This window comes from Oryctolagus cuniculus, chromosome 7 (genome assembly GCF_964237555.1).
Source record: "Oryctolagus cuniculus chromosome 7, mOryCun1.1, whole genome shotgun sequence".
NCBI lineage: Eukaryota > Metazoa > Chordata > Mammalia > Lagomorpha > Leporidae > Oryctolagus > Oryctolagus cuniculus.
Window position 1 is genome coordinate 96,000,699 of NC_091438.1, and position 288,358 is coordinate 96,289,056.

At 40.2% G+C, this 288,358-nt stretch overlaps 4 protein-coding genes, 3 non-coding genes and 1 pseudogene across 8 annotated transcripts; 1 reads left to right on the forward strand and 7 right to left on the reverse strand.

Annotated features, from left to right (window-relative positions):
- Positions 1-52,012: 52,012 nt before the first annotated feature.
- LOC100346471 (protein DGCR6 pseudogene) lies at positions 52,013-52,718 on the reverse strand (annotated as a pseudogene).
- A 31,934-nt stretch (positions 52,719-84,652) lies between these two features.
- On the forward strand, positions 84,653-99,498 carry ASB17 (ankyrin repeat and SOCS box containing 17). The gene is made up of 3 exons (XM_002715910.5): positions 84,653-85,183; positions 97,707-97,986; positions 99,215-99,498. Exons 1-3 carry the CDS (start codon positions 84,783-84,785, stop codon positions 99,419-99,421), a joined length of 888 nt encoding a protein of 295 aa, XP_002715956.2. The 5' UTR covers positions 84,653-84,782; the 3' UTR covers positions 99,422-99,498.
- A 10,633-nt stretch (positions 99,499-110,131) lies between these two features.
- MSH4 (mutS homolog 4) lies at positions 110,132-202,869 on the reverse strand. Its single transcript, XM_070078240.1, has 20 exons — positions 201,162-202,869; positions 199,828-200,010; positions 188,899-189,059; positions 186,834-186,944; positions 178,083-178,198; positions 177,139-177,312; positions 171,132-171,304; positions 166,935-167,002; positions 157,242-157,316; positions 154,875-154,939; positions 152,682-152,851; positions 151,079-151,215; positions 149,574-149,677; positions 147,948-148,072; positions 137,318-137,518; positions 132,392-132,510; positions 130,025-130,153; positions 119,810-119,984; positions 118,774-118,862; positions 110,132-112,565 (listed from the first exon to the last, which is right to left on the reverse strand). Exons 1-20 carry the CDS (start codon positions 201,619-201,621, stop codon positions 112,374-112,376), a joined length of 3,027 nt encoding a protein of 1,008 aa, XP_069934341.1. The 5' UTR covers positions 201,622-202,869; the 3' UTR covers positions 110,132-112,373.
- A 269-nt stretch (positions 202,870-203,138) lies between these two features.
- On the reverse strand, positions 203,139-213,496 carry RABGGTB (Rab geranylgeranyltransferase subunit beta). Its single transcript, XM_008265050.4, has 9 exons — positions 210,975-213,496; positions 209,845-209,952; positions 208,624-208,821; positions 207,087-207,192; positions 206,280-206,332; positions 205,798-205,908; positions 205,033-205,158; positions 203,922-204,071; positions 203,139-203,612 (listed from the first exon to the last, which is right to left on the reverse strand). Exons 1-9 carry the CDS (start codon positions 210,975-210,977, stop codon positions 203,472-203,474), a joined length of 996 nt encoding a protein of 331 aa, XP_008263272.1. The 5' UTR covers positions 210,978-213,496; the 3' UTR covers positions 203,139-203,471.
- Positions 208,422-208,492, reverse strand: LOC127493836 (small nucleolar RNA SNORD45). Its single transcript, XR_007924374.1, has one exon. It is a non-coding gene; the product is annotated as a small nucleolar RNA SNORD45 (small nucleolar RNA).
- On the reverse strand, positions 209,510-209,593 carry LOC127493834 (small nucleolar RNA SNORD45). The gene has a single exon (XR_007924372.1). It is a non-coding gene; the product is annotated as a small nucleolar RNA SNORD45 (small nucleolar RNA).
- Positions 210,129-210,207, reverse strand: LOC127493835 (small nucleolar RNA SNORD45). The gene has a single exon (XR_007924373.1). It is a non-coding gene; the product is annotated as a small nucleolar RNA SNORD45 (small nucleolar RNA).
- A 10,864-nt stretch (positions 213,497-224,360) lies between the features above and the next one.
- ACADM (acyl-CoA dehydrogenase medium chain) lies at positions 224,361-260,948 on the reverse strand. 2 transcript variants are annotated; one of them, XM_051857585.2, is made up of 13 exons: positions 260,779-260,904; positions 255,829-255,889; positions 252,001-252,088; positions 248,479-248,576; positions 248,306-248,375; positions 247,595-247,695; positions 246,960-247,040; positions 239,207-239,337; positions 236,310-236,418; positions 233,723-233,863; positions 233,090-233,185; positions 226,751-226,999; positions 224,361-224,995 (listed from the first exon to the last, which is right to left on the reverse strand). In XM_051857585.2, the coding sequence occupies exons 2-13, from the start codon at positions 255,886-255,888 to the stop codon at positions 224,924-224,926; spliced, it is 1,296 nt and encodes a 431-aa protein (XP_051713545.1). In that variant the 5' UTR covers position 255,889; positions 260,779-260,904; the 3' UTR covers positions 224,361-224,923. The 2 variants fall into 2 exon arrangements, with proteins under 2 accessions (XP_051713545.1, XP_002715957.1); XM_002715911.5 differs by lacking the exon at positions 255,829-255,889 and having other exon boundaries at positions 260,779-260,948.
- Between the last annotated feature and the right edge of the window lie 27,410 nt (positions 260,949-288,358).

The following is a 288,358-nucleotide window of genomic DNA, read 5'->3' on the forward strand; positions in this document are numbered from 1 at the left end:
ATTAGCTGTGAAGCACTCTTCCTGCACCCTACAGCCATGGGATCTGGGAAATCACACAATCTCTCCATACTTCAGTTTCCACATCTGCAAAATGGGAATAATATTACAGTAATAACAACCTCAGAAAGCCGTTGTGAGAAAGAAATTAATCTATATACGTAGAGTGCTAAGGAAATGCTTTGCATTTGAAATCAATATATGCAAAGGTACTTCAAAAAGTTTAATTAGAAGATGAGTATATTTTGGTACAAAAATTTTTTAAATTCATGCATAAAAGGGACAAATAGTTTGTGGAATTCATATTATGAAAAATTTACGCACTGATTTCAAGTTTTTTTTGCACCAAAACAAAATAAACCTATCTTAATTCCACTTCTCCATAAAATTTTGGAAATACCTTCAAATAATATCTACACTCAATCACTCCTATATATGTATTTATTTCAATAATATATAATATAGTGAAGTAAAATGAAATAAATTTTGTAACAAATAACATGAATTAGAAAATATATGTAATAAAAATGCATAATAAAAAGCTAAATAAAATTACCATATTCTCTAAAGTCATTCGACAAATGTAGATATGTTTCAAGTCCTAGAAAATGGGTAGTAAGATAATATACATACTGATGATAAAAGTTTTATGTGGAAAACATAAAACTGCATAAAAAGTCTGATCTAGAGCTCATAAACTAGTAGCTATAAATTTACAAGTAATATGAGAGTAACCAGAGATTTCTCAAAGACTCAGATCTACCCAGAGAAGGGTGAACTAATGCTTTATTTTTTTAAAATCCTTTTTAGTATTGAGCAGAGTTATTAAAATAATTTTATTAACCTCATCCCTTAATGAAATGTGTACTCAATAAACATTTATCATTGTTAATAATTATTATAGTGATAGTGCTCTCATAAACAAAATAATAAAATTTCATTATTAACAACTAACATTTGATTAAATCTTTATGAAGCACTTCCCATATATTATTCTGATGCAGCCTCACAGCAACCCTCTGAGAACAGTATGCTTACTTTGTTCTCAGATGGGAAAATTAAACTCAGGATGGTTGAATGACTTGTTAGAGGTTGCACAGCTTTAAGCAGTAGAGATGACCTTCAGAATGAAGTTCATTTCTTCACACCTCAGTGAAGAGAGAGGACTAGACATGTGCCCAGCTGACTGAAGTCAGATTGTTACAATCATTCAATTAATGTTCGGTGATATTGATGTGGATGTCAGTGGGTAGAGTTTCCCTCTCGAAGAGGCTTACCTAAAACCTTCTCTTTGTTTCCTGCCTCTGTTTTTCTTTGAAGCCATGAGTGGAGTGTTCTCAAAATCAGGTCAAAGGAATGTTTTGAAAATAAATCTATAAGAACTAAGTCACTCTTTCTTATAATTCTTCCTGGTCACTATATGTAAACAATCCAACCCTGTTTGAGTCTGTGACTATTAAGAGCAACTGAATCCAGCTTGAAAACATGTTCTTTTCTTTAACAAACTTAATTCAAAAATTACATAATTTACCAAAAGCAAATTCATATTCTTTTTAAAATTTTATCTTTTAATCCCATTTTTCATGAAAGTTAAAAAAATTAATTAATTTTATGTGAAAGGTAGAGAGACAGGCAGAGATCCTCCTTTCTCTGGATCACACTCAGATGCTTGCAACAACCCAAGTTGGGTCAAGGGGAAGCCATTCTTGGGAACACAATTCATACCCCAAGTGTGGCAAGGACCCAAGTGCTTGAGCCAGCACCTGCTGCTTCCCAGTGTGTATATTGGAAGGAAGGTGGAATTGGAAGCAGAGTTGGGGCTTGAACCCAGGAACTCCATAACTGGAGTTAGGCATCCCAAGCAGCATCTTAACCATTGCACCAAACACTCAACCCCGTTAACTCACTTTCAAAGCCTAAAAAATTGCTACAAATCAGGGATATTCAACATAGAAATTTTCAAAAAAAAAAAAAAAGATGTCTGAAAATTTTGCTCAAAGATATATTGTTAAAATAAGAGCCAAGTTCTGGCTTATAAACAACTGGAAGGGATGTTGCCCCACCCTACTAGTGAGAGTAGAGGAAGTAAGGCAACACAGTTACACAATTCTAATTAGAGACAAACCCCATCAGCGAGAATGAGATGCACAGACTGGCTCACCCGTGGCAGAGCACCAGCTAAACAGGCACCAGGCACTATGCAGCCAGGCAAGAAGAAATCACCTAAACTGTTAACATATTGCTAAAGGCTACGTGTGTGCTAGTGTGACAGGAAACAACTCCAAAAGCCTCAGACACAAAGGAGTTTTGCAATTCTATCAGGTGCATACTCAAACTACCACAAGGAAGAGTAGGGAAAGATGCGAGTACTGAAGAGAGCTGGCTTATGATAGTGCAGGTGAGAAGAAAGGGATCAGTTCCCGGCTAGCACCGTGGCTCACTAGGCTAATCCTCTGCCTGCGGCGCCGGCACACGGGGTTCTAGTCCCGGTTGGGGCACCGGATTCTGTCCCAGTTTCCCCTCTTCCAGTCCAGCTCTCTGCTGTGGCCCGGGAAGGCAGTGGAGGATGGCCCAGGTCCTTGGACCCTGCACCTGCATGGGAGACCAGGAGGAGGCACCTGGCTCCTGGCTTTGGATCGGTGTAGCCGATTTGGGGGGTGAACCAACGGAAAAGGAAGACCTTTCTCTCTGTATCTCTCTCTCTCTCACTGTCTACCTGCCTGTCAAAAAAAAAAAAAAAAAAAAAGGGATCAGTTCCCTCAAAGGCCAGAAGAACCTAATCTGGATCCCTTTCTGGGTTCTGTCTCCGTCTCCTATAAGGATCAAAGGCCTCAAGCCATTGGGGAAAGGCGATAAATCCTATGGCCCCCCCATAAGACACAAAGACCCATTGTTGCTGGACAAAGTATGGAAGAAACAACTGTCTGCCATAGGGAAGAGGTAGGGATAAAGTTCTCATCCTACAATTCCACAGCTACACCATTGGGCTGTTCTATTGTGGTTTAGGCCTTTGTCTTTTAATTAAACTTATTAACTAACATAATTATGTGGTAGAGGCTTCCCAAGGTCAAAAGAAAAAAAAAGGGGGGGAGGGGCCTGTCCCGGGAATGAAATGTAGTTATTATCTCCTTGTCTATGAAGTTACTATCTGCTGGGGTTCCTGCATATTAGCACCAAGTGATGGTGTTAACCCTTGCTAGACAGCGCACAGCTCACTATGTGTGTAAAAGAAACATTATCAGTGAATATGTGCACATGCCCAGTATTGTATCAATTCCTATAGCTGTCATGTAATATTAGAATACCCAATCAAATGTATGCATGTAACCATATAAGGGAAACACACACACATATATAAAATATATCTTTGAACACACATATATATACACATATAAGAATATGAAGTTAAAATCATATATAAGGAAGTACCCCCTCTTTGTTCCAGACTCAGGCTTTTGGATAAAACTGGATGACAATAATAATACTAATAATACTAATAATACTAGACTGATTCTCTGCTCAGGAATTCTACTACACTATCACTGAGGAAAAACAAAAACACACCAAAAATACATGACAGCTTTGCTTCCAAGAAAAGAGAAGCAGAAACACTGAGAAGGCTTTGCCATAGAGGCCCTGGTGCACACAGCCTACCAGGGACTGAGTCTAGAAAGTACAAGAGAGCAGTAGAAATCAGAAAGTTATTGTAAAAATTCAGGAAAGAGACAATTATGGTGGCTTGAAGCAAGACCATATTAGCGGTAAAGGTGAGATGTTGGCGGATTTTGGATTGACTGTGAAGCCACAGCCAACATTTCTTGATGACTTGGATGTGATAAAGAAGTAGGGTGTCACAAATTGCTTCACCCTGGACAATCCCAGTCTAAGTCTATTGTCCAGAAATAATTAATAATAGCACTTCAATTCCTAAAGTATCCTGGTTTGTACAATAAATTGTACAGACTCCCTAAGTTTCAGAGACAAAGAGGAGTCACGGTTGCTTCCGAGTGCTGGGACTGAGTAACTGAAAAGATGAAGTGCTCTGGAAAGGAAGAAGTCTGCAGGGGATACAAGTGGAAGACGTCACACAGAATTTGCTATTCAAATCTGTAGACTGGGATGAAGGGCTAGGGTGATGTTATGGTTTGTATACGTGACCTGGCTCCCAAACTTGGGCAGAAATTGAAACCTCAACATTGTAAGTTAATGGTATTAAGAACATGGAAACTTCATCCAATTATGTATTTTGGAGGGGGGGGGTCTTGTTGAAGGTCCTTAGGTCACTGGGTACACACCCTCAGAAGGTGGTTCTGAGAAGAGGTCTAGTTATAAAAGCCTGCGTCTGTCCCAGACACAGCCTCTGCTTCCCAGTTCACCAAGTAATCATTCCTCTGCTTGTGCTCCAAAATTGGTATCCACTGCCCTCATCAAAGGCCAAACCAATGGGGCTGCTCAGTCTTGAACTAAATCAACCCTTTCTTGTTATAAAGTTAGCTGCCTCCAGTATTTTGTTGTAGTAATGAAAATCTGACTGATACAGAAAAGTGGTACTGAGGGGTGGGGTCATAACTGTAACTGTATCTAAAGATGGGAAAGAAAACCTTGATTGTTGGTCTACTGGAAAAGTTTAGAGGAATAGGCCAGAGACAGCCTAGAATACCATAAACAGATCACTACAGGCAATTCCAGAGAGGACACAGAGGACCAGAATGCTGGTGGAAATACAGAGAGCAAAGGCCATGCTGGTGACTTCTCATATGGAAATGAGGACTCAAATAGAAATTGGAGTAGGGGCCAGTATTGTGGCAAAGCAGGTAATGCTGCGGCCTGCAATGCTGGCATCCCATATGGATCCATATGGGTTTGTGTCCCAGCTGTTCCACTTCTCTTCCAGCTCCCTTCTAATGGCCTAGGAAAAGTAGTGTAAGATGACCCAAGTACTTGGGCCCTGCCACCCACAGTGGAAACCTGGAGAAGCTCCTAGTCTTGGCTTCAGCCTAGCCAAGCCCTGGCTATTGCAGCCATCTGGGGAGTGAAACAGAAGATGGAAGATTCTCTCGATCCCTCCATTCCTCTTTCTCTAACTCTGACTTTCAAATAAATAAATAATTTAAAAAAAAAGAAAAGAGATTGGACTAAAGGTCACCATTGTTACACCTTAGTAAAGAGCCTAGATTTATTGTGTCCATGTCCTGTTGTGGAGATAGATGAACTAGTACGTAGTTGGGTCAGGTCCCTGTTGGAATGAAAAGGGGGGGGGTCTCTTTAAAAGTGTACAAGATGCTTGCCTCTTCCCAGAAACTGCCTTTAGCAAGACAGAAGTGATCATTCTACCTTTCTGAGTTTCCAGTGTATTCAGGACAGGAAACTGTAGTAGAGAAACTGCTTGCTAGAGATTTTAGCACACCTAGGTTTATCAGGAAAACAATAAGAAAAAGACCTCAAGTGCATCTCAGACATGCCCCTGCTGTCATGGGCCCCAAGCCAAGGAAGTGCAGCATTGTGTCATAGAACCCTGAGGCACTTGCCCTGGGCTTGTCAAGATGCCTCAGGATTCATTTCCCTGAATTTAGATTGCAAAACACACTGCTGGTGCTGGCCATAGTTCAAGTGGACCCAGCTGCAACTCCAGTTGACAACAGACCTTGGCATCATCCACATGATGCTGGTTTTACAAACACAGAATGCAAGAGGCATAGGTTGTGAAATCACCAAAGATTTCAAAGTAAAATCAAGGAGACCAGCTAGAGTTGTGCAACAGGATTGGAGTCTCTGCATGGCACCTCAGATAGAGCGACGCCTACTGAAGCTATGGGAGTGAAGCCACAGTGGAGATCCCTGGAAAGGATGAAGTAGCAGCAACGTAAAATGTCCAACAGGGAAAGCTACAAGTAGTGTGCTGTGCAAGTCTTGGAAAGCTACAAACGTTAGCATAGAATACCAACCCCTAGAGAGCAGGCATGTGGACAGAGACCAACAGAGCCCTAGAGGCACAGAGGCCCATTTCAAACTCTAACGACCTGTGGGTATCAGCAGAGTCCTAACACTGGGGCAGAGCCGCCACACAGAGCCTCCATTAAAGACAAGCAGAAATGTGGGGGTGGAGCTGCTACAGAAAATCTTCATCAAGGAAATGCATAACAGAGTTGCAGACATGAGACTCCAACCAGTGAGAAATGAAGCATGGGCTATAATCAACAAAGCCATAGGGTCGGAGCTGCTCACATCCTGGAGAGGCTAGACCCTGCTGCACTGTGCCCAGGATGTCAGACGAGGAGCTCCAGCTTTTAATGTTTGCTCTGTTGGGTTGCAGCCTTGCTTTGATCCAATTAATTATTTGTACTTGTCTGTTATCCCTTAAAAAAAAAGAGATTTATTTATTATATTTGAAAGTCAGAGTTATAGAGAAGGAGGGGTGAGACAGAGATAGAGATCTTCCATCTGCTGGTTCACTACTCAAATGGCCGCAGTGACCAGGGTTGGGCCAGGCCAAAGCTATGCCAGGAGTTTTTTCTGAGTCTCCCACTTGGGTGCAGGGGCCCAAGGACTTGGGCCATCCTCTTCTGCTTTTCCAGGCACATTAACAGGGAGCTGGATGGGAAGTGGAGCAGCCTGTACTTGAACTGGTGCCCTGTATGGGATGCCAGTGCTGCAGGCTGTAGCTTAATCAGCTGTGCCATGGTACTGGTCCCATGTCATCCCTTTTTGGAATGGAAATATTTACCCAGTGGCTGCCCCTCCATTGTATCTTGGAAGTGTGTAACTTTTACTGCTTGTAGACTCACGCCTGAAAGAGCTTTCCCTGAGTCTCAGATGAGACTTCAGAGTTTGGAGTTACTGGGGGAAAAGAATGATTGTATGTTGTGTATGAGGAGGAGATGAGTTTCAAGGAGCTGGGGATAGAATGCTATGGTTTTAACAATGATTTTGTCCTGAAGTTGTACAGAACTTTAAACCCCAAAGTCATAAGTTAATGATACTAAAAGGTGGAAAAGTTAATTCAATTACGGTGTTTCTGAGTTAGACCTGATGAGAGATCCTCAGCTCTCAGCTCCCTGGGGGCATGGCCTCAGAAGGTGGTTTTCGCAACAGGGTTGGTTATAAAAGCCTGAGTAATGCCCAGCCATTATCTCCACTTCCTGATTTATGCTGGGATGAATCTTCCACACACACTCTGCCATTGCCATCCACCACCCTCAGCAGCAGCCAAAACAATGGGCTTGTGTTTGGGGCTTGAATCTCTAAAACCACAGCCTCTTTCCTTCATAAGTAGCTTGTGTCAGGTGTTTCATTATACTGATGAAAATTTAATACACTAGTGGTACAATTTCCAGACTCATCAGCATGTAGATAGTGCTTAAGACAACTGGATGTAGATAGTACTTAAGACAATTGGTCTGGATGAGATGAATTAAAACAATAAAAAAAACAAGATCATGGACTGAGCCCCAGAAGACTCCAACTCAGAGATGGAGAAAGCTCAGTTACTAAGATAGGAGAAAAACCAATAGAATGTCATCTTGGATACCAAGAGAATGTCAAAAGTCCATTTAAAAAAAAAACTTCCACATATATTTAATTTTACACAAGGTCATATTGGACATATCTGAAATTAAACTATTAATGATCTTTAAAAAATTTATAAGTATCTGAAAGAAATGCTCACATTATTATGTAACATCAGAGATGCACTAAGAGATAATGCGGTATATCTGCTAGGCCAGGAGAGATGGTTCAGCTCAAATTCTAATGTTATTTTGCTTTTTAACCAGTCAGTCTGTTACAGCTGATTGATGGCTCAATTTCCATTTCTGTTGAGTTTTTTAGTCCTTTAGTCATTCAGCAAGTATTTATTGTCTATTTACAATATCCAAGCAAGATCAATACTACATCAACTATTTATTATGATAAATGTGATAACGTAAGTGCTTTGAGAGTTGTACTGTGTAAATATGCTACATGTTAACATGCGATTTTGCTATCATTACAACTTAAAATACACAATAACCATGCCTCTTAGATGCCTTTTGTACATTCACAATCAGAATTAGAATCATGACCTGCAATTCTTTGCTCAACATGTCTTCATTCTTGTTTTCATGTGTTAAGTGTCCACTGGGTGCCAAGTGCTGCACTAGCTCTGGGAATACAGGATGAGTAAGACACAATCTTTGTCCCCAAGTAGCTCAAAATCAAATAGAATGAGAGGCATCTGAACAAATACATAAAATACAATGTACTTTTCTATGGCTTTTTTCATATTGTTCTTAACTAAATAACGATCAAATCTAGTTAAGAAACGACAGATGGTAACTTTTTTTATTTTTCATGACAAATTTAAAATATTTTAATAAACTGAACACTAGAGAGGGCAACTCTCCATTTCCCATCAATTTTGAATAAAGAAACTGAAATGTTTTTAAACCTCCTGGAAACAAGTTAATTCCCTGACAACTATTCTCTTAAGTGTTTCTTGACTGAATGGTGAATTTTGTCTGGGCAAAATAATGCAGAAGAAAGTTGGTAATAAAGAGACAGGAAAATTAAGGCATTAAAGCTCTGAAGACCAACGTCTTGACAGCTATTTCAGAAGTATTCACCCCTTAGATGCAGCCAAAAACACAACCTTGCAATTCTCCCAGGATTCTCTGAAATTCTGCAGACCGGCACTTCCTGTAGTTCTACTCTCCTTGAGAACAAACCAAATATTTTGCTGATCTACAATTAAATTTCTTCAGAACTGACAACCTCAAGGACAAAAAAGCAACTGAATGAAAATACTTTGAGGGCAGGGAAATGCATATTTTCATTGTCTTACTCATAAGCAGTTACTTTGCTACTGAGGAAACAAGATCTCATTAAAATCAGAGACAAATATTTGCAGTTTCAAGGGCAATGGCAAGAGGTGATAAAGCAAATTTTAGAGAATTAAAACCTAAAGTCCAGGGGCCAGTGCTGCGGTGTCTGTGGTGTCACGGTTAAAGCTGCTGCCTGCAGTGCTGGCATCCCACATGGGCACTAGTTCAAGTTCTGGTTGCTCTGCTTTCAATCCAGCCCTCTGCTATGGCCTGGGAGAACAGCAGAGGATGGCCCAAGTCCTTGGGCCCCTGCACCCGCATGGGAGACCCAGTAGAAGCTCCTGGCTTCAAATTGGCCCAGCTCTGAATAAGAGAGGGAAGAGATGTGCAATTTGGGACATGCTCAAGCTGACTTGCCCCAAACGGTAGAGTTAGAAACATACCAGGGGATTCCAATTCAATCCCATCAAGGTGGCATGTACCAATGCCATCTCACTAGTCCCAGTGATCAATTTCTGTTCACAGTTGATCATAATGATAGGACTAAGAATCAAAGGGATCACATAAACAAGACTAGTGTCTGCAAATATTAACTGATAGAATAAAAAAGGGAGAGAACGATCCAACATGGGAAGTGAGATACACAGCAGACTCATAGAATGGCAGATGTCCTAAACAGCACTCTGGCCTCAGAATCAGCCCTTAAGGCATGTGGATCCAGCTGAAAAGCCCATGAGAGTATTTCAGGCATGGAAAGCCAAGACACTCTGGCAAAAAAAAAAAAAAAAAGAACTAAATGAAAGATCTCCGTGAGTGAGATCCCTGTGGAAAGAACAGGTCATCAAAGAAGGAGGTACTTTCTCTGAAGGGAGGAGAGAACTTCCACTCTGACTATGACTTTGCCTAAATATGATCAGAGTTGGTGAACTCAAAAGGCTTCCATAGCCTTGGCAGCTCATGACAAGAGCCTAGGGTGATTACTGATGCCATAAACAAGAGTGTCAATTTGTTAAGTCAACAACAGGAGTCACTATGCACTTACTCCTCATGTAGGATCTCTGTCCTTAATGTGCTGTACAGTGTGAAGTAATGCTATAACTAGTACTGAAACAGTATTTTTCACTTTGTGTTTCTATGTGGGTGCAAACTGTTAAAATCTTTACTTAATATATACTAAATTGATCTTCTGTATATAAAGAGAATTGAAAATGAAAAAAAAAATTGGCCCAGCTCTGGCTCTGTGGCCATCTGGGGAATGAACCAGTGGATGGAAGACCTCTCTCTCTCTCTGCCTTTCTTCTCTCTGTGTAACTCTGACTTTCAAATAAATGAATTAATTTAAAAAATAACTTAAAGTCCAAAATTCAAAGGGAAAATATTTAGTTGTATTAATAACTACAGAATCTTTATAATAACCACAGTTTACTCTCAGTTTTCCTTTAAAGATATCATTCTATCTTCTAAAATAGACATATTTCCCCACAAAACTAAATTCTCAATTTTCAACAACCACATAAGTGTTAATTATTCTTATTTCTGTGGCCTTTAAGTAAATCACTTAATTGGCTTATTTAAATATAAATCTCTTTAGGAAAAACATCCTTCTAGGCATAGATTTCCCATATTAGTCTTACCATTGGAGTTGGTTAAATTGGTGGTTGCTTGGTTTTCACGCAGTTTTCTCATCGGTTACATTGGGGGTATTGATTTAATATGAGTTTAAAAAGAAAGATTACATATTTCCTTTGAAAAGTCAGATATGTGTCATATTCAAACAATGATATTTTAAATTGATTTTTAAGGACCAATCTATATAATTTTCAAATATGTGAATAGACCTCAAAGAATGAGATTGCTTTTGCCTTAGGCACAATTACAGATGAGGTGTCCATTAAGATAATTTTTGAAACTTTAGAAAATTTTCAGTGACATTCTAATAGTAGTTAACTTCCAATCATAAAACATTAGTGCTGACATTAGCCAAAGAAAGTATATAGTTAAAATACCCTAGGAAATGCTAACACTTTCATTTCTACTACCCACTTTATTCAAACAACAATAAAAATATTACTAAGATAGGCAATCTTTTTTTAAAAAAAGATTTATTTACTTATTTGAAAGGCAGAGGCAGAGAGAGATATCTTACATCCACTGGTTCACTCCCTCAATAGCCATAATGGCCACAGCTAGGCCGAACCAAGCCAGGAGTCAGGAGCTTCTTCCAGCCTCCCACGTGGGTGCAGGGGCCCAAGGGCTTGGGCCGTCTTCTTCTGCTTTCTCAGGCCATAGCAGAGAGCTGTATTGGAAGTGGAGCAGCCAGGACTCAAACCAGATCCCATATGGGATGCTGGCACTGCAGGCAACTGCTTTACTTGCTACGCCAGAGCTCCAGCCCCATAAAGTAGGCAACTTTTACCTCCTGCTTCTAGAAAAGTTGCTATAGTAGGCATTGTGGAGGGAAAAAAGCTTCAGACATGAACAAAATGGCAAGCTTAACTTCAAGTATTTTAATGCTTTTTCATGACTTTGAAGTCTTCCAGGACCTGTGCCCAGAATGACGGGCAGAGGCTGGTATCTCAGGGATGCCAGGACAACCATCTGCCATGTCTCCTCTAATAGCCTCTTGTGATACCAAGGAATCTTCCCTACAATGGCCCTGTTCAAAGGTAAAATATGAAAGCTGGCAGGAATAAATCAACAGGTTATTAGCACTAGCTCATATGTGATTAGTTGTTAATACCTGTCCCTTAGGAGAGAAAAGAATATATACACATTTTCTTAAGGTTGTTGAGAAGTTTACCATAATCAATGTGCAGAAAATGCTTAGAACAGTGCCTGCAAGTTCTATATAGCCAAAAGTTACGTATCATATCAATAAGTTACAAGTACTAAATAGAAAGCTACTTTATAAGCCATAGAATATGAGTTATAAAGAAACTCAAATCACTAGGATTGTCTTTCTTCTACTTTGTGATGCCAAGAGAAGGGTATAAATCTATAATAAGTTATGGAAAGTCCACAAAAGGATAAATCACACACCTATATTCTAAGTTGGTGTTCATGATCACCATTGTATTTCTTATCCCATCTCTTCTACATCTGTTAACATTTGTGGGTGTAAGCTGAAGCTCTGTATACCTGTACTAGTCTCACTACAAATAATTTGTCTGAAAAGTGTCAAATCTAGGGCCGGTGTTATGGTGTAGCCGGTAAAGCTGCCTCCTGCAACACCGGCATCCCATTTGAGTGCTGGTTCATGTCCTGGCTACTCTGCTTGAAATCTAGTTCCCTACTAATGCCCTGGGAAAAGCAGCAGAAAATGGCCCAAGTACTCAGGCCCCTGCTACCCATGTGGGAGACCTGGATGACACTCCTGGCTCCTGGCTCCTGAGTTTGGCCTAGCTAAACTCTGGCATTGTGGCTATCCGGTGAGTGAACCAGAGGATGGAAGATTCTCTGTCTCTCTGTAACTTTGATTTTTAAATAGATCAGTAAAATATTTTTTAAAAAATTAAAATGTCAAGTCAATTAGTATAATATGCTTTACAATATTAAAGAAGGATGCTCCAAGCATTGAACCTGGTTGTATTTTCCCTGCCAGTCCCATTCCCAAGGACCACTTCCATAAGTAGCGTGCAGAAAGAGGACACAACATACAGAGCCTGTGGGGAAGCAGAAAAAAATGCACCCAAGACTTTCCCAGGGTGAAAAAAAGAAAAACACAGATATATGTTTAAAAATTAAAGGCTATTTCAACTATCTTCATTTTGCAATATTAAAGTATGTTGAATGCACAAGTGTATGGAATCTTTAATCAATCAAGCCAAGGCTGAGTATTCTGGATGAACATTAAAAACATAACAACAACAACAAAAAGTTCTGCAGTGAATAATCAGTTCCAGACAACTCTGCACAGAACATTCTCAATACAAGACAAAAACGAAACAGAGTCTTAGTTCCCAGCAAGAAACTCTTTTGGGTGGCTATAAACATGAAATCCACTTACGGTGAGGTTTTGTACCCTAAAATCAATGCATTTAAAACAAAAGAAAAACCAATGAATAAAAGAGTTCATGACTTCATTTATGACATGCTACTTCAACATGGACCTTTTCATGAAAGGAAGCTGAGAGTGATCTTTTCTCATCTTGCTCGAACAGACAGCAAAGATTTCAGCAAGGCTGTATCTCCATCTTGGTTACATTGCCATACTGGAAATCCAAAAAAGTCCCAATAGTTAAGTCTTGAAAATAATCCCTCTGGTCATGTTCCCCCAAACATTAGAAACTGGCTGGCATTCCACTGGATCTGCCATTTTCAGTTCTATCAGACCTTAACCCTTCACCTTTCTCCAAGCTCCTCTTCATCAATGAGTGTGGCCTTCTGTAGTGAAACACTTTGCTTAACACTGTTTTTTTTTTTTTTAAGGGAGGGATTGAGCCAAGCATCCTTAAGCTTATAGATAATAAAATGTTACTGTGAAAGTTGCCTGAGAAAGTCGTACATTTTGATGTAACTATACTGAGATTTCTTAGAACTGTGGCTCTGAGAAAATCCTTAGTGGAGATCCCAAAACAGAGATTTCAGAGACCTGTATGTACATTATAATCTGATCTAAACTCACAAAAGTTAAATTCACAGACTATAAGACCCTGATGATTAATAAAAGTGAATTTACAGAAGTCCCTGAATATACCATTCCCCTTGTTCCAATCAGCGACACAGTTTTGAAAGAAACTTAGAGAACTAATCAAAGAGAAGAAATCAGTTTGATCAGTATGTCAGATCAAGCTGTATCAACAGAATAAATAGGAGGGTAGAATGGCCGTCCCATTTTTCTTTGTTCAACTTTCAGTCCAATTCCTATTGTAAGCACATCCAGGGCACACGGTACTATCTGAACTGTTTTATCTACTCTCTTTCTCCACCTCAATCCCTCTGTCTCTGTGTCTCTTGCTGTTTCTGTGTGCCTCTCTTCTTTACTCCCTATCTTCCTCTCTCAGTCTCTCTCTTTTCTGAATTAGTTAGAATTAGCTTACCCTGTGATTCTTGGGACATTATGTGAGGTTAAGTAAGGGAATCAGTTGCAATGGAAGTTTCAGGAAGGAGGGATTTAAATGATCATGACCTCATGACTGTTAATTTGGTAGCAGGGTGATTTTTCCAGTTGGAAAACACCTAGGAACTCCCTGAACAGGGCTTACATTTTTGTTTCATCAACTGTCCCAGCCACTTATTTCTTCCAACTAAAACAAAGAACTGGTTGCTTGCCAAGTTGAGTCTGATATGATATATAAATATGAAATATAATCATCAAATATCAAAATGAATCTTTTAGTAAAAATACAGTCGTGTGTATGACAGAAAGTTTTCAGAGAGTAAATCTTCCCAATCACATTGGGAGGCTGTGCCACTGCTCATAGAGTTTTAAAACCCTTTTATAATTCTCTTTTGTGATTGTAGCATGTCAATATCCATAGTTTGAAGTGAATCTCTGAACTTTGAGGGCATATTTTATTTTTGAAATCTGTTCAAAGTAATTTAAAGTTAAATCTAGTGATTTAAATACATGTAAAAAAGGTAAAAATAAAATATGGCTATGAAATTGTAGCCAGGATATTTTATTCACATTTTAACCCTTTCAATGTTTAATACTCTACCTAGCACATACTCAATAAATCTAGTAGGACTGGGTGATAGATTTTCATTGTATGATTCATAAACTGGTTCTGAAGACCATGTTGAGAATCTGTTTTTTTAAAAAAAGATTTATTTATTTATTTGAAAGTCAGAGTTACACAGAGAGAGAGGAGAGGCAAAGAGAGAGAGAGAGGTCTTCCATCCGATGGTTCACTCCCCAATTGGCTGCAACAGCTGGAGCTGTGCTGATCCAAAGCCAGGAGCCAGGAGCTTCCTCCAGGTCTCCCACGCAGGTGTAGGGACCCAAGTCCTGGGCCATCTTCCACTTCCTTCCTAGGCCATAGCAGAGAGCTGGATTGGAAGTGGAGCAGCCAGGACAAGAACCAGCACCCGTATGGGATGCCGGTGCTTCAGGCTAGGGTGTTAACCCACTGTGCCACAGCACCAGCCCCAAGAATCTTAGGACAACTAGAGAATCTCTCTAGGTGTCTACTGTGGATGGAATTCCACTGATTTTATTATTTATCCATCTAAAAAAATAGATATTCTTTTCTACTCCAGCTGAGAGGCATAGACAGACATACAAAAAGAGAGACCTTCTACCATCTGGTTCACTCCCCAAATGCTCAGGAAGCCAGGAACTCAACCCAGGTATCTCATGTGGCTGGCAGGGATCCATGTTCTTGAGCCATCACTTGCGGCTTACCAGGGTATACATTTTCAGAAAGTTGGAATTAGGAGAGGAGCCAAAACTCCAATATGGTATGTGAGTATCACAAGTAGAATCTTAACCAAAACCCAAAAAAACCTGCTCCAACACCAATTTTATATGTGGACATTCTAGTGGTTTTTAAAAGTGTCATAACTCTTACCCCTAATGGTAGAGCTAGAAACGTGCCAGGGGATTCCAATTCAATCTCATCAAGGTGGCATGTACCAATGCCATCTCACTAGTCAAAGTGATCAGTTTCAGTTCATAATTGATCATAATGATAGGATTAAGAGTCAAAGGGATCACATAAACAAGACTAGTGCCTGCTAATACTAACTGATAGAATTAAAAAGGAGAGAACAATCCAACATGGGAAGTGGGATACACAGCAGACTCATAGAGTGGCAGATGTCCTAAACAGCACTCTGGCCTCAGAGTCAGCCCTTAAGATATTTGGATCTGGCTAAAAAGCCCATAAGAGTTTCTCAGGCATGGAAAGCCAAGACACTCTGGCAAAAACAAACAAACAAACAAACAAAAAAAAAAAAAAACAAAAACAAAAAAAAACCACACACCTAAATAAAAGATCTCTGTGAGTGAGCCATCAAAGAAGGAGGTACCTTTCTCTGAAGGGAGGAGAGAACTTCCACTCTTCCACTTTGACTATGACCTTGTCTACATAAGATCGGAGTTTGTGAACTCAAGAGGCTTCCATAGCCTTGGCAGCTCATGACAAGAGCCTCGGGTGATTACTGATGCCATAAATAAGAGTGTCAATTGTTAAATCAACAATGGGAGTCACTGTGCACCTACTCCCCATGTAGGATCTCTGTCCTTAATGTGCTGTACTATGCAAATTAACGGTAAAACCACTACTCAAACAGTACTTTATACTATGTGTATCTGTGTGGGTGCAAACTGTTGAAATCTTTACTTAATATATACTAAGTTGATCTTCTGTATATAAAGATAATTGAAAATGAATCTTAATGAAGAATGGGATGAGAGAGGAAGTGGAAGATGGAATGGTTGTAGGTGGGAGGAAGGTTATGGGGGGAAAAAGCCACTATAATCCAAAAGCTGTACTTTTGAAATTTATATTTATTAAATAAAAGTTGAAAAAAAGAATAAAAAAAAAGTGTCATAACTTTATAGCCCTATCTCTAATATGTGCAATTTGGTTGGATCTGGCCATTTTAACATGTTGATTTATCCAATCTGTTTTCTGTTCAGCTATCCTGGCACTCTTATAAATGACCCAAACAGAAGAATTGATAATTTCCATTTTGGTCTAGAGTATTGATCAACAAACTTTTTCTGCTAATGACTTGCTAGTAAGCACTGCAGACTTTGCTGGGCAAGAAGCAAAACTGATATTATTTTGTAGATACCTGTGTTACAAGATACAAATAAAATTTCTACTAATGTATTATTGATGAAATTCAAAATATTATAATAATTGAGTGCAATTGTTTATACAAGTTGACTCATGACAAAAATGGAATTCCTTTAAGATGGATAATATTTCCCTTAATTGAAGTCATTCTTCATGCCTCCTATCATTAAATTGATTGCAAACCTTTATCTATGAAAACCATTCTTAGCTTGTGAGCTGTATAATAATAGATGTTGGGCCAGACTGGGTCCAAGGGCCATCATTTGGTCTAGTGGCTATAGTTAGTCATCCTTAGCCTCAGGGGTTCATTTAGCTCCCCAAGAGGAAGTAGAAGGCCCCTGTGTTTAGTCTCACAAAAGACAACAATATGCCCCTGGATGGTCAGTAGCCTTCACTGTTTCCAACCTCATCACATAGGTATTCAGGGTAGAAATGGGTTGAGGGGGAGGCTGAGAGAACTAAGAGGCAATTGGTTCTGAATACGGTCCTCAGAGTCACTGTATTTCATTGCTTTAAGGCAGATTTTTTTTATTTTGCATTTTAATATCTCTGGAATCCAGTTAGGCCTTACAGCCAATAATTTGTTTAATTGAAAGATTTTTTTCTTAGTGGGAATACAACAATGGGAGGTCTATGCTGATGACTAGCTTCTATGAAATGTGCTATTTCTCACTCAAGGCTGCCATTCAGTCCCCTCCAGAGCCCCTCTACCCCATCTGAGTAACTGTCTTTCTTGTTAGCACTTTGGTTCAGCTTCCCTCCTCTGGTGTCACAGAAACGGTCCTTTGGAAATGCTGTTCCCAGTGAAGTCCTTGCATGAACATTAAGAAGTTATTAGCTTTGAGTTACAGTATTTGGAGCTGGGCATGCTAGGTCCTTATGTAGTTTCTTGTAAAATTGGCATTTTTATCTTTTTAAGAAAATTAAACATTCCTTCCTTATCCAAATGGCAAGAGGCGGAGGAGAATTTCTGAAGGTTGGTGGCTTCAGCGTGCAACCTCTCCCTTTTGGATCAGCAGCCCTGGAGGAGGGATGCCGGCTGGCCTTCGGAGTTGGCCCAGTGCCCGGTTCCCTTGACAACTGCCTCTCCGAGTCTGATGCTAGGCGCCACCTGGTGTCCATATCAAGCAGGTACAACAAATCGGTGTGGAATGAAAGTTGCTAGGGGAAAGCTGATTTCAGGGATGGGTGAGGGGCTGGCGAAGAAGTCTGAAGAATATGGTAAGACTGGAACTTCCAGAATAGAAGAAGGAAGGCAGCCGCTACCTGCTAATGAGGTGAGGTGCCAGGACACGTGTATCTGCGTTCCCACAGCGGGTATGGAGGGAAGTTATGAGTGATCAAAACTGATTGGTAAAGTTGCTTGGTAAAGGGCATCAGATGTCTTGATATTATTTCTGGGATCATCATTAATCAGAAGTTTGTTATTTGACAGGCACTTCAGTAGGTATTTCAGTCCAGCATTGTGCTAAATGCTCTACAACGATTATTTCACTCAAAACTCATACTAACCTATGAAAGAGATGACAATTCTATCAGGAAACCAAGGCCAAGGAGGTTAAATAACTTTTTAAGATCACACAACTGACCACTGGAGGAGCTGCAATACAAAGGTTTACCTTGGTATCAAGATTGCTACACAGTGGGCACTCAATTAATATGGGTTTAACAAAGAAAAGCTGTGCCTGCGTGATGTCACTGTCACCATTAGAACCACTACACACCCTTCTAGTCCCCCATGCCCTAAAACAATATAGGCCATGGCTGCAGGATATCTGCATCTCCTCTCTGATACCTGTGCAATATCCTGGGAGTGGAATTTGAGGTAGAACTCGGGGAAATCAACCCCATGGCAGGCCACGTCCACTTATCGAAGCATCATGACAGCACGAGGGAACAGCATGCTCGAAAATCACCGCCAAAAGTCTGGTCAACGGCTGGAATCCTTGTTCCTGCTGGTGTTAGGTCACAGCCAAGGCATTCCCAAAGTTGCTATCAAAGTTTGCTACTAGTCTTTTTTTGGGCTCCTGGCCTCACCTAAAATCAAATGGTTTTCCAGTCAAAGTCAGGTTTCCCAGAACTAATTCTACCACCTGTGGTTGGCTGAACTCTCTTTGTGCAAATGCCAGGAATTGATTGCATCAAACCGTGACAGCAACTGTCCCCACCATTCCCACCGTCCTCCCAGCCATCAACACCCCAGCACCACACATCTCTTGGGCCAGAGTCGATCACAAACATAAGGAAAGAAAAATGTATAAACATATGGAGGAAATAAAACACTCTCGGAACAAGGCAGATTTTATTTGCACCCTCCAGGAGCTGTCCTCCAGACATGCAAACCTCCACCTTCTTGGAAAAGCATCTGGAAGTTCAGAATTTCTTTCATTTGGCTCTTAGTTATATTTTTTTAAATCTATTTTCTCACTTGACTTTTGTGAGCATTCATTACAGGAAGAGCATTTCTCTCATCTTTTACTATCATCACTCCTGAGAAGCTTACAGTTCATTTAGGGTACTCATGAAGAAAATAATCCCAGAAAAACTTTGGAGTAGATGCGATCGTATTTATGAAAGTTACATTTAAGCTGGAAAGTACTGGGAGGGTGTCAGGAAAGCAGAACATTATATTATGGCAATAAAGGATTTAGTATAGGAATTAGACTAATTTAGCATATATGCTAAACAATTAAGTATTTACTATATATATTAAACAAGGGAGGGGCTGTGGAAATGAAAGTCTGAGAGAGTAAATATGGGAGTGCTTTATAAATCCATGGAAAAATGTAATGAAAGTTTAGCTTATTTCAATGCAAGAACATTTTGAAATATATGCATACAAGGGGTCTTCAAAGAGTTTGTGGAAAGTGCATCTTGTGAAAAAACTATGCAAGGATTTCAAAATTTTCGCACCTAAATGAACTTACATTTTCATCCCACTTTTCCATTAATGTTTTGAAGCCCCCTTGTAGAGTCTTGGGCAAATTACTTCATATTTCTATATCTTAGATTCTCATTTACAAAATGGGGATAATAATAGCACCCATATTATAGGGTCTTTGTGGGAACCAAACTTAGAACACTACTGGAACATGCAAGTACCGGTTAAATGTAACAATATTTAGCCTCACAGGAGCATGGTAACACCTAAATGAAATGTACACCAAGAGCCTTTGCCTGGAATAGAAGAATCACTCAGAAAACACTAGCTGAACTACAGCAACTTAGGACATTCTGGGAGAATTTGAGAAGTTGGAAATGTTGGAGAACAACTCTTGTGGCTGCAGGGTGGGTTCTAAGGGGGGCTATGGCCACCATGACTGCAGAGGCATGTCAAGTCCAAAGCAGGAAGCATATGGCTGTCATATCAATAGCAAAGAGCCACAATGTGCCCTTGAGACTGATGGTAATGAGAGATAACAATTTTCAAGGATTACCTTGTATGGCTTGTACACTAGAATTGGAGAGTGCAAGGAGGATCTAATCTACATAGAGAAAAGCTACAAAAGTTCTTGTAATAATCCAGGGAAACAGTAATGAGGCCTTGGGCTATGTCAGGACAGAAATGAAGAGATGGAGTAAATATATGTCACCTGGAAGAACTATTAGACCATGGAAATTAATTGGATATGAGATAAAATGAAGATAAGTGGGGAAGGGTAATTTTTAGGTTAAGAAAATCAGTTAAAAGGCTAATAGTTGGTGGAATTATTTTTTTTTAGCATATGCAGGTATATGTACATATTCTGGTGAAAATGTGTGGTCCAGAGCCCTGGAGAAATGTCAGGACTATAGGTAAACAACATAGGCTTTATTGGTGAGAGGTATGAGAGTGAAGACAAGATGTCCTAATTGCCAGTCTCACTTGGGAACATGCGAGAGAGAGAGAGAGAGAGAGAGAGAGAGAGAGAATCTTATCACAGAATATGTGAATAGAAAAGGTAAATAGATAAATATCATGATCAATTAACATTTATTCCATGATGCCATTGTTTGGATGTTGTTTGTTCTCCAAGGCTTCTTGTACTGGAAGCTTCATCCCCAGCTTCAGAATTGGTATAAACTCATTGAATTTGCATAGAACTCTCATTTTGCAGTATTCTAAAGTTTACAAAAATTTTCTCTTATAAATTATGTCATTTGTTTTCAATTAGCATGGGATATATAAAAAGATTTTTATTAAGCTGCAACTGATGATGCTGACATCCCATCCCATATGAGTACTGGTTCAAGTATGGCCACTCAACTTTTGATCCAGCTCCTTGCTAATGTGCCTGGGAAAGCAATGGGAGAAGGACCAAGTCCTTGGGTCCCTGCACCCATGTGGGAAATCCTGAGGAAGCTCCAGGCTCAGGGGCAGGGTACCCGATTAAACCAGTTGAAAAAGGGCACATTTCTTTCTCCCCATCCTCTGCAAAGATGTCCAGCAACCAGCAGGGAGAAGGCGCTATTTTGATACCAGTAGTGTCTGTGGTCTGTGGTGGCTCTTGTGCACACCCAGCAATGGGTAGGAAGAAGCAGCCATTTTGATGCCAGTAGCAGCTGCAGTGGCTCCTGTGCATGTGGGTGATCCGGGGACTTTACCATAGGGAAAAATCTGCATTCCCCACTGACTTTGAATCTGGCTAGGAGGGTTGACAGAGGGCTGAGCATGTACCTAGGACTGTGAGGTGCCCCAGCCTCTCAACATATCACAGGTGCTGGGACTCAAACTGCCAAGGCAGAGCACCCACAGGCAGCTGGTTCTGGGAACATAATCTGCTCTTTCCATGGATGGGACAGACTAACAGGGTGGAGCAGATCTGCTGCACCTGGTGACTCTGGAAGCCTGTGTGCTGAGACTGTGGGAATTCTGTAACTACATGATAGGGCACAGGGTGTAGCTGGGTCCAAGGGCAATTACTGTGTGCAGTCCCAGAGGCTCAGAGCTCCCTAATTGCCTGGGGTGAGTCATTGCAGCAGGATCTGTACTCACACTGAGGACTGCACAGATCATTAGTGCAGTTCATGAGGAAGTACGGGTGAGTGTTGCATCCACTATGGGCTAACCCAGGCATTGTTCACCTTGGAAGAAAGGTGGTGAGGGTGTGATTATGCCAACAGAAATGATCACACCCTGCCCCTGCTGACAATAGAGAAGATCTACTATACCCAACTTGGGTATCACCTGGATACTTGCCCCACCAGGGAGCACTAATCAGAGCTCCCTGGCCACACCACAGGGGTACAGTTCAAAGATAAAATCCATCAGAGGAGAAAACCAATAAGTATTTCCACAAACGCCTAAATATAAATGCAGAAATTTAAGAAACAAGAATAAGGAAGACAACATGAATCCCCCAAAAGAACACAACAGCACATCAATATTGGAATGTAAAGACAAAGACTGATGAAATGCCTGAAAAGGAATTTAAAAGATTGATCATAGGATTACTCAGAAGCAATGAGAAGCAAATCCATGCATTAGAGAAATCCATACATTACTTAGAAGAAAAATTTTCTCATGAAATTGAGATTTTCAAGAGAAATCAAACTGAAATATTAGAAATAAAGAATCAGGGTGTCAAATAGAAAACACAGTGGAAAGTCTTAAAAACAAACTTGGTGAGGCATAAGAAAGAATATCCGAGCTACATGACAAATCTTTGGAAATATTGCAGTTTGGAAAAAAAAGAAGAAGAAGAAGAAAAAGAAAAAGAAGAAATTAGAAAAATTGAAAACAATGTTGGAGATCTGGAGATTTATAGGATACTATCAAATTACCCAACATGTATGTCTTAGGAATTCCTGAAGGTGTGGAAAGAGAATGAATTAGAAGGCCTATTCAGTGAAATAATTATAGAGCAATTCCCTAATTTGGAGAAAGAAAGGGATGTCCAAGTACATGAAACACATAGAACTCCTAATAGACATGACCAGAAAAGATCTTCACCACAACACATTGTAGTCAAACTTATTTCCAGAAATTTTTGGTTTCTCTTTTGATTTCTCCAATGACCCACTGTTCATTCAGGATTATGTTGTTCAGTCTGCAAATGTTTGCACATGTTCCAGAGATTCTTAAGTTGTTAATTTCCAGCTTCATTCCATTGTGGTCAGAAAAGATACATGGTGCAATTTCAATTGTTTCTTTTCATTTTCTGAGACTAGCTTTATGGCCTCTCGGGTGGTCTTTTGTGGTGGAATGAGGTGAAAAGGTCATATCAAGATGGCCACTGAGGTGAAAAGTTCATGCCAAGATGGCCCCTGAGGTGAAAAGGTCATGGCAAGATGGCCACTGACAACAGAAACTGCCTGGCAACAGGCCATGATTGGATAGCTTTGGAAACTGCCTGACAACAGGCTGTGATTGGTTTGGGCATAGACCGCCCCTTGACCAGATTGGCTGGTCTTGACTATATAAGCTGTTGTACTAACTGAAATAAATGAGTCTGTGGGCTGCTTGCTTCAAGCCCGCTTTCACCCGACTCCCGGGGTCTGTGTGGTGACTCTGCGCCTCTTGCCCCCACCAGGCTCCTCCTCTTAGAAACGAATCTATTGCAACATTGTTGAGAAATCAACTGCAACAGTCTATCCTAGAGAAAGTTCCATGAACTGATGAAAAGAATGTACATTCTCCAACCATGGGATGAAATGTTCTGTAGATATTAGGTTCATTTGGTTATAGTGTTGATTAACTCTGTTGTTTCTTTGTTGATTTTTTATTTAGTTGATCAGTCCATTGATGAAAGTCTGGTGTTGGAATCCCCCATTACTATTGTATTGGAGTCTATGTCTCTGTTTAGGTCCAATAACATTTGTTTTAAATAGCCAGGAACCCTGACATTGGCTGCATATACATTTACTATAGTCACATTTTCCAGTTGAATTGACCCATTAATCATTACATAATACCCTTTGTCTCTTATCAGTTTTTGTGTTGAGTTCTATTTTGTCTGGTATTTGGATGGCTACACTTTTTTGTTTGCTTTCCGGTACCATGGATTATCTTTTTCCATTCTTTCACTTTCAGTCTGCGTGTATCTTACTGCTGATGAGTGTTTCTTGTAGGCAGCAAATAGATGGGTCTTATTTCTTAATCCATTCACCAAGTCTGTATGGTTTAGTTGAAGAATTTAGGCCATTTACATTCAAGGTTATTATTAGTAAGTAACGATTCAGTCCTACCATTTTTCCATAAATATTCTTATTGTTTGTCTTGGATTTTCTTTGTACTTTTACTAGAAGATTTTTCTACTTTCACATTCTCTCATAATTATAACTAACATTCTGTTTTTCTCTGTGTACCACATCCTTAAGAATCATTTGTAAGGCTTTGCAAGTAGTGACAAATTCTTTCAATTTCAATTTGTTACAGAAGGTCTTTATTTCATTTTCATTTATAAATGAGCATTTGCTGGGTATAGTATTCTGGGTTGATAGCTTCTTTCTTTTAAGACTTGGATTATGTCGCTCCTTTCCTTACCATTTAGGGTTTCTGATTTGAAATCAGCTGTGAGGATCCTCTGAAGGTTATCTGGAATTTCCCTTGTGCATATTTCAGAATCTTTTATTTATGTTTTACTGTTGGAAGTTTGACTATAATCAAAGAAGGAGGTACCTTTCTCTGAAGGGAGGAGAGAACTTCCACTTTGACCATGGCCTTGTCTAAATATGATCAGAGTCAGTGAACTCAGGGGGCTTCCATAGCCTTGGCAACTCATGACAAGAGCCTAGGGTGATTACTGATGCCATAAACAAGAGTGTCAATTTGTTAAGTCAACAACAGGAGTCACTGTGCAGTTACTCCTCATGTAGGATCTCTGTCCTTAATGTGCTGTACAGTGGGATTTAATGCTATAACTAGTACTGAAACAGTATTTTTCACTTTGTGTTTCTATGTGGGTGCAAACTGTTGAAATCTTTACTTAATATATGCGAAACTGATCTTCTGTATATAAAGAGAATTGAAAATGAATCTTGATGTGAATGGAAGGGGGGAGGGAGAGGGAAAGGGGAGGGTTGCGGGTGGGAGGGAAGTTATAGGGGGGGAGCCATTGTAATCCATAAGCTGTACTTTGGAAATTTATATTCATTAAATAAAAGTTAAAAAAAGAAAAGAAAGTTTGACTATAATGTGTTGTGGTGAAGAGTTTTTCTGATCATTTCTATGAGGAGTTCTGTGTGCTTCGTATACCTGGATGTCCCTTTCTTTCTTCAGATTAGGAAAGCTTTCTGCTATTATTTTGCTGAGTAGGACTTCTAATCCATTCTGTGTTTCCACACCTTAAAGAAGTCCTCAGACACTTGTGTCTGGTTGTTTGATAGTAGCCCATAAATCTCGAACACTATTTTCAGTTTTTCTAATTTTTTTTCCTTTTTGTCTGTTTCCAAGGATTTCTTCTCTAGCTCATTCTTTCCTCTGCCTGACCAAGTCTGATGTTGAGGCTTTCATATATTTTCTATTTGACATATTGAATTCTTCATTTCTAATATTTCAGCTTGATTTATTTTCAATAACTCTATCTCTAGGCAAAATTTTTAATCCATATCATGCATGGATTTCTTTGTCTCATGAATTTGTTTCTTTGTATTTCTGAGTAATTTTATGTTCATTCTTTTTAATTCATTTTCAGGCATTTCATCAATCTCTTCATCTTCACATTCTAATACTGAAGTGTTTCTGTATTCCTTTTGGGGAATCAGGTTGTATTCCTTATTCTTGTTTCTTGTATTTTTGCATTTTTTAAGCATTTATGGAAACACGTGTTTGTGTTCTCTGCTGACGGGTTTTATCTTTGAACTATGCCTCTGTGGCTTAGTGGAGTGTCTGCTCCTTCAGTGGATATTCAGAGGAGTATGCTGGATGGAGCCAGGGAGCTCTAGTGTCAATGCTTAAGGGTGGGACAAGAATCCAGGATGACACCCAAGTTGGGCATTGTAGATCTCTATTGTCAGCAGTAGGGGAGGGTATGGTCATGCCTGTTGATATAATTACAACCTCACCTTCTTTCTTCCAAGGTGATCAACGCCTGGGGTTATCCCACAGTGGGTACATCCCCCACCCACACAGGCACATGAACTGCGCAAAGAATCTGTGAAGTTCTCAGTGCGAGCATGGGACCCTCTGCAATGAGCCACCCCAGGCAGTCAGGAGCTCTGAGCCTCTGCAGCCAGACACAGTGATTGCTCAAAAACCCAGCTACACTCCACACCCTATCATGCAGTCACAGAATTCCCACAATCACAGGATGCAAAGGATCCACTCTCAGACCTGGAAGCCTTCTCCGTCCATGGAGAAATCAGAAGCGATCCCAGAGTCAGCTGCCTGTGGGTGTTCCACCTTGGCAGTTTGAGCCACAGAGCCTGTGATAGGCTGAGGGGATGGGAGCACCTCACAGTCCTATGTGGGTTCCTAGTCCCCTGCCAAGACTCAAAGTCAGTGGGGAATGGGGATTTTTCCCTTTGGCAATTTTTAATTAGCAAGAGCTGCTACAATTTCTATTGGTGTTAAGATGGTAATTTCTCCCTGCTGGTCAATGGGCACCCTTGTTGGGGTATGGGGAGAAAGAAATGTGCTTTTCCTTCACTGGATTAGGTGGGTACCCTGCCCTTTGCTAAGGCTCCAGAGTGGACTCAAAGTGAGATCCACAAGGTTCTGTCAGGCAGTATCACCAGTGGCATGGGCTGCTGCCATTCACTCTCACTCTCAGAAGCTGGTATCTCTGCGGACGCCAGCTGTGGGAGCTGTGGGTTGTGTCCCTGTTTGCTGGTATGTTTCTGTACTTCTCACGCTGGTCCATGGCATCTCTTTTCTTTCTGTAGAATTTCCACTACAAAGTTCCTTCCAACTCTCTCCTGGGAATGCACTTCCTCCACTTTTCTTCTGTTATCATCCCCTGGTCAAAATCAGCATGTCTTTTCTCTATTCAGCCATCTTGGAATCTTCCCAGAACTTGTAATTGGTGTCAGACCTCACTCAACTTGGCAATAACGTTCAAGGAGTGAAACATAGTGCCATGTATAAAGTTCCCAAACTAAGCTAAACAATGAAGACCCTGCATCTCTTTGTGCAGATAGTACACCGCACAATTTCAGGGAGAATTTTCCCTGTCACAGCCTTTGTAAGCACTATCTCCTTAGAATCAGCCAAGCACAGGTGGCTCAAGTGGACAAGGAACTATCACAACAAATATTCTTAGCATCAGTATAAAAACATGTAGGAAAATGACAACCCCGAAGTTCAGAACATTGCTTGCCTCTCTGGTGGGAAAAACAGGAAAAACAATCAACATATGTAGTGGAATTTAGTTACTATACTTTGTTTCTTAGACTGGGTGGTAGGTAATTAGTTATTCTTTACACTGTTCTCTATGCATTTTGGTAAATATAAACTATTTCATTTTTAAAAGCCCTCAACTTAAGCAGCAAAAGGAAGAAAACAGCCCAGAGAGAACACAACATTAAAGAAATTTTATTTTGAAAAAATGCGTTTTAAATAGGACATAATGTTCAATCAGGCTTCAAAGAAAATGAGGATGATAAGAAGTGATTTGTGGATTTGGCAATTAGATCATTTTGATCTTTCAAAGAGCAGTTGCAATGGAGCAGTGAGGGTGAAATTGGAATGCATGAGGTTCGAGAGAAAGAAGAGATGGAGTGGAAACAATGAGTATTGACGCCACTATCCGGATGTTAAGCACTGTAAGGAAGTAGAACAGGAACTTCAGTTGCAAAGAGTGCTACAGTTAATGTTGAATCTTTTTATTATTAATGATTTATTTTGTTTTTAAGGGAGGAGCAGACTTGTAAGCTGATAGTAGAAAGGAAAATACTAAAGATTGGAAAGAAAAGTGATAGTTTTATTGTCATTCTTTGGCAGAAAAACTACTCCTTTATCTCCTATACATCCTGAGAAGATGTAGTAGTTGCAAGTGATCAAAAGTTTCCTTGGCAACATCAGCAAAATGCTTGAAGAGGAAGTCTCGGGCTCCACCTTCCCTCCCTCCCTCAAAGCTAAACAAGAAACTAGACACAAACTAGAAGTCTTTTTCGAAAATTTCAATACTTGGAAACAAGTTCAAGATGCCCATGTTTTCTGCAGAGCTGAAGAAAACAAAAATAGGAAAGTAAAAAGAACTTCAATGGGGCCACTTCTCTCCCTTCCTCAAGCAGGTACACCACCAGATAGATTCCCCTAGGCCCCTAGATTCTGTATGTGGGAAAAGAAACGTAAGTAATCATGTCACCTCCTTAGCATGTTGAGATGCTACCAAGGAAGCCCACCCTGGTCTCATCTCACTGGGAACGCTGAGGATAACTGTGTGGCCAGGCTGTGCAGGGTCAGAAAGAAGGCAGAGTGCATGGATATTGGTGATACTTCCTACCAGCTTGGATGCTCCATGGGAGATAACAATCAATGTCACCCATTTCAACTAGCTGAGTTGGTGGCCTTCAGAAGCATGGTGAGAAGTTCAACCCCTCTGAGCAGTGAGTCCTCTGGTCTCCATACACAGACTCAGAGCCCACGCCACTGATCTCCAGTCAGGGAGATGCACACCTCCACACATTTCACAGAAATGTTCGGGCCAGGCATGCTGGATCTGTGAAGTCAAGCAGTAGCCCTACCCAGCCAAAACAACTCTGCTCAACAACTGTGTCCAAGCAGGGAGACTCCACGGGCTTCAGAGAAGCCTAAGGCTCAGACCCAGCTGACCCAGAAGGTAAATAGCCACTCAACTCAGCCAAAATCCCATCCTACATCTCTATTCTGGCAGGAAGGCAATCCTCAAGTGCGCATTTCTACAGAGCATAGTCTGTGGTCCTTCCCATTCCAACCAGTGGCACCACTTAACCTCAGTGACCAACCTGCATCCCTGCCTGATTGCACATCCCAGATAGAGGAGTTGCCTAGCCAGGGTGTGTACACTGGCCAATGTGACCAGAGGCCATTGAAGCACGCTGCGAGCAGCTCACATGAGAATGGAGCCAAGCAATGGTTTCACTTTACAAGGAAAGGGAATCCTGCCATCTGCAACAACATCGTTGGAACTGGAGATTGTTATGTTCAGTGAAACAAGCCAGGCACAGAATGACAAACATGGTATGTTCTCACTTATATTTTCAGTCTAAAAATAAATAAACTCACAGAAGCAGAGAGTACAGTGGAGGTTATAAAAGCTAGGAGAGGGGCAAATGGGGAAGATGATGATGTTCAAAGGGTACAAAGTCTCAGATGAGACTTTTTTGATATCTGTTGCACAGCCTGGTGAATATAGTTAATAACAACGTGTTGTACATTTCAAAATTGCTGAGAGTAAATTTCAAGTACTCTCACAGCACAAAAAATGTATTTGAGCCAGTGCCGCGGCTCACTAGGCTAATCCTCCGCCTTGCAGCGCCGGCACACCGGGTTCTAGTCCCTGTCGGGGCGCCAGATTCTGCCCAGGTTGCCCCTCTTCCAGGCCAGCTCTCTGCTGTGGCCAGGGAGTGCAGTGGAGGATGGCCCAAGTACTTGGGCCCTGCACCCCATGGGAGACAAGGAGAAGCACCTGGCTCCTGGCTTCGGATCAGTGCGGTGCGCCAGCTGCATTGGAGGGTGAACCAATGGCAAAAGGAAGACCTTTCTCTCTGTCTCTCTCTCTCCTCTCACTGTCCACTCTGCCTGTCAAAAAAATGTATTTGATTTGAAAGATGTTAAATAGTTTGTTTTAATTATTCCATATTTTGTTCATAAATTGTAATCTCACAGTATAACCCACAAATTTAAAGAATATAAGTTGTCAACTTATAATAAAGGAATGGAAAATGTTTTCTTATCATGGCCTTACATTTATTTGTGTGATTGGAAATTTGAACACATTTTTCTATCTGAAGAATTTTACAAATAGTTGCTTTCCATGTAACTCCCCTTTGCTCATGCAGAGTTAAGTAAATAGATCTTAGCAAAAGAAAAGTAAGAATTGGAATAAGAGAGGGAGGAGGAAGAAGGGTGGGAGTGTGGGTGGGAGGGAGGGTAACGTGGGGAAGGATCACTGTGTTCCTAAGTTTGTGTTTATGAAAGGCATGAAGTTTGTATACCTTAAATAAAAGTTTTCCAGGTTAAAAAAAATTAAACACTGAAGCTACTTTATTCTGACTAGCTGTCAAAGTAGTCATAAGACAAAATTGGGAAAATAGATTTTAAAACATTTTCTGGGGCTGGCACCATGGCACAGCAGGTTGAGCTGAAATCTACAGTGCCAGCATCTTATATGGGTGTCATTTTGGATCCCAGCTGCTCCACTTCTGATCCAGCTCCCTGCTAGTCTGCCAGGGAAGAAGACTCCTGACTCCTGGCTTCAGCCTGGCCCAGCCCTGGCTAGTGCAACCATTTAGGGGGTAAACCAGCAGATAGAAGGTCTCTATGTCTTTCCTGCTCTCTAATTCTGATTTTCAAATAAATTAATAAGTACACTTTTCTGGAACTCTGATGCTTAAATAAAAAGAGAGAAAAAGAGGTAGGAGCAAGTACACTGGCATTTGGAGGGGACAGATGTTCTGAAGGGGCCTCAAGTTGCTCTTCAGAGCTGTTAAATATGAGGATCACTGGCCTCTTGATTCAAGACAAGACCTAGATATGTCTGGATGGATGGCCCTGCAAGTTTATGTTTGTTCCCATTGAGATGTGTAGAGGCCAAGGCCTTCTGTGGAAAACGCTCCAACCGTGTTCTCAGCGTGGCAAGAGCAGCAGCTGGTGGGGCTGCAGCAGAATCGGACTGAGGCTGCACAGTTGCTCAGTGGGAATTCATCCCATGGCAAGGAGTTTGGCTTGTCCTGTAATGACAGGATAGGGCAGGAGATTGCTGGTATACGAGCGTAAAGGATAGTTTCACAAAACTCTAACATTCTTAGATCCAAGCAACTGTGCTTTGTGATCACACACAGACAGACACACACAGCACTCACCTCATAGCAGAAATGAGCCTATTTCCCCCTTTCCTCATGCAGGACGGAGCATAACCAGGGCCAGCATAATAGACCGAAATCGGCCTCCAGATCAACACTGGCCCAGCTCCCACAGACAACAGCCCACAGTGCATCACTTACAAGTGTGGGGGGTGCGGTCACACTCAGCAGTAGCCTGGAAGTGGCTACCCTGGCAAAGCCAGCAGCAGGTATCTGACTGGGCTGACCTGTGGCCCTGGTCCTATGTAAGCGGTGGGGATTCCTCTGTACTAGGAGAACAAGAACATGGGGGAGGGGTGAGAACACAGAGGAGGAATGTGTGGGACCAGGGAGACCTGGGAATTAGTATCACCACCACCTCACTCATATACACAGGTAGCTAAGGCTTGGGCTCATCTGAGCTACATGTTTGCACTCGGAGCACTTACAACTTCCTTTTAACTTCGTTCCTGGAAATCAAGAACTATTCTCATCAACTCTCATTAAAGTCATGTTCAGCTCACAAATGGACAGAACACATGAGCTGCTTTTGCTCAGGAGACCACAAAACATCTTCAAAGTGAAATTCCTCTTTTTTGTATTGATTCTTGCTTTTTATCTTAATTTCACATTCCACCTTATCTTTCTCAAACTATTTTTTTCCTCTTCCGTTTATTCTTGTATAAAGAATATGACTTCTTGGTGCAGGCGCATGGAGTCATCCTTCAGATGCCAACACTCTGGCCTCTTTCTGATATTATATACCTGCTGGCAGAGCACTGCATCTTATTCACCCTACCTGAGAATGATGAGCCTAAATTACTAAGAGCATAACTAATTTGGTAGTTGCAGCCTGCTCTTCAAGATATCCATAAGCCACCAAAACCATAGAAAAGATGAAGGTCCCTAATCCCAGTACATAAGGGTCTGATAGTTTGAGAGATGAATGGGAAGGTGATAGGGAAATAAGAACTCCAGGCTCAGCAGCTCCAGCTCCGGGAGAGCTGAAGAGCTACCTTCCTCATCTTAGATTAAAAACAGAGAGAGGGAGCCACTGGATGGAGGAAGACTTGAAGTCCAGCAAGCAAACACTAGCCATCTGTCAGCCAAAGGGACAGGAAACAAGCAGGGGAGAGATGGAAGAAATGGAAGAAGGGTAGAGGAGATGAATACTGGCAGGAGAAGAAAGCAGGAAGGGAGGGCAAAAGAGCAGAGCTAGGAAAGAGAGGGTAGAGAGGGAAGCGAGCACAGAGTCTGATCCGGGTGACTGCTGTTAGACCAGGAGCTTCCAAAATCCACCATTAAAGAGAAGGCTATTCACAGAAATACTGTCACACAGCAAACACAGTGACCCACTCCTTCATAGATAGCAATCAGTGTCACAATTACAGGCTTTGGCAGAAGAAAGCAGGCCTCCTCACCATCATGAATTTCACAGATGCCTTGTCAACACAGGACTTAACAGTCAGGCTTATGCAAGGAAGGAGCTGTTCAAAAGAAGGAAAGGGGGCAGCAGGTTTCCTATGGAGTTGATGATTCCGTGAGAAATATGGAAAGTGGGCTGATTTGCTCCATCCACCTAATCCAGGTGTATGCTACTTGGTCTTAATTGTTCCTGAATTGTTCCTATGATTTTTTAAAAATATATATTTGTTTATTCAAAAGGCAGAGAGTTACAGAGAGGCAACAGCAGACAGAGAGAAGTCTTCCATCTGCTGGTTTGTTCCTGTATTTATACTATTTACATCAACAATACATGGTTTTGGTGAAAAACTAAAAGCATTAGTATTCTGGATGGGATGGAAAGAATACTAATCTGGGACAAAGCAGATTCTTTTTTGTTTATAAGCTGAATCCCTCGTGGTATCAGAGGTTAAGTCCATGTCCTCTTAGAAACCCTGGGTGGCATCTGACCACAGATAGGTCCAATGTTGGGAACCCCTTTCCACCAGAGATGTGTCTTTCCAGTTCCAGTTTCTCTTTTAAGGTTCCTAGAACCTGTTCTTTGACTCATCTCCTGAACATTTTGACATTTACCTTAGTATCTGCCTACGATTAACCTATTTCTGCCCATGGGTCTTCACTGCTTTCACTGGAAGGTATCCTACTCCACGCTTCCACATTTCCCTTCAGCAGCTGCTGTTTGGTTTCTTCTTTCCAGGTGGGAACCACCTATAGGTCCTCCTGACCTCGATCATGCTATAGACTAGCTGGTAAATAAAAGCTATAGCCATCAACTACAATCCTATTTTGTCCCCAAATTACATTTGAACATTTTCCTTCATGTCTGTTGGAAGTCTTAAGAGGCCCCCTGAAGTTTTAAAAATCAAACATCAAATTCTAATGCCTATATGAGCAAGTAACATAATATCTTGAAATAATTGGGTAAAGAGTCATTGGGACATGATAGGGATTGAGACAAAGCAGAATCCAAACAGCTAAAACCAAGCATAAACCAACAGTCATTATATGGGGAGAAAAAATCACAGACCACATGTTCCAGATCCTTTGACTTTTCAGAAATCTCTCAATTTTTCTTAAGCTAGAAACCAATTAAGCATTTTAAAACACATACTGCATGAATACTACAAGGACCAAACTAAACACACTGTAACCCCAGTTTGATGATGGCTATGTTGATCAGTAATAGAAGTGGCAACAGACATTAGCTTGTGATTCTGTGAGGGACAGTAGCAGTCAGACGATGGTCATGAGCTATGGCACAACTCTCCAGCTTCCACCATAAGATAATGAGCAGCAAAGATGAAAGATGGACAATATTATTTGTTTCTCTCCCCCTGGATAGGTAGAAAAAGGAAAAAGAAAAGAAACCAATACTACATTTTAGGGACACCTTAATCAGGCTAGATAATCACAAGCTGAATTCTGTTCCCAAAGGAATAGGCAGCTATATTCATGTCCCAAACCAAGGGAGGTTTCACAGTTCTTAACCCTTTGTTTGGTGGAGGAGGGGATGGAGGGGTTTCACAGCGAAGATATTATGAGTTGGATCTTGGCCTTTGGCTTTGTAGCAATTAAAGTACTAAAAGAGTGAGCCTAATACACATATTGTAGGAGGAATTAGTTTACATAGTAGAGACCACCACCCATGTGTTTCTCTCAAATGATTCCTGTCGTCTTTGCACTAGACAAAACCTACCCTTGAGACTTAACTCACCACCTTGAAAGCATGTGTGTAGGGTCATGTTATGTCAATGGGTTTGTTAAAACTCTGATCCTATCAGCCCTTGGAGTTGTCTGGTGGCCTTGTGAAGCTTGGAGCACTTGAGCCTGGTATCTCTGACCACAAGTAACCTCATCTGTTAACCTCAATGCACCATACAAATATTATTTTCAGTATGCAACGAGGGCAAGATTGGAAGCACCACTAACTCAACTGTCTGTAGGGTTCTCCATGGACTGGTTTGCCTGGGTAGGGGCTTCACCTCTGTTGTAGACATGCTGCTCAGATCTTCTGCCACGACTGAATCACTTGTTTTCCTAACTGGGGAGTGTTGGTAGCTGACAGTTCAGCACACCCTCCTCTGAGGAGAAACGCCTCCCTCAAGGTCATACTCCCTCTCAAGGACAGTCTGCGTGCAATCACTGCTCGGTGATACAGGATGAGAACAATTGCTCCAGCACCAGGACTCCTCTCAGCTGCTGTGGGGTCTGGGTTTCAGTGCATCTCAGTTGTGATCCTGCTTTCTTTGTTCCTTACAGTTGTTGATTCAGGATTCTACCCATCCGTCCTTCTGCATGCTTATCTCCAGCTCAGACGTGGCCTCCCTGAACTGCCCCTCAACAGCCTCCTGATTCAATCTCTCTTTCCCATAAAACACTTGCCCTCTGGAAACACATAGAAACATAACTAAGCATGGCCTTGCCATCTCCGATGAATCTCATTTCAACGTCCATTTCCCACATATGTTATTAAGGGACTAATTCCTTCTCAGTCTTTTTTTTCCTCCACATAGGTCATCAGGGCTGCCCTGTTTTCACTTTATTGGGCTTCTTCAGTGAATTTTAAAGAACAAGTATCACACAGTGGAGAAGGGAAGTAAAATAAAACCTCCAGTTATGACAGCTTCCTTCCATCTCAGGGCACCACAGTCATGAGATGCTGTTGGCCAGGGGTACACTCATGATTGGATTGTCCAAGCCACTGTCTCTAGCTTAGTCATTTTATTAATAATTCCCATTCCTGGGGCTGGCACTGTGGCTTAGCGGGTAAAGCCGCCACCAGCAGTGCCACCATCCCATATGGGCACCAGTTTGAGTCCCAGCTGCTCCACTTCCAATCCAGCTCTCTGCTATGGCCTGGGAAAGCAGCAGAAGATGGTCTAAGTCCTTGGGCTCCTGCACCCACGTAGGAGATGTGGAAGAATCTCCTGGCTCCTGGCTTCGGATCGGTGCAACTCTGGCCATTGTGGTCATCTGGGGAGTGAACCAGGGGATGGAAGACCTCTCTCTCTCTCTCTCTCTCTGATTTTCAAATAAATCTTTTAAAAAAAATTCCCATTCTTGTCATCAATTGTATACTTGCTGCAACATAAGCTTCAAGATAACAATTTTTAAAAATATGTTATCTCAGGTGGCACCGTGGCTCACTAGACTAATCCTCCGCCTGCAGTCGGCACCCTGGGTTCTAGTCCCAGTTGGGGTGACGGATTCTGTCCCGGTTGCTCCTCTTCCAGTCTAGCCCTCTGCTGTGGCCTGGGAGTGCAGTGGAGGATGGCCCAGGTCCTTGGGCTCTGCACCCGCATGGGAGACCAGGAGGAAGCACCTGGCTCCTGGCTTCAGATCGGCGCAGCGCACTGGCTACAACGCGCCAGTCGTAGCAGCAACTTGGGGGGTGAACCAACGGAAAAAGGAAGACCTATCTCTCTGTCTCTCGCTCTCTCACTGTCTAACTCTGCCTGTCAAAAAATAAAAAAAATAAAAAATAAAAAAAGTAAAAAAAATATGCATCTCCCCCCCCAAAAAAAAAAAATGAGAAAAGTATCAACCTTTGCAGAGGGGCTGGAAATGTCCAGCCCTCGAGCCATAAAAGGCCTGAAAAATCATTTGGTTTGGTCCTGACAAGGCAACAGCAGGAATGACTCAAAATTCAATAAATCTATAGCAGGCTAATTTTAAAGTTGATAATTTTGTATGGCCCACAAATGATGTTAAAATATACAAATGGCCACTGGCAGTAAAAATGTGTCCCAGCCCTGCCAGGGACAAACTGAAAAGAGCCAAATTATTGAGACTACACCATTCTGAAGCTGGGATTCAATGCCATATCTTTCTCCTCTTAAATCCTGGTCAAGTTCCTCTGCACCACAACCTCCTTGTCCTCTATTCTGCCACCTCCTCAGTCCAAATTTCACTTTGGAAGGACAGATTCTAATGGCAGGGGGTACGGCAAGCTCCTACAACAGTGGCTGCATGTGGCCGATGTCCAATCAGTTGTTCGTTTGAATGAATGAATGAGTTCCCATGACATGATCCTTGCCAGAGTAGGCTCCAGCATCAAAAAACGCTGAGGAGTTCGTTGGAACACATTGCTTCGCTGTAGGAGCCTGTGCTGTTGCCTCACATGACACTTTTGTGCCAATTAAAGAAGGAGCTCCATTCTGAAGACATTTTCATCCTCCCATCAGAAAATTGTCCTAGTACATGGATTTATTAGAACAAAGCAATTTACTGCCATATGCTTGAAAATAACACACAGTTCGACAATATCTATCATCTATGTTCCTTTCAGTGTGGTGATGGTAGGCACCTGACAACCTACACAGACAAGGGTGGCTGCTGTGCTTTGGACTGGCCAGGCCTAGTTTATATTTTTGTCTAATTAGGTGGTGGAGTCAGACTTGCCTTATTTTCCGACAGTTGAACAACACTCACTTTTTTTATATTTATTTTTTATTTAGTAAATATAAATTTTCAAAGTACAGTTAATGGATTACAATGGCTTCCCCCCTCATAATTTCCCTCCCACTCACATCCCTCCCATCTCCTGCTCCCTCTCCCATTCCATTCACATCAAGATTCATTTTCAATTCTCTTTATATACAGAAGATCAATTCAGTATATATTAAGTAAAGATTTCATCAGTTTGCACCCACATAGAAACACAAAGTGAAAAATACTGTTTCAGTACTAGTTATAGCATTACTTCACATTGGACAACACATTAAGGACAGATCCCACATGAGAAGTAAGTACACAGTGGCTCTTGTTGTTGACTTAACAATTTGACACTCTTGTTTATGGCGTCAGTAATCTCCCTAGGCTCTAGTCATGAGCTGCCAAGACTATGGAAGCCTTTTGAGTTCGCCGACTTCGATCTTATTCTGACAGGGTCATAGTCAAAGTGGAAGTTCTCTCCTCCCTTCAGAGAAAGGTACCTCCTTCTTTGATGGCCCAGTTCTTTCCACTGGGATCTCACTCGCTGAGATCTTCAATTTAGGTCTTTTTTTTTTTTCCTCAGGGTGTCTTGGCTTTCCATGCCTAAAATGCTCTCATGGGCTCTTCAGCCATATCCGAATGCTTTAAGGGCTGATTCTGAGGCCAGAGTGCTATTTAGGACATCTGCCATTCTATGAGTCTGCTGTGTATCCCGCTTCCCATGATGGATCGTTCTCTCCCTTTTTGATTCTATCAGCTATGTGATTAACAGCTAGCTGTTTAAATTTTAACTGAAAAGTGATCCCTGTTAAATATAAGAGTGGGAATAAGAGAGGGAGGAGATGTACAATTTGGGACATGCTCAATCGGACTTGCCCCAAATGGTGGAGTTAGAAACATGCCAGGGGATCCCAATACAATCCCATCAAGGTGGCATGTACCAATGCCATCTCACTAGTCCAAGTGATCAATTTCAGTTCACAATTGATCACACTGATAGGTCTAAAAGTCAAAGGGATCACACAAACAAGTCTAGTGTCTGCTAATACTCACATGTTTTTAAAAGAGATTTATGTATTTGTTTGAAAGGCAGAGGGAGAGAGAGAGAGAGAGAGAGAGAGAGAGAGAGAGAGAGAGAGAGAGGTTTTCCATCTTCTGGTTCACTCCCAGATGGCCACAATGGCTGGAGCTGGGCAGACCTGAAGCCAGGAGCCAGAAGCTTCCTCCAGGTCTCCCATGCTAGTGCAGGGGCCCAAGCACCTGGGACATCTTCCACTGCCTTCCCAGGGCATGGCAGAAAGCTGGATTGGAAGTGGAACAGCCAGGTCTCAAGCCAGCGCCTATATGGGATGTCAGCACTGCAGGCAGTGGCCTCACCCACTAAGCCATAGTGCTGGCCCCTCACATTTGTTTTTAATTCCCCACTTACATACATTTTCTCAACTTAGAGATAATGGCCAAAGCCTTGCGATCACCTGGGCTCCCCACTCCATACCGCCCTTGCTTCCACAGAGCTCTCTCATCGCCCTTTGATGGAGAGCTATTTTCAAGAGCCATACAATTTCCTGACATTCTTCTTTGCTTGTTGAAGACAGTCTCTTGAGAGAGTACAATATCTTAAGTACTTTCAAAATACCGTGATTGCCATTGCTTCCTGTCTGAATCAAGCTTTCTTTATCATCATAATCTTCCTCTTGGATCTGCTCTTTGCAGCCAGTTTTACTCCCTTTGTTCCAGACTGATGAAACAACTGGCCTGGAAAAGGTCAAATTCAGTGTGCCAGAATAATATATATTTCTACATTTCCAATGAAAAGAAAAGAAAATGGATAAATAATATTAACCAGTCCATCTCCAAAGCTTCTGCAGAAGACACTAGAAATGTGAAATTGTGAGTAGTCTTTGATCAGGTTTGCCTAGATGCCAATAAGTAAACCAACTGAGTACTTTATTTTTATATATAGTTCCTTACAAATAAGGCCAGGAAAAAATAAAAACAAAAATAAAATGTAACAGGCTATCCTGCTGGTATAAAATGAAACAAAGCCAAGGAAAATCTGACAGAAACCAAAGCACTGATTGTCTAATTGCCAAGATCCGGCTCACTAGGCTAATCCTCCGCCTTGCGGCGCCAGCACACCGGGTTCTAGTCCCAGTCGGGGTTCCGGATTCTGTCCCGGTTGCCCCTCTTCCAGGCCAGCTCTCTGCTGTGGCCAGGGAGTGCAGTGGAGGATGGCCCAAGTGCTTGGGCCCTGCACCCCATGGGAGACCAGGATAAGTACCTGGCTCCTGCCATTGGATCAGCGCGGTGCGCCGGCCGCGGTGGCCACTGGAGGGTGAACCAACAGCAAAGGAAGACCTTTCTCTCTGTCTCTCTCTCTCTCACTGTCCACTTGCCTGTCAAAAAAAATAAATAAAAATAAATAAAAAATAAATAATTGCCAAGATCCTAAAGTAGACACGATTTGGCTGTATAGACAGGTTATAGTAAACACCACAACTGAACTTGGGTGATCAACTCAGCCCACCAGCCACAGCAAGAAGGCTAAATCTTAACCCACAGGACAGACTTTTGCTGCTGCCTTGTTTGAAAACCCATTGCATTTTTCTTTGTTTTTCTGTTCGAGTATCTTGCCATATGATTCTTCTGTACATGCACCTGCCATTGTGGTGCCATCTACCATGAGTCCATAACCAAAACCAAGCAGATGCCAGCACCATGCTATTGAACCTCCAAAACTGTGAGCTGGATAAACTTCTTTTCTTTATAAAATACCGAGCCTCTGGTATTTTGCTGTAGCAACAAAAAACATACTAGGAGTATCCTTAATGTGCAAATGCTATAATAGAAGCATAGCATGGTACAATGGAAACATGGGAAAAGGAAACAAGAATTTGGTGTGTGGGGTGACAGGAAAGTTGTCAGAAATAAATTTACATATATGCAAAGATTTGTGAATTGAACAGGATTTGGGGATAGACAAGCAAGAACAGGGTAATCTAGGAAGAGGAAAATGTGTGTGGGAAGAACACAAGACTGAAGAGACTGGGAAGGAAAGATGCTGGAAGGCCTTACATGCCTCTGAACATAGCAGGGACCAGAATCTTGCTAAATGGAGTAGACTACCGCCATTTACATTTCCCTGCTATTTGCCACATTGCTACTCCAATGCCATGTACAAGGTAACTGTAAATGATTATTTTCAGAATAGCAATTGTTTGCCTTATTCCTTTTGCAATTTTTTCTACTTAAATTTCATTTCCTAAGCTTCACATTATGATTTATTCACTGAGTAATTTCACATTTAGAAGATGATGTTTTGGCACTGTTTAGATTAGATTAGAATCCAAGACATGGAACATGACACGAATCAATATCTTTCTAATCCTCAGATAACTACAACTCAATCAAATAAAACCATTCAGAGTAGCTATGATGTCTGTTGCATGCTTTTGACTAAGCAGAGAAAAATGCCATTAAGGAAAGAGTGTATGTATATCTGGAGATTGTAAAACGTAAACCAATTCAAAGATTTCACAAGTTAACTGGTTAGATGACTAAGTAGAATTGGCATAGTTCTGTTGGTGTTAAGTGCCTGGAGTCATTTCATTGCTTTGCAAGTCTTACACGGTACTCAGATGCATCTTTTGTTCACCAGTGGAATTGCCAGAGTTGTCTGGGTGATCAAACATGGTCACCAGGCGTCAGTTCAGACTACTACCATCTACCACCTATTTTATTACTATATCTTCTAACTGCTTTTTGTTATGCTGTTCATACTTTCTCTCCTACCCATTCTCTACACTCCTACCAAAGTGGCCTTTTAAAAGTAGTGTTATGGACTGAGTTGTCTCCCTTCTAAATTTGAATGTTGAAGCTCTAATCTCCAGTGTGGCTGTGTTTTGGATAGGGCTTTTAAGGAGGTAATTAAAGGTAAATGAAGTCATAAGGATGGGACCCTAATCTGATAGAACTGATGTCTTTAAATTAAGAGAAAAGAGAAAAGATATCTCTGGGCACAGGCACACACAAAGAAAATGTTACATGAGGACACAGCAAGAAGATGGTGGTCAACAAGTCAATTAGAGAGACCTCATTGGTATCTACCAATCCTACAAGTACTTTGATCTTGAACTTCTAGCCTCCAGGACTGTGAGGAAATAAGTTTCTGTTGTGTATACCACTGAGCCTGTGTTGTTTTTTTTTTTTTTCATGGTAGCCAGAGCAAACTAACAGATGTAGTAAAGCCAACACAGCACTCTATATCTTTTTTTTTTTTTTTTGACAGGCAGAGTGGACAGTGAGAGAGAGAGACAGAGAGAAAGGTCTTCCTTTTGCCATTGGTTCACCCTCCAATGGCCGCCACGGCCCGCTGATCCGAAGGCAGGAGCCAGGTGCTTTTCCTGGTCTCCCATGGGGTGCAGGGCCCAAGCACTTGGGCCATCCTCCACTGCACTCCCTGGCCACAGCAGAGAGCTGGCCTGGAAGAGGGGCAACCGGGACAGAATCCGGCGCCCCGACCGGGACTAGAACCCGGTGTGCCGGCGCTGCAAGGCAGAGGATTAGCCTATTGAGCAGCGGTGCTGGCCTCTACATCTTACAAATCTGCAGGAGTTCTCCTTAACATTGTCTCGGGCCCAGATTGCTCAGGTTTCCCTTAACTCTCTCATGACTCCCACCCTCACTGAACATTGGATCTGTGCTGGTTTAGCTGACACTTCCCTTCCAAACCATGACTTACTTTTGCCTTTGCAACTGCTGCCTCATCAGCCCAGAAATTTCTTCCCCACTTCCTTCTACAAATTCTACTTCTTAATACTCCTTAGACTTTACCTCTTCCATCAACTTTTTGCTTACCACCTCATCACTCCCTCTGTCCCACTGGTTTAGGTATTCCCAAGGGCTCCCATCATTCCCTGTATTTCCCTCATAAGGCACAAACCCTCCTGTGTCATCACTTCCTGTTTACTTGGCTATCTTCCCACAGTAGATTATAAGTATCACCAATACAGGGGCTGTATCTTAACATTTCTTATATTTCAAGAGCCAGCACAGCACCAATATTGTGTTCACTAACATTTACTGATGGGGCCGGCACTGTGGTTTAGTGGGTAAGCTGCCACTTGCAGTGCAGGCATCACATATGGGCGCCAGTTCGAGTCCCAGCTGCTCTACTTCTAATACAGCTCTCTGCTATGGCCTGGGAAAGCAGCAGAAGATGGCCCGAGTCCTTAGGCCCTTACACCCACATGGGGGACCTGGAAGAAGCTCCTGGCTCCTGGCTTTGGAACTGTGCCACTGCAGGTGGCAGCTTTACCCTCTATGCCACAGCACTGGCCCTCACTGATTTCATTTTTATAAAGAGTTTAATTTGGTGCTATGGGTGCAATTTTATCCTATAAAGGAAAGTCATTGTACTGTAACTAGATTAGGATATTAGAACACTCATGAAATGTAGCTGGAAATTGGAAGTGTTTTCTTTAAAAAAAAAAAAAAGAGTTAGATACAGAAGGCTGTTTCATTCAAAGCTTCCAGCAGTCACTGACAAAAACACCATGCAAAGATGAGAAAATTTCTATCCAATATAAAAAACAAGAAATATGTCCATGATAACTTTATTTGCTGACTCTAAAACAATAATTTATAACCAACTCATTTTCTGTGTGGTCAAGTGGAAAAGTGGACAGTGCAGATGATCCTGGGACCTGCAGACGATGGACATTCTGATCTTTAGCTCAGTCAGCCATACAAAGCTCTAAACTCATTTCTCCATAGGCTCTGCAAAGAAAGCTTCATGGGCAATAGCTCAGTTTCACTGAATGACCAGGAGAGCGAATGGACAGTCATGCTCATCTGAAAATTGACACAGAGTATTTCTCACTGTTGGCCTTCAGACTATTTCTAAATCTACTTTTTTTTTCAATTTCTAGATAAGTAATCATTTTCAAAGTTTGGAGAACTGGATGGTTTATCAGCACATGACCTACCAGTGAACTCTAATATGGTACAACCATTTTGTTCAAATAAAACAGGGGCCTATTCCAATTCCCTCTCCTAGATCTCAACTGTGAATGGAAATCATGTCAGCAAAGTGGTTTTTCTTTTGTTGTTTTTACTAAATTGTAAACATGAGTCTGACAGTCTAGAAAATATTTCCCCAATTTTTTCTTCCAAGCCCTGTTAATGAACTGTTCAGTAGTTCCCAGATCCTGTCATTTATTTTTAATGTAAATAATTTGTTATTAAAGATGATATATCTGGGTATGTGTCTGGCATAATGATTGAGGTGTCATATGGGACATCCCAATCCTATATCAGAATGCCTGAGTTTGAGTCACAGCTCTGCTCCTGATTCTAGCTTTCTGCTAATGCACACAGTGGGAGGCAGCATATGATGGCCATAGGAGGCCCCTATACCCCCTGGAGATCTGGATTGAGTTCCTTAGCTCCTGGCTTTGATGTGATCCAGTCCAGGCCATTGTAGGCTTTGAAAAGTGAACCAATAGAGGGGAAATCTCTGTGTCTCTCTTTCAGATATTTTTAAATTAAGCTTTTAATAAATAATAAAAGGGGCATATATCACTTTCACTAATAGTTAACAGGAATGGTGGAAAATGGACAGCACAACACGCTGGTAGGAATGTAAGTTGGTACAACCTTTACAATAGGCACCTAGGCAATCAGAAGTATGCACATAAGAAAGCTATATACATACAGAGGTATTCTCAAGGGATGTCCCTTCTGATTCACAAAAGTGATTTGAATGTAGTTGGGCTTTTTCCTGTTTATTTGCAGCTCGTGTTAGTGATTTGGTAGACTGCTAGCTCAGTAACTCCCTGTTTAGCATTTACTTCCTTGGTTCCCAGTCCAACCTATATTGACTGGGCAAATGCAAACAAAAAGAGGCTTAATGTTGGTTGATTAAATAAGTGACTTCCTGATAATGGAACGAACCAAGGCCTTCACTGTCGCTCCCCCTCTTCATGGAGGAACGACACAGGACCCTGCGCTGTTCTTTTGTCTGCTCGGCCCTTCCTGGGTTTGCTGCTGGTTCTTCCCGGGTTGGCTGCCGATCCTTCCACCTCCGTGGAAGGGCGGTGCCCCCTGCCACTTTCCCCACTTCTGCGGGGGAGTGGCACACCGCCGGCCGGCTCTCTCAGGGGCTGCTCAGGTGTTCCTTCAGATAGATGTTCCTGGTGCATGTTGTCTCTCTCCTCCTTTATAGTCCTCTTCCACCAATCCCAACTCTGCTACCCACACGCCAAGTACGCTGCTCTCCTCCAATCAGGAGCAGGATCAGCTCCTGCAGGTCATCACTCAAGTTGGCGAGAGGCAGCTGTGTAGAAGTTGTTTACTCCCTTCTCAGCGCCATATTGTGGGAGAGCAGATGCATAGAATAAGTCTTAATTCCAGTAACTTAGTCTAGTCCGAGTTGCTCCCCACACTTCACCAACCAGGCGGTCAACCAAATGCTGCTACATGGATAAACTTGGCTCTCCACCCAGGAGACAGCAGCTTGACACATTACCCCATGCCAGCAGAGAACACCTCTTTGCCTCATGTCAGCAGGAAGTAGCTCTAAAGACAGACCATCATCCCTCCACCCCTCCTAGACTTTTGGGGCTAATGTAACCCTATACAACTCCTGCTTTATAAAAAATAAAAGGGGGGAATGTTAGTAAAATGGCACAGTCCTATCTATGGCACGATCTACGTCCCGGACACCATCCTAGGCTCCCCCACCACCATGACTGGAAGCCAGGTGACCCCATGGCTCAACCACTGGTGTCAGCTCCACCCCCACCCTAATGGGATTAACTGCTCCTATTTCCCTGCCTGCCACCCAGCAAAGGTTTCAAAGGACCTGTTCCTGAACACATGGCTCTCTCGATCTCTCTGTCTCTCTCTTTTACACTCTCCTTCTCTGTCTTTTCCTTCTTTATCCCTTCCCTCTGGTCTATCAGGTTTCCCTCAGTAAACTCTTTCCTTTAAAAAAACATTTCAGCAACCCCCTCTTCCTTCCTTCTTTCAGAAACACTGTGTGATTTTCAATAGCAAAAAAAAAGCCTTTTTCTAGTCTGAATATATATTTCTATTGTCAAATATTGATAGCCCAATAATTACCAAAGATTGGAATATTCATTGGAAGAGTGCATGGAGCACTTAAAGCTTATAAGAAAACTGGAATTCCCAGGGCTGGCACTGTGGCACAGTGGGTGAAGCTGCTGCCTGGAGTGCCGGCATCCCATATGGGTGCTGGTTCAAGTCCCAGCTGCTCCACTTCCGTTCTCGCTCTCTGCTATGGCCTGGGAAGGCGGTAGAGGATAGCCCAAGTCCTTTGGCCCCTGCACTAGCCTGGTTGACCAGGAGGAAGCTCCTGTCTCCTAGCTTCAGGTTGACACAGCTCCCACCATTGTTGCCATCTGGGGAGTGAACCTGCAGATGGAAGATCTCAATCAATCTCTCTCTCTCTCTCTCTCTCTCTCTCTCTCTCTGCCTCTGCCTCTCTGTAACTCTACCTTTCAAATAAATAAATAAATCTTTAAAAAAAAAAAAACCTGAAATTCCCTTTGTAACTCTGTGGCTAGGATGCTAGTAAGCCTAATATCTAAAGTGAGAGTTTCTGAAGAGAAGACATGGGAAAATCAAATTCAAGATACTAGGTGTAAGCATTAGCAGTATATTGGGACTATGGTAGTTTACCCAGAGCAGGCCCTCCTTTTCCCCCAAATCCAAGCCCAAGTCCCATATAGATGTTATTTACCAATTTGGGAGAAGAGCTTCAATAGTCTTCCCTCTAAATGAAACAACATCAGGCAGGAATTCTCCATTCTCGTCATCAAGGTTTTCCTGGACTGATCAAGAATGGGCAAGAGCAGGGGTTAGAGTTTGCTCATGAGGCCCAAGACCCTAACCATTTCTCCCTCTCCCTCATTCTCATTCCAGGAGATTATGTGTAAAAATGAGAACCTGCATTCACAAGGGGCTTCCTATCTACATTACACAGACTAGGAAAAATAAAGGCAAATAATTATTGCCAATTTTTATTAGTGGTTAGTTCTTTGGGGGAATACCCCTTTAAGCATTACATGATTACACAATTTTTTACTTTATACTTACAGTTAAAATCTCACTATTAAATACTGACATGAATATGCTGGTCTTACTGATGGCCATAGATTTTTGAAATGTAAATATAAATGGAAAGGATGTGATAAATAGTAAATAGTCATTGTAGATGCAAAGTGGTGGTAATACTGCAAGATTTTCCATAATATGGTATACCAATTAGTACACAGGTAAATACCATAAGGATTGGAAGATGCACAAGGTCACTTCAAAAAGTTTATGGAAAATTTAAAAAATCATGGAATATGGGAGTAAAATGTAGGTTTAGGAGCAAGGAATTGGCACAGTGATTAGGATTCTGCCTGGGACAATCATAACCCTATCATTTGATTCAGGTTCCAGCTCCACTTCCAACTCCAGCTTCCAGTGTGCTAATAAACACACTAGAATGCAGCAGGTTATGGCTCAAGTACTTAGAATCCTGCTATCCGAGGGAGATCAAGATTGAGTTTTCTGCTCCTGGCTTTAGCCTGGGCCAGCCCTAGGTGCTGTAGGCAACTGGGGAGTAAACCAACGGGTGATCAATCTCTTTCTGTCTCTTTCCTCTCTTTTTCTTCCTGCCTCTCTGCCTTTTGAGTAAACAAATAAATGAAAACTTTAAGGGGCTAGCACTGTGGCATAGTAGGTGAAACCTCTGACTATAGTGCCAGCATCCAGTTTGGGTGCCTGTTAGAGTTTTGGCTGCTACTCTTCTGATCCAGCTTTCTGCTATGGCCTGGGAAAGCAGTAGAAGTTGACCTAATCACTTGGGCCCCTGCATCTGCATGGGAGACCTGGAAGAAGCTCCTGACTCTTGGCTTCACATTGGCCCAGCTCCAGCCATTGTGGCCATTTGAGGAATGAACCCAGTGGTCCTAAAACCTCTGATTTTTTAAAAATATTTATTTATTTATTTGAAATGCAGAATTACAGAGAGGCAGAAGCAGGGAGGAGGAGGGGAGAGGGAGAGAGAAAAGTCTTCCATCTGTTGGTTCACTCCCCAGATGGCCACAATGGCCAGAGCTGCACCGATCTGAAGCCAGGATCCAGGAGCCAAGAGCTTCTTCCAGGTCTCCTATGCAGGTATAGGAGCCCAAGTCTTGGCCCTTCTTCTACTGCTTTCCCAGGCCATACCCAAGGGCTGAATTGGAAGTGGAGCAGCTGGGTCTCAAACTGGCACCCGTATGAGATGCTGGCAGTGCAGGTGGTAGCTTTACCTGCTATGCCACAGCGCTGGGCCCCGAATCTCTGATTTTTAACTGAGCACATTGCCAGGGGATTATGACTACATTTCCTATCTTCCTTTGCAACTAAATGTGACAAGTAGGCCAAATTATTGACAGTGAGCTATAAACAGCAGTGGTATCTAGATATCTTAGGGAAAGCACATTAAATTGATACACGCTTTCTGGACCTTCTTTTTCCTCTATCTCTTTCTCTATCCTGCACTAGAGATGGATGCAAGGACAGGAGCTCCAGCACCCACATTAGGGTATGAGAATGAGAGCAATTTATTATATTTTTATAGAGAACTACAAGGGAGGAGTTTGAAGTTTTCTAACACAAAGAAATAATGAATGTTTAAAGGGATGGAAATACTAATTACTTCAATTTGATCATTAAAAATTGACAAGGTCAATTATGCATGTATCATGTGTTGTACTATACTAAAAACATCTTTCTGATATGTTTTCTTTGTTTCTATTAGACCATTATATTACCTCATAACTACAATGCACTGAAAACTTGGAAAAGTTGGAGGAAATTAGTGTGTGGGTCAACTATCAAAATTATGCAATTTCTAATGGCTATCTAGGTGACCATGCTGCAGCTCACAGATGTGTAACCCTACTTTATGCTCCCACAGTGCCTGGTCGGCATGATGCATACACTGAATTACCACAAATTACCATACTCTATCCCATTAAAGTGGTCAATTTAATAGTAAGTAAATGGGCTGGTACAGTGGAGTAGCAGGTGAAGCAGCCTCTTGCAGTGCTGGCACCTGTTATGGGCACCAGTTTGAGTCCTGGCTGCTTCACTTCCAATCCAGTTCTCTGCTATGGTCTGAGAAAGAAGTAGATCAGGGCCAGTGCTGTGGTGCAGTAGGTTAAAGCCCTGGGATGCCAGATCTAGTCCTGGCTTCTCCTCTTCTGATCCAGCTCTCTGCTATGGCCTGGGAAAGCAGTAGAAGATGGCCCAGGTCCTTGGGCCCCTGCACCCACATGGAAGACCCGGAAGAAGCTCTTGGCTCCTGACTTCAGATCAGCTCAGCTCCAGCCGTTGTGGCCATTTGGGGAGTGAACCAACAGATGGAAGACCTTTCTCTCTCTGTCTACCTCTCTCTGTAACTCTGTCTTTCAAATAAATAAAATAAATCTTTTTTTTAAAAAAGAAGTAGAAATGGCCTAAGTCCCTGAGAACATCGAATACATTGGAAAACTGCAGAGCACACTTATCTTGGCCATTAGCACAGGTTTGCCTCTGCTGTGGGTGTCTGCCAATATTCTCTTACAAACAATGTCCACATTGTTTGTCCCTGAACCCATGTGGGAGATCTGGAAGAAGCTCTTGGCTCCTGACTTCAGATCAGCTCAGCTCCAGCCATTGTGGCCATTTGGGAAGTTAATCAGTGGATAGAAGACCTCTCTCTCCCTGTCTCTGCCATTCTGTAATTCTGCCTTTCAAATAAATAAAGAAATAAATACTTTAAAAAAAAAAGTAAATAAATCAATAATATGCCTTGGGTAGAGGAGAACTTTTATTAACTGAATTCAGCTGAAGATGGGGCAAGTATTGCCTGAGAAGGGACTGGAAGGCATTCTGAGAAGAGACAATAGCATTGTCTACACTGTACAGGGACAATTAAGGCTGATTTGCATTATAATTAGTGTGGCTGGAATTGAGAGTGCATTAGGCAGAAAATGAGAAATGAGCAAGACTGGTCTCAATGTCTAGGAAAACACAGAGAGTGAGTCTGTTTTCCCTCTGTTGGGATACCAGCAAATCTAGGGAGGTCATTCTGACTGAAGCAAATGCCTCCTCCATCTCATTGCTATCTAATATTAAAGCTTTTAAATTATAAATGTGGAGGTGGTGGTGTTGGTGTTGATGGAGGAAGAGAAGAAGAAGAGGAAGAAGAAAAACAACACCACCACACATATACAACTAATTTCCTGATTTTGCCTGGAGTCTTCCCCTAGAATTGAAGTGAGGAACCACTGGATAAAGTCTTTAAAGATAATTTATTCCAGAGAAGGCTATATTTTACTTACACATTGGAAAGAACAGCTTATTAATTCATCAAAGTTTCCTTTATGAATATTCCCACTTACTCTGTGGGGAAAAAAAAAGAAAACAAACATCTAAGTGCCCAAGTCATTGAAAATGAGTATTTTATTTTGACTACATAGAACAGAATGAGGAAGTATACTTAAGTGATTTTTGCTTTTTCCCAACTGCTTTTGCTCTCACATTAGATTTGCTAGGAGGTCTTTAAAAAAAAAGGCATTTCAAGGATGAACAAGTTCAAACCAGATTGTTATTTCTTTTGACAATACTTATTTAAAACTGGGAAGATGGGGACACTGTCAATTTCTCATTTGGTTTGACCTTGTCAATTTCTAATGACATCAGCAAGAAAAAAGCATATCTCTGCCAAAGGTAATATTATTTTTGCAAGAGAATATGTTAGAGAAATTAATTGCCTAGTGCTTTATATTTTTTATCTTTATATTATAAAACCAAGGAAAAGAAGAGATTAATATTAGCCAAATACATTTTCATTCTGTCCATTTTGTCATCCTCACTGTTATTCTAAGAAGACAAATGCTTATATTTGATAAAATAACAATACTTTTAAATATTAATAATATTAATGTCAACCATAGGGAGTCTATGTGCCAAGAACAGTAATGCAAGCTGTCATATACATTTTAAAAATACTGGCTCTGCTTAAATTCATATTCTGATCTCTTTTTTTAAATATGGTACTTTGGACAGTCAGACCTGGGTTTGCGTAGAATCTTTGCCATTTACTAGCTAAAAAACAGGGGTAGTCACGGAACCTACTACATAGGTGTGAGGATGGTTTATTTTATGTGTCAACTTCACTGGACCACAGGGTACTCAGATATTTGGTCAAATGTTATTCTGTTTCTTTCAGGGTACATTGAATGTAATTAACATTTAAATTGATAAACTGAGTGGATCAGGTTGTCCTCCTTCATGTAGTGGGCATCATGCAATAGGTGAAGACCTGAATAGAAGAGGCTGATGCTTTCCTAAATAAGAGACAATTCTTCTTGCCTGACTGCCTTTGAACTGAGAAATCAGCTTTATACCTGAACTGAAACATTGGTTCTTAGTGGGTCTCAAGCCTGCTGATCTTTGGATTAGAACTAAGCCAATAAATTCTCTTAGGTCTCTAGTCTCAGCTGACTCGCTCTGAAGATCTTGGAATTTGCCAGCCTTCATAATTGTAGGAGAATTCCTTATGATACATCTCCTCATATATCTCTTCATATATATAATACATATGATAAATCTTTTCAAAAAGTTTAAGAAAATATGCATTTTGTTTTAATTTTATTTTTCCACAAACTTTTTAAAGTCCATTCATATCTTATTTTATATATTTTATTCCACTTCCCTGGAGAAGTTTGACTAATGTAACAGGACAGTAAGGCCTAGTGAGGCAATGAAATAATGTATGAACTGAGCATAGTACCAGGCAAACAACTGTAAAATCATTATGCAGGTGCTTTTTCATAATAGTCACAATACACAAGTTGTTTTAGCATTGTTATGAAATGAAAATATCCCAGCATTGTTCTTTTGGATTCAAAACATAAGATGAATACCAATGTATCAATCATTCTTGCTTATCATTCATTTCATATGCCTTTGTTGGCTGAACTATTTGCTTTAAAGAAACCATGGATTGGGTGATTTTAAGATCTATTTTGGGTTACTTATTAAATCAATGCTATCAAAGTTGGCTTATTACAGTGTCAGCAATTTAAAGGCCAACTACATTTTTTCTATTTCCTTTTTTTGAGTGCTTCATCTTTTTAAGTTGTAGTTTTCTGAAAGAGACAGAATCTATGAAAAAAACAGCAGCTCATTAAATAAGCTATTCAATCAATACAGTAATACTAAACTACATCATCAAAGTGACAAGAGAATTGTCTATAAAATAATCTTGTAAAAGGTATGCAATCAGAGCATGAATGCAGAACACAATGTAAGTTGTTTTAAATGACCTGTTCCCAAAATGAATCTTCCAAATAAAAGTGGAAGAATATATATAAATGTTCTTACAAGAGTGATGAACAAATTGTGCATGACACATGTCATTCAGAACCTCAACTCCGTTTATTATGTACTGCACACTTATTTTGTGCCAGGCAGTGTGCAAGGTACTAGGACTATAAAGGTGAGTGAAACCTGCTCTGTGGCTTCAAGAGCTCTCAATCCAAGTTCCATTCAACGTGGAGTCTAGAGTTTAAAGAGAACAGGAGGAAGAATTTGTCAGTACAGCCTGGAAGATAAGGATAGAGTGGAGAATCATGTGGGCACAATGATGGAGTAAAAAGAAGACAAGGTGTGAAGAGTGGGCTCAGGAAACAGGAAATCACAGCGAAAGACACTAAAGCACATAAGAAACTTGGTGAGTGGGGAGCAGATTCTGGCTTCGCATGACTCAAGCAGGGAATCAGCACAGAGAAGGAGAACAGCAATGGTAGAGTAGAAGGCACTCAGATGATCTGCAATGACGTGCACTGGACTTAGCCAGCCCATGGAAGTCATCTGTAGCATTCCAACAAGATGGCGTCACTTACTGTCATAACACCTCATGGCAGAAAACAAAACACGTGTGTCCACCTTTCAAGGTTCAGTAGTCTATTGCTGCTAGACACTCCACCACATGCCTTGCTATATACTGAGCTCTTCCAGTAGAATCTATTTTATAACAATCCTTTCTTTATCATCCGTATGTAAAGAGAGCTAGAAATGAAAGTTGGGAAAGCAGTCATAGTATGACATTTGGTCTTTTCTCCATTTCACTATTTTCCTGATGGTAGAAGAGTGTATGGTAAAATAAAAATATTTCAACTCCTTGTCTCACTAACCCTTGAAAAAGCTGGAAATGCCAAGAGAACTGTCAGTCAGAATTTGAGGACCACTTTGAAATGTAGGTTTCTTGTCTGGAGTTGCTGAAAACTGGGTCATTATAAAGCTTATACAAAAGATGAAGAGTATCCGATGGCTACAAGAAGGGAAAACAGATAATTTCCTTACTCCTTGGTGCTAAATTGGAGATAAGCTAAGCAACAGGACAGTTGCCTACTCAGCCAGAAGCTGCCTACCTGAGAGAGCATGTGGTACATTCTCCTGAGGAGGGGTTGGAATGAGATGGAACCATGCTACGGCTCAAATGATATGTACTCTCAAATTCAGCAGGAGTTTAATCACCCCAAATCTTATGGTAATGGCATGGAGATGGAGGAAATCTAATCTGACCATGATGTCTAGAGGCAGAGTTTGGAAAGAGATCAGATTAGATTACATTACCAGCCAGCAGGGAGCCCGCCTGGTCACAGGGCCGCCTTCCCCGCCTGGCAGCCCCTCTGCTGCAGCTTCCGGATGAGTTCCAACAGGTTCATCTGCAGCGTCAGCTCCTGCGGGTTGGTGGTCACGTAAAAGCCAGCCACGCCAGCCTTCTCCAGTGTGCTCTGCTGGTCGGCCACCTTGCGGTCCAGCTCCAGCACGATCTTCCGGTCCATCGCCCGCTGTTCCTCGCGGATCCGGTGCTCCACCGCCTCCAGCTCCCGCTGCTGGGCCGCCTGCAGCACGGGCAAGTTGTGGGGCCGGCAGGCCTGCTGGGCTTCCTGGTGCTTCTGCCGCAGCGCCTGTTTGAGCACTCGGTGCTGGTTCTGCAGCCGCAGGCGCTGGTTGTACAGGCTCTTCTCGGTCAGGTGCTGGATCTCCAGGAGCCCCTGCACGATCTCGAACACGGTGCCGTCGAGGAGCACCAGGGCCAGGTCGCTGAGCGTCGTGTAGGACAGGCGCTGCTGGAAGGAGCTGGGCAGCTCCTTGACCAGGTTCTGCAGCGCCGACAGCAGCTGATAGTGCCGCTCCTGCTGCCGAGTCCCGTCTGCCGCCTCCTCCAGGGCGCCCGCATAGCGCTCCATGGCGCCCGCGCCCTCCAGGCAGCGTCTCCACGGTGCCCCTACAACAGTCCTCGGCGTGGCCCCCTTACATCCACCAGTCATTTGCAACAAAATGGAGGAATCTGGAACACATCATGCTGAGTGAAATAAGCCAGTCCCAAAGGGACAAATACCATATATTCTCCCTGATCGGTGACAACTGACTGAACACCAAAAAGGAAACCTGTTGAAGTGAAATGGCCACTATGGGAAACGGTGACTTGATCAGCATAACCCTGACTGTTAATGAACAACTTAATACATTATCCCTCTTAGTAGTTTTTTTGTCTGTTCTACTTAATATGACTGGTTTAATTCTGTAATTAATACACAGTTATTCTTAAGTGTTGAAAATTAACTGAAATGTGATCCCTGTTCAACATAAGAGTGGGAATAAGAGAGGGAAGAGATGTATAATTTGGGACATGCTCAAGCTGACTTGCCCCAAATGGTAGAGTTAGAAACATACCAGGGGATTCCAATTCAATCCCATCAAGGTGGCATGTACCAATGCCATCTCACTATTCCAAGTGATCAATTTCAGTTCACAATTGATCATAATGAAAGGACTAAGAGTCAAAGGGAGCACATAAACAAGTCTAGTACCTGCTAACACTAACCGATGGAGTAAATAAAGGGGAGAGTGATCCAACATGGGAAGTGAGATACTCAGCAGACTCATAGAATGGCAGATGTCCTAAATAGCACTCTGGCCTCAGAATCAGCCCTAAAGGCATTCAGATCTGGCTGAAAAGCCCATGAGAGTATTTCAGGCATGGAAAGCCAAGACACTCTGGCAAAAGATCTCTGTGAGTGAGATCCCAGTGGAAAGAACAGGTCATCAAAGAAGGAGGTACCTTTCTCTGAAGGGAGGAGAGAACCTCCACTTTGACTATGACCTTGTCTAAACAAGATAAGAGTCGGAGAACTCAGAAGGCTTCCATAGCCTTGGAAACTCATGACTGGAGCATAGGGAGATTACTGATGCCATAGACAGGAGTGTCAATTGGTAAAGTCAACAACAGGAGTCACTGTGCACTTACTCCTCATGTAGGATCTCTATCCTTAATGTGCTGTGCATTGAGATTTAATGCTATAACGAGTACTCAAACAATATATTTCACTTTGTGTTTCTATGGGGGTGCAAACTGTTGAAATCTTTACTTAATGCATACTAAACTGATCTTCTGTAAAAATAAAAAAAATAAAAAGAAATTATCAACTCCCAACTTGACTCTCACTGGGATTAAACATGACAATAGGTCTGATCTGATTTCATCATCATTTAAAAAAAATCATCTATTATTTTTCACTTTATGTTTCTGTGTGGGAGCAAACTGTTGAAATCCTTACTTAATGTATACTAAGCTGATCTTCTGTATATTAAGATAATCGAAAATGAATCTTGAAGTGAATGGAAGGGGAGAGGGAGTGGGAAAGGGGAGGGTTGTGGGTGGGAGGGACGGTATGGGGGGGAAGCCATTGTAATCCATAAGTCGTACTTTGGAAATTTATATTCATTAAATAAAAGTTAAAAAAAAAAAGAGATCAGATTAGATTACATTATTAGACTAGAGCCTCCATGGTGAATCCTGGTGGCCTTCAAGGAGAGTGAGAAAGACCATACAGATAGACACATGCGCAGTTCCTGTTTCTTGTCATATGATACCCTGCGCCAGCTTAGGATTCAGCCTTTGCCAGATGAGGCCCATAGACTCTGTACTTCTAGAACTGTAAGTCAAAATAAACTTATTTCCTTTACAAAGCTAGTCTGCCTCAGGAATTCCAATACAGTAATGAAAAGCTGACTAATAGAGATCTCCTTCCTCTGGGGTTCTGTTGTCTTAGAGGCAAATGAGAGCAGCACAGTTGACAGTGTACATACTAAGAACAATTAAGGGTGGTTGCATTTTGGCACAGTGGGTTAAGCCACTGCTTGGGGTCCTGGCATACCAAAACGTATTGCCAATTTCAAGTACCAACTACACAGCTTCCAATCTAGCATCCTGCTAATGCACCTGAGAAGGTAGTGGAAGATGGCCCAAGTACTTGGGCCCTTGCCACCCATGTGGCAGAATAGGATGGAGTTCCAGGCCTGGCTCAGACCTACTACTTGGTCATTTGGGGAGTGACCCAGCAGATGAAAGGTTCTCTCTCAAGGTCAGTGCTGTGGTATAGCAGGTAAAGCCGCCACCTGCAGTGTCGGCATCCCATATGGGTGCCGGTTCAAGACCTGGCTGCTCCACTTCCCTATTCCAATGTCTTGTAGAGTTTCTTCAGGCTTTTCTGGGAAGACGTATTTATTTATTTGAATGTCAGAGTTACAGAGACAGAGTCAGAAAGAGATCTTCCACCTTCTGGTTCACTTCCCAAGTGGTCTCAATGGCCACCTCCAATCCAGCTCTCTTCTGTGGACTGGGAAAGCAGCAGAAGATGGCCCAAGTCCTTGGACCCCTGCACCCATGTGGAAGACCTGGAAGAAGCTACTGGCTTCTGGCTTTGGATCAGCACAGCTCTGGCCATTGCAGCCAACTGGGGAATGAACTAGTGGATGAAAGACCTCTCTCCTCTCTCTTCTTTCTCTCTCTCTCTTTCTCTCTCTCTCTCTCTCTCTTTCTCTGTGTAACTCTGACTTTCAAATAAATAAATCAATCTTTAAAAAAAGAGAAAGGTTCAGGCTGGCGCCGTGGCTCAATAGGCTAATCCTCCACCTGCGGCGCTGGCACACCTGGTTCTAGTCCCAGTCGGGATGCTGGATTCTGTCCCAGTTGCTCCCCTTCCAGTCCAGCTCTCTGCTGTGGCCTGGGAGTGCAGTGGAGGATGGCCCAAGTGTTTGGGCCCTGCACCCACATGGGAGACCAGAAGCACCTGGCTCCTGGCTTCGGATCAGCGTGGTGCTATAAAACAAACAACCTAGTTAAGAAATTGGCAAAGGATATGAACAGACATTTTCAAGAGAGGAGCTTCAAATGGCCAATAGAAACATTGATGGAACAAAGACATAAGCCTCAGTCATTCTCCCTCATTGTCCCAGGAGATAAACTTTGGAATGCATTCCTGCCCTTGAAACTCAATTGGGTATCACACCCTATTGCCTTCATAACCCACCTTGCATTATTTTCCAGGTTCCCAAGGCCCCCACCCAGTTCCCGGAATTCCCCTCCCTGCTGCCCCCTACCCCACCCCCAGCCCTAGCCCTCCTTAAAAAGGCCCAGTCCCTGGGGGTCAGGGCCTCTGCCACATGCTCCATCGTGTACACGAAGGCAGTTGGTCACCCACCTCTGAGGATTTATTTTCTCTGAATAAATTCGGTCTGGCTATAAATTCATGCACTGCCTCTTCTCTAATCTGTGACTCTTATCCTAACATTTTGGTGCCCCATGTGAGGAGGCACCAATCTGCAACTCTTTTCCTAACACACGTGAAAAAGAAATAAAGCTCAGGATCTCTAGCAATCAGGGAAATTTAAATCAAAGCCACAATGAGGTTTCACTTCACCCCCATTAGAATGGCTCTCATACAGAAAACAACAAACAACAAATGCTAACCAAGGATGTGAAGAGAAGGGTACTCTAATCAATTGTTGGTGGGAATATAAACTGGTACAGATACTGTGGAAGAGATATCTCAGAAAGCTGCATATAGATCTGCCATATGACCCAACCATTCCACTCCTGGGAATTTATCCAAAGGAAATGAAATCAGTATATGAAAGTGTGATCTGTATCCCCATGTTCATTTCAGCTCAATTTACAGTAGCTAAGATATGGAATCAACCCAGATGTCTATCAACTGAAGATTGGATAAAGAAATAATGATATACATACACTATAGAATACTAAATAGCAGTAAAAAATAAAGTCCTGTCATTTGCAATAAAATGTATATAACAGGAAACCATTATACTTAGTGAAATAAGCCAGTCACAAAAAAACAAATACCATATGGTCTCTGTTCTGTGGTAACTAATAGAGTACCTAAAAGGTAATCTATAGGAGCAAAACTGACACCTTGTGATGAGATGAATTTGAACAGCCTTTGTCTTGACTGCCCAGGAACAATGTTTTTCTTGGTTGTTTTTGTTCTTTTTTTCTTTTTTCTTTTTTCCATACTATTCGGTGAACTTTCTCCTAGTGTAGGGTTAATCTTATGAGTATAAAATTAACTGAAAATTACCTGAAAAAAATAAGCATAGGAAAGGGAGAGGGAAGAGGAAGAAGAGTAGGAATATGGGTGGGAGGAAAGGGGGAGGGGAAGAATAACCATGTTCCCAAATTTGTATATATTAAGTGCATGAAGTCTGTATTCCTTAAGTAAAATTTTTAAAAAGCCAAAAATTTATTTTAAAGGCAGAGTAAAATGGAGGGAAGAGACAGAGATGTCTTCTATTAGTTCAGTTCCCAAATGCCTGCAAAAGCCTGGGCTGGACCAGGCCAAGGCCAAGAGCCAGGAACTCCATCTGGATCTCCCATATGGGTCATAATCTGCTGTCCTCTCAGGCACATTAGCAGGAAGTTGGATCAGAAGCAGAGTAATGGAGACTTGAACAAGCACTGTGCTATGGGGTATGGGAGTCCCAAGAGGCAGCTTAACCCATATGTGCCCCTAAACTTATCTTTTAATTCTACTTTTCTTTGGAGTTTCCTCATACAGATTGCCTAAACTGAAAATATGACAACAGGCCGGCGCCGCGGCTCACTAGGCTAATCCTCCGCCTTGCTGCGCCGGCACACAGGGTTCTAGTCCCGGTCAGGGCGCCGGATTCTGTCCCGGTTGCCCTTCTTCCAGGCCAGCTCTCTGCTCTCGCCAGGGAGTGCTGTGGAGGATGACCCAAGTGCTTGGGCCCTGCACCCCATGGGAGACCAGGAGAAGTACCTGGCTCCTGCCATCAGATCAGCGCAGTGCGCCGGCCGCAGCGCACCAGCCGCGGTGGCCATTGGAGGGTGAACCAACGGCAAAAAGGAAGACCTTTCTCTCTGTCTCTCTCTCTCTCACTGTCCACTCTACCTGTCAAAAAAATTAATAAATAAATAAAAATAAATAAATAAAAAATATGACAACAATGTTTTTCTTGCTTTTTTTGTTCTTTGTTTCTTTTTTTTTTTCAGACTATTTGTTGAACTCTTTCCTAGTGTAGGGTTAATCTTATGAGTATAAAATTAACTGAAAATGATCTTTGTAAAAAATAAGAATAGGAAAGGAGAGGGAAGAGGAAGAATAGTAGGAATTGCTGAAAATATGACAACACCATTAAAGGGTCTGGAGAAATGAAGTCAACATTTAAAGAACACATGAATAGTTCAGTATACGTTCCCACGGACTTACCCCTAGGGTGAAGCTAAAAACTTGCCGTGGGACTTCAAATCCCATTAAGCAAGGTGGTACTAAAGCCCTCTTACATGTTTAAGTGATCATATTAACTGTGTAACTGATCATAAAGATAGGATTAAGTGTCAAAGGGATCACATAAATAAGGCCAAGTGTTTGCTAATAATAACAGATAGAATTAAAAAGGAGAGAATGATCCAACATGAGAAGCAGGCCACACAGTAGACTCAGAATGACAAATGCCATAAACAGCACTCTGACCTCAGAATCAGCCCTTAAGGCATTCAGATCTGGCTGAAAAGCCCATGAGAGAATTTCAGGCATGGAAAGACAAGACACTGTGGCAAAAAATGATCTACATGAAGGATCTCTGTGAGTGAGATACCAATGGAAAGAAGAGGTCATCAAAGAAGGATGTACTTTTCTCTGAAGGGAGGAGAGAACTTCTACTTTGCTTATGGCCCTGTCCAAATACCGACAGAGTCTGTGGACTCAAAAGGCTTCCATAGCCTTGGTAGCTCATGACAAGAGCTTTGGGTGATCACTGACATCATAAATAAGAGTGTCAGTTGTTAAATCAACAACAGGAGTCACTGTGCATTTACTCCCCATGTAGGACCTCTGTCCTTAATGAATTGTACTGAGAATTAACAGTAAAACTTGTCTTCAAACATTACTTTATACTGTGTGTGTGTGTGTGTGTGCGTGCAAACTGTTAAAATCTTTACTTAATATAGAGTTGGTCTTCTGTATATAAAGTTAATTAAAAATTAATCTTAATGAATAGGATGGGAGAGGGAGTAGAATGTGGGATGAGAGTGGGGGTGGGAGAGCAGGTATGGGAGGAAGAACCACTACATTCCTAAAGCAGTACCTATGAAATTTCTATTCATTAAATAAAAGCTTTCTAAAAAAATAAAGAACACATGAATACAATATTAACATGTTATTTGATATTGATAACATGTAATAAGTATATCTAAATGGCAATCTATAATAGTGAAATTGACAATGCGATGTGATGATTTTGAATAGCCCTTGTCTCAACTGTTCAGGAACAGTGGTTTATTTTTTTCTTCATACTATTTGTGAACTCTTTACTTAGTGTAGGGTTAATCTTATGAGTATGAAGTTAACTGAAAATAGATCTTTGCAAAAAATAACAATGAGAATAGGAGAGGGAGGAGGAAGAAGGATGAAAGTACAGGCAGGAGGGAGGGTAGGGTGAGAAGAATCACTATGTTCCTAAATTTGTATATATGAAAAGCATGAAGTTTTTTTTGTTTTTTGTTTTTTTTTTTGTTTTTTTTTTTTTTTTGTTCGTTTGTTTTTGACAGGCAGAGTGGACAGTGAGAGAGAGAGACAGAGAGAAAGGTCTTCCTTTTTGCCGTTGGTTCACCCTCCAATGGCCGCCGCGGCCGGCGCGCTGCAGCCGGCGCACCGCGTTGATCCGATGGCAGGAGCCAGGAGCCAGGTGCTTTTCCTGGTCTCCCATGGGGTGCAGGGCCCAAGCACTTGGGCCATCCTCCACTGCACTCCCTGGCCACAGCAGAGAGCTGGCCTGGAAGAGGGGCAACCGGGACAGAATCCGGCGCCCCAACCAGGACTAGAACCCGGTGTGCCGGCGCCACAAGGCGGAGGATTAGCCTAGTGAGCCGCGGCGCCGGCACCTAAATTTGTATATATGAAAAGCATGAAGTTTTCATACTTTAAATAAAATATTTCTAGGCTAAAGAATAAATAGATACAATTTTAAAAAACCATAGGGTAACTTAAACATAAACAGCACTTAACACGTTAAAAGAAAGGAAAAAAAGACTTAAAGAACACATGTAATACAATATTGATACATTATACAAAATTGATAATATACAACATCAGTAATGTAAATCACTAGTATTTATCTCACAAAATTGAGAAGCCAGACAGTGTCACTTTTGTTGTAATAAGTATCAAAGCAATAATGTATACCTTCCTAAGGGGAAGCAACAAGTGAGTAGATACAACACTTGATGGGAACTGTTAAGGTGATATTATAGGATGAGGAGGATAACAAAAAAGGCAAAACAGGGCGATGAGTCCAGGGGAAGAGCCAAAAGTCATGGAAAACAGCTGTGAGGACGTGTCACTGAGGCCTACACAAGGAACTGCAATGTGTACATGGTTGGATGTCAGAATTTCTATGAAACAGTGACTGATAAATGTCTATTGTTTTCCTCCTTTATGTAAAAGGTGCTATGCTATGCTTGTCCTGCCATTATATGTTCAGTGTGAATGATAACAATCCACTCATCTGAATGTCAAATCATTCCACTATGGTGCTCTTTAGTCCTCTTCATTCCTATCACACATGAACCTTCCTATCATTCATTCATTTTAATAAAGAGTTTAGAACTTTATTCACATTCTTTATCTGCTCTGTTCTCTACAATCTTCATACCAACATCAACATAAACAAGTCATGTAATAGTTTAGTCATACAATTTGTGTGGACTTTTCAACTGCAGTAACTGTATTTTCATCATGTATTATATATCTTGTTTTCTTTTTAAAGATTTATTTATTTATTTGAAAGGCAGACTGACACAGAGAAGGAGAGGCAGAGAGAGGTCTTCTATGAGCCAGTTCACTCCCTAGTTGGCTACAATGGTCGGAGTTTCGCCCATCAGAAGCCAGGAGCCAGGAGCTTCTTCCAGGTCTCCCATGTAGGTGCAGGAGCCCAAGAATTTCGGTCATCTTCTACTATTTCCCAGGCCATAGCAGAGAGCTGGATTGGAAGTGGAGCAGCCAGGACTTGAACAGGCGCCCATACAGGATGCAGGCACTGCAGGTGGCAGCTTTACCTGCTACGCCACGGCGCTGGCCCCTATATCTTGTTTTCAATAGAACTTTTCCATATCAGGTAGGTTAACTTTAACATTTATAACTTTCTATCTTGGCAGCTATCTCCAACCTTCAGTCCTACTTCATCTAGTCTTTACTCATGGAGAAATTTCATCCTATTTTCTCCCTGTACGATCTTTCCCTGAACTCTCTTCCTTCCTAATCTGGTCGAGACAACACTGTTAGTAATTTTCACCACAATTTATTTGCTTACATAGTACATCTGAAGGATTTGTAAGACATCCAAAAAATGAAGGACAAGTGGAAATTGCATATATAATGTTGGTGTTAAGAGAAATGTGATGGGATGGTGCTGTGGTGCAGTGGGTTAATCCTCCGCCTGCAGAGGAAAGCAATAGAAGATGGCCCAAGTCTTTGGGCCCCTGCACCCGCGTGGGAGACCTGGAGGAAGCTCCTGGCTCCTGGCTTTGGATCAACTCAGCTCCAGCCATTGTGGCCAACTGGAGAGTGAACCAGCGGATGGAAGATCTTTCTCTCTCTCTCTTGCTATCTGTAACTCTACCTCTAAATAAATAAATAAAATCTTAAAAAAAAAAAAAAGAAGAAGAAGAAGAAGAGAAATGTGAGTGAAAGATACACATTCCGGAAGGCCAGTATCATATAGGTGATACAGAAGATATGTAAGGAAATAAGGTAAACCAAGAAAAGTTTAAGAGTGAGAGGAAAAGGTAAATTAATTCTAGAGAAACGTCAAAGCTTACAAAGTAAGCAGAGGAATAAAAGCCTTCTTTAAAGAAGATTTATTTTATTTTTTTTAAAGGCAGAGCCACAGAGACACAGAAAGAGATCTTCCATTTTCTGGTTCACTCCCCAATTAGCTGCAATGACTGGGGCTGGGTCAGACTGAAGCCAGGAGCCAGGAGTTTCTTCCAGGTCTCCAACACAGGTGCGGTTGGCCCAAGCACTTGGCCCATCTTCTGCTGCTTTCCCAGGTGCATTACCAGAGAGCTGGACTGGAATTGGAGTCTGGATTCAAACCAGCACTGTAGGTCAGGGTTTTTACCCACTGTGCCACAGTGGGCCAGCCCTGAATAAGTCTTTTGAGATGGCTAAGCATCCCGAGAAACAGGAAACATCTAGAATGTGAAACATGGAAAGTAAGGGAATAGTTGATCTGCAGATGATGGGAGAGTGGTCCCTAAAAGTCAATCCCTAAGTAAATCATATAATGAAATAATTAAGAAGTGCCCATTGATTTAGAAACAAAGGAAAAATTCAAAATCTTAACTACAGCAATCTTAGCAGTAACTAAAAATCAGATTGCAGTCAGTTGAGTGAGTTGATGAGGAGATAGTTATAAAAAGGAATATAGTATATAGTTTTAGAAGTGCAGAAAGGAGAGGGGGTAGCAGATTATATTAGTCAGACTTTTATTACTATAGTAAAATACCTGACACGGGTTACTTACGAAGAAAAGGAGTTTATTTAGTTTACAGTTATGGAGGAACAAAGTCCAAATGGCATAACAAAGGGCCAGTAAGAGCTACCCAAGATGGTATCATGCCATGCCAGAGATGACCTGCAGCAGCAAGGGGATTACATCTTGAAGCAGAAAGCAGACAGCAGGTGGGACCAGGCTTGCTCTTTTTTAACAACATTATCCCAAGAACTACCAAGAAGGCTCATAGGAACTGCTTCTGAAAGTACTCTCCCAATGACCTAAGGACCTCCAAACAGGCTCCACCTCTTAAAGTTTTGATCACCTCCTAACACTGCCACTCTGGAGACCAAGTTCCCAACATATGAACATTTGAGGAGACCCACAAATCATATTCAAACCTCAGCAGAGATAAAACGAAATGTAGGATTAGAGAGAAACAATATTTTGCTACTTTTTTTTTTTTTTTTGACAGGCAGAGTTAGACAGTGAGAGAGAGAGACAGAGACAGAGAAAGGTCTTCCTTTTTTCCTTTGGTTCACCCCTCAAATGGTCACCACGGCCAGCACTGCACCGATCCAAAGCCAGGAGCCAGGTGCTTCCTCCTGGTCCCCCATGCGGGTGGAGGGCCCAAGCACTTGGGCCATCCTCCACTGCCTTCCTGGGCCACAGCAGAGAGCTGGACTGGAACAGGAGCAACTGGGACTAGAACCTGGGGTGCTGGCGCCACAGGCGGAGAATTAGCCTAGTGAGCCACAGCGTCGGCCAATATTTTGCTACTTTTAAGATGGATACTTGAATATGTTTAAATGCTGAGAAACAGCCTGAAAAATAATAAAATTTGAAAACACATTAGGGGAAGATGATATGTGGAACAAGCTTACTAGGAAGAAAAAAGAGGAAAAAGTTGAAAGGAATATTGGAATATCCTTTAAAAAAAAAAAAAGCATGTTTTAACCTATTAGGAGGTTACAAATACAAATGGATACTGCTGTGGGTGGTATCCCCAGTACAACTATCCAAGTCCAACTCCCTAGTACCTGCAAATATAATATTATTTGGAAGCAGGGCCTTTGTGCGTATGGTGAATTTACAATGAGGTTCTTACGGTGGATATACACTGATGTCCTTCTAACAAGAGGAAAATTACACATGGACACATAGATTGATGAGAAGGCCATATGGACATATGGCATAGAATACTGAAGTTACAAACCAAGGAACACCAAGGATTACAAAACAACTACTAGAGCTAGAAGTACAGAACAGATTCCTAAAGTCTCCAAGAAGAACAATCTTGCTGACACATGATGTATTAGTCAGCTTCTCATCACTAATAAGGAATAATCTGAAGAACCTAAGTTTATAAAGAGACAAGGTTTATTTAGCTCATAATTTTATAGGTTCAAAGTCCCAGTATCAGGCAGGCCACACTCATTTGGTCTCTGTTGGGGCAGCAGATGACATCACAAGGAGCATGTATGTGGGCATACATAAGAGTTTATATCACCAAACAGGAAGTCAGAGATAGAGACACACAGACAGACTGGAGTCTGACAATTCCTTCTGAAGGCTTGTCTCCAAAAACCTAAGGATCTGCTACCAGCTCCCTCATTCCAAGGGTTCTACCTCCTCTCAACAGTGACATCCTGGGGACCAAGGCTTTAACACAGGGGACTTTGGTAACATTTAACATCCAGTCATAGCACTTGATTTCAGAGTTCTGATGTTCAGAACTATGAGAAAATAAATGTTTTTAGTCATCCACACAAGTAATTTGTAATGGAAGATCTAGGAAACTAATTCAGATGAAGAATCATGTAAATATGAGAAGACTTCCTCCTCATTCCTAATTGCCTCTTTTTCCAGTCATGAAGTAGAGGATGACAGGATATGAAGGCCAAAAAGACAGATATTAGAGTTGTTGAAGAAAGCAAAGCTGGTTTGAAATAACTGTGCAGATTGGGAAAGATACTTAGGAATGTTTAGAAAATATGTCGGCCTCATCTGTCACATATATATTCTCTCCTGAATCAATAGCCCAAATTTAAATCAATCTCTCAGATTTCTTTTCTGAACGCCAGACATATTCAACTCTCAGGATGGTCAATACTTTGAATTTCTTTTACTGTCACATTGTATTATGGATGAAGTTCATATATGAAACATTTCTGTGGATATTTTCAGGGTTTTTCTCAATCTCCAGTGGGTTAAATACAGCTCTACTTCTTTCTTATTTAGTAAAGCATTTCATAATATTATGGAGTAATATTAACCAATATTTTTAATCAGTTATGCTCAAATGTGGATACTTTATTACTATCATTAAAATATTAGGAAACAGCTCATCCCGGCCCATCAAATTATCTGTGTCTCTCAGAATATAAGAAATTTTGCTGGAGTAGGACAATGAGTTCTGTTGTAAACATTTGAATTTATGATTATAGTGAAATTTTAGGTATAAATATCTATCAGGTAGTCCAGAGATTTGGGTCTGAAGTTTATCATATTTTTTTTATTTGATAGATAGAGTTAGACAGTGAGAGAGAAACAGAGAGAAAGGTCTTCCTTCCGTTGGTTCACTCCCCAAATGACCGCTACGGCCAGAGCTGTGCCAATCCGAAGCCAGGAGCCAGGTGCTTCCTCCTAGTCTCCCATGTGGGTGCAAGGCCCAAGCACTTGGGCCATCCTCCACTGTCCTCCCAGGCCACAGCAGAGAGCTAGACTCGAAGAAGAGTAGCTGGGACTAGAACCCAGTGTCCATATGGGATGCTGGTGCCTCAGGCAGAAGATTAACCAAGTGAGCCAAGGCTCTGGCCCCTTAAGTTTATCATATTTAAGATACTTTGAGTGAAGGAGGTACCTTTCTCTGAAGGGAGGAGAGAACTTCCACTTTGACCATGGCCTTGTCTAAATATGATCAGAGTCAGTGAACTCAGGGGGCTTCCATAGCCTTGGCAGCTCATGACAAGAGCCTAGGGTGATTACTGAGGCCATAAACAAGAGTGTCAATTTGTTAAGTCAACAACAGGAGTCACTGTGCACTTACTCCTCATGTAGGATCTTTGTCCTTAGTGTGCTGTACATTGAGATTTAATGCTATAACTAATACTCAAACAGTATTTTTCACTTTATGTTTCTGTGTGGGAGCAAACTGTTGAAATCTTTACTTAATGTATGGTAAACTGATCTTCTGTATATAAAGAGAATTGAAAATGAATCTTGATGTGAATGGAAGGGGAGAGGGAGTGGGAAAGGGGAGGGTTGCGGGTGGGAGGGACGTTATGGGGGGGAAGCCATTGGAATCCATAAGCTGTACTTTGGAAATTTATATTCATTAAATAAAAGTTTTAAAAAAAGGAAGAAATAAAAACAAACAAACAAACAAAAAGATACTTTGAGTGATAAAGATTTTGATGTGAGATAATTAAACCAATCAATGGCTTCTACTGGTTAAGTGAAGTATGGAAACAGATGAAACTATCAAACTGCCTTAGCAAACACAGAGTTAGAGAAAGTGGGAAAGTTTTTCATTGGTTGGTCTACTAATCTTACTATTCCTTTAAACCATTTTATGTTAATCTACAAAGACAGATCTGGGGGAACAAAAAAGTTAAGAAGGCTCTACTTAGGGTTCATTTTCAAAAAGAATATCAGTGTAGTCTTTAGAATTAATCAATACTAAAAAGGATTTTGGAACTTATCTGAATCAGACATTGGTTTTTTTTACCCATTTGTAGTGGGTAGAAGTTAAGGAGGGGATGTTATGGATTAGGAATGACAGTTTAGTTAAAAGGTATCTAAATTGCTAGTCCAACCAAATTTTAGTGTCAGGGCCACAGTAGGACCCACATTGTTCTACTTCCCTCTAGAGAATTCTTCCTAGATTCCACAGGGAAATATTCTAATTTTGTTTTGTTGCAACATGACAATAAAAAAAAAAAAAAGGCCTGGGTCCTTATACAAATTTGGAACAGAATTTAACCATCATTTTATATTTGGTTGTAGCAGTATAATATGCAATATTATTTGGTTTCAAGTCTCTATTCAATTACTGAGGCCAACCAGCAGAGTAATTTCTTAAGACTAAATAAACGAGACTCATGATTTCACTAACTGACCACTTAGTCTGGAAAACAGGCAAGAGTTGTCATTGGTAATGTGATTTGAGCACCAGTAATTGGTATTCTCAGGCACTGAAAGTCACTGAAAAGTTTGTTGTAGTGAATAATCGCCCCCACAAATTCCTATTGATTTCCTTTGTAAATTACTTTGTCCAATAGCTTTCATTCCCTCTACCTAGATGATCAGATATTTTAAAAAGTTCAAATTAGACAGTTGCTTCTCTTTCCTTTAAATGATTTGTAATGCAAATAGAAGAATCTAAGAAGTCAGAAGTTGAATTCTGACCTCTTAAATTAATTTCATTTAAATAGCTCTAACTACAGGAAAGAGCAGACCTTCTTGCTTTTGGGGTGAAAAGAATCACAATTTGAAATGTCACTTGCCTCAGGCATGCACATCCCATTGAGTTGTATTTAAAGATACCTTAAAGCTAGCTTCACATTGAATTATAATAGAAAAGTCACTGGAGTCATCTCTTTTCACCAATAGTAGAAAAAGGATAAGAATTTTAATATATTCAACCACTGGAAAAATAGTTAATGGATATCTAACAGTCCACTAATTTTAACTCTACATAACAATTTTTCTCTGAAAAATTGAAAAGTCCATAACATTTTCCAATAACTGATATAACTTGGTATGTATATATGCATTGATATGATATAAAAACACAGAAATAAAGAATTAACTCAGTAATTATTTTGCTTGGCAAAAATGAAGATGTATAGTAGTGATCATCTTGTAGGGTCAAGGAAACAGTATTTTGAGTATAGAAGCATAAGCGTGTTTAAAAAAGTAAAAAATAGTTTCAAAAAGAGGATCTCAGGAAAAAAAAATAGTTTCAAAAAGGGGATCTCTCCTATTTTAGGTAGATGCAGTTGAAAATACACAAAATATCCAGAAAATACACAAAATATCCACAGACTAGGCCAGTAATACCTTCTCACCATAGTATTTTTGTAACTCCTTTGGGGTTTAAGATATGTTACTCCAAAATATGGCACATTAACATATGAGAAACTATCAGAAAAAAGGAAGGCCATTTTCACCTTCCTCTCATTCTTATTCCCTAAAACAAGCCATAAATCCTCAGATGTCACATTTTGACCTTTTCTCTCCCTTCTCCTCTGAAGACCTTCATGTTACAGGTGTTCTGCCATGTACACAATGGAAATGAATGCCACACTGGATGCCTAAAAGATTCTGAATGAACAACCCTTGCTAATGTCTTTCATTTCCATTATATCATACATTTCTGTCCTTCAATCATATTTCTGAACAATTGTCCATAAAAATACACAGATATTTAGGGGCAGCCATTATGGCACAGAAGTTTAACTCACTATTTGGGATGCCTACATCCCATATCATAGTGCCTGGATCATGGCTCAAGTGCTTGGATTCCTGCCACCCACAGGGGAGATCTGATGGAGTTCCTGTTTGCTGGCTTTAGCATGGCCCAGCCCTGGCCATTGTGGGCATTTGGGGGAGTGAACCAGTAGATAGAAGATCTATCTGTCTTGGCCGGCGCCACGGCTCAATAGGCTAATCCTCCACCTAGCGGCGCCGGCACCCAGGGTTCTAGTCCCGGTCAGGGCACCGGATTCTGTCCCGGTTGCCCCTCTTCCAGGCCAGCTCTCTGCTGTGGCCAGGGAGTGCAGTGGAGGATGGCCCAAGTGCTTGGGCCCTGTACCCCATGGGAGACCAGGAAAAGCACCTGGCTCCTGCCTTCGGATCAGCGCGGTGCACTGGCCACAGCGTGCCAGCCATGGCGGCCATTGGAGGGTGAACCAACAGCAAAAAGGAAGACCTTTCTCTCTGTCTCTCTCTCTCACTATCCACTCTGTAAAAAAAAAAAAAAAAAAAAAGATCTGTCTCCCCTCTCTCTGCCTTTCAAATAAATAATAACATTTTAAAAATATATAAATATTATGTATAATATAGTATTTTTAAAAAATATCAAATTTCTGGTTTCTTTGAGTTTTCATTTCTGAAAGATCATGTAAAACTTAAATTAATTTGCATGTCTTCCTCTTGTTAATCTACCTTTTGATAGTTTCTCGGCCTTTTGGCTAAGATTAAGTATAATTTATCTTTTGTTATAGGGGTCTCAGCTGCCAGCCTTGTATAGAGTGAGAAAAGATAGTACTTTTTATCCCTATATTTTACCTAAATTATTTGTTAAATATTTCTTAGTCCAAAAAGGAAATGAATACTTCAAATAGAGGAGCAACGTCATCACGCGGGTTAACTAGTTAGTGCTTCCTCCCACAATAAACAAGATCAAAGCACAGCAAAAACAGCCACTATTTCATTGGAATGTTTGAAGCAGAGAACTAGAGTGCAGCACAGATGTAGCAGAGATTGCAAAGCAAGGAGACACACACTGGCCATTTAAAGAAAGGAATTAAGCACATAGCATCTACCATACTGTCTTTCACATGATGGGAAAAGGGTAAAAACGAAGCCCCCAAGAGTCCCCACTAACTCCATGGACACCTGACGTGTTTGTTTCCTCAGTAGCCTGTAGCCCCTATAGGCCCTGAGCCCAGTTTGGAGATCTCTGGAGGAATTCACATTGCTGCATTACCCTGGAGAAAGTGCAACCCACCTTGTGCCCACTCCTAACCATGCTCCTACTACACAGTGCTATATAAGGATGTTGTCTACTGTAAGGTGGTTAGGTAGTGGCCTTCAGCAGCTCAGCTCACCTGGCCCTATGAATCAGTCATGTGGATGACTTGGAAAGTAGCTGGGGAGCCTGCCCTAAGCTGTTCAGACCACTGAGGCCTCAGAAAGAGGCATGTCCACCCTACTACAGCTTCCAAGGAGCCTCATCCACTCACTTGTAGCAACAGGACGCAGCTAGGCAGCACATCGCATGCACATGAGCCTACTGAGGCCCTGCCTTGCACAGCTTTTAGGTACTGACAGCACCCAACCCAGATCCACTGGTGCATCCCAGACCCCACCTCCACAGGACCTGTGGAGACGGAAGGGCACACAGCTCCTGATACTATGGGCACTGCAACATACACGCCCAGGCCCACTACGGTGGTCACTCAGTTGGCGTCCTGCCCCTACTACCTATACACTGGAGGAGCTACAACATTCTGTGGTCTGTGGAGACTTACAGGATCCCTGCCCTTGCTCCCAAAGCCATAAATTACAGCTGAAGAGGCTATTCAGAGACTATATTATCTTGCCCAACTGGAGCCAAAGTCAACTAGGCTAACAAACCAAGACCCAGTGAGAACCATCCTATAAAATTGGTAGAGACAAAGGAACCACTAGATGTGCAAATATCAGCCCGGGAGAAAACAGAATTTATTATGATCTAATCATATGGGTCTTTTTTAGTTTCCTTTTGCCTCAGGGTACTTTCATAAGCTATTTCCTCAACTTGGGATGATATCCCCCTCTTCTTTTCATCTAAACTACACAATAACACTTCAGAGATCTCGGTTTAAACATTATTTCTTTAGACAGGTTTTCTTGGCATCCATATAGGTTAAATCTTCCATATATGAGTATATGTTTCTATAACACCCTGGCACTTAATCACACTTAACTTGTTCACAACATGTCTCCTTTATTTGGCCAACAACCACTTTGGACCACTTTAGCACTAAGCCTCTAATGCTAATAGAGTGCTCTGTATAGAAAGGTGGCTTGATGGGGCTGGCACTGTGGTGCAGGGGGTTAATGCCCTGGCCTAAAGTGCTGGCATCCCATATGGGCGCTGGTAGGAGACCAGCTGCTTCACTTCCATCCAGCTCTCTGCTATGGCCTCGGAAAGGAATAGAAGATGTCCCAAGTCCTTGGGCCCCTGCATTCGCATGGGCGACCCGGAAGAAGCTCCTGGCTCCTGGCTTCGGATAGGCGCAACTCCAACTGTTGCGGCCAACAGGGGAGTGAATCAGTGGTTGGAAGCCCTCTCTCTCTCTCTCTCTCTCTATCTCTCTCTCTGCCTTTCCTCTCTCTGTGTAGTTCTTTCAAGCAAATAAATAAATCTTTAAGAAAAAAAAGAAATAAAGGAGGCTTGAAACATCTGTGTTGAAAGAATACATGAGTGAATAAATAAAGAAAGGAGTCTTGGGAGAAAATACAAATATACAAACTTCTTAAAACAAATTCACAAATAAAAATGAATCAAAATATAAAAATTAAGACAGGGAAAAGGAAATAATACATGTTAAGGAGATCTTATAAACTGTCAAGAGAGTACTAAGTAAACATATTTTAAAATCTCAGTTAAATCAATTTTTGGAAATAAATAAAAAGAAAAAAATGACACAAGGAAAAAATAGTTCAACAATTCAGAAAAATATTTTAAAGTTTTTCAAATAAAATTTCTCCTGAAATTTCTTCAGAATTTCTGTTTAATTTTATTTATTTATTTATTTATTTATTTATATGTATTTGAAAGGCATAGCAACAATGAGAAAGAGGGAAGATGGGAGGGGGGAGGGACTAAGAGGGAGGGAAATCTTCCATCTGCTGGTTCACTCTCCAAGGGCCTATGCCTTTCAACATAAAACTTAATAAAGATTAGAACGGGAGAAAAAGGCACTAGTAGCAAAGCAAGGAAGCCTCTTAACAATTATTTACTATTGGCTTGAAATTTCTACCAGGATAAAAAATAAGGCAAGAAATCAAAATGTTTCCTAGGGGCTGCTATTGTGGCATAGTGGGTAAAGCAGTGGTCTCCCATATGGGCACTGGTTTGTCCAAGCTGCTCAGCTTCCCATCCAGCTCCCTGCTAATGAACCTGGGAAAGCACTAGAAGATGGCTGAAGTTCCTGGGACCTGTTACCCACGTGGAAGACTCAGAAGCAGCTCCTGGCTTCCAACCGGCCTAGCCCCAGCTGTTGAGGCCACTTGGGGAGTGAACCAGAGGATGCAAGATCTCTCTCTCTCCCTCTCCCTCTCTCTCTCCCTCTCCCTCTCTCTCTCCTCCCTCTCTGTAACTCTGCCTTTCAAATAAATAACTAAATCTTTTTCAAAAAATGTTTTCTGTAACTATTGCATACAGTCTAAGTTTTTTTTTAACTAAAAATGGAAAAGAAAAATGGGAAAAAAAGATTAAAACTAACAAAAGAGTCTACTAAGATTTCTGAGCTTTTAGTAGAGGAAATGAGGTGAGGGGTACATAGGAACTCTTATTGTTACTTACCTCAAAATTTTTATTTTGTAAATTTAAAATTATCCTGAAACAAAATATGAAAAAATAAAAAAACTAATCATACCAGGTCATTCAAGTCTTGGAAGATACATTATATATCAATAAATATTGCCTTTTTAATAATCTCCCAAAATAATTTCGGGTAGCAAAATAAACATGTAAACTTCAAGAGTTTTCCTATATCATTGTAATAACCAGTTAGAACATATAATAGGAAATCACATTCAGAATACAAACTAAAAATTAAAATATCTAAGAAGAAATGTATTATGAATATATTAAAGTTCTATAAGGAAACAATGAAACTTCATTGAGTGACATAAAAGGGAGCTAGTATAAATTAATGACAAGTCCAAGTCTAGAGGTGGAAAGATCTAATAGTGAAAAGATGTTAATTCTCCCCACATTAATTCACAGACATGCATACTTCCTATTCAATACAGAACTTGATCATGATATAAAAATAATTTTCAAATGTTAATCATAGAAAAGAGATAAATTTGAACTGGCAAGTATTAAAAGATAACATAAAACCAGACAAATATAAAGTACTGACTTTAAAGACACAAATAGATCAACCTAATGAGTAGAAAGCCCAAAAATATTAGTTCCTGGGATCCATATACATATATGAGTACCATACATGTACTCATATATGACACATGATAAAGGGAATGTACTAATGATCAAAAGATGACAATGACAAAGATTGATTTGTTGGAAATACAGTTATATCTACACATCATGCAAAACTAAAAATTCCAAACACACTGAAAAGAACTAAAACATAAAATGAAAATATCAGGGCAGGAGTTGTGGCACAATGGGTTATGCTTCCACCTGGGACACCCTCATTCCATATCAAAGTGCCAGTTAAATCCCAGGAAACAGTGCTTGTGAGCCAGTTCATTGGTAAAGCACCTGGGAAGCACTGGATGATGGCTCAAGGACATCAGTTCCTGCCACCCATGTGGGAGACCTAGATGGAGGAGTGGGTTCCTGGTTTCAGCCTGGCGCAGGCTTGTTTGTTGTAGCCATTTGGGGAGTGAACCAAAGAATGGAAGATCTGTCTCTGTCTCTGTCCTTCAAGTAAATAAAAATCTTTTAAAAAATACATCAAATCTATGTAGTAATATGGATTAATATTCATATAATCTTGAGAGATGTTGAGAATTTACTGAGCTTTTTTTTTTACTTTTTAAAATTTATATAAAGGAAACAAATTTCATATATTTTACATATATAGGGTTTTTTTAAGATTTATTTATTTATCTGAAAGGCAGAGTTACAGAGACAGAGAGATTCAGGAAGATAGAGAGAGAGGTCTTTCATCTGCTGGTTCACTCCCCAAATGGCCACAATGGCTGGAGCTGTGCTAATCCGAAGCCAGGAGCCAGGAGCTTCTTCCAGGTCTCCCACATGGATACAGGGGCCCAAGGACTTGGGCCATCTTCTACTGCTTTCCCAGGCCATAGCAGAGAGCTGGATAGGAAGTGGGGCAGCAGGGACCCGAACTGGCGCTCATAAGGGATGCCGCAACTGCAGGCGGCAGCCTTACTGGCTCTGCCACAGTGCCAGCCCCCACATATACAGTTTTAAGAGCATAATGATACTTCCCACCATACCTTCCCTCCTCTTTCTTCTCTTATTTTTCTTTTTATAATGATATACTTTCAATTTTCCTTATAATCACAAGCTTAACCCTCTGCTAAATAAAACATTCAACAAATAGTAAGTAAAAAGCCACTGTATTTGGAATATTTTAACAATTATATATGGGAATCTCAGAAGATTTTTTAACATTAAACATCAGAAAATTTTACAAAATATGGCTAACAAAGAATAGACATCATGAAACATTCTTAAAAAAAAGAAAGGTAAATATCTAACAGAGAAAGGAAATATTGAGTGGGTGATTCACAAATAAATATTCAAATTGACAATAACATATACATGATAGTCAGTCCTGCCAGTATTAAAATTAATGCTGAAAAAATAAATCTACCTTTCCCTAAATGGGTGATGCTTCAAAAATTGTTTAGTGCCCATATATGATCAAATTTCTAGGTGACAGTATCCACATACATTGCTTATTAGACTTTACATATTAGTAAAATCTTTCAGGGCAATGCAATAAGCAGATCAATGCCTCTCCAAAATGGTTAAAGCTAAACTCCTAGAACCTGTAAATGTGTTAATTAACATTGCAAAGCAGACTTTGCAGATGTAATGAAGTTAAGAATCTTGCAAGGGGGAGGTTATCTTGCACTATCTGGTTGTGCCCATTGTAATCACAAGCATCCTTATAAGGGGAAGATGAGGGGGAAGGTCAGAGTCTGAGAAGCAGAAGGTATGATGGAAGAAGAACAGAGTTGGAGGGAGGCAAACATGGGAGATGGACAGAGCAGGAAGGGAGACTGAATTGCAGATGCTACACTGCTTATTTTGAAGATGGAGCAAGGGACCACAAGCTCAGGAATGCAGCAGCCTCTAGAAGTTGGAAAATGCTAGAAAACAGATTTTCCTCTAGAGCCTCTGGTATGAATGCAAGCCTCGCTGACCTCCAAAACTGTAAGGCAATTTGTATTGTTTTAAACTACAACGCTTGTGGTAATTTTTTCCAGCAGCAAAAGTAAATTCATATGGAAAGCAAATAGATAACTTTCAAATTCTGCCTAGTATATGATTCCACAATTTTTTTAAAAGAATTATTTATTTATGTGAAAGTCAGAGTTAGACAGAGACAGAAGGAGAGGCAGAGAGTGAGAAAGAGAGGTCTTCATCCACTGGTCACCCCCCAACTGGCTGCAAGGGCCAGAGCTGTGTGGATCTGAAGCCAGGAGCCAGTAGATTTTTCCATGTCTCCCATGCTGGTACAGGGGCCCAAGGACTTGGGCCATCTTCTACTGCTCTCCCAGGCCAAAGCAGAGGTTGGATTGGAAATGGAGCAGCAGGGACTCGAACTGGTGTCCATATGGGATGCCAGCGTTGCAAGCGACAGCTTTACCTGGTACGCCACAGTGCCGGCCCCCATGATTGCACAATTTCACTTCTAGGAATTGATCCTAAGGAAGTTATTGGAGAAGTACAGGTAGCCAAATAAAAATATACTCACAGCAACACTGTTTGCAGTGTTTAACAATTGGAAGCTACTTAAATGTCATACACAGGATTTATTAAATAAGTTGCTGCATATACAAAGAAAAAAAACAACACAGGAATCACAAAACAGCTGTCAGAAAACATTCAGAGAAATGAGAAACTGTAACAAGTTTTCTATTAAAGATAATACAAAACAGTACTTGTAGTATTATACTAATTTTAAAAATATCTATATCAGACTATGATTGAAATGTTTATCTTTGCATAGCAGAATTTCAGGTGATTTTCCTTTACTTCATATTGTAATAGAGACTAGTTTTATAATCAACAAGGGTTATGAATGTATAAAATAACTATATACATACTTGCCAAAAGAGCATGTGTAATCTAATTATGTTCATAAATATCAGTATCAGTTATTTTGCTTTGTAAAATAGCCTCAAGGTATAATGTAATTGTGTTTTCCCAACAATAAACAACCCTGGCACCTCTACTTGGGTAAAACAGAATTCTCTAGCTGTGCTTGCCTGGTACCATCTACTACTCCTTAATTCAATTTCCAATTTTGAGAACTTCATTGGTCATGAAAGTTATCTGAGAACAGTAGAGAGCCACATTTTTAAAGTCACTAGCCTTAACATCATGTACAATGTTATCTAAACTTCTACTATTTTAAAGTATATTTGCTTTGTCAATTGCTGAGTTCTTTTTGTGTGTGTGTGTGGTTTTTTTTTTTTTTTTTTTTTTTTTTTTTTTTGACAGGCAGAGTGGACAGTGAGAGAGAGAGACAGAGAGAAGTCTTCCTTTGCCGTTGGTTAACCCTCCAATGGCCGCCACAGCCAGCGTGCTGTGGCTGGCGCACCACGCTGATCTGATGGCAGGAGCCAGGTACTTATCCTGGTCTCCCATGGGGTGCAGGGCCCAAGCACTTGGGCCATCCTCCACTGCACTCCCTGGCCACAGCAGAGAGAGAGCTGGATCAGAAAAGGAGCAGCCGGGACTAAAACCAGCTCCCATATATGATGCTGGCACTGCAGGCGGAGGATTAACTTACTGTTCCGCAGTGCCAGCCCTTAAAGACATTTTAACACTTAAAATCAATTGCATAACTGACAGAGAAGTACAGTGGATATTAAAAATGTTCTGAGTCCCCAAATAACAACTGACAACTGCAATATTTTCAAATATTTCAATTGCACTGAAAAATATACATACATTTGGTTAACATTGTCTAATCTTATATAAATGCTTTCATTGGATTATTAATAAATAGCAAAACATTTTCTTCCAGGAGATGGAAGGGAAGGGCTGGTGCGGTAGCCAGCAGGTTAAAGCTATGCCCTGCAGCACTGGCATCCCATATATGTGCAGGTTTTAGTTCTGGCTGCTCCACTTTTGATCCAGTTCTCTGCTATGGCCCAAGTTCTTGGGCCCCTACACCCACGTAAGAGACCTGGAAGAAGCTCCTGACTCCTGGCTTCGGATCAGCCCAGCTCCAGCAACTGTAGCCATTTTGTGAGTGAACCAGTGGATGGTCTGCTCTCTCTGTCTCTACCTCTCTCTCTGTCACTCTTTCAAATAAATTAAATAAATCTTTTAAAATAAAGAGATGGAAGACAATTGTGTAATAGAAAAAATATGAATAAAGACGGGGTCTTTACAAAGTTCTACTAAAAAGCATTGCCTATTAAAAAAAGAATGAATTTTATGGCATTATCTCTCAATTTAAAGAATTTTTTCATTATCCTATGTGGCACTCATTAACAAAAGGAGTCAAATGACAATGCCTTAAAAAATCTGTAAGCTTAATTTCCTGATAATCTAAAAATATAAAAATAACAATGAGCTACAGATATATAAAATTAATTTTTCTCTAATATTTTCCTGCCCCTCAAATGTCAGCTTGCAGCTGGTCATTGGTTAAGTGATAGTCCAACAATTTCATGTTTGAATTCCTTAAAACACTGACTTAAAATTTTATAGACTTCATTAAAAATACAGAAGTGGAGAGTGACATTAGCAAGATGGCAAAATAGAAGTCCAAGACTTTACTTATTCATTGAGACACTAAATTAGCAACAACACACAAAACAATTCTGTTGAGTTAAAAAGTTCAGAAATCAGTAATCAGTTAAGAAGTTCAAAGCCATAATGAAGTATTGTTATTTACCTGTTAGGAAAGCCACTATCAAAAACCCAGAAAACAACAAATGCTGGCAAGGATGTGGAAAAATTAGAACTTTTGATCACTGTTGGTGGGAATTAAAGTGGTATGGCCATTATGAACCACAGTATGAAGGCATCTTAAAAAGTTGAAACTAAAACTACCATATTATACAGCAATACCAGATCTGAATATTAATTCAAAAGAATAAAAAACAGGATCTCAAAGACATATTTACACTTCCATGTTCACTGTAGCAGTATTTATAATAGCAAAGAGGTAGAAACTACCTAAATATTCATTTGTAGATAAATGGAAAAAGAAATGATGGTACATATATAAAATTAAGTATTAATCAGCTTTATAAAACAAGCTGACTTCTCATCAGAAACCTTACAGGCTAGGAGAGAATAGCTAGATATATTCCAAGTCTTAATAGAAAAATAAAACCATCAACCTAGAATACTGTACCCTGCAGGGCTCTCATTTATGAATGAAGGTAGAATAAAGACTTTCCATAACAAAGAGAAATTGAAAGAATTTGTCACCAGTTACCCAACCTTACAAAAGATGTTTAAGGATGTGCTACACACAGAAACTCAGAAATGTGGTCATCACTATGAAAGAAGGTGAAAGCAGAAAATCTCCCAGTAAAGTTACATAGTAAATCCAAAGTAAACAATGGTAATATTTATTGGAAAATGGCAGGGCAAAGTAGTTATCAATAGTAACCATGAATGTAGAAGGCTTCAAGTCTCCAATTAAAAGATACAGATGGGCTGAATGGTTTAAAAACCAAAGCCCATCTATATGCTGCCTACAAGAAACACAAGGATCCTGTGAAAGTAATCTGGCATTTCTATAATGCACATTTTAGAATTTTTCTTTATGTTTTACTGTGTAGAGTTTGACTACAATGTGTAATGTTGATTATCTTTTCTGGTCGTATCTATTAGGAGTTCTATGTGCTTCCTGTACTTGGACATCTTTTCTTTCTCCAAATTAGGGAAATTTTCTGCAATTATTTCACTAAAAAGACCTTTTAATCCACTCTCTCTTTCTACACCTTCAGGAACTCCTAAGACCCAAATGTTGGGTCATTTGATAGTATCCCACAGATCTCAAACTGTAACAATGTTTTTTAGTTTTCTAATTTTTTTTTGGTCTGACCATAAAATTTCCAGATTTGCCTTCTAACTCAGTTTTTCTTCTGCCTCACCTAGTCTGTTATTTTTTTTACAGGCAGAGTTAGACAATGAAAGAGAGAGACAGAGGAGCAACCGGGACTAGAATCCGGGGTACTGGCACCACAGGTGGAGGATTAGCCTAGTGAGCCACAGTACCGGCCCCACCTAGTCTGTTATTAAGGCTTTCCAATACATTTTTTATTTGTTCCACTGAATTCTTCATTTCCAATATTTCATTTTTATTTCTTTTAAAATCTCAATTTCATGAGAAACATTTTCTTTCATGTCACGTACAGATTTCTTTAGTTCATGGATTTGCTTCTGATTACTTTTTTAAGATTTATTTACTTATTTGAAAGTCAGTTACACAGAGAGAGAAGGAAAGAGAGAGAGAGAGAGAGAGAGAGAGAGAGAGAGAGAGAGAGATTCTTCCATCCACTGGTTTACTTCCCAATTTGCTGCAATGACCAGCGCTGAGCCAATCCAAAGCCAGGAGCCAAGAGCTTCTTCCAGGTCTCCCACATGGGGGCAGGGGCTCAAGGACATGAGCCATCTTCTACTGCATTCCCAGGCCATAGCAGAGAGCTGGATCAGAAGTAGAGCAGCTGGGATTTGAATCGATGCCCATATGGGATGCTGGCACTGCAGGCAGTAGCTTTACCTGCTATACCACAGTGCCAGCCTCTGATTACTTCTTTTTTTTTTTTTTTTTTTTTTTTATTTTTGATAGGCAGAGTGGACAGTGAGAGAGAGACACAGAGAGAAAGGTCTTCCCTTGCCGTTGGTTCACCCTCCAATGGCCGCCGCTGCAGCCGGCGCACCGCGCTGATCCGATGGCAGGAGCCAGGATCCAGGTGCTTTTTCCTGGTCTCCCATGGGGTGCAGGGCCCAAGCACCTGGGCCATCCTCCACTGCACTCCCTGGCCATAGCAGAGAGCTGGCCTGGAAGAGGGGCAACCGGGACAGAATCCGGCGCCCCGACCGGGACTAGAACCCGGTGTGCCGGCGCCGCAAGGTGGAGGATTAGCCTATTGAGCCACGGCGCCGGCTCTGATTACTTCTAAGTAATCCTATGATCAATCTTTTGAATTCCATATTTGGCATTTCTTCAATCTCTTAATTTTCACATTCTAGTATTGAAGTGTTGTGTTCTTTTGGGGGCATAATGTTTCCTTCCATATTCTTGTTTCTTGAATTGCTATGTTTATTTTTAGGCATTTGTAGATATACTTGTTGGACTGTGGACTAGGTTGGACTTGTTGGACTACTTTGGACTATGCCTCTGTGGATTATTGGAGTGTCTGCTCTTTCAGTGAATACCCTGAGGCATACGCTTGGTGTGGCCAAGGAGCTCTGTTCAGTGCTGCAAGCTGAGGGGAGTGTCTAAGGTGACCACTAAGTTAGGCATGGTAATCTTTTTTTTTTCTTTGATCAGAGGGGAGATTTGATCAGTTCTGTTGGGGTAGTCTCACACTCACTCCCTCTCCTTCACAGAGACCAATACCTGGGCACTAACCCCAGTGGATACAATATTCATCCATGCTGCAATAAGCACCACACAAAGGATCTACACAGTCTCCATGTAATCACAGATCCTACCTGGGAATCAGGGAGCCCAGAGCATGTGAAGCCACCCACAGTGACTGCCCAAAGTCCCAGCCACCTGTGCCCTCACAAGCTGCCACAGTATTTTCATAGTCCCAGCACACAAGCCTCCCACAGTCAGGAGCACCCAGCTCCCTGTAAATTCTCCTAGCCAGACTCAGGCATCTCCTCTCAGCTGGTTCCTGGGCATATGGACACAAGCTGGTGTAGCTATTTCATGTGTCCAAAATGGTGCCTGCCCACTCTCAGCTAGTTATAGGACACTGGTGCCCAGTGGTCGAGGAGAGAGAAGTGTGCCCCCCTTTTTTTCCTCTAGGTTGGCAGGTATACTGTCTCCCACAGGGCTTCAAACCAGATACATGCCAGGCTCTTCCCACTGTGGCTTGGGGTGCTGTCGTCTGGTCTCACCTTACTCTCCAGAGTTGGTGCTGAGGCACTCAGCTGCTGGGGTCCTGAACTGCATATGTCCACACCCTCCACCTAGATCCATGGTGTCCCTCTAACTTGCATGAAGTTTCCTCTGCCATTTGCTCCCTAATTCTTTCTTGAGATTGCACTCTCTCCACATTTTTTTAACTATCTTCCTCTAGACTAGAGCAGTAAGCTCCCTCCCTATTCCACCATCTTGGTGCATCTGCCTAATGTACTTCTGATGATGCTTTTTATCTTAGATATGTTCATCTCAAAGAGCCTTAGTACAACTAAATAGATAACAAGAGTCTTCAGGTTTTAATAATCCCTGAGGTTATTAAATCAGGCAGAAACTTTTAATTCTAATTTAAACAGAATAGATCTCAGACTGGTTTTGAAAGGGCTAAACATTTTATAAGCACATATATTTGTATTCTTCTGTAAGGAAGCATAACTATTTTAATATGTTTAATATAATCCACCTATGCGTTTATTTTTAAAATTTAACTGTAATACTAGATATTTTGTGGTATCTGCTTTTCCTAACTACATCTGACTAGCCTAAAGGATAGACACATTCTCAAGGAAAACTCACATGTAAGTTGTCAAGGGATCTGTGATTTGATATGGTTTAGCTCATAACTTTGGATTAAAATTGAGTTTAAAAACTGTGTTACAGGGTCGGCGCTATGGAGTAGCAGGTAAGGGCGCTGCCTGTAGTGCCAGCATCCCAAGTGGGCACCAGTTCGAGTCCTGGCTACTCCATTTCTGATCTGGCTCTCTGCTGTGGCCTGGGAGGGCAGTGGAGGATGGACGAAGTCCTTGAGCCCCTGCACCCATGTGGGAGACTCGCAAGAAGCTCCTGGCTCCTGGCTTTGGATGGGCGCAGCTCCGGCCATTGCAGCCATCTGGGGAGTGATCCAGTGGGTGGAAGATCTCTCCCCCCCCCCCCCTTGCTCTCTCTCGCTTTCTCTTTCTCTTGCTGTGTAACTCTGACTTTCAAGTAAATAAATAAATCTTTAAAAAAAAACCTTTGTTACAGGTTTCAGTCATTGCTGTGAGATAAGGGTCAAGTCTGACCCACTGTAGCTTTGTGCCAACCAAAGTTCTGAGGAAGTCAAAATTATGAGTCTTAAGTGTTTCCTGAGGGTTGTCTCAATTCCTGAATAGAACAGTAAAAAGTCACTTCGGGAAAACTTGGTTTGGTCACTGATCTAAAGAAACTCCTTATAACTGACTCTTAAAGGAATCATATAATAAATGCCAGCACACGTATGAATACTCTCCACTCTACTTTTGGAAATGCACAATGATCCTGCCCATTCTTAAAATATCAGGAAATCTCTCATTTATCAATTCTGTTTTACCTTCTTTTAAATATCAATACTAGAATACTAGAAATAAATTGCATTGAGAATATCAAAGCCTGGGAATAGAGCTGGGTTAAACTTAGAGTTGGTAGAATTTTTGTAAACTTAGCTATGTAGTAAAATTATATAAAAACTGTACTAATAAACCATAAAGAGATCATTCTTATCTATTCACATGGGTTTTGCAATTTTCTGAGGTCATACAAACTTGTCACTTATAACTTACCTATAAAACTCAGCTCTGGTGAAAGTGCTTAGCTGACTAAGTTGATCCATGATATCTACCGTTGAGTAGGTGACTATCTCTCAACTAAGAGGTTAATCAATCTAACCTCAGATGCTTCAACCATTAAAATGGGAACAGTAATAGAGATTTAAGAGCATTAATGAGAAAAGATATATAAGGAGTCTGCCTACTATAGTTTAAGTATATAAGAATTTACATGATGGGGCCAGTGCTGTGGCAGAGTGGTTAAAGCCACCGCCTGCAGTCCCAGAATCCTATACGGGTGCTGGTTCTCGCCCTGGCTGCTCCACTTCTGATGCAGCTCTCTGCTACAGTCTGGGAGAGCAGTAGAACATGGCCCAAGTCCGTGGGCCCCTACACCCACATTGGAGATCTGGAAGAAGCTCCTGGCTCCTGGCTTTGGATTGGCTCAGCTCTGGCCATTGCAATCATCTAGGGAGTGAACCAGAGGATAGACGACCTCTCTCTCTCTCTCTGCCTCTGCCTCTCTGTAACTCGCCTTTCAAATAAATAAATAAATGTCCTTTTAAAAAAATTTATGTCAGCTAGTATATCAATCAATATGTTACCTACTTAAATGAAAATGAAATTCGATGAGGGGCGGGATGGGAGAGGGAGTGGGAGAAGGGAGGGCCGCAGGAGGGAGGGAGGCTTGGTGGTGGTGGGGGAGCCACAACAATACAAAAGTTGCACTTTGTAAATTCACATTTATTAAATAAAAAAATGTTACCTACTAAATATGATTTTGATATAATTAGCAGTGGCTATAATTTTTAAAAAACTTAAAGAATGAATGCAGGGGCTGGCGCTGTGGCGTAGCAGGTAAAATCGCCAGCTGCAGTACCAGCATCCCATATGGGCACCGGTTCAAGTTCTGGCTGCTTCACTTCAGATCCAGCTCTCTGCTATGGCCTGGGAAAGCAGTAAAAGATGGCCTGAGTCTTCGGGTCCCTGTACTTGTGTGGGAGAACTGGAAGAAGTTCCTAGCTCCTGGCTTCAGACTGGCGCAACTCTGGCCGTTGCGGCCAAATGGGAAGTGAACCAGCGGATGGAAGACCTTTCTCTCTGCCTCTACTTCTCTTTCAAATAAGTAAATAAATCTTAAAAATAAAGAATTAAGGCAGCATCAGTTTTGATTTACTTCATTCTGGTTATTTTACTCACAGTGAAGGTGACTTGTTTTTTGATTACAAAAAGGAAACAAAGTCACATATTCATATCCAATTTATAAAGAAAATTATAAAAGAAAAAACTTTCAAATTTTAAATTATGATTATTTTAATATATATTCTGGAATTACTTTTTCTAAAAGTAGGATTGCTCTACCATATGTTTATCTTTTATTTTTTAAGTATAATTGTAGAACTCTTATTTAATGGCCTCTCGTCATAAACTAGCTATAAAAACGGGAAGGTAGCTCTCTTTTTAGAGAGGCAGGAGAGAGAAGGAGTAAATTCTTTTGCCTTATCCTGCCTAGGTTCAAATCCCAGCCTTTTTACTTAGTAGACGTAGAATCTTGTATAGATCATTCAAGTTATGTATCTCAGCTTATTTATCTGTGAAATGAGTTGTTGTAAAGCATTAAAGGAGTTAATATACAGAGTACTTAAGAGTGCCTAGTATGTAATAAATAATGCTTAAATGTTAGCTATTATCACAAATGGTCAGACAAATGTACACCAATTATATATTTCATTCAAAGTAAAAGCAACTTATAGAATCAGTTGTATAAAATATTATCTCATTTATATAAAATGAACAAAGTACAAAGGTACTTCAAAATGTTCATGGAAAAAGGAAATGAAAAGATGTTTATTTTGGTGCAAAAAAAATTAATTGCATAGGAAGTCTTCAAAATGTCTGCTGATAATGTGATTTTTATGAAAGAAAACTATGCATGGATTTCAAATGTTTTTATAAAATAAGTAATTTTGTATATAATAATATATCTATATAGGTATATATATGCACAAAATATTAGAGAGGTTATACATTAAATTGCTAACATGATTATCTCTGGATAAGATTTTCATTGACTCTCTAGAGAGTCATTCATCTAAGTAAGTATTCATGGCTTAACACATGCATGTTTGTTAAATTTCAAGACTGATCACTCTGAGTGGCATAGATAAGTGATTGAAATTAGTACTAGGGGCTAGCACAGTGGGTTAAAGCCCTGGCCTGAAGTACCAGCATCCCATATGGCTTCAGATCGGTGCAGCTCTGGCCATTGAGGCCAACAGGGGAGTGAACCAGCAGATGGAAGACCTCTCTCTTTGTCTCTACCTCTCTCTGTAACTCTGTCTTTCAAATAAATAAAATAAATCTTTAAAGAAAGAGAGACTAGTACTAAATAATGATAAAACAACTGTAATGTTTCCCTTTCACTTTAGAGGAACAAAAATGCCATTTCAAATTTCAAGTACCTTACATGCCCAAGTAGTATATATTCTGCCTGATTTATGGAGGAATAATCTCCAAAAAATTTAAAATTCTAAAACAGGATCCTAAATTTTATTTAATATTGTATGACATCCTTTCTAGGAATGAAATAGTGCCTACTTGGAAGTTACTTATATAAGCCTTACCTTCTTCAACTATAAAAAAGGAAAAATAAACTATAAGGATAGAAAGAGAACATGCAGTATTCATGCAGAGCATGAGAACACTACTTGAACTTTTTAACTCCTTCACTATTTACATGATAGTCTAAAAGGAATAATCAGTTATTAATATTAGTTTAATGTATAGACTGTACTTTTAGTACATGAGAAACACACAATTCTGGGGTGAATTCTTGCTAAGTTAAAAACATTGTATCTTAGTTCTCCCACATGCCATTTCTGTCCAACATGTCTCTCTCAAATGTCACCAGTTACATATAATATCCCAAATTTCTGACCTATACTGATGACATATATCCTTCTATTGTGATGTCATCAAGTACTTTATATGGTAATATTTCATATGTGATTTTTTTTCTGGCTACTGTTTAAAGAGAACTTTCTGTTTGTGGAGTAAAGCCTACCACTCTATCAAAATATGTAACTGAAGGATTACAGTATGACTACCTGTGATTTTACTTCTATATTGCTGCCTTAAGCAGCAATGAGTAAACCTTCTAAATTATGCCGAAAGACTTCTTGTTCAAGAAGCAATATATTCTGCAATCTCATTGACAAAATTGTTAAAAGACCATCCTTGCAGTTTCTGGGTCAGTGGGGATATCACTGTTATGAGCCTAGAATTTACAGAACACTGGCAAAAATTCTGAGGTATGTCGACTTGGATGGGTTTGACACACTACTCACAGATTATATTGCATTTGTGGAAAAATCAGGATATCGCTTTGAACTAAATTTTAACCTGGAGTTTACTGAAATATGTGTGAATACAATTTTGTACTGGGTTTTTGCCAGAAAAGGCAACCCTGACTTTGTGGAATTACTTCTCAAGAAGACAAAAGACTATGTTCAAGACAGAAGCTGTAACCTGGCACTGATATGGAGGTAATAATCTTATGTTTTTACCATAGAAGGAGAATGATGATACTTTTTTCTAAAATTAATATGAGTAGTGGCTTTATATATAGACAAGAAGTTTTTTCACTCTTCATACCTTTATTATGTATTCAATAAAACTTTACCTAATATGTATATAATTATATATGAATAAATTAGTTTTCCTCTTTACAGTTTATATATCAGTGTTCAGTGTAATATTAGAAAACTTAGTTTTCTCTAACTAGACAAATGGTTTTATGTAATGCTGTTATCTCTTCTTTGTAAGAACACTGCTATGCACATAAGTTGACTTTCATAGTACAACTCAAAATATACATACATCTTCACTTATTAACAATTATTAAACACAATGATTCTTTGTGTGTTATATATTGATAAATTTAACTCCAAATTCTCCAAAATTGAGCACAATTAAAGTCAAGTATCTGGTGCCATCCGTTATAAAGCCAATTTTTTTTTTTTTAATTTTTGACAGGCAGAGTGGACAGTGAGAGAGACAGAAAGAAAGGTCTTCCTTTTCCATTGGTTCACCTCCCAATGGCTGCTGCGGCCAGCGCGCTGTGGCCGGCACACCGCGCTGATCCAAAGCCAGGAGTCAGGTGCTTCTCCTGGTCTCCCATGCGGGTACAGGGCCCAAGGACCTGGGCCATCTTCCGCTGCACTCCCGGGCCACAGCAGAGAGCTGGACTGGAAGAGGAGAAACCAGGACAGAATCCAGCACCCCGACTGGGACTAGAACCTGGTGTGCCAGTGCCGCAGGCAGAGGATTAGCCTATTGAGCCATGGCGCCACCCTATAAAGCCAATTTTTACACAGTCTGAACAGGTCAATCTATGTGACCTTTTATGTAGACTCTGTTTTATGGATTCTAAAGTTATCTAGTTTGCACCAACTCCAAATTACTTTGTGGTATTTGTTATCCAACTGACCAAAACAGATGTGCATTTGTTCAATAAACTATTTATTGATCCCCTTATTATGCATGCCGCACTGTAAGAGGTACAATGACAGGGCATGTATGCAATGGAAAATAAGAGATCACTTAAAGATTAAACCAATTTAGTTTCTGCCTGAAGCAAAATTGTTTGCTTGAATATGTATCATTATTGGAAAACCACTGGATGACCCAAGTACATGGATTGATAGCTGTGGTTTGGAAATATCAACAGAAAAGACTCCTGATTAGCAGCTTTTGTTTTTTTAGGTAAAAATTATATTTGCAACAATCAGTCATAGTGGCTTTTAAGGCTAAGCTTAGTAATGCTTATATGTAGTCCTGACAAGCTCATGGAAAGAATGGAGTAACATAAAGAGAAAATAAATTAAAAAAAAAAAAGAGGGTAGAAGAGTAAAATTGGAAGGAAATTAAAGAAAAAAAAAATGCATAGTGCAGAATGATACAGTGTTACTAACAACTGTCTCCCGAGACAGTTTGACTTAAATGCTTCCACAATGAAAAAATCATTAGAAGTTAATTCTACTTTATCACATATCACTTAGATTTTCAGAATCATGGACTTTTAGATTTGGATGGAGACTAAGAATTCATTAGCAAACCTTTACTCTGGACAGCAACATCTTTCACAGTATCATTGGCTGATGTTCATCAGTCTCTACAAAAACAACTCTAGGAGTAGTGAGGTAACTATTTCCAGCAGTAAACCATTCCTTTGCCTGAGGATCCTTCTTCTGCCCAACTATATGCTTTCACCCCCCCAAATATTTTACCCAGTTTTATGACTTTAAAATGTCTATCTCTAGCCTTGATCTCTCTTTTGGCGCCAGACTCCTTCTCTATTTAGCTGTCTACTTGACATTGCCACCTGGCATCTTGAATTTAACATAAATAAAAGAATATTGGTCTCTGTCCCTATCAACCTGATTCTTCTCCAGAATTCCCCACCTAATTAACAGCCTCGGTTGCACAACACAGAATCTAGGGTTTATTCTTGATTCACCTCTTTTCTTTACCAATATATCAGAAGTTTTTACTTCATTACTAAAATACATCCCAACTAATTCCACATTCCATCTCTATTTCTAACCTAGGTGAAGCCATTATCACCTCTTGCCTAGACAATGTCAATAGATTCTTGAGTATTCCAGATTCCATTCTTTCCCTCCAACTTCTATAATCTATTCATGACACAGATGCCTGAGTGATCTTTTTAAAAATGTAAAATACCTCATATCACTCATATTACCCATGCTTCAAATCCTCCAAAGGTTTTCTAAGTAGCATAAAATTCAAATTGTCCCTTTTTAAAAAATTGACAAAAATGTCTCCTCACTATAACTCCCAAGCCCAATCTTATTGTACCCTGTTGATCACTATAGCCCAATAGAGGTTTGATAACTGAACATCTTCAAGTTCATACCTGCCATAAAACTTGTAATAACTATTCTTTATGTGAAAACCTCTCAAATACTTGAACATAACTATTATGTTTCCATAATGAACACCCTTAAGTTTCTTCTTATCTGTTGCCTTCTTTCTACAACAGCATCATTCTTTGGTCACTCTACCTTGTAAACACTCCAGTTTGATAAATTCTCCCATTTTTAATGAAGTGTTTTCAGGTCATTGGAGGAGAGGAGATAAAATTAATGAGGGAAAGTAACTTAAGTTTGCTTGCTTTTACCTCAAACCTGCAAAAGATATCTAAATTATACTGTGTGACAGACTGAAAATGATTAAAAATATTATTCATTTAAATAATAGTCATTTATTTGTTAAGCATTTCTAAGTGCCCTGAACTGTGTTCATTTGTTAGGGTCACAAAAACACAGCAAATGTAGTTCCTGATTTGGGAGAGTTCACATGCTAGTGAGGCATAAATATAAAAGAAAATTATAGTTACATGTGAAGTACAAAAACAAAACCACATACAGATGGAATGAGAGAAGGAAATAATCAACATTATTGGGGAGGAGTGGGTATCTGAGAAAGCGCTCTAGCAAAGGTGATGTCTTAATGTATCTAAAAGGAGAGTTTTTCCTTTCTTTACCTTTAATAAATAAAATCTAGACAGAAGAACGCTGGAAACCAGCATGTTGTATCCAGTCACTATCAGCAGTTTACTAATAGCTAGAGAGTAAATGGGAAACAGTCAGCAGTGACAGGTGAAGCACTGAAGTAAAACCTTGAAGGACTTTGTAAGCCATTCTAAGGAATCTGAAATCTTCACCCTGGGAGACACCCAGCTAGCGAAGGTCAAACCTATAGAACAAAAAGATGCTCATCCCTCTCTGAGTTGTGAGAAGAGAGCCTGAGGCCCGGGGCAGGAAAACCAGTTAGTAGTCTACTCAAACACACCAGGGTATAATGGCAGCTCCAGAATTCTATATATAAAAGGAGGCAGAAGAAGCAATCTGATTCACAAAGAGGAAGACGATGGAAGAGTTCCTAGACATCAAATTTGCATAACATATACAGTGTGCTTACGTTATATGAGGGTACTTCAAAAGATTTATGAAATAACAGAATCAAAATATGTTTCTTTTGATACAAAAATTTTTGAGATCCAAGCATAATTTTTTCATAACATGCATTTTCTTTTTTTTTTTTTTTAAACTTTTATTTAATGCATATAATTTTCCAAAGTACGACTTATGGATTACAATGGCTTCCCCCCCATACCGTCCCTCCCACCCACAACCCTCCCCTTTCCCACTCCCTCTCCCCTTCCATTCACATCATGATTCATTTTCGATTATCTTAATATACAGAAGATCAGCTTAGTATACATTAAGTATGGATTTCAACAGTTTGCTCCCACACAGAAACATAAAGTGAAAAATAATAGATGATTTTTTTAAATGATGATGAAATCAGAGCAGACCTATTGTCATGTTTAATCCCAGTGAGAGTCAAGTTGGGAATTGATAATTTCTTTTTTTTTTTTCTTTTCTTTTTTTTTTTTTACAGAGGATCAGTTTAGTATGCATTAAGTAAGGATTTCAACAGTTTGCACCCCCATAGAAACACAAAGTGAAATATATTGTTTGAGTACTCGTTATAGCATTAAATCTCAATGTACAGCACATTAAGGATAGAGATCCTACATGAGGAGTAAGTGCACAGTGACTCCTGTTGTTGACTTTACCAATTGACACTCCTGTCTATGGCATCAGTAATCTCCCTATGCTCCAGTCATGAGTTTCCAAGGCTATGGAAGCCCTCTGAGTTCTCCGACTCTTATCTTGTTTAGACAAGGTCATAGTCAAAGTGGAGGTTCTCTCCTCCCTTCAGAGAAAGGTACCTCCTTCTTTGATGACCTGTTCTTTCCACTGGGATCTCACTCGCAGAGATCTTTTGCCAGAGTGTCTTGGCTTTCCATGCCTGAAATACTCTCATGAGCTTTTCAGCCAGCTCCGAATGCCTTTCGGGCTGATTCTGAGGCCAGAGTGCTATTTAGGACATCTGCCATTCTATGAGTCTGCTGAGTATCTCACTTCCCATGTTTTCCATGACTGTTCTTTGAAGACTCCTCATAACCATGGATCTTAAAAATTTTTGCAACAAACTTGTCTCTTCATTCTATCTTTTCTTGAACTCTTTGAAGTACCCTCATGTGTATATTTATAATAATTTTGAGGGGAAAATTAATTCTGCTCTCAAACCATCCTCCCCAATCCCAGGTTCCAGTCACCCTGAATACCACAATTGTCCAGGTAAATTATAATGAGAAAAACTAAAACAACAGCAGTGAGAGAAATAAGAGATATTTTAAATATAACAAGCAATAGTGAGTGTTTAGAGGTGGAGAATCAAAGAGAAGGAAGAGGTAATCCTCAGCTTTCTAAATTCTGATGCTAGCTGACAGCTGTGTTAGTTTCCTGTTGCTGCTATAACAAACTGCCACAATCTTAGTGACTGGAAACAATGAAATTTATTATTTTATAGTTCTGGAGGTCACAAGTCCAAAATGAATTTTACAGGGCAAAATCAAAGTGTCAGTATGTCTAGTTCCTGCTGGAGACTCCAGGAGAAAATCTGTTTTCTGCCTTTGCCAGTTTCTACAAGCCATTTGCATTCATTGACTCACATTCTGTTCTTCCACCCTCAATGCCAGCAATGAAGTTTCATTATATCTTCTTTACTGACTCTGCTTTTATCATTCTGACACTTCTTCTAAGGAGCCCTGTGATTACAAAGGGACAATCTGTAAAAGCTCTCAAGACCCTTATCTTACTCACATCTGCAAAAACCCCTTTGGGTATTCAGAGGTCACTATTTTCCTGACCAAAATTATCATATCATAAAACTATCAAGTTATTACAAGAAACCAAAGTCAGTACTGGAAATATGGGTTGCATTGCCTAGGGGGGAGGTCCATGGAGAGATGTGTACTAGGCAGCTAGATACATTGTGCCATTTTTGATGTCTCTCTCTTAACATCTCATATCTAATCTGTTGTCTGCTGGTTCTACCTGCAAACAATATACAGAATCTGTCCACCTATGCTCTATCATCCTCTTCCAAGTTAAGTAGTTCACCACTTTCTATCCTCTATTAAGTTCTCAACAAAAAGATCATGTTATTTTTCTACTCAAAATCTCCAATAGCTCATTCACTCTGTCTGGAGTAAAAGATAAAGTTCTGTTGCATTATGGGTGCAGCAGCTTAAACTGCCACTTGGTATTCCCACATCCCACATCTGGGCATCTGGAATCAAGTTCAAGCTATTCCACTTCTGGGCCAGTTTCCTGCTAAAGTGCACCCTAGGAAGCAGTTATTTGGGATCCTACCGCTCATGTGGGAGACCCAAATAGGGTTTCTGGCTCCTGGCTTTGGCCTGGGCTGCCTCGGGCTTTACAGGCATTTGGGGAGTGAGTCAGCAAATGAAAGATGTCTCTTTCTGCTTTTCAGCTAAACTTTCTTTAAAAAGGCAAATTTCTTATTGTTGAACCATAAATCTCTACATGGTGTGACATCCTATTTATTCTGCTTTCATTTCCTATTACTACTAACCTTTTCAGCCACACTGGTTTTCTTCCTTCATCACACCAGGCACACTGGCTTAGATCCCTTAAATATCCAAATGGCTAACCTCCTCATCTCCTTAGGTCTTTGTGTAAATGTCACACTTCAGTAATACCCCTTTTCCTCTCATCCTATATAAAATAGTAAAAAGGCCTCACTGCACCCCTTAGCATATCTATATTTCTTACCCTGCTCTACTTTTTTTTCCCCACAGCACTTATCACCTAATAACATGTTGTAAAATTTACTTATTTGTTATAGTCATCCTACATGGTAGGCCATCCCTCACAAATAAGCAAGACAGCAAGGGTCTTTTATATATTCGACACCTCTACAGTTTAGCGTATAGTATACATTCAATGTTTGTTGAAATAAATGAAGAGTAGTTAAAGTTATGGTCCCAAATGAAATTCCCTGAGAATAATTAGTCAAATAAAAATTGCTCAAGAGGCCATGAATACTTACTTAGATGCTGAGCACTGAAGAGGAGGCTGTGAAGGAAGACTGAGAAAGGAGAGCCAAAGAGATAGACGGGTAACTTGGAGAGACTGGTCTCAGGAAAAGGAAAACAGGATTTCAAAATGACAACTGCATTAAATATCACAGGGGAAAAATTATTATGGAGAAACATCTAATAAATTTCTCAGAACTCAGGGAGAATGAGTAGAAATAAATTCATGAATAATTACAGCTGCAAAACAGAATCATTCTCTGCTTGTCTATATGGAAAAATATCCCATTTCGTAAGTGTATATGACAGGTTTTCACATACAGAGGGTTCAGTCCATTAACCTCACATTTAAAAACTGATTCTTACTTTGCTTGCATCACTCCATCCATATAAGTACTGTTATAATTAACTGTCACTACAGATTAAGCAAATTTTGGTTTATAGTAACATATTCTTTAAATGTGAAAATTAATCATATGTCTTTTGGGTACATATTAGACTTTATTTTTTTTGAAAATCTGAATTAGATTTTTATTAAAAATTCATTCGGACTTGCCCCAAATGGTAGAGTTAGAAACGTGCCAGGGGATTCCAATTCAATCCCATCAAGGTGGCATGTACCAATGCCATCTCACTAGTCAAAGTGATCAATTTCAGTTCACAATTGAGCATAATGATAGGACTAAGAGTCAAAGGGATCACACAAACAAGACTAGTGTCTGCAAATACTAACTGATAGAATAAAAAGGGAGAGAACTATCCAACATGCAAAGCGGGATACACAGCAGACTCAGAATGGCAGATGTCCTAAACAGCACTCTGGCCTCAGAATCGGCCCTTAAGGCATGCGGATCTGGCTGAAAAGCCCATGAGAGTATTTCAGGCATGGAAAGCCAAGACACTCTGGCAAAAAAAAAAAAAAAAAAAAAAAAAAAAAAAAAAAACACCTAAATGAAAGATCTCTGAGAGATCCCAGTGGAAAGAATGGGGCCATCAAAGGAGGAGGAACCTTTCTCTGAAGGGAGGAGAGAACTTCCACTTTGACTATGACCTTGTCTAAATAAGATCTGAGTCGGAGAACTCAAAAGGATTCCATAGCCTTGGCAACTCATGACAAGAGCCTAGGATGATTACTGACGCCATAAACAAGAATGTCAATTTGTTAAATCAACAACAGGAGTCACTGTGCACTTACTCCTCATGTGGGATCTCTGTCCTTAATGTTTTATACATTGTGAATTAATGCTATAACTAGTACTGAAACAGTATTTTACACTTTGTGTTTCTGTGTGGGTGCAAACTGTTGAAAGCTTTACTTAATATATTCTAAATTGATCTTTTGTATATAAGATAATTGAAAATGAATCTTGATGTGAATGGAATGGGCGAAAAAGCGGGAGAGGGGAGGGTTGTGGGTGGGAAGTTATGGGGGGGGAAAGCCATTGTAATCCATAAGCTCTACTTTGGAAATTTATATTTATTAAATAAAAGTTTAAAAAAAATTCATTTGAGAAGGTAAGAGAAAGAGGTCCCAATGCAATTACATGAACCATCACCACTGCATCCCAGAGTCTGCATTAGCAGGAAGCTGGAGTCAAAAGCTGGAGCAAAGGGGACTGGCATTGTCATGCAACAGGCCAAGTTACTGCCTGAAATGCCCACATCCCATAACTGAGTGCTGGTTGAAACCCAAGCTGCTGCTCTTTCAATCCATATCCCAGCTGATGCATCTGAGAAAGTAATAGAAGATGACCTAAGTACTTGGGCCCCTGCCACACTTATGGGAGACTTAGATAGAGTTCCAGGTTCCTGGTCTCAGCCTAGACCAAGCGTCAGCCACTGGAATCATTTGGGAAGAGAATCAGTGAAAGGAAGATTCTATCTCTCCCTTTCTCTTTGTCACTCTGCCCAATAAATAATTAAGCTTCTTCCCAGTCTCCCATGCAGGCACAGGTGCACAAGTACTTGGGCCATCTTTCCCTGCTTTCCCAGGCCATAGCAGAGAACTGGATTGGAAGTGCAGCTGGGACATGAACCAGCAACTATATGGGATGTAGGAGCCACAGGCAGAGGCCTAGCCTACTATACCACAGTGCCAGCCCCAATATAGATTTTTTTTATGTTTTCAATTACTTTATTTCAGGAAAACAAAGATTTACAATTGGTGTCATGAATTCAACAAGTTAGTAATACAGACTTTCAAAAACCTTTATAGATTAACCTGAAGAAGAAAATTAATTTTTTGCCCATGCTTGGACTCAGACACATTCAGAAATATATATATATATATTTATAAAAATAAAACAGTAAACTTAATCCCAGAAATTAAGTGACAGTGTTAACATCTCACGTTGGCTTATATACAATTTCAGTGTAAGAATAGCTGAGCAATTCCCCTCCCCCATCTTACCTCCATGTCATATGATTCAATGATGAAAATTTACCTTTTCCAAAAACAAAACCAAAAAAGAGCCCCCAAACAAAGTACAAGAAATACCACTAACAACCAAGTCTACTAAACAAAAACAACACAGCTAGATGTCGTAGTTACTCATCCTCCCCTTTCCTTCAACCTCTACACATCTGGCATCTTCGTGTTATTTCCATACCAGATACTATGAAATACTATGTGAGGAGGAAAATGAAAATTCCAGGCATAATATACCTCAAACAAGTTTTGGATAACAATAGCTACAGAATATTTATTTATACAATGAAACAAAAAGACTGCAAGCTATAATGGATACAGAGTACTTGAAAAAAAATGCACTTTGAAATAGCCTTAACTATTGTCTGCCCATTAGTTTCACCAACAGCAATGGTCCAGAATTCTGAATTTTAAAAGTTAGAAATGGAATTTCATTGCAGCTAAAATGGTAAAAGTCCAGCTTCCAAAGGCATGGCATTACTCATATGCAGTTTTGGTAAGATTCACCAAGATTAGACTTTAAAATCACATTTTAAACCTACTTGAGTTTCAATAATGTTTTCAATATTCATTCAATATCTTAACATCTTAGAAAGAATTAAAATCTCTAAATTTTAACAACGATCATGTAGGGTATATTTTGTCCACTAAGTCTCCAGAATTTTCACACTTAAAAGACTTTTATATACTTATATGAATTTTAAGACAAATATTTTAAGTAACGAGATGAATACATTAAATTGGCTTTGAAAAGTATAAATGATTGCATACTACCAAAAAAAAAAAACTTGACAGTGTTGTATGTTACAGAACAAATTCAAAGAGAATATATATATATATATATATATTCAGGATGTATGTATATATATATATATACAAACACATATATATGTATATTCAGGATGTATATATACATACACACACATATATATATATATTCAGGGTAATTTTATATATATATGTGTTTTTTTTTTGTTTTTTTTTTTTTTGACAGGCAGAGTGGACAGTGAGAGAGACAGACAGAGAGAAAGGTCTTCCTTTGCCGTTGGTTCACCCTCCAATGGCTGGCGCGCTGCAGCCGGCGCACCACGCTGATCCGAAGCCAGGAGCCAGGTGCTTCTCCTTGTCTCCCATGGGGTGCAGGGCCCAAGCACTTGGGCCATCCTCCACTGCACTCCCTGGCCACAGCAGAGTGCTGGCCTGGAAGAGGGGCAACCAGGACAGAATCCGGTGCCCCGACCGGGACTAGAACCCGGTGTGCCGGCGCTGCAAGGCGGAGGATTAGCCTAGTGAGCCGTGGCGCCGGCCTTGGATAGGGTCTTATAAGATGAGCCAGACTAGTTTCAGAACAGAAACAGGACATATACCAAGCAAATAGATATATATTAAGGAGCTGGACACAGTGGTGGTTTGGGAAACTCAATTAAGATAGATAGTGTGAAAGGAAAAATAGTTTAAGAGCTCTATTTTAGATATGTGTTGAAAATATTTGTGAAAGACAATACTGACCTGGAGATGATTTCAGGCAACAGTAGATAGATAGGTGAATAGGTAGGTAGTTAGCCAGTGGCAGATTTATGACAAAATCCATATCTTGATTTCTAAAATGCTACTATGCACTATACTATTTTATTTAAATTACAAAATTATGGCATTTCTGAGTTCAGTCGTGATAAAGTAGTTAATTGATCTAGTGATTTTTCCAACTACCCTTTTTGGAGCCCCTGAAAAGGGACCCAGTAGGTGGGAGGGCTCTAGGGCCCTCAAACCCTCTTCAATCAAGAACACTCTTAATTTTGTAGGATTCTTCAGATAAAAAGAGCCAGAAATGGGGCTGGCGCCATGGCTCACTTGGTTAATCCTCTGCCTGTGGCGCCAGCATCCCATATGGGCACAGGGTTCTAGTCCCGGTTGCTCCTCTTCCAGACCAGCTCTCTGCTGTGGCCCGGGAAGGCAGTGGAGGATGACCCAAGTACTTGGGCGCCTGCACCTGCATGGAAGACCAAGAAGAGGCACCTGCTACTGGCTTCAGATCGGCACAGCGTGCTGGCCATAATGGCCATTTGGGGAGTGAACCAACGGAAGGAAGAGCTTTATCTCTGTCTCTCTCCCTCACTGTCTAACTCTATCTGTGAAATGTCAAATAAAAAAAAAACCAGCTGATCAAAATATTTATTTTATATAAATTGTGCAGGTATAACAGCAATCCAATACTGGTGCTTAAAACATGCTTTCCAATCTTTTTATTGGAATAATCTACAAACCATTCAAGTCTTAATTTTCAGATAATCTACAGGAAATTATTCTTCCAGGTAGAGTTAAGCTTCCCTCCTCAGTGCTTCTATAGTACCCCAAGCTTGTTTCTATCTTAGCAGTTATTACCTTGTTTTCTATTTATTGGATTATTATCTGTTTTTCTTACTAGGTACAATAATCAAAAATTACTTCTTCATCTCAGTGAATCTATTCCTCAGTCCACTCTGGACAAGCAAGCATTAAATTAATCAGTTAATGAAAGAATGGAAACATAAATGTATGAGGAAACTGATACTCAAAGAGGATAACTTACCCAATATCACACAGCAAGTTAGGAGAACAAAAGTGTACAACCAAGAATGATTAAGTCTATAATGTTTATTCCATTACACTTATTGTCTCCCATTTTTATTAAGTACGTGCAATCTTAAACAAGACTTTCCTTGCTCTACATTTGTCTACAACAAATGTTTGTACTTTGGTGTTCTGAAAATATTTTAGTATTTTATTAGGCCAATCAAGAGAATTATTATCAGAGACAAGAATTATTAGTAAAACTTCCCTTTAGTATGAAAAACTATTTTACTTGGCAAAACCAATGCTTGCTGTTATAAAATCTCTTTTGGCCAGGAATTTCACAATTATATTTACTATTTACTTATAAAGCATAAAGGTCTATTAAATGATTGTTAAGTTTCAAATAACATTGGAAAAAATACAATTTTCCTTTTTTTCATGAGAGCCATTTTCAGGTTTAGCCATCATTTAACACTCTAGGAAAAACAAGACTTCAGACAAGACCCAAATCTTTACTGATATGGCTCTTATCATATATTTCTTAAGCACATAAACACCAATTCCGATGTTATAAAAGTGAAAAAATAGAATTAAAGCAGTTGTACTTTTTTCATCTAATCACCAAACTCAATTTAAATTTGTGTTTAATATACAATTGAGAAGAACATAAAAGGATATCAAAATGGCTCATGTAATCCTGTTCTACTAAAGGAAAATGAAAAAAAGATCTTTCCTTCTTTTCCCTTTTAGTTTTCCCAGAGCTTCATCAGTTTTATTACTGTCCTAATGAGTATGGACTTTTCAAATGAGAAACACAGAATTGCTATTAATATGCCATTATAAATCCTTTTTGTTTACTTTTACAGATACAAAAAGAGTTTAAGTGTGTAGTCTGAGTCTTCTTTTGACTTTTGGTTTGGTATGATTCACAGAGTAGAAATTTTTTTATGTAAAGATAAAGCTATATTAAAAGCTATTTAAGGTATTTAATATTTAAGGTAATGCTATTATTTTCCCAATATTAAGACAAGATGTTTATCACATTTCTTAATAGCATATTCAATGAGTTTTTATTTTGTTTGGTTTCCAGGACTTTCACACCAGTATACTGTCCAAGTCCACTAAGCGGCATCACACCTTTACTTTACGTAGCTCAGACAAGACAGTCTAACATCTTAAAAATACTCCTACAATATGGTATCTTAGAAAGAGAAAAAAATCCCATCAACATTGTCTTAACAATATTGCTCTACCCTTCAAGAGTAAGAATAATGGTTGATAATGAATTGGTTGACATCCAAGAAGATGCCAAAACATGTTTAGTGTTATGTTCCAGAGTGCTGTCGGTCATTTCAATTAGGGAAATAGAGGTAAGTAAAAATATTGTCTTTGAAATCAAATATTGATCAATTTAAAGATAAAATGGTGAAATTAAGACTAAAGTTTCAGCTTAAAAAATTAAAGTAGCATTAAGAATGTAATAGATAGCATTAAAACTGCTTGAAGGTACACTTAAATGACTCTAAGAGTTGGGGCTGGGGAGAAAGAGGGAGAGAAAGAGAGAGAGAATATGAATGAATCTTCCATCTACTGATTCACTTGCCAAATAGCCGCAACAGCTGAGGCTGGGCCAGGCTGAAGTCAGGAACCCAGAGTTTCATCTGGGTCTCCCATGTGGGTGGCAGGGGCTCAAGTTCTTGGGTCATCCCCCATGCTTTCATAGGCATATTTGGAAGAAGCTGATCAGATGAAAAGGAGTGTAGCTTTGAACCGGTGCTCCAATATGGGATGCTAGCATTGTTAGTGTCATCTTAGCTTGCCTACACCACAATGCTGGTTCCCAGCATAATGTTTTCTTCTAATTTTTCACGAAGTTTTGGAAGTATCATCATAGTTGACAAAATAATAATGAATTATACTAGTATATGTAATATAATTAGACAAGCAAAAGTTTCACATAGCATGTGGCAGATAGGTTCTGCTGAGCAAATATCTCTGCAATACAGTGATATCCCTTTCTCCTAACTCAACATATTGACAACTGGTTTCTAGAATCAAGTATTTCAAAATATATTTTCCTAAAACTTGTAAAGACACCTTTACATTTGGACAGACCTCTAGTCAGGCCTTACTGTGCATGGAATTTTACCTGCCAGAGTTGCAATCACTTTGGGAACTCTTAGGCTTTACATTGTCTGTGTCTAACTCCAGACCAACTGAATTAGAGTTTCTGGAGTAGAACCTGAGCATTGGTACTTTTTAGACTCCCAGATTTTTTCAGTATATGGTCAATTTGCCAACGAGCACTCTAGAAGGAGAAGCTGAAAAATAAAAGTACAACTCGTCTAAAGTTAAAAATTTATCCATATTCAGTTATAAAAATATTGCTTTGTGTCCTTAGACATATTATTTACATTTTATCACTGTGAGAATAAAATGGGAATAAAATACCTGCCTCAGGTAAAAATGCTTTGGAAAAAACATTGCAAGGGTTATGTAAATTTAAGATCTATTTTCTGAATTTAAATGAAAAATAAAAATATTAATAATTTGGACTAATCAATGATTAATAGTACAAAACATTTCCATTTTCTTCAGACACAGCTAAGTCTGGGAAGACGGCCAATTATTTCAAATTGGTTAGAGTACATTCCTTCAACAAGATATAAAGAACCATGTGAACTATTACATCTTTGCAGAATAACCATCAGGACTCAACTGTTAACCAACAATATGCTTCCAAATGGAATATTTTCACTTCTAATTCCCGTTCGTCTACAGAACTACCTGAATTTAGAAAGCTAATATACATCTTTATTCTAAGTTCTTTGAGGATGCTCACCATTGTCTGGCTTTGAAGTTAATAAACTATTAATATCATGGCAGTTTTTAATGCATTGAACGTTCCGTTAGAATTTTTTTCACATAATCTTCTAAATGTAGAACTTTTGCATCAATATACGATGCTACCCATTATCTTCTATGCAGTGGGATAAATTACATGCATATTGATACAAGTTGAAAATTTATTTTGATCCAATGTTTAGATCAAGACAAAAATGTTACCAGTTAAACCTACATATTCTTTAATTACAAGGAAATTTATCTACAAAATTAAACTCACTCAAAGACAATTTTAGCTCTTTTGTTTTCAAAAAACCAAGGGTATTTTGTTTTCAAATACTAGACTTGGTTCTCTATAATATGTGGTATAGCTTGTAACACAAACATCATAACTGGAAGACAATTATTCATGGGTCTCTCGTCTCTGCCTGTCTTAGGAACAGAAGAATAAACTGCCATTTATTATAGACCAGCTTTTCAAGGGTGTTTTTAGAGCGAACTGCCTTGGAAGGTACAGATACCATCTGAGCAGGCTTGCTTGATGCTCATTATAAAGACTGGAACTCCCTAAGCTCAGAGCTCCTCGTGTGTGTGCATATCTATCTGAACCAATCTATGTCTTTGAGGGTAGGTTGGAGTGGAATTGATATCAGTATGAAACTCATGCTGGTTGCAATGCCATTACTAACAAAATATTTGTTAATGGCTAAGTGAGAAGTAGTGTGGTAGGCTAAACTGCTAGTTTGCAATAAGGATGAAAATCTCAGACTCTTAAAGAGTTTTTGACAATGAGCATTTGTCCCCACTTATCACTGTGTATTTTAGGATCTGTGTTAGTAAATTATGGCAGAAAGTGTTCATTATGGTCATACAATAACATAATAAACTGTGTGAATATTATTAATATAATTTCTAGTGAACAGAATGTAAACAGCAAAGATTCAGAGCAATATAACTAGATTATTTCCTTTTCTAAAAAAATATTTATTTATTTATTTGAAAGGTAGAGCCAGATAGAGGGAGAGGGAGGGGGAGGGGGAGGGGAAGAGGGAGAGGGAGAGAGAGAGGGAGAGAGAATGAGAATGAGAATCTTCCACCCACTAGCTCAGCCCCCAAATAACTTCAATGACTGGAGCAGGGCCAGTCTGAAGTCAGGAGCCAGGAGTTTCCTCCAGGTCTGCCACATGGTTGGCAGGGTCCCAAGGTGTTGGGCCATCCTCTGCTCTCTTCCCAGCTATCAGCTGGGAGCTGGACTGAAAGCAGAACAGCAGGGACCTGAATATATGCCAACATGGGATGCTGGCATGTCAGGCATAAGTTCCACCTGCCACGCCACAACACCAGCCCCAATTACTTCTTTTCTTTCCTTCCACTTTCATTTCAGTGAGGCATAAATTCCCTATGCAGTACAGGATTGAATTATAGAAATGTTCACACAATTAAAATATAATTAATTATAACACATTTTAAATCTCATAAATATAGAAGAAGTTCATCATATATATAGTATATTAATATTTGAATAATTCCTTTACTAGTAATGTATAATAACATACATTGGTTAAAAACATGCTATCATTGGGGCCGGTACCATGGCTCATTTGGTTAATCTTCTGCCTACAGCGCTGGCATCCCATATGGGCACCTGGTTCTAGTCCCGGCTGCTCCTCTTCCAGTCCAGCTCTCTGCTGTGGCCCGGGAAGGCAGTGGAGGATGGCCCAAGTGCTGGGGCTCCTGCACCCACATGGGAGACCAGAAGGAAGCACCTGGCTCCTGGCTTCAGATCGGCGTAGCTCCAGCTGTAGCGGCCATTTGGGGGGTGAACCAATGGAAGGAAGACCTTTCTCTCTGTCTCTCTCTCACTGTCTAACTCTGCCTGTCAAATAATAAAATTTAAAAAATTAAAAAAAAACCATGCTATCATGAAAAAAGCAAAAAGAATACCTTTAGTCTAGCATACAAAGAAACACTAGATTGCTGATCCAGATGAAATGATATCTCTGGGAAAATACTTTGTGCATTTATCCTCAGATTTCCACTCTTTTCTTCTGTCCTTCTTAACATTTTCAACTCTAATGGAGTTTAGTGAATTTGGTCTATTCATCATTTTGACCATGGCCCATACCTATCATAGAGAGTGGGCATTAAAAAGCACCCGAAGAATGTCTTCCCACTGGAATTCTGATTACTTCCATATTTCTCAACATGTTTGATGGCATCATCACCTAGACTTATATTTAACTCGCTCCCTGTACTAATTTCCTAGAGTTGCTATAATAAAGAACCACAAACTAGATGGTTTAAAATAATAGAAATTTCTCATCTCTTAGTCTGGAACCCAGAAATCCAACATCAAAGTGTCACCTGGGCCCTGTTTTGTCTGAAGCCTGTAGGGGAATTCTTCCTTGCCTCTTTCTAGCTTCTGGTGGTTGTCCAACAATCTTTGAGGTTTCATAGTTTATAAACGCATTACTTCAACTCTCTGTATTCATCTGGTCATGTTTTTACAGTTATATCTGTCATATTGGTTTAGGGACCCACCATACTACAGTGTTACCTCATCTTATGTTAATTGTATTTGCAATGATTCTATTTCCAAATAAGATCACATTTGGAGGTAGTGAGGGTTAGGACTTGAATCTATTTTTTGTGTGTTGGTTGGGGGGGAGGGAAGGGATAAAAGTCGTAATATCTTCTTATTATAAATTAAATTAGCCATTAAGTCTGATTAATAAGTCACTAGATATCCTTTGTAGCTTTCAAACTAAAGTCTTCTCTTCTTACCAGCCACTCTCTTCGCTCTCTCCTGCCTTTGATTCTACCTTTAATCCCTTTGCTTCTACCTTTAATCTTCACCAACACTATTGAAATAGCCTCTTAATTTATCTGGTGTCCATGATTCTGGTTTCAATCTCCCATCTCAAAAAAATTCATGCTGCTATGCAACTGATCTTACCAAGATGCAAATTTAATTATGTTATCCTTCACTATTGCTGTCACCACTCCCCTACTCTCAAACACATCTTAAAACTTTGCAAAAGTCTACAGAAGAATTGATACAATGTACCTAATTTTATTTTTGCCATGCCTTTTTGCTTAATTTTTATTCATTTATTTGAAAAACAGAAAAAGAGATCTTCCATCTGCTGGTTCACTTCCCAAATCACTGCAACAGCTAGGCTGGATCAGGCTGAAACCAAGAGCCAGGAATTCCATTTGTATCTCTTTACACTTTTGAATGGCAGAGACTCAAGTACTTGAGCCATCATCTGCTGCCTCCAAGGGCACATATTAGGACGATGGACTGGAAGCACAGGCTGGACTGATCTCAGATACCTTGATGAGGGGTAGTTTAACCTGCTATGCAACCAACACCTGCACTTAGCTGGGGCTGTCACCCCTTAAATATGCATCCTTTACTGCAGCTAAATCAAATTGCTGTTTCACATCTCTTTGTCTTTATATATGCTCATACTTCTATGTAAAACATCCTTTCCTTACTATATACCTGGTATATTTTAACCTTTAATTTCCTCAGGAGGCTGGCATTGTGGTTTACTGGGTAAAGTCACCACCTGCAACACTGGAATCCCATATAGGAGCCATTTCCAGTTCTAACTACTCCACTTCCAATCCAGCTCCCTGCTAATGAGCCTGGGAAAGCAGCAGAAGATGGTCCAAGTCCTGACCCTGCCACCCATGTTGGAGACCCAGAAGCAGCTCCCAGCTCCTGGCTTCAGACCAGCCGAGCTCCAGTCGTTGTGGTTATTTGGGGAGTGAAGCAGCAGACAGATCTCTCTCTGTACTACCCTAACTCTGCCTTTCTAAAAATCAAATAAATCTTAAAAAAGAATTTTTCTTTTGACTCACAGTTTATACACTGTTTGTGTGATTAATATATTCCTCTGTCAATGGATTTATCACTTATTGCTCCAAGCCTAACATTTTTTTTTCTTTACTACATCCAAGGTCTTTAAGATCAGATATCTTATTTTTGTACTACTAATACCTAACATGTTGCCTCATCCATAGTAAACATTTATTGAATTATATTTGGTCTGTGGCTTTCTAAAAGTAGTATCTACTCTAAAACTTAAGCCTCAAAGGTCAGATTTAAAAATGTACTATCAGAGAGAGTAAGCTAAAAGTAGCTTAAAAAATAATTCAGCAAAAAGAGAAATAAAACATCTCTGTGACTAAAGATATATCAGAGTAGCTTTAAAATTAAAGAAAAGAAAAATATAACTCATTATGTACCTATTAAAAAGGCTAAATTAAAAAATGACAATATCAAGTAGCAGTGAACATGAGGAACAACTGGAACTTTCATACACAACAGTTAGGGATGCAAAATGGCACAGGCACTCTGAAAAACAGCTTAGACACTCATTATAAAGGGAAATATATAAACTGGGGGCTAGCTTTGTGGCACAGCAGGTTAAGCTGATGCCTATAATGTCTGCGTCCCATGTGAGTGCAAGTTCCAGTCCCGGCAGGTCCACTTCTGATCTAGCTCCCTGCTAATGTGCCTGGGAATGCAGCAGAAGATGGTCCAAATGCTTAGGCCCCTGCTACCCAGCTGGGAGGTGCAGATGGAGTTCCAGGATCTTGGCTTTGGCCTGGCCTAGACTTTGTCATTACAGCCATTTTAGGAGTGAGCCAGTAAACAGAAGACCTCTTTCTCTGTCATTCTCTCTCTAACGCTGCCTTTCAAATAAAATAAAATAGATCCTAAAAAAGTAAATATACACTTACCACATAACTATTTCACTCCTATTTAATCTAGATAAATAAAAACTTATACTCCCACAAAAATCTGTGAAAAGTAGTTTTAGGTATAATCATCAAAATTTGGAAATCCAAACATCCTTAAGTAAATTAATACCTAAACTGTGATCCAGGCATTAACCAGTTTTCAGCAATAAAAAGGTATAAGAATAAGGATCACAAATACATTATGTGAATTGAAAGCAACCAAACTTACATGGTTATATATACTATCTGATTCTGTTTGCCAGATATTCTGGGGGGGGGAAAAAGTATGGAAAGAAAATAGAGAACTATAGGGAAAGAAAATTGGTGGGTTAAAGTTAGGAATCAGGAGATTAGACTACAAAGGAACCACCATGAAGGCAATCCTTCAGATCAATGGAATCATTCTGTATACTGATTGAGGTGGTGGATACATGAATCCATTAATACAGCAAGGCTGACCAAAAATTAAGTTTTACTGTACATTAATTTAAAAAGAAATGTACTACTTCCTAGGCATGAGAATAAGTTGCCTTTCTCCTCCACTCTCACATACTTTATCCCTAGACCTTTTTTTTTAAAGATTTTATTTTATTTGAAAGGCAGAGTTAGAGAGAGGCAGAAACAGAGGCAGATAGAGGGGTCTTCCATCCACTGGTTCCCTCCCAGATGGCCACAACAGCTGCAGCTGGGCTAATCTGAAGCCAGCAGCCAGGAGCTTCCTTCAGGTCTCTCATGTAGATGCAGGAACCTAAACTTAGGCCATCTTCTACTGCTTTCCCAGGCCATAGCAGAGAGCTGGATTGGATGTGGAAAAGTTGGGACCCAAATTAGGGCCCGTGTGGGATGCCGGCACTGCAGATGGTGGCTTTACCCACTATACCACAGTGTTGGCCTCCCTACACCTCTTTTTTAAGATTTATTTTTATTTATTTGAAAGAGTGACACAGAGAGATCTGGGAGAGGCAGAGATCTTCCATCTGCTGGGTCACTCCCTCAAATGACCACAACAGCCAAGCTGGGTCATGCTAAATCCAGGAGCCTGAACTCCATCAGGTCTCCCAAGTGGATGGCAGGGGCCCAAGCACTTGTACCATATTCCCAGGCTTTCCCAGTAGCAGATGCAGTGAGCTATATTGGAAGTGGAGCAGTGGTAACTTGATTCAGTGCTCAGATATCAGATGCTGGTGTTGCAGACAGTAGTTTAATTTGCTGCGCCAAAATGCTGGCCACTAAACTAGACTTGAAAAAGATTAGTCTATGTAGGATTTTTTTCTGGGAGAAAGATGGAACAGGCTGAAAGAATGCTTTGAGGTGTAAACTAAAGGAGTTCACGCAAACACTATGGGCATTTATCTTGAAAGGCTGAATTACAAGAGAATTTATAAAATTTTAGAGAAAGGCAAATGCAAAGAGGAACTGAAGAGTAGAACAAATCTTAAAATTAAAGAATGGATTTTCTCCCCAGAGTCCAGCTCTACTCTACAGTAAAAGGATAAAATAAATACATCTTCATTTAACTTGCTTTTTGGTATGCATCTAATCCACATAAAACAGTTTACGAAAAGTAATTTAATTTTGAGGAAATTCCAAAAGATACTTTAAAAAAAGGGGGGGGGGTAGAGAATGCAATTTCAGGGAAGAGTTAGGGAGAAAATTAGACAGGAAACTCCATGCTCATTAGAGGGACACTGTGGGTCTCCATGGAGGGTGTGGACACAACACAAACACGGACACACACAGCAGTCAAGAGCCTCAGGACCAGCTCTGGAGAGTGAGGTGAGACCAGAGTACAGCAACTGACGCCACTGGTGATAAAGCTGCAGGAAGAGTCTGGTGTGAGTCTGGCTTGGAGCCCTGTGGAAGAGAGTGTACCTGAGAACCTAGAGGTAAATAAAGGGGCACATTCCTTTCTCCCTGACCACCTAGCAGCACTGGCATACTGTGAGAGGGCAGGTACCATGTTGAACATAATGTAACAGTTGTTAACGGCTTGTGTCAGATGCCCAGCAAAAAGCCAAGAGGAGATGCCTGAGTATGGCTGGGAGAATTGAAAGGGGGCTAGGTGCTCATGATGTGGGAGGCTTCTGTGCTGGGACTGTGAAAACACCGTGGTTGCAGGGGAGGGCACATAGTGCGGCTGGGTATTTGGGCAGTCACTGTAGTCAAATCCACATGCTTGGGGTTCCCTGATTCCCTGGTGAGGGGCATTGCTGCAGGATCCATGTATATACCGAGGACTGGACAGATCCTTTGTATGGACTTGTGGCAGTGCAGACAAATATTGCACCCACTGGGGTTAGCATCCAGGCACTGGTCTCCGTAGAAGAGAGGAGGTGAGCACGAGACTACACCAACAGAGCTAATCAAACCTCCTCTCTGACAAAAAACAAATAGAGATTTACCATGCCCAACTTGAGTGTGATCTTGGACACCTCACCCTACAGCACCGAACTGATGTCCCTGGCAACACTCAGCACACACTTCTGGGTTATCACTGAAAGAACAGACACACCACTTAGCCACAGAGGCATACTCCAAAGATAAAAACCATCAGAGGGGAAAACAAAACAACAAGACAAATATCTCATCAAATGCCTAAAAATAAATGAGGAAATTCAAGATACAAGAATAAAGAAGACAACAGGAGGGCCATAAAGGAACACATACCAGAATGTGCAAATGAAAAGACTGAAGATATTCTGAAAATAGAATTCAAATAATTGGTTGCAGGGTTACTTAGAAGAAATCAGAAGCAAATCCATGAATCAAAGAAATTATACATGACATGAAGAAAAATTTTCCCAAGAAACTAAGATTATAAAGAGAAATCAAGCCAGCGTCACTGCTCACTAGGCTAATCCTCCGCCTTGTGGCGCCGGCACACCAGGTTCTAGTCCCGGTCGGGGCGCCGGATTCTGTCCCAGTTGCCCCTCTTCCAGGCCAGCTCTCTGCTGTGGCCAGGGAGTGCTGTGGAGGATGGCCCAAGTACTTGGGCCCTGCACCCCATGGGAGACCAGGAGAAGCACCTGGCTCCTGCCATCGGATCAGCGCGGTGCGCCGGCTGCAGCGCACTGGCCACGGTGGCCATTGGAGGGTGAACCAATGGCAAAAGGAAGACCTTTCTCTCTGTCTCTCTCACTGTCCACTCTGCTTGTCAAAAAAAAAAAAAAAAAGGAGAGAGAAATCAATATGAAATATTAGAAATGAAGAATTCAATAGATCAAATAACAAATGTGGTAGAAAGCCTTAACAACAGACTTGGTGAGGCAGAAAAGAGAATATCTGTGTTAAAAGACAATTCTCTGGAAAAAAAAAAAAAGAAGAAATTAGAAAAATTAAAAAGTGTTGGTGATTTATGGGATATTATCAAATGACCCAACATACGGATCTTAGGAGTTCCTGAAGGTATGGAAAGACAGAATTGGATTAGTGAAATAATTACAGAAGATTTCCCTAATTTGGAGAAAGGGACATCCAAGTACAAGAAGCACAGAGAACTTCTAACAGACATGACCAGAAAAGATCTTTTTTTTTTTTTTTGACAGGCAGAGTGGACAGTGAGAGAGAGAGAGAGACAGAGAGAAAGGTCTTCCTTTGCCGTTGGTTCACCCTCCAATGGCCGCTGCGGCTGGCGCGCTGTGGCCAGCGCACCGTGCTGATCCGAAAGCAGGAGCCAGGTGCTTCTCCTGGTCTCCCATGAGGGTGCAGGGCCCAAGCAGTTGGGCCATCCTCCACAGCACTCCCTGGCCACAGCAGAGAGCTGGCCTGGAAGAGGGGCAACCAGGAAAGAATCCGGTGCCCCGACTGGGACTAGAACCTCGTGTGCCGGCGCCGCAAGGCAGAGGATTAGCCTAGTCAGCCACGGTGCTGGCCTCAGAAAAGATCTTAATCATAACACTTTGTAGTCAAACTCTACACAATGAAACATAAAGAAAAGATTCTAAATGTGCATGACAGAAATGCCAGATTATTTTCACAGGATCTCCAATTAGACTCACAGCTGACTTCTCATAGGAAACCACAAAGACTAGGAGAGAATGGCAAGATATATTTTAAGTATTAGGAAAAAAAATCTGTCAACCTAGAATACCATACCCTGCAGAGCTCTCATTTATGAATGAAAGTGAAATAAAGATCTTTTGTAACAAACAGAAACTGAAAGAATTTGTCATCACTCATCCAGCCTTACAGAAGATGCTTAAGGATGAGCAATACATGGAAACACAGAAACACAGGTCATCACTATGAAAGATGGCAAAAGCAGAAAATCTCCCAATAAAAGTACAAAGGAAATACAAAGTAAAAATACAGGAATATTCATGGAAAAATGGCACAGCCAAGTCATCACTTTTCAATAGTCACATTGAATGTAATGGCCTCAAGTCTCCAGATAAAAGATACAAACAGGCTGAATGGATTAAAAAACAAGAACCATATATTTTTTGCCTACAAGAAACAAGCCCATATCACTAACAATGATACATGCAGACTGAAATATAAAGAACAGAAAAAGATATTCCATGTTAACAAAAATCATGAAAGAGCCCTCTCAACAAAGAAAAGCCCAGGACCAGATGGATTCACTACTGAATTCTACCAGACATTTAAAGAAGAACTAACTCTAAATGAAAGGGATGGAATCCTCCAAAACTCTTTCTATGAAGCCAGCATCACCTTAATTCCTAAACCTGAAAAAGATGCAACAGAGAAAGAGAATTACAGACCAATTTCCCTGATGAACATAGATGCAAACATCCTCAACAAAATTCTAGCCAATCAAATCCAGTAATACACCAGAAAGCTCATCCACCTAGACGAAGTGGGATTTATCCCTACTATGCAGGGATGGTTCAACATTCACAAATCAATCAATGTGATACATCACATTAATAAAATGCTGAACAAAATCCTTATGATTATTTCAGTAGATGCAGAGAAAGCATTTGATAAAATATGATACCCTTTCATGATGAAAACTCTAAGCAAATTGAGTATAGAAGGAACATTCCTCAACACAAGGCAATTTATGACAAACCCATGGCCAGTGTCATATTGAATAGGGAAAAGTTGGAAGAATTCTCACTGAGATCCAGTACCAGACAAGAATGCCTACTTTCACCATTGCTATTCAATATAGTCTTGGAAGTTTTAGCCAGAGCCATCAGGCAAGAAAAGGAAATAAAAGAGATTCAAAAAAACTATCCCTATTTGCAGATAAAATGGATCTAGATACAGGGGATCCAAAAGACTCCACTAAGAGACAATTCTAACTCATATAAACATTTGGTAGCAGGAAATAAATGCTTGGTAGCAGGATATAAAGTCAATACACAAAAATCAACAGCCTTTGTATTCACAGAAAATGCCAAGGCTGAGAATAGGCTTCCAAGATCAATCCCATTCATAATATCTACAAAAAAAAAAAAAAAAAAATCAAATACCTTAGAAAAAATTTAACCAAGGATGTCAAAGATTGCTACAATGTGAATTACAAAACATTAAAGAAATGAATAAAAGAAGATATAAAAAATTGGAGGGCCGGCGCCGCAGCTCAATAGGCTAATCCTCCGCCTTGCGGCGCTGGCACACCAGGTTCTAGTCCCGGTCGGGTCACCGGATTCTGTCCCGGTTGCCCCTCTTCCAGGCCAGCTCTCTGCTGTGGCCAGGGAGTGCAGTGGAGGATGGCCCAAGTGCTTGGGCCCTGCACCCCATGGGAGACCAGGAGAAGCACCTGGCTCCTGGCTTTGGATCAGCGCGGTGCGCCAGCCACAGCGTGCCAGCCGCAGCAGCCATTGGAGGGTGAACCAATGGTAAAAGGAAGACCTTTCTCTCTGTCTCTCTCTCTCTCACTGTCCACTCTGCCTGTCAAAAATAAAAAATAAAAATAAAAAAATAAAAATAAAAATAAAAATGGAGAAATCTTCCATGTGCATGGATTGGAGGAATCAATATCATCAAAATGTCCACACTGCCAAAAGCAATTTACAGATTCAATGAAATACCAATCAAAATACCAAAGACATTCTTCTCAGATCTAGAAAAAGTGATGCTGGAATTCATATGGAGGCACAGGAGATCTCAAATAGCTAAAGCAATCTTATACAACAAAAACAAAGCCAGAGGCATCGCAATACCAGATTTTAAGACATATTACAAGACAGTTATAATCAAAACAGCCTAATACTGGTACAAAAATAGATGGATAGACGATTGGAATAGAATAGAAACTCTAGAAAGCAATCAAAACATCTAAACCAACTTAAATCTGACCGATGAGCTAAAACCAATCCCTGGAGCAAGGACAGTCTCTTCAACAAATGGTGCTGGGAAAACTGGATTTCCACATACAGAAGTAGTGAAACAAGACCCCTACCTTACACCTTACACAAAAATCCACTCAACATGGATTAAAGATCTAAATCTATGACTCAACACCATCAAATTATTAGAGAACATTAGGAAAATCCTGCAAGACACTGGCAGAGGCAAAGAGTTCTTGGAAACGATCCCAAAAGCAAAGGCACTCAAAGCCAAAATTCACAAATGGAACTACATCAAATTGAGACACCCCTGCACTGCAAAAGAAACTCTCAGCAAAGTGAAGAGGCAACCAACAGAATGGGAGAAATTATCTGCTAACTATGCTACTAATAAAGGATTAATATCCAGAATATATAAAGAACTCAAGAAACTTGACAAGAACAAAAACAAACAATCCAGTTAAGAAATGAGCAAAGGACTTCAACATGCATTTTTCAAAAGAGGAAATCCAAATGGCCAATGGACACATGAAAAAATGCTCAGGATCACTAGCCATCAGGGAGATGCAAGTCAAAACCACAATGAGGTTTCACCTCACCCCTGTTAGAATGGCTTTCATACAGAAATCAACAAACAGCAAATGCTGGTGAGGATGTGGGGGGAATGGCACATTAATCCACCATTGGTGGGAATACAAACTGGTGTAGCCACTGTGGAAGAGAGCATGGAGATATCTCAAAAATCTGAATGTAGACATACCATAGACCTCAGCCCTTCCACTCCTGAGAATTTACCCAAGGGAAATGAAATCAGCATATGAGTTATCTGTACCCCCATGTTTATTGCAGCTCAGTTCACAATGGCTAAGATATTGAATCAACCCAAATGCCTGTCAACTGAGGAATGGATAAAGAAATTATGCGATATGTTAACCACGGAATACTGCAGTGTGGTGAAAAAAAAAATGAAATCCTGTTGTTTGTAACAAAATGAATCCAACTGGAAAACATCTTTCTTAGTTAAATAAAACAGTCCCAAAAGGACAATTACCATTTGTTCTCCTGATCTGTGGTAACTAACAGAGTACCTAAAAGGAAAATCTATAGAAGTGAAATCAACACTTTGAGATGCAATGACTTTGAACAGTGCTTGTCTTAACTGCTGAGGAACATGTTTTTCTTCATACAATTTGTTGAACTCTTAGAATAGGTTATTCTTCTGTTTATTACATTAATTGAAAATAGATCTTAGTAAAAAATAAGAATGGGAATAGGAAAAGGAATGGCAAGGAGGGTGGAGTGCAGGTGGAAGCATGGGTAGGGTGGGAAGAATCACTATGTATCTAAATTTGTATTTTTGAAATGCATGAAGCTTATATACCTTAGATAAAAGGTTAAAAGTTTAAAAAAAGAAAAGTAATTTAATTTTAAGATATTTTTATTTCAGTATCTGAAACCCAAAACAAAAAGTATTAATCAGCTGATTGCAGTTTTTATACCAAAAATTTTAATTGATAAAACATTTCTTTAAAATCTGGGAGAATCTTATATTGAGGGTAAATCTAAAGGAATTCAATGCATTTGAGTAAATGATATTCAGCATGTTTGATACTTTGCACCTGCTTCTTCTTCCTTTTCTTCCACTGCTACCTCACTTTCTGCCTTTTATTGTCCCCTCTCTTTTTCTTCCTGCCCTCACAATCTGTCATTCTCTTTTCCTTCTGAGTGTCTTCTAATTAACTGCCAGAAGCTTAAATTATTTAGCTGATTCTGAGGTTAATATAGTGTAATTTTCAATTAAAATATAAACAGCAGATTTTGCTATAAGGAGAAAAGGTAATTCTAGGTTCCTCATATTAAGATATATTAGTTCTTCTAATATAAGACATGAATTCTTGTTATTCTTCAGTATTTTCTGGAACTTGGTTAGGCGTGAGAAAATCTTCTTCATATTTCTTCCTCAGATTAAGTAAATATGTTCGTAAACTCTCTGGATTCAATTGAGAATTTCTAGCAGTTTGTATAAGCCTAGTGGCTAGATGGTACACAGCTCTCTGTTTTTCCATCTCAGGGGTACTCCTTTGGTTTTGCTGTTTTTGAAAAAATACATGTGAAAATTAAAATATCACTATTATTATTTTTGTTTAAAATGTAATAGTCTATCTTGTTCCATAGAAATATTGAACGAACTTAAGGGCAAACTAAAACCTAGGAATAAATCAGTTCCATCCAACTAACCAAGAATATACCAAAAGAAATAAAGAAATATTATTTGGTATACAGAAATTTCTCTTGAGTATTTACTGCTTCAGGACAGATCCTTAGATCTTTGAAAGTCACTTTTCAGTGCAAAAAATTCTGCTAAACAAGTCAAATTTCTCAAAACAATATCAAAAAGTAATAGAAAATTCACTAGAGATAGGTTTTAAAGATATTTTCTCATTAAAAAGATATGGGAAAATAGCACTGCTCATTGCTATACATTAATTATGATTTTAAATGTCACACAAAGTACAACTCTGTTATTTCCTACTTTAACTCCCCAACAAATAAATTAGTGGACAGTATATGTCATCAGAATATTGCTTGCACCTAAAGAGAGTGCACATATAGAAACTCCTGGAACCTAAGAGAAATATTACATTTTAAAAATATACAACATAAATGACTATATGAAGTTACACCTCAATTCTTAATAAACTATAATTAATGATACCTAAGATACAGTATTTAAAATGGGAATGTGGAAAGCCTTTAGATATTCAATCCTTGTGTAAAACTTCAGGATTGGGAACACAGCTGAAAAATTCTTAATTTACTTCTATGTTTGATCCAAATGAATAAATCAACATTTTCAATCTTAACTGTTTAAGTAAACTCTTAGCAAGTGTCCTAGAAACACAATGCCTTCAATTCTTTCTGGTTTTTTTTTTTTTTTTTTTTTTTTTTTTGACAGGCAGAGTGGACAGTGAGAGAGAGAGACAGAGAGAAAGGTCTTCCTTTGCCGTTGGTTCACCCTCCAATGGCCGCCGCGGCCGGCGCGCTGCGGCCGGCGCACCGCGCTGATCCGATGGCAGGAGCCAGGAGCCAGGTGCTTTTCCTGGTCTCCCATGCGGTGCAGGGCCCAAGCACCTGGGCCATCCTCCACTGCACTCCCTGGCCACAGCAGAGGGCTGGCCTGGAAGAGGGGCAACCGGGACAGAATCCGGCGCCCCGACCGGGACTAGAACCCGGTGTGCCGGCGCCGCAAGGCGGAGGATTAGCCTAGTGAGCCGCGGCGCCGGCCATGCCTTCAATTCTTTCTAATAACAAGCAATTCCAGATAGTTTTCTACTCTCACTAGAGGAAATATAGGTAAGATTCCATGAAGTAGATAAAAGTACTATATATACACTTACCCATTTGATATACTGATCAATCACCAATTAATTGATAATTTAAATAAAAATTACTGAATATATCATCTATGTGCCAGACCCCAATTCTTCTGTTTGTGTCTACATACATCTGCCATTACAATAGAACTCAAGGAGCTTACAGTCTTACAGTAAAAAGACTTGTTTATAAGCAATGGATTATTGTAATAGTAGAAAGTCCCAAAAGAGAGACAGAAAATACTGAAAGGAAGAGAAACTCAATTCTAGTTCAGGTCAAGAAAACATTATATAAGATAAACAATTTGGAGTGAATCTTGAAGAATAGAAAAGCTTAGAAGCAACGTATTCTGGATAGAGGAAACAGAGAAGGAACATCAGAAAGCATGGTACACAATGAAGTGATGAAATTAGAAGTAGTTCAATCTGGTAGAAATGAAAATTACATGAAACTGACTGGTGTATTTGATTAGTGTAGCAAAAAAAGGAGGATCATAAAATAGAAGTGAACTAACTTTAGAATCATCTGAAATGTGGTTAAAAGGCAAATTTTTGAGTCACAGGAGATCCTTGGAAATTTAGGATGGTACCCAGTAACTCAGGTGATTTTGATACAGGTAATCCTAAGACTAGTTTGATAAATTATAGAAGAATTTTAACACTAGGTTAGGGAGTTCAACTTTTTAAAAATGTTCATTTATTTACATCTATAAGAAAGGCATAGTGACATGGAGTGGGGGGACAGGGAGGAGAGAAAGAGAAAGAGCCATCAATCTACCATCCATTGTTTCACTTCCTAAAGTCTCCCAACAACTAGGGCTGGGCAAGGCCAAAGCCATGAGCCAGAAGCTCCATACAGGTGTCCCACATGGATGACTAGGGCTCAAGTACATGAGTCATCATATGGTGTCTTGCAGCATGCCATTAGCAGGGAAGCTGGATTGGAAGAAAAGCAGCCAGGACTCAAACCAGCAGTCTGATCTGGAATGTAGGTGTTCCAAATAGGGACTTAACCTGTCATGCCACAAGGCCTGCCCCAGGAGTTCTACTTTTATTTGATAAGGAATAACTGGAAAGTTTCTAAGTAGGTAAACAGTATGGTAAGAGGTATACATTAGGAAATAATCTGGCAGAAGCATGTAAGACAGATTAGAAAAGAGAATTTAACGTTAGTTCTACTGAGATGTGACTAAGTGGAAGGATCTATAGACATCTCTGATGGGTTAATGGGAGTCATGAAAGTAAAGGGATGAAAGGAGTCTTCCAAAATGATAAATTTTGAATCTTAAACATAGAATATGATAACAAGGGAAAATATAGAGAAGAACATAGAGATTCAGAGTTGAACAGAAATGATAATGAAAGCTGTGAGAAAGGATGAGATCACCAAGAGTAAAGACTTAAAAAGCCAAAGAAACAGGGGCAAAACTCTTAGAAACATTTGTGTTTAGTAAGTGGAATAAGAAAAGGTACTGGTGAAGAAGGGGGAAAAGGAGGAATCAAACAGGCAAGAAGATGAAGGCATCCAGGAAAGAACAATTCTACAACAGCCAAGATAGGACAATATTCAGGAAAGAGAAAGCAGGGCAGAGTCAAGTGGCACAAAGAGATATGGGAAGATGAGAAGTGGAAAAAAAAAAAGCCATAAGATTTTTATAATTAGTAGGTATTTAAGCAAAAAGTTTCAATACAGTGATGACAAGATTTAGTCTGTAAGTGAGAAACAGAAGAGTAAGAATAGATTCCTCATGATAAGTCTGTAATAAGAGAAAAGAACAATAGTTTGAGAGGTAGGGTAGAAAAAAAATATTTCTTGGGAAACACCTGAGCATACTCACAGAGAAAAAGAAAAGCCAGTCAAGAAAACACTAAAGACTCAAAGAGGGGGAAAAAAGGAGTCTAAGCAATAATTAGATTATTTTAATAAAGACAGAAAGAAGGTAGAAAAGTTAATCTTAAAAAGTCCAGAGAGAGGGCAGGCAATTGGCTTAGTAATTTAGGCTGCTTAGGATACCTGCATCCCATATTGGAATGTCTTGTTCAAGTCTTGTCTACTCTGCTTCTGATCCAGCTTCCTGTTAATGTACACCATAAGAAGCAGCTGATGATAGTTAAAGTACTTGGTGCCAGCCACCCATGTGGTAGACCCAGTTGGAGTTCCAGGCTCCTGGTTTTGGCCTGGCCTAGGCTTGGTTGTAGTGGGCATTTGGGGACTAAATCAGCAGATGAAATATTAATCTGTCTCTTTTGCAAATAAAATGAAAATAAATATTTTTTTAAAAAGTCTGAGGAGCAGGTATTTAACCTAGTGGCTAAGATGTCCACATTCCACTGCAGAGTACATTGATTCAGTTCTCAGTTCTGGTTCCTAACTCCAGCTTCTTGCCAATGCAGAAGCACCAATGATGGCACAACAAATCAGGTTCTTTTCATCCATGTGAAAGACCTGTATTGAGTTCCTGACTCTTGGCTCTAGCCCCACCCCACTCCCAGCTGATGTGGGCATTTAGGGAATGAACCAACAAATAGGAGTCCTCCCTCTGTCTGTCTCATGCAAATAAAAAATAATTTCAAATTTTTGCAAAATGTTTAAAAAAATCTGAAATGAAATTCCTTTTTATTCTGAGATACAAGGAATGATAAATGAATGAAACATTGAGGCTTAATGCTATAACGAGTACTCAAACAGTATATTTCACTTTGTGTTTCTATGGGGGTGCAAACTGTTGAAATCTTTACTTAATGTATACTAAACTGATCTTCTGTTAAAAAAAAAAAAAGAAGAAATTAGCAATTCCCAACTTGACTCTCACTGGGATTAAACATGACAATAGGTCTGATCTGATTTCATCATCATTTAAAAAATCATCTATTATTTTTCACTTTATGTTTCTGTGTGGGAGCAAACTGTTGAAATCTTTACTTAATGTATGCTAAACTGATCTTCTGTATATAAAGAGAATCGAGAATGAATCCTCATGTGAATGGAAGGGGAGAGGGAATGGGAAAGGGGAGGGTTGCGGGTGGGAGGGACGTTATGGGGGGGAAGCCATTGTAATCCATAAGCCGTACTTTGGAAATTTATATTCATTAAATAAAAGTTTTAAAAAAAAAGAAAAGTAGAAATTCCATAAACAAAATTTTGTTAAGAGGGAATATTCAAGAGTTCATTAAGATGACCTCAAATTTCTTTAAAAGTATAGTAGAAAATTACTTGCAAAGAGTGAGGAGATCAAGGGGTTGAGGAGGTGTGAAAATGCTTCGAAAGACATACTGTAAAGATGTCCCAGAGATTAACATAAGAAGGGGTAAAACTATCCAGTAAAATATTCAATTAAAGTTAGAATATATTATCGTGTAGTGAATAAAATTAGCCTGTCTTGATTATTCTTGGTCATCATAAGAAAAGACAAAGCTATGCTAGTGGACAGTTGTTCCATAACTTGAAGATGAAATCTGACAAATTAGGTATTGAGAGGTTCTTTAGAACTAGAATATTGTTAAAACTGTTGATGAAGGGATTCAAATTGTTAATTAGGGAAATAAAATTAGAGACAGTACAGTATATCAAAGGAGGAACAGTGTTAACAGAATAGCAGGCATATTAAGAGTGAAAAGACACTGGGCTGGCGCTATGGTGTAGCAGGTTAAACCGTCCCCTACAGTGCCAGCATCCCATCTGAGCGCAGGTTCGAGTCTTGGCTGCTCCACTTCCAATCCAGCTCTCTGCCCAAGTCCTTGGTCCTATGTACCCGCATGGGAGACCCAGAAGAAGCTCCTGGCACCTGGCTTTGGATCAGCGCAGCTTCAGCCATTGCAGCCAATTGGGGAGTTAACCAGCGGATGGAAGACCTCTCCCTTTCTCGCTCGCTTGCTCTCGCTCGCTCTCTCTCTCTGCCTCTCCTTCTCTCTGTGTGTAACTCTTTCAAATAAATAAATAAATCTTAAAAAAAAAAAAAGAGTGAAAATATACAGAAATTCAATACCAAAGAAAAATTTACATGGTATCTAACTCGGTTTACTGAACACATTGGATTTTTAAAACACTAAAAGTTGATTTAATAAAAAAATTCCAAATTTTGAATCAACAGTTCAGTCACTTAACTAATGTAATTATATAGAAATTAGAATAAAACTGACACATTCATTACTAATTAGGAAAATCCACCTAATGAAGAGTCAAGGCTTATATATTATAATGAATAGTTTTGAAAACTATAAAAGATACAAATATTGTACATACTGATTTGTACTTTTCATGCTCACTTTAAATACTTATTTTATAATCATAAAATTAGTTAGCAATAATCATTGTAGGAATTGAACTGTTTAACTTTTGTCTCCTATTTTATTAACTGATTTGTTGGAAAAGATTATAATAGAGCAAGCCAAGAAATGTTTGAGAAGTAAAAAAGATTTTCTTGCTTAAGATCAGTTTTCTACTTTAAATATTTTAAAATTTTTTTTTGACAGGCAGAGTTAGACAGTGAGAGAGACAGACAGAGAGAAAGGTCTTCCTTTTTCTGTTGGTTCACCCCCGAAGTGGTCGCTAGGCCAGTGCGTTGCGGCCGGCGCGCTGTGCCGATCTGAAGCCAGGAGCCAGGTGCCTCCTCCTGGTCTCCTATGCGGGTGCAGGGCCCAAGGACTTGGGCCATCCTCCACTGCACTCCCTGGCCACAGCAGAGAGTTGGACTGGAAGAGGAGCAACCGGGACAGAATCCGGCGCCCCAACCGGGACTAGAACCCAGGGTGCCAGCGCCGCAGGCGGAGGATTAGCCTAGTGAGCCACGGCGCCGGCCTAAATATTTTAATTATTAAAATTAGTGATTCTATCTTTAGAACAAAGGTCATAATAATAATATACATGATAAAAGCATTTTTGTTAATAAAAAATAAAAATTCCTATTGCAAAACCATTTCTTACCAAAATTTGTCTTGCAATTTGTCTTGTGATTTCTCTGGCATCCAGGATAATTGATGATGGAAGTGATGATGCTTCTGCAGCTTTTAAGCCTAATATTACAAAAAGTGTGCTTTAATATTATCGTCACTGTTATTTTTGTTAGTATTAATTTTTTATCCACAGATTTAAAACTTCCTTTCTACAAACATTTCTAAATTACTCAACAATTTTCAAAACTAAGTTTTTCAAAGTTCTGGAATGCAGCTTGCCAATTAACACTCAACTATTTGTCTAGGAAATGTGAGTGAAATTAGAATATCAGTTACAGTTATACAGTTAATTTTACTGTATGAATGCCATATAGGTTTTATACTGTGTAACAGTAGATACAATATCAACATTTTTGAGAAGTTATAATTACTAGAGACTCTATGCTAGGAAATTCACATATGATAATTCAATTAATCTATACAAATTCTTTTTTTGGGAAATAATCCTCATTGTACATATAACAAAATTGATTAATAAAGATTAAACATCTGCTATCAAAGAGTTATCCATTAAGTTCCCATTTCAAATAGCAAAGCAAAGTTTCTTTCCATCTGTTCACAAGGGTCACATCCATAGCTTAAATAATTTTTGAATTTGGTATGTACAGTTCAATTAAAACTTCTCTGATTCCAAGAGATTTTAAACTACCTAATCAAGTTGAAAATTCTGTGCAGTTTGGTACTACATTCCCTTTTAAGTTTTAGATTTGATTATCAAGCACCCAGAATCTAAAGAAAACAGAAAAAGGACCCTCCTACAAACATAACTTTCAATTCATTATATAACTTAGTAATGTAAACTAAATTACATTTTTCTAAGGGTAAAAACTAATATTGTAGGGGCTTCTTGTGTCATATTTCTATAGTTACTGATTCATGTTAGTATATAAGTACTCAAAGAATGAAAGGGGAAACTGCTTAGATTGACAGCCAAGTAAGTGGAAGAATATAGTTTTAGAAGAATATGTAGTGTTTCAATGAATAGGTATAATTCCTACATGTAATACCATAATTTTTTTCTTCCGTGAGACCCTTAGAAAGTCTGTAGGTATACAAAATTGCTTCTTTATTTCTTGAGGCATTCTTTACATGTTGAACTTCAAAATGCATGTTTTCTACATTAGGATACAGGACATCTATATGGCATAGTTCCAGGAAATGAGTAGCAAACATTGTAAATGCCTAGAATATATATATATAAATATTAGTACATTTTAAATGAATAAGAAAATTCTATTTTAGCTATTAATCATAAAATTTTAATTTTCCAAGTAGCTTGGCAGACATATAAGAATGAAACCTGTAACTTGGAAGCCAATATAATCAATCCATCTTACAATGTTTTGAAAATTTATATTCAATAAAGAAAACATGTTCCTTTTGTTTGCACATATACATGTATGTCATGTTATGGGAAAGAGAACAAACCCAAAAGTAAAATACTAAGAAATATATCTGAAGATACATTTTGAAAAGATGAAATTTACCAGAAATAATGCTATTGAGATAATTATTTTTTAGCAAGGCAACCCACCCAAATATATAAATATATACTATGTATGCTTTTATGTATAATGTATGTGTATTATCTATATTTCCTTCAAACTTTCAAAAAATTTAAAGTGCCTTTTTATAAGTGGCTTGTGGAAAGTAGAATCAATAGATTATTTTAGATATTTGGGATCTCAAAAGATTTAAGTATTTAGATTTGCATCATGTCTGGGTTAGGTACTTGTAGAGAAAAAAAGATTGAAAACACTACTTAGGATAATTATTCTAAAACATGAGTAATCCCTTTGGTAGCTTGCTAAAAATACAAATTCAGCCGGCGCCAGGGCTCACTAGGCTAATCCTCCACCTTGCGGCGCCAGCACACCGGGTTCTAGTCCCGGTCGGGGCGCCAGATTCTGTCCCAGTTGCCCCTCTTCCAGGCCAGCTTTCTGCTGTGGCCAGGGAGTGCAGTGGAGGATGGCCCAAGTGCTTGGGCCCTGCACCCCATGGGAGACCAGGATAAGTACCTGGCTCCTGCCATTGGATCAGCGCAGTGCACCAGCCGCAGCGCACCGGCCGCAGCGGCCATTGGAGAGTGAACCAATGGCAAAGGAAGACCTTTCTCTCTCTCTCTCTCACTGTCCACTCTGCCTGTCAAAAAATAAATAAATAAATAAATAAATAAAATACAAATTCTTGGTATTTATCCTTTCTTAATTATTAGTGTTTTCAATGTAGTGTCATAGGAAACTGTGTTTTCTATAAGTACTTTATGTGATTTTTTAATGTAAGTGGTTCAAATGCTTATGACCAGCACAGAATTGCCAGTCTAGAAGTTACTAAAGCACATAAAGATCTGATAACTGGTTGTATTTTAAGACATGGTACATAAAAAATTAAATAGTGATCAGTAGAAAATTAAATATTAAAACAGTAAAAACAGAAAATATTTGGCAAGATGGCTATCCACCATGGGAATTGGTAACAAATTATCAACTACCTATTCAAAAAAATCAAAGGGCATAAAAAACAAATTTATGAAGTAACAGGGTGTTTTGGTCTAGTGGTTAAAACATCAGTTAAGATGTCCACATCCCACATGGGAGTGCCTTGATTTGATGCCCAGCTCCTCTCCTGATTCCAATTTTCTGCTAATCTATATCCTGGGAGACATGGTAATGGCTTAAGTGATTGAGTTCCTGCCATTCACATGGGAGACTTAGATTAAGTTCCTGGCTCCCAGCTTTGGCATACCCCAGACCCAGCTGTTGCAAGCATTTGGAGAGTAAACAAGCAATTAAGAGCTATTTCTGGTTTCTGTGTCTACTCTGCTTCTCAAAAAGATTATTTTCTAAAAACTAGAAATATTTAGATGCCCAATAAACTATACAAAAGATAGGGATCATGTTCAATAATATTATTTCATTCATTAAAAATTATGTATTTAACCAATTTACTATAGAAGCCTTATAACTGTACAGCAAATTAATTCAATTTAATAAATATATATTTGGGACTTATATACTGCAAGGTTTATGCTAGGCACTAGAGATACTAGATTAGAAAAATAATAAACTTTAAGGTCTTTAAAAGTAAGTAGCAATATATTCTTACTAAATTATTTATAACTGGAAAAGGATATTCAAAAATATCACAACAAGCACTATTCTTAGCTAATACAAAACACCTCAGAAATGGATACTGTGTTAGTGTCCTCTATAGAAACAAACCAGCAGGATGGATATGGGTGTGTGTGTGTTTGTAAAGATTTCTATGTTAAGGAACTGACTTGTGCAATTATGGAAGATGATCTGGAGCAGACTCAGGAGACCCATCAGAGTAATTCTAGTCTGAATGCTGGTAGGCTTTAGATCCAGAGTCAGTGTTCCACACTGATTCCAAAGGCAGGAAAGAACCCACATTCCACATCAAAGGCAGTGAAGCAGGAGTTTCCTCTTATTTTTGGGTGTAAAAGGTTCAGGGCCTATGGTAATTCAGGCCACGATTCTTCATGTAACCTATTTGTGCCACTAGAGCCTGCTCAGACCCAAGCATGTATATATCACTTCCATCTGAAAATGAATGGTGTGGTGCATGCTCAACTTAATGACTTAGAGAGTCAGATAACACCCAGTTCATTATGGGCAGCTCTGGTGGTATGGTAACTTGGTGACCCATGAATAAGTGTTCGGTCTTTACTAAGGTCCAGTAGCAAGTCAAGAGCTATTTCTCGAAAGAGATTTCAAGATGGCAGATAGAGAGGAGGTTACTGCTCCAGTCTAGAGGAAGACTGAAAAAAAAAGTGGAGAGAGAGAGCAATCTCAGGGAAGAGTTAGGGAGAAAACAGCAGAGAAAACTCCAAACAAATTAGAGGGACGTTGGTGGACCTAATGGAGAGTGTGGACACGCACAACTCAGGACCCCAGCAATCGAGAACCTCAGCACCAGCTTTGGAATGAGATGATACCAGAATAATAAATAAAGCTGTGAGAGGGCCTGGCTTGGAGCCATGTGGGGGACAGTGTACCTGTCAACCTAGAGAGGAAAAAATGGGGGTACATTTCTCTCTCCCCAACCACTTGGCACAGTGTCCTGTAACTAACTGAGAGAGGGCTGGCACCATTCTGGACATACACAACAGCTGCACCAGCACATGTCTGAGTGCCCAGCAACAAACTGAGAGGAGAATAATGAGACTGGCTGGGAGAATTGACAAGGGACTGGGAGCTCGTGACTGTGGGAGCCTTTTTCACTAGGACTGTAAAAATACTGTTGATGGCTCCAATGCTCAGGGCTCCCTGGTTCTGGGGTAAAGGTCAATGCTGTGGGATCTGTGTTCACACCAAGGACTGCACAGATCCATTGTGTGGTTCTTGTGGCAGCATGGATGAAAATTGTGCCCCCTGAGGCTAGCGCCCCCGCATTGGTCTCCTGTGAGGAAACGAGATGAGCATGAGACTACAATAACACAGCAAAACAAACCTCTCCTCTGATTAAAAAAAAATTACCACACCCAACTGAGGTGTGACCTTGGATACTCCCCTCACCGTGGAGCACTGGAGAGAGCTCCCTGATCATACAGAGCACATGCTTCTAGGTATTCACTTAAAGCACGACACTCCACTAAGCCACAGAAGTACAGTTCAAGGATAAAAGGCATAATAGGGTGAAAAAAGCACACAGCAAATGCCTAACAATAAATTAAGCAATTCAAGAAACAAGGAAGACAAAATAATGTACCCCCCAAAAAACACAACACATCAATACTGGATTTGAAGATGAAGAGATTGATGCAATGCCAGAAACAGAATTCCAAAAATTTATCATGGGATTACTTAGAGGTAATCAGAAGCAAATTCATGAACTAAAGAAATTTGTACATGACATGAAAGAAACTTTTTCCCATGAAATAGATTTTGAAAGAAAAATGAAGGGGCCGGTGCTGTGGCACAGCGGGTTAATGCCCTCGCCTGAAGCACAGGCATCCCATATGGGAGCTGGTTCTAGACCCGGCAGCTCCTCTTCTGATCCAACTCTCAGCTATGGCCTGGGAAAGCAGTAGAAGATGGCCCAAGTCCTTGGGCCCCTGCACCCATGTGGGAGACCTGGAAGAAGCTCCTAGTTCTTGGCTTCTGATCAGCGCAGTTCTGGCTGTTGTGGCCAATTGGGAGTGAACCATTGGATGGAAGACCTCTCTCTTTCTCTCTGCCTCACTTCTCTGTGTAACTCTGAATTTCAAATAAAAAAAAAAAATAAATCTTTTAAAAAAGAAAAATCAAAATGAAATATTGGAAATGAAGAATTTAATAGAACAAATAAAAAAATATGGTGCAAAGTTCCAAAGCCTTAAGAACAGACTAGGTAAGGCAAAAGAATATCTGAGTTAGAAGACAAATCTCTGGAAATTTTAAAACCAAAAAAAGTTTACAAAAATCAAAAACAGTGTCAGAGATTTATGGGATACTATCAAATGACCCAACATATGGGATTCAGGAATTCCCGAAGGCATGGAAAGAAAGAATAGATTAGAAGGCCCTTTTAGTGAAATAAACACAGAAAAGTACCCTAATTTGGAGAAAGGTACCCAAGTACAGAGAGCACACAGAACTCCTAATACACATCACCAGAAAAGATCTTCACCACAACACATTGTAATCAAACTCTCCACAGTAAAACATAAAGAAAAGATTCAAACTGTGCATGAGAGAAATGCCAGATTATTTTCAGAGGATCACCAAGTTGACTCACAGCTGACTTCTCATCAGAAACCCTAAAGGTTAGGAGAAAAGGGCAAGATATATTCCAAGTCACAAGAGAAAAAGAACTATCAACCCAGAATACTGTAACTTGCAGGGCTCTCATTTATGAATGAGAAATAAAGACATTCTATAACAAACAGAAATTGAAAGAATTTGTCACCACTCATACAGCTTTACAAAAATGTTTAAGGATTGCTATACACAGAAATACAGGTCATCACTATTAAAAAAGGTGAAGGCAGAAAATCTCCCAGTAAAAGCACAAAGGAAATCCAAAGTAAACAATGGTAATAATTATGGGAAAATGGCAGGGCCAAGTTGTCACTTATCAATAGTCACCTTGAACGTAAATGGACACAACTCTCCAGATAAAAGACACAGACAGGCTGAATGGTTTAAAAAACAAAGCCCATCTATATGCTGCCTAAAAGAAACACATCTCACCAACAAGGATACACTCAGACTGAGAGGGAAAGGATGGAAAAAGATATTGCATGGTAACAGAAACCAAAAAAGAGCTGGTGTAGCCACCCTAATATAAGACAAAATGGACTTTAACACAAAAACTGTTAAAAGAGACAAAGAAAGGTACTATGTAATGATTAAGGGATCAGTTCAACAGGAAGATATGTCTATTTAACATTTATATGCACCAAATTACAGGTCACCTGGTTACTTAAAAGAACTGTTGATGGATCTAAAGGGAGATATAGACTGCCACACAATAGTAATGGGGGATTTCAATACTCTACTTTTAGCAATGGATAGATCAACCAGACAGGAAATCAGCAAGGAAACAAGAGTTAATCAACACTATAGACCAAATTGACGTGACTGATACTTACAAAACTTTTCATCCTACAGATGCAGAATACCCATTCTTCTCACCAGTACATGGAACTATCTTTAGGATAGACTATATGCCATAAAGCAAGTCTCAGAAAATTTAAAAAAAAATCAAAATCATACCATATATCTTCTCTGACCATTAGAGAATGAAGATGGAAATCAACAACTCAAGAATCTCTTGAACAACATGCTCCTGAATGAACAGTGGGTCACTGAAGTAATCAAAAGAAAAATAAAGAAATTTCTAGGAATGAATGGAGATGACAATATAACATATTACTACTTGTAGGATATAGGAAAAACAGTGTTAAGAGGAAATTTTATGGCAATTGGCACCTACATCAAGAAATTAGAAAGGCACCAAATAAATGAGCTATCAATTTATTTCAAGGACCTAGAAAAATAACAGCAAACCAAACCCAAAACTAGTAGGAGAAAAGAAATAATAAAATTAGAGAATAAACAAAATTTAAACAAAAAAATACCAAAGACCAGTGATGCAGCTCAATTCACAATAGCTAAGATATAGAATCAACCCAAATGCCAGTCAACTGAAGACTGAATAAAGAAATTATGGGATGTGTACATGATGGAATATTACACAGCAATAAAAAAAATAAAATCCTTTCATTTGCAAAATGGATGAAACTGGAAGATCTCATACTTATTGAAATAAGCCAGTCCCAGAAGGACAAATACCATTATGTTTTCTCTGACCTAATAGAGCACTAAAAGACAATCTATTGAATTGAAATTGATACTTAGAGAGCAATGACTCTGAACAGCCCTTGTCTTGACCACTGAGGAACAGTTTTTTTCCATACTATTTGTTGAACTCTTAACTTAATCATATGTGTATAGAGTTAATTGAAAATATATCTTGTTAAAAAAATAAGAATGGGACTAGGAGAGGGAGGAGGAAGTGAAATGGGAGTGTAGGTCGGAGGGTGCTTACAGAGGGAAGAATCACATGTTCCTAAAGTTGTAATTATGAAGTATATGAAGTCTGTAATCCTGAAATAAAAGGTTTCTTGGGGGAAAAAAGAGTAGTGTAAGGAAAAGCTGTTTTTTAAAAATAAATAAATAAATAAAATTGACACACCATTGGCCCAACTAACCAAAAAAAAAAAAAATGGAGAAGACCTGAATCAATAAAATTAGAGATGAAAAAGGAAGTATAATAACAGACAACACAGAAATAAAAATCATCAGAAATTACTACAAGAGTTATATGCCAACAAATCAAGAAACCTAGAAGAAATGGATAGATTCCTGGACACATACAACCTACCTAAATTGAGCCATTAAAATCTAAATTTATGACTCAATACCGTCAAATTAGAGAGCATTCAGAAAACCCTGCAAGACACTGGCAGAGGCAAAGAGTTCTTGGAAAAGATCCCAAAAGCAAAGGCAACCAAAGCCAAAATTGACAAATGGAACTATATCAAATTGAGATGCTTCTGCACTGCAAAAGAAACACTGAGCAAAGTGAAGAGGAAACCAACAGAATGGGAGAAATTATCTGCAAACTATGCCACTGACAAAGGATTAATTCCCTCATATGTCCCTGGATTTCTGTCTGTATGAATTAGAAAATCCAAGTATACTCTTGAAGTATAATGTACCTCCTCATGGATTACATTCTGCATCTCATCTTTAGAGACCTAAAGGGACTCAAGTTTAATTATAGGTCTAGAAAAAAAGAGGCATGGTGGGAGTGGGTCATTAGAAGACTGCATTGTCTTGCATAGTAACTACCTCAGGGGAGTCCATTGCTTTCACATGGAGTGATGAGGGTACTTCAACTAGGGATAAAGATGTATCTTCTATTAGCAACACTCATCAGAATTTATGGGTTAAATGTCTCCAACTTCAGAAGTTTCTCCCTGCACATTCCTATTCCAACTTTTAGTATCCCATTCCTTCCCAACTAGTATCCTTACTTTAAAAGTAGATACCCCATAATTCAACTTGTATTGTAATTTAATCAATCACAGAATGAGATTCAGGGTTGGATTTTCAGTTATCTCAGCCTACGGCTACAGGAGATAAGGATATCCTTCAGAGCACATATAGAAGACTCCACATCATTTATGTGGCCATAAGCTGGGAACTCTAACGTTTGAGCTAATCCTTTTCTTTCCCATCTTTGTCCAGTAATGTAAGGAACAACTAGCCAATTTTATTATACTCATTATTTTGCCAGAAATATTTGAAAATATTATATACACAGTTTCTTGGATCTTTGCTTCTTTTAAATGGTTAAGAGCACTCGATAGTGATACTTTGTATATCTCTTTTGTCAGATCAAACCAGAACCAAACTCTAGTCAGGGTTCTGCAGATAAGAGAACTAATAGAGTATGTGTGTATGTAACGAGAGTCATTATAAGGAACTGGCCCATGCAATTATGGGTACTGACAAGTGCCAAGATCTATAGTGGGATATAACTAGAGAAACAGGCAACTATGTTGTAGTTCCAGTTTGAAGCCAATGGGTCAAGACCTAGAAAGAGCTGATATTTCTGTTTGAGTACAAAGCCAAAAAACAACGAATTATCCACAATGAAGGAAGTCAAGCAGTAGTTCCTTCTTTTATTTATTTATTTATTTTTAATTTATTTGACAAGTAGAGTTATAGACAGTGAGAGAAAGAGACAGAGAGAAAGGTCTTCCTTCTGTTGGTTCACTCCCCAAATGGCTGCCACGGCCAGCACTGCGCCGATCTGAAGCCAGGAGCCAGGTGCTTCCTCCTGGTCTCCCATGCAGATGCAGGGGCCCAAGCACTTGGGCCATCCTCCACTGCCCTCCCAGGCCACAGTAGAGAGCTGGACCGGAAGAGGAGCAATTGGGACCAGAACCCGGCACCCATGTGGGATGCCGGCGCCGCAGGCAGAGGATTAACCAAGTGAGCCATGGCACCTGCACCAGTAGTTCCCTCTTATTCTTGGGAAATTTGGTTTTTTGTTTATTAGGCTTTCAATTTATTGGATGGGACCTACACATGTTGGGGAGGGCAATCTGCTTTACTTAGTCTAAAATTCTTTTTTGTTTTAAGATGTACTTATTTATTTGAGAGAGAATATAAATCTTCCATCCACTGATTCACTCCCCAAATGGCCACGAAGGCCAGGGCTGGGCCATGCAAAAGCCAGTGGCTTCAATCAGGTCTCCCCAAGTAGGGGCAGGGGCCTAAGCACTTGGTTCATCCTCCAATGATTTCACAGGAGCATTATCAGGAAGGACTGGAAGCAGAGCAGCTGGGACTTGATCCGGTGCTCATATGGGATGCTGGCATAGCAGATGGCAGCTGAACCCACAATGCCACAATGCCAGCCCCTTCAATCTACAATTCTATTGTTAATATTATCCAGAACAACCTTCACAGATACATTCAGAGTAATGTTTGGCCTAATGTCTGGGAGATGTGTGGTCTAGCCAAACTGACATGTAAAATTAACCAATACAAATACTACTTGAGCTTTCATCTTAAATTACATATACATCTTAAAATTCTGATTGACATGTTAGAATTACAAAAATTATCTATCAACATTAGACTCATACTTTTTTTAAGTATAAAATCACAATTTTCTTATTCACTGCAGACTCATTTAAGATAAAGACTTCATCTTATTTTAAATATGAAAAATATATCTTAAAATTTTTTCATATATATTTTAAGTGATCATCTGAAAAGATGATTTATAAAATATCTTAATAATAAGAGCAAAAATCATTGTTTAATACAGTTGATTTGTTAAAAACTGTTTTTTAAAGGAACAAAATTTTAGTTATGCAAAATAGATTTTCTATAGTTACCTCAGATGCCTGAAGTCTTACTGTACATTGTGACATCTCTGTCAACATTATTACATGTGGAGATAATTACTGAAATGTCTTCATAATTTTGCCACTTAAATTCACCAAATTTAAGCCAACTGATTTTCACATTATTTCTATTTTTTTAAATTTCTTCCTTTCCTTATCCATACAATGGCTACCATACTAATTGTTTGAAATATTATTTATTTAAAAGGCAGAGAGAGAAAAATAAATAAATAAATAAATAAATAAATGGCAGAGAGAGAGAAAAGGAAGAAAGAAAAGAAAGAAGGGAGGGAGAGAGGCAGAGTGGGAAAGAGAGACACAAAGAGCAAAGAGTAAGAAATACATCTCATCTGCTGGTTTACTCCACCAATGCGGGCAATAGCCAGAGCTGGGGAAAGCCAAAGTCAGGATCCGGGAACTCCATCTGTGTCTCCTATGAGTGACAATATCTTAGTACTTGAGCCACCACCTGCTGTCTTCCAGTCTCATTAGCAAGAAGCTAGAGCAGAAGCAGAGGCAGAGGAAACTCCATCCTAGGCATTCTGATATGAGATATGGGCATCCCAAGTGTCAGCTTATTGCCCTGTACCACAACACCTGCCTCATCATACTAATTAATCCCACTTCCGTCAAATATGAACAAACAAAAATGTAAATGCTATGGTACGTGTTTTCTATCTAAAATCACTTAAAAAGTTACTTTAGATCCCTGTAAAATCCAATCATGATAAGTATATAAAGGACATAGAAAAGGACTAAAAATTAATACATTGAAAATAGAAAAGTATACCTTTAAGCTCAGCAGATATTCACACACAGCATAACATATACCAATACCTTCTTCTGTATTAGTACTTCTGCCAAGTTCATCAATTAGTATGAGTGATTTGTCATTAGCATTATGTAAAATATATGCTATCTGAAAATATAGTTTCAATATTATTCATTGTAACCAAACAGCTGTCACAGTTATATAAATAAAGGAGAAATTCAGTTTCTTCATTAGTTTATATGAAATGCATTTTTGTAGAGAAATCCTGCTGAGCAGAAAATAATGCATTGTTTTTCTTTCTAAATATCTCATGACTAATAATTTCAAAAGCATAGCTGAAGTGTACATAAATAGACATCTACTTACGTTCATGAGACAACAGAGTAAATAATCATTATGTAAAATATTTATATTTTAGAAACAGTGAAATGAAACAAAACTATGCATTGAATGTTTAAATAAAGTACAAGGATGGCCATTTTCTTCTCCAAAAACAACTAAGCAATTACTGTCACATAATACTTAAAACCATCTCTCAATTTATCTCTACATCTCCCTATATTCTTTTGTTGTTGTGTTTTGTTTTTTTTTTGTTTTTTTTTTTTTTTTTTGACAGGCAGAGTGGACAGTGAGAGAGAGAGACAGAGAGGAAGGTCTTCTTTTGCCGTTGGTTCACCCTCCAATGGCCGCCGCGGCCAGCGCACTGCGGCCAGCGCACCGCACTGATCCGATGGCAGGAGCCAGATACTTATCCTGGTCTCCCATGGGGTGCAGGGCCCAAGCACCTGGGCCATCCTCCACTGCACTCCCTGGCCACAGCAGAGAGCTGGCCTGGAAGAGGGGCAACCGGGACAGAATCCGGCACCCTGACCGGGAATCTAGGAAAAAGTACTTAAGTATTAAAAAAAAAAAAAAAAATTTGAAAGGCAGAGTTACAGAGAAAGAGGGAGAGAGAAAGAGATATCTTCCAAATACTGATTCATTCCCACAATAGTTGGGGCTGGGCCAGGCCAAGGCCAGGAGCCAAGAACTTCATTCCAGTCTCTCATGTGTGTGTCAGGGCCCCAAGCACTTGGCCATCTTCCATTGCCTTCTCTGGTACATTAGCATGGAACTGGATAGAAAGCGGAGAAGTAGGGACTGTAACCAGTGCTATATGGGATGCCAGCATCACAGGTGGTGGCTTAATCTACTGTGCCACAAAGCTTGATTCTTGATTCTTGGTTTAACAAATAAATTTGAATCCATGACCACAAACACCAAGACTTAAATTGATGAAAGTGTTTCTTTTCCACTCTTTCTCAAAAGATAGAATTCCACCCTCATTACATCCTGACACAATAGTAATTTTCATGGACATTTTATCTTTCAATGGAACTATGCTTCTTGAAGGCTAACACCATAAATATATACCTCAAGTACATAGTATATTGCCACACTACCCTGTAAGTATTCATAATATATGAAATAACATTATAAACTGTGTGGCGAATGGTAGCTTTATTCACTCCACATCTACTTGCAGGAAATCATCTCCAAATGTATAGGAATTCCAGTAATTCCTACCTAATACAGATATCCCGAGAGCTATGCTGAACTTCATTAGCCCTCAAAACTACTTGACATTTGCACAGATCAGAAATAGGTGATGAGGAGTGGCTATTTTGCCTAGTGGTTAAGACATCAAGTTGGGATGCCTGTATCCCATATCACAGTGCCTGGGTTCTTCTCCTGACTCCGCTTCTAATTCCAGCTTCCTACTAATGCACACCCTGGGAAGCAGCAGCTGGTGAGTCTAATAGTTGAATTTCTGCCACCCTGTGAGCGACCTGGATTAAGTTCTTGGTCTATTGCAGACATTTTGGCAATGAACAAAAAGATGGGAGCTCACTATCTGTCTCCCTCTTTGTCTGTGTCTGAAATACATAAAAATTTCAAAGAAAAAGAAATAGGAGATAATACACATTTTGATAAAGAAGTAGAAATTCTATAAGGGGAAATAAGAGGATGATTTTTAAACAGTCTTTCAATGTAGTGATCTTTTATTTTAGAATTAGGCATTAGAGGAACAATTGGTTCTATGCAAAATGATACCAAATTGGTCTTAGTTTTCTTAAGCCTTTTATATATTCCATAAAAAAGTAAAATATACTTATATTTTTCAATAGCACTAGCTTTTTCTTTAAAACTATTCCCCAACAAAACTTTCACTTCTATTTCCACATAAGAGAGAAATTAGGAAGCTGTCTTTGACTGCCCTCTGGCTCTTGGAGAGGGATATAAACACATGTGCATGTTTTAGTAAAGGGATACTTTCTTACATGATAATAGACCATTATGGGAAGAATTTAATACATTTTTAACATAGAAGTTTTGTTTGGGTACCTCTTTCATTTCCTTCATAAATGTTGATGAATTTGTTTCAATATCATCATCAGTACTGATTCTTGTAAAGATTTGTTCAGCAATTCTAAAGGAAGAATATTCTGCTGGAACATAAGATCCTATAAAATACAAGGCCAAAGTAAATTCAGATGCTTTGGGGAACTGGAGTTGTGGTACAGTGGGTTAAGCCATTGCTCACAAAGCTGGCATCCCATGTCAAGACACTGTTCAAGTCCTGGCTCCTCTGCTTCAATCCATCTTCCTATTAATCCCTGGGAAAGCAGAGAAAGATGTCCCAAGTAATCAGGCCTCTGCCACTCATATAAGAGACCAGGATGGGGTTCCTGGTTCTTGGTTTCAGTGTGGCCCCTCATCCAGCTGTTGTGGCTACTTAGGAGTGAACCAGCAGACAGATCTGTCACTGATTTCAAATAAATATGATAAATCTTTAAGAAAATGAAATGCTTTTATAAAATATAAGTATTATGAACATTTTGCACTTGCATTATTTTCAAGAACTATGTGGTAGAAAGAGCACAAGCTATGGAGTTAGAAGACATGTCCCACTTCCATCACTTACTGTATAACTTTGTACAGCACTTATTCTCCTAGAATCATCTTTCCTACATATAAAAGTAAATAGTTGCCCAACCTACCTTATAAAGTTATCTGAAAGTTCAAATAAGATAGCTTAAGTTCAAGTATATCAGAAAGGCATTATTATAGACTTGAAAAAATTTAAAATAATTTAAATGATCAAGAACATTCAAAACATGAAATTTTGAAGGAAATGCTTATAAAACAAATTGATAAGATTATATAAAGGTATATTAGGAAACATCCATGTTATTACATACATATAGAAATACCCAGAAGCACAATGAAACTAAAACATTAAATAAAAAGGTGAATTTTTGATCTATGAGAAATTATTGTGCTAACTAAAGTACCCATCTTTTGAGAACAAATCAGTCTGATTAATGTTCCCATATCTGTAAAAAATGAAATATAAAAGGCATTCTAATATCAAAAGATGCTTTCAGAAGGATTAGACAAGGAAAAACAAATATGAAATGCCAACTAGAAAATATAGCTTATATTTACTGATATATTTTTCTGTTCTCTTCTCTCTGTTAACTTCCACCAAAAATGTTCTCAGCATTTCTTGTCTAGATTTTTACAGATGCCTCCTGGCTGGTATTTTGCTTCTGGTCTTGTCTACAACCGGCCAGAGTGATCTATCTAAAAGATAGATTTTTTTAAAGATTTATTTTATTTATTTGAAAGACAGAGTTACGGAGGAGGCAGAGACAGAGAGAGAGGTCTTCCATCCGTTGGTTCACTCTCCAGATGGCTGCAATGGCCAGAGCTGTGCAATCCGAAGCCAGGAGCCAGGAGCTTCTTCTGGTTCTCCCAGGTGGGTGCAGGGGCCTGAGGACTCAGGCCATCTTTTACTGCTTTCCCAGGCCATAGCAGAGAGCTGGATCGGTAGAAAAGCAGCCAGGACTAGAACCGGTGCCCATTTGGGATGCCGGAGTTTTAGGCCAGAGCTTTAACCCGCTGCAGCACAGTGCCGGCCCCAGAAAGTCAAATCTAATCACACTATTTTCACACTCCCTATGGACTGTTGGGTAAAATTCAGTTTCTTCAGTCAAGTACCTAAGGTTCTACATGATCTAATTCCTGTCCATCTCTCTAGTTTTACATCTTGCCAATAATCACAGTCACACCCCTTGTTCCACACACACACACACACACCCCAAAAAAAAGAAAAAGAAAAGAAAAGAAAAAGGACTACAAAGCTATTCGTATTATTCGGGTATATCATACTAATTTTTGTTCCTATGTTTTAGAACATGTGCTTAGGCTGGCGCTGCGGCTCACTAGGCTAATCCTCCGCCTAGCGGCGCCAGCACACCGGGTTCTAGTCCCGGTCGGGGCGCCGGATTCTGTCCGGTTGCCCCTCTTCCAGGCCAGCTCTCTGCTGTGGCCAGGGAGTGCAGTGGAGGATGGCCCAGGTGCTTGGGCCCTGCACCCCATGGGAGACCAGGAGAAGCACCTGGCTCCTGGCTCCTGCCATCGGATCAGCGCGGTGCGCCGGCCGCAGCGCGCCGACCGCGGCGGCCATTGGAGGGTGAACCAACGGCAAAGGAAGACCTTTCTCTCTGTCTCTCTCTCTCACTGTCCACTCTGCCTGTCAAAAAAAAAAAAAAAAAAAAAAAAAAAAAAAGAACGTGCGCTTGTCTCTGCCTAGAAAATTGCCTACTTTTTCATACTTTTACATCCATAGCATCTTTTTTTTTAACTTTTATCTAATAAATATAAATTTCCAAAGTACAGCTTTTGGATTACAGTGGCTTTTTCCCCCCCATAACTTCCCTCCCAAAAGCAACTCTCCCATCTCCCGCTCCCTCTCCCATTTCATTCACATCAAGATTCATTTTCAATTATCTTTATATACAGAAGATCAATTTAGTATATATTAAGTAAAGATTTCAACAGTTTGCACCCACACAGAAACACATCTTATATATATGATCTCACTGAGTCCTTAAAACAAATATTAGAAGTAGATACTATTCCAATCTTCCCTTGCAGATAGGAAAACTGAGGCTTAAAGATGTTAACAGTTTGTCTACGATTACACTGCTACTAACCAGATAAGTTGGATCTACCTCCAAAGTAGATGTTATTTTTTTTTTATTTTTAGTTAATAAATGTGAATTTACAAAGTGCAACTTTTGTATTGTTGTGGCTCCCCCCCCCAACCTCCCTCCCTCCCGCGGCCCTCCCCTCTCCCACTCCCTCTCCCATCCCGCCCTTCATCGAGTTTCATTTTCAATTACCTTCAAATACAGAAGATCAACTTAGTATACACTAAGCAAGGATTTCAACAGGCTGCACTCACACAACCACACAAGATATAGGGTATTGTTCGACTAGTAGTGTTGTCTTTAAGTTTCATAGTAAAACACATTAAGGACAGAGATCCTATGTGGGGAGCCTGTACCCAGTGACTCCCGTTGTAGATTTAACAATTGGCACTCTTATTTATGACGTCAGCAATCCCCCGAGACTCTTGCTATGAGCTGTCTAGGCTATGGAAGCCCCTTGAGTTCATCAACTCTGAACTTGTTTAGTCAAGGCCGTATCACAGTGGAGGTTCCTTCCTCCCTTCAGAGAAAGGCGCCTCCCTCCTTGATGGCCTGTTCCTTCTGCTGGGGTCTTGTTCACCAGGATCTTTCATTTAGGTTATTTTCGCCACCGTGTCATGGCTTTCCATGTCTGTGAGACTCTCATGGGCCTTTTAGCCAGATCTGAATGCCCCAAGGGTTGATTCTGAGGCAGGAGTGCTGTTTGGGGCGTTTGCCATTCTATGAGTCTGCTGTGTGTCCTGCTTCCCAGGCAGAATTGTTCTCTCCCTTTTAATTCTATCCTTCATTATTTGCTTACACTGGTCTTATTTGTGAAATCTCTTCAACACTTACCCTATCTTTTTGATCGGTTATGTACTTATACTTATCACTTTACCAAGTGTGCTGGCATTGGTACATGCCTCCAAAGTAGATGTTATTAACTTCCAGCGTTTTCAAGTCTGACTGTTTCCTTTATGGTCAGACAATATGCTATATTATATAAACTTTCAGATATTCCAGAGGGTAAAGATAGATGGTGACAAGAGAAGTAGAAAAATTATCTTTAAATATTTGAAGAGCTAACATTAAGAAGAAATACTAATCTCCAATACAGCAAAGTTAAGAATTAGAACTACTGAGAAGTCCTGACTTACAGAAAGTCAGATTTCAATTCAATAAAATGAATGACCTAACAATTACAGCTGTTCAACAACTAACCTGTTCTTTAAATGATAGAACTCTTCATAGATAACTTCTCAAGTAGAAGTAGGAGTATTATGAATCAGATAGCATTCTTATAAGGAGAGGAAAATTAGCTAAGATATCCTTTAAATGCCAATAAAACTTTAAACTTAATACAATATTTACTCATCATTCATTTATCTCTCATTTCCTTTCCCAGTACTAAGGGTGAATTTACACTATTACCAATATTATTAATCTGGTATTCTTTTTATAATTCATTACACTGGACTATGGTTTCTCACCATGACACTATTACATCATAGGCTCAGTAAATCTTATGTGTTGGTAAGAGGGTAAGGGATGAGGAGAGAAGCCCTGTGGATCATAGCATGATTAGTAGCATTCCTGTACTTGAAACTCTCCATAGTTGTGATAACCAAAAATGTCTCCAAGATGTTTCAAAATTCTGAGGATTCAGGGTATGGAATCAAAACTACCACTGTTTGAAAACCACAGCATTAGGGCTAAATATCCATATACTCCTCACAAAAACCCAGTTTCCAGGGATAGGTGTTAAATTGTGCCTCTAAATCAAGAAATATATGATAATGTTGGGCAAGTAACAGCCATTTACAAACACATATACACATATGTATGTGTAACATTCAGTTGCTATGATCAAGTTACTGGTTTTCCACGTTAAAATTAATGGAACTATTTTCTTTGCCTGACATAATTTGGAGAAAATTTCACATCAGTCATTTCACTTTTTCTCACATTTTTGGTTTTGAACCCAAAAATAGCTACACGATTCAATTTACTAATAATTTCTATAAAAGTAAAAGTTACTAGTAACAAAGTTTCTACTTCTCTAATGTCCCATAAAATTTTGGGGGCAATTTAATCCAAACTGGACAGAGCTTAATAAAACACCAAATAGTAAAAGTTATGGTTAGCATAACAGACACACTATTACAGTTTTAGGAAAGAGAATATACACAAAACTATTCATGTGTTAATTAGGCAACTGAATCTGAAAAATTAGGCACAGAACATTTTGAAAATGAATCATCACTAGTAGTTATAAAGTAAAGCCATGACTTACCAATCTGGGCCATAATCTGAGAAAGAGCAATTTGCTTTAAATATGTAGATTTCCCACTCATATTTGGTCCAGTTATGATCAAAAAATTACTTCCTTCTGTAATATAGGTATTATTAGGAACAGGTTTTTCCAAAGATATTTTTTCAAGAATGGGATGCCATCCCTGTTTGATTGCTAAAGTATCAGTAAACTCTGGTCGAACTGAAGGAAAAAAACAGAATGGTTAAGATTAATATATTTATATATAAATATTTTGAGGTATGTCTGCATTATATATACTTTTGTGATTTTACTAGTGTCAGTGGAACAAAAGGTATTATTTTATCCAAAATTCCAACCTAAATCCTTCTAAGTAATAATGAATACACGCTAATCACAGTTTTTATTTGTTTCCAGAGAACTCTAGAATTTAGCTCCTTGTCATTGTCATTCATTGCAAAAAAGTTTGTAAGATTTTCAGATATATATATATATATGAAATAAGAAATATTTTATAAACCAAGTAGTCATTGACAATATTTGTTAATATCAAGTAACTACCAGTAGCTCACAACTGCACATCATTATTTCAAACTTGGTATACTTAGCTTTTAAAATGAAGTCTGAGTAAAATTCCCTTGAGGAAATATTGTATAAAAAGAAATTTCAGGCCCCCTCTGCCACCAATCATGGCTGCTCTCCCATGATGGTGGCTCCTCTGGGAGAGGACTTCAGCACTGGGAGCCAGGTGTTGTGCTGTATGTGCCAGGAGCAGTAGCTGCAAAGCAAGGTGGCAGTCTATGACTACCAGTCCAAAAAGCTTGCTTTAAAATATGCCTCTTCCAGGCAGCTAACAGAATGGGTGAAAATATTTGTAAACATGTTGTAAACTGATAAAGGGTTAATACCAGAATCTATAAAGAGCTTAAGAAATTCAACAACAACGAAACAAACAATCCGGTTAAGAAACAGGCAAAGGACTTGAGCAGGCATTTTTCAAAAGAGGAAATTCAAATGGCCAACAGACAGTTGAGAAAATGCTCAGGATCTCTAGCCAAGGAAACGCAAGTCAAAACCACAATGAGGTTTCACCTTACCCCTATAGAATGGCGCTCATACAGAAATCAACAAACAAGTGCTGGTAAGGATGTGAGGAAAAAGGTACCCTAATCCACTGTTGGTGGGAATGTAAACTGCTGTAGCCACTGTGGAAGACAACATGCAGATAACTCAATTATAGCCATCAAAAACCCTAGCGTGACACTTAAATCTCTGAGGCCTGAAGATACACACATCTTTGAAAGCCCACATTCACTTGAAAGATACTACTACATCTATGAACTACTGTACATCAGAAGACATTTGTGATGTAGACACTGCTGACCATGATTATAGCTGAAGAAATTACTCACAGGTTACGATTCTGGGATCACCTAGGACAAAAGTCAAAGCAACTATCCAGCTGAGACTCCACATTACATCTAGACAACAACAACAAAAAAATATTTTCTAACAAAAGCTTCTCCATAAAAAAGAAGGAACTATTACACCAGATGTGCATATGTCAATGTAGGAACACATGAAACATGTAGAAGAAAGCATGACACTTCCAAAAGAATACAAGAGTTCTCCAGAAAGGCATTTTGATTTGAAGGAAATTATGAAATCCCTGAAAAAGTACAAAATGAAGATTCAAAGGAAACTTAATGCGATTCAAGAGAATACAGATAGTGAAGCCAAAAAAATAAAAAAATAATGCATGCTATGAATGACAAATCAACAGTCATAAATGATTAAAAAGAACTTACCAGAAATTTTGGAGTTTAAAATTTCAATCAATATCAATGAGATTAGCGGTAATGAGATTTATTGGTGGTAGTCTCACCAACAAAACAGATTGAGCAAAATTTGACAAAGCTTTGAAATAACCCAATTAGAACAAAATAGACAGAAAAAAAATGAAAAAAGGTGATAAAACACATAGGCTACTATGGAGGGGACAAATATTCATAGTATAGGGATGCCCAAAGGAAAGGATAAATAAAAGGGAACTGAGAATCTATTGAATGAAATGAGTTGAAAATTTTCCAGATCTTAAAAGAAATATGGACATCCAGATACAAGAAGCTCAAAGGACTCACAAAAAAAAAAATGCCTTCTCCAAGGTGTAATACAGTGAAATTATCAAAAGTTAAGGATAAGGAGAAAATCCTAAAGCAATGAGAAAAAAACATCTAGTTAGAAATAAAGAAAAGAATATTAGACTAACAACAGACACTACACAGGTAAGAAGAAAGTGGGATGATACGTTCAAGGTCTGAAAAAAAAAAATCTAACCAAGAGCATTATTTAAAGTGAAGCTATCCTTTAGAAGGGAAGTAGAAATAAAGTATTTCCAAAAAAAAAAAAAAAAAAAAAAAAGCCAATAGAATTCATTATCATCAGATCAGCCCTACAAGAAATCCTGAAGGGAGTCTTACATTGGAAGTAGCCATCATGAAATCCTAAGAAATTACCAAATTTACTAATGGATCAGATACACAAGAGAAACAGAAGACAAGCCAACTTTATCATGACAGGAAGCTACCAAACCTTACACAAAACTGCACTCAAAATGGATCAAAGACCTAAATCTATAAACTGATACTACCAGATTATTAGAGAACATTGGGGAAACCCTGCAAGACACCAGCAGAGGCAAAGAGTTCTTGGAAAAGACCCCAGAGGCACAGGCAATCAAAGCCAAAATTGACAAATGGAACTACATCAAATTGAGACGCTTCTGCACTGCAAAAGAAACGTTCAGCAAAGTGAAGAGACAACCAACAGAATGGGAGAAATGATCTGCAAACTACGCAATTGATAAAGAATTAATATCCAGAATATATAAAGAACTCAAGAAACTCAGCAATAACAAAACAAACAACACAGTTAGGAAATGGGCAAAGGACTTAAACAGGCAGTTCTCAAAAGACAAAATCCAAATGGCCAACAGACACATGAAAAAATGCTCAGGATCCCTAGCTGTCAGGGAAATGCAAATCAAAACCACAATGAAGATTCACCTCATTCCCATTAGAATGGCCTTCAAACAGAAATCAACAAACAACAGACCGCTTTTTTTCTTTATCAATTTAAACTCCTTTGGGTAAATTCCAAGGAGTGGGATGGCTGGGTCGAACGGTAGGGTTATATTCAGGTTTCTGAGGAATCTCCAGACTGATTTCCATAGTGGCTTAACCAGTTTGCATTCCCACCAACAGTGGGTTAGTGTCCCTTTTTCCCCACATCCTCGCCAGCATCTGTTGTTGGTAGATTTCTGTATGTGAGCCATTCTAACCGGGGTGAGGTGAAACCTCATTGTGGTTTTGATTTGCATTTCCCTGATTGCTAGTGACCTTGAACATTTTTTCATGTGCCTGTTGGCCATTTGGATTTCCTCTTTTGAAAAATGTCTATTGAAGTCCTTGGCCCATCTCTTAAGTGGGTTGTTGGTTTTGTTTTTGTGGAGTTTCTTGATCTCTTTGTAGATTCTGGTTATTAACCCTTTATCTGCTGCATAGTTTGCAAATATTTTTTCCCATTCTGTCGGTTGTCTCTTCACTCTCCTGACTGTTTCTTTTGCAGTAAAGAAACTTCTCAATTTGATGCAATCCCAATAGTTGATTTTGGCTTTGACTGTCTGTGCCTCCCGGGTCTTTTCCAGAAATTCTTTGCCTGTGCCAATATCTTGAAGGGTTTCTCCAATGTTCTCTAATAACTTAATGGTGTCAGGACGTAGATTTAGGTCTTTAATCCACGTTGAGTGGATTTTTGTGTAAGGTGTAAGGTAGGGGTCTTGCTTCATGCTCACGTTCGACCCAGCCATCCCACTCCTTGGAATTTACCCAAAGGAGTTTAAATTGATAAAGAAAAAAGCGGTCTGCACCCTAATGTTTATTGCAGCACAATTCACAATAGCCAAGACCTGGAACCAACCTAAATGCCCATCAATGGTAGACTGGATAAAGAAATTATGGGATATGTATTCTTTAGAATACTATACCGCAGTAAGAAACAACGAAATCCAGTCATTTGCAACAAAATGGAGGAATCTGGAACACATCATGCTGAGTGAAGTAAGCCAGTCCCAAAGGGACAAATACCATATGTTCTCCCTGATCGGTGACAACTGACTGAACACCAAAAAGGAAACCTCCTGAAGTGAAATGGACACTATGAGAAATGGTGACTTGATCAGCATAGCCCTGACTGCTAATGGACAACTTAATACATTATCCCTCATAGTATTTTTTTTTTGTCTGTTCTACTTAATATGACTGGTTTAATTCTGTAATTATCACACAGTTATTCTTAAGTGTTGAAAATTAACTGAAATGTGATCCCTGTTAAACATAAAAGTGGGAATAAGAGAGGGAAGAGATGTATAATTTGGGGCATGCTCGGGCTGACTTGCCCCAATTGGTAGAGTTGGAAACATACTAGGGGATTCCAATTCAATCCCATCAAGGTGGCATGTGCCAATGCCATCTCACTATTCCAAGTGATCAATTTCAGTTCACAATTGATCATAATGAAAGGACTAAGAGTCAAAGGGAGCACATAAACAAGTCTAGTATCTGCTAACACTAACCGATAGAATAAATAAAGGGGAGAGTGATCCAACATGGGAAGTGAGATACTCAGCAGACTCATAGAATGGCAGATGTCCTAAATAGCACTCTGGCCTCAGAATCAGCCCTAAAGGCACTCGGATCTGGCTGAAAAGCCCATGAGAGTATTTCAGGCATGGAAAGCCAAGACACTCTGGCAAAAAGATCTCTGTGAGTGAGATCCCAGTGGAAAGAACAGGTCTTCAAAGAGGGAGGTGCCTTTCTCTGAAGGGAGGAGAGAACCTCCACTTTGACTATGACCTTGTCTAAACAAGATAAGAGTCGGAGAACTCAAGGGGCTTCCATAGCCTTGGAAACTCATGACTGGTGCATAGGGAGATTACTGATGCCATAAACAGGAGTGTCAATTTGTAAAGTCAACAACAGGAGTCACTGTGCACTTACTCCTCATGTAGGATCTCTGTCCTTAATGTGCTGTACACTGAGGCTTAATGCTATAACGAGTACTCAAACAGTATATTTCACTTTGTGTTTCTATGGGGGTGCAAACTGTTGAAATCTTTACTTAATGTACACTAAACTGATCTTCTGTTAAAAAAAAAAAAAAAAAAAGAAAAGAAACTATCAATTCCCAACTTGACTCTCACTGGGATTAAACATGACAATAGGTCTGATCTGATTTCATCATCATTTAAAAAAAAATCATCTATTATTTTTCACTTTATGTTTCTGTGTGGGAACAAACTGTTGAAATCCTTACTTAAGGTATACTAAGCTGATCTTCTGTATACTAAGATAATCGAAAATGAATCTTGATGTGAATGGAAGGGGAGAGGGAATGGGAAAGGGGAGGGTTGTGGGTGGGAGGGACGGTATGGGGGGAAAGCCATTGTAACCCATGAGACGTACTTTGGAAATTTATATTCATTAAATAAAAGATAAAAAAAAAAAAAAAAAGAAATCAACAAACAACAAATGCTGTCAAGGATGTGAGGGAAAAAGATACCCTAATCCACTGCTGTGGGAATATAAACTGGTACAGCCACTGTGGAAGACAGTATGGAGATACCTCAAAATCTGAATATACACCTAGCATATGACCCAGCCATCCCACTCTTGGGAATTTACCCAAGGGAAATGTAATCAGCTTATGAAAGAGTTATCTATACCAGAGGTTTACTGCATCTCAATTCACAATAGCTATGATATGAAATCAATCCAAATTTCTATCATCTTCTGTCCCGGTTGCCCCTCTTCCAGGCCAGCTCTCTGCTATGGCCAGGGAGTGCAGTGGAGGATGGCCCAGGTGCTTGGGCCCTGCACCCCATGGGAGACCAGGAAAAGCACCTGTCTCCTGGCTCCTGCCAGGATCAGCGCGGTGCGCCGGCTGCAGCGGCGGCCATTGGAGGGTGAACCAACGGCAAAGGAAGACCTTTCTCTCTGTCTCTCTCTCTCACTGTCCACTCTGCCTGTCAAAAAAAAAAAAAAAAAAAAAAAAAAAAAAGACTGCACAGAGAAAGTATGGATATGTACACCACAGAATACTACACAGCAGTAAAAAAAAAAATCTGAAATCCTGTTTTTTGCAACAAAATGGATACAGCTGGAAAATATTATACTTAGTGAAATAAGGCAGTCCCCAAAAGACAAATACCTTATTTTTCTCTCTGCTCTGTGGTAACTAATAGAGTATCTAAAAGGTAATCTACAGAAATGAAATTGACACTTTGAGATGCCATGACTTAGAACATCCCTTGTCTCAACCATTTAGGAGCAGTTTTTTTTTGTTTTTGTTTTTCATACTATTTTTTGAACTGTTCACTTAGTGTATGGTTAATCTTATATATATAAAATTAATTGAAAATAGATCTTAGTAAAAAAAAAAAAAAAACAAGAATGGGAATAGAAGAAGGAGTAGGAAGAAGGGTAGGGGTGTGGGTTGGAGGAAGGGCAGGGTAGGAAAAATCACTATGTTCCTAGACTTGTATTTATAAAATGCATGAAGTTTGTATACCTTAAATAAAACATTTCTGGGGCTGGCACTGTGGTACAGAAAGTTAAAGCCCTGGTCTGCAGTGCTAGCATCCCATATGGGGGCCAGTTTGGGTACTGACTGCTGCACTTCCAATCCAGCACTCTGCTATGGCCTGGGAAAGCAGAAGATAGCCCAAGTCCTTGGGACACTACACCCATGTGGGAGACCAGGAAGAAGCTCCTGGCTCCTGGCTTCGGATCAGCTCAGCTTTGGCCATTGCAGCCATTTAGAAAGTGAACCAGCAGATGGAAGACTTCTCTCTTTTTGGTTCTACCTCTCTCTGTAACTCTATTTTTCAAATAAATTAATCTTTTAAATATAAAAAATAAAAAAACTATGCTGATTCCAGGTGTGGTTTAAAAATAAATAAAAATAAATAAAGGTTTCTATGTAAGTAAATAAATAAAATGTATCTATCTGATTAAGTTTCTAATGAAAAAAAAGAGCAATTAGGTAAGTAAAAAAAGAGATAAAAAGGAACCAAAATTGGAAGACAGAAGTAAAATACATGAAAAAAAAAAAAAAACTAAAAATGCCACCAAAAAGCGGTTAGAATTGATAAACTAATTCAGCAATGTTGCAGCATACAAAATTTTTATACCTTAACAATAATCTGACAGATCCTATTTACAACAACTAAAATATACATATATATTCAGGAACAAATTTAACCAAATAATTGAAAGATCTCTATAAGAAAATTTATAAAACATTGAGAAAAAATCATGAAGAATACAAAAAAGGCAAAAAGAAAGATATTCTTTGTTCATGAATTAGAAGGATAATTTTGTTAAAATGTCCATACTACTTAAAGAAATCTACAGATTTAATGCTATCCCTGTCACAATACTAATAACATTCTTTACAAGATCAGAAAAAAAAAACCTCTAAAATTCATACAGAACTGTAAAAAGAGAATAGTCCATGGAAACTTAGGCAAAACAGAATTAAAAAAAAAAAAAACCTTGGAGGCATCACAATACCTCATTTCAAAGCATACAACAAAAACTAAAGTAAATAAAATGGCATGGCACTGCCATAAAAACTAACAGATAATGGAACAGAAAAGACAGCCCAGAAAATGATCCACATAATACAGGCAACTGATCTTTGACAAAGTTGTCAAGTACACACATTGGAGAAAGGATTGGTCTTTTCAATAAATGGTTCTGGCAAAACTGGATAGACAAATGTAGAAAAATGAAATTAGATCATTAACTCTTAGCATTTACAAAAATCAACTAATGTTGGATCAAGAACCTAAATGTAAGATCTGAAACTATGAAACTGTTGGAAGAAAACAGGGCAAATACTTCAAGACATTGGTGTAGGCAATGATTTCTTAAGTAAGACTCCAAAGGCACAACAACAAAAGCAAAACTACACAAATAAGATTATATCAAATTCAGAAGCCTCTGTACATAAAAGGAAACAATAGAGTGAAGAGACATCTGAGAGAATGGGAGAAAATATTTGCAAGCTACCTATCTAATAATGGATTAATACCCAGAATGTACAAGGAGCTCAAAAAATCCAATAGCAACCTCAAGCAATCCAGTTACAAAATGGGCAAAGAACCTGAATAGACAGTTCTCAAAAGAAATACAAATGACCAACAAATAAATGAAAAAGTACTCAATATTAGTAGCCATCAGAGAAATGCAGATCAAATCACAATGAGATATCACCATGCCCTTGTGTGAACAGCTATTAACAAAAAACAGAAAGTAATGAATGCTGACAAGATGTGGAAAAAGAGGACTCTTATTTTAACTGACTAGTTTTTTGTTTTTTTTGTTTGTTTGTTTGTTTGTTTTTTGGACAGGCAGAGTTAGACAGTGAGAGAGAGAGACAGAGAAAGGTCTTCCTTTTCCATTGGTTCACCCCACAAATGGCCGCTACGGCCAGTGAGCTTCAGCTGGCGCACTGCGCCAATCCGAAGCCAGGAGCCAGGTGCTTCTCCTGGTCTCCCATGTGGGTGCAGGGCCCAAGCACTTGGGTCATCCTCCACTGCCTTCCCGGGTCATAGCAGAGAGCTGGACTGGAAGAGGAGCAACCGGGACAGAATCTGGCACTCCAACCAGGACTAGAACCTGGGGTGCCAGCGCCACAGGCAGAGGATTAGCCAAGTGAGCCGCAGTGCCAGCCCAGAATAGTTTTTAATATGTAAAACAAAAATATGTAAAACACACCCAATAGTGGGATTTCTGGATCATATGACAATTCTATTTTTAGTTTTTAAGGAAATTACCATATTGTTTTCCTTAGTGCCTGAACCAATTTACATTCTTACTAACAATATTGGTGTCCATGTGAGATGCTGGCATTGTAGGCGTGGCTTAACTTGGGGCACCACAATGCTGTCCCCTGGGCATGGGTTATTGACTGTAGCAGATCTATCATGCTAATACAATGTATTAATAGGGGCAGCTGAGTATGAGCCAGGGTTGGCTGTTGAGGCCATCTGAGGAGTGAACTAGTAGATGGAAGATCTTGCTCTCTCTTTTTCTCTCTCTCCCTATCTGTAACTCTACCTTTCAAATAAACAATCAAGTCTTTAAAATAAATAAATACATAGGAACATAAGAGAAAGACAATTACTACAACGTTCTCTTTCATATGTGGGAGCTAAAAACATCTGTATGAGTACACAATGCTGGTTGCTGGAGGCTGAGAGGTTTGGAAGGGATAGAGGGATTTTGGATTAAAAAAAATGGGAATCTGGGTGTGGACCACTGTGACAAATTTATCATACTGAAACGAAATACTAATGATAAGGAAAGCTGGGTCTTATTTAATTGTGACAAAAATATTATACAAATATGTTAACAATAGGGGAAACTGGGTCTAGGGTATACAGGAACTCAGTACTACTTCAAAAAATGTGTTTTGTAAATTTAAAACTTCTGAAATGGAAAGTTTATTTATAAAATAAATTCAAAGCTTGGCTTAGTCACTATCATGGAAATATGAAACAAGTTTTTGTAAGATACATTCCATAAAAAATTAACAGATTTTTGCTATATTACTGCTAATTTTAAGTAGAAATTTTAATATTTTTACTATTACTACATCTTATGATTCAACCATAATTATCAAGTTTTAGTCCTGCAATTCTACATCCTGGAATATGATTATTATTGATAATCTGGATAAGAAATTTCAAAGGGCTAACAACTGAAGTTTTTATTAAACATGAGAAAATTACTTAACAAATATATTTAAGGCCTGTGTATAGACTTAGGATACAAAAATATATAATTCCTGAACTCGGTATTCACACATGTAATGGATAGAGTGGATGAAAATGTTTATTTGCATACTCATTTCTATTAGTATTTGTCACACCGGTTCTAATGAGTACTTCAATTCTAACTATACAAATTAGATTCATTTTTATTTTCAGTAAGGACACCTCTGCAATCTTATTTGGAGAATTTTTAGAGCTTCTAACAGTTTCTTTCTGATTTGCTAATTTCTCAGTGAATAATTTTTGCCATTTAACAGTAATTTTTGAAGATTTATTAATTTATTCATTTTGAAAGTCAGAGTTAGAGACAGGGAGAGATCATCCATCCTGTGACTCACTCCCCAAATGGTTACAAAAGCCAGGGCTGGGCCAGGACAAAGCCAAGCCAGGAACTACTTCTGGGTCTCCTATAAGGGTAACAAGGGCCCAACACTTGGGCCATCTTCTGCTGCTTTTCCTGGGCCATTAGAAAGGAGCTGAGTTGGAAGTGGAGCAACCTGGGCACTAACTAGCACCCATATGTGATGCCAGCATCACATGTGGTAGATTTAACTACTATACCACAATGCTGGCCCAACATTAAAAGTAATTTTAAAGTTAATTTCACTTTCTCTATTTTGTACCTTAGTCTAGGACCACAGACAAGAGACCATATTTTGAGAAAACATTTAAAACATTCATAATTGATACATAAAATAATTTGAATGGAATATAATTTTAATATACATGTTTATTCCAAAGAAAGTAACTTACCATAGTCAGAAAGAGTGCAGGCATGGGCAAAGGAAAGCAGCATATCCAGCATTGACACAGTGTCAGACAGTTTATATAAGCAATGAATATGCTCGTAAATCTCACTCAACAGTTTGCATACTATCCTGAAAGCACACATGTGGTAAGACATGTTGTTAGGACTTTTAAAAAACAACATATAATGTACCTACAAAATAATATTAGAGTCATTGCCTGAGGTAAAATAATATTCTTTTGAGCTATACACTACATATAGAGTCTAATATTCATCTGTCTCATTGACACTTTTCAAAGTTACAGCCACTAAGTGACAAAGAATCTGTCGCTCCCCCTCTTCGTGGAGGAACGACACAGGACCCTGCGCTGTTCTTTTGTCTGCTCAGCCCTCCCCAGGTTTGCTGCTGGTTCTTCCCGGGTTGGCTACCAACCCTTCCACCTCCGTGGAAGGGCGGTTCCCCCTAGCCACTTTCCCCACTTCCGCAGGGGAGCGGCACACCGCCGGCCGGCTCTCTCGGGGGCTGCACAGGTGTTCCTTCAAATAGATGTTCCTGGTGCATGTTGTCTCTCCCCTCCTTTATAGTCCTCTTCCACCAATCCCAACTCTGCTACCCACACGCCGAGCAGGTCCTACAGTTTATTGGTTGAACTGGAGGCAGCTGTGTAGAAGCTGTTTCTCCCTTCTCAGCGCCATATTGTGGGAGAGCAGATGCATAGAATAAGTCTTAATTCCAGTAACTTAGTCTAGTCCGAGTTGCTCCCAGTTGCTCCCCACAGAATCCATCTTCTAATAAAGTAACACTATGTTTTCTACATGCATGCTTTTATTAAACATTAATAAACAAGATTTCATTCATAAAAATATTTTATATTGGTCAAATCAAGCCCTCACTATACTTGGAAAGACTCATCTACTAATTATTTTGTGCATTTGCAAATGCTAAGTTTAACACAAAAGCTATTATGTATTTTCTCTCTCCTCTATTATGTATTTTCTCTTTCTTCCGTTTTTCTGTCCCCACCACAGACACATCTGAATAACAATTACTTAAGTTTTATGAATTAAAGTTAAACTGTGATAAAGCTCAAAAGTTCTCCCCTTACAAGTATAAATATGTATCAAAAACTTAGTGTGTAGTATAGTTTGTAGTCCATGCTTTGAAATTGTTTTGAAAGCCCAATCTTTATTGTCTCAGCTCAACAATTATGAATGTTCTATTTCTTCTTTTTAACTGTCTTAAGTTTCACAAACAGCAAAAGAATTGGCATTATTTCTATGCTGCTAAGTTTCAAAATATCAAAGTTTGAGAAGCTAAAGTCTTAAAGACCATAGGAAAAGAATAAACCAAATAAAGCCCAAGATAAGCTCATGCTGTGCCAAATTCTGCATCATAGAATACATACTACATAAGTATCAGTTACAATGCAAATTTTTTGCAGTAAAATTTTCACTAAAGCTTCCATGAGGCTCAGTGATCCTAATCCTAGTGATAGAATTTCTTAGCTACTATTCACAATTCTACAATTGTCTGTAATCAGACAAAAGGTCAATTAATGAAATTTATCACAGTTCCTTAAATTAAGTCAAGTCAATTTAATTCAATACTCAAATACTTCAAATGTTCTTACATATAAGTCATGTGATAGATTTCTCGCAAAGACTCTTGGCATCTTTCATTCATTTTAATTAAATCTGTTGATGTAAAGCTGTAAGAATTTTTCACTTTAGAAATCTGCTAGGAAAGTAAAAATCAAATATCAAGACACATGCACACTCCAAAGAAAGAAAACATACAGATTTTAAACAATAGAATATAGGTATTAGTGTAAAAATTTTAATTCTTGACAGAGTACCACAAAGAAAGTTCTAAGTAATATTTGTGAAAGACAAAAGGAAGATTACTTCAAAAGACAGAGCAGAATATTTTCAATCTAGTCCATCCAACACAACTATTTTAGCAGGGCTTAAAACAGTTTTATTCTTAATTTAGTGTTGGTTATGAGTGTGATCAGATGACCAAAAAACTATTTTATATGTATACTTACATATATTTCTTAGTCTGTGCACAATATTTCAATAAAATGTTTAAAAAATGACCTTATAGAAATGGTAAAATACTGCATTTTATAACCAAGTAGCATGCATGATATATCTCAGTGATCCTCATTCTATCTCTGACCCCATCTCATATCTGAATTTCACTCAATGTCTAACTGCACTGCCTTATTTCAGTCCATTCTTTATTTCATCTATCCCTCATTACTTGGTAAAAATGCTGTGTGAGATCCTGAAAGCTACATGGTTTGTTTTTTTCAAAAGGTATCCTTTAGAAGCAGAGAAAGCAAAGATTAAAGTGTGTTAGGCTTGCCCAAACTGGTATATTGTCAACTCCATATGCATCTAGGAAGAAATATTTTCATGGTCTACAAGTTTGGAAATATTAGATTAAAAAAAAAAAAAAGTTAGGGGGGCAGCGCTGTGGCACAGTGGGTAAAGCCTCCACCTGCAGTGCTGGCATCCCATATGGGTGCTACTCCACTTCCGATTCAGCTCTCTGCTATGGCCTGGGAAAGCAGTAGAAGATGGCCCAAGTCCTTGGGCCCCTACACCTGCAGGGGAGACCCGGAAGAAGCTCCTGGCTCCTGGCTTCAAATTGGCTCAGCTACAGCTGTTGCGGCCATTTGGGGAGTGAACCAGTGAATGGAAGATCTCTCTCTCTTTCTCTCTCTCTCTCTCTCTGCCTCTGCCTCTCAAATAAAAAATTAGCAAATATTTTTAAAAAATTTTAGGCAGATTTGTTTTCTTCAGAACATTTAAACCTTTAACAAGTAATGTTCCTTGATAAATACCTAACACAGGCAGTGGTGCAACATTTCCTAATTTCCTTTGCCAAAACCACCTTTGCACTTTCTCCATTTTCCTCTCACTGGGCTTGCTATTTCTCCCCAAAAATAGCATCTAAATCATTCTTAGATTAGTATAGCTGTTAGGCTGGGGGACAGGAATAGGAGGGAAAAGTAACATACAGAATATTAAAATATTTGGCATGTAAAAATCAAAGAGTGCCTAAAAACATATAACTGTAATTTTGTGAAATAAGAAACAACAATTTTCTAAGCACTCTAGAATGAACCTTGATAAATTCTGAAGGAAGTTGATCATTGGGTAGAGCTGTGCAATCTACAGTCATCTGGATGAAAAATCCTCGAGCAGAACTAAAACTTGTCCTTAAAGGAAGATTATATTTTTCTGCCAGCTGCGATATCATTCCTAATGACCAGAAACAAGAAAAACAAAAACATAACAAAATGAAGGCATTTCAGTGAAAAAATTACTCTGTTTAAGGAGTCACAATAGTTTTTTCTTGTCATTTTATATACAAATCGGAAGGTCTTTTAAATTCTAAAGATGTTCAATGTAGCTAAGTATCTTTTTCTTAAAAACACTCAACACCAAAACAAAGGTACTCATTTTAATAGATATTTCTAAAGGAAAAGAATTCATAAAAACTAAAAATGAGGAAACTGTTTATTTTATACCCTCTATGTTAGGAATATACAGTTTTTGATGTGCTAGTCAATCTACTTCTTAAAAAAATCAAATAAATTATTGTAATCACGAATGTACAATAACAAATTTCCTCTGTAAAATATAAATTCAAAAAAGTTTCAAAAAGGAGATAGACCACTTATGAAACAAAATTCCTAAAGCATTCCGAATCTCCCTATCAACTTCACATTCAGCAACGTTCTAAATTTATATAGTAATCTTTCCTTATTTGTAGCTTTACTTTCCAAAGTTTCTCAGGTTGAATACAGTCTGAAAACATTAGATGAAAAATTCCAGGAAACAAAAAAACAATTCCTAAGTTTTAAATTATGTGCTACTCTGAGCAACAGGATGAAATCTTACATTATTATCTTCCTATCCCTCTTGAGATTTGTCCAGTATACCCACTCTGTATGTAACTACTTGCCTCTTAGCATGTATATTAAGATGTTTTAAGAGAGATCATATTCACATAATTGTTCTATCTAATTACTATTATTAATCTCCTACTGTGTCTAATTTTTTTTGAGATTTAGAAGCAAGATTTATTAGAATCAGAGACCTCCAGCCAAAGTGGCATGGGAAGAGGTCTCCAAGAGAGGCAAAACCCAAAGGGGCTGGTAGTGGTGGGGTTTTTAAGCACAATTTTGGGGAAGAAAAAAATTTATCAGCTTGACACTCGGTTACATGTGCGTGTATGCATCTATTTCTTTACTGCATGTCTTTCCTGTTATAAACTCATCAGAACAGGGACTTTGTCTTGTTCACTATATATTTCTAGCATACAGAACAGTGTCTATATGTAGTACAAGCTCTTGTAAAAATAATTACTGGACTGACTCAAATACCACCTCTCCTATATAAAAATGACATCTTTCCCCCACTGAAACTTTTTAATAGTGGTAGACTACATTTTTAATATAGCTTATATATAATGCTGTAAGCAAGTAACTCTATACTCATATGTAAGCTTGGAGAAAAGGAAAAATTTAAAACATCCACCTTTTTATTTAAAAAAAAAGTCTTTTAAAATGGCACTATAAAACAGTAACCTTGTCTGTTTTGGACAAAAATGTAAATTGAAAACAAGCCTGACTAGTCATCATCAGTGAAAAACCATAGCTTCTCCTAAAAAGTTTGTTTTATTCCTAAAAGACAAACAAAAAATGTTCAAATAAGTGAATTACCTGCTATGTCATCAACAATCTCTGTATATGTTCTTCTAGCTATGTCAAGAAATTCATTTATGTTAGACCTCACTGCATAGCACTTCTGAGTCCTCATATTCAGGCATCCCTTCATGTGTTTTGCATCATCATTAATTACTGTTTTAATCTTTTCAAGTATGATTCCAAACCTAACATTTAGGCCAAAAAAAGAATATTGTATCAATTTATAATTTTTAAAAATATTTGTCTATATATTTGAAAGGTAATGTTAGAGAAAGAGAGATAGAGGGAGAGATTCTCAATCTGCCTGTTTACTCTCCAAATGCCTGCAATACCATGTCTGGGCTAGGCTAAAACCTGGAGCCTGGAACTCCATCTGGGTCTCCCACACGGGCAACAGGAAATTAAATACTTGGGCCAACATCCACTGCCTTCCCAGGTACATTAGTAGGCTGCACAGGAAGCAGAAGAGCCAGTATTTAAATTGATATACAATGTGGGTATTCCAAGCAGGGACTTAACTACAATGCTGGCCCCTTAATTTTTAATTTGAATCACAGTTAATGGTAGCAAAATTTTCTTGAAATTGACTTTGAATAAATAATTAAGCAATAAATATTTACATTTATATAAGAGGAATTATTATGTCCATTTTAGAGTATTTCTTGTCAGTACTAGTTTAAAACAGCATGAGAGGGATTAAACATGACAATAGGTCTGATCTGATTTCATCATCATTTAAAAAAAATCATCTATTATTTTTCACTTTATGTTTCTGTGTGGGAGCAAACTGTTGAAATACTTACTTAAGGTATACTAAGCTGATCTTCCGTATATTAAGATAATCGAAAATGAATCTTGATGTGAATGGAAGGGGAGAGGGAGTGGGAAAGGGGAGGGTTGTGGGTGGGAGGGACGGTATGGGGGGGAAGCCATTGTAACACATGAGTCGTACTTTGGAAATTTATATTCATTAAATAAAAGATTAAAAAAATAAATAAATAAAAAAAAAATAAAACAGCATGAGAACCACCAAGAGCAATTCTAAAATCTGCTCACATATAGAGCTCCCAAATTATACAAACTGTTCCTGGGAGAACAAAATATACCCCTAAATAATAGTTATAAAAATTATGGATTCATGTTTATAGATTCAATAATCATTTACTTAATGCACGTATCAAGTGCTGTGCTAGGTGCAGGGATTCAAAGAGGGATAACATGGAACCTGCACTTAGTATGGACAAGAAAGAATAAATACATATTGTGAGACAATATAACAAGAACCTCATAATCATTAATGATTAAGTGCAGTGATTATGTAAGCTGGAAATCTGGAAACACCTATTTTCTTAAGCTTTCCTTTTATTCTGTTCTGTATTCTATTTGTAACTAAGTCACTTATATTATTAATTTCAATTTGTAATCAAACACAGGGTAAAATTTTGAATCAGTGAAATAGTTCTTAAGTATGACAAATCTTTTTGGTCAAGAATAAGCATGCCAGGATAGGAGTTTGACCTAGGTAAGGAACATGCTGGTTAAAACATTTGCATCCCATATCAGAGTGATGGGTTTGATTCATCTCCATCTCTTGACTCTGGCTTTCTGCTAATACTTATCCTGAGAGACAGCAGCATTGGCTGAAGTAACTGGTTTCCTGCCACCCACATAGGAGACCTGGATTAAATTCCCAGCTACCAGCTTCAGTTATCCCCGTTCTCCCATCTCTCTGCTTCATAAATAACTAAATAAATGATAAACTTATTAACTGCCTTAAAAAAGTCGAGGTAATGCTAATAATTTAAGAATCTTAAAATTAAATTATATTGAATTTTATTCAATATTCATATCTATTATGCTTTGGTTACATTAGGCCCTTCATGATTTAACAAAATAGAAGAATACATTTTTATATTTGCAAGTCTTCTGTAGAGAATAGATAAAAAAATAGGACTGTATCTGGATTTCAACATTTCATAGTATTCTTATCTATTAGCATAAGTAAATAATGTATTATTTCCATATTCATCACCTTTATGGAATGTGCTGTATATATTAAAATTCCAATGAACAGTTTAAAGAAAACAAAACTTAAGTAATTAACCAAAACTTAAGTAACTGTTGTATAGAATACAGTTAGAATCTTTAGAATCAGTTATGATTAGGAAAAAAAGGAATAAGTTCATATAACAATTGAGTGACAAAGACCTTTTATCTTCCAAGGAACCATAATATGCTCTTAACAAAGGTGTGTTACAGTTCTTCAGAGCAATCTATTAGGGAATAAAATACAAAACAGTTAAGGATAATAAATTATGCAATTATTAAACACAGCATTTTAAAATTAATACTTTTTACAATACCAAGTTATTACTTGCTTCATTTTCTCAGTTTTACATTCATATAAATGCATGTAGGTGGGGCCGCCATGACGCACTAGGTTAATCCTCTGCCTGCAGTGCTGGTTCCAGTCCCAGTTACTCCTCTTCCAGTCCAGCTCTCTGCTGTGGCCTGGGAAAGCAGTGGAGGATGGCCCAAGTGCTTGGATTCCTGCACCCACATGGGAGACCAGGAGGAAGCACCTTGCTCCTGGCTTCGGATCGGCACAGCTCCGGCCATTGCGGCCACTTGGGGAGTGAACCAACAGAAGGAAGACCTTTCTCTGTCTCTCTCTCTCTCATTGTCTGCAACTGTGCCTGTCAAATAAATAGAATCTTAAAATAAATAAATAAATAAATGCATGTAGGTAAGCACAGATGGTATCCTTTCCATTCCATTTTCAAGATAAAGAGCACATGGCTAGTAAATAACAGACAATAATTCCCTACTGTGATTTTTACTGGTCTTGTCTCCCAACTCATTGTTAATATTCAACCACTTATAGAGGTAGATATGTAAGCAGATACTGCTATACATTTACTTCACAGGTAATTCCAAAATTTGAGTTAGATACAAATAAATTTAAAAAAGTACTTTGTACATTTATGAACAGAAGTTTCTCCATTCTTATGTGGCAAAGAAGGAACTTTATTTTGCTTAATGGAAACTCTGAGTAGTCACCAACTGAATAAACAGAAAAGAGGAACAAACATAGTTAACCTGAACTTCATGCCATATTTTAGTGTTTTTTTTAAAAAAAAGATTTACTTTATTTATTTGAAAGTCAGAGTTAAACAGAGACAGAAGGAGGCAGAGAGAGAGAGGTCTTCCATCTGCTGGTTCACTCCCCAGTTGGCTGCAACATCTGGAGCTGCGCTGAAGCCAGGAACCAGGAGCTTCTTCCGTGTATTCCACGCAGGTGCAGGGGCCCAAGGACTTGGTCATCCTCTACTGCTTTCCCAGGCCATAGCAGAGAGCTGGATCAGAAGTGGAGCAGACGGATCTTGAACCGGTGACCGTATGGGATGCCAGCACTTCAGGCCAGGGCGTTAACCCGCTGTGCCACAGCACTGGCCCCAACCATATTTTAGTTTGACATTAGGCAATAAAAAATTATTTTTATAAATAGAAAAATATCAAATATCATACATATACTGATGAAAACTAAAAAACTCATTGAAGCATAAAGAAAAACTGAATCACTCATATTTCTAATTATATTTCCAAAGATAAATACTTAAATGCTGTATTTCTTCTCACTGTTTGACACAAAAATGTATATCATTGTAATCTCTTTTCATCACATCCCACTTAATACCACACATAAGTATTAGGAAGTCTTAACAGCAAAAAGATAATACTAATATTACATCCTGTAGAAAGTAATAATTTCTTTCTACAATAATTGAAGTTCTGATTGACTTATTATTTCTCACTAATATGAAACAATGCTGTAATCATTATCACCAGACAAAAATGTTAAGCAACATTTCTGAATACTTCTTTCTTTTTTTTTTAACTTTTATTTAATTAATATAAATTTCCAAAGTACAGCTTATGGATTACAATGGCTTCCCCCCCATAAAATCCCTCCGACCCGCAACCCTCCCCTTTCCCACTCCCTCTCCCCTTCCATTCACATCAAGATTCATTTTTGTTTCTCTTTATATACAGAAGATCAGTTTAGCATACATTAAGTAAAGATTTCAACAGTTTGCTCCCACACAGAAACATCAAGTGAAAAATACTGTTGAGTACTAGTTATAGCATTAAATCTCAATGTACAGCACCTTAAGGACAGAGATCCTACATGAGGAGTAAGTGCACAGTGACTCCTGTTGTTGACTTAACAAATTGACACTCTTGTTTATGGCATCAGTAATCACCCTAGGCTCTTGTCATGAGTTGCCAAGGCTATGGAAGCCCCCTGAGTTCACTGACTCATAATTTTTAGACAAGGCCATGGTCAAAGTAGAAGTTCTTTCCTCCCTTCAGAGAAAGGTACCTCCTTCTTTGATGACCCGTTTTTTCCACTGGGATCTCACTCGCAGAGATCTTTCATTTAGGTTTTTTTTTTTTTTCTGAATACTTCTTTCAAACATATTTCTAGATGCAGTATTAGAGAATCAAAAGATCTCTGTCATGAATGTTTGAAATCTGTATTCATACGTTTTGTACATTACATATCTAAATTACCTTTAGAGGATCCACAAGTTCCAAGGTATGTTTTAGGTATATTAAATTTGTTATCTTTGATTCAGCTGCATTAACCTGTGAAGATAAAAATCCAAATATGGACACTATAAATAGTTAATATAAGAACTGGTTTTTTTGTTGATCCTTCTACGCTTACCATATTTTCTATACTATTCTATATTAGCCTAGCAGGATGACAGCCTAGTGAATGATTAGAAATTATTGGGGGGCTGGCACTGTGGTGTAGCAGGTAAAGCCATTGCCTGGGTGCCGGTTTGAGTCCCGGCTGCTCCACTTCTGATCCAGCTCTCTGCTATGGCCTGGGAAAGAAGTGGAAGATGGACCAAGTCCTTGGGCCCCTGCACCCACATGGGAGACCTGGAAGAAGCTCCTGGCTCCTGGCTTCAGATTGGCGCAGCTCTGGCCATTGTAGTCAAATGAGGGGTGAACCAGCAGATGGAAGATCTCTCTCTCTGCCTCCCCTTCTCTCTCTGTGTAACTCTGACTTTCAAATAAACAAATACATATTTAAACAAAAAAAAAAAAGAAAGAAAGAAAGAAAGAAAGAAAGAAAGAAAGAAAGAAAGAAAGAAAGAAAGAAAGAAAGAAAGAAAGAAAGAAAGAAAGAAATTCCAGCACTAACAAACAGGAAAGGGAATGGAGAAGCATGACAAGGAAGAACAGCCATGCAGGATGCAATAATGATCAGATTACTAATATATGGCACTATTAGAGACCTCTGAGAGATGTTGTAGAATAAACTTCAGGAGTTTGTTTGGAGGTAAAGAAAATGGAGTAGTTATTCACCATTTCCTATTCATCAGACTAGAACTGTTGCCAGGAGTATTAACTCCCTGATGCTCCTTGGCTTCTCCTCTGAAGAGAATAGATCCAGGCAGAGAATCTGAGGTGTTTTCTATAACAGATCTCCCTTGCCAAAAGAGAATGCTAAGCGCATGATGGTAGCAACAAACAGAATCTGCTCGACAATACTCAGTGCAAAAGCAACCTATAAAGTAGATGATATTTGCAATACACGGTACCAACAAACTTTCCATCTAAAATACAAAAAGCTCTGTAAATCACAGAAGATAAACCTAATAGAAAAAAAGAGCAAGAGTCCTGAAAAATATTTTCATAAATGATTTTAAAATGGTCAATACCAGCAGATTTCAACATGGCAGAATAGAGAGAGAGCTTACTGCTCTAGTCTAGGGGAAGATAGTTAAAATAAAAAAAAAAAAAAGTGGAGAGAATACAACCTCAGGAAAGACTTAGGGAGAAAACTGCAGTGGAAACACCACACAAGTTAGAAGGACACTATGGATCTATGTGGAAGGTGTGGACATGCAGAATGAGCATGGACACAACACAGACTTTAGCAGCCAAGAGCCTCAGTATCACTTTGGAGAGTGAGAGGTCATACCAGACAGCAGCAGCCCAAGCCACTGGTGATAAAGCCATGAGGAGAGCCTGATGTAAGTCTGACCTGGAGTCATCTGGGGGATAGTGTACCTGCCAACCTAGAGGGAAAAAAGGGGCATGTTTTTCCCTGAGCCCCCAATAATGGTGCCCTGCAACTAGCTGAGAGAGGACAGGCACCATTGTGGACATAGATAACAACTGCACCAGCATCTGTCTGTGTGCCCAGCGCCAACCAACAAGAGACATCAGAGTTTGGCTGGGAGGAATGACAGGAGGCTAGATGCCCATATAGGAGTGTGAAGTGTCCCCAGCCTCCCAGTGTTTCAAAGGCTCTGGGACTGAGGCTGCCTGGGTGGAGTACCTATAGGCAGCCAGCCCTGGGAGCATCTTCGCCTTGCTGAAGATGAGACAGACTGGCAGGGCAGAGTGGGTCCTTGGTACCACATGACTGGGAGTCCAGTGTGCTAGGACTGTGGGAACTTTGGCTGTGTGGGAGGGCATAGGGTGTGACTAGGTCTCTGGGCAGTCACTGTGGACAGCTCCACACACTAAGGGCTCCCTGATTGTCTGGGGTATGTCACTGTTGCAGGATCCTTTCTCATACTGAGGACTGCATGGATCCTTTGTGTGGTTCTTGTGGCAGCATGGATGAATATTACACCCAAAGGGGCCAGCACTAGGCATTGCTCATGATGGAGGAGAGGAGCCGAGTGTGAGATTATGCCAACAGAACTGATCAAACTTTCCCCTCTGAAAACAAAGAGATCTACCATGCCCAAATTGGGTGTCACTTGGATACTCCCCTAACCCTGGAGTACTGAACAGAGCTCCACGGCCACACCCAGCACACACCTCTAGGTATTCACTAAAAGAGCAGACATTACACTAAGCCACAGAGACTCAGTCCAAACACAAAAGCCATCAGAGGAAAAAAAAAAAAAACTCCACAAATGCCTAAAATAAACACAGCAATTCAAAAAGCAAGAATAAGGAAGACAACATGATGCCTCCAAAGGAACACAATAATACTAGCACTTCAATACTAGAATGTGAAGATGCAGGGATTGATGAAATGCCAGAAATGGAATTCAAAAAATTAATCATAGGATTACTCAGAAGTAATCAGAAGCAAAGCCATGAACTAGAGAAATCCATACATGACATGAATAAAAATTTTTCCAATGAACTTGAGATTTTAAAGAGAAATCTTAGAAATGAAGAATTAAAAAAAAAAAAACAAACAAATAAAAGATGTAGTGAAAAACAATCAGTGAGGCAGAAGAAAGAATATCTGAGTTAGAAGACAAATCTCTGGAAATTTATAGACCAGAAAAAAAAAGAAGAAATTATAAAACTAAAAAACAGTCTTGGAGATTTATGGTATACTACCAAATGACCCAACATACGGGTCTTAGGAGTTCCTGAAGGTCTGGAAAGAAAGAATGGATTAGAAAGCCTTTTTAGTGAAATAATTACAGAAAACTTCCCAGTTTGGAGAAAGAAAGGTACATCCAAGTACAGGGAGCACACAGAACTCATAAAAGACATGATCAGAAAAGATTTTAACCACAACACATTGTAGGCAAACTTTTCATAGTAAAACATAAAGGAAAGATTCTAAAATGTGCACGATAGAAATGTCAGATTACTTTCAGAGGATCTCTAACTAAACTCACACCGGACTTCTCATCAGAAACCCTACAGGCCAGGAGAGAATAGTAAGATATATTCCAAGTCCAAAGAAATAAAAACCTATTAACCCAGAATACTGTAACCTGAAAAGCTCTCATTCATGAATAAAGGTAAAATAAAAACTTTTAGAACAAACATAAATTGAAAGAATTTGTTACTACTCACAGCCTTACAAAAAATGCTTAAGGATGTGCTACACAGAGAAACATGGTCATCACTATGAAAGAATGTGAAGGCAAAAAAATCTCCCAGTAAAAGCACAAAGGAAACCCAAAGTAAACAATAGGAATATTTATGGAAAAATGTCTAGGCCAAGTTGTTATTTATCAATAGTCACCCTGAATGTAAATGGCCTCAACTCTCCAGTTAAAAGATAGACTGGCTGAATGGATTAAAAAACAAGACCCATGTATTTGCTGCTTATGAGAAACTAGCCAACAAGCATACCTGAAGACTGAAGGTGGAAGCACAGAAAATGATACTCCATGCTAACAGAAAGAGCTGGTGTAGCCATCCCAATATCAGACAAAATAGACTTTAACACAAAAACTGTTAAAAGAGACAAAGAAAGGCACTGTGCAATGGATAAGGGATCAATTCAACAGGAAAATGTGACTATAATAAATGTACATGTACCCTATTACAGGATATCTGGCTCGTTAAAAGAAATGTTAATGGATCTAAAGTGAGACATAGACTACCACACAACAGTAATGGGGGACTTCAATACCCCACTTTCAGCAATGGACAGATCAACCAGACAGAAAATCATCAAGGAAACAACAATTAATCAACATTATAGGGGCTGGCGCCATGGCGCTTGTTAATCCTCTGCCTGCAGCCGGACATCCCATATGGGCGCTGGTTCTAGTCCCGGCTGCCCCTCTTCCAATTCACTCTCCGCTGTGGCCTGGGAAAGCAAAAGAAGATGGCCCATGTCCTTGGGCTCCTACACCCACATGAGAGACCGGGAGGACGCATCTGGCTCCTGGCTTTGGATCGGCACAGCTCCGGCCATTGCGGCCACTTGGGGAGTGAACCAACGGAAAGAAGACATTTCTCTCTGTATCTCCCTCTCACTTTCTGTAACTCTACCTCTCAAATAAATAAATAAAATTTTTAAAAAAAATCAACATTATACACCAAATGGACCTAACGGATTCATAGGGAAACACAAGAGACCCAAAATAGCTATAGCGATCTTATACAACAAAAACAAAGCCAGAGGCATCACAGTACCAGATTTTAAGACATACTACAAGGCAGCTATGGTCAAAACAGCCTGGTACAGGCACAAAAAAGAGACTTGTAGTCCAACAGAATATAATAAAAAAATCCAGAAATCAATCCACGCATCTAAAACCAACTTACTTTTTACAAAGTAGCTAAAATCAATTGCAGGAGTAAAGACAGTCTCTTCAACAAATGGTGCTGGGAAAACGGGATCTCTGCATGCAGACGTATGAAACTAGACCCCTACCTTACAATTTAAACAAAATCCACTCAAAATGGATCAAACATAAAAATCTATAATCTAATGCCATCAAATCATTAGAGAATGTTGGGGAAACTCTGCAAGACATTGGCATAGGCAAGATGTTCTTGGAAAACACCCCAGAGACACAGGCAATCAAAGCCAAAATAGACAAATGGAATTACATCAAGCTGAAAGGCTTCGGCACTGTAAAAGAAACACTCAGCAAAGAGAAGAGGCAACAGACAGAATGGGATAAAATATTTGCAAACTATGCAACTGGTAAAGCCTTAATATCCAGAATCTATAAAGAGCTTAAGAAATTCAACAACAAAACAAGCAGTCAAGAAATGGGCTAAGGTCTCAGACAGACGCTTTTCAAAGAAATTCAAATGAGACCGGCACCGCGGCTCAACAGGCTAATCCTCCACCTAGCGGTGCTGGCACACCGGGTTCTAGTCCCAGTCAGGACACCAGATTCTGTCCCCGTCGCCCCTCTTCCAGGCCAGCTCTCTGCTATGGCCCAGGAGCACAGTCGAGGATGGCCCAAGTGCTTGGGCCCTGCACCCCATGGGAGACCAGGAGAAGCACCTGGCTCCTGCTTTCGGATCAGCGCAGTGCGCCGGCCGCAGCGCGCCGGCTGCGGTGGCCATTGGAGGGTGAACCAATGGCAAAGGAAGACCTTTCTCTCTGTCTCTCTCTCTCTCACTGTCCACTCTGCCTGTAAAAAAAAAAAAAAAAAGAAAAGAAATTCAAATGACCAACAGACATTTGAGAAAACTCCAGGATCACCAGCCCTTAGGGAAATGCAAATCAAAACCACAATGAGGTTTCATCTCACCCCAGTTAGAATGGTTCTCATACAGAAGTCAACAAACAACAAAGGCTATCGAGGATGTGGGGAAAACGGTACCCTAACCCACTGTTCGTGGGAATGTAAACTGGTGCAGCCACTGTGGAAGACAGTATGCAGATACCTCAGAAATCTGAACTAGACCTACCATATGATTCAGGGAGCCCACTCCTGGGAACTGATCCAAACCAAAAGAAATCAGCAGATGAAAGAGTTATCTGTACCCCATGTTTACTGCAGCACAATTCACAAAAGCTAAGATATGGAATCAATCCAGATGTCCATCAACTACTGACTGGATAAAGAAATCATGGAATATATTTGAGGCCGATGCTGTGGCGTAGCAGGTAATGCCGCCACCTGCAGTGCCAGCTTCCCATATAGGCGCCAGTTCGAGACCCAGCTGCTCCACTTCCAATCCAGCTCTCTGCTATGGCCTGGGAAAGCAGTAGAAGATGGCCCAAGTCCTTGGGTCACTGCACCCATGTAGGAGACCTGGAAGAAGCTCCTGGCTCCTGGTTTCGGATCGGCGCAGCTCTGGCCGTTGCAGCCAACTGGGGAGTAAACCAGTGGAACAAAGACCTTTCTCTCTTTCTCTGTCTCTCCTTCTCTCTTTGACTTTCAAATAAATAAATAAATCTTTTTAAAAAAACAGAATATCTACATGATGGAGTACTAATTATCTATAAAAAAAGAAAAGAAATCCTGTCTTTTGCAACAAAATGGACACTACTGGAAAGCATTATACTTAGTGAAAAAAGCTAGTCCCAAAAAGACAGATACCATATGTTTTCTCTGATCTCAGGTAACTAATAGAGTACCTAAAATATAATGTATTATAGTGAAATGGACATTTTGAGATTTGATGATTATTTACAGTCCTTGTTACTTCTGTTGAGGAATAGTGGTTTTTTTCTTTCCTCATATTATTTATTGAACTATTTACTTAGTGTAGGGCTAACTTTACAACCATTAAGTAAACTGAAAGTAGATCTTTGTAAAATTTAAGAGTGGGAATGGAAAGGGAGCAGTAAAAAAGGTTGGCACATGGACAGGAGGAAGGGTTGGGTGGGAAGAATCATTATGTTTCTAAATCTGTACATATGAAATACATGAAACTTCTATAACATAAATAAAATTTTTAAAAAAGGAAAATTTGTACAAATATACCATGCCAACACTAATCAAAAGAAAGCTGGAGTGGCTACATTAATATTACACAGAGTAAATTTCAGAGCAAAAAAAAAATACTATTAGCAATAGAGAGGGTCAATTCATCAAAAGGCACAGTAGTATTAAAATTTTTATGTACTTAATAAGACCTTCAAAATACATTAGATAATAACTAATAGCATTTCATGGGAAAATAGGCAAATTTGCAATTATATTGACACCTTTCCCAATAATTGATAGAATAGACCCCCCCAAAAAAAGCCCCAAAGTACACAGTAGTCTTGAAAAACACTATAAATAATCTCAAACTGCAGAGGAACAGAACAGCATGATATTTTTAGAACTTTATCTATGTATATCTATGAACTAGATTTAATTTGTTCTCTGTACTAACAGTGCATTAGCATAAAAAAGGAATTATTTTTTTAAAAGACAACAGCAGCAAAATACACATTATTTTCAAGTTCACATAGAACATTTACTAGGATAACCTATTCTGGGCCATTAAAACAAATGTCCACAAAATTAAAAGGATATGTGTGATGTTCTCAGACCACTTGGAAATTGAAATTAATAATAAACAGAAAGATATATGGAAAGTTTCCAAATACTGGAATCAAAATAATATGCTTCTAAATAATCAAAGAAAAACTAAAAAGAAAATCAGAAAGCATTTTGAACTTTTTTGAATGAAAAAGAAAACAATATATATCAAAAATTGTGGAATACCAACAATTTCTCTGAGAGAAATTTATAGTACAAAATTCACATATTACAAAAGGAAAAAGGTCTTAAATTGATGACCTCAGCTTCTACCTTCCCTACATAGAAAAAGAAGAGAATACTAAACACAGAAAAGCAGAAAAAATGAAACAGAAGTGATAAAACCAGCAATCAATGAAATAAAATAATATTCCTTGAGAATATCAATAAAACTATTAACCTCTAAAGAGATTTATTAAGAAAAAAAGAGAAAGTATAAATAAGTTAGCTGGCATTGTGGCACAGTAGATCAAACTGCCGCCTGTGATACCAGTGTCCTACAAGGGCACCAGTTCAAGTCTCAGCTGATCTTCTTCCAAAGTAGCTCCCTGCTAAGCAGAAGATGGTCTGAGTACTTAGATCCTTCCCATCCACATGGGAGACCTAGATGGAATTCCAGGCTCCTAGCTTCAGCCTGGCCCAATCCCAGCCTGTAGACCATTTGGAGTAAACAAGTAGATCGAAGATTCTCTCTCTCTTTATATAATACACACACACACACACACACACACACACACACAACTTTGCCTTTCAAGTAAATTTTAAAAAACAGTTACCAATATCAGGAATGAATCCCTATAAATTTTACAGACATAAAAAGGAAAATAAGGAAGATATTAAGAGCAATATTATGCCAAGAAATTTGAAAAGTTGAGTAGAATGAATAATTATTTGAATGACACAAATTACCAGTGTTCACTAAAGAAAAACAGATGACCTGACTTATCCATATCTATAGCACCATGTCTACCTAAGAAGTTTAATAATGAAAAACTTGCCTACAAAGAAAAGTCTGCCTTCTAGTGGCTTCATTTGTGAATTTTACCAAACTTTTAAGGAAAAAACAATAAGAACTGTAAACAAACTATCAGAAAATTTGGGTCTGGTGTTGTGGCACAGTAAGTTAAGCTACTGTCTGCAATGCAAGAATCCCATACGGACATCAGTTCAACTTCCAGCTATTGCACTTCCAATCCAGCTCCCTGCTAATGTGCCTGGGAAAGCAGCAAAAGATGGCCAAGTGCATGGGCTCCTGCCACCCACGTGGGAGATTTGGATGGAGTTGCAGGCTCCTGGCTTCACTCTGGCCCATCCCTAGCCATTGTGGCCATTTGGAGAGAGAACCAGTAGATGGAAGACATCTCTCTCTGTGTTTCTTCCTCTCTTTCAGCTATGCAAATAAATATTTTTTTAAAAGGAAAGAAAAGAAAATTGAAGAAGGGAATAACAACTTTATAAGTGTACATATAAGAATTTTCAGAAATGATATTACAGTTGTACAGGCTAAGCTTATTTAAAGACTATTCAACTTAATGATCACATAATGATCACTTTTAAAAAAATAATTATTTATTTGAAAGGCTGAGTTACAGAGGTAGAGGCAGAGAGACAGAGAAGTCTTCCTTCTCCTGGTTCACTCCCCAGATGGCCGCAACAGCAGGAACTGGGCTTGTCTAAAGTCAGGAGTCAGGAGCTTCTTCTAGTTCTCCCATGTGGATGCATGTGGGTGCAGGGCTCCAAGGACTTGGGTCCTTTTCTACTGCTTTCCCAGGCCATAGCAGAGAGCTGGACAGAAAGTGGAGCAGCTGGGACTCAAACCAGCCCCAATATGGGATTCCGGGATGGCGGCTTTAGCGGTTACGCCACAGTGCTGGCCCCAATGATCGCTTTTAAGAACAATCTAAACTCTTTGGACCCAAAGTTGCTTATTAGGCACTTTTTAAAAAATTACACGTAACTAAGTATTTGAGTAGTAGAACTATGCCAATTCCTTAACTATCTAAGAAACTTTTTATTTTATTCTAACATATAAGAAAATACTTCCTTTTTTTTAAAGATTTATTTTATTTATTTGAAAGACAGAGTTACGGAGGAGGTAGAGACAGAGAGAGAGGTCTTCCATCCATTAGTTCACTCCCCAGATGGCCACAATGGCCAGAGCTGCGCCGATCCAGAGCCAGGAGCCAGAAGCCAGGAACTTCCTCCAGTTCTCCCACAGGGGTGCAGGGGCCCAAGGACTTGGACCATCTTCCTCCACTGCTCTCCCAGGTCACAGCAGAGAGTTGGATCAGAAGAGGACAGCCGGGACTAGAACTGGTGCCCACATGGGATGCCCATGCCTCAGACCAGGGCTTCAACCCACTATGTCACAGCGTCGGCCCCAAATATTTCCTTTTAAAAATATAAAAATTCTCTACACATCAATAATACTAATCTCAAACATTTAGAGATTTTGCAATGTTTACATAATATTAAGATAAATTATAACACAGAATATATAATAATGTAACACATAATGTATATGTAAACATACCGTGTCTTGTTTTGGAATTTGTACTAAAACAGAAAGAAGCTGCTCTGTATCGAGAAATCTTGAAATAACTGAAACAAACAACAAATGTGAGCATTTAAACTTCATAGTACAGTGAATATCACAGAAGCAAAGAAAGCAAAACGAAAGATATTCAGTAGTATCAAGTGAGTTGTAATCCAAATACAAGAACTAATACTTTACCATTACATTAACAACAAGCCTGTTAGTGATTGTGTTAGGCTATGTTTCAAGGACTCATGTGCAAATGACAGACTGTGTCTCTAGGAGAAACTAATAAAGAGAAGGACAAGTAAAGGGAAAAGACTAAGCAGAGGATAATTTCAGGCAACACTTGTTGAAGGAAACTTGAACTGATCCTGAAGAGGAATTCTGGGGTTTAAATTATACTTTAGTTTTTGCCATATAAATATGACAGCTGGGCTTTCATATTCTCACACCATTAATTTAAGATCACCAGGCACTTTTATACTCTGTGCTTGAGAGTCAGGACTCCAATAGCCTAAGGGCAGGCCTCCAAATGAGTGTAGGTGTGGGCAAAGAAAGAGACATACAGAAAGTTAAAAGGGAACCATAAGGATCTGGACAGAGAACCTACAATATCACCTACAGTGACCTTGACAAAAGCAGTCTAGGCACAATAGTGGGCATAGAAACAAGATTGTAGCAGATTGAGATACAGTGATGAAGAGAGGATAGTGAGAGCAGAAAATTAGTTTTTGAACAACTTTGGCTATGAATAGAAAAACATACATAAGGTGGTAGCTGGAAAAGACGAAATCCAGGGAGAGTTCTAACACAGATGGGAGAGGTATGAGCAAATTTAAATTCTCATGGAAGGAACTCAGAGTGAGAAGGATAATAAAGAAACAAGAAACAGGAAACAACTAAATGCAAGGATGGGATCTAGAGAACTGGTGGAAGAAATAGTCATGGACAGAAACAGTAATACCTCTTCCAGCTGAAACATAGGGAAGGGAAAATAGAAGAGTATAATTGTACATCTGGCATCAAATAGCTGAAAAAGACCACAATGGTTGGACCTTGACCAATATTAAATGATTAAATGACTTTATATCCCTGGCATTTACATATTACACTAAATGCCAGATACAGGTAGCCCAATAAGATGTTGCTGTGAACAATAAAAAAAAATAAATAAAGTTACGGGGACTGGCACTGTGTGTTAAGCTGCTGCCTGCAATGCCAGCATCCCATATGAACACCATTTCAATTCCAGGATGCCCCACTTCTGATCCATCACCCTACTAATGTGCCCTGGAAAGAAGCAGAAGGTGGATCAAGTCCCAGGGATCCTGTACCTATGTGGGAGAACAACGGAGTTCCTGGCTCCTGGCTTCGGCCTGGCCCAGACCCAGCTGTTGTGGCCATTTAGGGGAGTGAACCAGCAAATCCGAGATAACTCCCTCTCATCCTCTCCCCCTGCCTTTCAAATAAACAAATCTGAAAAGAGAAGAGAAGAGAGGAGAGGAGAGGAGAGGAGAGGAGAGGAGAGGAGAGGAGAGGAGGCCAGTTAAAAATGGCCTCTGTCTACCTTTCCCAACACTCACTAAATACATTTATATATATATGTATATATATATAATGTGTGTGTATATATGTATATATACATATATATATATAATGTGTGTGTGTGTAGTTTTTTAACAAGTATACTCAAGAACATTCAAAATACAGAGGCACAGCCTAAACAATACCAGGATATTGACGGAATTACACTAATTAAAAAATATTTGGAATTGGATTGAAAAAACTAGAAAGTTACAAATATCTTCTAATAATTAATGTACCATTTCAGTTTAGAACATAAGGTGAGGGAGTCAGGAGACTATGCAAGACTGGCCAAGCTGCTAGCAATCAATAATTAGATGAGTATCGCTTCTCAGCTTTTTGGCTAAGATCAAGTGTAGGAATTAGATGAGAAGCAGTGTGTATCAACTGTTCTCCCACCTATAGATTTAAGAGGAAAACAGCCATACCAGTGAATACTTAGCCACACCCAAAGAAAATTTTCTTATCCCATTTATGAATTGAATTGTGCCTCCCTCCTACCCCTCAAAATACTCTGAATTTTTAATTCCTAGTAACTATGAATGTGACCTTTTTTGGAAATTGGGTCTTTGCAGAAGAAACCAAGTAAAGATGAAGTCATTATGGTGACCGAATATGACTGAAGTCCTAATGAGAAAATAATGTGAACAAACACTGCAAGAACACCATATGGCAACAGAGAGAATGGACTAGTAAAGCTATAAAAGTACACCATGGACTGACAGCCACCACCAGAGGCTAGCAAGAGGCAAAGAAAGATATTCTTTTACAAGGTTCAACATGGTCCAACTGACACCTTAATTTTAGCTTCTAACTTCCAGAACTGTGAATTCTGTTTAAAAATTGTCCTAAACAGCAATCTGGCCTCAGAATCAGCCCTTAAGGCATGCGGATCCGGCTGAAAAGCCCATGAGAGTATTTCAGGCATGGAAAGCCAAGACACTCTGGGGGGAAAAAAAAAAAAACTAAATGAAAGATCTCTGTGAGTGAGATCCCAGTGGAAAGAATGGGGCCATCAAAGGAGGAGGAACCTTTCTCTGAAGGGAGGAGAGAACTTCCACTTTGACTACGACCTCGTCTAAATATGATCAGAGTCGGTGAACTCAAAAGACTTCCATAGCCTTGGCAACTCATGACAAGAGCCTAGGATGATTACTGATGCCATAAACAAGAGTGTCAATTTGTTAAGTCAATAACAAGAGTCACTGTGCACTTACTCCTCATGTAGGATCTCTGTCCTTAAGGTGCTGTACATTGAGATTTAATGCTATAACTAGTACTCAAACAGTATTTTTCACTTTGTGTTTCTATGTGGGTGCAAACTGTTGAAATCTTTACTTAATGTATGCTAAACTGATCTTCTGTATGTAAAGAGAATCGAGAATGAATCTTAAAAAAAAAAAAAGAAAAGAAAATGAATCTTGATGTGAATGGAAGGGGAGAAGGAGTGGGAGAGAGGAGGGTTGCAGGTGGGAGGGAAGTTATGGGAGGGGGAAGCCACTGTAATCCATAAGCTGTACTTTGGAAATTTATATTCATTAAATAAAAGTTAAAAAAAAAGATACTCTTTTACAAGGTTCAACATGGTCCAACTGACACCTTAATTTTAGCTTCTAACTTCCAGAACTGTGAATTCTGTTTTAAAAATTGTTCTTTTAAACCACTGTATATGTGGTACTTTTTACAGCAGTCCCAGGAAACTAATACACTCCATCTATTGATAATTACCTAGTCTGGACAAATCTTTTTTCCTTTGAGGATTACTCTGGAGAAAAAGAATTACAACCTGTCTAAAAAATAAATAAATAAAACCCCACAGAAAGAAAGGAACAATATCCAGAATCCACAAAACCAAAACATAAAATATACCTCTGAAATTATTTCCTTCAGGATCCAAAAAATTTTCTAGAAAATAATTAACATGTTGGAATATAAGAATGTATATCTTTATTACCCAACTTTCAGAAACATGGAAAAAATTAACCTAATTATATTTTTAAAATAATTTGTATTAGGACAGGCTTTGTGGTTCAACAGGTTAAGCCACCACCTGGGACATACAGATCAGATTACTGGTTTGAGTTTCACCTACTCTACTTTTAATCTAGTTCCCTGCTAATATACCTAAGAAGTAACCTATTCCTGCCACCCACACTGGAGATCTGGATAGATTTCCTGGCTCCTAGCTTCAGGCTGGCCCAACCCCCAACTCTTGTGGAAGTGAACCAGCAGATGAAAGATTGATATTTTTTCTGTCAGTCTGCCTTTCACATAAATAATCTCAAAAAATTCATATTTGTTATACAGATATTTTAAGTGTTGTCTTCAATAAATCATACTCCTTACATAATGTTTTCTTTAGCCATTTTATATTTGTCATGAATCCCTTGCTATGTAATATTAATATATCCACCAATGCTTTAAGAAAATGTGTATTATATATGTATATATATATAGTGTTTACATATGAGGGTAATATAACAAAATGTTAAAAACTGATACATTTTTGTATGCTCATTGAACTCTTTATACTTTTTTGTATTTAACTATTTTATAATAAAAATACAAAAAATACTTTATACTTATAAAATTCAGATATTAATTTACCTGATTGAAGTCCAAAAAAGAGTTCCTCATCTTGAAGTAGCTCTTGAACACAATCTAATCTCATGTTAATGGTTTCAATATCAACTAGAGGTTCTAAGATATTAGAACGAAGTCTTCTACTCCCTCCAGGAGTCTTAGTATAATTCAGAACACCAAAGAGAGTGTGATTATTCCTTTGAAAGCACAAATTTGGAAATTTCATTAAGCATACAAAGGAAAATCCAAGAAAATGGCATTTTAACTTTGTAATTGAACAATCCTATAACTACAGTAGTTATTCTCAAACTTTATTATGCATGCAAGTTATATGGGGATTCTAATTCAATAGGTCTGAGATCAGGGCTTAGAATCCACATCCTGAACTAGCTCATAAGTACATATGTCAGTCAATGCACCACACTTTGGTTAACAAATAATGACAGTATCACCTTGTCCTTAATGACTTTTTTCCATAATATATATTTATAATATTGAGACTCATATAAAGTTTTCTGGTCCATGAAATTCCATAAATAACATAACCTTCACGGAGAAGGGACTCTTACATTGATAAAAATGAGTGTTTAACATAATCACCCTGCTCTAATTTATGAAGTTAGAGAAAATTACAAGAGAATTTCATAATGTCTAAGTGATTATTATGAAGAAATGAGATATTATAAAGAATAAATATCATTGGGCTATTTATTAGAAAATTACAATTCACATGAAAAAGCTAGTACAGGGCAGGCATTTGGTACAGCCATTAAGATGCCTCTCTTATCATAATGCATTGGATTCAAGTCTTGGCTCCACTTCAATTCTAGCTTACTGCTAATGCACACTCTAGGAGGCAGCACATAATAGGTCAATTAATTGGGTCCCTGCCACCAACGTGAGACAGTCAGACTCAATTACCAGCTCTTGGCATTGGACTGGCTCAGTACCACCTTTTGCAGGTATTTGGGAGTAAACCAGTATATGGAAGCTTTCTATTTCTCTGTCTCTGCCTCTGCCTCTCTCTCTCTCCCTCTCTCTGCCTTTCAAATACATAAAAAGTAAATAAATTTAGAAGAATTTTAAAGCCAATTTATTTTAATATTCAACATTTATTGAGCAGTTATGGTATTCAAAACCCTGTGCTAAGCACTGAACATACAAGACAGACATGATTTCTATCTTCATGGTCCTTACATTCTAGTGACTGATTAGTAACAATCTGTATCAGTTTACTTGCCATAAATGGGGACAAGACAAAGAGTAGAGAGAGAGACAGACAATAAGCCTATACATATAAAGAAAGAAAATATTTCAGGAACAGAAACTGCTAAATAAAAATAATAGGAGTATGTAGAGAATGACCAGGAGGTTTACTTTAGTTAGGCTGATTGATAAAAATCTGTGTACTTGACAGTTGTGTAGAGACCTGAATGATAAAAAAAAAAAAAAAAAGCAGTAATGCAAAGGTGAAATTGAGATAGAAATCTAAATATTATAGAGTAGCTTTTAAGGGGAAATTTATCAGATCTGATTTCTGAATTAAAAGGATCACTCTGACTGCTATGCTAAACAAAGGGGAAAAAAGGCATAGATACATGTTGGGTGGTCATTACAGTCGTCTAGGTTAAAGAGGTCAGAGGTTTAGGTTACTGTGATAATTTGGAAATGGATAAACGTAATCAAGAATTGGTATTCTCTGAAGATTGAGTAAAGAGCATTTGCTGTTGGACTGCATCTGGGGTGTGAGAAGAGAGGAAATAAGAATGACTCAGGCCCGGTGCTGTGGAGTAGCAGGTAAAGCTGCCACCAGCAGTGCCGGCATCCCATATAGGTGCAGGTTCGAGTCCCAGCTGCTCTACTTCTAATTCAGCTCTCTGCTATGGCCTGGAAAAGCAGAAGATGGCCCAAGTCCTTGGGCCCCTGCACCTATGTGGGAGACCTGGAAGAAGCTCCTGGCTTCAGGTCGGCCCAGCTCTGGTACTGCGGGCATCTGTGGAGTGAACCAGTGGATGGAAGACCTCTTTCTCTCTCTCTGCCTCTCTGAAATTCTGGCCTTCAGATAGATAGACAGATAGTAGACAGATAGTAGATAGATAAAGAAAAGAGGAGAGGAGAGGGGAGAGGAAAGGGGAGGGGAGAGGGCAGAGGGGAGGGGAGGGGGGAGGGAAGAGGGGGGGGAGAGGGGAGGGAAAGAGGGGAGGGGAGGGGGCAGAGGGGAGGGAAGAGGGGAGGGGGAGGGGGGAGAGGGGGCAGAGGGGAGGGAAGAGGGAGGGGAAGGGGGGAGAGGGGGCAGAGGGGAGGGAAGAGGGAGGGGAGAGGGGGGAGAGGGGGGAGAGAGGAGGGAAAGAGGGAAGGGGAGGGGGAGGAGGGGAGGGGAGAGGAGGAGAGAGAGGAGAGGAGAGGGGAGGGGAGGGGAGGGGAGGGGAGGAGAGGAGAGAGAAGAAGAGAGAACTCTTGGGGCCCGCATTGTGGTGCAGTAGATTAAGCACAGGTTCAAGTCCTAACTGCTCTCCTCCCAATCTACCTTCCTGCTAACGCACCTGGGAAAGCAGAAGATGGCACAAATACTTGGGATCCTGTCACTCACTTATATAGGAGATTGTTTGAAATCCAGGCTCCTGGCTGCAGTCTGGACCGTCCTGGCCATTTTGGTCATCTGAGCAGTGAAACAGTGGATGGAATATCTCTTTCCCTGTATCTCCCTAAGTTTTACGTAACAGATATTGGGTGTACTAATTTAAAGAAATTTGTATGGAATTACTCAGATCTACCAGCTGAGGGTTTCTCATCACATGCACAGTTTTTATTTTTTGAGAATTTGGATTCTGTAGGAACAAAAAAAAAATTGGGGAGCACACATAAACCTGTCATTTACTATAGAAATCAATGAGTGTAACACTACATTGTCACAAGAGGACACTTGCCACTCAAATGGACAAGTCTATGGAGCAGCCAGGACTTGAACTGGCGCCCATATGGGATGCTGGCACTGCAGGCAGTGGATTTACTCACTATGCCACAGTGCCAGCCCCAGAATATCAATCTTTTTAAAAATAATTTATTTTAATCTACTTGAAAAACGGCTGTCGGGGAGAGATAAAGAAAAAAGGAGAGCAAGAGAGAGATCTTTCACCCATTTGTTCATTCCCCAAATGGTCAGGGCTGGGCCAGGCTGAAGCCAGGAACTTCGTCCAGGTCTCCTGGGGGAGACCAGTTCTTGAGCCATCTGCTGCCTCCCAGCTTCTTACCTCCTCAGCAAGAAGCTAAATCAGAAGTGGAGTAGCTGGGACTCGAAGTGGCACTCCTATATAGGATGGGGATGTTTCTCTAATTACTAGTGATGCTTACCATCTTTTCATGTAATTATTGGCCATTTGTTTATCTTCTTTGGAGAAATGTCTATTAAGGCCCTTTGTCCAGTTTTTTTTTTTTTTTTTTTTTTTTTTTTTGACAGGCAGAGTGGACAGTGAGAGAGAGAGACAGAGAGAAAGGTCTTCCTTTTTGCCGTTGGTTCACCCTCCAATGGCCGCCGCGGCCGGCGCATCACGCTGATCCGAAGCCAGGAGCCAGGTGCTTTTCCTGGTCTCCCATGCGGGTGCAGGGCCCAAGGACTTGGGCCATCCTCCACTGCACTCCCTGGCCACAGCAGAGAGCTGGCCTGGAAGAGGGGTAACCGGGACAGAATCCGGCGCCCCTTGTCCAGTTTTAAAGTGAGGTGGGTTTTGTTTGTTTTTTGCTGTTTAGTACAAATATCTTTTATTTTATAGTTTTTACTTATTTGAGAGACAGAGAGACAGAGTGTGCTCCCATCCACTTATTCACTCTCCAAATGCACAAAACAGCTGGGGTTGGGCTAGGGCCAAAGCTGGGAGCTGAGATTGCAATCCACACAAATGTAGTGCCAGGAACCAATCACTTGAACCATCATTGTTGGCTCCTAGGGTCTACATTAGCAGCAGCTGGAGTGAGAAGCTAAAGGCAGGAACCAGAGTCAGGAATCAAACCCACATTTTCTGAAGTAGGACATGGGCATCTCAGCTGGCATCTTAATTATGAGCCTAAATGCCCCCAAATATCTTTTTACAACCTGATTTTGGTGAAACTTCTGAGCAGTTTAGCAACAATGGTACAATGATTAAAAACATTTATTCAGGGGTCAGTCCTGTGGCACAGCAGGTTAAGCTACCACCTGCAGCATCCAACATGGGTGCTGGTTCAAGTCCCAGCTGCTCCACTTCTGATCCAGCATCCAGCACCCTACTAATGTGCTGGGAAAGCAGCACAGGGTGACCCAAGTGGTTGGCCCCCTGCACCCACATGGGATACCTGGAAGAAGCTCCTGGCTTCAGCCTGGCCCAGCCCTGACCATTGTGGCCATTTCAGGAATGAACTAGCAGATGGAAGATTTCTCCCCCACCCTCTCCCTCTGAAACTCTGCCTTTCAAATAAACAAATCAGAGAGGAGAGGAGGGGAAGGGAGGGGAGAGGAATAAAAGAAAAAAAGAAAAAGAAAAAGAAAGAAAGAAAAGTCCAATGAAAAATGGCCTCTCTACCTTTCCCAATATTCACTAAACACATAATACACACAATGTGTGTGTGTGTGTATGTAATTTTTTTAACAAATATACTCAAGAACATTCAAAATACAGAAACACAGCCTAAAAAATACCAGGATATTGAAGGAATTACACTAATTAAAAAGTATTTGGAATTGGACTGAGATCTTCCCTCTGCTGGTTCACTCTCCAAATGGCCACAACAGCTGTGACTGTGCCAGGCTGAAGTCAGGAACCCAGAGCTTCTTCTGGGTCTCCCCCATGGGTAAAGGGGCCCAAGTACTTGGGCCATCTTCTTCTTTTTTCCCAGACCATTAGCAGGAAGCTGGATGGAAAGTGGAGCAGCTGGGTCAGAACCCAGCACCCATTTGGGATGCTGGCATTGCAAGTGGTGGCTTTACCTGCCACACCACAATGCTGGACCTAACCTCCACTTCTGATTTCAGCTTCCTGTCAGTGCAGATTCTAAAAGGCAGCTCAAGTAGCTGGGTTCCGGCCACCCATGTTGGAAACGAATTGTGTTCCTGGCTCCTGGCTTCAGCATAAGCCACCCCCAGTTTGTTGCAGGCATTTCAAGAATGAACTTCAGAGCTTTCTCTTTCCCGCTCTCTCTCTTTTACCTTTTCCCTTTCATTTCCCCTTCTCTCCCTTTCTGGTTCTCCAAATAAATTTTAAAAGAAATCTTTTAATAAAACAAATATATTTATTCACTATTTCTTCATGAAACAACTGAAAAAAATTTAAATTAATTAATCTTAAAAAAAAGGACATAAAATGATACTTTTAAAAAGGATTTATTTATTTGTTTGAAAGGCAGAGTTACAGAGAGAGAGGGCGAAACAGAGTGAGAAATATCTGTAGGTTCACTCCCCAGATGGCCATAATGGCGAGGACTGGGCCAGACTGAAGCCAGAGCTAGTAGCTCTTCCAGGTCTCCCACATGGGTTGCAGGATCCCAAGCACTTGAGCCATCTTCTGCTGATTTCTCAGGCACATTAGTGAAGAGCTGGATTGGAAGTAGAGCAGCTGGGACACGAACTGGCATCCATATGGATGCCAGTGTCATAGGCAACAGCTTAAACTACTACACTCTAACACCGGCCCTTAAAAATACATTTTTTAAAATTTATTTGACAGGTAGAGTTATAGACAGTGAGAGAGAGAGACAGAGACAAAGGTCTTCCTTCCGTTGGTTCACTCCCCAAATGGCCACCACAGCCGACACTGGGCCGATCCGAAGCCAGGAGCCAGGTGCTTCTTCCTGGTCTCCCATGCGGGTGCAGGGCCCAAACACTTGGGCTATCCTCCACTGCCCTCCCAGGCCACAGCAGAGAGCTGGACTGGAAGAGGAGCAACTGGGACCAGAACCCGGTGCCTACATGGGATGCCGGCACCACAGGCGGAGGATTAACCAAGTAAGCCACAGCACCGGCCCTAAAAATACATTTTTTAAAAAAGTTAGAAGATCTTACCTATAGTCTTGGTTATTAACTAGCAATTCAAGGTTTTGGGCTGATGATGAATCTATCATTGCTGTTTGTTCACTACCTTGGAAACAAATCTTCAGCGATTTGGGTGCATAAACTGAATTTTGAATAAATTCAACATATTTTAACAAAGCTGCAACAGCTGCAAGACAGTAATATCTGTAAGGTAATCAATGATATATCACTGTAAGTCCTTAATTTAAAAAATTACTGCTATAAGAAGAAACACTCATTTCAACTTATTTTCAGTAAAATTACAAGTAAGTTATAACAAATGTTCCTTATTTTAAAATACAATACTTAAGGGAACTTAAGAATACTTAAGGGTCACCAATAAACCATGTGTCAGAGACAACATTCAATGGTAATTTGTGTCTATTTTGGATTTACAACTCTAAGTACTCAAATAATGCTGAAAGAGTATGAAGACCTTAAAGGTGGGGTCAGGATGTCCCAATCAATAGGAAAATATATTACAAATTCAGTGAGAATAAACATGGTCACTAACTGAGTAAACAGTGTCCAATCTGGCTCAGAGAACATATTGATTTTGCACGTTCTGAGAAATATTTATCCTAAAAATATAATTTCCTATCTCATATTTCTAGGATTAAAAGTATGATGTAATAAGAACACCACTTCAACTGTACTTCATTTCCATGCCACAACTTTTCTAGTTTACTGTGATGCTTGAGATTTTTAATCCAAAATAAAGCTGGCAGCAATCATCAGAGCAATAGATTATAACTAATTTGGGGACACTGCATAGAAACTTTAATTAACTGTTTTATTATTTCAATAATATTGTGTATTATGAGTCTGGAACTTTTCTAGGTAGTTAGTAGGGATACAGAAGGGATCAAAGAAAACTCTGCCCTCATGGAACTCACACTGGAGCTTTCTTACTTTCTTTTTAAGTTGTAACTTACTTGGACTGAACCTCCATTAGGACAGTGCTGAATTCTGCTGTGCAAAACTGTTCAATATACTCTAATCCTTTTGTTTCATTGAAGTATTTCCTTTGGACAGTAGTAAAATTAACGTTCTGAAAAAAAGTTTTAATTGCAAAATAAATTTTTAAGTGCCATATGTTGCTCAAAAGTGCTATTATAAACACATAGACAGGTGGTAAAAATATGTATACATTTTTTTCAATATTTAAATAGAAACATTAAAAACAAAATGGTTACCCATCTTTCTAAGTGTCATGTAGTACAATCTGTAGCCCTTATTAAGATTTACTCTCAGGAAATTTAACTGAATATAACAGGTACAATAGTCAAAAAGTAACCATGAGAATCTGCCTTCTAGTAGTTTATTCATAGTAACAACATCACATAGATTTTATACTAAGCCTTCCAAACTCTGTCACAATTGAGAAAGGCTAGAATCTTAGAATGTGCCAGTTGAAACTATGAAAACAATAACTGCGCCTATCAAATCCATGAAATATTATTTATATTATGCAAATTCATTGAGAATAAAGTCAGAGGCAATGGACCTTTTTAGAAAGGAAAAAAAAAGAATCATGAAGTTCTAAAGTAAAACCTTTACCTACTTCGATTGATGTAATGGGTAAAAAAAAAAAAATCTGTCAAAGAGCTATCAAGACTGAAGAAAAAAAGACACTCATGGGAAAGCAGCGAATTTGTCAGGTACCAAGATTGTTTTTTTTTTTTTTTTTTTTTTTTTTTTTTTTTGACAGGCAGAGTGGACAGTGAGAGAGAGACAGAGAGAGAAAGGTCTTCCTTTTGCCGTTGGTTCACCCTCCAATGGCCGCCGCTGCAGCCGGCGCACCGCGCTGATCCTGGCAGGAGCCAGGAGCCAGGTGCTTTTCCTGGTCTCCCATGGGGTGCAGGGCCCAAGCACCTGGGCCATCCTCCACTGCACTCCCTGGCCATAGCAGAGAGCTGGCCTGGAAGAGGGGCAACCGGGACAGAATCCGGCGCCCCAACCGGGACTAGAACCCGGTGTGCCGGCGCCGCAAGGTGGAGGATTAGCCTATTGAGCCACGGCGCCGGCTAGGTACCAAGATTGTTTTAAAAGTTATCTCAGAGATGGATATCCATCCCAGTGGTTAAGATGGTGCTTGGGCCTGCCCACATCCTGTATCTGAGTGCTTGGGTCTGAGACCCCACTCTGCTCCTGATCTGACTTATTGCTGATGTGTATGCTGGGAGGCAGCAGGTGATTACTGAAATAACTGGGTTCTTGACATCCTTTTAAGAGAACTAGATTGAGTTCCCGGATCCCAGCTTTGGTCTTGCTCAGTCCCAGTTGTTGTAGGCATTTGGGGAGTGAATCAGAAGATGAGAGATTGCTTTTTCTCCCCCTTTCTCTCTCACTCCTCCCTCCAAAAATAGACAAAAATAAATAAATGAGATGAATTGAAAGCTCATTTATAATTTTTATGTTTTTGGGCCACTGAGATCTGGTACCAGACAGGGATGCCCACTCTCACCACTGCTATTCAATATAGTTCTGGAAGTTCTAGCCAGAGCTATTAGGCAAGAAAAAGAAATTAAAGGGATACAAATTGGGAAGGAAGAACTCAAACTATCCCTCTTTGCAGATGATATGATTCTTTATTTAGGGGACACAAAGAACTCTACTAAGAGACTATTGGAACTCATAGAAGATTTTGGCAAAGTAGCAGGGTATAAAATCAATGCACAAAAATCAACAGCCTTTGTATACACAGGCAATGCCATGGCTGAGGAAGAACTTCTAAGATCAATCCCATTCACAATAGCTACAAAAACAATCAAATACCTTGGAATAAACTTAACCAAGGACTGTGGGGAGCAACTCGGACTAGACTATTACTGGAATTAAGACTTATTCTATGCATCTGCTCTCCCACAATATGGTGCTGAGAAGGGAGTAACAACTTCTACGCAGCTGCCTCTCGCTAACTTGAGTGATGACCTGCAGGAACTGATCCTGCTCCTGATTGGAGGAGAGCAGCGTACTCGGCGTGTGGGTAGCAGAGCACGGATTGGTGGAAGAGGACTATAAAGGAGGAGAGAGACAACATGCACCAGGAACATCTATCTGAAGGAACATCTGTGCAGCCCCCAAGAGAGCCGGCTGGCGGTGTGCTGCTCCCCCGCAGAAGTGGGGAAAGTGGCAGGGGGAACCACCCTTCCACAGAGGTGGAAGGGACGGTAGCCAACCCGGGAAGAACCAGCAGCAAACCCGGGGAGGGCCGAGCAGATGAAAGAACAGCGCAGGGTCCTGTGTCGTTCCTCCACGAAGACGGGGAGCGACATAATGGTGCCGTGACTCGGATATGAAGCCTAGGCAGGGTTTAGTGTCGCTCCTCCACGAAGAGGGGGAGCAACATAATGGTGCCGTGACTCAGATAGGAAACCTAGGAGGGAAGAAGCGGGAAGAAGTGGGAAAATACCGGAGAGAGAGACTAGAAGAGCCTAAGGAAAAGCCGGACGGAAAAGGTGCCGGAAGAAGCTATTGAAAGCCTAGGCATAGACTCGGATACGGACTGTGGGAAAGAAGTTAGGATTGAAAGCTAGGAGATTGAAAGCGAAAGTGAAACCTAGAAGAAACTTAGACTCGGATACGGACTGTGGGGAGAAGCCAGGAGAAATGAGAGGGGAATATTGTTGGAAGAAAAGTTAGGAAACATACCGGGTAGAGAAAAATGTTAGGGAAAATGAAGCTGCGGGGGCAGGCTGAGGCGGAGACGTAAGCTATGTTGGGATTCGTCAAGTCAGCCCGGGGAACAAAAGGCGAAAAGCTAAACCAGAGGCGGAGATGTGTGAGCTAGGTTGGAATCCATCAGATTAGCCCGGGGAGCAAAAGACGGGAAGCCAAACCGAAAGGCACAGACGTGAGCTAGGTTGAATTCGCCAGGTTAGCCCGGGGAACTTAGACTGAATACTGGTGGCGGAAACGTGAGCTAGGCTGTGTGATTCGCGGAAGCCGCCGCGTGCAGAGAGAGCACGGGGCGTGAATAGATAGGGAGTGCGGGGCTGACACGGAGGCCGTGGTGCGGGCGCGAAGGGGCACGGAGACCGCGGAGAGCGCGTGAAGCCAGGAAGCGGCTCAGAGCCGGGAAGCGGCTCAGAGCCGGGAAGCCGCCGCGGGGCGAGGCGCCAAGAAGCAGCCTCGGGGCAGGCGCCAGGAAGCCGCGGGATAAGAGAAACAGAAGTTTAGAAGTAAAATGAGAGAAATAGGAATGCTGGCAGATAGAAGTAAAATAGGAGAGATAGGAATGCCTGGAGATAGAGAAATAGAGAAAAATAAGGCCTCCCCACAACATGGCAATGAGAGAGCTTGGATTCGGTCTGCCTGATTAGTAAGACAATAAGCACCTGTGGGCGGCTGCAGGTCACCGAAGACAGGCACGTTATCAACACCAATAAGTCTCCCCACAAGACGGCAATGAGAGGGCTTGGATTCAGTTTGCCTGATTGATAGGGCTTGTAAGCACCTGCAGGCAGTTCTAGCAGAGCAGAGCATGCGCTGCAGGGCACCGAACACAGGCACGCATCAAGCGCCTAAAAACCTCCTCACAACATGGCGAAGAGAGGACCCGGACTCGGTTTGCCTGATTGGTAGGGCTTGTAAGCACCTGTGGGCAACTCTAGCAAGCAGAGCAGAGTGTGTGCCACGGGGCACCAAAGACAGGCGCGTATCAACGCCAAAAAAATAAAAAGAAAGGGGGATCTGTGGGGAGCAACTCGGACTAGACTATTACTGGAATTAAGACTTATTCTATGCATCTGCTCTCCCACAATATGGTGCTGAGAAGGGAGTAACAACTTCTACGCAGCTGCCTCTCGCTAACTTGAGTGATGACCTGCAGGAACTGATCCTGCTCCTGATTGGAGGAGAGCAGCGTACTCGGCGTGTGGGTAGCAGAGCACGGATTGGTGGAAGAGGACTATAAAGGAGGAGAGAGACAACATGCACCAGGAACATCTATCTGAAGGAACACCTGTGCAGCCCCCGAGAGAGCCGGCTGGCGGTGTGCCGCTCCCCCGCAGAAGTGGGGAAAGTGGCAGGGGGAACCACCCTTCCACGGAGGTGGAAGGGACGGTAGCCAACCCGGGAAGAACCAGCAGCAAACCCGGGGAGGGCCGAGCAGATGAAAGAACAGCGCAGGGTCCTGTGTCGTTCCTCCACGAAGAGGGGGAGCGACAAAGGACGTTAAAGAAATCTACAATGAAAATTACAAAACCTTAAAGAAATAAATAGAAGAGGATACCAAGAAATGGAAAAATCTTCCATGCTCATGGATTGGAAGAATCAGTATCATCAAAATGTCCATTCTCCCAAAAGCAATTTATACATTCAATGCAATACCAATCAAGATACCGAAGACCTTCTTCTCAGATCTGGAAAAAATGATGCTGAAATTCATATGGAGACACAGGAGACCTCGAATAGCTAAAGCAATCTTGTACAACAAAAACAAAGCTGGAGGCATCACAATACCAGATTTCAGGACATACTACAGGGCAGTTGTAATCAAAACAGCATGGTACTGGTACAGAAACAGATGGATAGACCAATGGAACAGAATTGAAACACCAGAAATCAATCCAAACATCTACAGCCAACTCATATTTGATCAAGGATCCAAAACCAATCCCTGGAGTAAGGACAGTCTATTCAATAAATGGTGCTGGGAAAATTGGATTTCCACGTGCAGAATCATGAAGCAAGACCTCTACCTTTCACCTTACACAAAAATTCACTCAACATGGATTAAAGACTTAAATCTACAACCTGACACCATCAAATTATTAGAGAGCATTGGAAAAACCCTGCAAGATATAGGTACCAGCAATGACTTCTTGGAAAACACCCCAGAAGCACAGGCAGTCAAAGCCAAAATTAACATTTGGGATTGCATCAAATTGAGAAGTTTCTGTACTGCAAAAGAAACAGTCAGGAGAGTGAAGAGACGACCGACAGAATGGGAAAATATATTTGCAAACTATGCAACTGAGAAAGGGTTGATAACCAGAATCTATAAAGAAATCAAGAAACTCCACAACATCAAAGCAAACAACCCACTTAAGAGATGGGCCAAGGACCTCGATAGACATTTTACAAAAGAGGAAATCCAAATGGCCAACAGACACATGAAAAAATGTTTAAGATCACTAGCAATCAGGGAAATGCAAATCAAAACCACAATGAGGTTCCACCTCACCCCAGTTAGAATGGCTCATATGCAGAAATCTACCAACAATAGATGCTGGAGAGGATGTGGGGGAAAAGGGACACTAACCCACTGTTGGTGGGAATGCAAATTGGTTAAGCCACTATGGAAGTCAGTCTGGAGATTCCTCAGAAACCTGAATATAACGCTACCATTCAACCCAGCCATCCCCCTCCTTGGAATTTACCCAAAGGAAACGAAATTGGCAAACAAGCTGTCTGCACATAAATAAATATTTTTAAAATAAAAAACAGAAGTTATCCCACAGTGGGCATTTAGAAGAACAGTTGTTGCTTGGGACACCTGCATCCCCTATCAGAATACCGGGGTTTGAGTCCCAGCTCCACTTCCAATTCTAACTTCCTGCTAATGTATATCCTGGGAGGCAGCAGGTCATGGCTCAAGTACTTGCATTCCTGCTACCCACATGGGAGATCCAGATTGAGTTCTGGGATCTTGACTTTGGCCTGGCCTGGCACAACTGTTTTGGGCATTTAAGGAGTAAACCAGCAAATGGGTGATCTCTTTGTCTGTGTCTGTCTTTCAAATAAAAATTGTTTTGAAGATTTATTTATTTGAAAGGCAGAGGAGAGAGAGAGAGAGAGAAATCTTCCATCTGCTGATTCAATCCTCAAATGGCCAGGCAGGCTGGGCTGGACCAGGTTGAAGCCATGCACCAGGAACTCCATTCAGTTCTTCCAAGCTGGTGATGGAGTAGCAGTGACTCGAACTGATGCTCAGATGGAATGCCAGCATCGTAGGCAGTGGCTTAATCCACTGTGCCACAACGCTGGCCCCTCAAATAAGTCTTTGTAAACAGTAAAAATTTTAAAAATAAAAGTTATTTTACTTAACCTTCATAATGACCCTATGACAAGTCTCATTAATGCCAATTTTTCTATAAGTAATAGCATAAAGTTAACATGTTCCAGAGCTGAGACCAAATTTAGATTTGACTATGAAATCCATGCTCCTTCTGCTTTATAGTTTTTGATTTAATGAAGGTCTTTTTATGATAAGTAGTAGAAGTATTTTAAATTAACAGAGATAAATTTTCCTGCTCGATCCCTATCACAACCAGAGTTTCGGCAATGCTACAAAGCAAAAGAGAGTTGGAGGCTGTGTAGGAAGTTAAAGTGCCCCCTTGGGATGCCCACATCCCATATCAGAGTACTGAGGTTCAAGCCCCAGATACATGGCTTCTGATCCAGCTTCCTGCTAATGCACCCAGGAGGCAGCAGATGATGGCCTAGATACTTGGGTTCCTGTTGCCTGTTTGGGAGACCCAGTTGATGCTTCTGTTGCAGACATTTGGGGAGTGAACCAGAAAATGGAATCTCTCTCTTCTTTGTCTTTCTCTCTATCTCTGTCACTTTGCCTTTCAAATAATAAATGAGTAAATCTTCAAAAAAAAACAAAGAAATTTGATATTTGAAAAAAATATTTCCTATATTTGCTAAGTTTAATCACACTATAATACTCCAGAATTCCCATTCAAGGTCGTTGTTATTTGTTATTCTATAATATTTGTAACCATTTCATCTTTAGTCAAAAGAGCATAAACACAATTTTAAAAGTAAATAAGGGCCGGCGCCGCGGCTCACTAGGCTAATCCTCCGCCTAGCGGCGCCGGCACACCGGGTTCTAGTCCCGGTTGGGGCACCGGATTCTGTCCCGGTTGCCCCTCTTCCAGGCCAGCTCTCTGCTGTGGCCAGGGAGTGCAGTGGAGGATGGCCCAGGTGCTTTGGCCCTGCACCCCAAGGGAGACCAGGAAAAGCACCTGGCTCCTGGCTCCTGCTATCGGATCAGTGCGGTGCGCCGGCCACAGCGCGCTGGCCACGGCGGCCATTGGAGGGTGAACCAACGGCAAAGGAAGACCTTTCTCTCTGTCTCTCTCTCTCACTGTCCACTCTGCCTGTCAAAAAATAAAATAAATAAATAAATAAATAAATAAATAAAAGTAAATAAAATACATGTATGGTAATAATAGTAACAATGATAATAATATTAATGTTTCCTCTGTTCCATTCAGAACTTTGCTGAATGTAACACCAATGAAGCCGTCTCTGATTATCCTTTATAAAATTCAATTCTCTAGGAAGTAGGTACTCCTATTGTCCCTGATTTACTGATGAAAAAGTTAAAGCTCAAAGAGAATGAGTAACTTAACCTGCACAAAGTCACTTAGAGTCAGGTTTTGAAACAGGACAGTGTGACTCTATTCTTAAGCATTATGATACATGGCCTTCTATCTCAAATGTACTGAATACAACTAGTCTTCAAAAAATTCATGAAAATTCATATTATCAAAACACAACACATGGAGTTTTAAAATGTTTTTGCACTAAAATAAACTTATCTTTCAATTCAATTTTCCATAAACTTTTTGAGGTACCCTTACATATGCTGTGTTGGCCTCTGGAAGACTTATCTATTCCCACTTTCCCCATGATTCTGGTCTGTCAACTATAGTACTTCGTGAGCATGAACTGGAATTAATTGTAACTCTAACATGGGAAAATAAAGTAAGAACAGTCAGCATCCTTCCCTGGAATTTGCATCTGAATATTAGAATAAAGTGCTGTTGCATAGCTGGTAAAGCCGCCACCTGCAGTGCGGGCATCCCACATGGCTGCAGGTTCAGGTCCCCGCTGCTCCACTTCTAATTCAGCTCCCTGCTGTAGCCTGGGAAAGTGGTAAAGGATAGCCCCAGTCCTTGGGCCACTGCACCCGCATGGGAGACCAGGAGGAGGATCCTGGCTTCAGGTCAGCTCAGCTCCAGCTGTTGCAGCCATTGGGGAGACAGCCCGCAGATGGAAGGCCTCTCCCTCCCTCCCTCCCTCCCTCTCTCTCTTTGCCTCTCCTCTCCGTGTAACTCTGAGTTTCAAATAAATAAACAAATTTAAAAAAAAAAAAAGGCGGCCTAATCAGAACACGAACAAAAAATTAAACTTGGAAAGATGTACATAAATAAGGATTATGGAAAGAAGTATGAAGTAATCAATGAAAGAGAACAAATAATGAATCACCAAACAGACAACAGATTTAGGACAGGGATCATTTTTAGCAATGAGTCAAAGACAGCTGATGGCTACATAGGATCTCTAATAGCACAACACATCTTGCATGATTGCAAGTACTGAATATACTAAGAACAAGAAAAAAGGGGCTGGTGTTGTGGCACAGCATCCAATAAGAGCACCAGCTTAAGTACTGGGTTCTCTGCTTCCAATCTAGCTCCTTGTTAATGCACCTGGGAAAGCAGAAGATGGCTCAAGTCTTTGGGTCTCTAACGCCCACTTGGGAAAACTGGATGGAATTACTGGCTCCTGGTTTCTGCCTGGTTAGGCCTGACCATTGCAGCCATTTGAGGAGTGAACCTATGGATGCAAGATTGATTCTCTCTCTGACTCTCCCTCCCTTTGTAACTCTGCCTTTCAAATAAATAAATGAATCTTAAAAAAGAAGAAGAAGAAAAATCACTCACCTTGAAATTTTCTGTGATCAGAGTAAACAACTTGGTTGAATTCCCCACAACACAAGCAGTATTTGACATTATTATTTCCAAAGGTGATAAAATTTTGAGCTTAGTGATCACCTGAAATTGTTTGAATAATTATTTTAATAAATAATTTCTTAAATGTAAGTTTAGAAAGGTCTCTACAACAAAAGGATTCATATTTTTTCTGGGATAAGTAACTAAAATTAATTTGTAGATACCCAAAATTATAACTGTTCTAATTATATTTTTAATTAAATTGTATTTCTATGGGGATATGTGCAACATATATTTTTATATAATTACAAATCTAAAATATTATCATAAATATAGGCTATATTTACACAAAATGGTTTGTAACAACCATAGCTTTAAAAAATAACTTGCACTTAGCAAGTATACAGTCCCATAAGATTTTTAAAAATAAATTCTTCTACCATGAAAAAATATAAACATGTCCAATAGAATAACAATGAAGATACACCAGTATGGCCATGCTGGTACAGTTTAAAAGTTGAAGAGTACAGAAACACAGATGAGAAACATCTTCTTAAAATAAGATACATTTCTTAGAATTATTCCAGACATACAAATATGCAATTTCTTGAAACATTCCCGTTTTTAAAAATTTTTTTTCCTTTTCTTTTGATATTGTACATAAATGTAAGTAAAATGTCCATAGATAAATATAGCATGCAGTATTAATATAACCTAAGTATAAAATAAAAAAGGGCCAGCTTTGTAGCACAGCAAGTAAAGCTGCCTCCTGCAGTATTGGTATCCTATATGGGCCAGTTCATGCCCTGGCTGCTCCACTTCCATTCCAGCTCCCTGCTAATGGCCTGAGAAAAGCCGCAGAAAATAGGTCAAGTGTTTGGGCCCCTGCTACTGATGTAAGAGACCTGGAAGAAGCTCCTGGCTCCTGGCTTTGGCTTGGCCCAGTGCTGGCCGCTGCGACCTTCTAGGGAGTGAACTAATGGATGGAAGATCGCTTTGTCTCTCCCTCTCTCTCTCTCTCTAACTTTGACTTTCAAAATAAATAAATAAATATTTTTTTAAAAAAGTATAATGAAAATTAAGCAGTAGGAAAAGGAGGCCTACATCCTGGGAAACTATAAAAGGGAATTTGATGAATACATAATAAAGAGCAATAAAACAATATAAATTACATAGTAGCTCATCTCTTTAAAAAATAATTAAACTCAACAATTTTTTTTTTTTTTGACAGGCAGAGTGGACAGTGAGAGAGAGAGAGACAGAGAGAAAGGTCTTCCTTTGCCGTTGGTTCACCCTCCAATGGCCGCCGCGGCCAGAGCGCCGCGCTGATCCGATGGCAGAAGCAAGGAGCCAGGTGCTTATCCTGGTCTCCCATGGGGTGCAGGGCCCAAGCACCTGGGCCATCCTCCACTGCACTCCCTGGCCACAGCAGAGAGCTGGCCTGGAAGAGGTGCAACCGGGACAGAATCCGGCGCCCTGACCGGGACTAGAACCTGGTGTGCCAGCGCCGCAAGGCGGAGGATTAGCCTAGTGAGCCGCGGTGCTGGCCTCAACAATGTTTTAAAATACAGGTTTAAGAAGCAGACTACCTCTACCTGATATATCACAAAATTCTTATGACAATAACCCCAGTGGTACAAAATAATCATGAGTGATATGAAATAAAGGCGAAGTAAGAAGTGAAGGTAAGACCAATTTCTCTTAACTCTGGAAAAATAAAATTCAAATGCAGATGAGAGGAAGTAACCTTCTGGAAATAGCATTATCACATATATTACCTTTGGAATGAGTCCAGGATTAGGATTAATTTGAAGATATTAATTTTAGAAAATAATATTAATAACTTTGGGATAATCAAGTACCAGTAAGACTTACTTTTTAGAACAAAATGTATTCTAAAAATAAAAATCGAATAGAAAACACTTTTAATTTAAATATTCACAATGGAGTAATCATGAATAACTTAATCCAGAAAAAAGTAAATTAGAAAGCACTGCTTTGAAAATCTGCATGCTACCCACTAGATCAACCATTTTCTAAGATTATTAAAACTCACCTTTGCATATGTTGTGTTGTCTGCAAACTGGGATAATATAATCTGTGGGCTTTTTAAATCAATACTTGCCATTCCTATTTCACCTCTGGCAAGTCCTCTCCCTTCTACAACAGCTACAATAACTGATGGGGTATGTGCAGACACTGCGGAGGATGATGTAGCTGTTTAAAATTTTTAAATAAAGAAAAAATAAACATGAATAATCATTTCTAATTCTTTCTTTTATTTTTATTTATTTGAATGGTGGGGGAGGGGAAGTTAGAGAAGGGGAACAGAGACAGAGATCTCCCAACTATCAGCTCATCCTTAAAAATCCATAACAGTCAGGACTAGCCCAGAGTGGAGGCAGGAGCGGTGAACTCAATCCAGGTCTCACATATGGGTAGCATGGACCTAAGTAGCTGAGTTATTGACTTCTGCTTCCCAAGACATGCATTAGTAGGAAGCTAAAGTTAGAAATGGAGTTGGGACCCAAATGCAGGCACAAAAGGGATATTCCAAACAACATCTTAACCATTGCAGCAAATGGCTGTCCCTTATTTCTAATTCTCTAAGATCTCAAAGCACCCAGCCTATGACATGACTATTAATCTCAAAGAAATAATGTTTATTTTTCATTAATAAATAACTTTTCACTATCCAAAACAAATAAAATTTATCAAATTATTTTGTCAAAACTTCATACTTAGAAATAAGTATGAAGTTATACATTGTTATATGAAACTATACATTGTTACATGAAGTTACAAATTGTTTTGTATTTTATTGGAATATAGTCACAAAGGGAATATTGAAATTGCAATTAAAAAGCTTAGGTTATTTACATAACTATCATAAAAAAGCTATTTGTATTTGGGCAAGTTATTTCATAGGAAATAATCATAAATCATAAATTTCAAGTATTAATCATTATCCCTGTTTCAAGAACTGGCTATAAGGATCAAATTAGATTACTTGTATGAATGCATTATACGGAGATTAAACAGTATGTAACTATGAACTCCATTTATGAGATTCCTATATAATGTGGAAATAGAAATTACAATAAAGTATATTGCCTGCTATGTGCCAAAAATGTTTCAAGTTCATTGAATCAACTCATTGAACTGTCACAAAAACCTATCAAATACATACAGTCTTCCTTCATAAGATTTATAGTTCAACAAGGAAGAGAAACAATTAAAAGAGGAATATTAATAAAAAAGATGTATATATCAGCAAGACTTTACCTACACCTACAGGATCACAGGAGGATTTCTGAAAGACTATTTCATGGGAGGGGAACATCCAACCCATATAAAACCCACAGAATTATTTGGTCTGGCCCTGCCAAGGCAACCACAGGTGGTACTCAAAATTCAGTAAACCTAGAGCAGACTAATATAATTTTGTATAGTGTACAAATGATGTTATTAATATCCAAGTGGCCTTTGGCAAAAAAATGGTTCCCATCCCTGAATAACACTCAACTAAATGAACAGCAGAGAGTTTTCTAAGCAAAGGAAATAGCATATACAAATACCTGAGGGCAAAAGAGAAAGCACCATATTCAATGTACAAAAAATAAAATCTTAGAATGTTTAAAACATAGAATATGAGTACAAAAATGATATGAGATGATGCTAGAAAGACTGGCTAGAGCAATATCATGCAATTCCTCATAAACTATGTCAAGATATTTAAATTTACCTTAACAGAGTGGGGAGCCAAAAATTATTAGAAATAATAAAAGTGTGGCATGGTAGCCACACACATGGTTCAATTGTGTACCCCTCAAATTAATTTGTTAAAGCCCTGACCTCCATTATATCAGAATGTGATTATATTTGGAGACAGGGCCATTAAAGAGGAAATTAAGGCTAAATGGGGCCTTTAAGGTATGTCCTAAAAGAAGATATTTAATTTCACAAACAGAAGCACTATTTGAAGAGACCAGAAAAGAGTGGCCACCTGTAAGCCAAGTAGAGAAGCCTAAGAAATTAACCAGCAGGGACCAGCACCAGAATCCCATATAGGCACCAGTTCATGTCCCAGTAGCTCCTTTTCCACTGCAGCTCTCTACTTACCGCTGGGAAAGCAGAGGAGGATGGCCCAAGTGCTTGGGCCCCTGCACCCACATGGGAGAACCAGGAGAAGCTCCTGGCTTCGCATCAGCCCAGCTCCGACTATTGCAGCCATTTAGGGAATGAACCAACAGATAGCAGTGCGCACGCACGTGCAATCTCTCTCTCTCTTCCTCTGTCTGTAACTGCCTCTCAAATACATACATACATACATACATCAATAAATCAATAAATCAAACCTGCCAACACCTTGATCTTGAACTTATGGCCTTCAGAATTGTAAAAAAGGAAGGAAGGAAGGAAGGAAGGAAGGAAGGAAGGAAGGGAGGGAGGGAGGGAGGGAGGGAGGGAGGGAGGGAGGGAGGGAGGGAGGGAGGGAGGGAAACCTTTCTGTTAAGTCAACTGCTCTGTGACATTTTATGATAGCAACTCCAAACAAATATAGTGGCTGACTATAAAAATAAATTATATTTCTACATATCAGCCATAAACATTTATAAAAATTAAGTTTAAATGATACTATAATAGGAGATGGCATTGTGGTACAGCAAGGTAAACCACTGCTTGTAACACCAGCATTTCAAAGCAGGGCATTGGTTTGAATCCCAGTTGCTTTGCTTCCAATCCAGTTCTCTGCTAATGTGACTGGAAAAGCAGCAGATGATGGCTTAAATACTTGGGCCTCTGCCACCAAAGTACAAGAACTGGATTGAGTTGCTGGCTCCTGGCTTCATTCTGACCTAGCCCTGGCCACTACAGGTATCTGGGGAGTGAACAAACAAATGGAAAAATTGATATTTCTCTTTCCCTCTCTCCATCCCTGTCTGTCACTCTGCCTTTCAAATAAATGAGTAAGTCTTTGGGGTCGTCATTGTCACACAAAAGGTAAAGCCACCACCTGTGGTGCCAGCATCCCTTATGAGCACTGGCTTGAGTCCTGGCTGTTCCAGTTCCAATCCAGCTCCCTGCTAATGTGCCTGAGAAAGCTGCAGAAGATAGCCCAAGTGCTTGGGCCCTGGCACCCACATGGGAGATCCAGAAGAAGCTCCTGGCATCCAATTGGCCCAGCTCTGGCCATTGTGGTCACTTTGGAAATGAACCAGCAGATTAAGATCTCTATCTTTCCTTGCTCTATCTTTGCCCTTCAAATAAATCTTAAAAAAAATAAAAATCTTTAAAAAAAAAATATAGGATAGGTACAAAAAAAGATACCATAGCAACAAATTCAACAAAAATACATAAAACTTGTATATAAGAAATTATTAAAATTTTATGGAAAGCAGTAAATAAGACTTGAGTAAATGGAGATGTATCCCATACTCATGGATAGAAAGACCCATCATGGGCTCAGGTTCTAGTCCCAGCTGCCCCTCTTCCAATCCAGCTCTCTGCTATGACCTAGGAAAGCAGTAGAGGATGGCCCAAGTCCTTGGGCCCCTGCACCCACATGGGAGACCAGGAGGAAGCACCTGGCTCCAGGCTTTGGATCGGCGCAGCTCCAGCCATTGTGGCCATCTGGGAAGTGAACCAACAGAAGGAAGAGCTCTCTCTCTGTCTTTCCCTCTCACTGTCTGTAACTATACCTCTCAAATAAATAAATAAAATCTTTAAAAAAATAAAAAGGAAGAAAGACCCATCGTTTCAATTCTAACAGGATCTATTGAGGGGTCTGGCACTGTGGCACAGTGGGTTAAGCCACCATCTGCAGTGCTGAGATCCCATATAGGCACTGATTTGAGTTCTGGTTGATCCACTTCTGACCCAACCCTGCTAATGTGCCTGGGAAAGCAGTGGAAGATGGCCCAAGTGCTTGGACCCCCATACCCACACAAAACCCAGAAAAAGCTCCTGGCCCCTGGCTTTGGCCTGGCTCAGCCCTGGCCAATGCAGTCATCTGGCCAGTGAGCTAGCTAGCAACATCTCTCTTTGCCTCTCCCTCTAATTCTGACTTTCAAATAAGTAAATGAATCTTTTTTTAAAAAAAAGGATCTACTGATTCAGTTAAAATATAACTTCAACCAAAAGCTCAATATATTTTTTGGTAGAACTTTATAAGTTGGCCCAAAATTTATATGCAAGAGCAAAAGGACAAGAAGTCAGACTCTTCTGAAGAAGAATGTAGTAAAGGCTGTTGCTGTGGTGCATTGGGTTAAGCCATTGATTGTGATGCCAGCTTTTTAGAGGTAGTGCCAGTTTAAGTCTCGGCTGTTGTCGCTCCCCCTCTTCGTGGAGGAACGACACAGGACCCTGCGCTGTTCTTTTGTCTGCTCGGCCCTCCCCGGGTTTGCTGCTGGTCCTTCCCGGGTTGGCTACCATCCTTCCACCTCCGTGGCAGGGCGGTTCCCCCGGCCACTTTCCCCACTTCCGCGGGGGAGCGGCACACCACCGGCCGGCTCTCTCGGGGGCTGCTCAGGTGTTCCTTCAGATAGATGTTCCTGGTGCATGTTGTCTCTCTCCTCCTTTATAGTCCTCTTCCACCAATCCCAACTCTGCTACCCACATGCCGAGTACGCTGCTCTCCTCCAATCAGGAGCAGGTCCTACAGTTTATTGGTTGAACTGGAGGCAGCTGTGTAGAAGCTGTTTACTCCTCTCCCAGCGCCATGTGGGAGAGCAGATGCATAGAATAAGTCTTAATTCCAGTAACTTAGTCTAGTCCGAGTTGCTCCCCACAATTCCCCCTTTTTTTTACTTTTGGCATTGATACGCGCCTGTCTTCGGTGCCCCGCGGCACACACTCTGCTCTGCTTGCTAGAGTTGCCCACAGGTGCTTACAAGCCCTACCAGTCAGGCAAACCGAGTCCGGGTCCTCTCTTCGCCATGTTGTGAGGAGGTTTTTAGGCGCTGATGCGTGCTTGTGTTCGGTGCCCTGCAGCGCATGCTCTGCTCTGCTAGAACTGCCTGCAGGTGCTTAGAAGCCCTACCAATCAGGCAAACCGAATCTGAGCCTTCTCATTGCCGTATTGTGGGGAGACTTATTGATGTTGATTCGTGCCTATCTTCGGTGACCTGCAGCTCATACTCTGGTCCAGCTGCCTGCTGGTGCTTATTGCCTAATCAGGCAGACCGAATCCAAGCTCTCTCATTGCCATGTTGTGGGGAGGCCTTATTTTTCTCTATTTCTCTATCTCCGGGCATTCCTATTTCTCCTATTTTACTTCTATCTACCAGCATTCCTATTTCTCTCATTTTACTTCTATACTTCTGTTTCTCTTATCCCCGCGGCTTCCCGGCGCCTGCCCTGAGGCGGCTTCTCGACTTCGTGCGCACTCCGCGGTCTCCACGCCCCTTCGCGCCCGCACCACGGCCCTGCGCCAGCCCTGCACTTCCTATCTATTTGCGCCTCGTGCGCTCTCCCCACTTGTGCCCCGCGTGCTCTCTCTGTGCTCGGCGGCTTCCGCGAATCACACAGCCTAGCTCACGTTTCCGCTTCTTGGTTTTCAGTCTAAGTTCCCCGGGCTAACCTGGCGAAATCCAACCTAGCCTACGTCTCCACCTTTCGGTTTGGCTTCCCGTCTTTTGCTCCCAGGGCTAATCTGACGGATTCCAACCTGGCTTACGCGTCTCCGCCTCTGGTTTTAGCTTTTCGCCTTTTGCTCCCCAGGCTGACTTGACGAATCCCAACATAGCTTACGTCTCCGCCTCAGCCTGCCCCCGCAGCTTCATTTTCCCTAACATTTTTCTCTACCCGGTATGTTTCCTAACTTTTCTTCCAACAATATTCCCCTCTCATTTCTCCTGGCTTCTCCCCACAGTCCGTATCCGAGTCTAAGTTTCTTCTAGGTTTCACTTTCGCTTTCAATCTCCTAGCTTCCCCGCCACAGTCCGCATCCGAGTCTATGTTTCCTCCAGCTTTCACTTTCGCTTTCAATCCTAACTTCTTCCGGCACTTCTTTCGTCCGGCTTTTCCCTAGGCTCTTCCCTAGTCTCTCTCTCCGGTATTTTCCCACTTCTTCCCGCTTCTTCCCTCCTAGGTTTCCTATCCGAGTCACGGCACCATTATGTTGCTCCCCCTCTTCGTGGAGGAGCGACACTAAACCCTGCCTAGGCTTCCTATCCGAGTCACGGCACCATTATGTCGCCCCCCCTCTTCGCGGAGGAACGACACAGGACCCTGTGCTGTTCTTTTGTCTGCTCGGCCCTCCCCGGGTTTGCTGCTGGTCCTTCCCGGGTTGGCTACCATCCTTCCACCTCCGTGGAAGGGCGGTTCCCCCGGCCACTTTCCCCACTTCCGCGGGGGAGCGGCACACCGCCGGCCGGCTCTCTTGGGGGCTGCTCAGGTGTTCCTTCAGATAGATGTTCCTGGTGCATGTTGTCTCTCTCCTCCTTTATAGTCCTCTTCCACCAATCCCAACTCTGCTACCCACATGCCGAGTACGCTGCTCTCCTCCAATCAGGAGCAGGTCCTACAGTTTATTGGTTGAACTGGAGGCAGCTGTGTAGAAGCTGTTTACTCCTCTCCCAGCGCCATGTGGGAGAGCAGATGCATAGAATAAGTCTTAATTCCAGTAACTTAGTCTAGTCCGAGTTGCTCCCCACAGGCTGTTCCACTTCCGATTAAGCTTCCTGCTAACATACCTGGTAAGGCAGCAGAAGATGGCCCAGAAGATGGGGGTCTTTGACACCCATGTGGGAGACCTAGATGAAGCTGGAGACTCGTGGCTTTGGCCTGGCCCAGACCTAACTGTTGCAACCACTTGTGGAATAAACTAGCGGATGAAAGATTTTTATTTTCCTCTCTCTCTCTCTCTCTCTACATGTCTCTCCCTCTTGTCACTTTGTCTTTCGAGTAAATAACTCTTAGAAACAAAAAAAGAAGTGATATATTAGTTTATTACTGTAATGAAATGTCTGAGGCAAGCTGCTTTATAAAGAGAAAGCATTTGTTTAGCTCACAGTTTTGGAGGTTGAAAGTCCAAGCATCATGGGGCAGACTTGTAAGCTAGGAAGCAGAGAAGGGCTGGACCCAAATCCAGGCTTTTAATTTACCTTCTGATGATACCTCCTCCCCACTATGACTTAAGAACCTCCCACTAGATCCCACGTATATCAAATACCATACTGGGATTAAGTTTCTACCCTTTTGATATTGTTATCTTTTGACTTTGAGGTTTCTACTTGAGGTCAGATGCCAAATCATACTCAAACCATGGCATTCCACTCATGGCCCCATGAAACTTAGGTCCTTCTCACATACAAGATTCCATCCCCAGAGGTTCCAAAGTCTTAACTCAGTCCACCAGTAATTCAAAAGCCCAAAATTGTATCTGACACTCAAGGAACTCTTTCATTTCTGAGCCCTTGCATGATCAAAAACAAGTAATATATTTTCAAGATAGGCACAGAGTACATATATTCCTATTATAAAAAGGTAAAACAGGAATACTTGGCCCAAATCAAGATAGAAACCTAACAGGGAAAACATTAAATCATTTTTTAAAGTTTTTTAAATTTATTTCTTTGAAAGGTAGAGTTACCAACAGGAGGGGAGACAGACAGAAAGGTCTTCCATCTACTGGTTTATTCTCCAGATGGCTGCAATGGCCAGAGCTGGGCTGATCTAAAACCAGGATCCAGGAGCTTCTTCTGGGTCTCCCACACAACTCCATTGGCACAAGCACTTGGGCCATCTTCTATTGCTTTCCCAGGCCATAAGCTGGATAGGAAGAAGAGCAGCCGGAACACAAACTGATGCCCATGTGGGATGCTGGCACCACAGGAGGAGACTTAGTCTATTACACCACAGCACAGGGCCCCAAACATTAAATCTTAAAGCTTGATGACTGCCATGCAGGGCACATTGTGGTGGGGGATGGGCTACCAAGAGCGTGGGAAACCATGCCCCACAGCTTCGCTGACTGTAACGCAGGCTTTAGTTCCTATAAATTCGAGTTATCATCCCTGCAACTATCCCAGGAGGGTGTTGCACATTGGTAGTACAGAGCTGCAATGGCAGTCCTGCCCCTGCAGCTCAATTAGCCTTGGTGAAAAGTGTCTATGGCTCCAACTCCTTATTTCCAGTTGGCATTGCCCTAGTTAAGGCTCTCCACCTCTGTGACAATTCCCTATCTGGGCCCTGAGGATGTCTAAGACATTCTTTAAAATCTAAGTGGAGGGCCAGCGCTGTGGTACAGCCGGTAACGCCCTGGCCTGATGTGCCGGCATCCCACCCGGCTGCTCTACTTTCCATCAAGCTCTCTGCTATGGCCTGAGAAAGCAGGAGAAGATGGCCCAAGTTCGTGTGCCCCTTCCCCCATGTAGGAGACCCGGAAGAATCTCTTGGCTCCTGGCTTCAAAACGGCACAGCTCCAGCCATTGTGGCCATCTGGAGAGTGAACCAGCAGATGGAAGACCTCTCTCTCTCTCTGCCTGTCATCCTCTCTCTGTGTAACTCTTTCAAATAAATAAATAAATCTTTAAAGAGACAGCGAGAGCGAGAACACTCTACCTTGCCTCCCAGGCATTCCTTTGAAATCTTGATGGAAGCTTCCATTACCCCATAATTCTTTGTGCATGCTTGCAAAATCAGCAACATGGATGACATCAAGTTCTGCTACTGCATGCGTTGTATTTAGGTTCACTTCAGCCACAGCTACAGTAGTCTTGCAGCACTTAGCTAGCAACCCAGAAAGAATCAGAGCTGGTCCTAAGAAAGCAGGGTGCCCTAGAGCTTTTTCCTGAAGGTATTCTGCTCTTGAAAATCTTTGAAACAAATTTTTACTTTTAAACCTGTGATCCCGTGATGGCAGCAATGGCCTTGAAGATTTTTGAGATGCCCTCTAGGTCTCTTATAAATTGTTCCCATGGTTCAGCAGTGTTAATATCTTTACCAAGTGGCTGCTCAACCAATACTTTCCTTGGCTATACACCTTTACCAGCTTTTTCACTTGGTTCCTAGCCAGACTGTGAATTTTCCAAATAGTTTTTACGCTGATACTTTTTTCTCTTGATTTTCACTGTAAAATTGACTAAAAGTGGCCAATAATACCCATACTGCAGCTTTAACACTTTGTTTCCTTGAAATTTCTTCTGCCAAATGAATACCTTAGTTTATCACCTAAATTCAGTCTCCCAAAAGCATCAAGGCATGGACACAATACAGCCAGGTTCCCTGCTGTAACAAGGGTGTCCCTTAATTGAATTCCCAATGGAATCTTCATTTTCATCTGAAACATCATCAGCAAGGCCTTTTACTGTCCACATTTCTATCAGGATTCAAGTCCTCTCAGCCCTTACCAGAACTACCCATAAAGCTCCAGTTATAGCATCATAGGCATTATCTAATCTCCTCTCCCAAACTCTTCCAATCATTTCTGATAAACTAATTCCAAAAGGCTCTTCCACAACACCATTACTCAGTACCAATTTTTTGAATTAGCTTGTTGTTACTACAACAAAATACCTGAGGAAACTAACTTTATAAAGACAAAAGTTTTATTTAGATTTGGAGATCCAGTCCAAGATAAAGCAGCCCTATTTGTCTGGCCTCTAATGAGGACAGTGGATAGCAACAACAAAGTGAATGTGGAAGAGGATCACTCAACAATCCAGGAAGCAGAGAGAGAGAGAGAGAGACAGGTTGAGCTTTTAAACAACCTCTCACGTGAACAAACATTTTGAGGGCATGCCCCCAACAAGATTCCATAAGCCAACTCCTAAAAATTTGGCATCCCCAAGTCTTTAACAAGGATTTTTGGAAAACTCCCAAACTAGTATTCCGCTAGTATTCACCAAGTGGTAGCCAGTGGCTTGTGAAGGGTTAGAGTAGGAGGGTTGTCCTACCGGAAAGCAAGACTTTTTATGGGGGCAGATGTTATATGCAATGGGTTAAGACACTGCTTGGGAAACCCCCATCTCTTATCTGAATGCCTGATTCAAGTCCCAGTTACTCTGCACTTCCAATCCAGATTATTGCTAATGTACCTAGGAAATAGCAGATGATCAACCAAATACTTGGGTTCCTGAAACCCATGTGGAAGACCATGATGGAGTTCCTGACTCCTGGATATGGCCTGTCCCAATCCTAGCTGTTATAGACATTTGAGGACTGAACCAGCAAATGGAAAATCTCTCTCTCTGTCACTCTGTCATTTCTTTCAAATCAATCTTTAAAAAATTTCTTAGTGGCTGGTGCTGTGGCTCAGCGGGTTAAAGCCTTGGCCTGAAGCACTGGCATCCCATATGGATGCTGGTTCTAGTCCTGGCTGCTCCACTTCCAATCCAGCTCTCTGCTATGGCCTGGGAAAACAGTTAAAGATGGCCCAAGTAGTCCTTGGTCCCCTGTACCCATGTGGGAGACCCAGAAGAAGCTCCTGGCTCCTGGCTTCAGATAGGCGCAGCTCCGGCCATTGCAGCCATCTGGGGAGTGAACCAGCGGATGGAAGACCTCTCTCTCTCTCTGTCTCTACCTTTCTCTGTAACTCTTTCAAATACATAAAATAATAATTTAAAAAATTTCTTATATAAAATGGAAAACTTTACTGTGTCAAAATGGTTAAAATAATGCAGGCCTGCATTTATTAACAAACAGCATCAGAAACTACCTAGCTTCAAATTATGGATATGGGTAAATTTATATACCTTTGAATCATCCATGTCAGTTATAGTTTAATAATTTATTATTTTTTGAGATAACATATTTTTATTTTACCTTATAGTCAAAGTCTTATTGGTGCCATCAAATAAAGAGCCCAACAAATAAAAAATTTAAAAAAAAAAAATCACAGTTGAGCAGGAAAATAGGCATTGGGGTATACATACATAATAATTAAAGATAATTTCAAATGAACTTAACCTTCTTAAATTATAACTTACAAAACTTTAAAGGTTTCAAAAGATCAGTGAGGTTAATTTTTGACTCATTTTACCTGAATATCCTACTTGCGGTGTCCAAGTTTTATACCCCTGTCTTTGCTGATTTCCAGCAGGGAATGGAGTTTTAAGTACTTGAGGATACTTAGTATCTGGTGCAGAGGATGAGCTTGTACCAAAAGTAAAATTTGATGCAACTGCATTTTCCACATAAGACTTTTTGTTTCCAAAGTATGAACCTGAATTTGAAAAATTAATTACTAATGGATTAGAATTATACAATTATATATTAATTCCTATTATTTATATCATGTTACTTACCATAAAATGTCATCTGATAATTTTTTAAGTATGACAAAATGACAAATTTAATGACATTGATAATCTTTTACTAAAATACATTAATATGGCTTTTGCATCTCAATTTCACTGATTACTCTTGCAAAATCCTAAATTACCTTTTAATCTTTAAATACACACCAATATGTTTAATTTCAAAGAATATACATAAACAGTCTAGCATAGTGTCTTGACACATGTTTGGGCTCTATGAAAACTCATTATTCTTATTTTCCTCAAAAAACTTTTAAGGTCAGTGTTGTGCAGATTAAGTTGCAGCTGCCAAAGCTGTCATTCCATATTGGAGTGCCAGCTGGAATCCTGGCTACTCTGCTTTGGACTGGCTTCCAGCTAATGGGCCTGGAAAGGCAGCAAACGGCCCAAACAACTTGGGTCCATACCACACATCTGGGAGACCAGGACAGAGTTTGGCCTGGCCCAGATCTCTCCCTTTCTTACAATTCCTGTCTTCCCATAACCACCATGGAATCTAATTTATTTCTCTGTATGGGTTCCAGCCGCAACCAATGACACACTCTATTTGGATAATTTGAGGAAGATTTGGTAAGAGAGTATTTACAAAGCTGTGGGCAGGGTGTAGGGGTTCAGTCATAAAGACGGATGCAGGAAAAAGACAAAATGTGCTCTATTAGCATCCTAGGCTTAAAGAGTTAAGCCCTTTCTTGAACCTTATGCACATTTCTTAGTTCTTCTCCTACTCCTTTAATCTCTATTTTACTGTATCTTCTTCATATTCTTCCTTTGATTCCAAATGTGCTGGTAACTTTCAAATCTGCATCCCCCATACAGTATACAGAATTGATTTCAGCTTTCCTAGATCGAGTCATTCACTATCTCAATCCTGTCGCAGAACCATTTTAAAGTGTTTTACCCACTCAGACCTATCAAATTCCAGGACACCCAGCTGCTGTCCTCCAACCAAGCCACAGCTGAACTCTGAGGTAAACGTCACCCCCATCTGCCCGCACTCCGCAGCTGAGCCGCAGCTGAAGGCCTCGCAAGCACGCCCGCCCGCCCGAGAACTCCTTGCCTTGAGCGGGCCCAGCGCTCCGAGGGCAGAGGAAGGTGCTGTTGCTGCTGCTCCTGTCGCCGGCGACTCCAGACGTGCCTGGCGGGGTGGACGCAGGGAAGGCCTGGCCCGAAGAGCGGCTCTGAGAAGCATCCTGGAGTCCCAAATTGTAGCGGGGACCCTGGGAGGCAGCCTCTCTCGACGACTGAGAAGCCGCAGGGGCGGAAGGCGAGGTTGAAGAGCTCTCACGTCTCAACATGCTCCCGAATTTCCCCCACAAACAAGGTTTGGGATCCCGTGCGCCACTTCGTAGAAGGCGGAAAGCCGCGCGCCGCAAAGAAAGGCGGGAAACCGCGAGCAGACGCACGAGGCTGCATGGCGCAGGCGCACAAGGTTCACAAATGTTCAGCGTTCCTACCGTAACCTTGGAACGTTGCTCTTGGCGGCGCCCAAGCCCATCACCTCGCACAAACTTAATCATATTTACCCTTCCTCAACCTGCAGGAGTCAGGCTAACGGAATTCTTCATTGCCCTCCAACACCTGTTTCGGTTATTTGCATGGGTTCCTATTTCCCTTATTGCGAAAAACATGCTTCTAATTTCCCGCTGCCACTAACAGTGAAAACATCTACTGCTCACATCTCAGGACAACCAACCTTACATTGGCCTTGGTTAAATGAGTATGTTTGTGGGCTTACAAGTTGCTTTTCAAAGACTCCTTCATCTCTAAATAGTACGCAAACAGATTTGTGCTAAGTGCGCAGAGAAATACAAGGTAAGGCCTCTTGGAAATTTAAGGCAGTTCGAAAAATCCCCAAGTTCTGCCTTGATTCCACAACCTTTATGGAGTAAATGTTTTTTTCCAAATACTGCAGTAGTATCAACTTTAAGGGATATTAAAACTGAACCACAACCCAGGTGAAGCCATGTATCCACAATATAGTTCACCTACCACCCATTGACCACAGACCTAAACTACTTTTAAAACTTTACTTGGGGTCCAGCACTGTAGCATGATAGGCAAGACAGCTGCCTGCAGGAAGAGCAACCCATGGAGTCTCGGCCGTGGCCTGGGAGGGCAGCACATTACCCGCAGTCCTGGGCCCCTGCAACTGCATCTGGGTACCTGGAAGAAGCTCCTGGCTTCTGAAGGATCGCGCAGCTCCAACAGTTGTGGCAATCTGGGGAGTAAGACTGCAGGTGGAAGACCTCTGCCTCTCAGATAAAAATCTTTGGGGGGGGGGGGGACACAACAACTTGGAAGGCAATTATTTTAGAGGCCCAAATGGCCCCAACTTTCCTGGCTGAAGAAGGGGCTTCTTCTGGGTCTCCCACACTGTGCATGGGCCAGAGCACTCATTCCCCCATTGCTCTCCCAGGTGCATTAACGGGGAGCTGGATCAGAAGCTGAGCAGCCAGTACTCCCAACTGGTGCCCATAACGGATGCCACTGTCAAAGGCAGCTTTACCTTCAATGCCAATGTGGGAAGGCTCCCTTAGTGATAAACACAGGGTGTTACTGCACCCTCAATAAAGATGTTCACAAAACACTTTTCATCATTTGTTCTAAAAAGTATCACCTATCAGTTCATTTCCCAAACACAAGCTTTAACTGGGCAATTTTGACAAAGTGCTAAACAAAAAGTACTCCAAACTGCAACCAATTAAGATAGTGAGCAAATTCAGCCCCTAGTCTGTAAACGCCCCCTAAACTAAAAAAAAATATGTATCTTCTACGTGGTTATTTTTATTTGAAAGGCTTGAGTGACAGAATACTTCCATCTGCTGGTTTAATCTCCCAAATGCATACAGAAGCCCAGAGAGCTGGGGCAGGCCAGATACAGGAGCCAAGAACTTCAATCGCATCTCACAGTGGCAGGAACTCAAGCATTTGAGCCATCATTTGATGCCTCTCATCATGCACATTAGCAGGAGACTGGATTGGAAGTGGAGTAGCTGGTTTTCAACCAGGCATTCAGATATATAAGATGCAGGAATCTCAACAACACCCCTGTGCATATTTTTATTTATATATGGGTTTATCTGTCATTTAAAATTCTTGCAGACACAAACCAATTTACAGCTGTTGTTCTACAAAACAAAAAGGGAATAAACAATGACATGGAGATGATACACTGAAGCAAAAACAAAAAACTGTACTTAGAGTAACAGCATTAACAAAACCTAAAGCTGAACATACAATGCAAAATCTATTTTACAGTATGTATAATTACATAATTTATTAAAATTAATTTAACACAATATACAAAATATTAACAGTAGTCAATGTTGGAATGGCAGCTACACTAAACAGCTTTTCCATCAGCCAACTAGCTCACTAATTCAGGCTGAACATTCACCCTGCGAAGCACTTCTTCAGGCATGCAAAAAACAGGATTAACAGGTTTTATCTGTTCTTCTCCCAGAAGGGACAATCCAGCAATTCCAAATAATGTATGAAAAGGATCCACCTAAAACAAAAATTCACAGATTACAAAATGAATGGTCTCCCCCAAAACCTTGCTTCAAAATATTTTATTTATACTGCAGCCAATTCCACTTTGTGTACAGGCTTTAACATTTTCAGAAATAAACTTAAACCTGCTTCAAAATATGACCTTTATCATATAATATTTACTAACTTGTTTAATAGGCAAGGAGATTTTTTCTGACACTATTCAGTAAAGTACACTGCTTTGACGTTACATGCCTGGAAATGCCTACATCAATGAAAGTAATGCAACACTAAAAAGATATATAAACATTAGAAATATACTTGCCATATCTCCTGGCCTGTCTGCAAATCCCCCCGTTTCTTCATCTTGACATGCTAAGATGAAACTCCGCAGTTTCTCTCTATCAATCCAATGAAGTCTTCCGATAATCTTTAGAGAAGCCAACACCCACCATGAATAGCACACATCTGGTAACTAGGAGTAGGGGAAAGCAACAAATAACTACTAGTATTAATTCTGTTCTTAAGTCATTAGTAACAATTTAAAGTGAAGTCTCATCTAAGCAATCTGATATTCAAACGGTGAGAAGTAACAAAAAACATTAAAATATGTTTGCAATGTTTGCTTATAATTAAAAGATAACCAGTGGGAAAGAGAAAACTAACTCCAATTTATAAGTACCCATTCTAAATGTTTCAGGGCTCCGTGACAAGTATATATCTACATTTCTAACTGCATCAATAAATTCCTAACTCAGCCCATTAACCAAGAAGCTGATGAGAGGTTCATGAAATCTCTTGAGGGGGCTGCAGTAGGTAAAGCCACCACCTGCAGAGCCAGATTCCCATTGGGTGCTGGGACTCTCCACTTCTGATCCACTCTCCCATGGTCTGAGAGAGCAGTGGGAAGATGGCCAAAGTCCTTGGGCCCCTGCACCCCCGTGGGAGACCAGGAAGAAGCTCCTGGCTTTGGATGGGCTCAGCTCCAGCTGTTGTGGCAAGCTGGGGAGTGAACCAGACAGAAGGCCTCCCTCCCTCCCTCCCTGCAACTCTGCAGATGGAAGACTTGCTCCCTCTGCCTCTCAAATAAATCTTTATAAAAGTCATCAAAAAATTAAAAAAAAAAGAAATCCCTGAGAATGTTACAATAATCTACATACAACATTTTCCAATGCTTTCCAACTAGGCACCAATTTGCCTTAATATCTTAGATCTAAAGCCTGGCTCCCCAAATTTCTTACGCATGATTCAGGGGCACACTAAGTGTATCCAAGAGCAGAAGCGTTTCAATCTTTTGGATTCTACTTTTGCCACTGGCAGGCTTTTTGAGATATTATAATGGAAGAAATGATAAGTTGAAAAGTCACAATAGGAGGAAGGACAAGGACTTCCTCATTACTACGAAGTGGCATTGATTCAAGCTTATGAAATAATACCTTCTCTGGTCTTCCATTAAGTCCACCTGAAGGCAACTGTCGTTCACAAAGCCACCAACCAAGTAAATCAGAATTTACTTGATGCAGCTGACTAGTAATAGCCAGGAATCCTGTGCAACAATAGATCTAAAATTACAGACATAAAGTACATGTGTATAATAATGTGACAGTAAAATAATGACAAAATCCAACTATTCAAATTATTAAAACATTTTTATCACTTTTGCCTTCTGATCTGATGATTCAACATTTCTAATTTTAAATAATTGCAAAAATCCAAGTATACTACTAAAATACATGTCATGGCATGTCTCTTATGAGACCTACAGATAAGGTTAAGTATAGTGTAAGTATACTGCACAAAGGGATGCTACATATGATGGGAGATTTTATACTACTCAGACCAATGAAAAACTTAGTCTTAAGTTGACCACAGGTATTACAATTGTGGAATGCAAAGTCATGCATAAGGGAGCAACCACAAAAAGTACTCTGGCACAAGCAATGAGCTGCCCGTTTGGCTCATGGTAGGTAGAAATGTTTTCAACTGCATAGTTAAAAATTGAATATATTTCGGTTCAACTGCTTGGGCCAGAGAGATCTACTAACAGAATGGTACATAATGCAAAATATTGTGGAAAAGCTTTCCGTAATTCTTAACATCCAATGTTACACCCCAATGATATTACACTTAACACATTTCCCTGTCATCACAATGGTAAATCCTTCAAAATTGATACTAAAATTTAATCTGAATTAAGTTACCTGCCCAGCATGAGATTCAGAACCCGGTCTGCAACCAAACCCACCATCAAAGTTCATGCAAGATAAAACAAATTCGATGGCTTTTTCCACATCAATTGCATCAAGCTTCCCCTATAAACAAAGAAATATGCCTGTTAAATTTCAAAAGTCCTCATGGATGCTTCATCATTTCAATATTCAAAGCTTGGGGCAAGCACTGTGGTGCAGCAGGCTGGGCCACACTTGGGATGGCCACCCATCTGTTCATATCCCAAGTCAAAGTGTGTGAATAGAGGATTCTCAGTTATTATTTCCAATCCAGCTTTCTGTGAAGTACACCCAGCAGTGATGGCTCATGTATTTGGGATCCCTGCCACCGAATGGAAGACCATGCATGGCTCTGACCTAGCCCAGTCCCTGGCTCTTGTGGACAATTGGGAGTGAACCTCTGTGTGTCACTCTGCCTTCCAAATAAACAAACCTTAAGTATTTTCAAAGCTTACCAACAGAGCTAACGTTGCCACCGCACAGAAAGAGAATCTTGTATCAATTTCTCCTAAAACAAAAAGGAATCAATCAAACCATTATCAGACTTCCTTCTGATATAGTACAAGTTACCTAAAAACAAAATCTGTACACCTACTAGCTTGAATTTCCAAGAGTTCAAGCTTAACATCAGGTAGTCAGAACTGCTTAAATCTGAAGTTCTAAGTCTAATAACTAAAAAACTACTCTGTCAAAAATAACAGCAAATTATCAATGTTGTTTATGGGGGTCCAGAAAGGGAAGGAAACATCTGAAAAAAAACTAGCTAATTTCAAAAAAAAAAAATAAAACTTACCCTTATTTAATAAAAAGTAGATTTTCACATCCCATGAAGCAGCTGGTCTTTCTGGCCTGCACTGTGTTTAGCCCTAAAACACAGATTATCTACATTTATCAAATAAAAATCCTATTCCCTCCCTCCACACAAATATTCAGTAAGTTTGTAAAGTTTTTTTAGAAGTATTTTTCCCTTTCCAGCAAGTACTTTTTAAAAACTTTACAAAACCACCAAATATTGGGGGAAAAAAATTTCACCTACCTTATCTTTTAGACTGGCCCCCTCTGTTCCAGTGCTCCTGTATGCTGTTATAACTACCACAGTGCATGCTGGAACTTCCAGCAGACCATTAATTCCAATTAGACCAGCTGCTTCGTGGGACCTGAAAAAATGAAATACTTAAAAAAAAATCTACAAACTGGCTCTAAGCGAAGTGAGGACATTTTAATATTGGTATTTGGGAAGCATGGACTAAATATGACATTACCCCAAATGTCTCCAGCAAATGAACCATCTTCTTTCTGTAGACTTTGGACATATTCCACAACTTTATTCACGTCAATAACATTAATACTATCATACAGAGTAAGAATCTGCAACAAAGAAACATTAAGTTAATGCCCTCTGTTCTGATGCCCTCTCCTCAACTATCTTTGAAGTTATAAAGCATGTCTGAGTGTATACCGAAAACTTTCCCCCAATATACAATCTTGTTAGTCAACAAAATTGAGACACTAACCAAAAAGCAATTATTTTTCCACGTATAAACTACAATGCAGCATCCCAAAATACTCAAATATACTGTATGTAAAAGTACTTATTTACATACAGAAATAGTTGGGCCAGCCGGAGGCCAAGAGCTTCTTTCTGGTTTCCCATGTGGTACAGGGGCCCAAGTTCTTGGGGCTGTATTTTGCTGCTTTATCAAGTGCATTAGCAGGGAGGTTGACAGGAAGTGGAGCAGCCAAGACTCAAACCAACACCTATATGGCATGCTGGCATTGCAGCTGGAGGCTTTAGCTACTATGGTACAACAATGCCCCCCCCCAAAATAGTATTTTAAGTTGTTGTGGTGCATTGAGCTAAGCTGTGCCTCCTGTATCAGAGCACCTGGGAAGGCAGAGAGTCCTTGGGAATCTGCCAACAATGTGGGAGACCCATATAAACTCCAGGCTCCTGGCTTTGGCCTGGTCCAGCCCTGGCCATCTGAGGAATAAGCAGCAGATGAAAGGTAGGTCTCTCTCCTTCAAATAAACAATTCAAAATAAATAGAAATTTTTTTTCAATGAGTCTTTAAGTCATATGGGTTGGCATTAAGTATTGAGGCAATGAACTAACCTGCCACTTTGTTTGCATGCACCCTACCTAGGAGTGCTAGGTCAAGTTTCAGCTACTCTGCCTCCAACACAGACCTGGATGGCGTTTTTCCTGGGCGCTGGGCCCAGCCCTTACTATTGTGACCATTTGTATTGGCCTTCAGCAGAATGAAGACCTGTCATTCCAACTTAAGGAAAAAAAAAACAGGGCTGGTGATGTGGCACTTTTGGGTGCTAGTTCCTGTCCTGGTTGTTCCACTTCTGATCCAGCTCCCTCCTAACACACCTGGGAAAGCAGCAGGGGATGGCCTAAGTGCCTGGGCCCATGCACCCATGTGGGAGAAGCTCATGGCTCTGGACATGCCCAGATCTGGTCATTATGGCCATTTGGGGAGTGGACCAGCAGATAATTTCTTTCCTTTTCCAATCAATAAATAAATCTAAAAACTCCACTTAAATATCTTTCAAATGCTTACATATATTAAGCACAGAATTTTTAATCCTCCAAGGTCTCAGTGTAATTTTATAATTCACATCAATGGTGATTCAGCTAATACATGCCATTCCATCATTGACCTTGTAGGACAGACTCCACTTGTACATGGAACTTTACAGTATCAGTTTTTCATCTTCCTGATAAAGTTTCAACTCCTGGCTTTCATTTAAGAGCATTTACTATTAAGCAATTGAAACTTTTAAGTTATTTACCTGGACAGCACTAAGAGTATACAAAAGGTGAGGGTCATGTCCAATACTTGCACTTATTCCACCACACTCATGTTGGCATGACTTAATAAATGTCAGAATTTCTTCTCTATTCATGCGATGAAGTTGTCCCATGAGATCCATTACTGTCAGACCCCAATAGATGCCACTCATCCTCAAGTACTCGGACATACAGTATTCCTAAAATACATAATTTTTTAACTTTGTCAGTTTGAATTGATGATTTAAGTGGTGAAATGCATAAAGCAAATTCATAGGCATATCACTGATTACTTCATGTGATCATAACAGTATCACTAGTTAGCAATAAATTTAACATTAATTAGAAAAAACAATCACTTGTGAAGCATGATAAAAAAATTCATGTGGTTAATATCACTAAGAGTTTAGCTCTGCCCAAGCACCAACCAAAAGTAAGGTAAATTAGAAAATTCATCTGCTTATTTTCTCATAGTGTTCAGGTAAGTATTCATTCTTTTAATATATGGACTTTGCACCACACCTATTATGCATTTTGTAATGACATTAACCAGTTGAAACTTGAAATTACCTAAGCATGGAAATCATAGCATGCACAGATGAAAATGAAGATTCTAGAAACAAATTTCTGTTTCAGTTATCAATGGATTATACTTGAGAAGTCTAAAACTTAAATTTGCTACCAATCCAAATTCAGCATTTACAGAGTATAGAGTATGTTAAGTCAAAACTTCAACACCAGATGTCCTCCACAATCCAGGTAATCTAGCTGATCAGATACATTAAGGAAAAAAAAATACCCACTCCCAGCTCTATCTGTTCATTTTCCTAAGATTGTCCCAAGGGATACTGCTTTTCTTTTTCAAAAATATTCAGGTAAAACTTTTTCAAGGTCTCAGCGTAATTCTAGAGCTAAAGTGTTATTACACATCAGCATTAAATTCAGGTAATACATGCCAACACATCATTGACCTTAAAAGCTTCACCCAAACTACAACAGAAACCTGTATCATGCCTCAAAATCCTAACCCACTTTGTCTGGCGTTGCTAAGTACCATTTTGGTTCTGATATACCTCCCCAATCTCACATATCCACGATGCACTTAATCTGGAGGGCACATCTTCAGTTGTATACAATTTTAACAAACAGGACATAAAACACTGCCCTACTGCTTGTGCCTAACAGACCTCTTTAAAAACTTTCCCACATAAAATCATACATACGTAATCATCTTTCTTTGAGCCATAGGATGCAATATAATCAGCGTGTTTCTCCAATAATAGGGAGTTGGGAGCATCTGGTTTGATAACAACATCCTTCTGAGGTGTACCCTTGCAAAACAAAACAAGAGTTACCTTATCAATGTTTACTTTGTTCTCAAAGTGTACATTCAATCTACTTTTTTACTTTCATTTCATCCTGTCACAGGAAAATTCAATTGCACGTGAGTGACCAAAAAGAATGTAAAGCATTATAGTTCTCATTCAGTCAAGGGTCAGGTATTTTTCAGGTCTCAGAGTAATTCTAGAGCTAAAGTAGTAATAATCAACTTTAAATTCAGAATACATGCCAGCTCATCATTGACCTGAAAAAAAAGGACCACTTGCATTTGTTGCTGCTTACCATTCACTTTTAAGAGCTAAATAAAACAAACACCATAGGTTATCAAAAACATGTCGCAAATTTCAATTCCTGCTGAACCTAATTCAGGTTTTCGAAGAACCTTCCACACCACCAAAATTACTCAAATTTTCAAGGAAGGAGTCTTTCCAACTCCATCTTCTCCACCCTCAATCGCAGTGTCTGGGTTTCCAACCAGTCCCCAGGTAATGAGGACACTGCTCTAGTTCTCGTCTACCTCTTCCTAACTCCGCAATGGAGTTACTCTAAGTAGGTCACGACGATTCCTCAAAGTGATTATGTAGCGAATTCCCTGATTCCATTTAAAGATGGAGGTCTCCAAGCGAGACCACACTACGAATCTTAACTATTTCGGGAATCCTAAAAAATAAATTTATAAATAACACGTATTCGTTAAGGACAAAAAGCCAACAAGCAGTTCTGGCTTTTAAAGTAATTATGAAATCAGGTCGCTTAATCTAGTGAGGCCTGCGAGACAGGCGGAAGCCTGGACAAAATTAGAAGCGGCGACTGTGCCCGCGAGGTCTGCAGCAATGCTGAGTAACACTTCAGCCCAAGTCTTCCAGAAAACTTCAAAGGCCAGAGTCTTAAATCAACCATCCTGCAACACTCGGTGGACAACCACATCGTAACTACAGGGCTCTACGCTACCTCACTCTGTCTCCTTACGACCCAACCACACAGTACCAAAAAGCTGAGACCCATCACTCACCATGTCTAGGAGCGAAAAGAAAGAAAAGTCCGCTGTCCCGGGAGACTTAAACGGCGTGCGCCTGCGCAGATGCGCTCCTAAGGCCCCCTCCGCCACCTGACATAGCTGGCCACAGTCCTGCCTGAAGGACGCAGCCACTCCGTGTCCTAGGACCCCACCGGATGTTCGTAGCTGTCCTCGCCGCCTGTTAGGAAAGGTCGCGGCGCTGGTTTGCGGCTACCGAGTTTACACCAATGTCTGAAACGCAATGTGAGTTGCGTTTAAGAAATTATTTGTTCTTGGGGTCGTTTGTGATTTGAATATCTGAAAGGACTGTTACTGGAATGCCTGCTTGCACATGGAAAGTGTTTGGTGAATTTATTTTGAATACATGTTAATAAATTGTTCAAGTTCCATTCCTGTTTGCCTTAACCATTCCAGGACCCGCCCCGGAATTACTTAGAAAAACACACAAACCCACATACCTGGTTAGGAGTTTTCCACAAAATTTAATTTGCTAGGTGAGTTACAGCTATTTTCATTTGTGAATTCTTTACACTTAGAGTACCCATTACAAAATATGGGCACCGTGTCCCCTAACAATGGTAAGTTTGGAAAGGGGTTGCTCACATACTGACAAGTGGGCTCTCCGTAATTGAGGGGCCAAGTCCAGGGCGCAGCGGTGGTAGGTTACATTCTTTCTCGCTGTAATTATGTTGATTTTGCATTTATAGCCCCAGGGCTACTATACTAAATGGATGTGAGTTCAGAATTGTTATCTAGTTTTGGTGAGTTGAGCCTTTCATCATTTTAAAAAATATTTTTTAAAAATTTTATTTTTATTTGAAATGCAGAAACAGGGAGACAGATATACCATCTGCTTGTTCACTTCCCCAAATTGTCTGCTATAACCCAGAATAGACCAGGCTGAAGCCCAGAACTGGGAATCAGTCCAGGTGTCCCACATGGGTGGCAGAAGGGATTACCAGCTGTCTTTCAGGCTGTGGGTTACCAGGAAGGTGGAATTGGTAGCAGAGTTGGGACTCTTGAACCCAGGCACTCAAATATGGAATAGGGGCATCGCAAGCAACTTCTTAACTGTTGGACCACACATCCACCTCAAGCCTTTAATCATTAAGTGAAGATAAATCTCCAGCCCCAATAATGGCAATTTATTTTTTAAGATCTGCTTTATTATAATCTACTTTTTTAAATAGTAATTTCCCTAGCTTTCTTTTGATTAATAGTTATCTCTAAGAGAGGGTTTTGTTTTGTTTTGTTTTGTTTTTTAAGATTTTATTTGAAAGGCAGAGTGACAGAGAAGGATGGATGAAGAAGAGATCTTCCATCTGCTGGTTTGCTGCCCAAATAGCTGCAACTCCCAAGGCTGGGCCAGGCTGAAGCAAAGGAGCCTGGAACTCCTATTTGGGTCTCCCACATGGGTGGCAGTGTCCCAAGTACTTGGGCTATCTTCCACTGCCTTCCAGGCACATTAACATGGAGCTGGATCCCAAGCAGAGCAGCAGGGGCTGGAATTGGTACTCCTGTGTTGCAGGCAGCAGCTTAAGCTGCTTTGCCACAACAATGGCCCCAAGAGGGATTTTTTTTCTTCAACATTTTACTTTAAACCTTTGTGTGCACTTAGATTTTGAGAGAATGATGGGCTGGCACTGTGGCGTAGAGGGTAAAGCCACCTCTTCCAGTGCCAGCATCCTATATGGGCGCTGGTTCTAGTCCCAGCTGCTCCACTTCTGATCCACGGATCTTCTATGGCCTGGGAAAGCAGTAGAAGATGGCCCAAGTCCTTGGGCCCCTGCACCCATGTGGGAGACCTGGAAGAATCTCCTGCCTCCTGGCTTTGGATCGCACAGCTCCAGCCGTTGTGGCCAACAGGGAAGTGAACCAGCAGTTGGAAGACTTCTTTCTCTCTGCCTCTCCTCTCTATGTAACTCTTTCAAATGAATAAATACATGTAAAAAAAAAAAAAAAGAATTATGGAAGCCTCATATTCAAATTCAGTAACATTCACATTGAGTCAATACAGGCTGAAGGATTGAAAAATATACTTCACTTTCTACTTCCTAGGTGCTTTCCACAAATATGTAATGGTTACTGAGAATGTGCCAATATTTTTGGTTTTAGGGGTACATTGATAACCAAAATAGAAATACACACAGAATATATTCTAACAATCTTATAATCACATTCTGCAATTCTATTTCTATGTATTAATCCAACAAATATATTCCCTTGGGTGTGAAGTGACTTATGTACAAGAATATTCATAACAGTCATTTTTATAATTTTACAAATATCTTAATTGGCCATCAGAAGTTTAAGTAGGAACATTCAGCCTAGCCGGTAAGATGCCCACTTTCCATGTCAGAGTGCTTGGATTCAATTCCTGGCATGGCTCCAGACCCCAGCTTCCGTCAAGGCAGACCCAGACAAGCAGTGGTTCTGGCCCCAGCCCATCCTCAGCCATTGCAGGCATTAGGGGAGAACCAACAAATGGGAACTCGCTGTCTCTCCAAAAAAAAAAAAAAAAAGTTAAAGAAAAAACCACTATCGTGGGATGGTATTGTGGTACATTGGGTTAAGCTGCCACTTGGATGCCTGCATCCCATATCAGAGTATCAATTTGGGTCTTAGCACTCCAATTCCAATCCAGCTCTCCTAATGTCCCTGGAAAACAGCAGATGATGGCTCAGGTACTTGAGTCCATGCCAACCATGTGTGAGACCAGCTTGGAGCTCCTAGCTCTAGGCTTCAGCTTGGCCCAACTCTGTTAGGGCAATTTAGGGAGTGAACCAGCAGATAAAGACCTCTCTCTCTTTCTGTCATTCCTTTCAGCCTTTTAAATAAATAAATCTTAAAAAAAAAAAAAAAAACTGTGATAATTCATTATGCAGCCATTAAAAAGAAAAGAGGGGCCTACACTGTGGCACAGCAGGTTAAACTGCTTCTGATAGTGCCGGCGTCCCATATGGGCGCCAGTTCAAGTCCTGCCTGCTACACTTCTGATTCAGTTCCCTGCTAATGGGCCTGGGAAAGCAAGAGGTGACCCAAATTCTTGGGCCCCTGCACCCAGGTGGGAGACCTGGATGAAACTCCTGGCTCCTGACTTTGGCCTGACCCAGCCCTGACTGATGGGGCTGTCTAGGGAGAGAACCTGTCTTTCCCTCTCTATAACTCTGAATTTCAAACAATTAAGTAAATCTTAAAAAAATGAGGAAATTAAATATAATGCAACAGAATAATCTTCAAAATATCATAAGTGAAAACAAGCACAAAAAATTATCAAAAAGTATAGATTGCTACTATTTGCATAGGGAACAAAAGGAAAATATATGTCTTGAATTGCTAAAAGCATTTGCCTGCAAGGAGACGAGATGGTCAGGAGATAGGATAATAAGAATAGCTTGCTTTTCACTAAACATTCTGGTATTCTGGAAATGTGGAAAAAGTTCTTACTGGCTAATGTCATAAAGCATATGGCTATTCAGATTTTTGAGACATTAAGTATTTAAAAAATGTGCATTATAGAATTAATGTAGTAAATAAGTCGCTTCTGAAGCAGCAAATGTAGAAGAAGCATATTATGTGCTTCATATTCCATTTTTAAAATTGTGTTTCTTTCTATATATTTTATGTGTCTCTGATTTCTTTACCACTCTATATTTATTTTTAAGATTTTGTTCTTCTGTTGCTTTCTCAGCCACATTAGCAGGGAACTGGATTAGAAGTGGAATACCTGGGACTCAAACTGGCTTCTTAGGGAATGCTTACCTTGCAGGTAGCAGCTTAACCTGCAGGCCCCTCCACCCTAGTTCTAATTCAGTACAAGCAAATGAAATTTTGTCTAAAGTCCTGAAATTACAACTCTTCATAACTAAGTAGTTAACAATAATAAAAGGAACCCTAGATAGGTAAAATGCAAGGAGTAGAATCAGAGAGCCATTTAAAACAAACTTTTATGTAAAATTGGAGATTAAAGAAGCATTTTTTTAAAAAGCTGTGTTTGGGGGCTGGCACTGTGGTATGGTGGGTAAGTGCTGGAATCCCATATGGGCAGTGGTTCAAGACCTGGCTGCTCTACTTCTCATCCAGCCCTCTGCTAATGTGTCTAGGAAAGCAGCAGAGGGTGGCTCAAGTGCTTTGGCCCTTGCAACTATTTGGGAGACTTGGAGGGAGTTCCTGTCTCCTGGCTTTGGCCTGGCTCAGCCCTGGCCATTGTGGCCATTTTGGGAGTGAACCAGCCAATAGAAGATTTTCTCTCTCTCCCCCTCCCTCCCTCCCTCCCTCTGTGTAACTCCACCTTTCAAATAAACAAAATACATCTTAAAAAAATTGTGTACTTTAATTATGAACTACAAGAAAGACCTTGAAAGCCACTTTTTACAAAAGAAATATTTGAAGTTTTAAGGTTTAAAGTGGTTGATAGAAGTTTGTTTTAATAATAGATTGGTTCGGGGGCCGGCGCTATGGCACAAGTGGGTTAATGCCCTGGCCTGAAGTGCCAGCATCCAATATGGGCGCCAGTTACATGGGGTGCCAGTTTGAGACCCGGCTGCTCCACTTCCGATCCAGGTCTCTCCTATGGCCTGGGAAAACAGTAGAAGATGGTCCAAGTCCTTGGGCCCCTGAACCCGCGAGGGAGACCCAGAAGAAGCTCCTGACTCCTAGATCAGCGCAGCTCCAGCCGTTGTGGCCATTTGGGGAGTGAACCAGTGGATGGAAAACCTCTCTCTCTCTGCCTCTCCTCTCTGTGTGTAACTCCAATTTTCAAAATAAGTAAATCTTTAAAAAGATAATAATAATAGATTGGTTCCCTCTTGATTAGAGTTATTTAAAAATCGGTATGTTCATTTTACATTGCATGCATCATGATTTTATCATTTTGAAGGTTATGCTTTACCAGCTTTGAGGTCACAGATACCCAAATGGACTCACAGAGTCAGGTAAAGTATATTGCTTGAAAATAACACCTTAAGGGGCCTGCACTGTGGCATGGTGGGTGAAGCCGCCGCCTGTAGTGCTGGCATCCCATGTGGGCGCCGGTTCGAGACCCAGTCGCTCCGCTTCCAATCCATCTCTCTGCTATGGCCTGGGACGGCAGTAGAAGATGGCACAAGTCCTTGGACCCCTAAACCCACGTGGGAGACCGGAGGAAGCTCTTGGCTCCTGGCTTCGGATTGGCACAGCTCCAGCCATTGCAGCCAACTGGGGAGTGAGCCAATGGATGGAGGATCTCTCTCTCTCTCTCTCTCTCTCTCTGCCTTTCTCTGTGTAACTCTTTCAAATAAATAAATAAATCCTTAAAAAAGAAAACACCTTGGGTTGAGGCACATCTTTTTTTGGCTCTCAAAGTGACCCCCAAATAATAGTAGGGCTTTAACTTTTTTTTTTTTAAACTATATTTATGTAGGATTTTCCCTCCCTACTGATTTTTGTGTTTGTTTTTGGTTGCAGATTCAAGCATGGTCCATAAATTAGTCACTTTTTAATCAATGAAATATGGTATGCTATTTCTGAAGTGGCAGCAGTGATTGAGACTGCTTGTTCCATTTGATGATCTCTGTCAGTGTTAGGAATAATTTTTCTCTTGGAAGATAATAGAGAATCTGATGTGTTGGTCCATATAGTTATGAGTGTTAATAAATTAAGAACTTCTTACCTACTGAGAAGGAGAAAAGCTCTTGGAAATCTGAGCAGCTAAGTATATTTTTAGCCTGTGACTTAAGTGTTTTTTTTGTTTGTTTGTTTGTTTGTTTTTTTTTTTTTTTAATTTTTGACAGGCAGAGTGGACAGTGAGAGAGAGAGACAGAGAGAGAAAGGTCTTCCTTTGCCGTTGGTTCACCCTCCAATGGCCGCCGCTGCAGCCGGCGCACCGCACTGATCCGATGGCAGGAGCCAGGATCCAGGTGCTTTTCCTGGTCTCCCATGGGGTGCAGGGCCCAAGCACCTGGGCCATCCTCCACTGCACTCCCTGGCCATAGCAGAGAGCTGGCCTGGAAGAGGGGCAACCGGGACAGAATCCGGCGCCCCAACCGGGACTAGAACCCGGTGTGCCGGCGCCGCAAGGTGGAGGATTAGCCTATTGAGCCACGGCGCCGGCTCTGTGACTTAAGTTTTATATCTGAAACTCTGTGCCTGTAAATTTGTGATTGAGAAAGGCCTTGACTTCTCATTACATGTCCATGAAATGTTTTCAAACTTTTTAATAGGATAAGTTAATAAATTTATTAATTTATGTCATAACAAAGAACTCTGTTTAATGAGCTTGCTTCCTTGTTTTACTCATTAACCCCCTCACCAACAATGTGAGAGATTAATATTTTACCTTCTGTCTAGATAGTGGAGATATTCTGTCTTTTTTTTTTTTTTTTTTTTGACAGGCAGAGTGGTCTGTGAGAGAGAGACAGAGAGAAAGGTCTTCCTTTTTGCCATTGGTTCACCCTCCAATGGCCGCTGCGGCCGGTGTACTGCAGCCGGCACATCGCGCTGATCCGAAGCCAGGAGCCAGGTACTTCTCCTGGTCTCCCATGGGGTGCAGGGTCCAAGGACTTGGGCCATCCTCCACTGCACTCCCCGGCCATAGCAGAGGGCTGGCCTGGAAGAGGGGCAACCGGGACAGAATCTGGCGCCCTGACCAGGGCTAGAACCCGGTGTGCCGGCGCTGCAAGGCGGAGATTAGCCTATTGAGCCGCGGTGCCGGCCCAGATATTCTGTCTTACCAGACAGAATGCACAGGATGACTTTGTCATCCTGAGTTATTTTTAAAATTTTATTTATTTGAGAGATAGAGAGGGAAAGACAGATAAAGTTCCCACATACTGGCTCATTCCCCAGATGTCCACAACTGCTCAGTGAAGCTGTGAACCAAGGACACAATCCAGGTCTCTCCCATGGGTGGCAGGAATGCAACTATTTGAACAGTCACTATTGCTTCCCAAAGTCTACACTGTCAGGAAGCTGGAGCCAGCAATCTAACTGAAGTACTATGATAAGGAATGCAGACATCCCAACTGCTAGGCCAAACATCTAACCCTAGCCATGAAGTATTTAAAAAAGACACAGAGAGAGAGACAGAGAGAGAGACAAAGGAGAGAGAGAGAGAGAGAGAGAGAGAGAGAGAGAGACAAAGGAAGAAAGAAAAAGAAAGGCCTCATTTGAAAAATAGCTTAAGTTCCTTATATTATCCTATGCTGGATTTTTTTCATACTTTATTTATTTTAAAATATTTATTGTTCCTTTAAGTAGGGACAGGCTGGGGGGGTGGGGGTGGGGTTGTGGTCCAGCAGGTTAGGCTGCTGCTCACAATGTCCCCATCCCTTATGGGAGTGTAGAATGCAGCCATGATGGATCAAGTTCTTGGGTCCCTGCCACCTATGTGGGAGACCCACATGGAGTTCCTGATTCCTGGCTTTGGCCTGGACCAGTCTCAGCTGTTCTGGGCATTAAGGGATTGAACCAGTGGGTGGAAGATCTCTGGGTCTCTCTCCCTCCCTCTCTGTGTTACTGTGCCTTTCAAATAAATAAATGAATCTTTAAAAAATAAAAAGGGACAAGAACCTTTAATATTAACTTAATCGAGTGATGTCTGACAGCTCTTTTGATTTCACCTTCCCACAGTCCAATGTTTAATTTAAACATTTGTATTAATTAAACATTTGTATTTTATACCTACAGTTCTCTTTGAAGTTTTCTGCAGGGCCTCTGAAAAATCACAAAAATGTGTTTATTTACTTTATGTAAAGAGGATGTCAGAAATAATTGACTTTATTTCATGTGCTCCATATTTCCTGTCAATGCTCTTGGAAAAGTTGGTAAATAAGAAAGAAGACTAACTTGGCCTTTCTTACTTTAAATTTGTATTGGTAGCGGCTGGTCCTGTGGCTTAGCAGGTTAAGCTGCTGCCTGTGGTGCGGGCAGGCATCCCAGTTGGGTGCCTGGCTGTTCCACTTCCTGTCCAGCTCCCTTCTAATGTGCCTGGGAAAGCAGCAGAAGATGGCCCAAGTGCTTGGGGTCCTGCACCCTCACCCATGTTGGGGACCCAAAAAAAGCCTCTAGCTCCTGGCTTCATCCTGGCTCAGCTCTGGAGATTGATTACAGCCATTTGGGGAGTGAAGCAGCAGATGGAAGATCTGTCTCTCCTCTTTCTAACTCTGCCTTTCAAATAAAATAAATAAATCTTTTAAAAAAATTTTTATAGGTAAAATATTATTACTATAGGGGGCCAGCTCTGTGGTATAGAAGGTTAAGCCTCCGCCTGCAGGGCCAGCATCCCATATAGGCACTGCTTTGAGTTCCGGCTGCTCCATTTCCAATCCAGCTCCCTGCCAATGCTCCTGGGACAGCAGTGGAAGATGGCCCAAGTGCTTGGGCCCCTATACCCACTTGGGAGACCCAGGTGAAGCTCCTGGCTTTGGCCTGGCCCAGCCCCAGCCCCACCTGTTGCAGCCATTTGGAGAGTGAACCAACAAATGGGGGACCTCTCTCTGAATCTCCCTTTCTCTGTCTCTGGCTCTGCCTTTCAAATAAATAAAATAAATCTTTAAAAATTTATATTAATATGAATGTCTGAAATGTGCACTTATGAGAACATGTTGGAAATGTACTCTCATTTCCCTGAGAAGGAAACTGAAATTTTCTTCCCTGAGGAAAATTCTTCCCTGGGGAAGAAACTTAAATTCTTATGAAATAGTTTTGTACTGTGGTGAAATTGAGAACTTTACCCTCTATCCTGATACTGGATGAGGTAATTACGATAGTCCAGCCTTGGCCATCTCCAGATAGTTTCAGTTTAACCTTGATGCTTGCTTAAAGACTCTACTGTAAGCTAGAGGTCAAAGTTTGTATCTTTGAGGAGTGTGTGACAGCAAATTGTAGTTCATTTCTCTCTGTTTCAGAAGAGTGCTGACCACCTGCCAGCCTAACTGGCACCATTCTCCAGCCGTAACATTTAAATGTTATTACAAATCTTTCTGGCACAACACATCTAAAGGGCTAAATCTTATAACAAAAGAATGTTTGTAACACAATTTTCTGCCCTGTCTCCGTGTTGTTTGTAAGTACAAAATCTTGCCCTTTGTGCTGCCCTGCACAGAGCAGTCATTATTCTACTCCTGCCCAGAGTTCCTGACTGGCCTGTCTGGCATCCCATATGTAAGTCTCCCTAGTAAGATATCTTATTCTTATGTGGAGCTTCCTTCATTCTTCAGTCTCAGAATGTCTTGTTAGTTCAGACAAAAAATAGAAAAGGCCTCAGGGAAAGGATCAGATGCTTTAAGCTACTGATACATTGAACTACTGATAGACACTTCAAAAGAACAGACTCAAGTACATGTTTCCAAGTAGATAAAAGTTAGACAACTTTCAAACTATATCAGAGGACTGAGTCATCATTTCTTTGTTTCCTCTAGAACCAGGCTGCTCCATAATAGCACACGATCCAGCAGAACAATTACATAGGACTGAACTGATGAAGGAAATCTAATTATTGTATTTTGTCGATGAAATCTTCTCCTTTTATAGTATATGTAGAAGCCCATTTAAAATTCTTCTTAAGCTATCTCTGGATTTCTGTTGAGTGGACTTTGCATTTATAAACTGAGATTTTAAATGCTGTGTGATCCTAAACCCTCAGAATTCAGAAATATGTACTCAGCCTCCTTATATTTCCTGGAAATAGTCAATAGGAATCTGTATTTCTTTTTACCAGAATATAATTGAAAAAATTAACTGTGAAACCAGGACATGTCTAGAGTGACCTATTGGAAAATCTCGATCAGTTATGACAAGCTCATGATTAAAACACAAGTGGCTTTATATGTGAAGCAAATTCCTACAAAGCTGTCCCAGTAAAACTGGAGTAGTCCCTGGCTTAAACTGTTACAGTCTTACAGATGTAAGGAAGGGCATGGCTTGGCAGGCCAGGAACCTTAGCAAATTTTGAGGATGCTGAAGACAGATGGTCACCTAAATTCTTAGACACTGCAGGAATTTGTACTTAGTAGAGAGATTCTTGGGCTTGGTTCCTAGCTATGGGATAGCACATGATAGAGGCTTTTAAAAGTCCTATCTTAGGTTCCTTATGAAAATTTTGAGCCAAAATTTAATCCTATAACATTAGTAGTTCAGTACTTCATGGCTCTAGATTTGAAAGCAAATTTGAAGAGCCCTACTTGGTTGTCACTCTAGCTGTACCTAGGTAAATAATCACAGGAAACAAACACAAACAAGGGTAAAGAGAGATCTTCCACTCCTGGTTCACTTGCACATGCACACAATAACCGGATCTTGGCCAGGCCAAAGCCAGGAGCCAGGAATTGCATCTGGGTGTCCCACATGGGTGGCAGGGACCCAAGTACTTGAGCATTAATCCACTACCTTCCCAGGAGCATTGGCAGGAAGCTGGGTCAGAAGCAGAATGCTGGGACTTGAATTAGTACTCCATTATAGGATGCAAGCATGCCAAGGCAGCTTAACCCACTGTACCACAACACAAATCTCCTTTCAAGTATTTGATGGGCAGTGTATATCAGCTCTTAAAATTTTCACCCATGGACTGTATGAAGCCCAGAAAATCATTTGGTGTGGCCCTACCGGGGCAGCCACAGGTGGGACTTGAAATTTAAAAATCTAATCTATAGCAGGCTAATTTTTAAGTTGATAAATTTGTATGACCTCCAAATGATGTTATGAATATCTAAGTGGCCCCACCCCTGCTTTAGGGAGTCAAGGTTATATTAGATAGAGCCTTAATCCTACTTGACTGGTATCTTTTTTTTTTTTTTTTTTTTAATATTTATTTGAAAGACAGAGTTAGAGGCAGAGGCAGAAAGAGAGAGATCCTCTATCTGCTAGTCCACTCCCTAAATAGCCACAATAGCTGGAACTACGCTGATCTGAAGTCAGCAGCCAGGAGCCAGGAGCCTCTTCTAGGTCTCCCATGCAGGTGCAGTGGTCCAAGTACCTGGGCTATCCTCCATGGCTTTCCCAGCAGAGAGCTGGATCAGAAGTGGAGCAGCCGGGCCTTGAACCGGCACCTATACGGGACACTTGAACTACAGAAGGCTCCCCGCCAACACACACCACAGCATCAGCCCTATTACTGGCATTTAAGAGGATTAGACACCAGAGCTTCCCTCTCACCCAACCTGTCAAGCTTGTACAAAGAAGACATGTGGAAACATACAAGGTGGCAGTCTATGAGCCAGGAAGAGGCCTCACCAGAAACCACCCCTGACTGTATTTTTTTTTTTTTTATTTGACAGGTAGAGTTATAGACAGTGAGAGAGGCAGAGAGAACGGTCTTCCTTCCATTGGTTCACTCCCCAAATGGCCGCTACGGCTGACGCTGCGCTGATCCAAAGCCAAGAGCCAGGTGCTTCTCCCTCATCTCTCATGCGGGTGCAGGGGCCCAAGCACTTGGGCCATCCTCCACTGCCCTCCCGGACCACAGCAGAGAGCCGGACTGGAAGAGGAGCAACCGGGACTAGAACCGGCGCCCATATGGGATGCCGGCGCCGTAGACGGAGGATTAACTAAGTGAGCCATGGTGCTGCCCCCTGACTGTACTTTGTTCTTGAACTTCTGGCCTCCAAACTGTGAGAAAATATGAGGGCACTTCAAGTTCTTGGAAAATGCATACTATGAAAAAAACCTTCATGAATTTCCAATTCTTTTGCACCAGATTCCATTTTCATCATTTGAAGTACTCTTGTATATTTCTGTTTGAGTCATTTGGTCTGTGGGTTTTTTATTAAAGATTTTATTTATTTGAAAGGCAGTTACAGATTTAGGCAGGGAGAAATAGAGATCTTCTATCTGCTGGTTCACTTCCCAAATGGCTGCAATGACCGGGAGCTTGGCTGGGCTGAAGCCCAGGAGCTGAGCTTCCAGGTCCCTGACGTGAGTGCGGAGGTCCAAGCATTTGGCCTATCCTCCACTGCTTTCCCAGGGAGCTGGATTCCAAGTGGAGTAGCCAGGACTTGAACCTCTCCCCAGAAGATGCCAGTGTCCCAGGCAGAGGCTTAACCTGTTGTGCCACAATGCTGTCCCTTGTGGTTATTTTATAATGGCAGTCCTAGGAGACAGTACAGGTTAGAACTTTGCAATTTCAACCCTGACCTCTGGTGAGGAGAGGGGGATTGGAGATTGAGTTCTATAAGAACTCTTGAATAAGACTTGGGAGGTTCCAGGTTGGTGAGTACATAAAGGTGCTAGCAAAGTGGTGTGCTGGGAGAAGGCATGGACAATCTGCACCTCTCTCCTCCCCATACCTTGATCTGTGTATCTCTTCCATTGGCTGTTCTTGAGTTTTATGTAACCTTTATATAAACAGATAAATATAAGTAAAGGGTTTTCCTGAGTTCTGTGAGCCATTCTGGCAAATTATGGACTCTGAGGGTGGGATCATAGGAATACCTAAATTCGTAGCCATGTTGGGCTGAGTATGGGTAGCCAGGGAACTAGGGACTTAAGACTGGCCTCGGAAGTGAGGAGTCTTATGGGATTAAGGCTACCTCTGGGGAGTATCAGAATAGAACTGAAAAGTAGCACACAGCTGACTGAATAATTAGTTTAGTACTCCACTAAAACCTCATTTAGTGCTCTGCATTTTGGCAGTATTTGGTATTTTAAATTACAAAGAATATCAGGAGTGTGTATTGTGGTATAACATAGCAGATTAAGCTGCCACTTGGGGTACTCAGATTTCATATGAATGTCTGGTTTGAATTCCAACTACTCCATTTCTGATCTGGCTTCCTGCTAATGCCCCTGGAAATGCAGCAAATGGTATCAGAAGTACTTGAGTCCCTTTTACCTACATGGGAGACCCAGATAATAGAGTTCCTGGCTCCTGGCTTCAGCCTGGCTCCAGTACCAGCTGCTGGGGAGTAAGACAAGGGATAGAAGATTCTCTATATCTCTAATTACTCTGCCTTTCAAATAATGTTCATTCCCCAAATGGCCACAGTGGCTGGAAATGGACAAGGCTGAACTACATCCAGGACTTCTGTTCAGGGGTCCAAAGACTTCAGCCATTTTCTTCTGCTTTCCCTGGAGCATTAGAAGGGAGCTGGATGGGTAGCAGAGCTGGGACTCAAATCAGCACTCTATTACAGGGTGCTGGTATTGCAGGGGACAGCTTAACCCACTGCGCCATAACACCGGTGCCTCAAATAAATATTTTTAAAAATATTAAATTTCCAAACTTTGGTTCTTACATTATTTTATGTTCATATATTCTGGGGTCTCAAAATAAAAATTTTCAGGTAAGTTTATGCAATTCAAAATCAAAATGTGACTTACTTCATCATCATGGTAAATACATAAAATATGTGTACACTGTTATATGAATTAATAAAGCTTCCTGGAAAGGATATAAAGACATGCTAATTAACACTGAACAGATGATTTTTATTTAATTCCTTTACAGAATGCACAGATGACTTGAAATTTCATACAGTTGACCAAAGGCTACCTAGACACCAACACAGTCATAAAAAAATAGCAAGTGCTTTCTAAACTGTAGTAAAATGAAATCCTCTAGTACAGTAATGTCATTAAGTCTACAAAAGCCAATGGCAAGTTGTTGGTATTATCCAAATCCTGTAATATTTTTTCAGTGTAAAATTTGGAACATTTTGAATTCTTTTAAAATTCCAAGGAATTCCTGCTACTTTAAGAGTAGAAAATAACAAAACATGTATTTCCCTCCCCCCATGGTAATGTAATTCAAGCACAGTGATACTAAGGACAACACATAATTTTAACGAAATAAATCTGTTTTAAAAAGGGAAATTACAAAGTTAAGCAAAAGTACAAACTATTATTAGTTGCATAGATTTAGTATAAGAATATTTATTTTCACTTGCAGTAGAAAAACTCTTTTCTGGAGTTTAAATAGTGGACTGTGTTCTAGTTTCTCAAAGATTAATCATCTTTCTATAGCAATCTTTTTAACTTTTGTATTTGCCAATGTGTTCACGGGCTATAACAAGCCTTTGGATTTGTGCAGTGCCTTCATAAATCTGCAAGAAAAATATAAATGCAGGTTAATTATGTTCAGTACAAAAAAACTTTGATTTATTCAAAATTCTGGATGGCAGTGTAAGCTCCAGTGTAATAATACCAAACTGAATCAAACCATTTATAGGCTTGGTAGCCCTAGAGATTCTAAAACCTGATCTGTGAAATCTGAGGAAACAATTGCATACAAGGGATCTTCAAAAAGTTCATGGAAAATATCTATTATGAACAAACTATATATTAACTGCAAATTTTTATGCCAAAATAAACTTATATTTTACTTCCATTTTTCCACAAATTATTTGAAGCCCCTTATGTAATTCTCTAAAGATTAGTTGATATTATTATGAAATATCTTGTACCAAAGTTCTGGAGAAGTGTTCTAAACATCAAACAAAAGGATATATATATTTCAAAACGTTTTGGAAAACTAGTTTAATTTTGGCAAAATATTATTCAACTTTTATGAACTGTTCTTGACAAGCTGTCATCTTCAACTGGTTTTTGTTTTTATTCTTAAACCTGATATTTTCTCCCTGTTGCCTAAGGAACAGAGTAGCTAAAGAGAGAGTAGGGAGGATTTGGTTTTGGTCACATACATATTCCTAATAGCCCTAATTTTCATTCTAACCACTAACCTAAGCTGTTTGTCAGTTCATCTTCTCATATGGTAAAGAAAAGTTAAATAAATGTGATTACAGGCTTCAGGAAAGGGAGAGTATCACCAGATAAACCTGTGATTTTGGATAAGGCACAAATCCCAGTCCTCAGTGTTTTCACTGTTGAAATGGAGGGATTGCACTGTGTCCAACATTTTTCTCATTCTAGCATTCTGATTCTACCTCAGGATTTCAAATGACTGGATATGTCAAATAGTTTGCTAAGGACAGGGGAGCTAGGAAAGAGAAGCTTGGAACCATGGGTTATAATTTTTATGCTACATGTGGAGAATATACACAATTATGTCTTATTTACTAAATTCTAAGTTTTTGTAGCCATCAATTTAATATAGAAATCATCTATATCATCGTCTCATGTTGGTTTTTCATTTAATTATGGTTTCAATTAATCCAAGAATTGCAGGAAGATTCAAAGAAAAATAATTATAAATGACATGTATATTTTCTGGACAGCAAAGTGTTGGTTACAATTAACTAGAATGCTAAAACTCAAAGAAGGTTCATCTGTATCATTTATTTTTTCAAAAAATTTGTTAAAGCTGTATGTGTATGTATGTATTTGAAAGTAAGAGAGAGAGAGAGAGAGAGAGAGAGAGAGAGAGAGAGAGAGAGAGAGAGAGATGCTTCCATCTGCGAGTTCATGCCACAATGGCTGGGGCTGGGCCAAGCTAAAGCCAGGAGCCAGGAACTTTATTTAAGTCTCCAACATGGATGACAGGGGCCTAAGTACTTGAGCCCATCTTCCACTGCTTTCTAAGGCATATTAGCAGGGAGCTGGATCAAAGTGAAGCAGCAGGAACTTGAACCAGTGCTCACATGGGATGCTGGCTTTGCAGGCAGCAGCTTAACCCACTGCACCACAACAGCCCCTGTACCATTTGCTTTGTTAGCTTGCTTTCTCTTAAGACCTATACCTAATCACTAACAGCATGCTTCTTTGTGCTGATTATTCCTAAAAATCAGTTCACAGCCATCCATGACATTTACTATCACTAGCGGCATAAAATCCCCACATAATAAAAAATCTACTGGATATCCTATCCCCTAACAAACAACAAAAACCATTTTTAATCTTACCTGATAGATCTTGGCATCCCTCATTAGTTTTTCTACAGGATATTCTGTATTAAATCCATTGCCTCCAAAAATCTGTACAGCATCAGTAGCAACCTGATTTGCAATATCTCCAGCAAATGCCTTTGCAATAGAAGCATAATAGGTATTTCGCCGACCAGAATCCACCTCCCAAGCTGCTCTCTGGTAACTCATTCTAGCTAGTTCAACTTTCATTGCCATCTCAGCCAGCAAAAATGATACTGCTTGGTGCTAGAATTAAAGTGAAAAAAGAGTTAAAAATATCCATAGGCAAAACTTAAAAGCTTTTCTCCTAGGACATTTTTTAAAAGTTAGAATTAATTTTAGATTTTCAACAGAGTTCCCCCCATCTTTCTCTAATGTTAACACATTATAAAATCATACTGCAATGATCAACAGGACATTAACACTGGCACAATATTATCAAATACATTATAGGCTCTTTTTTAAAGATTTATTTATTTGTTTGAAAGGCAGAGTTAGAGAGGTAGAAGCAGAAAGGGAGAGAGGGAGGGAGGGACGAAGAGGGAGAGGGGGAGAGGGAGGGGGAGAGGGAGGGGGAGGAGGAGAGAGAGGGGAAGCGAGGGAGAGGGAGAGAGAGAGAGAGAAGTCTTCCATCTGCTGGTTCACTTCCCAAATGGCCACAATGGCTGGAGCTGGGCTGATTCAAAGCCAAGAACCAGGAGCTTCTTCTGGGTCTCCCATGCAGGTGCAGGGACCCAAGGACTAGGGCCATCTTCTACTGCTTTCCCAGGCCATACCAGAGAGCTGAATTTGAAGCGAAGCAGCCAGGACACGAACCGGTGCCCATATGGGATGCCAGCACTGCAGGTGCCAACTTTACCTGCTACGCCACAGTGCTGGCCCAATATTATAGACCTTTACTCAAGTTGTTTTATAGATTTATGCATTTATTTACTTGAAAGGCAGTGAGTGAGAGAGAGAAAGAGAAGATGAACTGATCTTCTATCCACTAGTTCATTTACCAAATGGCCATAACAGCCAAAGCTGGGCCAGACCAAAGCCAGGAACCAGGAATTCCATCCTGGTTTGCCACCTAGGTGGAAGTGGTCCAAGCAGTTGTCTGCTGCCCTGACAGAAGCATTAGCAGGAAGCTGGACTGGAAGTAGAACCTTCTTTGTCTTTCCTAGGCTGTTTGCAATTCCTGTTTTTCCTTATCTTTTATGACCTTTGAACATGTGAAGAATGCTGATTATTTTTTGTAGAATGTTCCTCAGTGTTTGTCTAGTGTTTTCTCATGACTGGAATGGCAGTATGCATTTGGGACATGAAAACCACAAATATATGTATGTCCTGAGTTTCTCAGACTTTTTAAAGGAAATTATTGCAGATAGAAAAAAACAACATGGCATTGTATCAGATAATGATGCAGAAAGGAGAAATAAAAGCTGCTTTTTATCCTTAGTACATAATCAAATAGGAAAAGTAATACAAATACCTTCAAGAATCATTGGTAAGTTCTCTTTGAGTTGTACAGCCATGACATGTTACAAGACAGAAATATGTTCACCACATAGTATTAGGTGGAATTTTGCAACATGTAGTATGGTTACAACTTTAGACAAATATATACATCAAAAAAAAAAAAAAATAAACAGAATAAAATGTTCACAGTAATTATCTCTTCCTATAGTTACACCCAAAGTATTGGTTCCAAATTTTCATATGAAAAACAGCTGAGTATGTGTTGATAGGTGGTTGTATTTTCTAATATTAAATGTGAGGAGGCTGTACTATGGTGCAGCAGGTTAAAGCCCCAGCCTGCAGTGCTGGCATCCCATATGGGCATCGGTTCAAGTCCTGGCTGCTCCACTTCTGATCCAGCTATCTGCTATGGCCTGGGAAAGCAGTAGAAGATGGCCCAAGTCCTTGGGCCCCTGCGCTTGGCATCCCATATGGGCATCAGTTCAAGTCCTGGCTGCTCCACTTCTGATCCAGCTATCTGCTATGGCCTGGGAAAGCAGTAGAAGATGGCCCAACTCCTTGGGCCCCTGCACCCGCGTGGGAGACCCAGAAGAAGCTCCTGGCTCCTGGCTTCTGGCTTCGGATCAGCTCAGCTCTGGCCATTGCGTTCATTTAGGAAGTGAACCAGCAGATGGAAGACCTCTCTCTCTCTCTCTGACTCTACCTCTCTCTTAAATAAATAAATCTTTACAAAAAATGTGAAATGGCTAAACAATTATTTAAGTATAGTTTCTAAGTATGAAGTTATTCTTTGTGTATGTTATGCTACATACAGAAAATTCTAGCAGACTGGAGTTACACAGAGCAGAGTACACAGATGGGACAAAACAAGAGTACTTCAAAAAGTTCATAGAAAATTTAATTAATGTAAGTTTAAGGCTGACATTGTGGCTCTCCGGGTAAAGCCACCACCTGTGATGCCAGCATCTCATCTGGGTGCCAATTAAAAGTCCTGGCTGCTCCGCTTCAGATCCAGCTCCCTGCTAATGGCTTCAGAAAAGCAGTGGAAAATGGCTCAAGTGTTTGGGCCCCTGCTACCCATGTGGGAGACCTGGATGAAGCTCCTGGCTCCTGACTTCAGCCTGGCCCAGTCCTGGCTATTGCGGCCATCATGGGAGTAAACAAGTGAATGGAAGATCTTTCTGTCTATCTGTCTCTCTCTCTATAATCCTGATTTTCAACATAAATAAATCAATCTTTTAAAAAAAGTACATTTTGGTGCAAAACAATTTGAAGTTTATGAATAGTTTTTTCATAATTTGCATTTTCCATGCACTTTTTGAAGGCTTCATACGTATTTGTTAATTGAAAATGCAGGCAACTCAGCACTGTGCAGAGTATTTATTTATTTAATTTTTTAAAAAAAGATTTATTTATTTACTTGAAAGTCAGAATTACACAAAGAAGGATAGGCAGAGAGAGAGAGGTCTTCCATTCACTGGTTCACTCCCCAGTTGGCTGCAATAGCTGGAGCTGTGCCAATCCAAAACCAGGAGCCAGAAGCTTCTTCTGGGTCTCCCACAAGAGCTGGATTGGAAGAGGAGCAGCCGAGACTCGAACCAGCGCCCATATGGGATGCCAGCCCTGCAGGCGGTGGTCTTACCCGCTACGCCACAGTGCTGGCCCCTGTGCAGAGTATTTAAAAGGGAGGCAAATCATTGGAAGAAATCAAATAATAAAAGATTGTATTTTGAGTTAAGTAGTAAGCAAAGACTAAGACTTTTCTATATTTAATAAATGAATCTTTGACTTTATTAAGGAAAATGGAAGATAATGGAAGGAGACTCCATACTGAGTTAGATAACAATCAAAATAACCAAGAGTTATCATAAGATACTTGGTAAGGAAGATCCGGAAGAGGATGACAGATATTAAGTGAATAGTATTTTACTTGTTAGCTGTAAATAAGCTACAATAACATTTAATAAAATGTACATATGAAATTCTGTCAACATGAATGCACCAACACAGAAATACTTGATTAAAAAAAAGAGCTAAAAGGAAAAAAATGGAAAGCTCCAAGTTCCTCCAAACTGCTGAGAAGAGATGACACGGTGAAGGAAAAAAAAAATCAGACACAGATTTGGATTTGATAGGAGTGCAGCTGGAGTTTTAACAAAAACTCGAGGAACAGGAGATCTGGATGTGAGCATGAACAAGATGGGAACCTGAGACTCCCTACACACAAAACCCTCTCTTCTCATAGGGGATGAAAAGTCCTTGCTCATCAGGATAGGAAATCCATAAAGAAGCTTATCCATTGCCCAGATGTAAAAAGGAAAAGAAAAGAAAAGGAGTCTCTTAAAGTGTAGTGTATAAGGCCTGTGTGGTACAAGATTCCCCAAATGGAGAAATTCATGATATCAGCGTGTAGAAAGGTGAAATCTTGGAATATCTGATAGAAGTACAAACAAATGTTCAAATGCCACTGTCTAGGATGTTCCACAATGCACTAAGAAAAATAATACCCTCTGTAGGTAAGTTTATAAGCAAGAATTAAAAGAGAAAGCAACTGGCCATGGAGGAGTTAGTAGATATAGCAGATCAAAAGATTAATATTCTAAGAACTTGAGATAACGGGAAAAAATCTGAAATTGACTATAAATATGGAGTGTTTGTAGGATTAAGGAAGTAAGAGGGAAGAGATGATATGTTGAAAAACAAAGACACTGTGAAGAGAAGGGATGAAATGGAAAAGAACCAAATAATTTCTAGAAATGAAAAGCAGTCATTACAAATTTTCAACAGATAGATTAACTAACAGATTAGGCACAAGATCACAAAATTGGACAGCAGGTCTGAGAAAATTATTGAGAATTTAGCACAGAGAGATAAATTATGAAACTGAAGTTAAGGTATATAGAACAATAGTAGTTCAAGTTTGATCTGTCCATAGTGTCCATCCACAAAATGGTTCATGGTACTGAAGGTGCCAGTAAGCATTTAGAAACTTTTATAGAAACTTAACATTGTTGTGACATTTGTGAAAGTGGCCAGTACCAAACTGCAGTCATTTTTGTTGTACACTACCAAAAGGAAGCCAGGAGGCCATGAAAGAGAGCCCCTCCATAACGTACTCCTACGACAGAAACTACCCTGGGAATTCCTCAAATCAGCAGTATTCCAGATAAGACACCTGCATAAGGACACAGTCTCCACCAGCGAGCGAACACAACTCCTGCAATAAGCTCGGGTAACCAAAGGTCTTTGTTTACTATGTGGACTTGTCTTGACAAGTCCCAACCCCCTGGATATGCCTATGGTCTGCCATAGCAAATGTACCCAGTCTCTTGCTATTCCCAAATAAACTCTTTGTTTTGGAGTCAGTCCCGCTGTCACTCATCTTTTTTTTTTTTTTTCCTGTCACTCATCTTAGGCTGAAGCATTCTTAGACTTTACAAAAATAATGGTCAATAACTGACTAAAAATTAGAAACAAACTGGCCTTTCACTGTAGACAGTTTGAAAACCAGTGACTCCTGGGGATAGAAACAGGAGGTTCATTGCACAAACCATAATGAGTTACAGAGGAGAGAATATAGATAATGGTGGGGCAGGGGAAAAGGCAATCAATATTTGAAGAGGTAAAGTTAAGAACTTCCCTAGAAATGCATGGAAGCAGTCAGCGCCACGGCTCACTAGGCTAATCCTCCGCCTTGCAGCGCTGGCACACCGGATTCTAGTCCTGGTTGGGGCGCCGGATTCTGTCCCGGTTGCCCCTCTTCCAGGCCAGCTCTCTGCTGTGGCCAGGGAGTGCAGTGGAGGATGGCCCAAGTGCTTGGGCCATGGCAGCCATTGGAGGGTGAACCAACGGTAAAAGGAAGACCTTTCTCTCTGTCTCTCTCTCTCACTGTCCACTCTGCCTGTCCAAAAAAAAAAAAAAAAAAAAAAAATGCATTGAATCAACCGGGACAGAATCCAGTGCCCTGACCAGGATTGAACCCGGTGTGCCGCAGCGCTGGCCAGCATGATTCTTTAGTATTAAAATTATTTGCTACTGGGCCGGCGCCGCGGCTCAATAGGCTAATCCTCCGCCTAGCGGCGCCGGCACACCGGGTTCTAGTCCCGGTCGGGGCATCGGATTCTGTCCCGGTTGCCCCTCTTCCAGGCCAGCCCTCTGCTGTGGCCCGGGAGTGCAGTGGAGGATGGCCCAGGTGCTTGGGCCCTGCACCCCATGGGAGACCAGGAAAAAGCACCTGGCTCCTGGCTCCAGCCATCGGATCAGCGTGGTGCGCCGGCCACATCGCGCTGGCCGCGGCGGCCATTGGAGGGTGAACCAACGGCAAAGGAAGACCTTTCTCTCTGTCTCTCTCTCTCTCACTGTCCACTCTGCCTGTCAAAAAAAAAAAAAAAAAAAAAAAAAAAAAAAAAAAAAATTATTTGCTACTGAAGAAGACATGGATTAAGAGTATAAAAGAGAATCCTGAATCTCTTATAAATGAATAGATGTAATTTATAAATTAAGTCACCTTATATAAATCAGTATCTATGAGACTCTGTTTCCTGACCTTTAATAGAGATTAAAGCGCTGCCAAACAAGGGCAGCTTGGAGAATTAGAAAACAGATTTAAATTTATAGTGCATTGTCAGGTATACAACAAGCACAATAGATATACATTGTTCTTTTTCTTCTTTGTAATCAACAATTCCCACAGTGACAAATAGTGGCACAGTTTTAAGGAAATCTATTCTTGAAACCCATCCTGATAAAACCACGTTATCTTCTTCATACCAAGGTATAAAAACATTAGTTTATACTTTAAAAATGATTTATAAATATTTAGATGAAATTAGGAATCTTTACATTTGAACAAAGTAAGCACAGTATTAAAATTACCTCTACAAGCAGCTTTCCAAAAGTTTTCCTTTCCAGGGCATATTTGGTAGCTTCATCCAAGGCTCTTTGTGCTAATCCAACAGCACCAGCTGCTACCTAGAATTTTCACATTTTATAAAGCAAAAGTTCATGATGCCTTGAAAACACATGGTACGTGACTACCTAAGATTCTAAAAGAATATGACCTATAGCTGACACAATGAGAATGGGGGAAGGGCAATAAGCAAATAAGTTTATATTATTTATGACTACAATGAATAACTAGCACTTATCAGTCACAGGACTGTAGCCTAAAGAAGTCATTCATTCTGCATAACAAGAGAAACCTAGTGGGGTGGAAATATTCTTAATGAGTAAAGGAACAGAAAATGAGTACATTATTAATATGAATGATCAAATTAATGCTTCTCTATAAATCTATCAACTGTAAGAATTTTGCATTTGCTGAAATAATTTCTGTAATAGGCAGAAAGTAAGTTGAAAAATTCTAAAAAATAAGAAAAAAAATTATCTCCCCTATGCCCTTAATAAAAGATAATTAAACAGGAAAAACAAAACAAATATATCAAAATAAACTAATTTTTAATGTAATAAATAAAAGATACTGTAAAATGGTCAACTCATATTACTTACTGTAGGTCTGGTTTTATCAAAAGCTCCCATTGCAATTTTGAAACCAGCTCCCTCACCAAGTAAAACATTTTCTTTAGGTACTCTCACATCTTCAAAGACAATTCCTCTTGTATCTGAACATCGCTGGCCCATGTTTAATTCCTAATTAGAAATACGGAAATAGATAGATTTTAAGAAAAAAAAATTTTGAGCTACCATCAAGTTTTGCTTTAACCACTGTTTTACTACTTTCTGCAATTATCTAAAGAGGGGTCAACAAACTATGGGCAGCAATGCCCATTTTTGCAAATAATGCTTTATTATAATATAATCACACTTATTTATATTATAAATAATATAGTTACACTTATTATTTATTTTCTATGACTACTTTCTTGTTATAATGGCAAAACTGAATAGCTGTGACAAAGCATAAGCAGGCCCACAAAGAAAATATTTATAATCTGGATATTTATAAGAAGAGTTTGGCAATCTCTAATCTAAATGTATCACAAACACTGAAACCAACACTAGTTTAAAGGTCTGCAAGTTCACAATATCTGCAAAAATAAATCTCATTATGTGCCTGAAGCTGCTACATACACGGGAGACCTCGATGGAGCTCCCTGGCCTTGGCGTGGCTCAGCCTCTGCTGTTGGTTGTGGCCATTTGGGGACGGAACCAGGATGGAAGATAGCTGATTCTCCTTTCCCTGTCCCTCTTCCTTTCACCATTTTCCTCTCCCTCTCCTTCTTGCGCCTTCTCTCCCCCAAGCTGTCACTCTGCCTTTCAAATAAATAATCTTTAAAAACAAAACAAAAAATATTTAGCAGACATAATCTGATTTAGTATCTTTAATCTTAACAAATGTACAAGGTAATCTATTGAATATAAAATTGATTCTGTGCTCCTCCAATCTTCTTTTTTTTCTTTGAGAGGTAGAGTTACAGACAGTGAGAGAGAGAGAGAGGTCTTCCTTCCGTTGGTTCACTCCCCAAATGGCCGCAACGGCCGGCACTGTGCCGATCTGAAGCCAGGAGCCAGGTGCTTCTTCCTGGGGTCTCCCATTCGGGTGCAGGCGCCCAAGTACTTGGACCATCTATGATTGCTTTCCCAGCCCATAGCAGAGAGCTGAATTGGAAGAGGAGCAGCAGGACTAGAACCGGCATCCATATGGGATGCCAGTGCCGCAGGCGGAGGATTAACCTACTGTACCACGGCGACAGCCCCCCAGTCTTTTAAAAATTAGGTTAATTTAGGTAGAATTTATATATAGAAATATTCACCTTTTTAATGCACAGTAGTTCTCTCTTACCTATAACTACTGTGTTTTTTCCTATAAATACAAGGGGGATTCATAAAATTCATGTAAAATGGAATAAAAAGATAAGTTTATTTTGGTGCAAAAGCCACTTTTTTTTTTTTTTAAGATTTATTTATTTATTTGAAAGAGTTACAGAGAGGCAGAGACAGAGAGAGAAGTCTTCTATCCACTGGTTCACTCCCCAACTGGCGGCAACGGCTGGAGCTGCGCCAATCCGAAGTCAGGAGCCAGGAGCTTCTTCCAGGTCTCCCAAGCTGGTGCAGTGGCCCAAGGACTTGGGCCATCTTCCACTGCTTTCTCAGGCCATAGCAGAGAGCCTGATCAGAAATGGAGCAGTCAGGATTTGAACCAGTACCCATATGGGATGCCAGTGCCACAGGCAGAGGCTTAGCCTATTACGCCACAACACTAGCCCTGTCTTTTCTTATTTAAACAAAATTTTTTTTTGCCTTTCCACATTCAGGGCTTTTTGCCTTCCTCACACTTTTCTCAGGCACAAATATACCTCTTAGGGTGGTATGACCTTGGGGAATTTACTGATGTCTTATTGTTTTAATCCATAAAATGGGTATAATGCCATTTATTCTACTAGAACTTGCTGGGAGGATCCAAAGGTGAAAAAGAATGGGAGAATCCATTGAAATATGTAAAATTCTATTGCTGAGCAACCAATATAAATGATGGTCTGACTTCTACTTCACTGTCCCTCACAGCCATTAGTATTCTCCAGAGATTGGCACTACAAATGGTAATTCTCAAAATGATTTGAAATTGCTATTCTCAACTTAAAATCTTCAGCCACATGGGGCCTCTGCTATGGCACATCAGGTTAAAGCCCTGGCCTGCAGCACTAGCATCCCATATGGGCACTGGTTCGGCTGTTCCACTTCCAATCCAGCTCCCTGCTAATGCACCTGGGAAAGCAGTAGAGGATGGCCCAGGTCCTTGGGCCTCTGCACCCACATGGGAGGCCTGGAAGAAGCTCCTGGCTCCTGGCTTCAGATCTGCTCAGTTCTGGCCATTGTGGCCATTTGGGGAGTGAATCAGCGAATGGAAGACCTCTCTTTCTCTCATCTCGACCTCTCTTCCGTAACTCTTTCAAATAAATAAAATAAATCTTTAAAACAAAACAAAAAACACTTTGGGCAACATATAAATTATTTCATCTGATATCAATATACCTTTTTATTTTAACCTGAGACAAAATGTCTTCATTAAAGGAAACTGAAATAGTAATTTTGAAATAGCATTTGAGGGTTTAATAATTGATAATTATGTATTTACCTTTCTTCCAATCTGCACTCCAGGTGTATCTGCTTCCACAATAAATCCAGTGAAGGCTTTACTGGCAGGAGCCTTAGGATCTGGATCAGAACGTGCTAATAAAAAATACCTGATGAAAGACACACACATGATGATGGTACAATGATACCAACAACACGTACTAGATACCAATGTTATGAATTCTACATGTTTCTAACTTTCACCCATAAATTCTAAATAGGCTTCTTGAAGTAAATATAACTACTCTTCTTTCTGTGTAGTATTTTTTTTAACAGGCAGAGTGGACAGTGAGAGAGAGAGACAGAGAGAAAAGTCTTCCTTTGCCGTTGATTCACCCTCCAATGGCCGCCATGGCCCAAGCACTTGGGCCATCCTCCACTGCACCCCAGGCCATAGCAGAGAGCTGGCCTGGAAGAGGGGCAACCGGGACAGAATCCGGCGCCCCGACCGGGACTAGAACCCGGTGTGCTGGTGCCGCTAGGTGGAGGATTAGCCTGCTGAGCCACAGCGCCGGCTCTGTGTAGTATTATTTCAAAAACATTCAAGATTCTTCTAAAATAACCAATTTCAGTTCCTTTATTTCCTCATATCATGTTTTGTAGGCTCCTCTTAATACAGGCCACTTATTTGCTTCTGGATTTATTCCTCTTTTTCAATGCATGTTTTAAAATGTGTTAGAATGTCAGTATTCTAGCCTTTTGTTCGATGCTATACTCCTATTACTTGATGTTGAAATTACATTTGCTGCTTTTTAAAAAAAATTTATTTGAGAGAAAGAGAAAGCGAGCTCTGACCCACTGCTTTATTTTTCAAATATCTACAACAGTCAGGGCTTGTCTGGAAGCAAAGCCAGGAGCCAGAAACTTAAACCAAGTCTGCCGCCATATGGATGGCAAGAACCCAATTACTTGCACCGTGACCACGGCCCCCCAGGGTTTACATTAGTAGGAAGCTCGATTGAAAAGTCAGAGCTGGTTATTGAATCTAGCTACTCCAAAATGGGATGCAGTGGTCCTAACTGGCGTCTTAAGCAGTAGGTTAAGTGCCCACTCCATGTTAGCTTTCTAAAGGCTGATACATAATACTGTGGATTCCCTTAAACTTTCTTATTTTTTTCAACAAATAATCAAGTGTTTAACAATTTATAATTATACAAATGATTTCTTTGATACTTTGCGGAACTTCCTATCATTATGTTTGGACCTATATATTTGGACCTCCTCTTGAAAGGCTAACTTGATGTTTAAGATGACTTATGCTTATTTCTGAGAATCAGAGAAACGCTCTATACCAATGTTTTTCTCTTTTCCTCAGAGTTTTAGGGGTTTCAAAGATATGTGGCTGAAGGAGATGGGGCGTACGGGTAGGTAACAGGCCACAGAACGATGGCCTTAATCAGACTCAATCAGAGCACGTATTTTTATTTTACAAATTAAATTTCTGAGAGTTATATTGAAGAAATAGTTCAGGAGCTTAAAGATGTTTTTAAAATCATTGACCTACTTGTATTTCTTATAGACATGCTAGTTCCATGAACATAATTAATTTGTGGTGGTTTAAAAATAAAAGGAAGTGGGTGGTGTTGTAGTATAGCAGGTTAAGCCAGCACTTACAACACTGGTTTCCCATATGAGTGCCAGTTCAAGTCCTGGCTGCTCTGCTTCCAATCCAGCTCCCTGCTAGTGCAACTCAGAAAGCAGTGGAAGATAGTCCAGTAATTGGGTCTCTGCCACCTATATGGGAGACCCAGATGGAATTCTAGGCTCCTAGTTTTGTCCTGGCCCAGCCCCAGCTATTGTGGCCATTTAGGAAGAGAAGCAGCACATGGAAGATCTCTCTCTCGATCTCTCTCTCTTTCTGTGTCTGTCTCTCCCTTTCTCTGTCATTCTGCCTTCCAAATAAATAAATAAATAATCTTTTAAAATAATTAATTAAAAAAAGAAGAGAAGGAAATCTTTGAATATAAAGTAATTAAGAAGAAACACAGGGGGCTGGCGCTGTGGCTAACTTGGTTAATCCTCAGCCTGTGGCGCCAGCATCCTATTATAGGTGCCAGGTTCTAGTCCTAGTTGCTCCTCTTCCAGTCCAGCTCTCTGCTGTGGCCTGGGAGGGCAGTGGAGGATGGCCCAAGTGCTTGGGCCCTGCACCCGCATGGGAGACCAGGATAAGTACCTGGCTCCTGGCTTTGGATCGGCATAGCTCCGGTCGTAGCAGCCATTTGGGAGGTGAACCAATGGAAGGAAGACCTTTCTCTCTGTCTCTCTTCCTCACTGTCTTAACTCTGTCAAATAAATAAATAAATAAATAAAAGGGGAAATACAGGAAGCTCAGCATTGTGGCACACAGCTGAAGTCATTGCTGCTTGTGATGCCTACATACCTCTCTATGAATCCTGTCTCTGCTTCCAATCAGCTTCCTGCTAATGAGCACTCTGGAGGCATGTGATAGCTCCCTGGCACCTAGGTTGGAGACCTGGATTAAGTTCCAATCACTTAGCTGCAGCCTGGCCCAGCCCTGGCTAAGATGGGTATTTGGGGGTAGAAGATGGAAAATGTCTGTCTCTCTGCCTTTCAAATGAGCAAACAAGTAACTTATGTTGAAATGCCTGGGTTCAAGTTCTGGCTCCACTTTTGATTCCAGCTTCCTCATAATGCATACTCTGGGATTCAGCAGTTGAGGGCCCAAGTACTTGGGTCTCTACCATTCACAGTAATAGCCCCAGCCTGGGTTCTAGGTTTCTGGCTTCAATCTTGTCTAGCCTCTGTTGTTGCAAGCATTTGAAGAATGAACCAGCAGATGGAAGATCTCTATCTCTGCCTTTTAAATAAGTTGAAAAAAGAACTAATTTAAACATAAAAATTAAAGAAGAAATATAAAGAGATGCTTAAATAATATACCAATTAGCTTTTCCTCCATTTGTTATCCACATCTTCTGACCATTAATAATATACTCATCTCCTTTCTTTTCTGCTCTGGTCTTTATACCTGCCACATCAGAGCCTGTTCCAGGTTCTGTTACACAGTAGGCCTTGAATAAAAGGAAACAATAAAAAAATTAAATTAAATTAAATTTAAAATTTTGAACATTTAGAAAAAGGATTGTATTGTATTTAAGCTAATATAATAAAATAACCACAATTAAAATGTTCTTAAAATATCAAGATGTTCAAATGTAAGACTATTTAATATAGAAATTAAAATCAGGGGCAGACTTTGATGCAGCAGTTATGATGACACTTGGGATGCCTACATCCCATATCAGAGGTTGAGTTCTGCCTCCACTTCAGACCCAGCAGTCCGGTAATGCGCACCCTGTAGGCACCAGGTATTGACCCAAGTACTTGGGTCTGTACCTCCCATGTGGGAGACCTGGATGGAGTTCTGAGCTCCTGGCTTTGACATAGCCTAGCCCTATCTCTTGCAGGTATCTGGGTAGTGAACCAGTAGATGGAAGATTTCTCTCTCTCTCTGCCTTTCAAACAAAATGAAAATAAATAAAACCAGGTGTAGGATGCCAAAAACCATATCAAAATTAAAATGTTAGGTGTTTTCAAATAAGTTCATCAATTTTTTTTCGCTTTTATTTATATGAAAGGCATAGAGAAAGAGAACATCCATTTTCTGATTTACTCCCCAAATGCCTGCAATAGCCAGGCCTGTGCCAGGCTGAAGCAAAGAACCTAGATCTCCCATGTATGTAGCAAATCTCCCATGTAGGTGGCAAGGACCCAAGTATCAGAGCAATCACTTACTGCCTCCCAGGGTGCACACAGCAGGAAGCAGGCACAGGGAGCAGAGCCTGGATTCAAACCCACGCACTCTGATATGGGCTGTGGGCATCCCAAGCAATGTCTTAACTGCTGTACCAAACACCTGTCTCATGTTCATCAAATTTAATTTTGCATGTACTTATTTACTCAAAATTTATTGAGTATTTTTACTATGTACCAGCTGTAAATTATGAGGAAACCAGAGACTGAAAGACATATTGTCCTAGAAATCTTTATAATTTAATATAGCTAGTAAATTACTGTGATTATGTGAGAGGGTTTCAGAATGCTCCTGGGAAAATGGAATTAAGAGATGAAGCATTTTCCATGAATTTTCTAATGCCCCTTCTTATATGTAAGTGTGAAAATCATACAGAAGGGGCATGAGAAACTGACTTCCCAGAGGCGATGATGCTCAAATTAGGTCACTAAAAGGAAAGGGGATTCTTCGAGAGAAGGCATAGACAATGATACCAACATAGAAAAGAGGGGCACCCAGTGTTTATAATTCTGAAAGTACCTGAGTTTTATAACATATGAACTCCATTTGCAAAGGAAGCATAGTACATGAATCTGGGAGGGAAGGAAAGTAGAGAGGGAAGGAGAGAGGAAGGAAAGAAAAAGAACCTTTTATGTTACATTAAGAATTTAACATTTTTTTCTGGTAGAAACAGGACAGCCTCTTCAGGCTCTTAAACAAAGGGATGACAAGATGCAAGCAGTAATGGATAAAAGGGGTAGTAGGAAAGTTAATTAAAATTTGCTGGGTGGCAGATACAATGACTATAATGCTTAAAGACACAAGTTCCTTGTCCTTAAGTTATCTGTAGTCCAAAGAAAAAAGAAATCTTAATAATTCTAATTCAAAGTAGTAAGAGTTTATGATATAGGAATATAAGAAATGATTATTTAGCCTTGTATGGGGTTGATAAGGAGATTAGAAAGAAGTAGAACTCATCAAAAGAGATGTCTTAAAAGGACAAACAGGGGCTGGCAGTGTAGCACAGTGGATTAGGCTGCCACTTAAGATGCTGGCATCCCCCATCAGAGCACCAGCTCCAATCCTGGCTGCTATGCTTTTTTATTTTTTTTTAAAATATTTATTTATTTACTTGAAAGTCAGAGTTACACAGAGAGAGGAGAGGCAGAGAGAGAGAAAGAGAGGTTTTCCACCCGCTGGTTCAGTCCCCAACTGGCCGCAACAGCTGGAGCTGCACCAATCCGAAGCCAGGAGCCAGGAGTTTCTTCCAGGTCTCCCATGTGGATGCAGGGGCCCAAGGACTTGGGCCATCTTCTACTGCTTTCCCAGGCCATAGCAGAGAGCCAGATTGGAAGTGGAGCAGCTAGGTATCAAACCAGTGCCCACATGGGATGCTGGCACTACAGGCGACAGCTTTACCCACTACGCCACAGCACCAGCCCCTACTATGCTTCTGATCTACTTCCCTGTTAATATGGCTGGCAAAGCAGCAGAGGTCCAAGTACATGGGCCTCTCCACACACATGGGAATCCTGGATGGAGTTCTGGGCTTCTGGCTTCAGACTGGCCCAGCCCCAGCCATTGCAGCCCTTTGGATGCATCCCAGTGGATGGGAGATCTCTTTCTGTGTCTTTGTCTCTGAATCTCCCCCTCTCTGTCACTCTGCCTTTCAAATAAATCAATCTTTTTTAAAAGGATGGGAAGCAAACAAGAGTGAGGCAAGTAGATCTAAGGCACAGAAGAATGAAATAACAGTTTAGTATTGGAACACAGAGTGAAACGGAAAGGCACAAAAAGAGGCAAGGTGGGATGAGGTCAAAGAAGCTGGAGAGTATATGCCATGCTAAGGAGAATATAGTTTTATTCATTCAACAGATTTTATGAAGTGCTTATTATTGTGCCATGGAACTTAAGGAATCAAGTAGGTGGGCTTCAAAAGAATCCAGAACACTCTAGTGTGCAAAAGAAAGGACTATATATATTTTTTCTGAGGAAACAGGGTTCTAAAATGGGTTCATAAACTACAAAATACATTAAGTACCACTGCCATTAATGACATGGGACCACTAAATGTTCCTATAAAGGCAGGAGAGTTACACACTTGGATCTGCCTTTTACAGTTCATTATTACAAAGTATGAAGGGTGGATTTAAGGGGAAACATGATAACTTACTACCTTCCAGGTGCTTTAATAAGAATATTAAAATATCTGAATGACATTACTGCTGACAGAATTTAAATTCATATGAGAAAATGACAATAAAACCATTCACACATTTATTGAACACCTATACAGTATGAAATGGTAAAATTATAAAAACAAATAGAACCTGTCCCTTAGTACCATATACGTATTCTGGAAAAGCTTTCTAATGGTCAGGGATGCTCCCAAATGGGGCTGCTTCAGAAGGTGCTGACTCCCAGGCACATGAGGTATGGAGACATGAGCTAGATGGCCTTTTGACAAGGATGCTTACAGACGGTTTCAGCTGTTAACTTGGGTTAACTGAACTAGGTTACTCTTGTAACTAGATTCAATATATTCAGCATCGTAACAAAATAAGGCTATATGCAAATGAGCTATCCAGAAAGACAACACTTTACCAAAATTCTGTGTTAAGAATCGTCAGTTTTTTTCCTGATTATATTAAACATTTTTCTATAGTAAGGCAGTGTTTAGAGTTTATGATGTATATAGATCTGTTTTTTTCTGTTGAAAAAAAAAAAAGGGGGGGGCTTGTCATTGCTGGCTCTTCAGAGTTATCCTACTCATCTTATGTGATTATTTCTTAGGAATTAAATTTGGTTTTTCTAATCCTTAGTAGCCTTTTTTTTTTTTTTTTTTACAGGCAGAGTGGACAGTGAGAGAGAGAGAGAGACAGAGAGAAAGGTCTTCCTTTGCCGTTGGTTCACCCTCCAATGGCTGCCGCGGTCGGCGCACCGCGCTGATCCTAAGCCAGGAGCCAGGTGTTTCTCCTGGTCTCCCATGGGGTGCAGGGCTCAAGGGCCATCCTCCACTGCACTCCCTGGCCATAGCAGAGAGCTGGCCTGGAAGAGGGGCAACCGGGACAGAATCCGGCGCCCCGTCCGGGACTAGAACTCGATGTGCCGGCACCGCTAGGCGGAGGATTAGCCAATTGAGACGTGGCGCCGGCCTTATTAGCCTTTTTTATTGCAACTTGTTCCCTTCTTTATAACACTATACAGTATTATATAAAATATATAACATATAAAGTGTCAGTGTGTAAAAATAAAATATATAGTATATACATAATATGTAATATTAGTTGACATGATTTTCTCTAATGTTAGAGTTTCTTGAGGATAGAAATGATATCTATTGGTATTACTAAGGTCTAATGTAGGCTTTTATTAACCCAAACAAGTCATCCTCACCATTCTAAATAGTTCAGCTTATAACATCTAAATGTTGCCAAACTGATAAATCAAGCAAAGCCAATCAGTAACATTGTTTTATATATATAACTTATGATTTATTTACTTACGATGAACAATTTTACCTATAATGTATTCTGAGTAACAATCTAAAAAAAGTCTATCAGACTGTGAATTTCTTGGAAGCAGGGCCCTTTTTTTCTTTTATTTATTTTCATTTTATGTAAAAAAGTGGGAGGAGAGAGGGAAGTAGGCAGAGAGGCAGATGGAGATCTTCTACTAGCTGGTTCACTCCCCACAGGCCCACAATAGCCAGGGCTGGAGCAAGCTAAAGCTGGCTAAAGCAAGGAGCAAGGAACTTAATCTGAGTCTTAAACCATCACCTGATGCCTCCCAGGGTATGTATTAGCAAGAAGCTGGATCAGAAGTAGAGGAGCTGAGATTCAAACCATCCCTCTGATATGGGATGCAAGAGGCCCAAGCAGTGACAACCACTGCACCAAACACCTATCCCAGGGGGCCGGCTTATCACTGTTTTATTCTCTGTTCATCTGGCACAGCACTGGTAGAAATATCTGAGTAAGGGTAACATACATTAAAAAAAATTGTAAATTTATTTGAAAGACAGAGGCAGAGACAGAGACAGAGAGAAGGGGAAGGAAAGAAACAGAGAGAGATATCTTCCATCTACTGGTTCACTCCTCAATGGCCACAACAGGGCTAAGGCAGGTGGAAGCCAGGAGCAAGGAGCTCCATCCTGATCTCTCGCAAAGGTAGCAGGGGCCCAAGTACCTCAGCATTCCTCCACTGCCTTTCCAGCCAAATTAGCAGGAAACTATATTAGAAGCAGGGGACACAAAAAAGCACTCTGATATGGGATGCTGGCATCCCAAGTGGTGGCTTAACCCACTGTGTCACAATGCTGGCCCTCAATATTAACTTTTATTCAAGACAATACCACTACTTTAGATTTGCATAATTACAAAGCAATTTTTCATTAATTCTCTGCTTCATTTCTTTGATTAGCCTTACATTCTAAAGGAGCTTAAGGTAGCTTATATGTTTTAAAAAATAAAGTGAAAATACAGATAAATCCAGAAAGTCATCTTTTGCTGCTTTTCCCAGGCTATCAGCAGGAACCTGAATTGGAAGTGGAGCAGCCAAGACTCGAACCAACACCTACATGGGATGCTGGCGTTGCAGGCAGTGGCTTTACCAGCTAGGCCACATGGCCAGCTCCCATGCAGCAATAATTTTAAGAATACTGACCGTGATTTTAAGTTAACTGGATCTCAGCTCAGTGTAAATTAGTCAAAACTTGTAATTCATATACCTATTAATAATTTTCCCCCTTGAGAACTTCCACTTTGACTATGACCTTGTCTAAATAAGATCGAAGTCGGCGAACTCAAAAGGCTTCCATAGCCTTGGAAACTCATGACTGGAGCATAGGGAGATTACTGATGCCATAAACAGGAGTGTCAATTTGTTAAGTCAACAACAGGAGTCACTGTGCACTTACTCCTCATGTAGGATCTCTGTCCTTAATGTGCTGTACATTGAGATTTAATGCTGTAACTAGTACTCAAACAGTATTTTTCACTTTGTGTTTCTATGTTGGTGCAAACTGTTGAAATCTTTACTTAATGTATACTAAACTGATCTTCTGTATATATAGAAAATTGAAAATGAATCTTGATATGAATGGAAGGGGAGAGAGAGCGGGAAAGGGGAGGGTTGCGGGTGGGAGGGAAGTCATGGGGCGGGGGGAGCCAATGTAATCCATAAGCTGTACTTTGGAAATCTATATTCATTAAATAAAAGTTAAAAAAAAATAATTTTCCCCCTTGACTTCATATCATAAGAACAATAAGGGGTGGCAGGTGCCGCGGCTCACTAGGCTAATCCTCCGCCTTGCGGCGCTGGCACACCGGGTTCTAGTCCCGGTCAGGGCGCCGGATTCTGTCCCAGTTGCCCCTCTTCCAGGCCAGCTCTCTGCTATGGCCCGGGAGTACAGCGGAGGATGGCCAAAGTGCTTGGGCCCTGCACCCGCATGGGAGACCAGGAGAAGCACCTGGCTCCTGGCTTCGGATCAGCGCGATGCGCTGGTCGCAGCGGCCATTGGAGGGTGAACCAACGGCAAAAGGAGGACCTTTCTCTCTGTCTCTGTCCACTCTGTCAAAAATTAAAAAAAAAAAAAAGAAAAAAAAAGAAAAAAGAAAAAAAAAGAAAAGAAAAGAAAAGAAAAAAGAAAAGAAAAGAAAAGAAAAGAAAAGAAAAGAAAAGAAAAGAAAAGAAAAGAGGCCCAATGTTGTGGCATTAGTAGGTAAGGCTGCCCCTATGATGCTCGGATCTCTTATGGGTGCTTGTTCAAGTCCTGGCTTTTCCACTCCCAATCCAGCTCCCTGCTGATGGCCTGGAAAAAGCAGAGGAGTTGCTTCCATGTGGAAGACCTGGATGAAGCTCCTGGCTCCTGGCTTTGGCCCTGCCCAGAGAGAGGAAAGGCAGAGAGAGAGAGGTCTTCTATCTGATAGTTTACTCCCCAACTGGCCACAACGGCCGGAGCTGCACCAATCTGAAGCCAGGAGCCAGGAGCTTCTTCTGTGTCTCCCATGTGAGTGCAGGGGCCCAAGGACTTGGGCCATCTTCTACTGCTTTCCCAGGCCTTAGCAGAGAGCCAGATTGGAAGTGGAGCAGCGAGGTCTTGAACTGGCACCCATAAGGGATGCCAGCAGTTCAGGCCAGGGCATTAACCTGCAGCGCCACAGCGCTGGCCCCTCAAATAAATAAAACTTTTAAAACAACAATAAACAAAATGAATTCCTCATTAAACAGATCTCTCGTGGGTGGAAATAAGGGGATAATTAGACACTTTCCTGTCATCCTGGAGACATCATAAGTAGATTATCTTTCTCCCAGAATAAGCAAGGGGATTATTATGCTTTCTTGGCACCCCAAAAAATCACTGTACCTAAATATACTGCTAACTTCTGTCTTAATTTCATAGCCGAATATGTACTGTGTTAGCAAGCTTTTGTTACAACAACAAAATATCTAAGACAAGCTATTTATGAGAGATTTATTTTGGCACACAGTTTTAGAGGTTTACCGTTTTAAGACTGGGCAAGCCTCTCTGGTTTGGTTATTTGGTGAGGATAGAGGATGGCAGTGGTGAAGTGTAGAGGAAGGAACCCATGATAAACAAGAAAGGAGAAAGGGTGGTTAGGCCCAAATCAGTTTTTACAACCAACTCTCACAAGAACTACCTTCCAAGAGCATGATCGAGTGGCTAAGGATAACCAGATTAGGCCTCCCTGTTCTTAGTGCTACCTACTTATGACTTTGGGATTTAATTGTCTGCATGAGTTCAGGAGCCATACACTATTCAAACCATAGCACGTTTAGAGTGAAATGGAGAAGTAGCACCTTTGTTCCTTCCCCCTTTTATTTTTTTGGATGTTCCCTTCCAAAATGTGAAATCAAGCAGCAGCTATACATACTCACACACATCAGTGGCTGTTCAGTCATTCTTCCCAAATATTTTTGTTTTTGTTGTTCATTTCCAGCAATAATAACAGGAATTTGCTACCAGAAAATTGAAATTAAAAGCAGCAAAATATTTTTATTAGATATATAAAATCAGAGACATGCAATTCAAAACAGAAAAAAAGAACGACTTTCCCCCCGAGGGGTAAATCCCAAGAATTGGCCTTTACTCTGCCTCTAATTTAGAGAGCTAAAACCAGGTGGAAATATGTAAAAACCTACAACAGTGAAACACAAATAAAGAATTAAATTTGAGACACATGACATGGTATATACAAATCAGGCCTCCTAAGAATTGCTCACTTTCAGCACTGCTGGGGTTGACCGCAAGCCATCCTGATTCTGCTCCTGTATGCTGGCTTTAGCCCTTGCCCTTGCCTAAGAATTGCTACTGACACTGCAGCCAACGTATACTGTTTCCCCACAAGGACAACCAGGACTCCAAATACTGGAGAGGAAAGCAGCACAGTGGTCAAGGCTCGAAATCAAAACTACCGAATATTTTGTTCCTTTAAAAAAAACTGTTTCACCAATTAGCCTCACCTGGTAGTAACTGTCTCATTAATAAGCAATTAATTTTCTAAGTAACTTACCCCCAAAGAATTTGCTTCAATAGCAGTCTGAATCCCTGTACATCCATAAGCCAATTCTTCAGCAATTAAACAAGCATCAAAACTTCCAAGTCCAAGACCTCCTACAGTATGAAAGTATTTTATGAGCCCTTGATAATACAGAGTACAACTCAACAGAAATAAGGATGAACAATTTTAATTACTTTCCATATGACTTAATTTATTTTAAAAGATTTACAAATACAATGTCTATAGGTGTTTTGGCTGGCAATGTAAAACAAATTATACTTTTCTAAAACAAGGTTTAAAATTTTCAAGAAACTCTTAACTATTTGCAATCTGGACCTATATTCTTGATTCAATCTGATTTTGTAAAAACTTGCTTCAACTCAGTTAAAACTCTGACCAAATGATCCAAGAAAGAATGACAATCTCACAAAACATAGTCCCAATAAAATGTAAAATAAAATGTAGGATTAAATGCAACAAATTAATCAGCTCTAAGAAAAATGTTACCGAAATTTATTATCAATTTAAAGTCGGAACCAGTTAAAAAGAAGGAGAAATGCCTCTAAGTTTTGAGTACAAGCCTTCTAAAAGCAGGCAAATACCGTAATCTTAACAGGGAGATAAAAGTAGCAAGTCAAGTCACTTAATGTCAGCAGATATTTCAAAGAATGAGTTTCAGAATTTTTCTTGTTCACATGCATTAAAAATGTGCATAAAACTTACCACAACTCTCTGGAATGTGTGTATTAATTAAACCAAGTTCCCAGGCTCTTTTAATTAGAGGGACAGGGTACTAAAAGAAAAAGGAAAGTTATATTTAAAACCTAGGTAGCTTGATTTTATGATCTTATTAAAACAGTAAAAGGCATTTCTCTTCTTAAAATACATAAACTTACTTCACCAGTTTTATCATATTCCGCAGCAACTGGCATTATTTCTTCTCTGGCAAATTTACGAGCAGTAGCTTGAAATTCTTTCTGCTGTTCAGTCAACCCTAAGGGAAAGTTATTAGAAAATATTAAAATAGGACAGTGAGTTAAGGAAAAACGCCCCATGAAGATGGTATGTGGAAATTTTATTTTTAAAATGGGGACTTTAGCCCCTGATTTTCACAAAGTCTAAGACTACAATGCAATTTCTAAGCTTTACAAATAACTTTTTTTTATTTACTTTTACAAATAACTTACTGATATAAATTTGTAAAACTCACAGGAGTTTTTCTTTTCCAACTGATGAGGCAAAAATAATTTTTTAAAAACTTATTGGGGCCAGCACTGTGGCATAGCAGGTAAAGCCGCTGCCTGCAGTACTGGCATGCCATATGAGCACCAGTTTGAGTCCCAGCTGCTCCACTTCCAACCCAGTTCTCTGCTATAGACTGGGAAAGCAGTAGAAGATGGTCCAAATCCTTGGGCCCCTGCACCCGCATAGAAGACCCGGAAGAAACTCCTGGCTCCTGGCTTCAGATTGGTGCAGTTCCGGCCGTTGCGGCCAGTTGGGGAGTGAAGCATCAGATGGAAGACCTCTCTCTCTGCCTCTCCTTCACTCTATAACTGTGACTTTTAATTAAAATAAATAAATCTTTAAAAAAAATTAGCACAAAGAAACTGGTGGAAGTAGTGGAAAGATTTCTTAAAACATAGTAATGAAATGTTGGTGTAATTCTAATAAGTTGTATCCAAACGTTTATATACAGTAAGGGTTATTGTAAACTTAATGAAATGAATAAGTGGCTGGACTTGAGAGGAGCCGATCATGAACTGATTTGTTTAAAGATTTATTTTATTTATGTGAAAGGCAGAGTTGCAGAGAGACAGAAAGATCTTCCATCTACTGGTTCACTCCCTAAACGGCAGCTCAGTAAGGGCTTGGTCAGGCTGAAACCAGGAACCTAGAACTCCATCCAGGTCTCCCACATGAGTGGCAGGAGCCCAGGCACTTGGGCTGGCTTCTGCTGCTTCCCTAGGCAAATTAGCAGGGAGCTGGATTGGAAGCAGTGCAGCCAACTTGAATCAGTGCTCATATGGGATGACAGGGTTGCAGGCAGCAGCTTAACCCACTGAGCCACAACACTGATTCCTAATTGCATTTTTTTTTTCAATTCAGGCTGTCCAATGTTTTAATGTGGTTGCATCCAAAGGCAATGATAGGTAAAATACAAGTAAGTCATAGGGTATCTCAGGCAAGGGTGACCTGCATCTCATATGGGAGCAACTGAATTCTAGTCCTGACTCCACCTTCCTGCTAATGTGCAATCTGGGAAACAGCAAGTTCAAGCCCACCTGAGTTCCCAGTTTTGTAAGCACTGTCCCACCACTTGCCCCAGAATCACTTAGAGGTAGCAGGCAACTGGGGAGTGAGCCAGCAGATGGGAGCTTTTTCTACCTATCTCTCAAATAAAAGTAAGTGAGTACATTTGAAAGTTTTTCATTTAGTTTTATTTCTTTGAAAGCAGACACACACACACACACAGAGAGAGAGAGAGAGAGAGAGAGAGAGGGAAAGGGAGAGAGGAGGAGAGGGTTAGGGGGGAGAGGAGAAAGAGGAGAGGAGCGAGATGGTCTTCTGTTAGTTCACTCCACAAATGCATGCAACAGCTGAGGCTGGGGCAGGCTGAAGCCAGGAGCCAGGAGCTGCATCTGGGTCTGCCACACGAGTGGCAGAGACCCAAGGATTATAGCTGTCACCTACTGCCTCTCAGGGTGCACACAGCAGTAAGCTGAATCAGCAGCAAAGGTAGGATTTGAATCCTATGTCCTAAGCAGTGGCTTAACCACTGTGCCATAAGACCCACCCTAAGTACATAAATAACTGCAGTAATCGTCTGTATGGAATGTGAGAAATTAAATGTGAAAGATAGAATTTCAGTGCCAAACTGAAAAGTATACCATCAAATGCCTCATTTTATACATAGGGAAACTAAAGCAGAGTGAGGAAATGATAGCCCAAGAGTCTCACCAGGAACTAGCAGCAGAGTTTCAGTCCAGTGTTCCCTACATCAGTACTTTACTTCCAAGATAGGGACCAGCCAATATCAAGGTTGGGGTGGATAAAGGGTAGACAGGGATCTATCATGAGTTATTTAGTAAGAAACTATTTTGATCCAGTCACTATGTGCTGGAGAGCTTATCTACAGCATATAAGTTAATCATCAAAGAGTTCCTGTGTTACAGATATTAACCTTCTTTTATAAGGATCTAGATGCATATTCCTTAAACTGAGCTCCACAATCTCTTTCCCAACCACTCAGACTTAACTCAAACTGTCATACTAGAGAGCAACCACACCAAATCAATGTTAATATTTAAATAAGTAAGAAAACCCACTGCCCTAAAGTGCTATCCTTATACTACCTAGAAATTTTCCATTTAATGCTGGGAGAAAACTATAAATAAGGAAAGAAATCTCTAAGAAGAAAACAAAAATAATGACCCCAGAGAGCTTTGAGATTGTCAGTTTTACCTGGGTCTGAATTAATTATCTAAATTGCCTTTTAACTATTTTCTGAGATCAAATGAACTGAGAAAATGGGTTTTTAACTAGAGGAAATATAAAAATTTTTAAGCAAGAAGCACTTTAGAAGGCAATGGATGCCAAAGATAGGGATTATTATTTAAAATTTTTGGCCTGAGGTTTTCATTTTATAAAGGGGAAGCTGTCTCTCTGACACATGGCTCCCTTGTCCCAAGACTGAGAATGTTATCTATTAATACCACAATTGCAGTTCAGACAGTTATGACCAAAATAGCCTTTCACATCAGGGATGTGAAGCATCCAACATGTGGGCCATATAAGATCCATGAAATCACCTGGTCTGGCCCTACCAAAACAACTATAGGAATCATAATTCAATACATTTATAGCAGGCTAATTTTTGATTTATAGTAATTAATTCTGTATGGCCTGTGAACGATGTTATAAATACCCAAATGGCTTTTGAAAGGAAAAAAGGTTCTCCACCCTTATTACCAAACATGTAGCATTGTGCATTTAAGGAATGTTTTTTTTTTTTTTTTTTTTTTTTTTTTTTGGAAGGCAGAGGGGTGTTGCAGGCACAGACAGTGGCTTAACCCTCGTTCCATAAAGCCAGCCCCTGAGGGGTGTTTTAAACAGTATTTGTTGCATTCACATCTATAAACTGAAGTTTACTCATATACACCAGTAAATATGTCATTTATTTTGGACTATATGCACTTAGGAAAAAGGGAAGATATGTATGTAGATATGCTCTAACACTGGTCTAGCATACAAGGTAGTAGGCTGAAGAAGAAAACAAGATCAGGAAGAACGACTGTGACTGTGAACAATTTGTGAGTGGTGATTGGTTCTACTGATCAACAAATATGAAGTTTGCTTGCAAATGCATTCCACACAAATATAGATCTTCACATATTTAAAGTCAAAAGTACATAACATACCAAAACTAAATCCTAACCCTGGTTGATGTTTTGGGATGGCTTTTGTATGCTGTAATCTCCAGTCAATACGAGAAATACTCCTCAGGACCTGTAAAGGACAATTTTGTTAAAATAAACTTGATAAATCAAACATTAAGGAAGAGAACACTGGCACTTGCTTAAGCATACTCAGGAGCACTATTTCACAAGTTATTACTACTTAAATGCCTCCTATTATAATTTAAATATGCCAATTACCAATTATTAGATACCTATGTAAATATTAAAAAAGTAATGAAAATAAAATTAATAGGTGACTTCTGCACTACTGAAGTGGAGAGTCCCGGGACAAACAACAATCAGAGATAACAGTAAGACTGCGGGTGACTATTCTGGAAATCTCACCCATAAGCTCCTAGGACACTGGTGATCAGGCAGGTCAGGTGAGAACAGGATGAGCTGTACTGTGGTCAAGAGTTGCTGCACTCACTGACTTCAATAACCTGTCCCTGTGAGCCTCACGGGTATGCCTCTGAAAATCTTCCCCCAGAGGAGCCCATTTTCTAAGATCCCTCACACAAACAAAGCAAATTATATTGTAAAGCCATGCTCTATATTTTCAGGTGTTGTCTATAGGAATTCTTTTTAATTTTTATTTTTTTCTGACAGGCAGAGTTAGACAGTGAGAAAGGTCTTCCTTCCGTTGGTTCACCCCCAAAATGGCTGCTACGGCCAGCGCGCTGCGCTGATCCGAAGAAGGCAGGAGCCAGGTGCCTCCTCCTGGTCTCCCATGCAAGTGCAGGGCCCAAGGACTTGGGCCATCCTCTGCTGCCCTCCCGGGTGACAGCAGAGAGCTGGACTGGAAGAGGAGCAACCGGGGTTAGAACCCGGCACCCATATGGGATGCCAGTGCCACAGGCAGAGTATTAACCAAGTGAAAGAACAGGTCATCAAAGAAGGAGGTACCTTTCTCTGAAGGGAGGAGAGAACTTCCACTTTGACTACGACCTCGTCTAAATATGATCGGAGTCAGTGAACTCAAAAGGCTTCTATAGCCTTGGCAACTCATGACAAGAGCCTAGGGTGATTACTGATGCCATAAACAAGAGTGTCAATTTGTTAAGTCAACAACAGGAGTCACTGTGCACTTACTCCTCATGTAGGATCTCTGTCCTTAATGTGCTGTGCATTGAAATTTAATGCTATAACGAGTACTCAAACAGTATTTTTCACTTTGTGTTTCTATGTTGGTGCAAATTGTTGAAATCTTTACTTAATATATACTAAACTGATCTTCTGTATATAAAGAGAAACGAAAATGAATCTTGATGTGAATGGAAGGGGAGAGGGAGCGGGAAAGGGGAGGGTTGCGGGTGGGAGGGAAGTTATGGGGGGGGGAAGCCATTGTAATCTATAAGCTGTACTTTGGAAATTTATATTCATTAAATAAAAGTTAAAAAAAAAAAAAAGAGGATTAACCAAGTGAGCCACGGCACCGGCCCATCTATAGGCATTCTTATAATACTGTAAACCAGAGGTCAGCAACTTACAGCAGCCATATTGGAACACAGCCACAACATATTGTTTATTGTGGCTTTCACAGCAACACTAAGCAGTTGCCACAGTAACCATAGGGTCCACAAAGCCAGAAATATTTAGTATCTGTCCTTTAAAAAACAAGTTTGTACTACTTACCTTAGAATCAGAAATATATTTGTTTCTTTAAAAAGACATTAAAACTTACAATCTGATACAAATTTGTTTTACAATCCAATTTTATGTTCATGACAATTAATAGAAACAAAACTCACCTTCCGCATTTATTACAGTTACCTAACTGGAAGCTCTAATGTGCTCCTGAGTAAATATTTGAGGACAGCCAAAATCATACAATTTATAATTCAAAGGATGTCAATGGGGGGCGGTGAAGCCACTGCCTACAGCACTGCCATCCCATATGGGTGCTGGTTCAAGTACTGGTCTCTCAATTTCTTTCTTTCTTTTTTTTTATTTTGAAAGATTTATTTATTTATTTGAAAGAGTTACAAAGAGAAGGAGAGGCAGAGAGAGAGAGAGAGAGAGAGAGAGAGAGAGAGGTCTTCCATCTGCTGGCTCACTCCCCAGTTGGCCACAAAGACCAGAGCTGTGCAGATCCAAGTAGCTGGGTCTTCCCATGCAGGTTCAGGGGCCCACACACTTGGGCTATCTTCTACTGCCTTCCCAGGCCATACCAAAGAGCTGGATCGGAAGTGGAGTAGCCAGGACTTTGAACAGGTGCCCACAGGGGATGCTGGCACTGCAGGTGCTATGCCACAATGCTGGCCCCCTCACCATTTTTGATCCAGCTCCTGTTATTTTATGGCCCTGGAAAGCAAAGAAGATAGACCAAGTATTTGGGCTCCTGCGCCCACATGGGAGACTCAGGTGAAGCTCCTGGCTCTAGCTTTTGGCCTGGCCCATTCCTGGCCATTGTAGACATTTAAGGAGTGAACCAGCAGATGAAAGATCCTTCTAATTCTTTTGAATAAATAAATCTTTTTTTTTAAAAAAAAAGATGTTGTTGATGGAACCATTCTCAGGCAATCTTAATACGCTAGATATTAAGAGAAAAGAGCAGGTGAACAATATACTAGTTTCTAGAACCAAATTTCTTGTTTTTTTTCATCATCTGCAAAAAGAAACTGTCCACTCTGTAGTTTACAATTTCAGCTTAGAAAGGGAATTACCTTCAGTTAAAATGACAATATAATTAGACTGTCAGATACTCTAATTCAATTAGCCATTTCAAAATTAAAGCACAGGTCATACTAAAATTTTGGAAAAATAATTATACAGTAAGAAAACTCATTTTATTTGCCATTTTCATTAATTTTATTTCAGAAGAAAACATAGCTTCCTTAGTCCTCATTGTCCAAATGTGGTGCAATGAGAAGGCTGTGCCAAGATGGCCACTGGCAAGCAAGCGTCAGGTACTCGGAATGGCTTCAGAACCCACCTGGCAAAGGAGCCTGCCTGGCAACAGGCAGTGATTGGTTACAGCATAAACTGCCCCTTGACTGGATGGCTGCCTCTGTTATATCAGCTGCTGTCCCAACTGAAATAGAGAGTCTGCAAGCTGCTAGCCTCTGGCCCACTTTCACCTGCCTCCCGGTGTCCGTGTGGTGACTCTGCACCTCTTGCCCCCACGTTGCTTCTCTCAGAATAAATCCACAGCAACATCTGGCATTCAACAGTGGGGCTCCAACTCATGACCCTGGGATTAAGAGTCCCATGCTCTATCAACTGAACTAGCCGGTGAACCAAAAGTAAAAGGAGGAGCCGAGAAGCGGCATTATGCTTCTGGGAATCGTGTGCCTAACCTGGGGTCACTTTGACTGAGGACAAGGACAAGGAAAGGGGCATAGGAAGGGTTTTGTTTTGTTTTGTTTTGACAGGCAGAGTGGACAGGGAGAGAGAGAGAGACAGAGAGAAAGGTCTTCCTTTTTTGCCCTTGGTTCACCCTCCAATGGCCGCCACGGCTGGTGCGCTGCGGCCGGCGTACCGCGCTATCCGAAGGCAGGAGCCAGGTGCTTCTCCTGGTCTCCCATGGGGTGCAGGGCCCAAGCACTTGGGCCATCCTCCATTGCACTCCCGGGCCATAGCAGAGAGGTGGCCTGGAAGAGGGGCAACCGGGAAAGAATCCGGCGCCCCGACCAGGACCAGAACCCGGTGTGCTGGCGCCGCTAGGTTGAAGATCAGCCTATTGAGCCGCGGTGCCAGCCAGGAAGGGTTCTGTGCTCACCCTCACAGAACCGAACAACACATAAAACACAGAAGGGCCTACTTGATGAAATCAAGGAGGGACCTCACCAAGTCCAATACGCTGTCTCTCTCTGTTACGCTGGGCGCCAGATGTTGAGGTGGATTCATTCTGAGGAGAAGCACAGTGGGGGCAAGAGGCATGGAGTCACCACAGACACCAGGAGTCAGGTGAAAGTGGGCCAGAGGCAAGCAGCTCGCAGACTCGTTAATTTCAATTGGTCAGCAGCTTATACAGCCAAGGGACAGTTTAAGCTGTAACCAATCACTGCCTGTTGCCAGGCAGGCTCCTTGGCCAGGTGGGTTCCGAGCCATTCCTGAGTAACTGATGCTCACTTGCCAGTGGCCATCTTTGTACTGCCTTCTCATTCCACCACATTTCACAGAGCCAGACATAGTGGTCTTACCACTACCACAATTAGAACAAGCCTGTATTCTACACCAAAAATTTCATGTCAGCAAGCAACATAAAATCGTTTTTCCTGGAGCTAACAATGAGCCAATGCAAACACCTAGTGCACCCTTGCAAGAATTTCACCCCCCTCTCCCTGTAGGACCACTGCAACAAGCAGGAGTGAACCCATGAGGCCTTGCTCTTAATAAGCTCTGGCAAGTGGATGTCACCCACATTAACTCCTTTGGTAAACTTAAGTTTGTCCATACGGTGGTAGATACTTATTCAAAGACTGTATTTGCAACAGCCCAATCCGGAGAAAAGGCTAGTAATGTAATAAAGGCGGTTAAGTCAGCCATGCTGGTCCTCGGTGTCCCCTGGACCATAAAGATAGATAACAGGCCAGCGTATACATCACAGGAATTTAATTCCTTCTTGAGGTCCTGGAACATACAGTCTGCCATAGGTATCCCATAAAACCCACAGGCAATCATTGAAAGAACTCATAGGACAATTAAAGATCTCTTACAAAGACAGAAAAACAGAGTGTCTCAGCTTTCCATTCCTAAAATACTCTCCGGCTCTTCAGCCAGATCCAAATGCCTTAAGGACTGATTCTGAGGCCAGAGTGCTGTTTAGGACATCTGCCATTCTATGAGTCTGCTGTGTATCCTGCTTCCCATGTTGGATTGTTCTCTCCTTTTTAATTCTTTCAGATAGTATTAGCAGACACTAGTCTTGTTTATGTAATCCCTTTGACTCTTAATCCTTTCATTATGATCAATTGTGAACTGAAGTTGATCACTTGGACTAGTGAGATGGCATTGGTACATGCCACCTTGATGGGACTGAATTGGAATCCCCTGGCACGTTTCTAACACTACCATTTGGGGCAAGTCCGATTGAGCATGTCCAAAACTGTACATCTCCTAAAGAAAACCTAAATGAAAATCTCTGCAAGTGAGATCCCACTGGAAAGAACAGGTCATCAAAGAAGGAGGTACCTTTCTCTGAAGCGAGGAAAGAACTTCCACTTTGACTATGACCTTGTCTAAATAAGATCGGAGTTGGCGAACTCAAAAGGCTTCCATAGCTTTGGCAACTCATGACTAGAGCCTAGGGAGATTACTGACGCCATAAATAAGAGTGTCAATTATTAAATCAACAACAGGAGTCACTGTGCACTTATTTCCCATGTAGGATCTCTGTCCTCAATGTGTTGTCCAATGTAAATTAATGCTATAACTAGTACTCAAACAGTACTTTACACTTTGTGTTTCTGGGTGGGTGCAAACTGTTGAAATCTTCACTTAATATATACTAAATCGATCTTCTGTATATAAAGGTAATCGAAAAAGAATCATGATGTGAATGGAATGGGAGAGGGAGCAGGAGATGGGAGGGTTGCAAGTGGGAGGGAAGTTATGGGGGGGAAAAGCCACTGTAATCCAAAAGCTGTACTTTGGAAATTCACATTTATTAAATAAAAGTTTAAAAAATGACAGAAAAACAATCATATGCCCCCAGACCAGCAGCTTGCTTTGACAGAGGTGCTTTTCACTATCAATTTTCTTACTTTTGATTCCCAAGGGGTCAGCCCAGCTTATAAACACTGGGGATCCTTTCCATCCCTGACTCTGGCCCCTATGGTTAGGTGGAAAGACCCCCCTGACAGGAGAATGGAAGGGACCACATCCTCTGCTAACCAAGGGCCAAGGATATATTTGTGTCTTTCCAGAGAATGTGGGACAGCCCATTGGGTGCCAGCCAGAAACATCAAGCCTACAACTGACAATCAGAACCAGCTGAACAAGACTGAGAGTCCGCCTGTTAGTGGATGCACCTGCTACTGATTGTCAAGCCACTGCCCTATCATCCTGCCCTAAGGAACTGCCCTTGCTACATCCACTACTGTTTTATACCCCACTTAGCTCTGGTCAGCCATTTGAACAGCCAACAGCCTGGGTGCGGACACGCCATTCCTGATTACCATTGTTTCTCATTCCTACCCCCATCTGAGCAAGCACTCCTGTGGTCTCCCATTTGAGGGCTGATTAGTCAACAGTGGGTAAGATCTCCTGGGGGACAATCTAAGACAGGCACAGCTGCATGAAGAGACCACATGGAAATGGGGTCAACAATGGTATGGCCAAAGATCATGCCTCCCATTGCTCAAAAATAAACAAAAAGGGGAAATGTGGTGGAATGAGAAGGCCATACCAAGATGGCTGCTGGCAAGCAAGCATCAGTTAGGAATGGCTTTGCAAACCACCTGGTAAAAGGCAGTGATTGGTTACAACATAAACTGCCCCTTGACTGGATTGGTTGCCTCGGCTGTATAAGCTGCTGTCCCAACTGCAATAAACGAGTCTGAAAGCTGCTCACCTCTAGCCCTTTTTCACCCGACTCCTGTGTCTGTGTGGTGACTCCACGCCTCTTGCCCCCACTGCGCTTCTCCTCTCAGAATGAATCCACTGCAACATCCAAACCCACCTTGTTTACAGAAACAGCTGTATATACTGATTTACTGTATCCCAGGTCAAGCCTAAGAATAAGCCTTGGAATAAACCTAAAAATATTTTTATTCCTATTTTGTAAAATAAGAAACAGAGGCTCAGAGGGGTAAATAAAATTATCCGAGATCATTTCGCTCTTAGGTAACAGAACCAGGACTCTAACATTTACCATCAAAAGTCCAAACTATTGGGGCCGATGTTCAGGTACAGCAGGTTAAGCTGCCACCTGTGACCCCAACATCCATGTGGATGTGAGTCCCAGGTTTTCCACTTATCATCCAATGCCCTACTAATGTGCCTAAAAAAGCAGAGGAAGAAGGCCCAAGTGCTTTAGTCCCTGCACCCATGTAGGAGACCTGGAGAAGTTCCTGCTTGTTACAGTCATTTGGGCAGTGAACTAGCTTTTCCCTCTCTAATTCTGCTTTTCAAATAAATATTAAAAAAAAAGTCTATGCTATCAAACATGCTGACATACTTAAGAAAAATATCCCACAAAAGTCATATCAAAAAATCTAACTGAACACCAATGCACAAAAAAATCAGACCTCACAAAGCTGGTGAAATGGTCTGCTGAGAGACTTAAATAGAGGATTATTTAGCAGATGTAATTTACAAAGTATCAGTTTACACAGGATTTTTCAAGAAAACATGTTATATAAATCAAAGTGCAAAGGTTGCTACAGACAGGGAACACTGCTCAGAAACCTGTTTTTATTACACAATGTTACCCATTTAATGAAGTAGATGACTTAGAAAAAAATTACAGGAATACCACCAGAATTAGAGTTATAATTGCTGAATTTTGAGTTTTGATTGTAGAACTATCTTTGTGATCTTGGAGAGGTTACAAACTTCTAGCTTTAACTCAAACCTGGAGATGGAACTGATCTTACTGGGTAATTTTGGATGATTAAAAAAGGACGTTTTGAAAGCCTAATGTCATATACATATTGATTTTATTACTTCAGGCCCTCTGCCCAGAACAGTAGACTTACAAATATCCAAGACAGTGACTTAAACAAGCATCAATTCTGCAATAACATCACTACAGTCTTCCACATTTCTTGAAATGTTTACGAGTCTTAGTTTTATGGTAGTATCAAGAGAGAAATAAGATCAGGTTTTTGTAGACCCTTTCTTGGAGAGAACGAAAAAAAATCTGTTTTCCTCTTTTCAAAGTTAAAAATAATTTTTAAAGTTCCCCAATTTCTGCCTTTTGGAGTGCATTAACTTACGTACCACTACCAAAAACTGGGCAACAATCCACTACAACAATCCTACATCCTAATACCGCAGTTTTTTTGGTCAAAGACCAAACTTGAATTCAATTTTAAGTGACATTTAAGTGGCAATCTTGTATGAATATATCAGTAAGACTTAAGACATCAAAACGAATCTAAGCGAGTGAAACATTTAGAATCTGTGGGACACTGGGCTGTACGGACAAGCTTCACGGAGAGTTGTGGGGCAGGTTTTCTAACTTTCTTTGAAGGTACGCAGTGTGGAAGCGCGTCCTCCGCGTAACAAAACCCACGGAGCAGCTGCTCTATCTTCTTCCCCCTTAGCGATTTCGCATTGAGGGAGAGACTAGCAGGAGCCTAACACTTTTTACTCCACATACTTTCAGAATGACACCTACTTTATTTTTACGTTCTCGGGCTGGGGATAAAGGACCAGCGGCAGAAGGAGCTTTCTGCAAGACAAACTACGCCAGTTCTTCAAAAACGGGGCCAAGGTTCCAGGACCCGCGTAACGGGGTGGGGTTCCTGGGCTAGAGAGGAAAAGGCTATTCAGAAGGTAAGACCTCCTCTCTGCAGGGCTCAGCGGCCGGTCGGTCGGAAGACTCGGGACGGTGAAAACCTAAGATGCATCCCGCCCTGGAGGAGGTGCGCAAGAAAGCACAGCGAGGGTGGAAATTCCAGGACTACGCCCTGGAGCCGGGGTCAACCCCACCGCACCCGACGCAGGCTCTTTCCTCAACACCGCTTCCTACCCTTCTGGGGCCGCACCTGTTTTCGAGCCCCTGGCCCCCTCTCCAAACCCCACAGCATCCATGCCCCAGCCCCACCGCAGCCCTGGTCTCCGTCTCACCCCGCAGCCTCGACTAAACGCCGCTGCCATGTTGACTCCCGGTCCAGTCACTCAGACGCCAACCCACCCAGCCGCACCGAGCAGCCGTCAGACTCCGCGGGCGCGCGGGTCTCATCTGGTCCCGCCTACCAGCAAGAAGGGGGCGAGGCCTAGGGGGCCCGGAGAGGGCGGAGAGACGTGGAGGGGCGGGGCCGCGCGCGAGTTCCTGCCGACGCATGCGCGTTGGTCCTCGCTGCGCGGTGCCCGCGACCTTGGGCCTTTGAGCTCAAATGTGGCTCCCTGCCTGGGTGACGTTGAGGGTGACAGGAATGCAGTGAAGGAGCCCCGAGGCGGGGCGTGGCGTCCGGGAGCGCCTGGAGTCGCAGAGGGCCCGGATGGGGGCGAGGCGCGACTTGGGGCAGGCGGGAATCTGGGTGAGAGGGCGAAGGGGGCGTGGGGGAAGAGCATGCCTCTGCGCTCGTCCTTGACCTTTACCCAGCGACTGAGCAGAGCCCAGTCTGAGTGCACTTCGCTCCTAAACGGTGGCCCTGAAGCGAAAGGATGTCATTTAAACAGGGGGATCTAATTCCATGAGCAAAGCAGACGTTTTTGCGTATTTCCTGGGTGGTTTATTATTGTCCAATTGTTTTGGATATGGCGAGGTTCTTGGAAGTTAGGATGCAGTTTGAGTCTGGCCCAGAGAATTTACCTTAGACGTGAATAATATCTTTCTGCAGAATTCTACTTAAAAACACTTTCTCTTTCAATTTGACCCAGAGTCTGGAGATGTTACTTAGGAAGTTATAAAGCTGGAGGGATTTGTAAAACTGTCGGGTATTTCGTTGTGAAAGTCGATAAAAATCCCATATTCAAGGCACTAGTGTAATTCCCAGGACTTTGCAATTTCATTGCTGCCATCTTAGTTTAAGTGTTTGCCACTTCACCCTTAAATTATTAACTTGCTGATAAAGACCCCCCATAAGCTCATTTTAAGTTAACTGTTTAAATCCTATTTGCTGTGTTTGCACTCCCCTACTTTGTCCACCAGGAATTTATAATGTGTTTATCCAGATTGGGTATAGGCAGAATGTTAATCAGGTGCTCAATTCAAAGTTAGAAGCTCCAGGGAAATTCAGTAAAAGAGGGCAAAACTGGGTTTTTCACGAGGTCCGCAAGAAAGCCTTCAGAGAGGTGAGTAAAACAAAATAGTCTTAAAAATGGATAGGAATTCGTAATGGTCCTGTTATTTTTTTCTAGTGTCTTATTTTGAATATTTTAAACTCAGAAAAGATGAACAAAAACTACAGAATCACCCAAATGGCAAATACTCAGATGCAGGTATTTTGCTGTATATATATTTCTATGTGTACCTATGTGTTTTGTATTCTATTTATTGTTGAAAATAAGCTGTGAACAAGATACCTTGCTTCTAAAGACTTTAGCTATATGTCTCCTATAAAAATGTTGTCCTGCATGACCACAAAGCGTTTATTACACCAATGAAAATTGTTATTCTCTATCAATTCCTGTCCAATCTTCAGATTTCTCCAGTTGTCCACATTTTTGAGCCTGGATCTTGTAAATGATCACCCACTGCAGCTTGAGTTTTAACTTTCTTTAACCTCTTTTAAACCTAAAACTTTAATCCATTTCCCCCCAGTAATGCTAATTTTTTTTTCTTTAAAAGACCATTGTCTTGAAGAATGCCCTAATTTGGAATTGTCTGATGATTTTGAATCTCTGGATCTTATATTTCCTGTAAATTGCAGGTTACTAGAGGTTTGCATAATTCAGATTAAACATATGACCTTTAGAGGTCATACCAGGTAATTCGTATTGCATCATACATGAGACCTTGAATGTCAGGTTTGTGCCTCTTGTGATAATAAATTTTGTCACTTGAGATAGTTCCTCGTATGCTAAGGATGTATCTTTTCCCATTGTAATTAAGAAGCAGTATATAGGGTGACATTTGTCATCATTCCAAACAACCTTTCACCTAAATTTTGCCCCATTGGTAGAAATAGAATCATCATTAATGCCTTTTTCTTGGGCAGTGTTCCATAATACTTTCATTAGCTTATAGGTGAAATAATTCAAATATTCCCTTATATTCCTTCCTTGCTTGCCGCTACCTCTAAGCTAAGGAAATATGATTTGAACAGCAAGCCATCTTTAATTCTTTTTTTCCTTAATAGAAACAGAACAGATTTCATGTAGTTCATAGATACAGTTTTAAAAAATATATTTATTTATTTTAAAGGCAGAGTTATAGAGAGGCAGAGACAGAGGCAGTGAGAGAGAGAGAGGTCTTCCATCTGCTGGTTCAGTCCCCAAATGGCCACAATGGCTGGAGCTAGGCCCATCCAAAGCCAGGAGCCAGGAGCTTCTTCCGGGTCTCCCACGTGGATGCAAGAGCCCAAGGACTTGAGCCATTTTCCACTGCTTTCCCAGACCATAGCAGAGAGCTAGATAGGAAGTGGAGCAGCCAGGTCACAAACAGGGGCCTATATGGAATGGTAGGTGGCCACCCCCATAGATAAAATTCTAAGAATATAATGATGCTCCCCTCCCTCCCATTTCCTTTTGAATTTTTGTGATAATGCTTTTAACTTATAGTCAAAGATTTAATGCTTTATAAATAAAAAGTTCAAGAAGTAAAAAGTAAAAGCACTATACTTCAGTAGGAATATAGGCAAGAGCTATAAACAATATTCAGATGAAAAGATGTCAGTTTCACTCATATACATTAAATTTAAAAGTAATCCTATGATTAAACCGTAATAGTATATCATTCTTAACAGTTTGTTTGACAAATATATAAAGTTTGACAAAACTGTCAATTTTACTCATAAATTTTTTTAAAACATTTATTTTATTTATTTGAAAGAATTGCAGAGAGAGGAAGAGACAGAGAGAAAGGTGTTTCATCCACAGGTTCACTCTCCAGATGGCCGCAACAGCTGGGGCTGCGCCAATCTGAAGCCAGGAGCCAGGAGCTCCGGGTCTCCCACGCGAGTGCAGGGGCCCAAGGACTTGGGCCGTCCTCCACTGCTATCCCAGGCCATAGCAGAGATCTGGATGGGAAGAGGAGCAGCTGAGACTAGAACCAGTGCCATATGGGATGCCGGCCAGGGCATTAACCCTATGCTCCACAGCGCTGGCCCCCAATTTTTTTTTTTAACTTTTATTTAATGAATATAAATTTCAAAGTACAGCTTATGGATTACAATGGCTCCCCCCGCCATAACTTCCCTCCCACCCACAACCCTCCCCTTTCCTGCTCCCTCTCCCCTTCCATTCACATCAAGATTCATTTTCAATTCTCTTTATATACAGAAGATCAGTTTAGCATATATTAAGTAAAGATTTTGACAGTTTGTACCCACATAGCAACACAAAGTGAACAATACTGTTTGAGTACTAGTTATAGCATTAAGTCACAATGTACAGCACATTAAGGACAGAGATCCTACATGAGGAGTAAGTGCACAGTGACTCCTATTGTTGACTTAACAAATAGACACTCTTGTTTATGGCATAAGTAATCACTCTAGGCTCTTGTCATGAGTTGCCAAGGCTATGGAAGCCTTTTGAGTTCACTGACTCTGATCATATTTAGACAAGGTCGTAGTCAGAGTGGAAGTTCTCTCCTCCCTTCAGAGAAAGGTACCTCCTTCTTTGATGGCCTGTTCTTTCCACTGGGATCTCACTCACGGAGATCCCAAATTTTTTTTAAAGATCTATTTATATACTTGAAAGTCAGAGTTACACAGAGAGAGAAGGAGTGGCAGAGAGAGAGAGAGAGAGAGAGAGAGATCTTCCATCTGCTGGTTATTTGAGAGGTAGAGTTATAGACAATAAGAGACAGAGGAAAAGGTCTTCCATCCGCTGGTTCACTCCCAAATGGCCACTATGGTAGGAGCTGAGCCAATCTGAAGCCAGGAACCAGGAGCTTCTTCCAGTCTCCTGCGTGAGTGCAGGGGCCCAAGGACTTGAGCCATCTTCCACTGCTTTTCCAGGCCCCAGCAGAGAGCTGGATTGGAAATAGAGCAGCCAGGATTTGAACCAGTGCCCATATAGGATGCTGGTGCTGCAGGCGGAGGATTAACCTGTACCACAGTGCTGGCCCCTCCATATGAATTTTAGGATCGTTTTTCTAGATCTGAGAAAAATGCCCCTGGTCTTTTTTTTTTTTTTTTTTTTTTTTTTTTTTTTTTTTGAGATTTATTTATTTACTTGAAAGGCAGAATTACAGAGAGGCAGAGGCAGAGAGAAAGGTAGAAGTCTTCCATCCGCTGATTCACTCCCCAGGTGTTCACAGTGGCCAGAGCTGAGCTGATCCAAAGCCAAGAGCCAGGAGTTTCTTCTGGGTCTGCCATGTGGGTGCAGGGGCCCAAGGAGTTGGGCCATCTTCTACTGCTTTCCTAGGCCATAGCAGGGAGCTGGATCAGAAGTGGAGCAGCCAGGCTTAAACTGGCACCTATGTGGGATGCTGGCACTGCAGGCCTCGGCTTTACCTGCTACACCACAACTCTGGTGCCTGTCCTTATTTTTTTGATTGGTATCATATTAGTCAGTAAATTGCTGTGGGTAGTATGGAAATTTTGATTATATTAATTCTTCCAATCCACAAATATGGAAGGTTCTTCTTTTTTTTTGGTGTCAATTTTATTGAAATATAATTTATATTCAATAAAGTTTATCTTTTTAATGAGCTTTGACCACTGCATACATATGTACCATCTCAGTCAAGATATATAATATTTTCATCATTCCAAAAAGTCTTAACTTTTTATTTCTGATTTTTAAACCCCTGGCCCATTCTTGACCACAGTAAAAGATTAGACTGCCTTAACTATAATTTTCATGTCAGAAGTCTGACTCAATACCTTTTACCTCTTGGCACACTGAATTGCTGATACCTTGTTTGTTGACACTAACATTAGATATCTGTCTAGCTATCTTCAAGTTCTGGTCCCTGTATCAGCAGCAATTTCTTGTTTCAGTTTATGGTTTCATGTGACACTTGTCTTTTATAAACCTCTGTTTTTGTTTGTTTTTTCTTATTCTGATAGCCATAAGATCTTTTCACAAATATCCTAATTCTCTTCATTTGGGCATATGGTAAAATTGTACTTTCTCACCCATTTGAAGTATGGCCATGTGCCTTGTGACTTGGTTTGGCCAATGAAATATGAGAAGTAACATTTGTCACTTTTTGGTACAGGCCTTTAAGACCACCATGCCATATCTCTCCTGCCACAGCAACAAGAAGTATTCCAGATTTTGAGGGACCCATTAACCCATATTCTAAAGTTTGGATATGTGTAACAGGGTCCCTCACCTGACTCGGTGTCCAGAGTAAGAAATAAAGTTTTGGGACCAGTGTTGTGGTGTAGTGGGTAAAGCACTGCCTTCGACGCTTTTTTTTCATAGGGGTGCCAGTTCAAGTCCTGGCTGTTCTACTTTTTTTTTTTTTTTTTTTTTTTAAGATTTATTTATTTATTTCAAAGAGTTACACAGAGAGAGGAGAGCCAGAGATAGAGAGAGAGGTCTTCCATCCAATGGTTCACTCCCCAGTTGGCCGCAATGACCAGAGCTGCGCCAATCCGAAGCCAGGAGCCAAGAGCTTCTTCCAGGTCTCCCATGTGGGTGCATGGGCCCAAGGACTTGAGCCATCTTCTACTGCTTTCCCAGGCCAAAGCAGAGAGCTGGATCAGAAGTGGAGCAGCTGGTTCTCGAACCGACGCCATATAGGATGCTGGCGCTTCAGGCCAGGGCATTAACCCGCTGCGCCACAGCACTGGCACCAGGCTGTTCTACTTCTAATCCAGCTCCCTGCTAATACATCTGGGAAAGCAGCAGAAGATGGTCTAAGTGCTTGGGCCCCTACACCACGTGGGAGATGCAGAAGAAGCTCCTGGTTCTGTGGCCTTGTAGCCACTTGGGGTATGAACCCATGGATAGAAGATCTCTCTCTCTCTCTCTCTCTCTCTGTAACTTTGCCTTTCAAGTGAAGAAAATAAAAGTCTTTAAAAAAAAAAAAAAAGAAACTTTTATTATTTGAAGCCACCAAAATTCTGGAGTTCTTGGTTACAGCAATGTAATGTAATCTAGCATGTTCTAGCTGATACAAATATCAAGGTAGAATATATGTAGCCACTTAAGTGGTTCTTTAGCTGTGTGCATAATGTAAAAGAATTTGCTGGTTTTCCATTGGTGTTGGACTTTTGAGAATTCACTCCATAGTATTCTCAGTTCTCTAATAATATATATATATATATATAATTAAATGGTATTCATAATTTTATTTGCTGACAGCACACCTCTTGTTTTCCCTGTAAATTTGCTATATGAACAAATATTTGTTTTGTTTTCCTGTTGAAGTACTGTGCCAGGAATTGGGGATGTATAGTCCTTTGATAACTCTTTCAGATCTTGATCAGTCAATAGATGGCTGATACCTGAGTCTTTCAAATGTCAAACAAGGTCTTTTGTAAAGTAACTAATGAAGTGATTGAACCTCCCAGAGTAAGTTGATCTTCTAGTCAGTGTGTCACATTAAATAACTCCAGTGGATACCAGTCACAAATAGAAATCTACTTGGAATTGTTCAATGTAGACTTAATTTTACAGATTTAGAAACTTGATTTTATAAACTTACATAGATGCAATAAGATTATAAAGCACTGTTCACTATTAAACTCAAACTACTTTTATATCCTCTAATGCCAGTTCAGAAATTGCAATGGTTAGTTTGTCTACTACTGTACTTTTTGATGCATTGGCACAGGATGGTGGTTATATTCACTTATGAAATTAAATTTGTTGACATAGATTAAGTGCAAAAGAGTATTGATCCTCAAAAGCTAAGTAGCCTGATAAACTAACTGACTTTTACACCATTTGAATAGTCTTGTTTCAGTCTTCTAGGAGCTATTCAACATCTCTTTTTGGCAAAAACACTGTCATTAAAGTATTTGGTACAAAAATTTTTTTATGCTCCAGTTATATGCCAAGCAATATACTCAATGCTGAAAGTCCTATCCAACTTTGCTTTAATTAATTTATTTTTTATTTGTATTTGAAAGGCAGAGAGAGACAAGGAAGGGGGCGGGGGAGAAAGAGAGAGAGAGTTCTTCCATCCTCTGGTTCACTATATAAATGCCTACAACAGCCAGGGATAGGGTATGCCAAAGCAAGGAGCCTGTAAATCAGTTGGAAACTCCAGTGTGGGTAGTGGGGACCCTACTACTTGAGTCATTACTACTGCCTCTCAGGAAGCAGGAATTGGAGGCAGAGCCAGGGTTCAAACCTAAGACTCTGATATGGGATGCCAGCATTTCAAGAGATGTTTTAATTACCCTGCCAGGTATCTGTCCCCCCCCCCCCCCCATTTTGCTTTTACATAGCTCTACAAGGAACAGTATCTGGGTCATCCATCTTAAACATGTTCTTGAAATAAAATGGAAGTTACCATGTGCTGATTACTTCCTCACAGTGACCCAGGAAGTTCTACAGAAGAGAGAAAACTAGAGCAATAGAATAAAACCTTAACAAACTGTCCTTTTACCCCCTAGTCTATGTCTTTTTTTTTTTTTTTAAATTTGGAAATCAGAGTTACACAGAGAGAGAAGGAGAGGCAGAGAGAGAGAGAGAGAGAGAGAGAGAAAGAGGTCTTCCATCCTGGTTCACTCCCCAATTGGCTGCAATAGCCAGAGCTGTGCTGGTCCAAAGCCAATAGTCAGGAGCTTCTTCCAGGTCTCCCACATGGATGCACGTGGGTGCAGGGGTCCAAGGACTTGGGCCATCTTCTGCTGCTTTCCTAGGCCACAGCAGAGAGCTGGATCGGAAGTGAAGCAGCCAGGACTCAAACCAGTGCCCATATGGGATGCTGGCACTGCAGGCGGCCAGCAGTTTTACCAGCTATGCCACAGTGCCAGCCTCCCAGTCTATGTATTTATAGTCTATGTATTTGCCTTCTTACTGTTATTTGAAGATAACCCCACTTTTTTTTTTCTCCTGGCATAAGGCCCATCCTTCCACTTGTATGTACAATGAAACCATCCTTTCTTGCCTGCTTAAATAAATCAATAGCAATTTTTATTTCCTCTTCTACATTCTTTTGCCTTTTCTACTTTCGTTATTTGTCTAAGCAGGCAAATATGTTTTCCCCTATCTTGAAAAAAATACCTGAACTCCATTTGTCTTTCCTTTTACAGAAAAAATCCTCAGAAGAATTATACTATATATACTTAATGTTCTTGTCCTTGCATTCCCCCATAAGCCTTTCCCATTCACCTTTTTGCTCTACCACCCCACCAGTTGGCTCTTTTGATGTGGTTTCCATTTTGCTAAATCAATGGTCAAGTCTTCCTTCATGTACCAGCAGAATATGACATAGCTGATCGCTTTCTCCTTCTGGAGTCACTTTGTCACTTGATATCCAGGATATCCTACTTCCTTAGTTTTTCTCCTACTTCACTGATCTCTGTGTTTCCACCTCCTTTGCCAGTTTCTCATTTCCTGAATCAGTAAACACTGGTGATCTCCAGTGCTCGGTTTTCAGAGCTCGTGTTTCTTTTTCTATTTAGGATTTATTTTTTAAAGATTTATATATTTATTTGAAAGGTGGAGTTACAGAGGCAGAGAGAGAGAGAGAGGTCTTCCATCCTCTGGTTCACTCCCCAAATGGCTGCAACTTCCGGAGCTGGGCTGATCTGAAAGCAGGAGTCAGGAGCTTCTTCCTGGTCTCCCACAATAGGTGCAGGGGCCCAAGGACTTGGGCCTTTATGTTCCACTGCTTTCCCAGGATGTAACAGAGCTGGATCGGAAGTGGAACATCTGGGAATTAAACCAGCGCCTATATGAGATGCTGGCACTGCAGGTGGAGGCTTTACCCTCTGTGCCACAGTGCTGGCCCCCAGAGCTCATGTTTCTTAATGTTCACCTTCATCATCTTTACCAGTTTCATGACATAAGATATAATACTACCTTAGGACAAGAAACATTTCACAATAACTTGAATCTATATATTAGTTAATTGAACATTGACTCTACTCTTCCATTCAATATCCATTCTCTAATGTATATGAATTGTGTATCTTCTATAGGGTAGAGGAAGGAGAGGGGAGAGAAAAGCCAGTAAACCAACAGCAGATAGCTGTTATGGAAAAGGGTTGCCTCTGGCCGGCACCACGGCTCACTTGGCTAATCCTCCGCCTGCGGCGCTGGCACCCCGGGTTCTAGTCCTGGTCGGGGCGCCGGATTCTGTCCTGGTTGCTCCTCTTCCAGTCCAGCTCTCTGCTGTGGCCCAGGAAGGCAGTGGAGGATGGCCCAAGTGCTTGGGCCCTGCACCTGCATGGGAGACCAGGAGGAAGCGCCTGGCTCCTGGCTTCAGATCAGCGCAGCACACCAGCTGCAGCGTGCCATTTGGGGGTGAACCAATGGAAAGGAAGACCTCTCTCTCTGTTTCTCTCCTCTCACTGTCTAAAATCTGCCTGTCCAAAAAAAAAAAAAAAAAAAAAGGGGGGGGGGTATCCTCCAAATCCTAATCCAAATTCCAGGTAGGGTTGCTGAAATGGTGCCAGCTAATGGCAATCTGCTTCACAGCTGCTTTCTAAATGCTCAAGAAAACCAAAGACTCTAATACAACCTAATATCTAAATTAAAACTGAGACCTGCCACGAGACAGAACCAAACTTATGCAAGTCTAAATGAATTCATAGGGCACAGTTGAACCCTCAAAATCCCTGGCTGACTCTCCAGCCTCAATTTGGTCATTTCTTCTTCTTCTTTTTTTTTTTTTTTTTTGGACAGGCAGAGTGGACAGTGAGAGAGAGAGAGACAGAGAGAAAGGTCTTCCTTTTGCCGTTGGTTCACCCTCCAATGGCCGCCGCGGCCAGCGCGCTGATCCGATGGCAGGAGCCAGGTACTTCTCCTGGTCTCCCATGGGGTGCAGGGCCCAAGCACTTGGGCCATCCTCCACTGCACTCCCTGGCCACAGCAGAGAGCTGGCCTGGAAGAGGGGCAACCGGGACAGAATCCAGCGCCCCCGACCGGGACTAGAACCCGGTGTGCCGGCGCCGCAAGGCAGAGGATTAGCCTAGTGAGCCGCGGCGCCGGCCTTCAACTTGGTCATTTCTAACTGTCTTTGTTACTCTCTGATATTCTAGCACTGGCAACTCTGAGCCCTCTAGTACCTTCAGTCTACTGCCTTGCTATTCTTGTGCTATCACCCCTTCAACATCCTCACTTCTCTTCTTGGATGACTTAGATCCCATGTATCATTACTGTAACCATTCCTTTGCATATCCTTAAACACTCTCCCTCCTCTTTTCCTTCCTTAGGCTCACTTGACAAAATTTCAGCATGCTTACATCTAACTCATTGTCGATGCTGCAGCTGTCTTCAGACTACTAATTCAGCCAACTGCTGACTGGACTCACTTTAAATTGATTACCATTCCCTCATGGATGTTCCATAACTCCTTTGTAAAAGGATTTATTCATTCATTTATTCATGGAATTAATGTCCCTAGATGAATATTCTAGATTCTTATGTTTACATGTGTTATTTTCTTATTCTTTCCTTCTTTTTAGATAACAATATTCTTCTGCCAGTGAGAAAACAGAAGCAGTAAGAACTATCATCTGGTCTCATAATCACATCAGTTACCAGCATTTGCACAGATATTCTGACTCCTCTGCCGTTAGAAGGCATAGTCTATGCTCTTCTCTAAAGGCAATCAACCCTTCTACTTGTGAATGGGACCCAATCTTATCCACTCAGATTCTTTATTCCTGAATTGTTCTCTCCCTTTACCTTCAGTTTCCCCCATCTAACAGATCATTTCCTTGAGTCAGTCAACTTGATGGACAAGCAAATACTGGAATTGTCCAAGGCCTATGCTCAAACGAAGCCTTGTGCTTAGTGTTCAGTACTTTGTGGTCGCTGTCTTGACTTATTAATTGTGTTTCATAAGTAAATTCTGGTGGGATGCTGGAGCATATTTACCCCCTCCCCTAAAATTCATAAGTTACCTAGCCCCAGTGTATGTGATGTTATTTGGAAGTGAGGCCTTTGCAAGGCCATGATGATATTAGTGTTCTTATTTTAAAAAGAGACCAGAGTGCTCTCTGTCTACAGTGAGAAGGCAGCCATCTGCAAGCTTGGAAGAGGACCCTGAATCAGCCAACTCCTTGATCTTAGACTTCCCAGCCTTTAGAATTGAAAAATAAATATCTTGTTTAAGCCACCTGTTCTATGTTATTTCATTACAGCAATCTGAGCTGAGTAATACAGAATACGTGCTGGCTCGTGCACAATCTCTCACACTACCTGCCCACCCTCTCAGGATGGTTTCTTGGCTTCCCACTTGTCTGCTCAGCAACTACAGCTGCCCTCTACCCTGGAAGGGGGCTTCAGTTTGGGACCATGAATGGTCAAGATGTCACTGAGTCATGGTACAAGCAGTGTACCCAAAGGAGTGTGACTATTTTCTATCTATTTGCTCTATAAATTATTACAAATTTATTGGCTTAAACAATAAAATTTTATTATTTCTTTAAGATTTATTTATTTGTAAGGCAGAGTTACAGAGATAGAAGGAGAGACAGAGCAAGCTTCCATCCAGTTTCTCTCCCCAAATGACCCTGGCCAAAGCCAAGAGACAGAAGCTTTATCCAGGTCTCCCACGTGAGTGGCAGGGACTCAAGCACTTAGGCCAATTTCCACTGCTTTTCCCAGGCCATTAGCAGGGAGCTAGATCGGAAGTGGAGCAGCTGGGGCATGAATCAGAGCCCATATGGCATGCTCTTGTCATAGGTGGTTGTTTAACCAGCTGTGGTACAACACTGGTTCCATCAGTAAAATTTTAGGAGCTAGCATGGAGGCACAGCAGGTTAAACCACTCCTTGGGATACCTGCATTCCATAGCAGATTACCAATTCAAGTCCCAGCTACTCTTCTACTGATCCATTTGCCTGCTAATGTACCTAGGAGGCAGTACTTGTTGACTTAAGTACTTGAGTTCCTGCCACACAAGTGGGAGACCCAGATCAAGTTTCTCGGACTCCTGTCTTCAGGCTGGTCCAGTCCCAGCTGATGCAGGCATTTGGGGGAATGAGCAAGTGTATGGGAGATTTCTTTTTGTCTCTCCCTCTCTGTGTCACTCAGGTTTTCAAACAAATCTGTATAGGTAAAATTGTAATATAGTTCTGTATCTCAGGAATTCAACACAGGTCTCACTGGACTAAAATTAAGGTGTTAGCAAAACAAAGGTGGCTTACAGTCCCCTTTTCACACTTCAAACCCATCAATGTTGCATTTCTGAATATTCTTGCAGTCCTATATCCCTTTTCAGGGGATTAGGACAAGGGAATCTGTAGGGAACTGTTATTCTGTTTAGTAAGTCAACAACCCTCAGGACTACAAAGATATCCACACTCTAATCCATGGAATCTGAGGATATGTTGCTTCCATGGCAAAACATAACAAAAAAACCCAGATGTGACCAAACTTGAGCATCCTGAATGGGGACATTACCCTGAATTATCCAGGAGGGCCCAGTCTAATCACAAATTATTAAAAACAGAAGAAGGAGCAAAAGAGAATCAGAGAGATGTAATGTGAAAAAAACATTCAACCTAATGTTGTTTGCTTTGAAGGTGGAGGTGGGGAGCCACAGAGCAAGAAGTGTAGAGAGCTGGAAAAAGACGAAGAAACAGATTTTCGTCACTAGAACTTCCAAAAAGGTAGATTAAGCCCTGCCAACACTTTGTTCTTCATCCAGTAAGACCTGTGTTAGACATCTTCATAAGTGGAAGAATATTTTTATCTTGATGTTTCAAGCCACTAAGTTTTCAGTAATTGTTATAGTAGTAATAGAAAAACTAATACAATGACATTAAATAGCAAATAAAAAGTATTATGATACATGGACATTCCATAAATTATTCAGCTAGTTCATGTCCATTAGCATATAATTTTGCCAAAGCAATTTCTGTGTTAAATCCTTTGGTTTCATATCCCTTCATGGCAAAACTCCTGACTTTTCAATACAGCCATTCATTGCTGAATGACAGGGATATGTCCTGAGAAATGTATTATTAGGCAATTTCATCCTTTTGCAGACATCACAGAGTGTACTTAGACAAACCAACTTGGTGTAGCCTACTAGAACCCCAGGCTCTTAGGCTGTAGTCCTGTAGGGCATGTTACTGTACTAAATGCTGTAGACAATTCTAAAACAGTGGTACTTGTGTATCTAAACATATACAAGCAGATCTACAGTACTCTGTACTGTATTTAGACAGTATAAATATGGAATAAAAGATAAAAAATGGCCCACCTTTATAGGGCACTAACCATGATTGGAAGTTGGAAGTCCTCTTGGATGTGAATGTGAAATTTTGAGAACGTGTGAACAGCTAGAATACCACTGTACATTAGGGACTTTATAAATACTGTACGTGTAGACCACTAAATTTATAAAAACATTTTTTTTCTTCAGTAATAAACTAACCCTAGCTTATTGTACCTTTTTTTACTTTGTGAACTTTTCAATTTTTTCAAACTTTGACTCCTTTATAATAACACTTACCTTAAAACACAAGCCAATCAGATAGCCTTATAAAAATATTGTTCTGTTTCTTCTCATTCTGCAAGTTTTCTTCTATTAAAAAAAGTTAAAATTTTTTAAAAGCTAAGATAAACACAAACATTAGTCCCGGCCTAGATGGAGTCAGGATCATCAATATCACCATCTTCCACTTCCACATTTTGTTCTACTGGAATGTATTTAGAGGCCACAGCAAGCATTTGGAGGAAGAGCTGTCATTTGCTGTGATAATGCTTTTATGCTACCTCCTGAAGGAGCTGTGTTGGGCCATTTTATGGTTAATATTTATGTATATATGAGTGTACTATCAAATAATTATGAAAAGCATAATATAGTAAATGCATAAACCATAGTAGTTTGTCATTATTATATGTTTTACAAAATTTATGTCCTTTACTTTTATAGAACTATCTATGTAGGTTTACACCAGCATCGCTACAAGTGAGTGATACATTACACTGCAACATGAAGATGGCAATGATGTCACTAGGTGTTAAGATTTTCAGCAACATTCTAATTGTATATGCAATACAAGTATACAATATGTATATTGTATACCCAAAACATAATTATGTAGTACATGACTGTACTTGTTATTTTCATGTTCTCTCCTATCTTTTTAAAACTTTTATTTTTATTTATTGGAAAGTCAGAGAGACAGAGAACAATCTTTCATCTATTGGTTCATTCTCCAATTACCTGCAACAGCCAGGGCTGGGCCAAAGCCAGGAGCCTGAAACTCACTCGGGGTATCCCACATGGGTGGCAGGGACACAAATACTTTGCTGCCACACAGGATGCACATTAGCAGGAAGATGAAATTGGAAGCAGAGCTAGGACTCAAAGCCAGGCACTCTGATATGGTATACAGGTGTCTTAAATGGGATCTTAACCAGTATGCCAAATGCCTGCCCCTACATTCTCATACTGAGCACTGCAGAGCCCATTTAAGTTAGGCTTTACCTTGCCTCTATGCCAGTGAAGCTGCTCTCCCAAGGCCAACCATCGATTACATATTGCCAAATTCAATGCTTATTTCTTATTTCTTGCTCTGTAAAACTTCTTAGCAACTGTTTTGTAATTGTAAACTTTGAATGTAATATGCATGCAGAAAAAAGTACATATTTGATAAATAAAAAGTATACTTATGATAAATATTTATAAAAAATGAAATTTTACAATCCATATGACCAGACTCAAGATCAAGAAATAATATTTTCCAAACTCCCGAAGTTTCCCCTTGCCCCTTCCAGGCACTAACCCAAAACAGGGATAAACAGTTATCTTTTTATTTTTTAAAGATTAATTTATTGTATTTGAAAAGCAGAGTTGGAGAAGACAAAGGGAGAGTGAGGGAGAGCGATCAGATACCCTATGTGCATGGATCTGTTTCTGTATTCTGTATTCTGTCAGTCAGTTTGGTCTCCATGGTTTAACTACTCCATGATCTCTTAATTACTATGGATTTAGAATACTGTAGAATACTTTAGAATCATGATATATAGTTGTAAAAATCCTGCTTCTAAAAATGTCCTTGGCAATTTTAGGCCCTTCCAAATGCTTCCAAATAAATTTTAGAATCAGTTTGTTAAACTATGCATACACTCTTTTTGGGATTCAGGCAGACTGTATTGAATTGGTCAATTTGGGGAAAACTGAAATCATGAAAAAAAGAAGTCTTCAAACTATTAGCCTATTGGATCCACCATTTATTTAGGCCTTTAATTTCATTCTATAATGTTTTATTGTTTGTTGTATAAGACTTCTACATCTTTAATTAGATTGGTTTTTATTTTTAGCAACTTTTCTTCAAAATTTTTTATATGACATCTAAATATTTCCTGTGTGGTTACAAGATATTAATAAAGTTCATTTAGACTTTAAGCCATTTCTTGCAACTCAGTTCACAATAGCTAAGATATGGAATCAACCCAGATGTCCATCAACTGATGACTAGGTAAAGAAAATGTGGTATATATACACTATGGAATATTTCTCAGTATTAAAAAAAAGAATGAAATCCTGTCTTGCAACAAAATGGATGCAACTGGAAACCATTATACTAATAGTGAAATAAGCAAAGTATTCCTGTACATAAACTATTGCAAGTAAATGGTTATACTTAATCTTCATCAGTGTATGTTAGGTTCTGTTAATGAGAACAGTTTTTAAGAATGCTGTGATCCTCACTCCTGGAGTGAGTGGTGCAGTGGTAAGATGCTACTTAGAACATTTACCTCCCATATCAGAGAGCCTAGATTCAAGTCCCAGCTCTGTTTCTGATCCAGCATCCTGCAAATACACACCTTGGGAGGCATCAGGTGATGGCTCAAATACTGCCACCCACATGAGAGACCCAGATTCAGTTCTGGGTTCCTGGCTTTGGCTTGGACTATTGTGAGCATTTTGTGAGTCAATCTGTGGATTGAAATCTCTCTGTGCCTGTCTGTATCTCAGTTTCTGTCTCTCTGCCATTCATATAAATAAAAATAAATGAATAGGAAATTTTAAAAATGAATCATATGGAAATGAGAAGAAATAATTCTGTGTTCTCTACAGCCAACTCAGAGAACTTTAACCTGAATCACAATAAACATTATTACTAGGGATTGGCTTTTCCTGTAGTCCTTTATGCAGCAGATGTCTTTCTATGCCTATGGATTTTGCCCTTTCTTGGTAATTCTGTCTTTGTTTCTAATACATCACTATCATTTCTTTTTCCTCATATTGTCTCTTCTATTGGTTGACTGATAAATAAATGATCCAGTTATTCATTCAATATGTGCTTTATGATGACATGAATGTCACTGGAAGTATTCCATTGTGGACAAGATGGGCCCAGTTCCTGCTCTCTGAGAATTTACAGTTCCATGGCTTTCTGATTTTTTGTAGTTCTGTTTCCTAATGGCATCTTTTTTTTTTTTTTTAATAAATTCTGCTTACTTGCTTCTCTCAGTGAGTCTCTCTGCTCCTATAACTTCCATGTTTACATTCCTGCAATTAACTATGTTTCTATTTTCTGTGTTTTATGTTTTGACTTCCAGGTATCTTGCTAATCCTGAAGAGTTTGCCCCTCCCAGTGTTAGCTAACTCCTAACAAATAACTCTCTTGTGAGTGCTCCTCTTATATGAAACCAATGAATCCAAAGTCCCAACTCCTCAGCTGCCACATTTTTGAAGCTCACACAGGTGGAACCATCATCTCTTGCTCTAATATCTCTGCAGGGATAGGTACCAGGTATCTACATCCAGTCCCTACACCCCAGAGCTCACTGAAATTATTCAAGCTAGCCAATCCTAAATGCCCTTCCTCACCTCTTCCTCCCCACAAAAGCGTAATAAAGGCTTTGCCCCATGCTTTCCCATTATCCTTTTACCACCTCCCCAACCTGGTATTTCCTAATGTGGTGTGCAGTGCCTCCTGCTTCTAGGGATCCATGGCCGTAATTCTTCCTGACTATCATTCTTGTGTGCATCTCTTACCATTCCTGACTAAAACATATCTCAGATACATTTAAACACAATTACCATGTATCTAACATTCAAAAATCTAGTAAGACAACTTTCCCCAATATTGTGATAATCAGGCCATGAACCAAAGAATCATCATAAGTAATCTCTTTCAAGAGAGTTATTAGGTGTGTATTATACCCAAGTGCTTGGCAGAAAGAGTGGAATTGGCAGGTAGGATTTTGTCCATATTGTTTAGTCACCCCTCCCTCAGCCCCTGCTCTGTTATTTTTCCCTCTATACCAACTGGTTCAGCCACCTTTGTTTTCTACAGTGATTTGAAAGTTAGACTTTTCTATTTTAAATTCCACTTCATGTCATTAGAAAGACATTTTAGGCCAGAGTGCTGTATAGGACATCTGCCATTCTATGAGTCTGCTGTGTATCCCGTTTCCCATGTTGGATCGTTCTCTTTCTTTTTTATTCTATCAGTTAGTATTAGCAGACACTAGTCTTGTTTGTGTGATCCCTTTGACTCTTAGACCTATCAGTGTAATCAATTGTGAACTGAAATTGATCACTTGGACTAGTGAGATGGCATTGGTACATGCCACCTTGATGGGATTGTATTGGAATCCCCTGGCACTTTTCTAACTCCACCATTTGGGGCAACTCAGCTTGAACATGTCCCAAATTGTACATCTCCTCCCTCTCTTATTCCCTCAGAATCAGCCCTTAAGGTATTTGGATCTGGCTGAAGAGCCCATGAGAGTATTTTAGGCATGGAAAGCCAAGACACTCTGGCCAAAAAAAAAAAAAAAAAGAAAAAGAAAAGAAAAGAAAAAAAGAGGACCTAAATGAAAGATCTCTGTGAGTGAGATCCCAGTAGAAAGAATGGGCCATCAAAGAAGGACGTACCTTTCTCTGAAGGGAGGAGAGAACTTCCACTTTGACTACGACCTTGTCTAAATAAGATCGAAGTCGGCGAACTCAAAAGGTTTCCATAGCCTTGGCAACTCATGCCTAGAACCTAGGGAGATTACTGACGCCATAAACAAGAGTGTCAAATTGTTAAGTCAACAACAGGAAGGAGTCACTGTGTACTTATTCCTCATGTAGGATCTCTGTTCTTAATGTGTTGTTCAATGTGAATTAATGCTATAACTAGTACTGAAACAGTATTTTACGCTTTATGTTCTGTGTGGGTACAAACTGATGAATTCTTTACTTAATATATATTAAATCGATCTTCTGTATATAAAGATAATTGAAAATGAATCGATGTGAATGGAATGGGAGGGGGAGCGGGAGATGGAGGGTTGTGGGTGGGAAGGAAGTTATGTGGGGAAAAAGCCATTGTAATCCATAAACTGTACTTCGGAAATTTATATTTACTAAATAAAAGTTTTAAAAAAAGACATTTTAAACATTATTAGCCTCTTTATGTAATTATGAAACATACAAACTAAATTTTAGGGGGTGTAGGGTCAGGGGAGTCAGAGAAAGAGAGAGAGAGAGAGTTCACTCCCCAAACGGCCACAACAGCTAGGGCTGGGCCAGGCTGAAGCCAAGATCCTGGAACTTCATCCAGGTCTCCCACATGGGTGCAGGATCCCAAGTACTTGGGCCATCTTTTGATGCTTTCCCAAGCATATTAACAGGGAGCTCAGAAGTGTAATAGACTCAAACCTGCACTCATATGAGATGTCAGCATCACTGGCAGTGGCTTAACTCTCTGCACAACAATGCTGGTCCCAGATTTTATTCTTTTTCTAGTCTTTAAATTGTAAAGGACGATGACAGCACACTTTCATTATGTTTTATGTAATCTAATTTTTATTTTATTTGGAGCTTCTTAAGTTTTTCTATACTTTTAAGCTTTAAAAAGTCACCATTGCTACATTATTTTTCCTGGTGTGTAGAAAAATCTCTATTCTGGAACCAAAATACTTTTTTAGATCAAGAGTGGGTTTTTTTCAGGTATTGATTATTGCTTTGCTTACTTTATTTTCCTTGGTTATTTAGAATTTTCTAATATTCACAGGGTTCAAAGATTAGAAATATGACTTTCCTCTGCATCCATTCTCATAGGGGTGAGGAACCTTCTTTTCTGCCAACAACCATCTGGATATTTATAACATCGTTCCTGTGCCATACAAAATTGTCAACTTAAAATTGTTAGCTTGCTGTATTTGATCAAACATTTAATTAACTCACCACTAGCATGGTGGTTAGAACTGCTTCTCTTTAGTGAGGGGTGTGATGTCAGCTGGTATTAATGATATCCGTGCTCACAACTACTTTTCCAGGTTTGTGTCGGACAGTCTGGAGTGCAGTTGATTCTTTGTGATGGTAAGTTTTGAAAAGAACTGCCCTAGCAATAAGTTGTTCCAAACACAGAGGCACATTTCATTGTATGTCTCCTCAAAATGGGAAATCCTATCACTTATGTGACGTTTACAGAACTCAAGCAGTGGGAGGCTGTTTTGCTTAGCTTTCGGTTCATCATGGCTGAATGATTTCATGTTGTAGCTTGTTCCACATTGAACAATGTAGCAAAGATGTTCAGTTCCATTTGTTTGTTTTTTCATATCCTTGAATCTTTCATTAAATGATTAAATGTCTCAGTTAGTTTTGCGTTCCCCAGCATATTCAAATGCAGGAGAAGGCTTTTGTCCTTCCAGAGTGGGGAAATACACTGTTATTTCTTTCAAGTCACACTTTCCACAGCCTTAATTTACCTTCAAATGATGTCAAGATGTCATGCTTGGAAACAGGGAGCTGAGGAGCTGGTTGGAGAAGCTCTGAGAAGTCCACCATGAACATTAGATCACAAAGTACTTCCTGTCATTGTGTCCCTCACAGGCTTTTCCTTCATCTCCGTGAACTGCTTGACTTTATCTCTCAGTTCATAAAACCTCATGAGCAGGCCACTGCACTTCACAGTGATAAATGAAATCACCCACTCAGGGTCAAGATCATTCAGTAACTCTTTGAAATGGCAGCTATGAATCCCTCTGCTTTTGAGAAAATCTGTGCATGACACCACTGTTGTCATCATGCTGTTGAGCTGCAGTGACTTTGTACAGAGACTTTCTTGGTGTATGATGCAGCAGTATAAAATTAAATCACTTGGATCAAGACTGAGATGATCCAGTTCTTTCTTGACAAATGCAGCTAACCCTTTTTTGTGAGCCAACAATGGCTAGAGCTCCATCTATAAGACAATTTTAACATTTTAAATGTTAGTTCAAGGTTTTCATTGATGTTAGTCTCTCAAACAAGTCCTCATCTCTTGTAATGCCATCCATGGCTTCCAATGACAGCAATTCCTCTCACGTATCCAATTCTGCAGTTAACCCACAAACAAAAACAGCTAGTTGGGCAGTGTTTGTTAAGTCCACTATCTTGTCACAAGCCGGAGAGAAAAATTGGAAATCTACAGAATCTGTCAGTGTAACTCAGTAATCTGATCTGAAACTTTCTCCAAGACAAATAAACACCCTGACGTAATTTTACTTTGGTGTCAACAATTCTGCGGCAGCCACTATGGACTCTTTTCACAAACTTTCCCTCTACGTGAGGCCTCAACTTCTTATTAGTTTGCTTACTATCTGACTTGTCTGAATAACATCTCTGTCACAAGGAGGCCTAGGGAAATCAGCTGGTTGTGCTTCCAAACTCTGGTGAAGAGCATTGATTTTATCCGGATGCATTTGACCTCTCAGTTCATTGAGTTTACATGTTTTAAGTTGTAGTGATACATTTGTATCATTGACTCATTTTTTAACATGATAGTTTGTTAATTTTGAGATAATTTAGTCAAAGGCTTAATTATGTTATAGTTAATTATAATTAATTATAATTATATCATAGTCAAAGGCTTAATGCTCCACTAAATAAAGAGAGGGAGGGAAAGACAAAGAGAGAGAACTTCCATCTGCTAGTTCACTCCTGAGATGACCACAACAGCCAAGGCTGGGCCGGGCCAAAGCCAAGAGCCAGGAGCTTCTTTCAGGTCTCCTACGTGAGTAACAGGGACCCAAACACTTGGGCCATCTTCTGCTGTTTTTCCCAGGCCATTTGCAGGAAGTTGGATTCAAACTGGAACAGCCGGGACATGAACCAGTACCCATCTGGGATGCTGGCATTGCGGGTGGTGGGCTTTATGCCACAATACAGGCCCCAATCTTTTTCTAATTATGAAAAGAATGTCATTACTATTTTGTTGAGGGATTGCATTGAATCTGTAGATTGCTTTAGGTAATATAAACATTTTAATTGTGTTAGTTCTTCCAATTCATGAGTCAGAAATATTTTTCCATTTTTTGTGTGTATCCTTGATGATTTCTTTCATCAATGTTTTAAAATTTTCATTGTAGAAATCTTTCACTTGTTTATATTTATTCCTAAATATTTTTGTGGCTATTATGAATGGGACTTCTTTTTGGATTTCTCTCTTGAGTTCATCATTAGCATATAAAAAAGGCACTGTTTTTTTTCCCACAAAAAACCATTTATTTAGTGAGTATAGCTTTCATAAGTACAACTTTAGGAATATAGTGATTCTTCCCATCATATGCCACTGGTTTTTGTATGTTTATTTTGTAACCTGCAACTTTACTGAATTGGTTTATCAGTTTTAACAGCTTTTTCGCAGAGGGTTTAGGTTTTTCCATGTATAACATTATGTCATCTGCAAACATGGATATTTTGACTTCCTCCTTTTCAATGTTGATGCCCTTAATTTCTTTCCTCTCTCTGCTCTTATTAATAGTTCCAATACTACATTGAATAAGAGTGGAAGAAGTGGACATGATGCTTTGTTTCAGATCTGAGGGGAAATACTTTCAGCTTTTCACCTTTCAGAATAATACTGTAGCCCTTATAATTTTTTTCTCATCAGTTTTCATCTTAATGTGATATTAATACAAAAAGAAAAGCTTTAATGTAGTTCACAGATACAACTATAAGAATGTAACGATACTTCCTTCCCTTCTTCCTTCCCTCTCTTTCTTTCTTTTTTCATAATTTTTGAGATAACATCTTTTTAATTTACATTATAGTCAAATAGCCTTTATAATTTTGATATGTATTCCTTCTCTACCTAATTTGTGGAGTTCTTTTTTATCATGAAGGGATGTTGAATCTTATCAAATGCTTTATTCATATTTATTAAGATGATCACATGGTTTTTGTGCTTCATTCTGTTGATGTGATTTATGACTTTTATTACTTGTGAATGTAGAACTACTCCTTGGGTCTCTGGGATAGATCCCACATGATCCTGATATGTGATCTTTTTTTTTTTTTTCTAAAGATTTACTTTTTATTTGATTGAAAAGAAGAGTCACAGGGAGAGGAAGAGGAGGGAGAGAAGGAGGAGAGAGAATCTTTCATTACCTGGTTCACTCCCCAAATGGCTGAAATGGCAGGGCCTGGGCCAGGCAGAAGCCAGGAGACTGGAACTTCCTCAGGGTCTCCTGCATGGGTACAGGGGCCCAAACTCCTGGGCCATCCTCTGCTCCCTTCCCAGGCACATTAGCAGGGAACTAGATCAGAAGTGGATCTGCTGGGTCTCCAACCAGAGCTCATATGGGATGCCAGTGTTGCAAGTGAAGGCTTAAGCTACTATACCACGACACTGGCCCCATTCGTGATCTTTTTGATGAGATGTTGAATTCAGTTTGCTAGTATTTTGTTGAGAAATTTTTAATCTGTGTTCATGAAACATAAAGAGCTGCAGTGTTGTGTCTTCGTCCCATTTTGATATCAGAGTGTTGCTGGCTGGCCTCCTCAAAAGAGTTCAGCAGAGTTCTATCCTGTTAAATATTTTGAAATAGCTTGGAAAATGTTGGATTTAGTTTCTCTTTAAATGTTTTGTGGAATTCATAGTAAAGCCATCAGGTCCTTGACTTTTTCTTGATGAGAGACTTTCAATTACTATTTCAATCTCGTTGTTTATTATGGGTTTGTTTGGATTTTATCTGTCTTCTCAATTTAATTTTGGCAGGTTATATGTATCCATAAATTTACCCATTTCTTTGGGGTTTTCCAGTTTTTCCAGTTTGTTAGTATGTAGTTGTTCATAGTATTTTCTTATGATCTTTTGTATTTCAGTGTTGTCAGTTGTAATGTCTCCTTTTCCATATTTTTATTTACTTGAGGTTTTTTTTCTTGGTTAGCCTGGTTAAGGTTTGTCTATTTTATTTATTTGCTGGAAAAAACAGCTTTTTGTTTTGTTTATCTTTGTATTTTTTTAAATTTTCAATTTCATTTATTTCTGTTCTGATCCTTATTATTTCTTTTTTTTAAATTTTATTTAATGAATATAAATTTCCAAAGTACGATTTATGGATTACAATGGCTTCCCCCCCATACCGTCCCTCCCACCCACTACCCTCCCCTTTCCCACTCCCTCTCCCCTTCCATTCACATCAAGATTCATTTTCGATTATCTTAATATACAGAAGATCAGCTTAGTATACATTAAGTAAGGATTTCAACAGTTTGCTCTCACACAGAAACATAAAGTGCAAAATAATAGATGATTTTTTTTTAATGATGATGAAATCAGATCAGACCTATTGTCATGTTTAATCCCAGTGAGAGTCAAGTTGGGAGTTGATAATTTCTTTTTTTTTTTTTTTTCTTTTTTTTTTTTTTTTTTTAACAGAGGATCAGTTTAGTATACATTAAGTAAAGATTTCAACAGTTTGCACCCCCATAGAAACACAAAGTGAAATATATTGTTTGAGTACTCGTTATAGCATTAAATCTCAATACACAGCACATTAAGGACAGAGATCCTACATGAGGAGTAAGTGCACAGTGACTCCTGTTGTTGACTTTACCAATTGACACTCCTGTCTATGGCATCAGTAGTCTCCCTATGCTCCAGTCATGAGTTTCCAAGGCTATGGAAGCCCTCTGAGTTCTCCGATTCTTATCTTGTTTAGACAAGGTCATAGTCAAAGTGGAGGTTCTCTCCTCCCTTCAGAGAAAGGTACCTCCTTCTTTGAAGACCTGTTCTTTCCACTGGGATCTCACTCGCAGAGATCTTTTGCCAGAGTGTCTTGGCTTTCCATGCCTGAAATACTCTCATGGGCTTTTCAGCCAGATCCGAATGCCTTTAGGGCTTATTCTGAGGCCAGAGTGCTATTTAGGACATCTGCCATTCTATGAGTCTGCTGAGTATCTCACTTCCCATGTTGGATCACTCTGATCCTTATTATTTCTTACCTCCTGCTGATTTGGGATTTGATTTGTTCTTGTTTTTCTAAGTCTTCAAGGTGTATCATCAAACCATTTATTTGAAAAACACTTTTCTTTTTTAAATGCAAGCACTTAATGCTGTAAAATTGCCTCTTAATATCATTTTTGCTATATCCCACAGGTTTTAGTATGGTGTGTTTTCATTTTCATTTATTTAAAAAAGTTTATTTCCTTTTTAATTTCTCTAATGACCCATTGGTCATTCAGTAGCATGGTTTTTAACTTCCATGTATGCCTAAATGTTCTATTGTTCCTCTTGCTATTGATTTCTAGTTTTATTTGTTTGTGGTCTGAGAAGACATAAGGTATGATTTCAATCTTTTTAAATTTCTTGAGATCTGATTTGTAGTCTAATGTATAGTCTATCCTGGAGAATGTTCTATGTGCTGATGAGAAGAATGTGAATCCCGTAGCTGTTGAGTGAACCGTTTTGTAAATGTCTTTTAGGTCCATTTTCTCAACAGTGTGGTTCAACTCCAATGTATGTTTGTTGATTTTCTGTCTGCAAGAACCATCCATTGATGATGGTGGAGTGTTGAAGTCCCTTGCTATAAGTGTACTGGAGTTTATCCCTCCCTTTAGGTCTAATAGTATTTGCTATATATATTCGAGTGGTCTTGTGTTGGGTTCATATCTGATTGTTAGCTTTCTTGCTGAATTGATCTCTTGTCAATATATAACATCCTTCTTGTCTTTTTTTTACAGTTTTTGACTTAAAGTCTGTTTTATCTGATATCGGGATAACTGTTCTTGTTCATTTTTGGTTTCCAGTTGCCTAGTATGTCTTTTTCCAGCCCTCCACTTTCAGTCTATGTGTATTTTTATTTGTGAAGTGAGTTTCTTGTAGGCAGCATATTGTTGGGTCTTGGTGTTTAATCCATCCAGCCAACCTAAATCTTTTGGCTGGGGAATTTAATCCATTTACATTCACGGTTAGTATTGCTGGGGAATTTAATCCTTTTACATTCAAGGTTAGTATTGATAAGAACTAACACCTGTTATTTTGTTGATTGGCTGCTGATAGTGCCTGCTCTGTTAGTGAGTTTGATAGTTTCACGATGTTTACTTTTAGTGCAAGACTCCCTTCATAATTTCTTGTATGGTTGGTCTGGTGGTGATAGACTTTCTGTTTTTGCTTATCTGGGAAAGGTTTTATTTCTCCTTCACTTCTATAGGATAACTTCAATGAGTATAATATTCTTGGTTGGAAATTTTTTCTTTCAAGACTTTGAATATATCATCCCACTCTCTTCTGGCCTATAGAGTTTGTTTCTTTTTTTTTTTTTTAAGGATTTATTTTGTTTATTTGAAAGGCAGACTTACAAAGAGACAGGGAGAGAGAGAGAGAGAGAGAGAGAGAGAGAGAGAGATCTTCCATCAATTGGTTCACTGCCCAAAGGGACATAATGGGGAGGGCTGGACCAGGTCAAAGCCAGGAGCTTCATTCAGGTCTCCCACATGGGTCCAGGCATTTAGGCCATTCTCCACTGCTTTCCCAGGCACATTATCATGGAGCTAGGTTGGAAGTAGAGCAGCTGGGACTTGAACTGGTGTTCATATGATGCTGGTATTGTAGGCAGTGGCTTAATCCATAGTATCACAGTGCTGGCCCTGGCCTGTAGGTTTTCTGCTGAGAAGTCTGCTGCTAGTCCAATTGGTTTCCTTTGTATGTAACATGATACTTTTCTGTTACTGTCTTTAAGATTCTCTCCTTGTCCTTAACTTCTAATAATTCTTTTTAATTATTTCTATCTCCTTAGTGAAACACCCATTGTTTTCCTCATTTCTTTAACCTGTCGATCTGTATTCTATTGCAGTGTATTGAATTTCCTTACAATCATTACTTTAAACTATTTTTGGTATCTATTTCCTTCAGATCAGGATGTATTTCTGGAGAACTATTGTGTTCTCTTCCAGATGTCATGCTACCTTGCTTCTTTGTTTCTTGTGCCCCTATGTTGACATCTGCACATCTGGTATAATAGTCCCTTCTTTATGGTGCAGGTTTTATTTGAAAATAATTTATTGTTTAGGTGGAATGCAAGGTAACACTTGTCTTGTTGCTTTTGCTTTGGTTCTAGATGAGCTTAGAAATATAGCCTCTGAGTGATTTCTTTTGCTTTAATCAGTGTCATTGTATCCATAAGTGACACAGTAGTCTAATCTGCAGTGGTTTTCAGGGGGAAAAGTATGACTTTGAGATGGATATGGGTTTTCTAGGGTGTGTATCTTCAGTCTCCAGAGAATTGGGTATCAGTTACACTAGGGATTGTGATAGCTGTGACCTTGTCATAGTGCTGAGGGACACAAAGTGGGCTGTTCCATTGTTCAACTGAATGATACTGGTGTTTGTGGCTCTAATAGTTGTGGCTCTAGGTTTGTGTGATGTAGATCAGATCTTTCCCAGGTCCTGCTGGGAGAGTGCAACTGGTGCTGTGGCTTAAAACACCAAAACCTTAGTCTCAGGACTAAGGGATGTGAACTGAATCTTGCTCTCATCCTGTAGGGTGACTACACATGTACAGATTTTTCACTGGTAGGTATGGGTTCAGAGAGGTGGAATGCAGGCAGGTTCTTCCCTGGGTTCCTTGGGTAGGTCCCAGTGGGTTTGAGGAAATTAGTAATTGTTACAGTCCTGGTATTGTAGGGTACCATGGGGAAATTACCCATATCTCCTCTGGTGGAAGCCAGGTGTTGGGGATGGTGGTAACCACCTGCCTGAAGTAGAACAATGCAGAAGAGCATGCCAATATAATGTGACTGAATTCCTCCAAAGATGGTAACATCAACATCAACAATCCCAGTTCTGCAAGGCACAGATAGAACTGCCCCAGTTCTCAACTGCATGCAAGGGAGATGCTAGGGTTAATGTTTAAGGCTCCCAACAATATGAGATAGGAGGTACAAAGGGAACTTCCTTAAGTTGGGTCTGAATTTTTTATGGGCTGCTTCTGGTTGTAGCTCCAAGAAATTGAGGGAACTCTCCTCCCTGATCACATAGAATGACTGAACATAGCTATGGCACTTATACCCAGAACTCTCACAGTTGCAGAATGCAGGGGCTCTGCTCTTCAAAATTGCCCTGACTCTGACTCTCTTAACTTCTAGTTGCAGCATGATTGCATTTGTCTGCTGGGTAGAGCACAGTCAATGAGGACCCTACCACACCCAATAGGGTCTGATACTTTGGGAGGGTAGGGAAGGACAGGGAAGAAATGTGACTCCCCTTTATGGAGAAAAGTGGTCACTCAG

Excerpts from the sequence above, each read along its gene's own strand:
- ASB17 (XM_002715910.5), top strand. The coding sequence starts at position 84,783 with ATGAGTAAACCTTCTAAATTATGCCGAAAGACTTCTTGTTCAAGAAGC. Across the intron at positions 85,184-97,706 it reads AACCTGGCACTGATATGGAG|GACTTTCACACCAGTATACT; the intron begins GTAATAATCTTA and ends TTTGGTTTCCAG. Across the intron at positions 97,987-99,214 it reads TTTCAATTAGGGAAATAGAG|ACACAGCTAAGTCTGGGAAG; the intron begins GTAAGTAAAAAT and ends CATTTTCTTCAG.
- MSH4 (XM_070078240.1), bottom strand. The coding sequence starts at position 201,621 with ATGATTAAGTTTGTGCGAGGTGATGGGCTTGGGCGCCGCCAAGAGCAA. Across the intron at positions 189,060-199,827 it reads ACCGCAAGTAGGATATTCAG|CTACATCATCCTCCGCAGTG; the intron begins GTAAAATGAGTC and ends AATTTTAAACAG. Across the intron at positions 157,317-166,934 it reads AAATTCCAAAACAAGACACG|GTTAATGCAGCTGAATCAAA; the intron begins GTATGTTTACAT and ends TTATCTTCACAG.
- RABGGTB (XM_008265050.4), bottom strand. Across the intron at positions 208,822-209,844 it reads GCTCAAAGAAAGATGATTAC|GAATACTGTATGTCCGAGTA; the intron begins GTATGTATGATT and ends TATGTATTTTAG. Across the intron at positions 204,072-205,032 it reads TTAATGGAAGACCAGAGAAG|TTACCAGATGTGTGCTATTC; the intron begins GTATTATTTCAT and ends CCCTACTCCTAG.
- ACADM (XM_051857585.2), bottom strand. The coding sequence starts at position 255,888 with ATGAATCCACCTCAACATCTGGCGCCCAGCGTAACAGAGAGAGACAGC. Across the intron at positions 236,419-239,206 it reads AATGGAGGAAAAGCTAATTG|GTATTTTTTATTAGCACGTT; the intron begins GTATATTATTTA and ends GTCTTTCATCAG. Across the intron at positions 233,186-233,722 it reads TTGATAAAACCAGACCTACA|GTAGCAGCTGGTGCTGTTGG; the intron begins GTAAGTAATATG and ends TGAAAATTCTAG.